The sequence below is a fragment of the Monodelphis domestica genome, chromosome 1, assembly GCF_027887165.1.
Source record: "Monodelphis domestica isolate mMonDom1 chromosome 1, mMonDom1.pri, whole genome shotgun sequence".
NCBI classification, from domain to species: Eukaryota; Metazoa; Chordata; class Mammalia; order Didelphimorphia; family Didelphidae; genus Monodelphis; species Monodelphis domestica.
The window spans coordinates 288,647,411-288,908,447 of NC_077227.1; the positions used below are offsets into that span (position 1 = coordinate 288,647,411).

Consider the following 261,037-nt stretch of genomic DNA (forward strand, 5'->3'; position numbering starts at 1 on the left):
AACCCCTCTTTGGTAGACTTCTAAGAGTCCAGAATCTAGTTTAATTATAAGAGAAGCACCCTGTGGTGGAGCACCAGCCAACCTTGAAAGAGAGGCATGTGATACTGAATTATTGTGCATAAACTCTCAAGGTGCCTAGCATTTAGAGCTTGAAGCACAGTGTATTAGAGGAGGTAGTACAATCAACTGAAAAATACAATAGTTCTAGAATTAGAGAACCTTTATTTAAATCTTATAGCTTGGGCAAATCACTTAAACTCCCTGGCCCTCAGTTTCTCTCACTAGTAAAATGAAGGGATTTGATTATAAGAGGTCATGGAATCCTATGATCCTGCTATTACAGGGAATAGGTAATACTTCTGTGTAAATACTGAGGCCTATGAAAACGAAAAATATTATAGCAATGCAATGTGCTATAATCAAAGGGTACCAATTAAGAATAATCTTTTCTTATAAGAGAAGGGGGTAAACAGGAAGGAGGAAGTCCTTGAAATCTTTATTACAGAACAGTTTTACACATAGGAATCAATACCTGTTTGAAATAACATGAAAAAGGAATCAACTGGCTTCAAATAACACACATTTTAAAGTGTAGTGTCTAAAAGATTTTTTAAAAGAATATCCTTAAAGGTTTTGTCTTCTTAAAATAGCACAGTATTGTTCTTATACCCTCAATGAAAAGGAATTGGTTTGTATATGCCTGAAAATAAAATTATAACTATACTTCCAAACAAACCAACAACAATAACAAAAAAATCAACAAAGCCCATTTAGATCTGTGATTTTGATGAACCAAATTTTCCTTACCTGTTACACTTTCAAGTTTTTGTTAATAAATATGCCTGAGGAAGCTCCAGAAGCAGAGAATGGGATTCTTTGATAAAGATAATGCTAGGAAAAGAAATTCTGTGTTCATAAGGTTGGGATAGAACCTGGAAATAGCCTGTCATAACCCTTCATATTCTTAGATATAGCCATTTAATAACAGGATTTTATTTTACTTTGGCTAATTATTTGTTCATTTGCATTTCATAAATTGTTGACCAGAAAGTTTATTTAATCAGCTTCAGAAGTAAGGAAAATTCCCTTCCCCTCACACCCTTCCTCCACCCCACCCCACATCACTTCAAGGCTCCTACTTTAGTTAAATCTGTGCAACAATTTTTGCAATTCTTTTGCTTGTTGCATTTCTTCTGATCCTGGACTGACTATACCCGGCTACCTGGTGATTTAGTTCCAGTTTGTCCTGAAGCATAACTCCAGTGAAGTGGCCCTTTGCTGTAGTCACCCCTTCTAAGGTGGATAAAGCAAAGGTCTAGACCACAAGGGACCATTAAAAGTCCCCTGACACCTTTTTGGAGAACTAGAGTTGTTGTGTCTAATGTTCTGGCAAATTGACAACTGGGGTTCTGCCTACATAAATTCCTCTAGCAGCTTTTATTGGCTATGGAACTTATATTCAATTCCTGTCCCAAACAATTATGTTCTGCTGCAATGCCCTGTCTGCTACACGGTTCAGTCCTCCAGGAGAAACTACCTTTCAGTGGCAAGAGAAATAATTACCCTATTTAAATGTAAAAACCTACAATAATGCCACTTTAAGGCTAAAAATTTCAACCCTGGAAACTCAGGAAATGGCAGCATTAGACTTTTTCACATCTTTGCTGCTATTGCATAGTATATAGTACACTTACAAGCCTAACCTATACTCCAAAATTCAATATACGTTCACTGTCATTATGTTTTATGTTAGAAAACTATGGTATTGTTTGACTGCCCAAAATTTTTTATTTCTAATCTTAATGCTTTTATTTCTCTTGACTTTGGAGCTTAATTATTTGTAGTACAGGTAAGCAATGTAGGAACGATTAAAGTTACTGGAAAACTAATTGGTTTAAAGATAAGAAAAAATGTAAAATCTCCTAAATCTGAGAACAATGAATGGCCACACAAAGTCTTATAACTTCCATATAGAATTATGCTCACTCTCAATCTTACATCATTCAAAACCAACTAGACATTTCTTATATTCTTATATGGAGCACTTTGAAAAGACTTAATCTAACTTAATTCAAATTTGTTTCTCAGACTTTTAAAAAAAGTTAGAACTAAGCAAACATTTTTCACCCATGGGTGGGGGAGTCAGACTCTAGAGACTGGAAACATTTAAACTTAAACATTTGGAGTTTATCTATAAGCCAACATAATCAAGGAATGCCCCCCCCCCCCAATATCCTGCTTTTATTGAATTTTAAAATAGAATTTGCATGTTCTAATAAATTACTTTTTGCTATCTTTGGTGAAAAGATTTTAACTTCCAAACAGATATTTCCACTTATACTTCATTTTTTCTCAAGGGCTTACTTGTTTCAGAAGAAATAAGGAAAGCAAATAAAAATATAGAGGGTTAAATGAGCATAGGTGGAAACTCAATCATATACATAGACTTTAAATTTGCATATACAACTGCTAAAGCATTTGAAAAATTTTCAGGATAAAAGGATTCATTTAGGGTATTGTTATTACTAGAGAAAAATTGGTCTCATTGGGGAACACCCTTGGAGTAAAATATATATTTAAATTTTTGAGAAGGAATGCTTAAGGTATAATTGAATGGTGCTGATTTATACTGCAATTTTTTTTCCTTCAGGATTTCTTGTGTCAATAGAAATGATGAAGGCAGAACTTTGTTGTCTGTACATGCCACTAGAACTCCAAGGTGAAGGTCTTGATTTCACAATCTTACCACCCAATTGTACACAGAAAGCTTCAAATACAATTAAGTTGAAGATACATTGGAATCATCCCAGAAAGCAAATATGTATATAATTTGAACAAACAATCCTTACTCACGAACAAAGAAGAATATAAAAAGAGAAGAAAAAGAAGAAGATCAGTATGATTTATCACCTAAAAATCAGAATTACTTTTGGATAGTTATTAAACTTGCACAAAGATGGGATGCATGGCCACAACAGTTACATAAGGTGACTCTAATGCATTTGGAATCACTATTCTAATTCTCTTCTGACTTGTTATCATTCTCAATAACCAGGTAAAGATGGTGTTTAATAGCAGTGAATGTAGGTCAGCAGTATTTGTGATATATGAAATTGGAACAGAACAGAATGATATCAATAAAGTTCAAGTTTTTGTTTTCTAACAATTGATTACGTTGAAAATGAAACCTTAAATTAAAAGACTAATCTCAATAGAGTATCATTCATGTGCCTATAATCGTCTTCAGAGAAACTCTAATCAGACTATGGCATGTGTGTTTGTGGGGGGTGCTTTTACTCTAATGCTTAGGAATCCTTCTCTTTTTTCTTCCCTTCTTGGAATACCTTGGATGGGAACTACCACCTTAGAAGAATACAATTATATGCAAAATGCAATCCTATTTTGCTACAACAAATACCCAGTATAATATTAGAAAAAAACTTGAGCACTGAGGAGAATTTGATTCCTTAATAATATAACAATGTAGATCTTTCCTTCCCTTTCTCTATTTCCACAGGATTAAATATTTATTTCTTTAAAGAGCAAAAATTTTATATGCATTTTGATAAAACTTTCTTGTTAAAATCTCATGTCATCCTTTGATTTTAAAGGATAACTGGACACTAGATTAATAAGAGTTTGAACAAGTTCATAAATCAATTAAACTTCATTTTAGATAACTAAGACACATATATACTGATTTCTCTTGAAGTTTACAATTTCTTATTTCTACAAATACTTATATATGTTTATCTGTTTTAAATCTTAAGAGCTTATCCAGAGTTTCATGTGCATTGGAGAGATCAATAAGAAGGGTCATCGTATGATGTTTCTTAATGGTAGATTGATTTAAATTCATAATTCTAGGTATTTGCTAACTATAGCCAATTAATATGGAGCCTGGAGCTGAAGAGTTACTCAAAAATGAATTAGGGGGGTAAGGGTGGTGGCAATCAGGTAGCTCAGTAGAGTGTCATACCTGTAGTTGGGAGGACCTGGGTTCAAATTTAACTTCAAACCCTTCCTAGTTATGTGACTCCAGGCAAAGCACTTAACTCTAGTCACCTAGCCTATTCCACTCTTCTGTTTTAGAACTGATATTAAGACAAAAGGTAAAATTCTTTTTTAAAAAGTGACTTATTTCTGTTGTATATTCCCTACCCAAGCACATATAGAAATTAATACTCTCATACATAGAAGATGATTTAAAAAAACCACAGCCTCTAGACATTTGTTGGAAATCAAGTTAAATATAGTTACTTTCTGGGGGCAGCTGGGTAGCTCAGTGAATTGAGAGCTAGCCCTAGAGACGGGAGGTCCTAGGTTCAAATCTGGCCTCAGACACTTCCCAGCTGTGTGACCCTGGGCAAGTCACTTGACCCCCATTGCCTACCCTTACCACTCTTCTGCCTTGGAGCCAATACACAGTATTGACTCCAAGACGGAAGGTAAGGGTTTAAAAAAAAAATATATATAGTTACTTTCTGCAATATCACTGATAGCAAAGTGACATTGGTTTTAGTATTTTACAAGTTATGAATTATTTCCTAGGAATTGTGTATTGATTTAATGTTATTCCTTAGCTTTCCCTGAAATGAAATCTACTTACAGATTGAAATTACTCAAAATAATAGGTCATTTATTTGAAATAATTCAATTTTCAAGTCACATAATATACGATTATGGATAACTAGTTCCATTTTATGAACAGTTCTGCTTAAAGTAAGAAATATGTCACTATTTCCAAATAAAAACATGCCTAAAGGCAGAAGAGGGTTCTTCCAAAAAGATACTGGAACTTTCTTTTCCTATGAAAAGATGACTAGTTAAATTAACAACTAATTCCCATTTCTCATGTTCACCAAGCAAAGTATATGAGAACTTGTATGGATTATATTGTGGAAAGGGGAGAGTATGAAATTCCTTCCACAAAATGATTTGTCAACACTAAATATAAATAACTAGATGCAACTTCCATTGTTCCCGATACAAGGAATAAAAATAAATCCTAAAGCTCAATATTTCTTGTTTTCAGAAGTGTAGAACCTTTAATCCTTTTAATTTATTTCCTTCTTCACTTAAAGGTAAGAACAAAATACATTTGGAAGGAAATTTTTATATTGAGAAAAGGTCAGGTAAGCTAATGACTGCTTGGTATTTTATGACAAGTTTTATAACTTTGGAGTTGCTATAACTTCCAAACGATCATCAATAAAGTTTTATTGGGAAAGGAATGCCAAATGTCTGAATGCTTTTGCACACAGTAAAATCTTGCTACCCCTTAACCTAACTCTCTCCTTTTAACCTCAGTCATAAAGCCTTCTTCTTTTCATTGAAGGCTGAAAAAAATCTTGGCTCTATTTTTCATTAGATTGTATACAGAAGGATCTTACTAGGAAAAAAATTACAAAATAATTTTGGTAAAATTAAATTTTAATTTTGCTTCTTTAAAATAATGTAAAAACTAGTTCAGTTTATTAAAACAAAATTTCAAAGTATTGCTTGAATTTGAGAACTACTAGCTTACTCTTAGAATCTCCTTGCATCAGAACACCTTCTTATATATTCCAGAAGGATGTCATCAAATAATTGAGTGCTGAAGAATAAGTAATGATCTCCCCAAAACAGCAATAAACTGTTAACATTTCCCAAAGTACAAAAGATGATTTGGGGGACTCAATTTAATTATTTAGAAGGAGTCCGAGTACATTACATCCTACTCCTATATTTTACTTGTTGGGGAAGTTGGCAGAGAGGAGTGTCAGAATTAGGCAGGGATGGAAGGAAAGGGAGAAGAAGGGAAGACAGGTCTCTTCTCCTCTCCTACCCCTCAACTGAAGTACATATCTAATGCTCAGAAAGCATCAATATTCAGTGTGTCTGGTCAGCTTTCTTCAGGGTCTGGTCAAAGGGTCAGTCCAATAGAAAGTTTCCCAGGGATCCCTCCAAACCTCTTCCAAGAAATACTCCCCAAGGTAGAATCCTAACAAGACCCAGATTTCCTGGGTTGAATCTTATATTGAGTAAAATCAATATTTGCTTTCTCAGGGAAAAATGAATAGTGTTCATTGACACAGTTAAATAAAGGTTGAACATAAAGAAGAACTCCTTATTAATGAGGATATAAAATGGATATATGAGGAATGTTGGAAGACAAAGAAAAAAAAGCCATTGTCCCATGATCAATTCTGGTAAATGCTTAATTTCCATCTGAGTGTCACCTCTTTCACTTAATTTCCCTCTCTCATGAGGAGAAAGGTATGGTGTGTGTGTGTGTGTGTATGTGTGTGTGTGTGTGTGTGTGTGTGTGTGAGAGAGAGAGAGAGAGAGAGAGAGAGAGAGAGAGAGAGAGAGAGAGAAAGAGAGAGAAAAAGGTTTCTTTTTTCAGAACATAAGACTAAAGGAAGAGCAAGGCATGTTGTAATAGATAATATCAAGGGTGTATATTTGATGGATAGATGATAACTAATAAATCAGATAGTTATCTTCTTTTGCCTACTGTACTCCCTCTATACCTCCCTTTCTCCCTCTTCCTTCCTCTTCTTCACCTTCTTCACCCTCCTTCTAAGTCACTCAGGGTGAGCTATGACGTTTCAGAGGAAATACTTGTTTCTCTACTTTATCTCAAGTAAGGGTTTATTTGGGGAAGACAGAAAAGGATAGAGAATGGAGGTAAGAGGATTGGAGGTTTCCCTATTATCTACAGTGAGTCTTAGGTTGGACGATATTGAGAGAAATGGCAATTCAGTCACTACCATGAAACAAAGCAAGTCAGAGAGAAATATATGGGCTATTGTCCTTCTGCCTTCAAATCAGCCAGGCCACCTCCAACTTGATTATCCCAAGTCCCAGAGATAAACACAGCTTCTTCCTTCAAAGTCACCACCATCAGCCAAGAAGCCCAGAAATCAGTCAGCAGTTGGCTCTTGCCTTCAACTGTTTCCTGGTAACATTCCAAATGGAATCTTCCTTTAATTGACAGATGATCAACCTCCAGCTTCTGTCTTATTGCATGCTTTCCCTCTGGTTTTTGCTTACTTTCCCAATTCCTCTTTCAAAATGTATTATAAGGGGAAGGAAAACTCTTTGATACTCTTCCTCAAATCCAACTGGATAGAATATAAGGTTTTTGAAAATCAAATCATTGGATAGGGAGACTTGTTGCTTCCTTGATAACTCTAAGAAAAGCCAGAGCACTTGTGGAAGGATTGAGTCAAATAGCTCTCTTCCAATTGATGACCCAACTGCGAAGTTTCAGTCTCTTTGTACTCATAGCATATTGGTAAGGATTTCTCTGTCCCTGTTCCTTTCCCCACTCACCTCCCAACTCATCTTCTCCCAACAATTGGAAAAATGTTCTAAGAAAAATTTCCTAATTTCAAAAGGCTTTTTACATTTGGTTTTTCTCAGACTGCAACACCCCACATAAATGCATGCTTTGTCAATGCAGAAGGATTTTCTCCAATGAAGAAGCCTGACTTCTGGCCTTGACTCAAACCTTTTTGGGCAAACCTTTTGATAGGAAGGAGGCAGTTACTATGCCAGAATGGTGTTGCCCAAGGACCAAGTTGACTAGAGAAGAGATGTTTAACCTCTTGGTCCTCCACTAGTTGGGAAGTAGATAAAATCACTTTCTATTCACTGAGGATATGTGAGCCTCATTTTAGCATGGGCACCTGTCAGGATTTCACCTAAGGAAAAATAGAGGCTGTCATCACTTATTTGGACAAAGGCACAGAAGCTCTGGTTTGAGTTTGAAGGGATTTGGAAACTATAATATTAGGTAATTCCTTAAAAAGTAGGGGATATTCAAAGAGATAATAGAAAGGGGAAGGGACCAACTTGTGCAAAAAAATATTTATAATAGCTTTTATGTAGTGGCAAAGAATTGGAAATTGAGGGGATAGCCATCAATGGGGAATGAATGAATAAATTTTAGTACATGTTGGTGATGAAATATGACTTCAGAAAAAGGTAAAAATAGCTGCAGAAATGGATTCAGAGAAAAATATAAGCAGATGTGGGAGAACATATTTCAAAGTAACAATAATATTTTACCATGATTATCTGTGAAAACTTGACTATACCCATCAATGCAATAATCTGGGACAATCCTGAAAGACTGATCATGGGAAATGCTATCCACCTCCAGAGAAAGAACTGTTGGTGTCATCTTTCACATCAATGAATTTATGATTTTATTGTGGGGATTTGGTTGCATATGAGTGTGCTCTTACAACATTGACTAATATGGAAGTGTGTTGTGCATGACAATAAAAATAAAATAAAATAAAATAAAGACTGCAGAAAAAAGTAGGGAATATGTATTAACCTAGAACTTCAGACTCAGAAGAGATTATGATGTCCTTTGAATGGGGAGAGAGACTGGTGATAGTTAGGGTGGGAGAAAATTGCCTTCAGTTGCTGGAGAGTGATGGAGAGTTTGGATTAAATGAGACAAATCTGAGTTTTTCCTCCATCTTTCTATTCCATGAGGCACTAAATACTAGTAGATAGAGAACATTGGTCCTAGAATCAGGAAGACCAGTTTAAATCCAGCCTCTAACTCTTACTAATTGTGTGATCTAGGCAAGGCACATAACCTCTTTCTGCTTTAATGTCCTCAATTATAAAATGGATATAATAATAATATCAATAACAACCCTCCCAGGAATGTTGTGAGGATCAAATGAGTGTGAATATAATTTTATCTCTGGACCCCACCTCATCAGTAAAAAGAGGGAGTTGTATAACATTTTTCTCTGATTTCTCACACTTAATTGGCTCTGATCTATTAGTACTTGAACTATACCAACTATTTCCAACAAAACAATCACTGAACACTTAGAGTGGAAAATTATTTCCTCCTAATAGTAATTACTTGACAGGCAGAAAAATCTAAAGGATAGTTTGTAGTTGTCTGAGTCCTTCCTTGCCTCAATTTATACAGGCAAAATAAAGGCTTCTTCAGGTGATCTTGTGGCTCACATTGAGAGTTAGTATTACAGTTCAAATGATTCCTGGCCTTTAATATTTACCATGATTTGGTGGATAAAGCAGTTCCAATTCTTGCAGTAGGATACCAGAACCTTTAGAACCACAAGGAGCAATGCATCTCTATTGTGTCTAGGTTATTACAGGCAAATATTTCAACTATAATAAGTCTAGTTCCAGGATAGTTTATTGATGAGTTTCCCAGGGTATTTAAAAAATCTGAATGAGGATTTGTTATCTCCAAACAGTGAAAGATAAAGAACTTCTAATACATAATCTAAATACCAGGTCTTGATAGGCATTATATTCTGTAGGTGCTAAATATTAATATCCTGCAGCAATATGTAGCATAGTTTTTATTTTCTTTGTAACACATATTGGGGTATATGGGGTGTTCAGGGAAGGGTAGTATCTCTGGTATGGAGGGCTTGTCGTGCCCTTCTAGGGCAGCTCTCCAACCTCTGACCCCCACCTGACACCCAGCTCTCACTTGTGGCTCCTAGTAGCTGCTAGCATGCGGCAGTGGCCACACCCTGGGCAATGGCTTAGACAGGCCGGCTAAACCTTGTGAGAGTAGCCATCGGGTCATAGACCCCTGGTGAACCAGGGCTTTGCTCACCCAGCATGTGAAGACTGCTTTGGCTGAACAGACGGAAGAAACCAATAAGAAGGTTTAATGGCTGAGAGGGCTACATAGCAAAGCACTGTGGAGTGCTTAGGGCATGTTGGAGCACAAAAGACAACAGGGCTATCCAATGCAGCTGAGGAAGTCTCCAGGTGTAACGACTTTTCATGCCACTGGACTTAGGCTTCCAACGCCGAGAGAGTGGGACTGTCTCTGTGCATCACCTTTTCCACTTAAATCTCCTTCACACACAAATATCTTTGTGCACACTCATCTACATCACAGATGAAAACGCACAAAGACAATCATCATCCTCGGTTACTGAGAGACTACTACTATAACACATATGTTGGAGACTAATCAGCTCACAATGTGTCTTTCCATTGTCCTCTGTGTGATATTCATCTTTAGCTTATTCATTAGCTATACTGGTCATTGCCATAAAACACTACCAGTAAAATGTTTGTATTAGAAATATGGGGTTTAGTTTTTATGGGAAACTTGGGGTCAGCTAACATATTTTCAACTTCCTGAAATTTTTTTTCCAATCCTATATTATTCCTGATTCCCTCTGGACTTTAATACCTCATTGCTGGCTCATCCTAAAACTTATCTCAAAGCCTAGGGCGTCTCTCTTGGGAAAACTTTCTGCCTCCATGGTCCAGTCCATCAGGCCTTCCCTTCTACTCTTCCTGGAGCCTCCATTTTGTGGAGGGACAAAGACCTACCTGTCTTCATTCCTTTCCTGACCCTACTCCTAACATTCTGGTCTTTAAAACCATGCCCTTATATACCCTACCTCAATTTTCTGTAGTGCTTACTTCAGATCTTTGTATGTGTCAGACTCCTTTCCTTTCCTTTCCTTTCCTTTCCTTTCCTTTCCTTTCCTTTCCTTTCCTTTCCTTTCCTTTCCTTTCCTTTCCTTTCCTTTCCTTTCCTTTCCTTTCCTTTCCTTTCCTTTCCTTTCCTTTCCTTTCCTTTCCTTTCCTTTCCTTTCCTTTCCTTTCCTTTCCTTTCCTTTCCTTTCCTTTCCTTTCCTTTCCTTTCCTTTTTCTCTTTTTTCTTTTTCTTGTATTTGTCTCTTTTCTTTTCTTCTCCTTTCTTTCCTTTTCATTTCTTTTCTTTGTATTTGTATTCCTAGTACTTAACACAGTCCCTGACATACTGTAAGCATTTAATTAATGCTTTTTCCCTTCTTTCCTGTTTCCTGAAAGCAACTAGCCCACTCCCTTCTGCTTTTTAAAAAAAAAACTCTAATGGACAGGTCATACACTTCTGGATAACTACAGTTGTTTTCCACAAAACTCTATAATATCATGGTACTTCATTAGAGAAAAATTGGAGCCAGCTCAAACTTGCTCATACTAGAGACAGTTGTTAAATTTTCACTTTGAAAATGTATGCTGCATAAAACAGCAAAAGTTACAAATTAGGTTTTGATTTATTGTTTTGTTAGACTTAAGACAAGGAAAATGTTAATACAAATTAATCCTAAAAATATGTTTTACATATATCTTTTTCTCACCTGAAAAACTGGTTATTAAATGTTTACCAGCACAACCCTTGACTTAATATAAACATCACAATGTCATTTGTAAAGTGGAGCACCTGAAGGACTGCATTATTCATAGGGATTTTTTTTTCAATCAGTACTCTATGCTTTATCTCCTCAGTTACAGTGGTACATGCTCTTATAATGCCTGCTCTGGACTCATTCTCCAAACTCACATTTGTCAAGAAGAATGGGTTTCCAGGGAGCAACTGACTACTCCTTTCCTCTGAGGTAAACACGAGATAGGAATAATTTTGGGGTATTTTCTAATATTCACAAACTTTCATCTTGTTGAAACATCAGTAGCAAATAACATGTTGCCATCAATTAGTTTTTATAAAAGAATCTCAGCTGAGGAGGTTAAGGACAGATTCCCCCAAACGAGGGGTGCATATTCACCTTGATACACACTGACTCTGAGGAATTGGCTCAAGTTTAAAGAACCAAGACAGTCAGACACATATATGAATAGGGCATGTGACTGTGGGGCACCTGGTAATGTTTGACCCTTTTTGACATTCTTGAGACCCCTGCCAGGTTCACTTCTGGAGTAGGCATCACAAAAGTCAAGCTAGCTCCTTACAGAGCACAATTATCTCAATGGCAAAATCTATTAATAGAAATATGGGGCTGGTTTTTCACTGGAATCAGTTCTATTGCTACCAGCTCCTGGTGGTCTCTACTATTGACTGCAATTGCTGAGTAAATTTTATTTGGCTCTTACCTTTAATAACTCAAGTTACTTATATCTCTAGATACTTATTCATTCATGAGCTGGAAAGAATAAATGAAGACAAAAGAAACAGAGGTCCTATGGACTCGATGACACTTTTATGGGAGATAGAGCTGACAACCCTTCCCCACTCAGCAACATATAATGAATAATCCTTCTTACTGGAAAGCCTCTAAAGAAGAAAAAGAGGGACAATTTGATGAAACCCTCTGTACTAACTCTTAGTTCCAAGTCTTCATATAAATAGAAGATTCTCTGTCACCAGAGTACCAATCCCTTAGTCACTTTTGTATTTATAATTGGAAACAGATTAAAGAATTCTGTGTTGGATAGATACCAAGTAGGTAGTGTATAAATCTTCAATGCTATTGATAAAAGCAAAACTTCACATGCTTTAAAGACTAGGCATTCAGTATTCAGTCCCCAGAAACATTTTTATAGAGCATATATCTCCTTGTTTTATATGCTGCTCTTTGTTATCAGATGGTCATTGAACAAAGTTATTATTTCTGGTGTTGTATTTTCCAAAGTATCCTGAATAATTGTAATGTACTAGGAGAAAATTTCTTGTAAAAGAGTCTGTATTGCTACATTTTTGGCATTTCATGCTGCTGATTTGAATGTTTTTTTTTCATAATCATTAAACAGTGTTGTTGTTCATCCTTCCTTTTTGAAGACCAATGATATTACAGAGTGATGTCTTGATTTGTGAGTAAATTGGATTTAAGTGAGGCAGAAGTGCACAAAATCATTAGCTTCACTCTTTTCTAGAATCATAAAAATACAGTGGCCAGACAAAATTCAGTATGACTGGTGATGACCTGGAATGCAGTGGATAACCTTGGGGTCTTTGATAGTCAATCAAGCTCTATGAACTTTACTCTAAGCCTCCTTCAGACACTTTCAAGACCATTGGAACAAACTGTTCTCATCACTTGCTTGGAGTAGACATCCTCCTAACTTATCAATGGGTTTGAGACCTGTCAATTACCCTCAACCTGGTTTAGCTCATCTTCCAAGACAGTTTTACTGGGGTCTGGTGAATGCACATACTACAACTTCTTGGAAGCACAGGTGAGAACTAAGTAAAAGGTGCACATCACAGGTAGACAAGCAACACTGAGAAAGGTTCAGCAAGCCCTCACACTTGAGGTGTTAGCCTTCCCTGAACACTCTATACATCCCATCAATAAATAATAGATAACAGGATCATATATCTCCATCTCTACATTTCAGTCATTTAACATGGTAATGACATAATCCATTACTGAATATAATTTATAAAAGCCTGATATCACATCAAGGATAGCCTCAATTAATGTATTTATTACCATCATAAAGATTTTACATAGATGGGAAAGAAACTATATAGGTCAGTAAATAATGATGTTTTCTTAATGGCCTTTTGGGAGCATTGATGAGGTTAGATGTCTTTCTGTCCTTGTACATTTATCCTTCAATACTCTCCCAATTGGTATGGCTTCCAACATGAATCTCTTCAAATTTATTATATCCATAAATTGCTTTTCTACCTTCTTTATAAAAGCACTGTAGCAGCAGTCCTGATAGCAACAGTTGTCTTTTTATGCTCTACAATGTTAGTGTCCAAATGTGGTGGTTCCATTATTCTTGAGGGGAAAATAGTTTGTTGAATTTTTTTTTGTATTTTCCATTTTCCTTTCATTTATAGTCCTCATTCAATTTTTAGCTTTTAATACCCTTTGCATGATTTTAGTTACTTGGCTATGGTGCCAAGCTTTCCCTAAAATAATTTTATTTTCTATTGTCTCTCTGTTTTATAAAATTATATTGTTCATGATTGTCCATCTTTTATAATATTTTATAGATGAGTTTATCTTCTAAAAATGGCCTTTGTCAGTCATTTCTCCAATTGACTCGTCAAATATTTGCTAAGGTGTTTTTTTATTGTAGCAATTACCTTACATTTATTTAACTGCTATTTGGAATTGTTATAATTGGTGTCAATGTTATTTCTGTACTCCGTTACCCGATTTTTATTTTCAACAGTTTATTAAAATAGTACAGAATCAAATCAATCACACTCCAAGTCATATTCTCATTACTAGTTTTTTATTTTGTTTAGGATAAATTCTAATAATATCTCTGATGAGTCTACAGGTACAGAGATAGCTGACTTAGGGATTACTTCCAAGTTCACAATAATTCTTTTCTTCTCTTAAATGTTTTGGATTCATTCTTTATGATATTATTTGGGGCTTGTCAAGTACAGGGTGTACCATTTAAAAAAATAAAGTGTTCATGAGTATCACTAAATAGAAGAGTAAGGAAATTCCAGGTAAGCATGACTCCAGTCTAGATACGGGATGCTTCCTCTCCCCAGCACCCACTGAAATAGACTACCTCAAAAGACCATAAAAACATTTTCAGAAGAACAGAGGAACTCTACAGTAGGATGCAGCATTGAAGGTACATGGGGTTTGGGCATTTCCACACAATAAGAGGGTGAAAAAGCTCCCACCCAAATGTGAGCCAATATACCCTCCCCCACTCCACCTACAGAGCCAGAGTCAGAGACATCCAGAATAAGTGAGTGAGCAAGGGGCACCTCTAGAGTGAGCAAGGGGCACCTCTGGGTCCTTGGGAGCTGACTAGGACTTCTGGGGCCTACCCCTGAGAGCAGCTACACCAGAAACCTCAGTGTGCTAGGGAGCTCAGACTGTAGGCACTTTCACAAACAACGGAGGCTGTGGAGATTCGAGAGCTTGTCTCAGGCAAAAACCTTGCTCCTTAATACCATACACAGATAACCAGCCCAGCTCACTCAGATTTCTGACTAAAAAGGGAAGGAAAAACCACTATAGGGGTGGCTAATTCTGCCCAGGACCAACAAACACCATCCAAGAAAAACAGGAAGAAGGTATTCACCCTGGGAAATTTTTATGGAGGGAAAACACAGGCTACAGAGGAAATAGGGGAAGAAATTCAAACAAAATCAAAACTTTCAAAAAAATGGAAATTGTCTACAAGCTCTGGAAGAATTAAAATTGGAGCTTATCAAAAAGATGTAAGCCTTCTGGCAAGAAAAGTGGGAAATAATTCTAAGAGAAAATAACAGTCTAAAGGACAAGAACACCCAATTGGAGAAACAGTTGGAATCCACAAAAAGCAGTATAGACCAAACTGAAAGATGAAACCAGTCTTTAAAGACCATAATTAGGCAACTGGAAGACAATGATCTTGCAAAACAGCAAGAATTAATAAATCAAAGTCAAAAGAATGACAAAATAGAAGAAAACATAAAGTATCTCACTGACAAGGTGACAGATCAGGAAAACAGAGGGAGGAGAGACAATTTGAGAATTATTGGTCTACCTGAAAACCCAGAAATGAACAGAAATCTTAACATCATAATACAAGAAATCATCCAATAAAACTGCCCTGATGTTTTTGAACAAGGGGGCAAAAATAGACATTGAAAGAGTTCATAGAACATCCTCTACACTAAATCCCCAAAAGAAAACTACCAGGGATGTAATTGACAAATTCCAGAACTATCAAACTAAGTAGAAAATTCTACAAGAAGCCAAAAAGAGACAATTCAGATGCCAAGGAGCACCAATAAGGATCACACAAGACCTGGCAGTTTCCACACTAAAGGACCACAACACCTGGACCATGATATTCAGAAAGGCAAGAAAATTGAGTATTCAACCAACAATCACCTATCCATCAAAACTGACTATATACTTCTAGGGGAAAGTATTGCCATTCCACAAAATAGAAGATTTCCAAGTATTTGTAAAGAAAAGACCAGAACTAAGTGGAAAGTTTGATATCCAAACACAAAGATCAAGAGAAACATGAAGAGGAAATAAGAAAAAGAGGAAAAAGGGGAAAAATGTTTTTTTTTTAATTCAAACTCTCTTCAATAAGGGCTACAATTAGATCAAATTATATATATATTAATATAAGGGGAAATGTCATTTGTAACACTCAAAAATTATATTTACTATTATAGTAATTAGAAGAATCATTCACAGGAAGAGATTGTGGTAATAAGTGCAATAAGATGATATGCAAAAAAAAAAAGAAAGGAAAAGGGTGTGGGGAATCAAAGATGGCACCAAGAGATACTTGAAAAAATAAAATAAATAGGATAATTTTTATCACACAAAGATACACATGGGAAGGGGATAGGAAGAATACTCTTATAAGAAGGAGAGGAAGAGAGTGCTAATAGGTAATATGTAAACCTTACTCTCAGTGAAATCAACTCTGCGAGGGAAGAGCATCTAGATCCATTGGGATCTTGCATTCTATCTTATCCTACAGGGTAAGGGAGAAGGGGAAATTAAGGGGACAAAGGGTGAGGGAATACAAAAAGGAAGGGAAGTAGAGGGGGGGGAGGGAACTTAACAGACCCTAAAAAAACAAGAAGGGAACAAAAAGGGAGAGACCAGAAAGGGAAGCATATCAAGGGAGGGAAGTATATGGATTGATTAAAAGTAAATGACTGGTTTAAACGGATATAGCAAAAGAAGAAAGGACAGAACTAGGAGAGGATATCAAAATGCTACGGAATACACAAGTGACAATTATAACTTTGGACATGAATGGGATGAACTCACCCATAAAATGTAAACGAATAGAAGAGTGGATTAGAATCCAAAACCTTACCATATGTTTTCTACAAGAAACAAACCTGAGGTGAGTAGATACTCAAAAGGTTAGAATTAAAGGTTGGAGCAAAATCTACTGGGACTCAACTGATAGAAAGAAGGCAGGAGTTGCAATTATGACATCTGACAAAGCCAAAGTAAAAATAGATCTGATCAAAAGGGATAGGGAAGTAAATACATCCTGATAAAAGGGAGTATAGACAATGAGGAAATATCAGTAATCAACATGTATGCACCAAATGGTATAGCATCCACATTTCTAAAGGAGAAACTAGTGGAATTGAAGGAGGAAATAGATAGTAAAACTATACTAGTGGGAACCTACCACTAACAAATTTAGATGAATCAAATTAAAAAATAAATAATAAAGAGGTAAAAGATGTGAATAAAATCTTTAAAAAATTATAGTTAATAGATATATGGAGAAATAATAAATAGGGATAAAAAAGGAATCCATCTTCTTTTCAGCAGCACATGCTACATTCACAAAGATTGACCATGTACTAGGTCATAAAAAAACATGGCAAACAAATACAGAAAAGCAAAAATAATAAGTGCAAACTTTTCAGATCATAACACAATAAAAATAATGATCAGTAAGTGTACATGGATAGCCAAATCAAAAATTCATTGGAAATTAAGTAATATGATTCTCCAAAATCAGTAACTTAATGAACAAATCATAGAAACAATTAATAATTTCATTGAAGAAAATGACAATGATGAGACATCTTTTCAAACTTCATGGGATGCAGCCAAAGCCATACTCAGGGGAAATTTTATATCTCTGAGTTAATATATTAACCAATTAGGGAGGGCAGAATTCAATGAATTGGACATGCAAATCACAAAACGTGAAAGCAAACAAATTAAAAACCCCCAGAAGAAAACCAAATTAGAGATCCTAATAATTAATGGAGAAATTAATAAAATTGAAAGTGATAGAACTATTGAACTAATAAATAAGACCAGGAGCCGGTATTTTGAAAAAAAAAAAACAAACAAATAGACAAAGTACTGCTCAATCTAATAAAAAAAGGAAAGAAGAAAACCAAATGAACAGTATCATAGATGAAAAGGTAGAACTCACCTCCAATGAAGATGAAAATAAGGCAATCATATTAAAAACTATTTTGCCCAAATATATGTCAATAAACAGGCCAATCTAGGTGATATGGATGAATATTTACAAAAATATAAATTGCCTAGATTAACAGAAGAAGAAATAGAAATCTTAAATAATCCCATATCAGAAAAATAAATTGAACAGGCCATCAAAGAACTCCGTAAGAAAAAAATGCCCAGGGACTGTTGGATTCACACGTGAATTCTATCAAGCATTCAAAGAACAGCTAATCCCAGTACTATACAAATTATTTGAAAAAATAAGCAAAGAAGGAGTTCTATCAAATTCCTTTTATGACACAAATGTGGTACTGATTCCAAAGCCAGACAGAAAACAGAGAAAGAAAACTACAGACCAATCTTCTTAATGAACATAGATGCAAAAATATTAAATAGAATACCAACAAAAAGACTCCAGAAAGTGATCAGGATGGTTATTCACTATGATTAAGTAGGATTTATATCAGGAATGGAAGGATCAATATCAGGAAAGCCATCCACACAATTGACAACAAGCAAACCAACAAAAATCACATGATTATCTCAATAGACCCAGAAAAAGCCTTTGATAAAATACAACACTCATTCCTATTGAACACACTAGAAAGTATAGAAATAGAAGGGTCTTTCCTAAAAATAATAAACAGTATCTAGCTAAAACCATCAATCAAAATAATCTGCAATGGAGATGAACTAGATGCATTCCCAATAAGATCAGAAGTGAAACAAGGATGCCCATTATCACCTCTATTATTTAACAGTGTACTTGAAAAACTATCAGTAGCAATTACAGAAGAAAAAGAAATTGAGGGTATTAAACTTGGCAAAGAAGAGACCAAGCTATCACTCTTTGTAGATGATATGATGATCTACTTAACGAATCCTAGAGAATCAACTAAAAAGCTGGTTGAAATAACTTTAGCAAAGTTGCAGGATACATACAAAATAAACCCCCATAACTCATCAGCATTTCTATATATTTCCAACACATCTCAGCATCAGGAATTAGTAAGAGAAATTCCATTCAAAATCACCTTAGACAATATAAAATACTTAGGAATATATCTGCTGAGACAAACACAGGAACTATATGAACACAACTACAAAACACTTTCTACACAACTAAAACTGGATCTGAGCAATTGGAAAAAACATTAACTGCTCATGGGTAGGATGAGCTAACATAATAAAAATGACCATCCTACCCAAACTTGTCTATTTATTTAGTGCCATACCAATCAAACTTCCAAAAAACTTTTTTACTGAATTAAAAAAAAAACATAACAAAGTTCATTTGGAAGATCTAAAGATCAAAGATATCCATGGGAAATAATGAAAAAAAAATATAAAGGAACGTGGCCTTACAGTACCAAATCTCAAACTATATTATAAAGACTGCTTTATTATCATCAAATCATCAAAAAAATCATCAAAACAATTTGGTACTGGCTAAGAGACAGAATGGAGGATCAGTGGAATAGACTGAGGGTAAGTGACCTTAGCAAGACAGTCTATGACAAGCCAAATATCCCACCTTTGGGATCAGAACCCACTATTTGATAAAAAAAAAACTGCTGGGAAAATTGGAAGACAGCATTGAAGAGATTAGGCTTGGATCAACACCTCACACCTTACACCAAGATAAACTCAGAATGGGTGAGTGACTTGAACATAAAGAAGGAAACTATAAGTAAATTAGGTGGACACAGAATAGAACACATGTCAGATCTTTGGGAAGGGAAAATTTTTAAAACCAAGCAAGACTTAGAAAGAGTCACAAAATATAAAATAAATAATTTTGATTACTTCAAATTAACAAGTATTTGTACAAACAAAACCAATGTAACCAAAATCAGAAGGGAAATAACAACTGGGAAACAATCTTCATAACAAAAACCTCTGACAAAGGTTTAATTACTCAAATTTACAAAGAGCTAAATCAATTGTACAAAAAATCAAACCATTCTCCAATTGATAAATGAGCAAGGGACATGTATAGGCCATTTTCAGTTAAAGAAATCAAAACTACTAATAAGCACATAAAAAGTGTTCTAAATCTCTTATAATCAGAGAGATGCAAATCAAAACTCTGAGGTATCACCTCATACCTAGCAGATTGGCTCACATGACAGCTATGGAAATTAATGAATGCTGGAGGGGATCTGGCAAATTTGGGACATTAATTCATTGCTGGTGGAGTTGTGAATTGACCCAGCCACTCTGGAGGGCAATCTGGAAGTATGCTCAAAGGGCACTAAAAGACTGTCTGCCCTTTCATCCAGCCATAGCACTGCTGGGTTTGTACCCCAAAGAGATAATAAGGAAAAAGACATATACAAGAATATTCATAGAAACCCTTCCTTACTGATCACAAATTGAATGCTCCTAGGGGATTGAAATTCAAACTTAACAACAGGACAGAGGCAGGGAACCCTGCTTCTACCACAAAAGCTGGAATCCAAGAACACTAGGGTCTAAGGGGAAGGCAGAGGGAAGGTCCCAAGACCCATCTTCCCCAACCCAGAGGGCTGAGACCCCAGCCGCAGAGGGAACCTCTGGGCAGGCAAAGGTGCTTGTTTGGAGGGTCTACCTTGTGAGCAGCAGGGTGCCAGGCTCGGAGCATCCAGTGTGGACAGCAGGGAGGAAGCCAGGGAGAGACCGGGGCCTGTGGCTGGGTCCTTCCATCTGTCTCCAGTCTCACCAGGAGGTTTTTCCCTTGGGGCACATCCAGACAAATCCAGTTGAACATAATCCTATCAGGACTCCTCAGAGCTCAGGGAGGCCAGGACCCCTCCCCCCATAGAGTGCAGGACCTCCAGCAAGGACAGGAACCTCAGGGTGGGCAAAGGCACTGGGGAATATTGAGGACAGAGGAGAAGTAGCTGGAGAGAACTGGAGAGAGTCTGGGTGGCCCAGCCTTTCAGGAGTCTTTGGTCTCAGAGCACATACAGCCCAACCCAGTTGAACTTAATCCAATCAAAAGCCTCCAGAGGAGAGAGAAGCTAACATTCCTCCCCTAAAGACTGTACCAAGAGATCTGAGAAAGCTCCAAGAAGGGAGACTGACAGCCCCAAAACCAAAAAAAAAAGAGAGAGAGGAGTAAGAGCACAGACAAATAGGGGGAGCAAAGAAGGGGTAAACTTGAACAAACAACAGAAAAAGAAGAAAGAAATTACAATAGACAGCTTCTGCGCAGGTAATGAGCAAAGAACAAACTAAAAAGAGGGGGAGGGATCAGCAAAGGAAAAATCAGAAATCACAGGGAATTGGACATAGGCTTTGGAAGAATTCAAAATGCAATTCAAAACACAATTAAGAGAGGCTGAAGACAATTGGGAAAAGAACTTAAAAACTAAGATAAGTCATCTGGAAACAGAGGCACTTGAACTAAAACAAGAAAATAGTGTCTTGAAAGCCAAAATCAACCAGCTGGAAAATGAGGCAAAGGAGATGAAAGATGAGGCCAAGCAGAGGAAAGATGAGGTTAAGAAGATGAAAGATGAGAAAAAGGAGATGAAAGATGAGGTATAGAGGATGAAAGATGACCTCCAAAGAAAATCAGACCAAAAGGAAAAGGACGACCAAAAAGCCAAGGATGAAATCCAATCTTTAAGAATCAGAATACAACAACTAGAATCAAGTGACCTCACAAGGCAGCAGGACACTATAAAATTAAACCAAAAGAATGAAAAAAATGAGGAAAATATGAAGCATCTCATTCACAAAACAGAGGATTTAGAAAATCGTTCAAGGAGAGACAATTTAAGAATCATTGGCCTATCAGAAGACCATGACAAAAGAAAAAGCCTGGACATTATATATATATTTTTAAACCCTTACCTTCCATCTTGGAGTCAATACTGTGTATTGGCTCCAAGGCAGAAGAGTGGTAAGGGCTAGGAAATGGGGGCCAAGTGACTTTCTTAGGGTCACACAGCTGGTGAGTGTCTGAGGCCAGATTTGAACCAAGGACCTCCCATCTCTAGGCCTGGCTCTCAATCCACTGAGCCACCCAGCTGCCCTCTGCCTGGACATTATCTTACAGAAAATTATTAAAGAAAACTGCCCCAATATCCTAGAACAAGAGGGAAAAGTGGATATTGAAAGAATCCACAGATCACCTCCTGTACTTAATCCCCAACTGACAACACCCAGGAATGTTATATCCAAATTCAAGAACTATCAGACCAAAGAAAAGATATTACAAGCTGCCAAGAAGAAGTCATTCAGATACCAAGGAACCACAGTGAGGATAATGCAGGTTCTGGCTGCATCCACACTTAAAAAAAGAAAGGCATAGAATATGATATTCCGGAAAGCAAGAGAACTAGGTCTACAACCAAGAATCAACTACCAAGCAAAACTGACTCTATTCTTACAGGGGAAAGTATGGTCAATAAAATAGAAGAATTTCAAGGATTCGTAAAGAAAAGATCAGACCTGAACAGAAAATTTGATGTCCAAGCACAGAACTCAAGAGAATCATCAAAAGGTAATTAAAAAAAGGGAAAAAAGAAAAACAAAACAAAACAAAAACATTTTTAAGAGACTCAATAAGTTAAAATGATATTTATGCCTATAAGAAAAGAGGTAACTCTTAAAAACTGTTGTTATTACCTAGGGAGCAAAAAGAAGTACACTTAGAGGGAACAGTGACAAACTGTATAGGATGAAAAGACAAGACATAAATAGGTATATAGATATATGCATGCATAAATACATACACATGAGTATGCATATATATACATATATATATAACTAGAGCTTAAAAATAGGTTAATATTAAAAGAAATGGAAAAAGAAAAAAAGGGGGTAAAAGTATATGTCACAAACAAGTTCATGGTGGGAGGGGGGAGAAAATCAAAACACTGCAAGGGTAAAGAGGTCGGAGAGAGGAAATACTCAACTTTACATGCTTTGAAATTGACTCAAAGAGGGAAAAACAATCCAATCCATTGGGGGCAGAGAATAGATTTGTGCCCTATAGGGGAGTAGAAGGGTAACAAACAGTCTGGTGGGGAGGGAAGCAGTACAAGGGAGGGAGAGGGCAAGGGGTTAATTTTAGAAAGACTACAGGGAAAATAAGGGGGGGAAGAAGAGAGGGGAGTAGAAAGGGAAGTAAAATAAGAGTGGGAACAAGGGGAACTGTTTAAAAGCAAACATTGGTATAGAAGGAAATAGTGAAAGAAGAAAAGGCAGGAACAGGAACAGAAAACAAAATGCTGGGAAATACACAGCTAGTAATCATAACTCTGAATGTGAATGGAATGAACTCACCCATAAAAAGCAAGAGAATAGCACAGTGGAATAGAATCCCAAACCCTACCATATGCTGTCTACAAGAAACACACATGAGGAAGGTAGATATCCATAGGGTGAAAGTAAGAGGGTGAAGCCAAATCTATTGGCCATCAAATGACAAAAAGAAGGCAGGAGTTGTAATCATGATATCCGACAAAGCCAAAGTAAAAATAAATCTAGTTAAAAGAGATAGGGAAGGTAATTACATCCTGATAAAAGGCAGTATAGACAGTGAGGAAATATCTGTACTCAACAGGTATGCACCAAATGGCATAGTGTCCAAATTTCTAAAGGAGAAACTAGAAGAGCTCTAGGACGATCTAGATAGAAAAACTATACTAGTGAGAGAGCTGAACCTTCCTCTATCCAACTAGATAAATCAAATAAAAAAAATAAATAAGAAAGTGGTAAGAGAAGTGAATGAAATCTTAGTTAAATTAGAGTTAGTAGACATGTGGAGAAAAATAAATAGGGACGAAAAGGAATATACCTTCTTTTCTGCAGCACATGGTACATTCACAAAAATTGACCATGCACTAAGGCATAAAAACATTGCAAACAAGTTGAAAAGAGCAGAAATAATAAATGCATCTTTCTCAGATCACAATGCAATGAAAATAATAATTAGTAAGGGAACATGGAGAGGTAAATTGAAAATTAATTGGAAATTAAACAATACGATTCTCCAAAACCAGTAGGTTAAAGAACAAATCATAGAAAAAATTAATTACTTCATTGAATAAAATGACAATGATGAGATATCCTTTCAAAACCTATGGGATGCAGCCAAAGCAGTACTCAGGGGGAAAATTTATATCCTTGAGTTCATATATCAACAAATTACAAAGGGCAGAGGTCAACAAATTGGGCATGCAAATTAAAAAATTAGAAAGTGAAAAAATTAAAAATCCTCAGATGAAGACTAAATTAGAGATCCTAAAACTCAAAGGAGAAATTAATAAAATTGAAAGTCAAAGAACTATTGATTTAATAAATAAGACTAGAAGCTGGTACTTTGAAAAAAAACAAATAAAATAGACGAAGTATTTGTCAGTCTAATTAAAATAAGGAAAGAAAAAAACCAAATTGACAGTATCCAAGATGAAAAAGGAGACCTCACCTCTAATGAAGTGGAAATTAAGGCAACTACTATGCCCAATTATATGGCAACAAATATAGCGATCTTGTTGATATGGTTGAATACTTACAAAAATATAAATTGCCTAGACTAAAAGAGGAAGAAATAAATTACCTAAACATCCCCATATCAGAAAAAGAAATTGAACAAGCCATCAAAAAACTCCCTAAGAAAAAATCCCCTGGTCCAGATGGATTCACAAATAAATTCTATCAAACAGTCAAAGAACAACTAATCCCAATATTAAACAAACTATTTGATTGCATAAGCCAAGAAAGAGTTCTACCAAATTCATTTTATGACACAAACATGGTACTGATCCCAAAGCTAGGCAGGTCAAAAACAGAGAAAGAAAACTATAGACCAATCTCCCTAATGAATATAGATGCAAAAATCTTAAATAGGATACCAGCAAAAAGACTCTAGCAAGTCATCACAAGGGTTATTCACTATGACCACTATTCATAGAAGGAATGCAAGGATGGTTCAATTTTAGGAAAACCATCCACATAATTGACCATATTAACAAGCAAACTGACAAAAATCACATGATTGTCTCAATAGATGCAGAAAAAGCCTTTGATAAAATACAACACCCATTCCTATTGAACACACTAGGAAGTATAGGAATAGAAGGGCCTTTTCTAAAAATAATAAAGAGAATATATCTAAAACCATCTGCCAACATCATCTGCAATGGGAATAAACTAGAAGCCTTCCCAATAGGATCAGGAGTGAAACAAGGATGCCCATTATCACCTCTATTATTTAACATTGTACTAGAAACACTAGCAGTAGCAATTAGAGAAGAAAAAGAAATTGAAGGTATTAAAATTGGCAATGAGGAGACCAAGCTATCACTCTTTGCAGATGATATGATGGTTTGCTTAAGGAATCCTAAAGAATCAACCAAAAAGTTACTCAAAATCATCAACAACTTTAGCAAAGTTGCAGGATACGAAATAAACCTACATATGTCATCAGCATTTCTATATATCTCTAACCCATTTCAGCAGCAAGAATTAGAAAGAGAAATACCATTTAAAATCACCCTAGACAATATAAAATACTTAGGAATCTGTCTGCAGAGATAAACACAGGAACTATATGAACACATCTACAAAACACTTTCCACACAGTTAAAACTAGATCTAAACAATTGGAAAAACATTAATTGCTCATGGGTGGGATGAGCTAACATAATAAAAATGACCATCCTACCCAAATTAATTTATTTATATAGTGCCATACCTATTGAACTACCAAAAAACTTCTTTACTGAATTATAAAAAAAACATAACTAAGTTCTTTTGGAAGAACAAAAGATCAAGGATATCCAGAGAAATCATGAAAAAAAAATTCAAAGGAAGGAGGACTTGCAGTACCAGATCTCAAACTATACTATAAAGCAGTGGTTATCTAAACAATTTTGTACTGGCTAAGAGACAGAATGGAGGATCAGTGGAATAGACTTGGCGTAAATGATCTCAGCAAGACAGTTTATGACAAACACAAAGACCCCAGCTTTTGGGACAAAAATCCATTATTTGATAAAAACTGCTGGGAAAACTGGAAGACAGTTTGGGAGGTTTGGATCAACAGCTCACACCCTACACCAAGATAAATTTTGAATGAGTGAATGATTTGAACATAAAGAAGGAAACTATAAGTAAATTAGGTGAGCACAGAATAGTATACATGTCAGACCTCTGGGAAGGGAAAGATTTTAAAACCAAGCAAGACTTAGAAAGAGTCACAAAATGTAAAATAAATAATTTTGACTACATCAAATTAAAAAGTTTTTGTACAAACAAAACCAATGTAACCAAAATCAGAAGGGAAGCAACAAATTGGGAAACAATCTTCATAAAAACCTCTGACAAAGGTTTAATTACTCAAATTTACAAAGAGCTAAATCAATTGTACAAAAAATCAAGCCATTCTCCAATTGATAAATGGGCAAGGGACATGAACAGCAGTTTTCAGCCAAAGAAATCAAAACTATTAATAACATGAAAAAGTGTTCTTTATCTTTTATAATCAGAGACATGCAAATCAAAACAACTCTGAGGCATCACCTCACACCTAGCATATTGGCTAACATGACAGCAAAGGAAATTAATGAATGCTGGAGGAGATGTGGCAAATTTGGGACATTAATGCATTGCTGGTGGAGTTGTGAATTGATCCAGCCACTCTGGAGGGCAATTTGGAACTATGCCCAAAGGGCGATAAAAGACTCTCTGCCCTTTGATCCAACCATAGCATTGCTGGGTTTATACTCCAAAGAGATAATAAGGAAAAATACTTGTACAACAATATTCATAGCTGCGCTCTTTGTGGTGGCCAAAAATTCGAAAATGAGGGGATGCCCTTCAATTGGGGAATGGCTGAACAAATTGTGGTATATGTTGGTGATGGAATACTATTGTGTTAAAATTAATAATAAAGTGGAGGAATTCCATGGGAACTGGAACAACTTCCAAGAAGTTGTGCAGAGAGAAAGGAGCTGAACCAGGAAAACATTGTACACAGAGACTCTTACACTATGGTACAACCAAATATAATGGACTTCTCCATTAGTAGCATTGCATTGATCCTGAACAACCTGGAGGGTTATAGGAGAAAAAACATTATCCACATTCAGAGGAAAAACTGTGGGAGTAAAAACACCAAAGAAAAACAACTGTTTAATGATATGGGCCGAAGGGGGTATGATTGGGGATGTAGACTCTAAATGAACCTCCTAGTGCAAATACCAACACCATGGAAATGGGTTCTGACCAAGGACACTTGCAATATCCAGTGGAATTATGCATCAGCTATGGGAAGGGTGGGAGGAGGGGAGGGAGGAATAGAAAATTATTTTTGTAACCAAGGAATAGTGTTTGAAATTGTTCAAATAAAAAAAAATAATGAAAAAATAGAGAAGAGTAAGCTTTCTATATAATCTAGAAACAGTATAAATGTCATCATAATTTAGGGCAACTTATTCAATGATTGGCTAACTAATAATAATATGATGTTTATACCCCTACAACTTTTACCAACTCTTTTTGATACTTGAGTAATATGTTATTTTCTTCCTAGTGTTTTAATTTATTTTTAAAAGATACAAAATGTGAATTTTTTTTAAAATACTTAACACATAATTGACACACCTGGAGGGATTATCACTGCTCTCATCATTTGGGTAATGGAAATGTGATGCCTTCTGTTAAGAAAGGTAGGATTTGGCTTCTGTCTGTGAGGATGTTGATAAAACGCTTTGATAGTGTAAGTTACTGCCCATTTAAGGAATTGTCATTTTTGCTGGAGCAATTTGGTTCTGAGTTAAGTCTGCCTGGAATTCCATAAAAAAACCAATTACTAAAATAGTTACTCTGAATCTGGGATCTGAGATAAGAAATTGTTCATTTAAAATGTGAGAAATTGCAGTATGCATTCAGGAGCAATATACAATGGAACCATTCTATGGGATAAATGTGATTTAACTGATTATGGAGAAAATATGAAAATATTGAAATATGAAAATATTACTAAAATAATATACAATGGGGGTAATTTACAAAGAATCCAGAAAGATTGCTAGATAGAGACAGACAGATAAATGTAGACACAGAGGAATAAAAAAGCAGACGGAAATCAGAGACTGAGAGAAAGATGAGAGAGAAACAGACAGAAACTGAAAGGTAGAGAGAATTAGTGTTCAAAGCACAAATTTCACAACTTTATTTGCTAAGGTTATGATGAATAGTATAGTAGCTGTTGAGGAATAAGTTCGTATGAACCAAGAAACAATTTAGAAGCAGAGAAGTCTTCCAGCATATTTGTCTGAGATGTCATGCCTAGGGAGATACTGGTTAAGCCCAGCATGGATCAACTCAGCTTAGTAATAGAAGCATCTGTTCAACTCAAAAGCTATGAAGAGTAATCCAGCATGGTGCCTGGCACATTTGAACTGAATTTTTGATAGCTTGGATTCCTTCCTATGAAAACTGTTTTCATATCTTGACCATTTCTGTGTTTGTTGCCTTTTAATTGGGCAATATGATATTCAGGGGGTGTTTGGGGTGCTCAGGGAGGGGTAGCATCTCTGGTATGGAGGGCTTGTCATGCCCTCCTAGGGCAGCTCTCCAACCTCTGACCCCCACCTGACACCCAGCTCTCACTTGTGGCTCCTAGTAGCTGCTAGCATGCGGCAGTGGCCACACCCTGGGCAATGGCTTAGACAGGCCGGCTAAACCTTGTGAGAGTAGCCATCGGGTCATAGACCCCTGGTGAACCAGGGCTTTGCTCACCCAGCATGTGAAGACTGCTTTGGCTGAACAGACGGAAGAAACCAATAAGGAGGTTCAATGGCTGAGAGGGCTACAGAGCAAAGCACTGTGGAGTGCTTAGGGCATGTTGGAGCACAAAAGACAACAGGGCCATCCAATGCAGCTGAGGAAGTCTCCAGGTGTAACAACTTTTCATGCCACTGGACTTAGGCTTCCAACGCCGAGAGAGTGGGACTGTCTCTGTGCATCGCCTTTTCCACTTAAATCCCCTTCATGCATAAGTGTCTTTGTGCACACTCATCTAGCATAGATGAAAACGCACAAAGACAATCGTCATCCTCGGTTACCGAGAGACTACCACTATACACTATGATATTCAGGTTCTCTCTTGTTTTCTACTAGCTATTTGCATAATTTTCAGTGTCCTTCAGATCTTTTGTTTTCTCTTTTATTATTACTATTATTATTATGAAAGCTATCTCATTTTTTCATACTTTTAATTAATGAAAATAGAAATGATCCAATAAAATGTACAATTCTGTTGCAATAGCATTGCACTTCATGGAGTTGGCATAGCTCCTGCCAGCTCCTGACCAACCATGCACACTGATTCTTTACTAAAGGACGTAATTGTTTTGAGATAGCCCCAAAGTAAAGTAAAGGTAAGTACCTTAACCTTGTGGAAGCTAAGGGTGAGGGAATTGTATCAGTTAAAAAAAAAGAGAGATAGTTTTTACATCACCCATTTTTGTTTCTGTCTCTATGTGTGGCATTTCTCACACCCTGGGTTTTTTTTTTTTTATTAGGGTGGAGGAGCAATTTGTAGCTCCCCTCCACCACCACTCCATCAAAAATGTGTGAACTGCAAGTCACACCCAAATTTATTTTCCTTAGATGGAAGAACAGGGCTACTATAATTAATTTGTCAATCCAAAGAAGGCCAAGAACCGCATGGGATAATCTACCTTGATCCAAAAAAAAAGGGGCAGATGCCCTGATTAGCATGATGTACATTTTTTGAGCTGTATTTTCCTTTGTTAAGGGGATCATATTGTACTTTGTGCAGTACAAAATAATTGATGTTAGATACAATTCTTAAAATATGTAATTCTCATGAGAACATTTACCTAATTATTCAGTTTAACAGAAACCATATAATGACTATGATGAATGTAGACATTCCTTACCAAAAAAAAAAAAAGGCTTCTATAGGAAGCATTGATAAAATTTTAACATTGACCCTGATTCAAAAATGGAGAGCCTGGATTTTGACATAGGAATAGAGTATAAAAAGGGTTGAAGTGTGTAAGTCTTCGGAGAATATTGAATAGTTTGTTGAAGGACATGGGTTGATTTTGAACAATTCATGGAGACCCACTTCACCTGAAAGGACATACTTGTTTTGCTTTCCTTTCCTGTGTGGCCCCAGAGTCTGGGCAGGAGGAGGAAGTTTAGATGAGTTAGATCAATCCCACCTCTGTCAAAGGTTAATGCCCACATATATTCATTGATCCATCTGACTTTGCAAAATCAAATCCTCTCCTAGCCAATTGTGTTCTATAACTGACAAAAACTCCAAATTGTCTTATTAGACTACACACCCTCATTTACCAGTTTCGGTGATTTATTCTCTTATTTAAAAATTGAGGCAACAGTCCAAGTTTCTTAAAAGCTAGTGCACTTCCTGATGCCCTTAATAAATGAAATCATTCCCTGGGAATAGTATTCTAACTAGTAGTTGGAAGTTAGTTTGACTCACTATTATCCCCTCCCTTTTAATCACTCCCTTCCTATTTCTACTTATTTCCTTGTTCATTTTGATGCATTGCTATACTAATTCATTTATGCATGCATATGTTCAATCCTCTCTTGCTTAGTTTGAACACAGATGAGGTTTATATGATACTTGTTCTCCAATCCTTTCCTTCGTTTTGTATTCTCTTCTCACAAATTCCACTTATGAGACATAGCTACCCCTTTTCCTTCTTTCTACCCTACTTTATTCCTTTTAATTTCCCTTCTTTTTCCTTTCTTCAAACCTTCAGAACAGAACCAATCCACTCTCAGACCTCTTATTTAATGCCCTCAATATTCTTTGAAGACATGAAGGTTCTGAAGGGGGCACTTCTACTTCTTTGTCTTTGAAAATGTTAGTTTTACATCATCAAACAACCCCTTCTAATTGCTCAAAGAAAAACTTTCTATGTTTCTTTTGAATATAATATACATTTCAGAGATCCTTCTTGTTTTTTCTTCCCCATCAGAGGTGATAGAAATTATTCAATAAAGATTCATTTTCATCCTGTGGTATTATACTGAGCTTTGCAGAGTAAGTTATTTTTTGTTTTTCTGTATTTTGTAATATTGCATTCCAAGATTTCCTTTGAGCTATAGTAATATGTTTTATATTTTGTGTGATACTAACTGTAGTCTCTACATGCTTAAGCAGTTTCTTTTTAGGATACTTGTAGTGTTTTTTTTTCCTCCCATGGAAACTCTGACAATCCCAGTATCTTTAATTTTTGGAGTTCTTTCAGGAAATGATTGGTATATCTTTCTATTTTCACTTTATCTTCTAATTGTAATTAAGAGCAATGTTCATTTATGATTTTTTAAACCCTTACCTTCCTTCTTGGAGTCACTACTGTATATTGGCTCCAAGGCAGAAGAACAGTAAGGGCTAGGCAATGGGGGTTAAGTACTTGCCCAGGGTCACACAGCTGGGAAGGGTCTGAGGCCAGATTTGAACCAAGGACCCCCCTGTCTCTAGGCCTGACTCGCAATCAACTGAGCCACCAAGCTTCCCCCTATAATTTCTTGAAATAGTGTCCAGGCTTGTTTTTTTTTATCTTGGCTTTCAAGGGATTTCAATGATTCTTGAATTATTTCTCCTTGACTTGACTTGCCATTTGTTTTTAACATCAGATCTTAAATTTTCTCAATTGTTTTCAAACTTTTGATTTTATTCTTTTTTTGCTATCTCTTAGAATCATTGATTTGTTTGATCTCTTTTAGTTTTCACTATATCTTCTTTGGTTGAGATTTGCCACTTTTGCTTCTAAGTTTTAAAATTCTTCTTTGAATTTTTTCCTCCAAATGTCATTTAATGTTTAGCTCTTACTTTATTCTAAACATTATGGAAGCACATTAAAAACTCTTTACTAAAAGCATTAAGAGAGACTTCTGGATAAGCATGGCTGCAGTCTAGAGGTGGTATGCCTCCTCTCCTCCACACACAATGATGTAGACTACCTCAAAAGACCAAAAAACCCAAATTCATAAGAACGAAGGGACTCTACAGTAGGGTGCAGAATTGAAGGTACATGGGATTTGGGCATTTACACAGTATAAGGGGGTGAAAAAGTTCCCACCAAAACATGAGCTGATCCACCCTCCCCCACCCCACCTATGGAGCCAGAGTCAGAGCCAGCCCCCTCCAGAATGAGCGAGTGAGTGATGGGCACCTCTAGGTCCTTGGAAGCTGACTAAGACCACAAAAGACCTACCCCCAAGAGCAGCTACACCTGAAACCCTGGCCAGCTGGGGAGTGCAGACTGTGGGCTCTCTCAAAAAGGTAGCATAGAGAAAGGTAGCAAACAGTGGAGGCTCTGGAGATGTGAGAGATTGCCTCACTTAACTCCATACCTAGAAAGCCTACCCATCTCACTCAGATTTCTGACTAAAAAGGGAAGGAAAATCCTCCACAGTGATGGCAAATTGTGCATAGTAACAACAAATACCCTCCAAGAAAAACAAACAAACAAAAAAAAGGCATTGACCCTGGGAAAATGTTTATGGAGGAAAAACCTAGGCTACAGAAGAAATAGAGGAGGAAATTCAAACAAAACCAAAACCTTCCAAAAAAAGTGGAAATTGTCCACAAGCTCTTAAAGAATTTAAATTGGAGCTCATCAAAAAGATGGAAGTCTTCAAGAAAGAAAAGGTGGAAATAATTCAAAGAGAAAATAAAAATTATAGAAAAAATAAAAAAAATTAAAGCAGAAATCCAGGCCTTAAGGACCAGAATTGGGCAAATGGAAGCCAATGATCTTGCAAAACAGCAAGAATTAATAAAGCAAAGTCAAAAGACCGACAAATAGAAGAAAACATAAAATAACTCTCTGACAAGATGACAGATCAGGAAAAAAGAGGCAGGAGAGATAATTTGAGAATCACTGGTCTACCTGAAAATCCAGAAATAAACAGAAATCTTAACATCATACTAAAAGAAATCATCCAAGAAAACTGCCCTGATGTTCTTGAACAAGGGGGCAAAATAGACATTAAAAGAGTTCATAGAACACCCTCTACACTAAATCCTCAAAAAACAACTCCCAGGGATGCAATTGCCAAATTCCAGAGCTTTCAAGCTAAAGAGAAAATTCTACAAGAAACCAAAATGAGACAATTCAGATACCAAGGAGCACCAATCAGAATCACACAAGACCTGGCAGCTTCCACACTAAAGGACTGCAAGGTCTGGAACATGATATTAAGAAAGGCAAGAGAACTGGGTCTTCAACAAAGAATCACCTATCCATCAAAACTTCCAGGGGAAAGTATTGCCATTCCACAAAATAGAAGATTTCCAAGTATTTGTAAAGAAAAGACCAGAACTAAGTGGAAAGTTTGATATCCAAACACAAAGATCAAGAGAAACATGAAAAGGTAAATAGGAAAGAGAGGGAAAAGGGGAACAATGCTTTTTTATTCAAACTCTCTTCTTTAAGGGCTACAATTAGATCAAATTATATATATATTAATATATGGGGAAAATGTTATTTGTAACTCTCAAAAATTGTATTCATTGTTATAGTAATTAGAAGAATCACTCACAGGAAGAGATTGGGGCATTAAGGACTATAATATGATGTGCAAAAAAAAGAAAAAGGGTGGGGGGAATCAAAGATGGCACCAAGAAATACTTGAAGAAATAAAATAAATAGGATAATCTTTATCACACAAAGATACACATGGGAAGGGGATAGGAAGAATACTCTTATAAGAAGGAGAGGAAGAGAGTGCTAATAGGAAATACTTAAACTTTACTCTCAGTGAAATCAACTCTGAGAGGGAAGAGCATCTAGATCCATTGGGGTCTTGAATTCTATCTTATCTTACAGGGTAAGTGAGAAGGGAAAACTAAGGGGACTAGAAGGTAGGGAGTTCAGAAAGGAGGGAAAGAGAGGGAGGAGGGAACTTAACAGACCCTAAAAAAACAAGAAGGGGACAAAAATGGAGGAAACAGAAAGGGAAGAATATTAAAGGAGGGGATTAGGGGGATTGAGTAAAAGTAAACCACTGGTTTAAAAGGACAAAAGAAGAAAGGACAGAACTAGGAGAGGATATCAAAATGCTAGGGAATACACAAGTGACAATTATAACTTTGGACGTGAATGGGATGAACTCACCTATAAAATGTAAATGAATAGGAGAGTGGATTAGAATCCAAAATTCTACCATATGTTTTCTACAAGAAACAAACCTGAGGTGAGTAGATACTCAAAAGGTTAGAATTAAAGGTTGGAGCAAAATCTACTGGGACTCAACTGATAGAAAGAAGCCAGGAGTTGCAATTATGATATCTGACAAAGGCAAAGTAAAAATAGATCTGATCAAAAGGGATAGGGAAGTAAATACATCCTGATAAAAGGGAGTATAGACAATGAGGAAATATCAGTAATCAACATGTATGTACCAAATGGCATAGCATCCACATTTTTAAAGGAGAAACTAGTGGAATTGAAGGAGGAAATAGATAGTAAAACTATACTAGTTGGAGACCTGAACCTACCACTACCAAATTTAGATAAATCAAATAAAATATAAATAAGAAAGAGGTAAAAGATTTGAATGAATTCTTAGAAAAATTAGATTTAATAGATATATGGAGAAAAATAAATAGGGACAAAGAAGGAATCCATCTTCTTTTCAGGAGCACATGGTACATTCACAAAGATTGACCATGTACTAGGTCATAAAACATGGCAAACAAATGCATAAAAGCAGAAATAATAAATGCAAACTTTTCAGATCATAACACAATAAAAATAATGATCAGTAAGGGCACATGGAGAGCCAAATCAAAAATTCATTGGAAATTAAATAATATGATTCTCCAAAATCAGTAACTTAGAGAACAAATCATAGAAACAATTAATAATTTCATTGAAGAAAATGACAATGATGAGACATCCTTTCAAACTTCATGAAATGCAGCCAAAGCAGTACTCAGAGGAAAATTTATATCCTTGAGTTCATATATTAAGAAATTAGGGAGGGCAGAATTCAATGAATTGGACATGCAAATCAAAAAACTTGAAAGCATTCAAATTAAAAATCCCCAGAAGAAAAATAAATCAGAGATCCTAAAAATTAAGGGAGAAATCAAATGTGAAATAACTATTGAACTAATAAATGAGACTAGAAGCTGTTATTTTGAAAAACAAACAAACAAAATAGAGAAAGTACTGGTCAATCTAATAAAAAAAGGAAAGTAGAAAACCAAATGAACAGTATCATAGATGAAAAGGGAGAGCTCACCTCCAATGAAGAGGAAATTAAGGCAATCATTAAAAGCTATTTTGTCCAATTATATGTCAATAAATATGCCAATCTAGGTGATATGGATGAATATTTACAAAAATATAAATTGCCTAGACTAACAGAAGAAGAAATAGAATTCTTAAATAATCCCATATCAGAAAAAGAAATTGAACAGGCCATCAAAGAACTCCATAAGAAAAAATCCCCAGGGCCTGATGGATTCACAAGTGAATTCTATCAAAGATTCAAAGAACAGCTATTCCCAATACTATACAAACTATTTGACATAAAAGCATTGCATTAAGAAATATATTTCTCTGGTCTAAAAATCTCTTCTATCATTTTCCTTGTTCAAAATGCAAAAAGGTAAGGAACAAAAGCAAATATTACAGAAAATAGATTGAGGTTAGAAACTAAATTTAATCTTTGTCCACATTAGATGGTTGGCTTCTAAGCCTACTTAAGTGATTGGCACCTAAAGGCATTCTTCTCTTTCTGCATATTGATGCAAGGAAGGAAACCTTTTAAATCTTTGAGTTGATTGGCCAAGGAATATACAACAGCCTGAATAATTTTAGTATTAAGGTTAAATTGTTATTATTATTATGGACTATTAGTCCCAAATTGAATTTAAGAATATTATGATTCCTCCTTATTGAAGATTCCTATAAATATTATCTCAAATTATGTTGGGAAAGAGAGATTTCTGAGTACCTGGATGGGCCACACTAATTTGGATGTTTCTCTCAAATCTAAAACTAGTTTGGATTTAGGTTAATATTCAATTAAGTTGATTCTAAGAGGCTTGTTTTTAAAGTGGAAAGCACAATGTGTATGTATGCATATACACACATTTTTTTCTTTAACAATTAATTTGGACTTGCATTGCAATGCTTCATAGAAGCTTGCATGGGCCAAATACCACTTCTTTCTGAAAGACTTGGGAACTTGTGTTAACAAAAAAAGATGAGGGACCTTTTAAATTATTTTTAGGATTTTTTTCAGGAGCAGAGCTGTCCATTTTTGATAGATTCCTGATTAAGCTCAAAAAAAATCTTAGTATTTAAAAGAAAGGCCTAGTTTTTAAAAAAAGTACATATTTAAAATGTTCATAACAAATTTCCACATGCATTTTCCAGAGTCATAGGATCCATATTGTCTCCATCCCTTCTCTCTCCCTTCCTGTAGCTGAAAAACAATTCAATCTAGGTTATACATGCATTATCACACAAAACATATTTCCATTTTATTCATTTCTGTAAGATAATAATCATATAAAACCAAGACCCCAAAACATACACCCAAATAAATGAGTGATACATCATATATTTTAATCTTCAATTCTTTTTTTTTATTTTAAACTTTATTTTGTCAATTTAGAACATTATTCCTTGGCTACAAGAATCATATTCTATCCCTCCCCTACCCACACCCTATCCGTAACCCACACACAGTTCCAATGGGTATTAAATTTAAATTCTTCAAGAGCTTGTGGACAATTTCCATTTTTTGGGAAGGTTTTGGTTTTATTTGAATTTTCTTCTGTATTTCCTCTGTATCATGGGGTTTTCTTCCATAAAAATTTTTCCAGGGTCAATGCCTTTTTTTTTTTGGTGGCATGAGCTTGAAGATCCTGGGCACAATTTGCCATCACTGTGGACTTTTTTCCTTCCCTTTTTAGTCAGAAATCTGAGTGAGATTGTCAGGCTCTCTGTGTATGAAGTTAAGGAGCAAGGATTTTGCCTGAGGCAAGCTCTCAAATCTCCACAACTTCAGCTGTTCCCTGCTCTTCTCTGCGTTACCTTCCCAGGAGCACCCACAGTCTGCTTTCCCTAGACCGCCGGGGTTTCAGGTGTAGCTTCTCTTAGGGGTAGGTCTTTGGTGGTCTTAGTCAACTCCCAGGAACTTAGTGGTGCCCCTTTCTCACTCTAGTGGTGCCCCTTGCTCACTCCCAGATTTCGACTTGGCTGGCTCTGACTCTGGTTAGGTTGGTGGGTTGGGGGAGGGTAGATCAGCTCACGTTTGGATGGGAGCTTTTGCACCCGCTTATAATGTGGAAATGCCCCCATGTACCTTCAATCTTGTGCCCTACTGTAGAGTTTGTTCGTTCTTATGAATTTGGTTTTTTCGGTCTTTTAAGGTAGTCTATATCATTGGGTGTTGAGGAGAGGAACCATTCCTCATCTAGACTGCCACCATGCTTACCCAGAAGACATTAATCTGCATTTTTATTTTAATTTTTCTGGAGATGGATAGCATTCTTTTTTCATAAGTCCTCATAATTGTCCAGGATCATTGTATTGCTGTTAGTAACAAAGTCTATCACATTTGATCATTCCACAATATGGCAGTTACTGTGTATAATGGAGAAAGGCGCAATTTGTCATACATATAGGAAAAGACATTTTTCCAGTTACTGTGTATAATGGAGAAAGTCCCAATTTTTCAGACATATAGAAAAAGACATTTTTCCATATTTCTGTTGATATCTGTTTGTAGCTTCCTTACATATGGTAAGTCTTAAACCATGTGAATGTAAAGCCTTCCTTTAACAGCTATAAATCTATAAGTTAGAGAGTGAGCCAACTTCATCAGCACCAGACCACCTGTGACTCCTTGACAGGGACTCTCTCCTACATTCTTATCATTGGACAACAAATCACCTACCAAAGTGGCACCATGTATAATGAGGTCCTTAATTGCTACCAGCTGCTCTGGGAATATCACAGCCATGTGGATTTCTGTTTCATCTCTGCATCCAGATTGGGACAAAGCATATAGAAATGTCTCTACCCCAGAAAAAAGTTTGAATTTGTATGTCTTTCAATAATGAAATCAGATTAATGATATTTCAGTGATAATGCTCATTGCATTGCTGAAATGAAAAGTGTGCTTTGAACAACATATGTGTTGTATGATATATATTTCATTGTTCAATGTACTACTGCCATTGTGTTATGCTTCATTAAAATATATATCATTTATACATACAATACATATATGACATTATTTAAGCTAGTAAACAATGAATTTTTGTATGAATTGCTTTAATAACTAATATGTTATTTTATATTCCTTTTAAAAAATTAGATAATATTTACTATTTACATACTTTTCTAAAAACCTTTGACACTCCCCAACTAGATAAGGCAGAAACTATTTAATAAACAGAAATAGTTCATATTGAAAATAACTAGTGCTTCCTCAGCTTCTTCCTCTTGTGACCCAGGGTGGGCTCGGCTCCCACTCAGCAGTCGTGGCCATGGCTGCCTCATGTCATATCGCTACACACCATTCCGGGCTCGATGGCGACTTTCCGCCGGATCCTGGCCAACTTCCCCTATGGCTCCTCAGTATACCACCAGTCGGGGACCAACAGCAGCCGCAAGAATATTATTCTGGACCTTGTGTTTTCAGTAGATGACCCTGTAACATGGCATTCAAAGAACTTGCAAAAAAACCGCAACCACTACTCTTGCTTAAGACTTTTTGGACCCAACGTTATTGCTAAAGTACAGAATAACTTTGGAGCAGGAATCTACTATAATGCCATGATAAAATGTGATGGTAAGCTTATCAAGTATTGAGTTATTAGCACTGATACTCTAATTAAGGATCTACTTACTTGGGATACCTTATATGTTGCTGGATGCCTACAAAAGCCAGTGAGATTTGTGTCCTTCAGTAAGAACAATTTACTCCAGGCTGCACTCGATCGGAACCTGAAAAGTGCTGTCACTGCAGCTTTTCTCATGCTCCCAGAAAGCTGCTCAGAAGAAGACCTTTTTGTGCAGATCGCTGAACTCTCCTATTCTTGTGACTTTCAGATGCTGATGGGAGAGGAGAAAAAAAAGGTGGTAAACATTGTGAAACCCAACATACCTCACTTTCGTGAACTATATTGTTCCATACTATGTAAAGACCCCCAAGTAGTGTACAAAGGAATTCAAGGCCGACTTGAGATAGATAAAAGCCCAGAAGGTCAATTCACTTAGCTAATGACTTTGCCAAAAACCCTACAGCAAGAAATAAGTTATCTTATGGGCACTCCAGGGAAAAACAGAGAAGTAGAAGAAACTTTAATACAAGTGGCTCATGATCCTGATTGTGGGAATGTGGTACGGCAAGGACTTTCAGGCATTGTGAGACCTTCTAGCATAATGCAGAGCACCAAAGGGCTCCTAACAGCTGGTTTGAGAAAATCAGTGATTTACAGTTCAATGAAACTGCAAAAAAAAATGTACACTGGATGGTCAAAGCAGAAATCCTAATGTTGTTTGCTTTTGTACATGCTGTGTGTAGATGAATAAAGTATCTGATCTCCTTTAAAAAAAAAGAAAATAACTAGTAATTCTTAATAGATGCAAACAGTAAGAAATATGTAGTTTAAACATTCAGAATTATGAGTGTCTTTAACATACTCCCAATTTATCTGATATAGCAGAGAAGTTTTAGGAAATGATTAGAATACAGAGAATTTGAATGATTTATGTAAGTTCAAATAAGTTTTAAGCATCCAACGTGGCATTTGAATCTAGATCTTTCAAACTGGTACTCTATCCACTATACCCCCTGCTTCAAAAAATAATTCAAATAAAAAAATACAAAATCAAAGAGAATAAAAAATTCTTACCAAATAACTAATATCTAATATCTAATAATAAATAACTAATATTTAATTGTCATTTTTCTTGGGGAAAAACACAATTTTAAACAAATTTCAGAAGTCATGTAAGAACATTCTTAACAGTTTCAAGATATATGGTTCCACTTTTTGTACATCATGTTTAGAGAACATAAGTTAACACTATGATTTGAATTGACTGCCTGAACAATGAACAATGGACATGGCTTATTTCTCTTTTTCAGCTTTTTAGCATGTGTGAAACCTTAAGATATCCTGTCCTTCCATGGACAATGCAATCATTTTTAGGTCACCTCTGGCAGATGACACAGGGCTCTCCAATGCTCGGGGGTATAGATTCTATATTTGTTTCTTTGTCTTGTGCTTCTTTTCTCTCAAATTCTTTACCATGTTCCTAATTACTACAGATACTTTTAGATATTGATGGCTAGAAATAATCCTTACTTTCCTGGGATTCTGATATCTGTAGTATTTTTTTTTCATCAATTTCCTCAATACATGAATCTTGAGTCATTCATCTTATTTTTCTTACAATCTGGACCGACAAAGACCTCTTCCTTCCCCTGTGTTGAGTTTGCTAGCTTGCCTTGATTGGACATTAATTTTCTCCTCAGGAAGCCAATTCTCTAGCAAAGCCCAGCATATGTGGCAATGTGGTGGAATTGAAGGGTTCATTTTATCACAAGAAGTATACTTCCAATATTTAGCTAAGGACATTTTAGGGTCTTCACCAACTGAATCAGTGTCACTCTCCTCTAATTGATAGAGTAACCTGATATATTTCATTATCTTCATCTGTGAGTTCTTGTCCTTCGTCATTGTGACTATAATCTTCTGGATCAATGGACTCAACTTCAAACTCAACACTCAATGAATCTGAAACTAAATCAACTGAATTTTCACTTAATACATCAGTATTAAAATCCTTTGTCAGCACATCTTACTTATGACACATAGGACACAGCTTTTATCAAATGGAAGGGAAATACTCTCTGACTTTCACTGTTTTCTTTCTCTCTGCATGTGTGTGTGTATATGTGTGTGTAAGTGTGTGTATGTGTGTGTTTCCCACTAGGCAACTCATCCGAATTTTCTTCTGTTTCAGTATTCTAGATGAAGTAGTTGATCTAGAATTCAAATTTGGTAATGGTTTCTCTTTCTGTGATTCTTGTACTGATTCCTTTTTTAAGTTATTTTTTTTTTAATTTGGTCAATTTCAAACATTATTCCTTGGTTACAAAAAAAAATGTTCTTGTAGACAGCAAATGGTAGGGTTTTGTTTTCTAATCCACTCTGCTATTCACTTGCATTTTATGGGTGAGTTCATTCCATTCACATTCAGAGTTATGATTACCAGCTGTGTATTTCCCAGCATTTTGATTTCCACTCCTAGTCCTGCCTTTTATTCTTTCACTATTTCCTTCTACATCAATGTTTTGTTTTTAATCAGTCCCCCTAATTCCCACCCTTATTTTATTTCCCTTTCTACGCCCCTCCTTTATTATTCACATCATATTTTCTTTACAGTCTTTTTGTATTACCCCCACCCTATCCCTCCCTTGTACTGTTTCCCTCCCCATCAATCTTTTAGTATTAACCTCTTTTTTTAGCTCTAGTTGTATATATATATATATATATATATATATATATATATATATATATACATATGTATGTATTTATGCATACATATATCTATTTATATACTTATATCTTGGCATTTCATCCTATACAGTTTGTCACTGTTCCCTCTCAGGTGATAATAATATTTTTAAGGGTTACCGATGACCTCTTTTCCTATAGGATACCTATCATTTTAACTTATTGGGTATTTTAAAAAAAGATGCAGTTTTTTAATGGTTTTATTTTTCTTTTCCCCTCTTTCTTAATTAACTTTTGATGACTATCTTGACTTCTGTGCTTGGGCATCAAATGTTCTCTCCAGGTCTGGTCTTTTCTTTACAAATGCTTGGAATTCTTCTATTTTGTTAAATGTCCATATGTTTCCCTGTAAGAATAAGGTCAGTTTTGATGGTTAATTGATTCTTGGTTGTAGACCTAGTTCCCTTGCTTTCCAGAATATCATATTCCATGCCTTTCAGTCCTTCAGTGTAGATGCACCCAGATCCTGTGTTATGCTCACTGTGGTTCCATGGTATCTGAATGATTCCTTAGCAATTTGTAATATTTTTTCCTTGGTCTGATAGTTCTTGAATTTGGCTATAAAATTCCTGGGTGTTGTTAGTTGGGGATTAAGTACTGGAGGTGATTTGTGGATTCCTTCAATCTCTACTTTTCCCTCTTGTTCTAGAATATTGGGGCAGTTTTCTTGAATAATTTCCTGTAGTATGGTGTCCAGGATTTTTCTTTTGTTATGGTCTTCTGGTAGACCAATGATTCTTAAGTTGTTTCTCCTGGAACAATTTTCTAAATCTTCTCTTTTGTGAATGAGGTGCTTCATATTTTCCTCAATTTTTTCATTCTTTTGGTTTTGTTTTAAAGTGTCCTGTTTCCTTGTGAAGTTGCTTGCTTCTAGTTGTTGTATTCCAGATATTAAAGACTGGATTTCTTCCCTGGCTTCATGGTCATCCTCTTTCTGGTCTGATTTTCTTTGGAGGTCATCTTTCATATTATCTGCATCATCTTTAATTTTCTTTGCCTCATCTTTCATCTTCTTTGCCTCATCTTTCATCTTCTTTGCCTCATCTTTCATCTCCTTTGCCTTATTTTCAAGCTGATTAATTTTGGCTTTCAAGACACTGTTTTCTGTTACAAGATGAGTTATCTTACTTTTTAAGTTATTTTCCCAGTTGTCCTCAGCCTCTCTTAATTATGTTTTGAATTGTATTTTGAGTTCTTCCAAAGCCTGTATCCAATTTGCTAGAGTTTCTGTGTTTTCGCTTGGTGTTCCTTCATCCTTTTCGGTTGCATTTTCTCTTTGTTTATTGCCTGTATAGAAGCTGTCATTTGTAATTTCTTTGTTTTTTCCTATTGTTTGCTCATATTTAACCATTCTTTACTCATTGAATTTGCCTGCACTTTTGTTCCTCTCATTTTTTTTGTGGGTTTGGGATTTTTTGTCAGCCTTCACCTTTGGAGTTCTGTCAGCAAACCTCTCAGTGCAGTCTCTGGGGAAGGGACATTAGAGCTTGAGCTTCCCTGTGCTCTGGAAGTTTTGACAGAATTAAGTGTAGCAGTCTGTGGGGTGAGGGGTGTTGGAGCTTGAGCTTCCCTGCCCATTGAAAGCTTCGATGAGTTTAAGTCCAGTATAGTTGCAAAGCTGGATGTGCCCTGAGGCCAAAACTTTGGGATGGTGGGAAATATAGAGTGTTTCCACTGCTGCAAGTAGGCTGCCTGCTCTGCACTCTGGGCTTCTTCTCTAACTGCCTTCCCACCATCTGTTTGACTCTCTGAGACTGGCACCACTTTGCCTGAAGGTACTCCCTCCAAACCAGTGCCTTTGCCTGCCTAGAGGTTCCAGCTACCACTGGAGGCTTAGCACTTTAGGTGGGGGAGGGGTCCTGGGGCCTGTAATGATTAAAATTTAGGGGAGATGGGGAGACTGAGGCAGGTAGAAATTAGTTTCTCTCTGCAAGGAGTATTATATTTTTTAGAGGTTTATTAAAGGCTAAAGATTAAGGAACATACAAGTAAGAAACATGTGCCTAGGCCAGAGGCCTAGACAAAATAACCTCACATCACGCAAGAGACGAGCCTGCTCCAAACGGAAGTCCAAAAAAAACCAAGAGCCGACCTCTCAAAAGCCTTTGAATCAACTTAAATACCTTCTCGATCTCGGCCCAGGTGAGATTACAAGGCATTCTGGGGAAGTGGAGCAAAGGCTCATGGGGATTGTAGTCCTGTATTCGAGTCTATTTTTTACATTCCCCCCTTTGATCGTTTGCAAAAAATTAATTTTTTCCAAAGGATCATGAAAACATAATCAATTTAAAGATTACAATAATTGAGGATAAGAGAAAGAAAAGAATAAAACCAATAATTACTGGACGCATTGACAGAAAGCCAGTTAGGGGGCAGTCCCCTTTGGCATGAAAGTATGCATGCAAATAAATGTTCATTAACCACACCCAAAGTTCATTTTGTGCATTTCGTGGTCTGGAGGCTTCTTCATGATGGCTTCTCCAACAGTTCAGTTTCTGAATTCAGGGAAGTAGCATCTTCTTTACCTAAAATTCTTCTCAAAAGGAATTTAAACTTAGCAATTTAAATAATGATAAATTTTTACATTCCCCCCGTTAAGAGGGTGATATATAAAAAAAAAAAAGGGATCACTTAGTGATGCATGGCTGAGGTATGAGGTATATGAATCAATTGGCAAGAGATATTAAAAAGACATCAGAAAATACAAGGCTTTCTCACAAAAAATGAGATCCATTTCCTCTTTGTATCTGGCCATGATCACTGTGAGTAGAAGGCAAATGAATTGAACAAGGTTAACAATTTTTCATTTTTAAAAATACAGTAGTACAAATATGTAGATATCAAAATCCCCAAAATTCTCAATAGCCCAATTAATTACAATAGCAAACAAATACACTTTCATATTTCACATAAGTTGCTGTATGACATTTTTAAAACCTATGAATTGATGGACATTTGTCACAATTTTTACAAACATAGCAATCCTTCAACCTTGGTATTTAAACATATTTTTTAAAACAAGGTAAAACTCATCTTGGGTTTAGAACATAATCAAGAAATCTATATATCATTCTGGTAGAAGTAAAATAGTGAGCTGAAGAGCATAAATAAATGGGTGCTCCTTTTTCTTGGAGGCTTATAGGGATACAAATGCCCTGAGATTAACTGCCCAACTTCCATTCACATGTGGGAAGGTTGGAGGTTATAAAATACATTTCACTTCAGCTACTGTAATGGGCCTTACCTCGTGGTAGGGGCAGGCAAAAATAACCAGATTGTTTAAAAAAAATTCCAAAAATAATATTTAAAAAACCCTTAAAATCAAATCATTTGAGGTATTTAGCACATTAAATTTCCAAAGGTTGTTAATACAATTATAACCAGTTCTGAAGTCCATCTATCCTCAGCAAAATTAAAAAAAGCTGTTTTTTCACATATGGGCTTATTCACAACACTATTTGTTCAACACAGTTATAGGGGGAAAACAACAGAATTTCAAAACTCAGTACATTCAAAATAAATTCAATCAACCTTCAGTTCACAGAATAGTATTCAATCCAGTAATATATGAACTTAAAATCACAAAGTTATATCTTAAACAAAACAATGCAATAGAATACAGAGATTTTTTTATAAACTATTGGAGTTTGAAATGCCTTAGAATATAGCCTTTAGTCTCTTCAAAGTTCCTTGGGGGTTTTTTTTGTTTGTTTGTTTTTAATTATCCATTTAAATGTCTATTGTCCAAAGGTAGAGTAGTAAAGGCTAGGCTATGGGGTTCAAGGGATCCGTCCAGGGCCCCATAGCTGGGAAGCATCGGAGGCCAGACTTTAACTAGAGACCTCCCGTCTCTGGGCCTGGCTTCCAGTTCGCTGGGCCACCCATTTTCCTCCCCAAAGTTAAAGTTGAATCTTTGGGCTGAGTCTGCTCCCAGACAGGCAGGCAAAATCAATGAAATTGCCAGAAGAGACAAAAATCCTTTTAAACAGCCCATTGCTATTAAGTTTCTGTTTGAAAAGATCTGTTTCTTCTCTCTAGTCTTTTCTCTCTTTCCCCTCTCTGATAGTCCTGCGGCCAATACCCCCAGCCACGTGGAGGCTTAGCCTAAGGGAAAATTGCCTGTTCTCCTTTCCCTCTGGTCTCTCCCCTCCGCCCAGGTGGCCAATACTGTTACCAGCTGGTCGCAATGAGTCCTGAGCAATCTGCTCCAAGGATCTGGGTGATGAGCCGGCTGGGGTCACGCTCATGGGTCTGGGGCCCAGAAATAGGCAGGCAGCGGGCCGGTGAGAGGCCAGGAGCTGGAGCGGCTGCGGGGGTGGGCAAGTCTGGGACCAGGTACCAGGTGAGGACGATCAGGGCTGTAGGCTGAGGCAGGAAGCGGCAGGACGGAGCCAGGTGGGGTGGGCAGCAGGTCCGGAGCCTGTAGCAGCTTTGCGAGGGTAGAAAACCTTGGCCAGAGAGATATGGCTCAAAAAAAAATTTCTAGGTACTAGCTATTAAAACTGAATTTAAGATCAGAAAAGAAATCAGAAGATTGAGTTTTTTTTTCCCATTAGGTCGCCATCTGTAAAGATTAAAATTTAGGGGAGATGGGGAGACTGAGGCATCTGAGGCAGGTAGAAATTAGTTTCTCTCTGCAAGGAGTATTATATTTTTAGAGGTTTATTAAAGTTAAGGATTAAAAGAAAATACAGGATAAGAAAAAACACGTGTCTAGGCCAGAGGCCTAGACCTCACCTACATTATGGAAAGAGCTGTGTCTGCTCCAAAACGGAAGTCCAAAAAGAGCCAAGCCCTTCAAAAGCCTTTGAATCTGCTTAAATACCTTCTCGATCTCGGCCCAGGTGAGATTACAAGGCATTCTGGGGAAGTGGAGCAAAGGCTCATGGGGATTGTAGTCCTGTATTCGAGTCTATTTTTTACAGGCTTAGCACTTTAGGTGGGGGAGGGGTCCTGGGGCCTCGCTTCTTCCTTTCTCTTAGACCTGAGTGTTGTCAAATCCAGGCTTTTTGGGGCATACGTTTTAAAGTTGAGTCTAGCAAGAGGGTTCCTTGGCTTTTTCTTGTTCTTAGGCTTGATTTTCAGTCCCCTAGAAGCATTTAGTTTATAATTGGTAAGATAAGGTTTTCAGAGGTCTGAACTTTCACTGCCTCTATGTCACCATCTTGAATCTGCCTCCCCTATGGATATTTTAAATGTTTTTTTTTTCATTTTTTCTGTTAATATGATTATGACTCTTACATATTTGGATTCATTTAATGCATAGTAATTTTTCAGATGCTAATTTTTATTATATTTATGTATTTGTAAAAAATATTTTGCATATATTAACAAATTAGAAAGGGCAGAGGTCAATGGATTGGGCATGCAAATTAAAAAATCTAGAAAGTGAATAAATTAAAAATCCTCAGATGAAGACTAAATTAGAGATCCTCAAAATCAAAGGAGAAAGTAATAGAATTGAAAGTCAACAAACTATAGATTTAATAAATAAGACTAGAAGCTGGTACTTTGGGAAAAAAATAAAATAGACAAAGTACTGGTCAATCTAATTAAAAAAAGGAAAGAAGAAAACCAAATTGACAGTATCCACAATGAAAATGAAAAGGCAGACCTCACCTCTAATGAAGAGGAAATTAAGGCAATCATTAAAAACTATTATGCCCAATTATATGGCAACAAATATGGCAATGTAAGTGATATGGATGAATATTTACAAATATATAAATTGCCTAGACTAACAGAGGAAGAAATAGACTACCTAAACAACCTCATATCAAAAAAAGAAATTAAACAAGCCATCTTAACCCTAAGGAAATTCCCTAGGTCCAGATGGATTCACAAATGAATTCTATCAAATATTCAAAGAACAACTAATCCCAATACTATACAAACTATTTGTCAGAATAAGCAAAGAAGAAGTTCTACCAAATTCCTTTTATGATACAAATATGGTAGTGATTCCAAAGCCAGGCAGGGCAAAAACAGAGAAAGAAAACTATAGACCAATCTCCCTAATGAATATAGGGGCAAAAATCTTAAATAGGATACTAGCAAAAAGACTCCAGCAAGTCATCACAAGCGTTATTCACTATGACCAGGTAGGATTCATACTAGGAATGCAGGGATGGTTCAATATTAGGAAAACCATTCATATAATTGACCATATAAACAAGCAAACCAACAAAAATCACGATTATCTTAATAGATGCAGAAAATGCCTTTAACAAAATACAACACTCATTCCTATTGAAAACACTAGAAAGTATAGGAATAGATGGGCCTTTCCTAAAAATAATAAACAGTATATATCTAAAACCACCAGCCAACATCATCAGCAATGGGGATAAACTCAAAGCCTTCCCAATAAGATCAGGAGTGAAACAAAGATGCCCATTATCACCTCAGCAATTAGAGAAGAAAAAGAAATTGAAGGTATTAAAATTGGCAATGAGGAGACCAAGCTATCAGTCTTTTCAGATGATATGATGGTTTACTTAAAGAGTCCTAGAGAATCAACCAAAAAGCTAGTTGAAATATTTAACAACTTTAGCAAAGTTGCAGGATTCAAAATAAATCCACATAAGTCATCAGCATTTCTATATATCTCCAACACATCTTAGCAGCAAGAATTAGAAAGAGAAATTTCATTTAAAATCACCCTAGACAATATAAAATACTTTGGAATGTATTTGCCGAGACAAACACAGGAACTATATGAACACAACTACAAAACACTCTCCACACAATTAAAACTAGATCTAAACAATTGGAAAAACATCATCTGCTCATGGGTGGGACGAGCTAACATAATAAAAATGACCATTTTACCCAAGTTAATTTGCATATTTAATGCCATAGCCATTGAAGTACCAAAAAACTTTTTTACTGAATTAGAAAAAAACATAACAATGTTCATTTAGAAGATCAAAAGATCAAGTATATAAAAATTCAGAATTATAAACAAAAGACAGACATAAATAGGCACCTAACAATAAAATTCTAATTGTCAGCCAAAATCATTGAAAGAAAAATTATATTAATTTTTTAAATTTTATCTTTATTTTATGCCAATAACACACTTACAAATAAGTTTCCCAGAGTTATATGATTTATGTTTTCTCTCTCCCCTCCTGGAGTTGACAAGCAATTTTACTGTATTATCACTCAAAACATATTTCCATATTATTCATTTTTGTAAGATAGTGATCTTATAGAAAAATCTCAAAGCACATATACCAAAATAAATAGTTGATAAATCTTTTGCATTTCTACTCCAACAATCCTTTCTCTAGAGGTGGATAGCATTCTTTTTCATTGATCCCTCAGAATTGTCCTGGATCATTGTATTGCTATCAGTAGCAAAGTCTACATATTTGACCTTTCCACAACATTTCAGTTAGTGTGCATAATGTTCTCCTGGTTCTTCTTATTTCACTCTGCATTGGTTCACATAGTTCTTTATGGAAATATATTATAGTGATGAAACAACATAAAAATTTCCATTAGAAAAATAGAATATTACTGAACTGAATATGCACTTTTAAAACTTAGGGAGCCAACAAAGAAATGAACCTTATATAAGCTAAAAATAAACTATTAATCAATAAGCTATAGAAATGATAGATTTAACTAAAATTATTATTTGAAAAGAATTATAAAAATAATCAGTCTTTACCAATGCCATTGAAAAGGGAAAAGAAAATTATATCAAAGAAGAGTAAATATAAAGCTGTAATTATAAAACCAGAAGAAATGAAAAGAATTATTTGTACCTTGAATGGAGCTTTTAATAATCTAATCTCAAAACAAAAAATAAAACTAGTTGTAAATTGAATATTCCGGCAGGGGTCAGGGATGGTCATAATAGTTTTGTGAAAGAAAATCCTATGAAATATCAAAAGAAAAATTACTACTAAATTAAATTACCAAAAAAAATTTTTGAGCTAGAAAAAATAATTTAAAATTTTCAAATATCAATAGTATTAAAAGAATTAATTTAAAAAATGTAAAGGAAGTAGGTCTAGCAGTACCAGATTTTAAATTTTATTTTTTTATGAATTACATGTAATAACAAATTTCCACATAAGTTTTTTTCCAATTATATGTTCCAAAATGTCTCCCTCCCTCTTCTTCCTTCTCAGAGCTGGCAAGCAATTTAATCTGGGCTATTAACATATTATGTAATTCATATTTCCATATTGTTCATTTTTGTAAGTGAATAACCTTATAAAACCCAAATCCCAAACCATATACCCAAATAAACAAATCATGTGCTTTCATCTGCTCTACTCATCTACTCTAACAGTTTTTTTTTTCTTTTTTCTGGAGGTGGATAGTGTTCTTTGTAATAAGTTCCTTAGAATTGTCCTGGATCTTTGTATGCTAAATCTATCATATTTGATCATTAAATTGTATTCTAAAGCAGTACTTATCAAAACTATCTGGTGCTAGTTAAGAAATAGAAAGGTAGATTAGTGGAACAGGACCTTGTATTTGACAAAAGCAGAGATTCAGGTTTTGAGGATGAGAAATCACTATTTGGTAAAAATTGTTGTAACAACAGGAAAGTAGTTTGTCAGAAATGAAGTACAGAAAAATATCTTACACCATTTACTAAGATCAAAATGGCTACATGATTTGGGCACAAAAAGAGATATCATAAGTAAATTCTAACAGAGAACATATTACCTATCAGATTTATGCTTGGGAGAAGAATTTATAAGTCAAAAAGAGACGGAGAGCATTGTGACATGTAAAATGGATGATTTTTAATATATTAAATTTAGAAGTTTTTGTACAAATGACAAATATGTTGGCGAGACTAGAAAGAAAGCAGAGAATTGGGGGAGTAGAAACAGTCTCTTAGGTAGAGATCTCATAATTAAATACATAGAAAACTTTGTCAAACTTATAAGAATAAGGGCCATCCCCCAATTGAGAAATGGGCAAAAGATATAAACAGACAAATTTTGGATGAAGAAATCAAATTCATATGTAAGTATATGAAAAAATGTTGTAAATCACTATTGATTAGCAAAATGCAAACCAAAACAATCCTGAGATATCATTTCATAATCACTAGATTGGCTAAAATGACAAAAAGGGCAAAGTGACAAATGTTGGAGGGATTGTGGAAAAATGAGGACCCTAATACACTTTTGGTAGAGCTGTTAACTGATTCAATCATTTTGGAGAACAATGTGGAATTACATGCAGAGGGTATATATAAACTATGTATGTAAAATATGTAAACTAAATAGACCCAGAAATACAGCAATATCTTTGAAATACCATTGCTAAATCTGGGAGATCATGGAAGAAGGAAAAGAATCTATATGTTCCAAAATATTTATAGCAGCTCTCTTTAAGGCAAAGAATTGGAAATTGAGGAGATGCCTATCAATTGGACATAAATAAATTGTGATTTATGATTGTGGTGGAATACTACTGTTCCATAAAAAATTATGAGTAGGTTAACTTAAAAAAAACTTGGAAAGAAGTACACATGATAATGAATATCATACATAACTACAGAACTTATACTGTAAGAATGAATTATGAATGTTATCTCCAAAGAGTGAACTGAAATGTTGAAGCACAAAAGACTCAATTTGTATGAACATGTCTGCTTCTGGATGATGCCATTTGTGATGTGGGGAGGGGAGGGAAGAGTTGGGACACCTGTATAAATTTAAAACAATAAAATAAAAGGAATATAAAAAAGAAAAAAAATACACACACTATTCTAAAAAATATTGAGTGAAAACACTTCCAGAAACTTTTTATGATACAGTCCTAATCCCTAAATCAGAGAAGGATAAAGCATGAGAGAAGGATAGCTAATTAATATTAATGAATTTTGATGAAAAAATTTTAAATAAAATTCCATCAAACAGAATATAGCAAGCTATCTAAGAAAAAATTTATTATATCCATGTTTAATTTATACTAGTAATACAAGGCTTATTCAGTACCAGTAAATCACTCTATATAATCATATGAAAAACAAAAATATCTAAAACAATGTGATTATCTCAATAGATGAAGAAAGTCTTTGACAGAGTATAACATTCATTCATGCTAAAAATCCTACTAAATATACCTATAGAGATGCTGGCGGCCATGAAGGCAGATGAGGAGCAGGAAGATCAAGTGGAGGATCCTTCATTACTGTCCATTTACTCCTCCCTCCTTTATGCAAAGGAAAATTCTTAGGAGGAGGGGTTGTCGATGGCTGCCTCACCCAAATGGAACAGCCCCAATAGGGATTGTTATAAGATTTAAATCAAAGCCAATTTTTTCTCCTACCATCCCTTCATCAGAGAACCATGGACTACAGATCTGAATAAGATCCAAAAACTTAGCTAGCTGTGGCTTGCTTACTTTTACTCCCCTTTTTTTGAAGAGTGTGCTTAATTATTCCAGAAAATAGTTTTCTTTCTTTTGATTCACTATGCCCCATAATCCTTTTTTTAACTGAAAAGTTTTGATTTACCAGCCTATCCAAACATGTGGTTCCTCACAGCACCCTGGGCTGGGATCCTAAAGCCGTCTGAGTTTGGAGAAAGCCTTTCTATTCCGGGGGGCTTTTCGGCATCTGGGTGGGGGGGCTTACCTAGCCAAGAGTTCCTCCTCTAGGCTCCAGGATTTCCCAGGCTGACCAGCAGAATGCGAAGCCAAGGGTTGCTTCTGAGTAGGTGTGGAGACTTAAGGCGAAATGATGAGTTGGAGACAGCTTGAATATTTCAGTCCTGTTGCCCAGATGTGGCAAGAACCTGCTCCGCAAGTCATAGGGTTTGTGTTTATTATATAGCTCAGTGGTTACATTCTTTTCTGGCACACAGTCTCATTTTTCAACATGCATGCTCTTTTACAGATAATTGGATATGTCACACATTAACTTTTAACAAATTGTTTAATTAACATTCTGTGATCACCTTGCATACCAGGTTGCTTCAACATAACAAAGCTTGCTAGAGATAAATGACACAGACAGGGTAACCAGGGGGTCAGTTCCCACTGACCTGTGGGATGACCAGCTATGAGAATCATTGTTGCTTTCAATCAGCTTTCATAATCAATCAAAATTACTTAGGAGATGGGGGCAGCTGGGTAACTAACTTAGTGGATTGAGAATCAGGCCTAGAGGTGGGAGGTCCTAGGTTTAAATCTGTCCTTAGACACTTCTCAGTTGTGTAACCCTGGGCAAGTCACTTGACCCCCATTGCCTAGCCCTTACCACTCTTCTGCCTTGGAACCAATATACAGTATTTATTCCAAGATGGAAGGTAAGGATTTATTTTATTTAAAGAATTACTTAGGAGATAAGTAACAAAAACACTTACTGCTAGATGCAGGGTTAAAGGACAATTTTAATACAACCCAGATTCTGCAGTGGAGGGATTGATTGAATGATATTAATGAGAAAGGGAATAGAATCCCACCAGTTAAGGGCCAGGGATATGAGGAGTAGATGTTAATTGCCCAGGAGGTAAAGGAGGGGTAGATGGGTTTGTTCCCTCCTTCAGTCCTCTTCAGAAATGTCTCCTCACTAATCCTGCCCTTTACCTTTCTTCTAATAACTGTAATCTGAAATATTTTTCTTCCCTAGTGGAAGAGAAAGAAATCAGTTTCTCTCCCCTCAACTGAGCTAGTGTTCTTCACTCACACTGGAGTCTGGATGGTAGACAACAATCTTTATTCTAATAATTGAGTCAGGGTTAAACAAGAAAAATGGCTACAGGGTTTCAGGGTCTAGAGGAAATAGGTGAAGGAAGGTCCCTGCCTAACTAATTTTCCTTTCCCTTCCTCCAAGTTAAGAGACTCAGACTTCATAGCCTGGCCTCCCAGTGGTTCAGGTTGAGTAAACCCTGGTCTTATCACAGCTGAGCAATGTCCAGACCCAGCATGTCACAGGGGTGTGATAGATCTTGAAAACTGCTTCTTGCTTCTTTCAGGTTCCTGCAACCTCTCTTTGGGAATCTTTGAGTGGATGATGGTTGGGTTCAAATAGGGATCAAGTTCAGTGCTCAGGAGCTGGTCTCCAACCAGACCTTCTCCTTTGCCTTCTCAAGACCCAGAGAGCCAACTGTTTTCCTCTTAGAATCTCTTTTTCAGGATTCCAAACCCTTTTCCCCATTCCCTGCTGTGGATGGAAACCTTCGCAATTCTTCCAGTCTCTGTTAAATCAAGTCTCTGGATCCTTTCTCTACTATAATTCAGGTATTTTTCTAATTTCCAATTTTCATTTTTCTGTGTTATTTAGAAATGTTGCTGGGCTTCAGTAAACAAAACAAGTCAGTGGAGTGTGACGTGCCAGGCTATACCTAAGGGTTGACTGATAGGCCTGTGGTCTGGTTTGTAATGGGGGTGGTGAACCTGGATATGATTCTGCTTGAGGCTTAAGTCTAAGTCTAAGAGAGAGAGAGAGAGAGAAAGGAGGGGGGATAAGTGTGTACATAAAATTAGGTTTTAATTCTGTGAATAAGATTTTTGGAGTGGATCTTTAGGGTGGTGTTATGGGGAGATTAAGCATGGGATATGTGTGTTAATCCCATGATTATTTTGCTCTTATATTATTTTTCCTGAAGCTAGGGAGAGAACAATAATCATAGCAATTTTATTAGCAAGGGAAGTTAGTGGGAGAAGTCACATAGAGAGGGGAAGAGTGGATGTCGACATCTTTCCAGGAGGTCACTTTGCAACTCTGGTTTCCATGTGTGACCATGTCAGATAGCATGGGTTTGATGGCTCTCAGCATAGAGAGACCTTGCTATCATAAAAAGCACCCCAAACCAAAACTAATCATCATTTACAATAGGAATATACTAGAACTGTGTCCAGTAAATACTTGAATAAAGCAAGGTTAAAAAGGGATAAAAAGGAAACTACATTGTTAAAAGGAACTATCAGAAATAAAAACCAATATCAATATTAAACATATATATTTCAAATGCCTAAATCCATAGAGGAAAAATAATAGAAATACAAGACATAAACAGTAATGCAATAGTGGCAATATTGCCATTCTTCCTACTATTATTTGACATCATTTTACAAATACTAGCAATAGGAAAAAGACAAGAGAACAAAATTAATCTCATAAAGATAGGTAAAGAAAAAATAAAACTATTCCTCTTTGCTGGTGATAGGATGTTTTACTTAAAAATTCCTAAGGGATAAGTAAAGTTAATAATCATGATAGTAAACAGAAAAAATTACAGGTTATAAAATAAATCCTCAAAATTAAGATTCATTTCTACACAAAAATAAGAAAATCCAAGAGACAATAATGGAAAGGGAAATCCCATTCCAAATACTTACAAAAAGCACAAATATATGAGGATCAATCTACCAAAGCACACGAAAGAAATAGATTTAATTACAAAGTCCTTTTCCCCTAGTTTTGAATTGTTTTTTATTCTCTAGGACAAGAATTATATTTCTATTTGTTTATAGTACTAATAATGTGTAATGTTGTTCACTTCTCCCTCCACACATTCAAGTATTCAGAATGTCCAGATTTACACAGTAGCTTAAATATTGTTTTTCAATTGCTTCTGCTTTCTTTAGCTACAAATGTAAGTCCTTCAATTTTTGGAAAACTGTGTAGAATGCTCATTCTTTTCTGGTTTGTTTAGTCAACCTCCTCAATGGTAGGTCCAAATGGAGCTGCTCCACTCTCTGAGAACCTATCAGAGATGCCTCCTGGCATGGCCTCTGCACTCTGGTACAGCTTAGTGAAGATTGTGGTGCAGACCTCAAGTTCTTTATACTAATATTCAAATTCTTCTCAGCAGTCTAGTTTGTTTTCAGACAGTTGATTATTTAATTCCATTTTGTCATGGATCTTTCTGTTTGTCTTCATTATTAATTTTGCCTTACAGTTAGTCATCCTTTTGCTTTTCCTCTTTGGCCTTGTATTTCTCAGCCTCCTGGATCATACACTCAATGTCTTCTTTGTTCAGATGACTTTCATCACTGGTGATGATGCTATTCTCTTTGTATATGCTCTTATCCACAGCAGAAACATTAAGGATGTCATTTGTATCCATGTCAAATATAAATTCAGTCCGAGGAACACCCCTGAGGCAAGGGGGATTCCTGTAAACTCAAACTTTCCAAGCAGATTGTTATATGAGACCAGATTAGATTTAGGAAGTCTTTTTGACTTTAGGCCTGATACATCACAGAATGGATAAACTGTGCCACCTAGCTGCCCAGTATAAGCCACTGAGGCTTATACTATATTCCACAATGCATGTGTGACTTAAATATTAAATTTCATAGTATTAAAAAATTAGAAGAGAAGTCTATTTACCTTTTAGGGTCTTAGGTAGGAGATGTATTCTTAATGAAAAAAGTAGATTAAAACAGATACCTGATTAGATGAGGCAGAAAAGCTTCATAGACAAAATTAATAAGTGATACAAAAAGGAAGTGGCTAAATGAGGAAAAATTTTGTGTCAAATATCTTCAAGGAGGGTATGTTGTCTAAGATATATGAATAATTTATAACATGTATGCTCATACACATATATGCAAGAATGTTCTAAATAACTAAGAGAAATACAGATCAAAACAACTTTTAAGGTTTTATCTCATCCTTTGAAAATTAACAAAGATATCAAAAGTTGGGAAAACTAATGTTTAAAGGACTGTGGAAAAATAAGCACACTAGTGCATCATGCAAATAAAATTTTAAAAATATCTATTCTCTTTGATCTCATTATTATTCTTTTACTCTGAAGGGGCCATTGATAAGAAAGTCATATTATAAAAGAAAACATGTCTAGCAGCACTTTTTGTAATAGTAAAGAATTGGAACAAGGTAGATACCATCAATTGGGGAATGGTTAAACAAAATGTGGTACCTAAATGCAATGGGATATTATTGTGATATAAGAAATGATGAATGTGATGGAGAAATATCAGATCTATATGAACTGATGCAGTGCTAAAAAAAAACTATCTGTACAATGATTATAATATAAATGAAATGACAACTACACTTATAACAATCAAAATTGAATGGCATGAAATTATAAAGAATGAGTTTGACTAAAAGAAATGAGAATATTATTAATAACTAACAACTATCTGTGCACAATCATTGCAAATGACAAATATTTTTAGATTTTTCCAGTGTATTGTTCAGTTATGCTAATTTATCTCCTTTGTTTTTAAAAAAAATAGGATTTATTACATGGGATGGTTCTTTGGGAGGTGGAGGGAGAAAGATCTTGGGTGAAACTATGGTGATGTGAAAACTAGCCCAAAATATCAACAAAACCTTATTTAAAAAAGAAATGTTATCACAAAATCAAAAGATTAGGTGGGAAAAGAGCCAATGTAAAGTATTTGACAAAAAAAAAAATAATTGGCTTAGAAAACACATAAAAGAAAACTTAAAATTCATTTATCTGGCTGAAAGCAAAGATTAAACAAAATGAAAACATAGGTCTCATACTTAGAGCAATTATAGATGAAAATCATCCATAAATATTAGAATAAGAAGACAAAAGAAAATGGAAAGAATATAACAATCTCTTAAATGACACCCCCCAAAAGAAAAGTCCCCAGAATATTCTAGACAAATCCCAGAGTTTCTGAGAGGAAAGAAAAGAAACATACCAGTTCAAGGACCATGGGACCACACAGCTAGAGTCATGCAAAACCAGGCATTTCTTTTTTTCTTTAATTTTATAGTATTTTATTTGATCATTTCCATGCATTATTCATTAAAGACAAAAATCATTTTCTTTTCCTCCCTCCCACCCCCCGTAGCCGACGCGTGATTCCACTGGGTATCACATGTGTTCTTGATTCGAACCCATTGCCATGTTGTTAGTATTTGCATTAGAGTGTTCGTTTAGAGTCTCTCCTCTGTCATGTGCCCTCAGCCATTGTAGTCAGGTAGTTGCTTTTCCTCGGTGTTTCTACTCCCTCAGTTTGTCCTCTGCTTATGGATAGTGTTTTTTCTCCTAGATCCCTGCAGATTGTTCAGGGACATTACACTGCCACTAATGGAGAAGTCCATTACGTTCGATTATACCACAGTGTATTAGTCTCTGTGTACAATGTTCTCTTGGTTCTGCTCCTCTCGCTCTGCATCACTTCCTGGAGGTTGTTCCAATCTCCATGGAATTCCTCCACTTTATTATTCCTTTTTGCACAATAATATTCCATCACCAACATATACCACAATTTGTTCAGCCATTCCCCAATTGATGGGCATCCCCTCATTTTCCAATTTTTGGCCACCACAAAGAACGCAGCTATGAATATTTTTGTACAAGTCTTTTTGGGGTACAGACCCAGCAGTGCTATGGCTGGATCAAAGGGTAGGCATTCTTTTATCGCCCTTTGTGCGTAGTTCCAAATTGCCCTCCAGAATGGCTGGATCAGTTCACAACTCCACCAGCAATGAATTAATGTCCCCACTTTGCCACATCCCCTCCAGCATTTATTACTTTCCATAACTGTCATGTTAGCCAATCTGCTAGGTGTGAAAAACCAGGCATTTCTACATGGATGAAAGGAAAAGAAATCAATGAAATACAACCAAGAAAATCTTACCTGTAAAAATGAACAAGAAAAGGAAAGACAGTAAGCATATATTGTCTACTACATTTTAGGCACAGTGCTAAATGCTTTACAAATAATTGATACTCATTTGATACTCAAATAACTCTGTGAAGAAGATACTATTCTCATCCTCATTTTATAGCTGAGGAAACTGAGGCAAATAGAAGTTAAGTGACATGTCCAGAGTCACATAACTAGTAAGTGCCTGAGGCTGTACAACTCAGATCTTCGTGAGTTCAGGTCCAGCACTCTATCCACTGTGCCACCTTTAGTGGACCTTTAATAGAAGAGAAGACATTCCAGTATCTCTGGAAAAAAAAAGAGCAAAACTGAGGATGACATTTAAAATGTAAATACAAGTGTATGGAGAATTTTTTGTAAATTTATTTGAAGAATTGCCTGGGGATTATGATAATATTGTTTTAACATTCTAGAGGGGGAAGAATTAAATGTACTTTAAAAGCTTAATATCTTTGAAGGATTTTAAGGGAACTAAATATGAAAAAGAGAAGGTCTAGTGGTGCATTGATTTTGTTCCAAGGTTTGAATAGGGAAAAGAAAAGGGAAGTTTGGGCAAATACACAAGTATAGGAAGGAAGATGAAGGGTATGAGGTAGAATTTTCTATTTCTCATAACTGGAGTTTATGAGAAGAATATAAAAACTTGGAGGAAATAGGGAGAAAAGCATCAAATTAACCTTACAAATGAATTATAAATTATACATTTATATGGAATTATAAATTAGAATTATATAAATACATTATAAATGAAACTTATAAGAATGAGTTCTTATTTGACCTAGAAAAGGAGTTGAACAGTGCCCCTTCCCCAAATTGTTTGGTTTAAAAATACATCAAATTAATCAAGGAAACAAGCAGGCATGGGAAAGGTAAGAGGATGTGGATAATGGAAAGAAAAATTCAATTTTTATCCCAAAGAGGGAATTCAAAGGGGAAAAAAGAGAAGAGCTAGAATTTAAAGAGAGTACCCATCACTGACAATGTACACCATACTGATAATGGTTTTATTATTGTATATGGTATATGAATGTGATGGAATACTGTTGTACTATAAGAGATAAAAGCATATCAGAGAATCCTAAATAGTATGAATTGAAACAGAATGAAGTGAACACAACCAGATGAACAATTGATCTAAGAATGAATGATAGCGATTTTCAAATCTTTAAGAATTCTGACCAATAACATGTGGATCTGTGATAAAGTAATCTTCCAGCCTCCTGGAATAGACATGGATATGAGGGTAGAAATATATATATATATATATATATATATATTTCATTTATATATATATCCAAATATATATACATATACATATATATATATATATATATATATATATATATTTCAGCCAGGCAGGAGAAATTCTATACCCTTTCCCTCTCTCTTCTCCTTAATTCCCTCCCTCTATATTAATTAAACCACCATAAATTTCCAAACTGATTGGGTATTTTATTTGGGATATTCCCTGGCAAACAATCAAATTTAGATTAAATCAACCCTAAAATTTCCCCTTACATGCCTCCACCTCTTTTTTTGTCTTGTCTTTTCCCCAATGGTATTTAAGTCCAGAATTAAATAAAAAATGTGGGTTAAAGAAATAAGTAGAACAGCATATTTGTAATTAAAAAGAGGTAGAAACAACCTAAATTTCTTACATTTGGTGAATTACTTTATACACCATGGTACACAAAAGTTGTAGAATGCAATAATTGCATTAAAATGAGAAATATATATATGAAAAATAGAAAGAAATTTGTTATATGGTGTAATGAAAGTGAAGTAGAAATAGAAAAATAATAATGTCATAATGAAAACTATTTAAAGGAAGAATTGCATACACTAATGCAGAGACAAATGAACAAACAGAAATGGATGAAGAAGTGCTAACTAATAAGATATTATTCATATATTAAGCATAATATAAATTAATTTTAAATATAGTTATAATTTGCTTAGTTTTATTTTTTAAAGTTTAGAAATTTAAAAAAAATCCAATTTTATTAAAGGATTGAAAGAAAAAATAAAAACAAATATGATTTTTAAAAAAGAAAATATATTCTAGCTTTAGGTCATCCTGGATCTTGAAAGCACTTTTCCTTAGTCCTTTACCCTCTGATCATTTACTTCCTCCCAAACAGCTAAGGCAATCAAACTTCTGGTATAGCTATGTAATGATTTGCTTATACTCTCAATCCTCTGTCAACTTAGACCAAAGCTTTTAGAGTCAGTTTTTGGAAATTAAGCTGTTAAAGAATAAAAGGGTTGAATTAGAAGAAGAGGAAGTGAAAAGAGACAAAAGAAGAAAAGAATATGGAAGAGAAAAAAGGGAGATAGAGTCAAGAAAGAAGTACATTAAAGTATTTTAAAACAAAATCACTAATTCTCTGACTCATGGAGGATGTTATCTAGAAAGAATCGTAGCTAAAGGTTTTTCACTTGAAGCATGAATGAGAGAATAGAAAAGACTATTATTAGAGGAAAAAGAAAAGTTTCCAGCTAGTGAATTGTACTGAATAATTTAATAATTGACATGATTAGTGTAGCTATTTAAACATTTAGGTGCTATGGAACTGGAGAAACCTCCTCAGGAAGTAATTAAATGTTTAATGTATTTTATTTATAACAGTATTTAAAAATTCCTTCTAAACATTAAATTGCTTAAACAATCTTTAGGACAAAAACTTGAAGTTCCAGCAGGTGGTGATATTAGCACACAAAAGAAAACTCCTTGGTGAGTAAGATGAAACAAACCACTCCCCTCTTCAGAGCAGGAAGTTAGTTTTGTTTTGTTTTTCTCACTGGAAAAGTGAAGGAAAAGTTAAACAGAGATTTAACTCTATTAAGTTAATAATCTATTGAATACTTGGGCTAGAACACAAGGCTGTTGAAACTTGGCAGAGTTTCATCCTCAAAACATAAGATCATAATCTATCAGCTAAGTTTTTTTAAAAAAATAGGAAGAGGGATCATAGTAGCCTTTTGAAATGGAGACTTATGGAAACTTCTTAGAGTTTTACTTGGGTGTTTGTCTTGGCAGAAGGAAAAAAAAATAACCGTTTAAAATGTTAGGTCCTTGACAATATGGATTATCTCATCCTTTGTATTTGTATTCCCAGTGCTAAGTGTATCTAGGGAAACATAGACACTTGATAAATGCCTGTCAATCGATTGATAACATTAATGTGAACATAATATGATCATTTGCATCAGTGAGTAGGTATAGAACAAATATTCTAAAACTTGAGCCTTCTTAATCCTGGCTTTGTCAATAATGTTGGACAGATCACCACCTCATAACATATGAGTTTGTCATCTGTGAATTTTTTTCTGATTTACTTTTTCTAAGGTCCCTCCTATTTTTAACATTGTATGGCCCTATAAAACAGAGAGAGGAAGTTTGTATTCAGACATTTAGTTTCAAGACAACTGTGAAGTCCCCAGAGAAAACTGTTTTTGATCAAGAATCATTAACAGTGGGGGCAGCTAGGTAGCTGAATGATTAGCGTGCCAGGACTAGAATTAGGAGGACAGGAGTTTGGAGATTTCCTAGCTATATGACTCTGGGTCAGTCACTTAACCCCATTTGCCTAGCCCTTGCCCTTCTTTCTTTTCTTTTTAAATTTTATTTGGTCAATTTCAAACATTATTCCTTGGTTACAAGAATGACATTCTTTCCATCCCTCCCGTCCCCAAACCCCTCCCAGAGCCGACACACAATTCCACTGGGTATTACATGTGTCCTTGATCAGAACCCATTTCCATGTTGTTGGTGTTTGCATTAGGATGTTCATTTAGGGTCTACATCCCCAGCCATATCCCCTCGACCCATGTAATTAAGTAGTTGTTTTTCTTCTGTGTTTCTATATCCACAGTTTTCCTCTCAATGTGGATAGTGTTCTTTCTCATAGATCCCTCCAGAATATTCAGGAACACTGCATTGCCACTAATGGAGAAGTCCATTACATTTGATTGTACCACAGTGTATCAGTCTCTGTGTAAAATGTTCTCATGGTTCTGCTCCTTTTGCTCTGCATCACTTCCTGGAGGTTGTTCCAGTTCCCATGGAATTCCTCCACTTTATTATTCCTTTTAGCACAATAGTATTCCATCACCCAGAGATACCACAATTTGTTCAGCTATTCCCCAATTGAAGGGCATCCCCTCATTTTCCAATTTTTTTTGCCACCACAAAGAGCGCAGCTATGAATATTCTTGTACATGTATTTTTTCTTATTATCTCTTTGGGGTACAAACCCAGCAGTGCAATGGCTGGATCAAAGAGCAGGCAATCTTATAGTGCCCTTTGGGCACATAGTTCCAAGTTGCCCTCAAGAATGGTTGGAACAATTCACAACTCCACCAGCAATGAATTAATGTCCCGACTTTGCCACATCCCCTCCAGCATTCATTACTTTCCTTTGCTGTCATGTTGGCCAATCTGCTAGGTATGAGGTGATACCTCAGAGTTGTTTTGATTTGCATCTCTCTGATTATAAGAGATTTAGAGCACTTTTTCATGTGCTTATTAATAGTTTTTATTTCTTTGGCTGAAAACTGCCTGTTCATGTCCCTTGCCCATTTATCAATTGGAGAATGACTTGATTTTTTGTACAATTGATTTAGCTCTTTGTAAATTTGACATCAGAACAATCCAAATTAAAAAAAATAGTTTCTGGATGAAAATGTAGACTATCAAAGTCTTATGTGTAAAAATTCTAAGTAAAGGAAAAATAAATTTATAACAGGTCCTTGAATCAGGGCCCAATTAAAATAGTATAAGCAAGTAAGTATTTACCAAGACAGTAGCCAGGACTACAGAAAGTTGTCACACTAGAAAGACAGAAAAGGAACTAGATTATAGGTGCCAGGCAGGAGCCAAATTTGAGATACTCATCTGTAAGTATTTTCAAGAAGAGTGTGGATACAAGAAAGGCCTATGTCTTAACATATGTTAAGCATCGAAACCTTGAGTTTTCACACTAGGTTCAAGTCTTTTGTACTGGCTTAGAAGTGCATCAATCCTGCCTAGATTGTTTTTTTTTTTTACCTGTGTGTTCTTTTGGCACAATTCAGGTTTAGCATTGTGCTTCTTTGGCCCTGTGCAATGGCTCTTTTGTTTATCTTGTCCTGGAACCAGACAATCATTAAGCAAATTCCCATAATTTTTTTAAAGAATTAATGGCATCATTTTTATAGTCTCAAGCTTTGGGGGCATGCATTGACATTATAGCAAATGTATTTTAAACTTATATTACTGCTAAATCAAAAAAGTTAAAGAAAATCTTAATACTGGTGACATGTACTTCAAATATAATAATGGAGAGAAAAAATAAAAGACTAAAATAGTATATATTGCAATGCAAGAAAAATATAATAATAAAAGAGTTTTTAAATTCAAAAAATAAAGCTTATAATCATTGACACACTGTCAGATAAGAAAATATAGAATATAAGGCTTTCTCACCAAAAAATGATATCCATTTCCTCTTCATATCTGACCATGATTCACTGTGAGTACAAGCAAATGAATTTTACAAGGTACCAGTTTTTTAAATAAAGAACAGTAGTACAAATATGTAGGTATCAATATTCCCAAAATTCTCAATAGCCCAATTAATTACAATAGCAAAAAACCACACTATCATTTTTACATGAGTCTACTGTATGACATTTAAAGAAAATGGATACTTGTCACAAGTTTTTACAGACATAGCAAATCTTTCAACCTTGATAAATATTTTTAAAGAAAGTAAAACTTATTTTGGGTCTAGAATATCATCAGGAAATCTGGATATCATTACAAAAACGTGGCAGAGAACTCTAGGAAAAATTCAAACCACTATACTGTTGATGTTGGGTAAAGTGAGCTGAAGAGTTATAAATGAGAGATGCTCCTCTTTTGGGAGTGCTCCAGGGGGTACAATATGCCCTGGGTTTAACTTCCCAGCTCCTTGGTATGAGACTGACTGTGATGTACCATCTGTTCACATTTTTATAAATGTGGGAGGAAGGGATTAAATTTGTATTTCACTTCAGCTACTAAAATGGACCATACCTCCTGTTAGGGGCGGCAAAATGATCAGAGATTCTTGGGGAAAAAAATTCTAAAAATCATGTCTAAAGACCCCTTAAAATCAATTTGAGATATTTAACTCATTAAATTTTCCAAAGGTTTTTATACAATTGTAGCAATGTTCTGATGGAGCCCATCTATCCTCTATGTGACAATTTACAAAGTCAAAACAGAAAAATTGTTTTTATATGGGCTTATTCAATAATGTTTGTTCAGTGTAATTATAGGGGGAAAGCAACAGAATTTAACAGTAGTTAAAACCCAGTACATTAAAATGATTCAGTGTAACAGAACAATATTGAATGCATTAATATATGAACTTAAAACCAACAAAATTAAATCTTAAACAAAACAATCATCAAAATGCAATAGAATACAGAGATTAAAAAAAAAAACAAAACATTGGAGTCTGAAATGCCTTAAAAATATAACCTCCAGTCTCTTTAAAGTTCCTTTTTTAAAAAAAATTATCCATTTAGATGTCTATTGTCCGAAGGCAGAAGATTGGTAAGGGATAGGTCATGAGGTTCAAGTGACCTGCCCAGGGTCACATAGGCAGGAAGTGTCTGAGGCCAGATCTCAACCCAGGACCTCCCATCTCTAGTCCTGGCTCTCAATCCACTGAGTCACTGAGATGCCTTCCCATAGTGAGGGTGGGTTTTTGGAATCTCAAATTGGACCAAAGAATTGCAGGGAGTTGAATTTTCCCCCTGAATCTCAGGTGATGCAAATAAAAGGATCAATACACTCAAAAGATATCCTTTTAAAGCAGCCATGCTTGTAACTTCCTGTTTGGAAACGTCTCTTCCTTTTCCTCTTTCTCCCCCTCTGTGATGCCCTGTCCCCTGCCCCCTGCCATGTGGAGACTAAGGAAAGAACACCCCCATTTTTACCAACTGGTTTTTGATCCTGAAGAAATTGGGTCTGCTATCAGCAGCCTGGGGCAATCTGAGATCTGGCTCACAGGCCAGAGTTGCTGGTCCCGGGAGGTTTGGGACCAGGAGAGCAGATCAGGGTCAAACAGGTCTGAATTGCAGGACAGCAGAAGCAGGCAGTAGCTGAGCCGGGTGGGCCGAGCTGGGACCAGGTGAGTGATCTGAATCAAGAAAGTTCAAAGCGGATGGCTGCAGGCAGGAGCACAGGCAAGCAGGCAAGCAGGTTTGAGTGAGCTGATCAAGACGCTTTTCTGAAAAGCCTTGGAGAAATGTGGCTTAAAAGAAATTTTTATCTAGGCTATCTTTTTTTTTTTTTTAACTTGAGAAGTTCTCATCCCTTCATGGTTGTCATTAACTGTAATCGTTAAATTAGTTTCTCTACTAAAAGTATTGTCTTTTTATGAGGCTTATTAAAGATTATTAGAAATCAAGGATACAAAATAATAAACCACATGTCATGGCTGATTTAGCCAAATTCAGACACCCCTTCCCCCCCACCTCTTAGTTTACTCACTATATCATTGCAATCTCTGAGTAGAGGGAGAGCTCTTGGGAGGCAGAGAGCCCATTAAATAGTCTTTGTGTTCTCGCCCAGGTGGAGGCCCAGGTGACATTATAGGGAATTCTGGGAAGTACCAAGGACTTCTAGGGATTGAAGTCTGAGGTTCAAATCTCCATTTTTCCACTTCCTCTCTTTCTTATAAGAGTATTCTTCCTCTCCCCTTCCCATGTGTATCTTTGTGTGATAAAGATTATCCTATTTATTTTATTTATTCAAGTATCTCTTAGTGCCATCTTTGATTCCTCCCTTTTCCTTTTTTTTGCATATAATCTTATAGCCCTTAATGCCCCAATCTTTTCCTGTGAATGCTTCTTCTAATTACTCTAATGATTAATACAATTTTTGAGAGTTACAAATAACATTTCCCCATATATTAATATATATATATATATATAATTTGATCTAATTGGAGCCCTTAAAGAAGAGAGTTTGAGTTAAAAAAAAAACATTTCCCCCCTTTCCCTCTCTTTCTTATTTACCTTTTCATGTTTCTCTTCATGTTTGTATTTGGACAGCAAACTTTCCACATAGTTTTGGTCTTTTCTTTACAAATACTTGGAAATCTTCTATTTTGTGGAATGTTCATACTTTCCCCTGGGAGTATATAGTCAGTTTTGATGGATAGGTGATCCTTGGTTGAAGACCCAATTTGCTTGCCTTTCTGAATATCATGTTCCAGGCCTTGTGGTCCTTTAGTGTGGAAGCTGCCAGGTCTTGTATGATCCTGATTGATGCTCCTTGGTATCTGAATTGTCTCTTTTTAGCTTCTTGTAGAATTTCTTCCTTAGCTTGAAAGCTCTGGAATTTGGCAATTACATTACTTTTGGGGATTTAGTGTAGAGGGTGTTCTGTGAGCTCTTTCAATGTCTATTTTGCCCCCTTGTTCAAGAACATCAGGGCAGTTTTCTTGGATGATTTCTTGTATTATGATGTTAAGATTTCTGTTCATTTCTGGCTTTTCAGGTAGACCAATGATTCTCAAATTGTCTTGTCATGATCTGTTTTCTTGATCTGTCATTTTGTCAGTGAGATATTTTATGCTTTCTTGTATCTTGTCAGTCTTTTGACTTTGCTTCATTAATTCTTGCTGTTTTGCAAGATCATTGGTTTCCAGTTGCCCAAACCTTGTCCTTAGGGCTTGGTTTTCTTTTTTTTCTTTTCTTTTTTTGGCTCTCCTTTTTTTTTTTAAATATATTTTATTTGATCATTTCCAAGCATTATTCGTTAAAGACATAGATCATTTTCTTTTCCTCCCCCCCACCCCCCATAGCCGACGCGTAAGTCCACTGGGCATTAGATGTTTTCTTGATTTGAACCCATTGCTTTGTTGATAGTATTTGCATTAGAGTGTTCATTTAGAGTCTATCCTCTGTCATGTCCCCTCAACCTCTGTATTCGGGCAGTTGCTTTTTCTCGGTGTTTCCACTCCCATAGTTTATCCTTTGCTTATGAATGGTGTTTTTTTCTCCTGGATCCCTGCAAGTTGTTCAGGGACATTACACCGCCACTAATGGAGAAGTCTATTACGTTCGATTATACCACAGTGTATTAGTCTCTGTGTACAATGTTCTCCTGGTTCTGCTCCTCTTGCTCTGCATCACTTCCTGGAGGTTGTTCCAGTCTCCATGGAACTTCTCCACTTTATTATTCCTTTTAGCACAATAGTATTCCATCACCAACATATACCACAGTTTGTTCAGCCATTCCCCAATTGATGGGCATCCCCTCGTTTTCCAGTTTTGGGCCACCACAAAGAGCGCAGCTATGAATATTTTTGTACAAGTCTTTGTGTCCATTATCTCTTTGGGGTATGGACCCAGCAGTGCTATGGCTGGGTCAAAGGGTAGATATTCTTTTGTCGCCCTTTGGGCATAGTTCCAAATTGCCCTCCAAGGGCTTGGTTTTCTATTGTAACTTTTTGGTTTTTGGCTGTAATCTTTGGTTTTCTGTTATAATCTTTTGAATTTCTTTTTTGGTTTGCTCTATCCTGCTTTTCATGGAGTCCATCTATTTCTTCAATTGGGAGTTTTTTCTTTTTGAACTATTTCCCACTTTTCTTGCCAGAAGGCTTCCATCTTTTTGATAAGCTCCAATTTAAATTCTTCAAGAGCTTGTGGATAATTTCCATTTTTTTAAAAATATATTTTATTTGATCATTTCCAAGCATTATTCGTTAAAGACATAGATCATTTTCTTTTCCTCTCCCCCACCCCCCATAGCTGACGCGTAAGTCCACTGGGCATTAGATGTTTTCTTGATTTGAACCCATTGCTTTGTTGATAGTATTTGCATTAGAGTGTTCATTTAGATCCTATCCTCTGTCATGTATCCTCAACCTCTGTATTCAGGCAGTTGCTTTTTCTCGGTGTTTCCACTCCCATAGTTTATCCTTTGCTTATGAATGGTGTTTTTTTCTCCTGGATTCCTGCAAGTTGTTCAGGGACATTACACCGCCACTAATGGAGAAGTCCATTACATTCGATTATACCACAGTGTATTAGTCTCTGTGTACAATGTTCTCCTGGTTCTGCTCCTCTCGCTCTGCATCACTTCCTGGAGGTTGTTCCAGTTCCCATGGAACTCCTCCACTTTATTATTCCTTTTAGCACAATAGTATTCCATCACCAACATATACCACAGTTTGTTCAGCTATTCCCCAATTGATGGGCATCCCCTCGTTTTCCAGTTTTGGGCCACCACAAAGAACACAGCTATGAATATTTTTGTACAAGTCTTTGTGTCCATTATCTCTTTGGGGTACAGACCCAGCAGTGCTATGGCTGGATCAAAGGGTAGATATTCTTTTGTCGCCCTTTGGGCATAGTTCCAGATTACCCTCCAGAATGGTTGGATCAGTTCACAGCTCCACCAGCAATGAATTAATGTCCCTACTTTGCCACATCCCCTCCAGCATTCATTACTTTCCTTAGCTGTTATGTTAGCCAATCTGCTAGGTGTGAGGTGATACCTCAGAGTTATTTTGATTTGCATCTCTCTGATTATAAGAGATTTAGAACACTTCTTCATGTGCTTGTTAATAGTTTTGATTTCTTTATCTGAGAACTGCCTATCCATTTCCCTTGCCCATTTATCAATTGGAGAATGGCTTGATTTTTTGTACAATTGATTTAGCTCATTATAAATATGAGTAATTAAATCTTTGTCAGAGGTTTCTATGAAGATTTTTTCCCAATTTGTTGTTTCCCTTCTGATTTTAGTTATATTGGTTTTGTTTGTACAAAAGCTTTTTAGTTTGATGTAGTCAAAATTATTTATTTTACATTTTGTGATTCTTTCTATATCTTGCTTGGTTTTAAAACCTTTCCCCTCCCAAAGGTCTGACATGTATACTATTCTGTGTTTACCCAATTTACTTATGGTTTCCTTCTTTATGTTTAAGTCACTCACCCATTTTGAATTTATCTTGGTGTAGGGTGTGAGGTGTTGATCTATTCCTAGTCTCTCCCACATTGTCTTCCAATTTTCCCAACAGTTTTTATCGAATACTGGATTTTTGTCCCAAAGGCTGGGATCTTTGGGTTTATCGTATACTGCCTTGCTGAGGTCGCTTTCCCCAGTCTATTCCACTGATCTTCCTTTCTGTTTCTTAGCCAGTACCAAATTGTTTTGATGACTGCTGCTTTGTAATATAGTTTAAGGTCAGGGACTGCAAGGCCCCCATCATATGTGTTTTTTTTCATTATTTCCCTGGATATCCTTGATCTTTTGTTGTTCCAAATGAATTTTGTTATGGTTTTTTCTAAATCAGTGAAGAAGTATTTTGGTAGTTCAATGTGTATGGCACTAAATAGATAAATAAGTTTGGGTAGGATGGTCATTTTTATTATATTGGCTCGTCCTATCCATGAGCAGTTAATGTTTTTCCATTTGTTCAAGTCGGGTTTTAGTTGTGTGGCAAGTGTTTTGTAGTTGTGTTCATATAGTTCCTGTGTTTGTCTTGGGAGGTAGATTCCTAGGTATTTTATTTTGTCTAAGGTGATTTTGAATGGGATTTCTCTTTCTAGTTCTTGCTGCTGAGCTGGGTTGGAGATATATAGAAAAGTTGATGATTTATGTGGGTTTATTTTGTATCCTGCAACTTTGCTAACGTTGTTGATTATTTCAATTAGCTTTTTGGTTGAATCTCTAGGATTCTTTAAGTAGACCATCATGTCATCCACAAAGAGTGATAACTTGGTCTCCTCCTTGCCTATTTTGATGCCTTCAATTCCTTTATCTTCTCTAATTGCTACTGCTAGTGATTCTAGTACAATGTCAAATAGTAGAGGTGATAATGGGCATCCTTGTTTCACTCCTGATCTTATTGGGAATGCATCTAGTTTATCCCCATTGCAGATGATATTAGCTGTTGGTTTTAGATATATACTGTTTATTATTTTTAGGAATGACCCTTCTATTCCTATGCTTTCTAGTGTTTTTAATAGGAATGGGTGTTGTATTTTATCAAAGGCTTTTTCTGCATCTATTGAGATAATCATGTGGTTCTTGCTAGTTTGCTTGTTGATGTGGTCAATTATGTGGATGGTTTTCCTAATGTTGAACCAGCCCTGCATCCCTGGTATGAATCCTACTTGATCATGGTGAATGATCCTTCTGATCACTTGCTGGAGTCCTTTTGCTAGTATCCTATTTAAGATTTTTGCATCTATATTCATTAGGGAGATTGGCCTATAGTTTTCTTTCTCTGTTTTTGTCCTGCCTGGTTTTGGAATCAGTACCATGCTTGTGTCGTAAAAGGAGTTTGGTAGAACTCCCTCTTTGCTTATTATGTCAATAGTTTGTATAGTATTGGGATTAACTGTTCTCTGAATGTTTGATAAAATTCACTGGTGAATCCATCAAGCCCTGGGGATTTTTTCTTAGGAAGTTCTTTGATGGCTTGTTGGATTTCAATTTCTGATATGGGATTATTTAAGAATTCTATTTCCTCTTCTGTTAGTCTAGGCATTGTATATTTGTATATATTCATCCATTTCTCCTAAATTGGTTTATTTATTGCCATATAATTGGGCAAAGTAATTTCTAATGATTGCCTTAATTTCATCTTCATCGGAGGTGCTGTGCCCCTTTTCATCTTTAATGCTGTGAATTTTCTTTTCTTCCTTCCTTTTTTTAATTAGATTGACCAGTACTTTGTCTATTTTGTTTGTTTTTTCAAAGTACCAGCTTCTTGTCTTATTTATTAAATCAATAGTTCTATCACTTTCGATTTTATTAATTTCTCCCTTAATTTTTAGGATTTCTAATTTGGTTTTCTGCTGGGGGGTTTTAATTTGATCACTTTTGAGTTTTTTCATTTGCATTTCCAATTGATTGATCTCTGCTCTCCCTTGTTTGTTAATATAAGCATTCAGGGATATGAATTTACCTCTGATTACCGCTTTGGCTGCATCCCAAAAGGTTTGAAAGGATGTTTCGCCATTGTCATTTTCCTCGATGAAATTATTAATTGTTTCTATGATTTCTTCTTTAACTAAACGGTTTTGGAGTATCATATTGTTTGCTTTCCAATTGGTTTTAGATTTGGTTTTCCATGTACCATTACTAATCATTATTTTTATTGCCTTGTGATCTGAGAAGGCTGTATTCATTATTTCTGCTTTTTTGCATTTGTGTGCTATGTTTCTGTGACCTAATGTATGGTCAATTTTTGTGAATATGCCATGTGGTGCTGAGAAGAAGGTGTATTCCTTTTTATCCCTATTTATTTTTCTCCATATGTCTATTAATTCTAATTTTTCTAAGATTTCATTCACTTCTTTTACCTCTTTCTTATTTATTTTTTGATTTGATTTATCTAAATTTGATAGTGGTTGGTTTAAGTCTCCCACTAGTATGGTTTTATTGTCTATTTCTTCCTTCAATTCTCCTAGTTTCTCCATTAGAAATTTGGGTGCTATATTATTTGGTGCATACATGTTGATTAAGGATATTTCCTCATTGTCTACAGTCCCTTTTAACAAAATATAATTACCCCCCCATACCTTTTGATCAGGTCTATTTTTGCATTGGCTTTATCGGATATCATGATTACCACTCCTGCCTTCTTTCTATCAGTTGAGGCCCAGAAGGTCTTACTCCATCCTTTAATTCTGACCTTGTGGGTGTCAACCCGCCTCATGTGTGTTTCTTGAAGACAACATATGGTAGGGTTTTGGATTCTAATCCATTCTGCTATTCGTCTACATTTTATGGGTGAGTTCATCCCATTCACATTCAAAGTTATGATTGTCATTTGTGGACTCCCTGGCATTTTGATAGCCTTCCCTAATTTTAACCTATTCTTCTTTGGCTCTACCTTTTAGTCCAGTGATTTACTTTTAATCAGTCCCCCTTGTCCCCTCCCTTGATGTTTCCCTTTTTAGTCCCTCCCTTTTTGTTCCCTCCCCCTCCCCCTCTCTTTCCCTCCCTTTTTGTTCTCCCTCTCCCCCTCCCCCCCTTGGTTTTCCCTTCTCCCTACCCTTGTTGGGTAAGATAGAATTCAAGATCCCAATGGATCTGGATGTTTTTCCCTCTCAGAGTTGATTTCCCTGAGATTGAGGTTTAAGTAAACCCCCCCCCCTTCCTCTCCTTCTTATAGGAGTTTTCTTCCCCTCCCCTTCCCATGTGAATCTTTGTGTGAGAATGATTATTCTATTTGGTCTTTCTTTACCCCCTATTTATACATTACATTTTCCCCACATATTAGTATACATAGATTGATATAAATGTAGTCCTTATAGAAGAGAGTTTGAGTAAAAGAAGAAGATAACATTTTTCCCCTTTCCTTAATATTTACCTTTTCAGGTATTCCTTGCTCTTTGATTTTCGGTATCAAACTTTCCACAGAGCTCTGGTCTTTTCTTTGCAAAAAGTTGGAAGTCTTCTATTTTGTTGAATGCCCATACTTTCCCTTGGAAGTATATAGTCAGTTTTGCTGGGTAGCTGATTCTTGGTTGGAGACCCAGCTCTCTTGCCTTTCTGAAGATCATGTTCCATGCCTTACGATCATTCAGAGTAGAACTTGCAAGGTCTTGTATGACCCTGATTGGCATTCCTTTATATCTAAATTGTCTTTTTCTGGCTTTTCCTGTAGGATTTTTTCTTTTGTTTGAGAGCTTTCGAATTTGGCAATTACATTCCTGGGAGTTGTCTTTTGGGGGTTTAGTGTAGAAGGTGTTCTGTGAGCTCTGTCAGTGGCTGTATTGACCCCTTGTTCTAGAATCTCTGGGCAATTTTCTTTGATTATATATTGTGTCACCATATCGAGTTTGGTGTTTATTTCTGGCTTTTCTGGGAGTCCAATTATTCTTAAATTATCTCTTCTCCCTCTATTTTCCAGATCTATCACCTTGTCAGTGAGATATTTTATGTTCTCTTCTAATTTCTTCGTGTTTTGGCTTTGCTTTATTAGTTCTTGCTTTAAAGCCTGGTTTTCTTTTACAGTTTGGTCAAACTGGTTTTGTAGATGCGTGAATTTCTTTTGCATTATTTCCCACTTTTCCTCCCAGAAGGCTTCCATCTTTTTGGTCATTTCTGATTCAAATTCTTCATGGGTTTGTGGAGAGTTTCCATTTCCTTTGGAAGATTTTGGAGCATTTTCTTGTATATCTTCTTCTATCTGCTCTGTATTTTGTATTTTGGCTCCATAGAATGTGTCCAAAGTCACCCCTTTCTTCTTATTTTTCTTGGTATTTTGGGGCTTCTGTGCTTCTGTGGAGTTTGCCATCTCTGAATGTGGAGGATTAGCTTTTCTTATCTCTGTCTGGTGTTCAGAGGCTTTAGTCCTGTACAGATTGTCGGTTCTATGAGCTTTCCCTGGGTTAAACTGAACACGCCTCACTGGAACAGGAATGGAAGGGTCGGACCACGAGGCCACACTCTCCCCCCGGCTCTCTGGGTCGGGTTGCTTTCCAGAAGTTGCTTTCAGAATAGCTGGCCGTGAGGCTGTTTTGTCGGCCTGCGGGGGGATGGGTTGCAGCTTCCCCAAGCTCCGAGGGCAGGGACTTTCACTGAGACTTGGATAGCAGGATCCAGCTCGTGAGGCTGTCTTGCCCGCCCTGAGGGTTGCTGTTGTTTTGACCCTGCTCTCTGCCGGGGGAGCTCCGAGGGCAGTGACTTTCACTGGGACTCAGATAGAAGGCCCTGAGGGTTGTTGTTCCGAGGACCCTGCTCTCTGAGCCGGGCCGGGCTGCGGCTTCCCGGAGCCTTGGACTCTGCGCTCCTACCCCTTAGGTCCGAGTGATCTCGGGTTCTGGCTTTTGAGTGGGGCTGTACCTTTTGATCCAGGTCCAGGTCCAGGAGGAGGGTTCCCAGGGTCTGTGCTGTTGATCGTTTTGAATTTCGGCGCCTTAGGAGCTTATAGTTTGAGATCGGTCGGGAAGGGTTTTCCAGAGATCTGAACTTTAGCTTTCTCTAAGCCGCCATCTTAACCGGAAGTCCTCCATTTTTTTAAGGTATTGGCTTTGTTTGAATTTCCTCCTCTATTTTCTCTGTACTCTAAACTTTAAATTATTCTATCCTACTTAGACCATACTTTAGGGGAAGATAAATTTGTAATCTCCTGATTGAACAATGAAGGTACTTAGTTCTCACCTTATAGTGAAGCTGGAACTTTAAGCTAAGCCTATTTTTAGATTTAAAACAAAAAGGTGTTAAGTAATTATAAAGGTTAAAATAATCACAAAAAGGTCGAGTAACTCAGAAAAGGTGAACTTAAAGAAGTGTTAAGTAACTCTAAAGGTATAATCAAATCAAAGAAGGTGAGAACTAAAAGTATGGGCTGTCCTGGAGAAGAAGCCATTAATGTGATTGGTGGATGTGAAAATTTAGAGGAAGAGACACAAGGATGAAAGGTCTATATATTTGAGATTTTTTTGTCCCTCAAGAACTCTAACTCTCTCTCTCTCTCTCCCTCTCTCTCTCTCTCTCTCTCTCTCTCTCTCTCTCTCTCTCTCTCTCTCTCTCTCTCTTCCCTTCCCCCCCCCCCCCCCCGATTTGCAGTGGAGAGTTAGCTGAGAGCTGCGTGCTGAGCCTTTTGGCTACAAGCTATTGTCTGGTTCAATGGTGACTTCCTGGCTGAATTTTCCTCCTTTACATTCCAACTTTTTCCTCTCTGAAGCCTCTAATCTTCTTCAGAGACCTAGAGGTGGGGAGTTTAAAACTCCCCCTGGCATAGGCCAGGTAGGAGAAATCCTATATCCTCTTTCCTCCTCCTTAAATTCCTTCCCTCTATATTAATTAAATTACCATAAATTTCCAGATTGACTTGGGAATTTTATTTGGTGACCATTTAAATCTAGATTTAAAGTCACAAACCTAAAATTATCTGACAATACCCTGGGTTTTTCCTCGGTAACAATTTGCAAGGGTCAATGCCTTTTTTTTTTTTGGTGGTAGAGGGAGGTTGGGGCTACTGGGCATAATTTTCCCTCACTGTGGAGTTTTTTCCTTCCCTTTTAAGTCAGAAATCTGAGTGAGATGGTCAGGCTCTCTGTGTATGGAGTCAAGGAGCAAGGATTTTTGCCTGAGGTAAGCTCTCGAATCTCTGCAGCTTCAGCCATTGACTGTCCTTCTCTGTGCCTCCTTCCTGAGAGCACCCATGGTCTGTACTCCCCAGCCCATTGGGGTTTCAGGTGTAGCTGCTCTCAGGGGTAAGTCCTTGGTGGTCTTAGTCAGCTCCCAAGAACCTAGAGGTGCCTGTTGCTCACTCCAAAGGTGCCCCTCACTCACTCGCTGATTCTGGGGCATGTTGGCTTTGACTCTGGCTGTGTAGGTGGGGTGGGGGAGGGTAGATCAGTTCACATTTGGGTGGGAGCTTTTTCACCCCCTTATAGTATGGAAATGCCCAAATCCCATGCACCTTCAATGCTGCACCCTACTGTAGAGTCCCTTCACTCTTATGAATTTGGGTTTTTTTGGTCTTTTGAGGTAGTCTATATATTGGTGGGTTTTGAGGAGAGGAAGAATCCCACGTCTAGACTGCCACCATGCTTACCTAATTTGCTTGTAGTTTCCTGCTTTATGTTCAAGTTATTCACCTATTCTGAGTTTATCTTGGTGTAGGGTGTGAGGTGTTGATCCAGACCTAGTCTCTGTCATACACTGTCTTCCAGTTTTCAGAGCAGATTTTGTCATATACTGAATTTTTGTCCCCAAAACTGGGATCATTGGGTTTGTCATAGTCTGTCTTGCTGAGGACATTTACCCCAACTCTATTCCACTGATCCTCCTTTCTGTCTCTTAGGCAGTACCAAATTGTTTTGATGACTGCTGCTTTATAGTATAGTTTGAGAACTGGGACTGCAAGTCCTCCTTCCTTTCCATTTTTTTTTCATGATTTCCCTGGATATCCAGGATCTTTTGTTCTTCCAAATGAACTTTGTTATGTTTTTTTTTTCTAAGTCAGTAAAAAAAATTGGAAGTCCAATGGGTATGGAACTAAATTAGTCTTTGTAGGATGTTCATTTTTATTATATTGGCTCATCCTACCCATGAGTAGTTAATGTTTTTCCAATTGCTCAAGCCTAATTTTACTTGTGTGGAGAGTGTTTTGTAGTCATGTTCTTATAGTTCCTGTGTTTGTCTCGGGATATAGATTCCTAAGTATTTTATTTTGTCTAAGGTGATTTTGAATGGGATTTCTCTTTCTAATTATTGCTGCTGAGATATGTTGGAAATGTATAGGAATGCTGATGACAGTGCTTAGTCAGCACTGTCCACAAGGTACCCCTGTGCCTTTGCCCATCCTGAGGTTCCTGTTCTTTCGGGAGGTCCTGCACTCTAGTGGGGGAGGGGTCCTGGCCTTCTTGAGCTCTGAGGACTCCTGATAGGGTTATGTTCAACTGGGATGATCTGGATGTGGTAAAAACCTCCAGTGAGACTCCGATGGTAGGACCTAGCTACGGGGCTGCAGGCTCCCCCCGTCTCTCTCCGGCTGCTTCCCTGCCTTCTGTGTTGGATGCCCTGAGCCTGGCCCAGGTTGCTTTTAAGGTGCACCCTTTAGAACAGCACCTTTGCTGGCCCTGAGGTTTCCGCTGCTGCTTGGGGCTCAGCAGTCTGTGTTGGGGGGAGGGGTCCTGGGATCTTCCTTCTGCCTTCCCCTTAGACCTGAGTGTTCTGGGATTCTGGCTTTTGGGGGACATCCCTTTTGATTTGTGTCCAGAAGGAGGGTTCCCCGCCTCTGTCCTGTTGTTAAGTTTGAATTTCAGTCTCCTAGGAGCATTCAGTTTGTGATCGGTAAGGAAGGGTTTTCAGAGGTCTGAACTTTTGCTGCTTCTAAGCCACCATCTTGACCGGAACTCGTGTTGAGTTTTCTAAGAACCATTCCCTTCAACCATTTCTCATTTTGTTTTTCTCCATATACAACTCTCATTGGATCAAACCTATACCCACTTGGTCTCCTACTATTTAAAAAATGTTATGTTGAATATTCCTGATTTTGTAAATACTTAGGGGTCATATTTTGATTTGGGGTGCTCATAAGAGCTCATATTTGCATTATCTGAAGGGATTATTATTAAATTATTTTATTTAGCATTATTTTCTGCAATATGACATCTTTTTATAGGTAGCATGGAGCAGAGGATGGAACTCTGGCCTCAGGCCTCACTCTGAGATGCTGTGTAGGTCACTTTTAGTACTGAGTAAATTCTATAAGACTTAATTACAAGGAAATTCCCAATCCATTCTAGTAGAGGGAATTCTTCAGTGGGAATATCTTCTACTAATGAAAACAGGTATAAACTCCACTACCCCCTGTAGGAATTTTGACAAAATAAGAAAGCAGCTTTTCATAAGTTAAGTTTTAGTGAGAATATAGGAGAGTTGTAAATTAATATTATCCTTTTAAGTCAGAGAAAAGAAAACTCCAACCAGCTTTTAATAATTAGCAATTTAGTTTAATTAAAATAGAGATAGTAAAGGAGGAAAATATAGGAAATAGGTAAAGAAAATTTTCTAATGCCTATACTAGTTATCCCATAACTATCCATAATAACTACTTAAAACTGCCTATATCTACCTATAACTGCTTATAACTACTGCTAATAACAACCACCCCACAAAGTTCCAAACCCAATTCAGCCCAATCACAACCAACCCAATCAGTGTTTAATCCAACCCCAATTAGGTCTGTTAAAAACCAATCACCTTCCAAAACGTTCAAAAGGCCCAAAAGCCCTTCTATAGGCTAAAGACAAAAATCCCTCACAGTAAGCTCAGGCTTGCCTTTATATTCCAGCAACTAAATGCCAATTGCCAACCTAATACACTCCCAGCAGCCAACTTCCCTGCAACTGCCAGCCCTAACTGTCAGCAACTGATTTCCTAAGTGGCAGCAACTGACAGCCCCACCAACTCATGCTGGCATCCTTTTATCACCTTTTTCTACCTCAATTCCTGTCTCTATGGTTTCTATTTCCTTTCTCTATGGTTTCTACTTCTTACCTCTATGGTTTCTATTTCCTGTCACTGTGGGCTGGTTAATCGCTACACATCTCTATGGTAAGAAGACCTCCAGGTCCCCCATTAAATTAAAAAAAAGGAATAAAGAATTTCTTTTTACACTCCTAAAAAAGAAAGAGTCTTCAGGCTTCAATCAATTATCAGTCAAAGTAAATCAATCACAGGTGTTAAAAGGTAATTGGACTTTGATGCTCATGGCAGTGGTCAAGAATATTTTTGGTGGTACATCCTAATTAGAAAACATAGTTTTGTTAGTATACATTCCAAATATATATCTAAAATAAAGGTATTCTGTTAGAATACCCAGAGACTGAAGACTTGAACTACTTCTTATTCTATATCCAGCCACTGTTGTTTGTATCAGATTCATTCCTGGGAAAGCTTGACTGCAAATTAGGAAGAATAGGCTCCATTTTCTCAGACTCAGAGAATTATTTTAGAAAACACCCGGGGACAATACTAATTTTAGCAAAATGTATGGGTCATGTTTAGTTATCCCCAAAGGGGAAGGGAAATGCAAAAACATGTGACAAGTAATTTATTTTACACTGAACTGCTAAACATCAAGATAGCATAGTAGTCAGGGTGTCAGGCTTAAAGTCAGTCAAATATGATAACTTCTCAGCCAACAGATGTTAAGGGCTTTAAAAAATGCTAAATATGGGGAGAATCATAGAAACTCATTAACATAAGAACAGATTCAACATTATAAAATATTGCAGGAAATCTGATGGCTAAACCTCACAAATATTTAACATGTTTTGAAAGGCTATTAACTATTCCATATCTCATTTGACCTTGCTATTGTCAGATTAACTCTCAATGCAAGGTAAAATGGCTAGCCTTTTTTCAGGGGGTTTCTTTCTCTAATGAATATATTTACTTTCATTGCCTTCATTCCATTTCTGCTATATTCATATCAACAGCCAGTCACTTTAGTGGACACTGTGGCTGTCATACTCTCAGACCTCCCAGAATCTTTTGACTTCAGAATTCGGAAAGCCTTTCTTAGGTCTGAGCACGTCCACAGTAACATACTCATTTGCCAATGAAAAGGAAAAATAAATCAAATATTATACAAAAGAGGCAGCCATAGCAATGAACTTCAGGACATATGGTAGAAGACAGGAAAATGAGTTTTTACCTGTAGCAGTCCTCTTGTTTCACAGATACAAGAGGAAATCAAAGAGTACAGTAGCTTGCTTTGTATCCCCTCTAAATCATCATTTTTTTTCTAACTCAGCAGTCTATTAGTGAACTCTTCATCTTTATATATTGCAAAGCTCTGAAATTGAAAACTGTATCATTCTTGGAAACTTTGTGCCTCAGTTTTTCTTTATTGCAGATTCTTATTGTAACAAACCAATAATCATCAGTAATCAAGGACTTGCATCAGCTTTCATAGAGCTGATGATTCATGAAACAATTAAAACACATACTATCTTTACCCCCCCCAATGATCTGAGGTCTAGAAAGAGCAGATTTCCCCTCTTTTAGGGTTCTTTGAAACCTTGAAAGGGACTTGAGGTGCCTAAGATCTCTGAAAATGACTCCGAACTCCACCAGTGGTACTCCCCAAGTGTAGGGGATGATCCTCTATGTAGTCAGTAGGTATCACATTTACTTTTCCAAAAGAATATTTACTTCAAAATGTATAATTACAGACCCACAAACTTACTCCCAACATGTGACAGGTATAATCTGCTTCCTCTTTTCTGTATAGCACAGACCCAGTTACAAGTTCAAAACTTGCTCTGGGAATTGACTTCCAGAGACTCTGGTTTCTCAGGGTTTCCATGCCAACTTGGCTAACTGTATTATCCCAATTTGTAATCCTGGCTCCAGGGTCATCATGGTCAAACTATTATGTCCAGTGAGGATCAGCTCAAGCATTTGAAACTGAAGAGGACAAACAACACAAAACAGAAATAAGAATTCCTAGATCCCTTCATTAGAGTCAGAGGAAAGTAGAGAAAGCAGGGGAAGGAAGTTCTCTCACTAATTTAGTTCATGGAACCATTGTTTTGTTAAAGAAAAATAAGTAAAATTTGAGTTTGACAACATTCAAGTGCTATATTAGGAGTTAGCTAGTGAACCTCTCTAAAAAGAAAGTGTTGGGTGTTTTAGGGGATTATTTTGGTATATTTTATTTTTGCCAAATTGTCAAAAAATATTTCACAGTGAAGTATTTACATTTTTTCAATATTTTAGTCTAGAATTTTACAAATGTTTCTGTACTGTATTATAAGGTTATATTCATACCTTTCCCCCAAAATACATATCTTATTTTTCCTCTGGCTTGTTTTGTGAATTTATGAATTCATGTAAGTTGATTAATTTTGAACCCAAGTAGGTATATCTCTCAAATATATAAATCAATGTTTGATCTAATTGATTAGAAGTTCCATCTTAATGATCAATCAATTAAAAACACTTGTGATATGCCCACTATGTTTCTGGCATTATGCTAGGAGCTGGAGATATGAAGGCAAAACCAAAATGGCCCTCAACTTTAGAGAGCTTATATTTTGTCAGAGAAAACAATATTTAAAATATAAGTAAAACAAATAAAAAGTAATTTTGGGAGATACCAGAAGTATATGGATGGGGAGTCGAATTAGGAAGTGCTTCATGGAAAAAGGTGATATTGAGCAGATACTTAAAGTGAAACATGAATTCCAGGAGGAAGAAGAAGAGAGGGAGAAAGATCCAAGCATGAAATGGTAGGGATCTGATATATAGAATTTTTTTTGTGAGGGAAAAAAGGACACTTTGGAGGGAATATAGAGTATGTGTAATAAGGTTTGACTGGTAAGTTGGAGCCAGAATATGGAATGTTTTAAATACCAAACAAAGGAGTATGTATAGAGCCAATAGAGTTTATTGAGTAAAGGAATTAACATCATCTGATATGAGCTAATTGAATTGAGTTCCTTAATGTTAAAAAAAAAAGGCTCTTTGGCAGCAATATGGAAGATGTCTTGGAGAAAACACATTCCTGAAGTGAGGAAACCAATTAGGAAGCTATTTAAATACCTCAGAGAAGAATTACTGAGGGCCTGAATCAGGGTTTTGGTAGAGTGACCAGGGAGGAGACAACTGCCATAGGTGTAGAAGTAGAAACAGTATTTTTCAAACTATTAGATATAAATATTGCCTGAGAGTGAATACTCAAGGATGATTCCAAGGTTGTGAACTTGGTTGTTTAGAAGGATAGTGATGCTTTTGACATAAATAGGGGGATATGGAAGAGATGTGAGATTTTAGGGAAAGGTAAGGAAAACTGTGATGCAAATTCTAATACATCCTTGACTATTCCTCTTATAAAACTGATTCTTTCTTACAGAAAGTGAAAAAAGTAAAGGAGTAAAGGCATAGGGAGCTCTTACTTTACCCTGGAGCTCATATATAATGAAAAACTATTCTTTCCAGAAGGTAATCTTGTGGACAGAGTAAAGGTATTCTAGAAGAGGAAGATTTCCCCAATATAATTTGTGTAACAGGTAGCTTAAGTTGTGGTTAATTTAATCAGTCTTCTGAAGCTCTGATGTCTGAAGAAGAGAAATTGGGAGCTTACATAGTTACAGAAGAGGGCATAGTGAAAGATGAGAATAGAGGATTATCAGTGATAATTGGTGAAGAAATTAAGGACTTGGAGATTTGATGAAGATCTAGAAACAATGACTGTAAATTCTTGCATTAAGCCATTTAACTGGTTTTGTAATACTCCAAGGTTGCTTCTGTCCCCAAACTACAAACCATTTAGTTGGACATAGGATTACTACATCAAAACAAATCACATATTTATTGACCAAATACTGTATGCAGTACAAAGAACTTCATTCCGAGATTGCAGTCTAGGGTAGACTCAAGTTGCTGAGTGTTAAGGGAGACTTACTCTAGATCAAGCCATTTAGTGATGTCCCACTCTTACCTATCCTAAAGGGTTCCTAGGAGATTGGAAAAGTCTGGGTTTCCTTCCAGGTGTTCTAATCTTCTTGGCTATAAATGCTGTATTACTCATAAATAGGATTCCAAAGGGGCCCTTGGCAGAAAAATGTGGGAACTACTATAGTAGATCAACTATAATGAAGAGTTCATTTATAGGTTCAGGCTTCAGAAGAAGAAATGCAAGATGAAACTAAAATTGCTTTAAAGAAATGTAATAAATATAGTATTACCTAAAAACTTCTAAAACTATAGCAAGTAATGACAATAATAAGTCACATACCTTTTCCATGTGCACAAAGCTAGCTTAAGAACTTCAAAGAGAACTTTCTAAGACATACAGTACTGGTTAGGAGATATTTATGGGGGGGACTTCCGGTTAAGATGGCGGCTTAGAGAAAGCTCAAGTTCAGATCTCCGGAAAAACCTTCCCGACCGATCTCAAACTATAAGCTCCTAAGGCGCCGAAATTCAAAACGATCAACAGCACAGACCCTGGGAACCCTCCTCCTGGACCTGGACCCGGTTCAAAAGGTACGGCTCCCCTCAAAAGCCAGAACCCGAGATCCCTCGGACCTCAGGGGTAGGAGCGCAGAGTCCAAGGCTCCCGGAAGCCGCAGCCCTGCCGGCTGGGCTCAGAGAGCAGAACCCTCAGGGCCTTCTACAGTCCCGGTGAAAGTTACTGCCTGGGGCTTCCGCTGCAGAGAGCTGGTCGAAACAACAGCAACCCTCAGGGCGGGCAAGACAGCCTCACGGGCTGGATCCTGCTATCCAAGTCTCAGTGAAAGTCCTTGCTCTCGGAGCTTGGGTTAGCTGCAGCCCATCCCCCCGCAGGCCGACGAAACAGCCTCACGGCCAGCAATTCTGAAGGCAACTTCCTGAAAGCAACGTGGTCCGACCCTTCCATTCCAGTTCCAGTGAGGCATATTCAGTTTAACCCAGGGAAAGTCATAGAACCATCTGCCCAGGACTAAAGCCTCTGAACACCAGACAGAGACAAGAAAAACCAATCCTCCACATTCAGAGATGGAAAACTCCACAGAAGCACAGAAGCCCCAAAATACCAAGAAAAATAAGAAGAAAGGGGCGACTTTGGACACATTTTATGGAGCCAAAATACAAAATACAGAGCAGACAGAAGATAATATAAAAGAAAATGCTCCAAAACCTTCCAAAGGAAATGGAAACTCTCCACAAACCTATGAAGAATTTGAATCAGAAATGACCAAAAAGATGGAAGCCTTCTGGGAGGAAAAGTTGGAAATAATGCAAAAGAAATTCACGCATCTACAAAACCAGTTTGACCAAACTGTAAAAGAAAACCAGGCTTTAAAGGCCAGAATCAGGCAGCTGGAAGACAACGATCGTGTAAAAGAGCAAGAATCAATAAAGCAAAGCCAAAACACCAAGAAATTAGAAGAGAACATAAAATATCTCACCGACAAGGTGATAGATCTGGAAAATAGGGGGAGAAGGGATAATTTAAGAATAATTGGACTCCCAGAAAAGCCAGAAATAAACACCAAACTGGACATGGTGATACAAGATATAATCAAAGAAAATTGCCCAGAGATTCTAGAACAAGGGGGCAATACAGCCACTGACAGAGCTCACAGAACACCTTCTACACTAAACCCCCAAAAGACAACTCCCAGGAATGTAATTGCCAAATTCCAAAGCTATCAAACAAAAGAAAAAATCCTACAGGAAGCCAGAAAAAGACAATTTAGATATAAAGGAATGCCAATCAGGGTCACACAAGACCTTGCAAGTTCTACTCTGAATGATCGTAAGGCATGGAATATGATCTTCAGAAAGGCAAGAGAGCTGGGTCTCCAACCAAGAATCAGCTACCCAGCAAAACTGACTATATACTTCCAAGGGAAAGTATGGGCATTCAACAAAATAGAAGACTTCCAACTTTTTGCAAAGAAAAGACCAGAGCTCTGTGGAAAGTTTGATACCAAAAATCAAAGAGCAAGGAATACCTGAAAAGGTAAATATTAAGGAAAGGGGAAAATGTTATCTTCTTCTTTTACTCAAACTCTCTTCTATAAGGACTACATTTATATCAACCTATGTATACTAATATGTGGGGAAAATGTAATGTATAAATAGGGGGTAAAAGAAAGACCAAATAGAATAATCATTCTCACACAAAGATTCATATGGGAAGGGGAGGGGAAGAAAACTCCTATAAGAAGGAGAGGAAGAGGGGGGGGGGATTTACTTAAACCTCAATCTCAGGGAAATCAACTCTGAGAGGGAAAAACATCCAGATCCATTGGGATCTTGAATTCTATCTTACCCAACAAGGGTAAGGAGAAGGGAAAACCAAGGGGGGGAGGGGGAGAGGGAGAACAAAAAGGGAGGGAAAGAGAGGGGGGAAGGGGAGGGAACAAAAAGGGAGGGACTAAAAAGGGAAACATCAAGGGAGGGGACAAGGGGGACTGTTTCAAAGTAAATCACTGGACTAAAAGGTAGAGCCGAAGAAGAATAGGTTAGAATTAGGGAAGGCAATCAAAATGCCAGGGAGTCCACAAATGACAATCATAACTTTGAACGTGAATGGGATGAACTCACCCATAAAACGTAGACGAATAGCAGAATGGATTAGAATCCAAAACCCTACCATATGTTGTCTTCAAGAAACACACATGAGGCGGGTTGACACCCACAAGGTCAGAATTAAAGGATGGAGTAAGACCTTCTGGGCTTCAACTGATAGAAAGAAGGCAGGAGTGGTAATCATGATATCCGATAAAGCCAATGCAAAAATAGACCTGATCAAAAGGGATAGGGAAGGTAATTATATTTTGTTAAAAGGGACTATAGACAATGAGGAAATATCATTAATCAATATGTATGCACCAAATAATATAGCACCCAAATTTCTAATGGAGAAACTAGGAGAATTGAAGGAAGAAATAGACAATAAAACCATACTAGTGGGAGACTTAAACCAACCATTATCAAATTTAGATAAATCAAATCAAAAAATAAATAAGAAAGAGGTAAAAGAAGTGAATGAAATCTTAGAAAAATTAGAATTAATAGACATATGGAGAAAAATAAATAGGGATAAAGAGGAATACACCTTCTTCTCAGCACCACATGGCACATTCACAAAAATTGACCATACATTAGGTCACAGAAACATAGCACACAAATGCAGAAAAGCAGAAATAATGAATGCAGCCTTCTCAGATCACAAGGCAATAAAAATAATGATTAGTAATGGTACATGGAAAACCAAATATAAAACCAATTGGAAATTAAACAATATGATACTCCAAAACCGTTTAGTTAAAGAAGAAATCATAGAAACAATTAATAATTTCATCGAGGAAAATGACAATGGCGAAACATCCTTTCAAACCTTTTGGGATGCAGCCAAAGCAGTAATCAGAGGTAAATTCATATCCCTGAATGCTTATATTAACAAACAAGGGAGAGCAGAGATCAATCAATTGGAAATGCAAATGAAAAAACTGGAAAGCGATCAAATTAAAAACCCCCAGCAGAAAACCAAATTAGAAATCCTAAAAATTAAGGGAGAAATTAATAAAATCGAAAGTGATAGAACTATTGATTTAATAAATTAGACAAGAAGCTGGTACTTTGAAAAAACAAACAAAATAGACAAGGTACTGGTCAATCTAATTAAAAAAAGGAAGGAAGAAAAGCAAATTCACAGCATTAAAGATGAAAAGGGGGACAGCACCTCTGATGAAGAGGAAATTAAGGCAATCATTAGAAATTACTATGCCCAATTATATGGCAATAAATACACCAATTTAGGAGAAATGGATGAATATATACAAAAATACAAACTGCCTAGACTAACAGAAGAGGAAATAGAATTCCTAAATAATCCCATATCAGAAATTGAAATCCAACAAGCCATCAAAGAACTTCCTAAGAAAAAATCCCCAGGGCTTGATGGATTCACCTGTGAATTCTATCAAACATTCAGAGAACAGTTAATCCCAATACTATACAAACTATTTGACATAATAAGCAAAGAGGGAGTTCTACCGAACTCCTTTTACGACACAAACATGGTACTGATTCCAAAACCAGGCAGGTCAAAAACAGAGAAAGAAAACTATAGGCCAATCTCCCTAATGAATATAGATGCAAAAATCTTAAATAGGATACTAGCAAAAAGACTCCAGCAAGTGATCAGAAGGATCATTCACCATGATCAAGTAGGATTCATACCAGGGATGCAGGGCTGGTTCAACATTAGGAAAACCATCCACATAATTGACCACATCAACAAGCAAACTAGCAAGAACCACATGATTATCTCAATAGATGCAGAAAAAGCCTTTGATAAAATACAACACCCATTCCTATTAAAAACACTAGAAAGCATAGGAATAGAAGGGTCATTCCTAAAAATAATAAACAGTATATATCTAAAACCAACAGCTAATATCATCTGCAATGGGGATAAACTAGATGCATTCCCAATAAGATCAGGAGTGAAACAAGGATGCCCATTATCACCTCTACTATTTGACATTGTACTAGAAACACTAGCAGTAGCAATTAGAGAAGATAAAGGAATTGAAGGCATCAAAATAGGCAAGGAGGAGACCAAGTTATCACTCTTTGCGGATGACATGATGGTCTACTTAAAGAATCCTAGAGATTCAACCAAAAAGCTAATTGAAATAATCAACAACTTTAGCAAAGTTGCAGGATACAAAATAAACCCACATAAATCATCAGCTTTTCTATATATTTCCAACACAGCTCAGCAGCAAGAACTAGAAAGAGAAATCCCATTCAAAATCACCTTAGACAAAATAAAATACCTAGGAATCTATCTCCCAAGACAAACACAGGAACTATATGAACACAACTACAAAACACTCGCCACACAACTAAAACTAGACTTGAACAAATGGAAAAACATTAACTGCTCATGGATAGGACGAGCCAATATAATAAAAATGACCATCCTACCCAAACTTATTTATCTATTTAGTGCCATACCCATTGAACTACCAAAATACTTCTTCACTGATTTAGAAAAAACTATAACAAAGTTCATTTGGAAGAATAAAAGATCAAGGATATCCAGGGAAATAATGAAAAGAAACACACATGATGGGGGCCTTGCAGTCCCTGACCTAAAACTATATTACAAAGCAGCAGTCATCAAAACAATTTGGTACTGGCTAAGAAACAGAAAGGAAGATCAGTGGAATAGACTGGGGGAAAGCGACCTCAGCAAGACAGTATACGATAAACCCAAAGATCCCAGCTTTTGGGACAAAAATCCACTATTCGATAAAAACTGCTGGGAAAATTGGAAGACAGTGTGGGAGAGACTACGAATAGATCAACACCTCACACCCTACACCAAGATAAATTCAAAATGGGTGAGTGACTTAAACATAAAGAAGGAAACCATAAGTAAATTGGGTAAACATAGAATAGTATACATGTCAGACCTTTGGGAGGGGAAAGGCTTTAAAACCAAGCAAGATATAGAAAGAATCACAAAATGTAAAATAAATAATTTTGACTACATCAAACTAAAAAGCTTTTGTACAAACAAAACCAATATAACTAAAATCAGAAGGGAAACAACAAATTGGGAAAAAATCTTCATAGAAACCTCTGACAAAGGTTTAATTACTCATATTTATAATGAGCTAAATCAATTGTACAAAAAATCAAGCCATTCTCCAATTGATAAATGGGCAAGGGAAATGGATAGGCAGTTCTCAGATAAAGAAATCAAAACTATTAACAAGCACATGAAGAAGTGTTCTACATCTCTTATAATCAGAGAGATGCAAATCAAAACAACTCTGAGGTATCACCTCACACCTAGCAGATTGGCTAACATAACAGCAAAGGAAAGTAATGAATGCTGGAGGGGATGTGGCAAAATAGGGACATTAATTCATTGCTGGTGGAGCTGTGAAATGATCCAACCATTCTGGAGGGCAATTTGGAACTATGCCCAAAGAGCGACAAAAGAATATCTACCCTTTGACCCAGCCATAGCACTGCTGGGTCTGTACCCCAAAGAGATAATGGACACAAAGACTTGTACAAAAATATTCATAGCTGCGCTCTTTGTGGTGGCCCAAAACTGGAAAACGAAGGGATGCCCATCAATTGGGGAATGGCTGAACAAACTGTGGTATATGTTGGTGATGGAATACTATTGTGCTAAAAGGAATAATAAAGTGGAGAAGTTCCATGGAGACTGGAACAACCTCCAGGAAGTGATGCAGAGCGAGAGGAGCAGAACCAGGAGAACATTGTACACAGAGACTAATACACTGTGGTATAATCGAACGTAATGGACTTCTCCATTAGTGGCGGTGTAATGTCCCTGAACAACTTGCAGGGATCCAGGAGAAGAAAACACCATTCATAAGGAAAGGATAAACTATGGGAGTGGAAACGCCGAGAAAAAGCAACTGCCTGAATACAGAGGTTGAGGGGACATGACAGAGGATGGACTCTAAATGAACACTCTAATGCAAATACTATCAACAAAGCAATGGGTTCAAATCAAGAAAACATCTAATGCCCAGTGGACTTACGCGTTGGCTATGGGGGGTGGGGGGGGAAGGAAAAGAAAATTATCTATGTCTTTAACGAATAATGCTTGGAAATGATCAAATAAAATATATTTAAAAAAAAAAAAAGAAAAAAAAGAGATATTTATGGGGCTATCATGGTGCCATGGATGTTACTGTTAAACAGTTAAAACTCAAATCTCCAGATGTCCAGAACCACAGGATAACAGAGTTCAAATAATTTTACATGAGATTTTGCCTTTTGCTACTACACCAAATGAACAGACCAAAATAATTTTATTCAGTCTTGAAGCTTAACCATTAATTCCCAGTTGGGAAATAATCCTCCTATTTTAATACTATTAAAAAATACTTTTAGGCAAGTGCTGGGCTGGCAATAATTTATTTTTAATGAACATTGAAACTAATAAGACTGTAGAATTAGAAAAATTATAACAAAGTTAATCTGGAAGAACAAGAAGAGCTCAAGAATATCAAGGGAAATAATGAAAGAAAGTGAAGGATGAGGGCCTAGCAATACCAGATCTTAAATGGTACTATAAAGCATTGGTCATCAAAACAATATGGTTCTGGCTAAGAGAAAGAAGGGTAGATAAATGGAATAGACTAGAGCTAAATGACCTTAGCAAGCTTGTGTTAAATTAACCCAAAGATGCCAGCTTTTGGAACAATAACTCACTACTTGACAAAAACTGCTGGGAAAATTGGAAAACAGTATGAGAAAATTAGGTTTAGATCAACATCTTACACCCTATACCAAGATGAAGCCAAAATGGGTATGTGACTTAAATATAAAGATTGAAATCATAAATAAATTAGGTGACCATAGAATAGTATAACTGTCAGATCAGTGGGAAACAAAGGAATTTAAGACCAAGCAAGACAGAGAACATTATAAAATATAAAATGAATGACTTTGATTATATCAAATTAAAAAGGTTTTGTACAGACAAAATCAATGCAACCAAAATTAGAAGGAAAGCAACAAACTAGGAGAACATTTTTATAACAAAACTCTCTGACAAAGGTTTAATTTCCCAAATATATAAGGAACTAAGGCAAATTTACAAAAAAATCAAGCCATTCCCCAATTGGCAAATGTCAAGGGACATGAATAGGCAGTTAAAATGGTTGGATGTCATAAACTGTGGCATTTAAAAGAGTGGGAGTCATAAACTGTAAGAGTTAAAATGGTTGAAGGCTATAAACAGTAGTGAGTAAAAATAGTTGAAGACTTAAATTGTAGTAGATATAAGAGTGGGTGAGTAAATGGTGACCGCGGAAAATATGTTTTCACTACAGTGTCTTGTTTTAAATAAAATATAAGGTGGTCACCAGGGAAATATTCCCAATTATGAATATAACCAAGTCAACTGGGTTTTATAGAGATTTAATTAATAATACAATAAGGAATCAAAGAAAGAGAGAGAGAGAGTAAGAAAGGAATAAGTATGAAGGGCCTTAAGCCAACATGGCCTAGACCTGAGTCTTAAGAGAGAGATCAGTCAGTCTTTAATCACTCACCACAAGATATTCAAAGCAAGGATTCTAGTGACACCAGGCCAGCATCATCTCAGCTGTTTCCACCAGCTCAATCCTCAATCTGAATGTTTCAGACTGTGTCTGAGAGAGTCTTGAGAGAGACCCTTCAAGGCAGCCTTTCCCAGCTGACTGTTTTTTTTTTTTAACTCAGATTTCTCATCTCCTTATATAGGGAATTTTCTCCTTTGTCACCTCCCCTAAATTCTTAAATCCACCAATAACAGTAGATGTTTTTCAAAGGACAGACCATTCTGAATTCACATTTTGTTATCACCTTCTTAATTCACTTCTTGCTCTCACCTTTTCTGGGTAGACTAAAACTTCTGAGTAATTCACATCAGGAAAGCTCTGAGTAAGTTTTCACCTCTTTGCTCCTTGTAAGTTCACAAGTTGCCTGACCTTTATAGGTACTTAGCACCCCTTTCTAAAAATAGGCATGGCTTAAAGAACTTTTTGCCTCATTATAAGTATGGGTTTAAGTACTTTCATTGTTTAGCAAGGAGTTTTCTCCCATAAAGCAGTCTTAAGTACGGGTGGAGTAGAGGTCTTCCCATTTTTGATCTAAGTAGAGTTCTCACTGTCCAAATGGGGAATGTTCCCATTAGGGAATTGTTCCAATGGAGAATTCCCCAATGGGGAAATTTTTAACATTCACAAGTCTGAGAAATTTCAAGATTCACAAAGGGAAGGAAAAACATCCACAGTGATGGCAAATTGTGCCCAGGATCTTCAACCTCCCTCCACCAAAAACAAAACAAAACAAACAAACAAGAAAAAAAAAAACAAGAAAAAGGCATTGACCTTGGAAAATTTTTATGGCAGAAAAACTCAGAGGAAATACAGAAGGAAATTCAAATAAAACCAAAACCTTCCAAAAAATGGAAATTGTCCACAAGCTCTTAAAAAATTTAAATTGGAGCTTATCAAAAAGATGGAAGCCTTCTGGCAAGAAAAGTGGGAAATAATTCAAAGAGAAAAATAACAGTTTAAAGGACAAGAACTCCAAATTGGAAAAACACCTGAAAGCCACAAAAAGCAGGATAGACCAAATCAAAAAGGAAATTCAATAGATTATAGCAGAAAATCAGTCCATAAATACTAGAATTAGGCAACTGTAAGACAATGATCTTTCAAAACAGCAAGAATAAATAAAGCAAAGTCAAAAGACTGACAAAAGAGAAGAAAACAAAATACCTCACTGACAAGATGACAGATCAGGAAAGCAGACCACAACAAAACAATTTGAGAATCATTGGTCTACCTTAAAAACCAGAAATGAAAAGAAATCTTGACATCATACTACAGAAATCATCCAACAAAACTGCCCTGATGTTCTTGAATAAGGGGGCAAGATAGACATTGAAAGAGTTCATAGAACACTCTCTACACTAAATATTCAAAAGACAACACCCAGGAATGTAATTTCAAAATTCCAGGGCTTTCAAGCTAAGGAGAAAATTCTACAAGAAGCCAAAAAGAGACAATTCAGATACCAAGGAGCATCAATCAGGATCACACAAGACCTGGAAGCTTCCACACTAAAGGACTGCAAGTGTTGGAACATGATATTCAGAAGGGCAAGTGAATTGGGTCTTCAACCAAGGATCACCTATCCATCAAAACTGACTCTATACTTCTAGGGGAAAGTATGGGCATTCAACAAAATAGAAATTTCCAAGTATTTGTAATGAAAAGGCCAAAACTAAGTGGAAAGTTTTCTATCCAAACACAAAGATCAAGAGAAACATGAAAAGGTATATAAGAAAGAGAGGGAAAAGGGGAAAAATGATTTTTTTTTACTCAAACTCTCTTCTTTAAGGGCTCCAATTAGATCAAATTATATATATATATATATATATATATATATATATATATATATATATTAATATAAGGTGAAATGTTATTTGTAACACTCAAAAATTATATTTACTATTATAGTAATTAGAAGAATCATTCACAGGAAGAGATTGTGGTAATAAGTGCTATAAGATGAAATACAAAAAAAAGAAAAAGGGAAGGAGGAATCAAAGATGGCACTAAGAGATACTTGAATGAATAAAATAAATAGGATAATCTTTATCACACAAAGATACACATGGGAAGGGGAGGGGAAGAATACTCTTATAAGAAGGAGAGGAAAAGAGTGCTAATAGGAAATACTTAAACCTTACTCTCAATGAAATCAACTCTGAGAGGGAAGAGCATCTAGATCCATTGGGGTCTTGAATTCTATCTTATCCTACAGTGAAAGTGAGGAGGAAAAACTAAGGGAGAAGGGGGAGGGAGTACAAAAAGGAAGGGAAAGAGAGGGGGGGAGGGAACTTAACAGACTCTAAGAAAACAGAAAGTGAATAAAAAGGGAGTGGCCATAAAGGGAAACTTATCAAGGGAAGGGAATAGGGGGATTGATTAGATGTAAACAAGTGATTTAAAAGGATATAGCAAAAGAAGAAAGGTCAGAACTAGGAGTGGATATCAAAATGCTGGCAAATACACAAGTGACAATCATAATTTTAAATGTGAATGGGATGAACTCACCCATAAAATGAAAACATCCCTGTAAATAGGAGGTGCCTTTTCTGAATTTTTCCAAATGGTAAAGCTTCGTCATTGTAATACAGGATTAAGTTTTGTCTTTTCTTTCTCTACATTTATTTTACTGTGGCCATTTTGTAATTGTTTTCAGAGAATTAGGAGGTCTTATGATATGGAGCTAATTATTTCATCACTTTAATTTCTTCTTATGGCACCTTAATATTCTTTATATTCCACTACATTCATAGTCTGCCATTTGTTTAACCATTCCCCAGCTGATGGCCCTCTTTTATTTCCAGTTCATTACCTCTACATAGGTGCTTTTATGAATGTTTTATATATATATATAGGATCTTTTGTTCTATCTTTAATCTTCTTAAGGTACATATACAGTGGGATCTCTGGATGAAAGATAACTAAGTGGTATACAGTAAAAAGAGTGGTGGACTTGGAGTCAGGAAGATCTGAGTTCTAATCTGCCTCAGACATTTACTGATTTTGTGACCCAGAGTAAGTCATTTAGCCTCTGTCTGCTTCACTTTCCTCACCTGTAAATAAGGATAATTATAACACCTAATTGAGAGGTCCCTTGTGAAATTCAAAGGAGATAATAGTTGTAAAGCACTTTGCAAATCTTAAAAGGCACAAAATAAATGTTAGCTATAATTAGTACAGTCAAAGGTTATGCACATTTTAGTCACTGTCAGCATAAATCCAAATTGATTTCCAGAAGTCACTTCAATTCATCAACTCCCTATCAATATACCAGTATACTCACCTACCTTTCCTTTTTTGTTTTTTTCCCTCCTTCATTCTTGCTTTCAATTTTCAAGATTTCCTTTGGGATTCTAGCCATTTTGTTCTTCCAAAAGAATTTTTTTCCTAGTCTTATCTTCTTGGTCATTTGACTGGTATTGCACCAAATCTTTAAACTGAATCTATAAACAAATAATGAAATAATTAAAGGTTATATTTCAGTCTCAAGTCTTGCTTAATATGCTCATTAAATGGAAAACATCAAATGAAAAATTTGCCCATATGTTTTTGGCTTTAAATTATCCAAATAATACTTCCCTCAATTCTTCTTGTCATTTTTGCCTATGTAGATAGTAATTAGATCCAATATAATAATCCTTTCTTCAAATACTGAACATCATTTATAAAAACTCTATAATGTCAACTTCAGTATTTTCTCTTTTAAGAACTAAATATATACCTTTAAGAAGTGCTCTATGGCTTTAGTATGTGCCAAGATCACTTAAGATAGGGGCACTCACATGGGAGATACCAAAGATTTACTTCTGAGAGAAGACAAGAATCTCAAAAAGGCAGTTTAATTGGTATTCCATGAATGTTTGGTGAAGAGACACTTTTCCTAACCTGGTTCTTGAGAGACTGAGAGGATTTCTTCCTTGAGAGAACTATTAAGAGAATTCTTGAGAAGATATTTTAATCCTTCCTCTAAATCCTAGCAGTATATGGCCTTGATTAAATCACCTAATCTCTCTTCCCCTTAGTTTCCATATCTATAAAGTGTGGATAATGAAATCTTTACAACTTACTTCACAGAATTATTGTGAAATTTAAGTGATTTAATGAATACATAAAGTGGATTGTAAATGGGATAGCATTATGGAAATGTCAGTTATTATTTTTCCAAGTGCTTTTACATGAATTGTTTCATTTGACTATCATAAGAACACTCTGGGGAAGATGGGCAGGCATTATTATCTCCATTTTAATGAGGACACAGAGATGCTTAAGGGCATAGACTTGACATAAATATGACTTGAGCTATTGATTTCATAACTAGTGCTGCAGTTATTGATTTCATAATCCTGACTGCATCAGTTGCCTCACTTACTATGTTTCACACACATACTACAAATATAAAAAATTAATTTAATTGAACAAAATTTATTAAGGGCATTGCTATATACAAGTCCTTTTTAGGCCTTTCGAGGAAGTACAAAATTTTGACATTGTTGACCTTGCTTTCCTTGAGCTCAGAATGTACTGAGGATAAGGTGGAGATGTGTAACATATACACAGAAACCATAGGAGTTTCATGCTCAAAGATAAGATGGTAGAATAAAGGATTATCCACTCCAGTCAATATTACACAACACATATACACACACAGACACAGACACAGACACAGACACAGACACAGACACAGACACAGACACAGACACAGACACAGAGGAAAATAAATCATCTTAATACAAAACCAGGAGGAACAGGTCTCACTGGGATAAGAGAATATGTAAAATCAGGTAAATCAGCATCTGTGAGAACTGGCAGAATTCAGACCAGCCCAACATGCTGCTACTCAGTCAGAGACAATGAAGCTTCATAACAGGAACAAACCCAGTTCAAACAACTCAGTACCAGTATAGAAGGTATGGAGGGAAGGATGAGGGAATAGCTTAACCTGAGTCAGTTGGCATGGGTAGCAAAGGCAGAGAGTACAGAAAACTAATATACTCTTATGTGATAGCAGAGAACCTGAAGCTTAAGTGTAGCAGAATACGGGGCTGATCCAACCCAAGTCACTTGGCACTGGTAGTGAAGGCAGAGAAGGCAGGAGTCTACACACATAGCAGCAGAGCACCTGTGAAAGAAAAGCAGCAGAGCAGGACAATGGTTCAGACTAAGCCATTCTACAAAGGCAGAATAGACCAATGCACTTCCATGGGGCCTGAGGAAATGAATCAGCAGAATACCCGAGGCATCAGAGCTTAGAGCAGAGGGCCTGCCCAGACCAAACCACTCAGCAGGGGCAGGAAAGCTCCAGAGCAGGGACCTTCCCAGCAGGGCCACCCCTTTTTGAAAAACATGCCATGGGAAACAAAGGCAGCCTGGCTGTACCTAATTACCAGAGAAGAATACTCTGCTAGCGGAGGAGCAGTGCTTACTCTATACCACTAGCAGAGAACCTCAATAGATAGATAAAGTGTTAGGAAAAAATAACTAGAAAAATTACAAAAGGCAAAGAGAAAACCTGACCTTAGAAAGTTACTTTAGTGACAGGGAAGATCAAGATGGCCAAAAAGGAAATATGTGAAGCCACAAAGGAAATTGTGAAAGGATGCCAGGCCCTAAACAATCCTCTGGAAGAACTTGAAAAGAAGTTAAAAAATCAAATAAGAAAATTGATAGAAAAACTCAATTGCTATAGGAAAATTCATTGAAGAAATCAAATCCCTAAAAATTAGAAGAGTCCCAAAGGAAATATAAGCATAAAATATACTAAAGAAAATGATTCCCTAAGGAATAGAATGGACCATATGAGAATGGCGACCAAAAAACCCACTGAAGAAAACAATGCTTTAAAGAGAAGGATGAGCTAAATGGAAAAGGAAATACAAAAACTCAAGGAAATTGGGCAAATAGAACTAATGGATCCATAAGACATCCATCAAGAAACACTAAGACAAAATCAAAGGAAAGAAAAAGAAGAAAATTTAAACTATCTCACTGTAAACCAACTGACCTGGAAAATAGATCCAGAAGAGATAATCTAAGCATCATTGTAATACCTGAAAGCTATGATCAAAAGAAGAGACTACATACAATATAACAAGAAGTCCTAAGGGAAAATTTCCCTGATGTCCTTAAACAAGAGGGAAAAATAGAAATTGAGAGAGTCCACTGATTACAAGCATTACAAGTATTACAAGCATCCAGAAGGAAACAATGTAAATATTTTGGAGCCACAGTCTGGATTACACAGAACCTAGTAGCTTCTACAATAAAGGACTGGAAGTCATTGACAATGATATTCTAAAAAAAAAAAAAAGATCTAATACTACCACCAAGAATTTCATACCCTATATAAAAGTGGATAAACTATCTCTCATGATGAAACACATAAGATGTTAATGTATGAGTTGATTTTTCTAAACTAAAACCTCACTATTGAGGTTAAATTTCTGTATTAGCACTTAGCAATAAATAAGTGGGCTCTGGGTTGCAGTTTGAGCACTTGATCTCCAAAAGGTTCACCTTGACAGGTCTAGACACCATAAAATACCTAGAGTATATCTACCAAAAAAAAAACAAAACAGCAACTAGTTAAACTCAATTACAAAACACTCTTTACACAAATCAAGTCAGACCCAAACAATTGGGAAAACATTAATTACTCATGGATAGGATGGACCAATATAATAAAAATGGCAAGACAATCTAAATTAATTTACTTATTCAGAGCCATACAAATCAAACTACCCCAAAATTATTTCATAGAGCTAGAAAAAAAATTATAACAAAATTCATTTGGAGCCAAGAATATCAATATCAATGAAAAAAGGATATGAAGGAAGTAATTTTATCCCTACTAGATATCAAATTATACTGTAAAGTAGTAATCATCAAAACAATCTGGTTCTAGCTAATAAATAGGTTGTGCTGCTTGTCAGTTAGTAATAGTTAGAAGGGTGTGGCTGAGGAGAGTTAGTCACTTGCAAAGAGTTGCAAAGGGCTTTTTGTCTCTGGGTCTCCTGGGGAGAGAGGTTGTGCTGCAAGCACTCTCTGGTTGGAGACAGAAAATGGAATTAAGGACTTACTTGTGTTGATAAGGTAGATAAATAGTGGTTATATGATTAAATAGTGAAAGTAGGCAGAAGATACTGCCCTCTGAGGCATATATATATTTAGGGTTTTTTAGAGAAATTTAGTTAGGATTCGGTTCTGGGGTATAGTTACAAGCTATTGTAACATTACCTTCTATTTTCTCCTTCCTATTTCCTATCAATATTTTTTAATAATGAACTAAGTGTTTTGTGTTTAATAAACTGTGCACTGGCTTTTGTTCAAACTCCTGCCCCCCAAATTTAAGCCCTCATAGTTTGGTTATTGATATGATTAATTATGTACATGGTTTTCCTAATGTTAAACCAGTCTTGCATTTCCAGTAAAAATCCCAGCTGGTCATACAGAATAACCCTTGTGATAACTTGCTGTAGTCTTTTTGATAGTATTTTATTTAAGATTTTTGCATCTATGTTCATTAAGGAGGTTGGTCTATAGTTTTCTTTCTCTATTTTTGATCTTTCTGGCTTTGGAATCAGTACCATATTTGTGTCATCAGTGGTAAGACTCCTTCTTTGCCTATTTTGTCAAATAGTTTGGATAGAATTACGATTAGTTGTTCTTGAAATGTTTGATAGACTTCTCTTGTGAATCCATCAGGTGCTGGGGATTCTTTCTGATGGCTTATTCAATTTATTTTTCTGATATGTGATTATTTAAGTATTCTATTTCCTCTTTTGTTAATATAGGCAATTGACAGTTTTGTAAATATTCATTCTTTTCACCTAGATTGTTACAATTATTGCCATATAATTGCACAAAATATCTCTTAATTGCCTTAATTTCCTCTTCTTTGCAGGTGAGACCTCTCTTTTCATTTTTGATACTGTTAATTTGATTTTCTTCTTTTTAAATTAAATGTGCCAGTAGTTTATCTATTTTATTTGTTTTTTTAAGTAAAAGCTCCCAGTCTTATTTACTAGTTTAATAGTTCTTTTACTTTCAATTTTATTCATTTCTTCTTATATTTTTAGGATTTCCAATTTAGTTTTTATCTGGGCATTTTTAATTTATTATTTTTCTAATTTCTTAAGTTGCAAGCCATTGATCTCCTCCCTCTCTATTTTGTTGATGTAGGCACTCAAGGCTATAAAGTTTCCCCAGAGTACTGCTTTGGCTGTATTCCAAAGATTTTGATATGTTGTCTTTTCATTGTCATTCTCTTCAATGAAATCAGTAATTGTTTCTATGATTAGTTTTTTGACCCAACAGTTTTGAAGAATTAGATTGCTTAGTTTCCAATTAATTTTAAATTTGCTTTTCCATAAACCCTCATTAATTATAAATTTTAACACATTATGATCTGAAAAAGTTGTATATATTATTTCTACTTTTCTGCCTTTGTTTGCAATATTTTCTTGCCCTACTATATGATTGATATTTGTATGCATACCATGTGCTGCTAAAAGGATGGTATATTCCATTTTATCCCTATTTACTTTATTCCAGATATCTATTGACTCTAATTTTTCTTACATTTCAATTACTTTCTTCACTTCTTTCTCATTTTTTTTTGGTTTGATTTATCTAGTTCTGATAGGGGACAGTTGAGTCCCCACTAGTTTGGTTTTACTGTCTATTTCCTTCTTAAGTTCCTTAGATTCTCCTTTAAAAATCTCAATGCTCTACCATTTGGTGCATAAATGTTTAGTATCAATATCATTTCATTGTTTATGGTACCTTTTAGGAAGATAAAATTTCTTTCCTTAATCTCTTTAATCAAATCAATTTTTACTTTAGTTTTGTTTGATATCATGATTACTACTACTATTTTTTTTACTTTATTCATAATGAATTCTGCTCCAGCCTTTTACCTTGAATCTGTGTCACCCTGAATCAATTGTATTTCTTGTAAACAATATATAGTAGGATTCTGATTTTTTAATCCACTTCGCTATCCACTTCATTTTTATGAGTGAGTTCATTTCATTTATATTCAGAGTTGATTACTCAGTCTGTTTTTCCCTTCATCTTATTTTCTCCTTTTGATCCTGTTCTACTCCCTTTCACTTTGTTCCTTCTCACCAGTGTTTTGCTTTTTATCACCACCTTCAGTTCCCATTCCCTCCAGTTACCTCCCTCTTCCCTTGTCTTATCACCTACTACTTCTCTGTAGGGTAAGATAGAATTCTATACCCTAATAAATATATTTGTTTTCCCCTCTCTGAGCCAGTTACAATGAGAATAATTTTAAGTATTGCCTGTCACCACCTTTATCCTCCCCTCCCCATAATGATTTTAATGCCTCTTTATATTGTATAATTTACTCCATTCTGTCACTTCCTTCCATTTTCCCTCAGATCAATCCTTTTTTCACCCCTTGATTTTTTTTAATATATCATATCATCATAAACAAGTTACTTCCCCACCCTCTTTCTTAGTATATTCCTTCCATCTGCTCTAGTACTGAGTAATTTTTGAGAATTATAGATATCCTCATTCCATCTAGAAATACAAACATTTTGATCTTAATGAATCCCTTAAATTACTTCTGCCTTATTTGGCTTCTTGGGCTTCTCTTGGGTCTCATGTTTGGAGTCAAATTTTTTGTTTAGGTCTGGCTTATTCCTTAGGAATGCTTGGAAATATTTTATCTTATTGAATTTCCATCTTCCCCCTAAAAAAAAAAAAACAACTCAGTTGTGCTGGGTAGGTGACTCTGGCTTGTAAAACCTAGATCTTTGGCCTTCCTGAATATCATATTCCATGCCTTCTTATCCTTTAGTGTAGATACTGCTAGGTCCTATGTGGTCCTGATTGTACTTCTATGGTATTTGAACTGTTTCTTTCTGGCTGTTTGTGGTATTGTCTCCTTGGCTTGGAAGCTATTAAATTTAGCCATCATATTCCTAGAAGTTTTCTTTTGAGAATGCTTTCTGGAGATGATCTGTGGATTCTTTTAAGTTGTTTTTAAATTTTTCTTCTTCAAGAATATCTAGGCAGTTTTCTTTGATAATTTTTTATATTATGATGAACAAGCTTCTTTTTTTATCATGGCTTTCAGTTAGACCAATAATTCTTAAGTTGTCACTTCTGAATTTATTTTCTAGGTCAGTTGTTTTTTTTTTTCAATGAGATACTTCATGGTTTCTTCAGTTTTTTTTCTTTCTTTTGATTTCGTTTTATTGTTTCTTGATGTTTCATAAAATCATTAGTTTCTAGTTGCTTAATTATGATTTCAAGGCCTGATTGTCCTCTGTCAGCTTTTGGGTCTTATTTTTCATTAGGCCCATTTCTTCTTGCATTGCTTTCACTTTTCTTCCCCACTTTTCTTCTGCCTCTCTTAATTGGTGTTTGAAGTCATTTTTGAGATCTTCCAGAATCTGCATCAAATCTATATTTTTTCTTTTGTACTTTTCATTGTGTTTGCCTTGCTTTCCCTGCCCCTTTCTGTGTCTGTACCTTGCTCTTCATCTCCATAAAAATTCTTTAGTTAGGTGCTTTTTCTGTTGTTTGCTCATTTTTCCTACCTTTGTATAGAGAGACTCTGTATTCTGGGAGGTTAGGGTACCCTCTTGAACTTCAGTCCTTCCTTGATGCTACCCTTAGCTTTATTTTTTGGTTTATTCCATTTTCAGTACTTCCAAGATGGTAAGATGGCTTAAGGTCTGGGAGCTCTGAGGGCCATCTCCCACTGCTGATTCAAATAACCCTTGAGATGCTGATAGCTTAGAGTCTTGCCTCAAGCTTGTGTATGAAATCTTATACTGAAATAATAGTTTGTTTTAAGATAAGGGAAGGAAGTGGGATGATCTAAAAGTTCCAGTTCCTAAAGTAACCACACTTCTCTAACCCAAATCCCCTCCTTGGATGGTGATGGAAGTAATTGGGTAGGAAGGTAAGCAGGGTCAGGGCTCAAAGGGATAGTATCACTGACAGATGGTTTTTTGGTGTCTTCAGTAGCTCTGTAGAAATATCCCTCAGCATCAAAAGGATCCACATGAACAGGCAGGTGGTAGATGGATCACAAGGAAGCCACAGGGGAGAGAATATCTACTTCACTAGGTCCACCCTACAAGACTACAAAACTCAACTTCCTCCTTCCCTGACTGTTAGAAGAAGCAATAGCCCTGTCCCTTCTCCAGAATTCTGGAAAATTCTTATTTCTGCCTTATTTCTGCCTGCTCCTGCTCATTTCCCTGTAATGGGTGTAAGCTTTTGGTCTCACTCTATGCTTGATCAGGTCAGGAACTGTTCAAATTATAGCCTCAGGCTAAGGTGTAAATTTTTGGTTTCACCATGCACTTGATCTTATCAACCACATAGTTGATTGCCCTATCCTGGGGCAAAACCCTGAGCTTTTGGCAAAACAATCAGGACCCCTTTTGAGTCTGCCAAATACCCTAAACTGAGATCTATGTCCTCCCCACAGGTCCAGACTGGGACTCATGGTTTTTCTCTGGGCCCATGCAGGTCAGCCCACTTCAGCACAGACTGCCCTGGACTGGAATTCCTGACTTCACCACAAGTTTGAATTTCAAGGGTTTGGGTTTGTTGGACCTCTATTTGAACAAGTAGGATCTCTGGATCTGGATGTTGGCTTGGACTTAGTTTTTGAACCTGGAATAGCAGATGTGAGGTGGGAGTATATAATTATTTATTTAATGATAAAGAATTAAGGCTTGACCCAAAGATTGAAGCACAAACCTTATTATTTTAGGCACTATAGAGACTCTCTTCTCTGGACCAAGACTTGAGATCTAGATTGTGTTTAGCCCTGGAATGCCTAGCTTCTATGGGAAGTTTGTTAGACTCCTTTTCCTTATATTTTTAAGACTTGTTAGACCTCTGCCTTCTCACACTAGGGACAAATTATTTAAAGCTTAGGTTCTAACTTATGTTGAATGCCTCCTTATTAGCTGATTGTTTAATTTTTAATATAGCTCCAAATTAATGATCCTTGTTGGCCAATAAAACATTGAGAGAACCATCAATTCCTTTTTTAAAAAATGCTTACCTTTTTCTTAGAATCTATACTATGTATTGATTAATGGGGATTAAGTGACTTGCCCAAGGTCATACATCTAGGAAGTGTCTTAGGCCAGATTTGAACCCAGGAGTTACTCTATCTAGGCCTGGCTCTCAATCCATTTAGTACCTAGATGCCACAATTTCAATACCTTTTAAAGAAAAACTAGCCTAATTTACATGACAGAAGTGATAAGGATCCACTCATTGATGTTAAGGTCTTTGAGGCCTTCCAGAAGACTTTCTACCACTTGTAATGGTTAGAATGGGTGGTTGTCAAAATTGTAATTAACCCTTAAGTCATAAAACTGTTAATAGCTAGATTTATTAATAAGAAAAAAGAAAATAAGAGAGAAATATAGAAGGAAGATGAAGAATTTCCTAGTCTAATAATTCAGTGCCTAACAACTCAGTGTCTGTCTCTGATTCTCAGCATCAGAAAATAATCTATCCCCAGCTTCCAGCTAGGTCTCATCTTATAAATTCTTACTATACCCACTAGCTCTCTTACATCACTCACCAGGAACCAATCATAATTCCTCAACTAGCCTGGTTTCTGATTGACCCAAATTTTAACAAATGGAAGGAAAATCTAAATCTCTTATTGATCAAATTAAAATACAATTTCCCTTCTCACAATCCCCCCTATGATTCTATTGGGAGACACCTAGTCTCCCCAATGAATCATTTCAAATAACCAACATAAAATTCTACGGATTCTCCTATTAAAGGTGTATATGTAATTTCTCCTTTCTAAGAGGAAATTACAGCAACCTGGGAACAAGAGAGAAATAAAACAGGAAGAAAACAAAAACAATAATTGGTAGATGCATTGACAAAAAACCAATTGGGGAAATGCCCTTTGGCATAAGAATTTACATTCAGAATAAATGTGTTCAACCCTCTTCAGTTCAGTTCATTCTGAATCTCTTGATACAGCATCTGGTTTCTGCAGGCATTTCCATGGCATCCTCTTCAAAAAAATTCACCTTCCCAATTTGAGGTGCTGGCAAGTCCCTTCTCCTAAAATTCCTCCAAAAGAATTTCAAACTCTGAATTTTAGGACAATGATACAATTATAACCATACAATCCTCCTTCATGAGGGTGCCAATTAACACCAGGATCTCCCCATAATAATAATTATAAAGTTACAAGCAAAAATAAAAAGAATAAACAAACTTACAATAAGTCCTTGGATCATTAACAAGATCCAATTAAAATGATTTATGCCCTACAAACCTACAGGACAAACATAGCAACACTACATTGACCAAACAACAGCCAAGAATACAGAAAATTGCCATATTATAAAGAGAAAAAGGGAGTAAAAGAGTAAAAGAGAAATATGATTCCATGGTCTGATTTTACCTTCAGTCTTAGGGATAATGGAGACAAGATGAGAGCCAAAATAAGGTACTTGTTGGAATGTGACATGGGGGAGTCTAGCATCCAATGTTGTCAAAAAACCACTTTCTCGAACACCAAACAAACCCTCTGTCTTGGTGCAGATTCTGATAAATACCACAGGGATTGGTGGGTTTCTTGATCTTGTGCTTCTTGGAACTGTACAGTGGCTCCCTTGTAATTCCTTCTTTTGAAATCAGACACAATTTTAATAAAAGTCCCTTAACATTTATAATAAATGGCAGGTTTCTTTAGTCTAGTGCTTTTGGGTATGCATTGATATTAAGGCTAAAGGATATTTTAAACTTATTCATCAATATAAAACAATGAATACTGATTACATGTACTTCAAGAATTAAAAAAAATAAGATGCAGACAGAAACTAGAGGTCTAGTACTGGGCTCATCTCTGTCAGTGCATATGCTTAAGCTTCCATCAGCAACCCTCCTCAATCCTGCAATGGAAGTATCAAGAGAAAAATAAAATTCTAAATCACACTCTCCTAAATAAGACAGAAGCTGTTTCTCCTTTTAGTCTGATGCAGCAAATCCATGCCTTCCATTGCCAGTTGCTGTCTTAGATGTGAGGGAGTCAAAGGACTATCCAGTATTTGCTACATCATCTCCAAACACCAGGTCCTTCAGCATCATCTCCCGAAATGTGGTGCACTGGAAGTGGCCACAAATTCTGGGATGGGGTAGGGGTTACTTCCCTCCCTTAAATATTTACTGCCTTTAACAAACCAACTAGGATGCATTTAGCATATTTTCAAATATCCTCAATTCTGAAAAAGCTATCTGGGTTCTTTGAGAACCTTAAGCATTATTGTTTTAAATGTTTCCTCCAGTGCTTTATACTAAATAGTCTCAATAAAGTATAATTGTTTGAGAACTCTGTTCCTTGAATAAATTAACTTTCAAAGATAGTTTCATTGTTTTTAGGGAGTAAAACATATCTTCAATTTCATGGAATAAATGCTACTTTGGGTATCTAAGTGCCACAGTGGATAAAGTGTGACGTGTAGTCTGAACACTCATCTTCTCATCTTCTTGAGTTTAAATTGGGCCTCAGGCATTTACTAGTTGTGTGACTGGGCAAGTTACATAACCTTGTTTGCCTCACTTTGCCCTTCTATAAAATGAGCTGGAGAAGGAAATGAAAAAACAAACCACTCTAGTATCTTTGCCAATAAAAACCCAAATGGGGTCATGAAGTGCCAGACACAACTGAAAATGACTGAACAACAACAGTAAATGTTGCTTCTACCAAAAAACTTAAAATTGAAATAGATTTCTTAGTTTTTGTGTCATACAATTGACTTTGAGCTTACAATCCATTAAGAACTCCAGTTATTTTTCAAGTGAACTGCTGTCTAGCTACATCTCTCCCACCTTGTACATGGTGAAATAGAATTTTTGAATGCAAGGATAATGAATTCATTATAATAAATAAATAATAAATAGAGTGGAATGCATGTTACATTTTTTGCCTATTCAACTTATATAGTGCTTAGCATAGTGCCCGGCATATGGTGATATATATATAAATGCTAGTTTTTATTATTTTATTATTGTTATTGTTCCAGTTGTTGTTTTTCAGTCCAATGTTTAGAGGAGCCATGACCTTTCCTTATTCTGTCATTACACATAATGTTAACTCTGTCTCATATGCAAACTCTTATTATTCCATCTATTCCTGGATTCAAGTTGTTGGTAAAATATTAAATAGCACACAGCAAAGAACAGATGTACTCCTTTGGATATCTCCTTCTAAGATGATATCTAAACCATCTTTGGGTCAGAAAAGTTATACAAGTCTGAAACCACCTACCTGTACCATGATGTATATCACATATCTTCATCTTGTTCCAATGAATAACTTGACTTTATTTAATGCCCTGTTAAGATGTGTGGAAACAATACCTGCAGAATTTCTCCAATTTAACTCTATTACCTCTTCAAAAAAGGGTAAGGCAAAGGGAAATAAGGTTAATCTAATGATTTCTTCTTGAAATTTCTTCTCTCTCTGTGATTCCTATTTTGTTTTCCAGTTGATCTTTATTTCATTAATACTAATGTAACATTGACTATCCTCACTCCATTCCCTGATGGAAAATGTAATAAACATTTATATAACATCTATTATGTCCCCACATTTTGCTAAGAATTTTGTCAATATTATCTCATTTGATCTTCACAACAACCACTGGAAGAAAGTGCTGCTTTTATCCCCATTTTACAGTTAAGGAAACCAAGTCAAGCAGAGGTTTAGTGACTTGCTCAGGGTCACATATTAAGAATCTGAAGTGACATTTGAATTTAGGTCTTTTTGACTTTGACATGAAGGTAAAGTGTGATATATTTTACACCTCTCCCAGAGCCAGAGCTCATATTGAATGCCTTTCCACATTGATTACATTCATAAGGTTCTCATCAGAGTGGAATTTTTGATGTTTAAGAAGATTGTTAGGAGTCAAGATGGCAGCATAGAGGCAGCAAAAGTTCAGACCTCTGAAAACCCTTCCTTACCAATTATTAACTAAATGCTCCCAGGGGACTGAAAATCAAACCTAACAACAAGACAGAGCCAAGGAAGCCTCCTGCTGGACTCAACTTTAAAATGTATGCCCCCAAAAGCTTGGATTTGAGAACACTCAGGTCTAAAGTAAAGAAAAAAGGAAGGTCCTGGGAACTCACCCCCACCTAGAGTGCTAATCCTCCAGTGGCAGCTGGAACCTATGGGCAATCAAAGGCGCTGGTCTGGAGGGAGTACCTTGTGGGAAAAGCTGTGCCAGGCTGAGAGCATCAAATAGGCAGTGGGAAAACAGTTAGAGAAGAAGTGCAGAGCGCAGGGTGGGCAGCCTAGTAGCAGCAGTGGAGACACTCCATACTGCCTCCCTCTCCTGAAGTTTTGGCTTCAGGACACATTCAGCTCTGCAACTCCACAGGGCTTAATCTCATCAAAGCTTTCAGAGGGCAGGGCAGCCCGAACTCCAACACTCCTTCCCCATAGACTGCACCGAGAGATTTGCTGACAAAACTCCAAGGGTGAAGGCTGAGAGAAAAACCCAAAACCACACAAAAAAATGATAGAAGCAAAAGCATAGGTAACTGCAGAGAGTAAATAAGGGGTAAATATGAGCAAACAATAGAAAAAGAAAAAAAAATTACAATCAAGAGCTTCTACACAGGCAATGAACAAAGAGCAAACAAAACAGAGAAGGATGAAAGAACACCAAGCTAAAACACAGAAACTCCAGTGAACTAGATATAGGCTTTAGAAGAACTCAAAAAACAAATCAAAACACAATTAAGAGAGTATGAAGACAACTGGGAAAAGAACTTAAAAAGTAAGATAATTCATCTGGAAACAGAAAACAGTGTTTTGAAAGCCAAAATTAATCAGCTTGAAAATGAGGCAACGGAGATGAAAGATGAGGCAAAGAAGATGAAAGACGATGCAAAGAAAATGAAAGATGAGGCCGAGAAGATGAAAGATGCCCTCCAAAGAAAATCAGACCAGAAGGAAAAGGATGACCAAAAAGCCAGGGATGAAATCCAGTCTTTAATATCTGGAATACAACAACTAGAAGCAAGCAACTTCACAAGGAAGCAAGACATTTTAAAACAAAAGCAAAAGAATGAAAAAATTGAGGAAAATATGATGCACCTCATTCACAAAACAGAAAATTTAGAAAATCGTTCCTGGAGAGACAACTTAAGAATCATTGGTCTACCAGAAGACCATGACAAAAGAAAAAGCCTGGACATCATACTATGGGAAAGTATCCAAGAAGACTGCCCCGATATTCTAGAACAAGAGGGAAAAGTGGAAATTAAAAGAAGCCACAGATCACCTCCTGTACTTAATCACCAACTGACAACACCCAGGAATGGCATAGCCAAATTTAAGAACTACCAGACAAAGGAAAAAATATCACAAGTGGCTAATAAGAAGTCATTCAGATACCATAGAAACACAGTATGGATAACATAGGATCTGGCTGCATCTACATTGAAGAATAGAAAGGCATGGAATATGATATTCTATAAATCAAGGGAGATAGGGCTACAACCAAGAATCAATTACCCAGTAAAACTGACCATACTCTTACGGGCAAAACTATGGATATTTAACAAAATAGAAGAATTCCAAGCATTTGTAAAGAAAAGACCAGATCTGAACAGAGAATTTGATGTCCAAGCAGAGAACTCAAGAGAATCATGAAAAGGTAATTTAGAAAGAGGGAAAAAAGAAAACCAACACCCCCAAAAAAACTTTTTTATGAGACCCAATAACTTAAAATGATATGTATCCCTATAAGAAAAGAGGTCACTGGTAATGCTTTAAAAATGTTATTATCACTTGGCCAGCTAGAAGAATTACACTTAGAGGGAACAGTGACAAGTAGTATAGGATGAAATGTCAATACATAAATATGTATATAAATATACAACTGGAGATAAAAAAAGAGGTTAATACTAAAAGAAATGGGAAAACAAACCAAAGGGGTAAATTTATATGTAACAAAGAAGCTCATGGTGAGAGAGGGGAGAACATCAATACACTGGAGGAGTAAAGAGGTTGATGATAGGAAACACTCAACCCTTACGTGCATTGAAATTAACTCAAAGAGGAAACAACAATTCGATCCTTTGGGGCAGAGAATTGATTTTCTCCCTATAGGGAATTTGAAGATTACCAAACAGATTGGTGGGGAGGGAATCAGTAAAAGGGAGGGAGAAGTTCTGGGGTAGTTTAAAAAGACTGTAAGGAAAATAAGGGGGGAATAAGAAGGGATGGGGGAGAAAGGGAAGTAAAATAAGGGTGGGAATTAGGGGGACTGATGAAAAAACATTGGTGTAGAAGGAAATAGTGAAAGAAGAAGAGGCAGGAGTAGGATCAGAAATCAAAATTCTGAGAAATACACAGCTGGTAATCATAATTCTGAAAGTGAATGTAATGAATTCACCCATAAAATGCAAGCAAGTAGCAGAGTGGATTAGAATGCAAAACCATACCATATGCTGTCTACAAGAAACACACATGAGGAAGAAAGATACACATAGGGTAAAAATAAGAGGATGGCGCCAAATGTATTGGGCATCAACTGATAAAAAGAAGGCAGGAGTTGCAATCATGATATCTGACAAAGCCAAAGTAAAAATAGATCTTGTCAAAAGGGATAGGGAAGGTAATTATATCCTGATAAAAGGTGGTATAGACAATGTGGAAATATCAGTACTCAGCATGTCTGCACCAAATGGCACAGCATCCAAATTTCTAAAGGAGAAACTAGTGGAGCTCAAGGATAAAATAGATAGAAAAACTACACTAGTAGGAGACCTGAAACTTTCTCTATCAGACCTAGATAAATAAAACCAAAAAATAAATTAGAATGAGGTAAGAGAAATGAATGAAATATTAGAAAAATTAGTTAGTAGATATATGGAGAAAAATAAATCCGGACACAAAGGAATACACCTTCTTTTCAGCAGCACATGGTACATTCACAAAAATTGACCATGTATTGGGGTATAAAAACATTGCAAACAAGTGCAAAAGAGCAGAAATAATAAATGCAAACTTCTCAGATCACAATGCAATGAAAATAATTAGTAGGAATACATGGAGAGGCAAATAAAATTAATTGGAAAATAAACACTACAATTCTAAATAATTGTTTAGTTAAAGAACAAATCATAGAAAAAATAACTTCATTGAAGAAAATGACAATGATGAGACATCCTTTCAAAATCTATGGGATGCAGCCAAAGCAGTACTCAGGGGGAAATTTATATCCTTGAGTTCATATATTAACAAACTAGAGAGGGAAGAGGTCAATGAATTGGGCATGCGAATTAAAAAACTGAAAAGTGAACAAATTAAAAATCCTCAGATGAAGACTAAATAAGAGATCCCAAAAAATCAAAGCAGAAATTAATAAAATTGAAAGTCAAAGAACTATAGATTTAATAAATAAGACTAGAAGCTGGTACTTTGGAAAAACAAATAAAATAGACAAAGTACTGGTCAATCTAATTAAAAAAAGGAAAGAAGAAAACCAAATTGATAGTATCCAAGATGAAAAGGGAAACCTCACCTCTAATGAAGAGGAAATTAAGGCAATCCTTAAAAATTATTTTGCCCAATTATATGGCAATACATATGACAATCTAGGTGATATGGATGAATATTTATAAAAATATAAATTGCCTAGACTAACAGAGGAAGAAATAGAATACCTAAACAACCCCATATAAGAAAAAGAAATTGAACAAGCCATCAAAGAACTCCCTAAGAAAAATCTCCAGGTCCAGAAGGATTCACAAATTAATTCTATCAAAAATTCAAAGAACAATTAATCCCTATACTACGCAAAGTATTTGATGGACTAAGCAAGGAAGCAGTTCTACCAAATTCCTTTTACAACACCAATATGGTACTGATTTCAAATCCAGGCAGGTCAAAAACAGAGAAAGAAAATATAGACCAATCTCCTTAATGAACATAGATGTAAAAATCTTAAATTGTGTTGTGAAACTAAATTGTGTTAGAAACTAAAATTTTAGTTTCTAGTAATAAAAGTATTATGTTTTTAGAGGTTTATTAAAGATTAAGAAATAAAGAAAAATACAAGATAAGAAAGCACATGCCTAGGAGGGACAAAAGGCCCATTCAATTTCACTTACACTACATCTTGAGAGAAGTGAGTGTTGGAAGTGCAAGCAGGAAGTAGGCTTTACAGCCAGTTTAAATAAAAAATTTTTATCTTGCCCAGGTTGAGATCTCAGTGAGATTAGAGGGCATCTTGGGAACTAGAGAAAGGACTTCTGGGGATTGAATCCAGGTTTGCAAATTTCCATTTTTACATATGTCATTTGATCTTTTGGGAAAAAGATTTTCCCCAAAGGATCATGAAAACCTTATCAACTTAAGGATCACAATAATTTGAGGATAAGAGGAAGAAAGAACAAAATCAATAATTGCTAGATGCATTGACAAAAAGCCAGTTAGGGGGCAGTCCCCTTTGGCATGAAAGTATAGATACAAATAAATGTTCAATCAACCACACCTGAAGTTCATTCTTGATCTTCTTGTGCAGCTTGTGGTCTGGAGGCATCTTGGTTGTGTCTTCTCCAAACAGTTCAGTTTCTGGATTTGGAGAGATATCATCTTTCTTAACCTAAAATTCTTCTTAGAAGGAATTTAAACTTTTCAATGTAAAGTAATATTATTTTTTACATTTTCCCAAAAAGAGGGTGATTGAAAAACACAGGATCACTTAGGGATGCATGGCTAAGTTATGAGGTATATGAATCAATTGGTAAGAATAATTAAAAAGACATCAGAAAAATCCAAATAAAAATTGTTTCTGAATGAAAATATAGACTATCAAAGTCTCATGTGTAAAAATTCCAAGTAAAGGAAAAGTAAATCTATAACAGATCCTTGAATCAGGGCCCAATTAAAATGATCTATGCAATGATGCATTTACCCAGCCAGTATCCAGGAATACAGAAAGTTTGCCACACTATGAAAGACAGAAAAGGGACCAGATTATATTAGCCAAATAGAAGCCAAGTTTGGGGATACTCATCTGTAAGTATTTTCAGAGTGAGTGTGGACACAAGGAAGGCCTATGTCTTAAAATATGTTAAACATCGCAACCTTGAGTCTTCACACTAGGTTCAAGACCTTTGTATTGACTAGAAGTGCTTCAATCTGTCCTGGATTGGTTTATCTTTGGCCCTATGCAATGACTCTTTTGTGTATATCTTGACCTGGAATCAGACAGAATCATTATGCAGAGTCCCATAATTATGTTTAAACAATTAGTGCCATCATTTTTATAGTCTCAAGCTTTTGGGGCATGCATTGACATTATAGCAAATGTATTTTAAACTTATATTACTGCAAAATCAAAAAGTTAAAGAAAATCTTAATACTGGTGACATGAGCTTCAAATTTAAAAAAGGAGAGAAAAAATAAAAAAACTTAAATAGTATATTGCACATGCAAGAAAAATATAATAAAAGTTTTCTTTAATTCAAAAATGTAGCTTATAATTATTAACACACTGTGTCATCTAAGAAAATATAGAATACAAGGCTTTCTCAGCAAAAATGAGATCCATTTCCTCTTCATATCTGGCCATGATCCACTGTGAATTTCACAAGGTAACAGTTTTTTTTTTTGAAATAAAGAACAGTAGTATAAATATGTAAATATCAGTATCCCCAAAATTCTCAATAGCCCAATTAATTACAATAGCAAACAAACACACTATCATATTTCATATGAGTTGCTATATGGCATTTTTAAAAGCCTATGAATTGATGGATATTTGTCACAATTTTTACAACCGTAGCAAATCTTTCAACCTTGGTAAACATATTTTTAAGAAAAGTAAAACTTATTTTGGGTTTAGAACATCATCAAGAAATCTAGATATCATTCTGGTGGAAGTAAAATGATGAGCTGAAGAGTATAAATGAGAGATGCTCCCTTTTTTTTCCTTTGGGAGTCTTCTAGAGGTACAATCCCTGTGATTAACTGCCCAGCTTTCATTCACATTTTATAAATGTGGGAGGCTGGAAGTTTTAATTGTATTTCACTTCAGTTACTAAAATGGGCCTTACCTCGTGTAAGGGGCAGGCAAAAATGACCAGAGATTGTTAAGAAAAATTTCTACAAATCATGTCTAAAGAACCCTTAAAATTACAATTAAATTCTTGGCTTATTAAAGTTGTATATAACTTTTGATGAAGTCCATCCATCATCATCTATGTGACAATTTACAAAGTCAAAAATAGAAAAACTGTTTTATATGGGCTTACTCAATAATGTTTGTTCAGTATGGTTATAGGGGAAAAGCAACAGAATATAATAGTGGTTAAAACCCAGTACATTAAACTGATTCAGTGTAACAGAATAGTATTGAATGCAGTGATATATGAACTTAAAATCACAAAGTTAAACCTTAGACAACACAATCAGCAAAATTCAATAAAATACAGAGATTTTTATAAACCATGGAGTCTGAAATGCCTTGAAAATATAACATCCAGTCTCTTTAAAGTTCTTTGGGTTTTTTAATTATCCATTTAGATGCCTATTGTCAGAAGGCAGATTGGTAAGTGATAGGCAATGGGGGTTAAGGGACCTGTCCAGCACCATATTGCCAGGATGTGTCTGAGGCCAGATTTCAACTAAGGACCTCCCATCTCTAGGCCTGGCTCTCAATCTACTAAGTCACCCAGTTGCCCCCCAAAGTCGGCTAAAGAGTTGCAGGGAGCTGAATTTTTCCCCTGAAGTAACAAAATCAATGCACTCAAAAGATATCCTCTTAAAGTAGCAATGCTTTTAAGTTCCTGTTTGGAAAAGCTTCTACCTTCTTTTCTTTCTTTCTCCCTCCCTGTGATCCCCTGCCCCCAGTTCACATGGAGGCTAATTGTAGCCTAAGGGAAAATTACCCCCATTTTTTTACTAGCCGGTGGAAGTGAGTCCTGGGTCTGGGGCAGTGAGCCAGAATTGGTAGACTGGGCAGTTCATCTGGGTCCAGATTGCAGGCAGCAGGCGGGCGGGCCAGGGCTGGGAGTCGGGAGCCAGGATATTGCTGGGACACAGAAGCAGGTAGGCAGCTGAGTGGGTGGGTGGGCGGGAGAGTGGGCACCAGGTGAGAATGGAGCGCAGAAACAGGCAGGCAGCAGGTGGGCCAGGCCGGGCCCAGGTGAGCTATTTAATGGCTGGAATGAGCTGTATCAGCAATAGCTTTGCGAAGGTAAAAAACATTTGTCAGAGAAATGTGGCTCAAAAATTAATATCTATGCTAAAAAATTTGAGAAGGTCTCATCAAATCTAGTGGTCGCCAACTGTTATGATTAAACTTTTAGTTTCTAGTAATAAAAGTACTATGTTTTTAGAGGTTTATTAAAGATTAAGAAATAAAGAAAAATACAAGATAAGAAAGCATGTGCCTAGGAGGGCCAAAAGGCCCGTTCAATTTCACTTACACTACATCTTGAGAGAAGTGAGTGTTGGAAGCGCAAGCAGGAAGAGAGAGCTCAGTAGGCTTTACAGCCAGTTTAAATAGAAATTTTTATCTCTCCCAAGAGAGGATCTCAGTGACAGATTACAGGGCATCTTGGGAACTGGAGCAATAACTTCTGGGGATTGAAGTTTAGGGTTCAAATCTCCATTTCTACAATAGGATACTAGCAAAAAGACTCCAGAAAGTGATCACCAGGGTTATTCACTATGAATTCACCAAGTAGCATTCATACCAGGAATGCAAGGATGGTTCAATATTAGGAAAAACATCCACATAATTGACCATATTAACAAGCAAACTGACAAAAATCACACGATTATATCAATAGATGTAGAAAAAACCTTTGACAAAATACCACACTCATTCCTATTGAAAACACTAGAAAGTATAGGAATAGAAGGGCCTTTCTTAAAAATAATAAACAGTATATATCTAAAACCATCAGCAAACATCATCTGCAATGGGGACAAATAGAAGCCTTCCTAATAAGATCAGGAGTGAAACACGGATTCCCAATATCACTTCTATTATTTAACATTGTACTAGAAACACTAGCTGTAGCAATTAGAGAAGAAAAAGAAATTGAAGGTATTAAAATTGGCAATGAGAAGGTCTAGCTATCACTCTTTGCAGATGATATGATGGTCTATTTAAAGAATCACAGAGAATCAATCAAAAAGCTAGTTGAAATATTCAACAACTTTAGAAAAGTTGCAGGATACAAAAGAAACCCGCATAAGTCATCAGCGTTTCTATATATCTCCAACATATCTCAGCAGCAAGAATTAGAAAGAAATTTGATTTAAAATCACCCTTGACAATATAAAATTCTTAGGAATCTATCTGCCAAAGCAAACACAGGAACTATAGGAACACAACTACAAAACACTGTCCACAGAAGTAAAATTAGATCTAAACAATTGGAAAAACATCCATTGCTCATTGTTAGGATGAGGTAACATAATAAAAATGACCATCCTACCCAAATTAATTTAATTATTTAGTGCCATCCCCATTGAACTACCAAAAAAAACAGTTTTACTGAATTAGTAAAAACCATAACGAAGTTCATTTGGAAGAACAAAGATCAATGATATCCAGGGAAATCATGAAAAAAATGTGAAGGAAGGAGGCCTTGCAGGGACATATCTCAAACTATACTATAAAGCAGTGGTCATCAAAACAGTTTGGTACTAACTGAGAAACAGAAAGGAGAATCAGTGGAACTGACTTGGGGTAAATTATCTCAGCAAGACAGTGTACAACAAGCCCAAATTTCCTAGATTTTCGGATCAAAACCCACTATTTGATAAAAACCTGCTTGGAAAATTGTAAGACAGTATGGGAGAGATTAGGTTTGGATCAACATCTCACACCCTACACAAAGATAAACTCAGAATGGGTGAATGACTTGAATATAAAGAAGGAAATTATAAGCAAATTAGGTGAATGCAGAATAGTATACATGACACATCTTTGGGAAAGGAAAGATTTTAAAACCAAGCAAGAGCTAGAAAAAAATCACAAAATGTAAAACCAATAATTTTGATTATATCAAATTAAAAAATTTTGTACAAAGAAAACTAATGCTTCCAAAATTTGATGGGAAGCAACAAATTGGGAAACAATCTTCATAACAAAAGCCTCTGACAAAGGTCTAATTAATCAGATTTTTAAAGAACTAAACCAATTGTACAAAAAAATCAAGCCACTCTCCAATTGATAAGTGGTCAAGGGACATGAATAGGCAATTTTCCATTAAAGAAATCAAAACTATTAATAAGCACATTAGAAAATATTCTAAATATCTTATAATCAGAGAAATGCAAATCAAAACAACTCTGAGTTATCACCACACACCTAGCAGGTTGGCTAGTAGCAATGTAAAGTAATGAATGCTGGAGGGGATGTGGCAAAGTTGGGACATGAATGCATTACTGATAGAGTTGTGAATTGATCCAACCATTCTGGAGGGAAATTTGGAGGTATACTCAATGGGAGCTAAAAGACTATCTGCCCTTTGATCCAGCCATACCTCTGCAGGGTTTGTACCCGAAAGAGATAATAGGGAAAAACACATGTACAAATATATTCATAGCTGCGCTCTTTGTGGTGGCAAGCAACTGGAAAATGAGGGGATACTCTTCAATTGGGGAATGGCTGAACAAATTGTGGTATATGTTGGTGATGGAATACTTCACCATTAGTAGTAATGCAGTGATCCTGAACAACTTGGAGGTATCTATGAGAAAAAGTATTGTCCACATTCAGAGGAAAAATGTGGGAGTAGGAACACAGAAGAAAAACAGCTGCTTGAATACAAGGGTTGAGGGGATATGGCTGGGGCTGTATACCCTAAATGAACATCCTAATGCAAACACCAACAACATGGAAATGGGTTCTGATCAAGTCAGATCAAGTATACACATGTAATACCCAATGAAATTGCGCATTGGGAGGGAGGAAAATAATGTGATTCATGTAACCAAGGAGTAATGTTCTAAATTGACTAAATTAATTAATTAAAAACAAAGATATGAAAATCCAAGATTGTTTACAGTTAATTTCTTGCCACATGGTTTGTGTTCATAAGGTTTCCCCCACATGTGGATTCTATGATATAGAATAATATTGGAGGTCTTTAAGGGGAAGATGGGTGTCTAAACTGTATAAACGGAGATTTTGAACTCTACACTTCAATCTTCAGAAGTCCTTTGTATTTCCCACAATTCCCTATAATCGCACCTGTGTCTCCGCCTGGGTGAGATCACAATTAGTATTTAACTGGCACTCTCTCTGCCATTGCAATGATATAGGAATTTAGTGGTAAGCTAAGTGCAGGGGTTCTGAATTAGCTAATCAGCCATGGGCATGTGGTTTTTATTTAATAAACCTCATAAAATATAATATTGTATTATTAGATATAAATTCATTTTACAGTTTGTGGAAATTATGGTGATTTTAATTAATATAAAGAGAAGGAATTAAGAAGAAGAGAGAGAGAAAGAGTTCATTTAAACTTCTCCAGCTCAGGCTGAGCCAGGCAGAAGTTAAAGGCTTTGGCCAAGGGAGCCTCCCCTGAGTCCAAGGGAAAAGGGAGTCAGTATTATCACTCATTATGAGAGCATCTCAAGGAAGCTGTCTGAGGGAGCTCCTCCAGACTGGAGTTCCATGATTGAACTGGTGCCCAGGATTGCTCACAGGAAGTCACAAGCCAGAGCCACCTCTCCGAAGAAAGAGACCAAAGAGAGGAAGTGACACGCCCTATATAGACAGTTTTACATCATTTTCCTGAGCCTTATCTGTACCAATGGTAGCTTAGCTTGACTTAGGACAGCCCTGGGGGCTGTCACCTATTTCTGCACATGTATATCAAAGGCCATCCTCTAAATACTTAATCCTTAAGTATGGGTGCAGACATTCCTGACCTTATTAGACTCAGTAGGGTTGATCAATGTAGAGTTCATAAGATATTCCTGATTCTGTTAGACCAAGTATCTCCATTGTTACAATCAGAAGACTACAAATTTATCTTTCCCTAAAGTATGGTCTGAATAGGGTGGAGTAGTTTTAAAGTTCACAATCCACCCTGATGATCATTGGGAGACTTATTTCCCCATTATTCATTTAACATAATCATCTGGTAATCCTAAAGCACTTCTAACTACAGATGTATACAATATTCAGTTTCTTTTTTTTAAACATTATTTTATTTGGTGGTTTCCATACATTATTCACTGGAAACAAAGATCATTTTCTTTTCCTCCCTTCCCACCCCCACCTTTCCCTCTCCCATAGCCGACGCACGATTCCACTGGTTATCACATGTGTTCATGACTCGAACCCATTTCCCTGTTGTTGGAATTTGCATTATAGTGTTCATTTAGAGTTTCTCCTCAGTCTTATCCCCTCCAACCCTGTAGTCAAGCAGTTGCTTTTCATCGGTGTTTTTACTCCAACAGTTTATCCTCTGCTTGTGGGTAGTATTTTTTTAGATCCCTGCAGATTGTTCAGGGACATTGCATTGATACTAATGGAGAAGTCCATCACCTTTGATTGTACCACAATGTATCAGTCTCTGTGTACAATGTTTTTTTGGTTCTGCTCCTTTCGCTCTGCATCACTTCCTGGAGGTTGTTCCAGTCTCCATGGAATTCCTCCACTTTATTATTCCTTTTAGCACAATAGTATTCCATCACCAACATATACCACAATTTGTTCAGCCATTCCCCAATTGATGGGCATCCCCTAGTTTTCCAATTTTTGTCCACCACAAAGAGTGCAGCTACGAATATTCTTGTACAAGTCTTTTCCCTTATTATCTCTTTGGGGTACAAACCAAGCAGTGCTATAGCTGGATCAAAGGGCAGACAGTCTTTTATCGCCCTTTGGGCATAGATCCAAATTGCCCTCCAGAATGGTAGGATCAATTCACAACTCCACCAGCAATGAATTATTTTCCCTACTTTGCCACATCCCCTCCAGCATTCATTACTTTCCTTTGCTGTCATGTTAGCCAATCTGCTAGGTGTGAGGTGATACCTCAGAGTTGTTTTGATTTGCATCTCTCTGATTATAAGAGATGCAGAGCACTTTTTCATGTGCTCATTAATAGTTTTGATTTCTTTGGCGGTGAACTGCCTGTTCATGTTCCTTGCCCATTTGTCAATTGAAGAATGGCTTGATTTTTTGTACAATTGATTTAGTTCTTTATAAATTTGAGTAATTAAACCTTTGTCAGAGGTTTTTATGAAGATTGTTTCCCAATTTGTTGCTACCCTTCTGATTTTGGTTACATTGGTTTTGTTTGTACAAAAACTTTTTAATTTGATGTATTCCAGATTATTTATTTTGCATTTTGTAACTCTTTCTAATTCTTGCTTGGTTTTGAAGTCTTTCCCTTCCCAAAGGTCTGACATGTATACTATTCTGTATTCTCCTAATTTTCTTATAGATTCCTTCTTTATGTTCAAGTCATTCACCCATTTTGAATTTATCTTGGTGTAGGGTGTGATGTGTTGATCTAAACCTTATCTTTCCCAAACTGTCCTCCAATTTTCCCAGCAGTTTTTATGAAAGAGTGGATTTTTTTGTCCCCAAAGCTGGGATCTTTGGGTTTTTCATATACTATTTTGCTGAGGTTGCTTGCCCCCAGTCTATTCCACTGATCCTCCTTTCTGTCTCTTAGCCAGTACCAAGTTGTTTTGATGACCGCTGCTTTATAATATAGTCTGAGATCTGGGACTGCAAGACCCCCTTCCTTTGGATTTTTTTTCATTATTTCCCTGGATATCCTTGATCTTTTGTTCTTCCAAATGAACTTTGTTATGGTTTTTTCTAAATCAGTAAAAAAAAATTTTGGAAGTTCCATGGGTATGGTACTAAATAGATAGACGAGTTTGGGTAGGATGGTCATTTTTATTATATTGGCTCGTCCTACCCATGAGCAGTTAATGTTCTTCCAATTGTTCAAGTCTAGTTTTAGTTGTGTGGAAAGTGTTTTGTAGTTGTATTCGTATAGATCCTGTGTTTTTCTCGGGAGATAGATTCCTAAGTATTTTATTTTGTCTAAGATAATTCTGAGTGGGATTTCTCTTTCTAGTTCTTGCTGCTGAGCTGTGTTGGAATTATATAGCAATGCTGATGACTTATGTGGGTTTATTTTGTATCCTGCAACATTGCTAAAGTTGTTGATTATTTCGATTAGCTTTTTGGTTGAATCTCTAGGATTCTTTAAGTAGACCATTATGTCATCTGCAAAGAGCGATAATTTGGTCTCCTCCTTGCCTATTTTAATGCCTTCAATTTCTTTTTCTTCTCTAATTGCTACAGCTAGTGTTTCTAATACAATGTCAAATAATAGAGGTGATAATGGGCATCCTTGTTTCACTCCTGATCTTAATGGGAATGGATTTAGTTTATCCCCATTGCAGATTATATTAGTTGATGGTTTTAGATATATACTGTTTATTATTTTTAGGAATGACCCTTCTATTCCTATGCTTTCTAGTGTTTTTAGTAGGAATGGGTGTTGTATTTTATCAAAGGCTTTTTCTGCATCTATTGAGATAATCATGTGGTTCTTGTTGGTTTGCTTGTTGATGTGGTCAGTTATGTGGATAGTTTTCCTAAGGTTGAACCAGCCCTACATCCCTGGTATAAATCCTACTTGATCATGGTGAATGACCCTTCTGATCACTTGCTGGAGTCTTTTTGCTACTATCCTATTTATGATTTTTGCATCTATATTCATTAGGGAGATTGGTCTATAACCTTCTTTCTCTGTTTTTGGCCTGCCTGGTTTTGGAATTAGTACCATGTTTGTGTCATAAAAGGAGTTTGGTAGAACTCCCTCTTTGCTTATTATGTCAAATAGTTTGTATAGTATTGGGATTACCTGTTCTCTGAATGTTTAATAGAATTCACTGGTGAATAAGTCAGGCCCTGGGGATATTTTCTTAGGAAGTTCTTTGTTGGCTTGTTGGCTTTCTTTTTCTGATATGGGATTATTTAAGAAAACTATTTCTTCTTCTGTTAGTCTAGGCAATTTATATTTTTGTAAATATTCATCCATATCACCTAGGTTGGTATATTTATTGCCATATAGTTGGGCAAAGTAGTTTTTAATGATTGCCTTAATTTCCTCTTCATTGGAGGTGAGTTCCCCCTTTTCATCCTTGATGCTGTCAATTTGCCTTTCTTCTTTCCTTTTTTTAATTAGATTAACCAGTACTTTGTCTATTTTGTCTGTTTTTTCAAAGTACCAGCTTCTAGTCTTGCTTATTATCTCAATAGTTCTGTCACTTTTGATTTTATTAATTTCTCCCTTAATTTTTAGGATCTCTAGTATGGTTTTCTTCTGGGGGTTTTTAATTTGTTCGTTCTCAAGTTTTTTGATTTGCATTTCCAATCCCTTGATCTCTGTCCTCCCTAATTTGTTAATATATGTCCTCATGGATATGAATTTTCCTCTAAGTACTGCCTTGGCTGCATGCCATAAGGTCTGAAAGGATGTTTCGACGTTGTCATTTTCTTCAACGAAATTATTAATTGTTTCTATGATTTCTTCTCTAACTATCCGATTTGGGAGTATCATGCTATTTAATTTCTAATTAATTTTTGATTTGGCTCCCCATGTACCCTTTCGGATCAATATTTCTATTGCCTTGTGATCTGAAAAGGCTGCAGTTATTATTTCTGCTTTTCTGCATTTGAGTGCCATGTTTCTATGACCTAGTGTATGATCTATTTTTGTGAATGTGCCATGTGGTGCTGAAAAGAAAGTGTATTCTTTTTTGTCCCTATTTATTTTTCTCCATATGTCTATTAACTCTAATTTTTCTAAGATTTCATTCACCTCTTTTACCTCTTTCTTGTTTATTTTTTGGTTTGATTTATCTAAATTTGATAGTGGTTGGTTCAAGTCTCCCACTAATATGGTTTTACTGTCTATTTCCTCCTTCAATTCTCCTAGTTTCTCTCTTAAAATATTGTCTTGAAAGCCAAAATCAATCAGCTTTAAAATGAAGCAAAGGAAATAAAAGATGAGATAAAGGAGACAAAACAAGGGGCTAAGGAGATGAAAGATGAGGTAAAGAAAATGAAAGATGACCTCCAAAGAAAATCAGACCAGAAGGAGAAGGATGACCAAAAAACCAGGGATGAAATCTACTCTTTAAGAAAGAGAATACAACAACTTGAATTAAGTGACCTCATAAGGCAGCAGGACACTATAAAACAGAACCAAAAGATTGAAAAAAAATTGAGGAAAATACGAAGCACCTCATACACAAAATGGAAGACTTAGAAAATTGTTCCAGGAGAGACAACTTAAGAATCATTGGTATACCAGAAGACCATGACAAAAGAAAAAGCCTGGACATGATACTACAGGAAATTATCCAAGAAGACTGCACTGATATTCTAGAATGACAGGGAAAAGTGGAGATTGAAAGAATCTACAGATCACATCCTATACTTAATCCCCAATAGACAACACTCAGGAATATTATAGCCAAATTTAAAAACTATCAGACCAAGGAAAAAATATTACAAGCTGCCAAGAAGAAGTCACTCAGATACCATGGAACCACAGTGAGGATAACACAGGATTTGGCTTCATCTACACTGAAGGACTAAAAGACATGGAATATGATATTCCAGAAAGCAAGGGAACTAGGTCTACAACCAAAAATCAACTACGCAGAAAAACTGACTATATTCTTTTTTTATAACATTATTTTATTTGGTCATTTCCAAGCATTATTCGTTGAAGACAAAGATCATTTACTCCCCCCCTTTCCAACCTATCCCATAGCCGACACACAGTTCCATTGGATATCACATGTGTCCTTGATTCTAACCCATTTCCATGTTGTTGGTATTTGCATTAGGGTGTTCATTTAGAGTCTCTCCTCAATCATATTCCCTCAAACCCTGTAGTCAAGCAGTTTCTTTTCCATGGTGTTTTTACTCCCACAGTTTGTCCTCCACTTGTGGATAGTGTTTTTTTCTTCTAGATCCTAGCAGATTGTTCAGGGACATTGCACTGACACTAATGGAGAAGTCCATTATGTTAGATTGTACCACAGTGTGTCAGTCTCTGTGTATAATGTTTTCCTGGTTCTACTCCTTTCGCTCTGCATCACTTCCTGGAGGTTGTTCCAGTCTCCATGGAATTCCTCCACTTTATTATTCCTTTTAGCACAATACTATTCCATCAACAACATATACCACAATTTGTTCAGCCATTCCCCAATTGAAGGGCATCCCCTCATTTTCCAATTTTTGGCCACGACAAAGAGCACAGCAGTGAATATTCTGGTACAAGTCTTTTTCCTTATTGTCTCCTTGTGGTACAAACCCAGCAGTGATATGGCAGACAGTCTTTTATTGCCCTTTGAACATAGTTCCAAATTGCCCTCCAGAATGGTTGGATCAGTTCACAACCCCACCAGCAGTGGATTAGTGTCCTTACTTTGCCATATCCACTCCAGCATTCATTACTTTCCATAGCTGTCATGTTAGCCAATCTGCTAGGTGTGAGGTGATACCTCAGAGTCGTTTTAATTTGCATCTCTCTGATTATAAGAGATTGTGAACACTTTCTCATGTGCCTATTAATAGTTTTGATTTCTTTATCTGAAAACGACTTATTCATGCTCCTACCCCATTTATCAATTGGTGAATGGTTTGATTTTTTGTACAATTGATTTAGCTCATTGTAAATTTGAGTAATTAAACCTTTGTCAAAGGTTTTTATGAGGATTATTTCCCAATTTGTTGCTTTCCTTCTGATTTAAGTTACATTGGTTTTGTTTGTACAAAAAACTTTAATTTAATGTAGTCCAAATTATTTATTTTGCATTTTGTGACTCTTTCTACGTCTTGCTTGGTTTTAAAATCTTTCCCTTCCCAAAGATCTATGTATACTATTCTGTGTTCGCCTAATTTTCTTATAGTTTCCATCTTCATGTTCAAGTCATTCACCCATTCTGAGTTTATCTTGATGTAGGGGTGAGGTGTTGATCTAAACCTAATCTATCCCACACTGTCTTTCAATTTTCCCAGCAGTTTTTATGAAATAGTGGATTTTTGTCCCAAAAGCTGGGATCTTTGGGTTTGTCATATACTGTCTTGATGAGGTCACTTACTCCGAGTCTATTCCACTAATCCTCCTTTCTGTCTCTTAGCCAGTACCAAATTGTTTTGATGACCACTGCTTTATAATATATTCTGAGATTTGGGACTGCACGGCTCCCTTCCTTTGTATTTTTTTTTCATTATTTCCCGGAATATCCTTAATCCTTTGTTCTTCCAAATTAACTTTGTTATGGTTTTTTCTAAAGCAGTAAAAAAATTTTTTTGGAAGTTCAATGGGTATGGCACTAAATATATAAATAAGTATGGGTAGGATGATCATTTTTATTATATTGGCTCATCCTACCCATGAGCCGTTAGTGTTTTTCCAATTGCTCAAGTCTAGTTTTAGTTGTGTGGAGCGTGTTTTATAGTTGTGTTCATATAGTTCCTGTGTTTGTCTCGGAAGATAGATTCCTAAGTATTTTATTTTGTCTAAGATAATTTTGAATGGGATTTCTCTTTCTAGTTCTTGCTGCTGAGCTGTGTTAGAAATATATAGAAATGCTGATGACTTATGCAGGTTTATTTTGTATCCTGCAACTTTGCTAAAGTTGTTGATTATTTCGATTAGTTTTTTGGTTGAATCTCTAGGATTCTTTAAGTAGACCATTATGTCATCCGCAAAGAGTGATAATTTGGTCTCCTCCTTGCCTGTTTTAATGCCTTCAATTTCTTTTTCTTCTCTAATTGCTACTGCTAGTGTTTCTAGTATAATGTCAAATAATAGAGGTGATAATGGGCATCCTTGTTTCACTCCTGATCTTATTGGGAATGCATCTAGTTTATCCACATTGCAGATGATATTAGTTGATGGTTTTAGATATGTACTATTTATTATTTTTAAGAACGACCCCTCTATTCCTATGTTTTCTAGTGTTTTTAATAGGAATGGGTGTTGTATTTTATCAAAGGCTTTTTCTGCATCTATTGAAATAATCATTTGATTTTTGTTGGTTTGCTTGTTGATATGGTCAATTATGTGGATGGTTTTCGTAATATTGAACCAGCCCTGCATCCCTGGTATAAATCCTACTTGATCATGGTGATTGACCCTTCTGATCACTTGCTGGAGTCTTTTTGTTAGTATCCTATTTAAGATTTTTGCATCTATATTCATTAGGGAGATTGGTCTATAGTTTTCTTTCTCTGTTTTTGGCCTGCCTGGCTTTGGAATCAGTACCATGTTTGTGCCCTGAAATGAATTTGGTAGAACACCCTTTTTGCTTATTATGTCAAATAGTTTGTATAGTACTGGGATTAGCTGTTCTTTGAATGTTTGATCAAATTAACTTCTGTATCCATCAGGTCCTGGGAATTTTTTCTTAGGAAGTTCTATGTTGGTCTGTTGGATTTCTTTTTCTGATATGGGATTATTTAAGAAATCTATTTCTTCTACTGTTAGTCTAGGCAATTTGTATTTTTGTAAATATTCATCCAAATCCCCTAGGTTGATATATTTATTGCCATATAGTTGGGCAAAGTAGTTTTTAATGATTGCCTTAATTTCCTCTTCATTGGAGGTGAGTTCCCCCTTTTCATCTTTGATGCTGTTAATTTGCCTTTCTTCTTTCCTCTTTTTAATTAGATTGATCAGTACTTTGTCTATTTTGTCTGTTTTTTCAAAGTACCAGCTTCTAGTCATATTTATTAGTTCAATAGTTCTATCATTTTGGTTGTTATTAATTTCTCCCTTAATTTTTAGGATCTCTAGTTTGGTTTTCTTCTGGGTGTTTTTAATTTGTTCGATTTCAAGTTTTTTTATTTGCATTTCCAATTCATTGGTCTCTACCCTCCCTAATTTGTTAATATATGCTCTCAGGGATATGAATTTTCCTCTGAGTAAAGTTTGGCTGCATCCCATAAGGTTTGAAAGGATGTCTCACTATTGTCATTTTCTTCAATTAAATTATTAATTGTTTCTATGATTTCTTCTCTAACTAACCGATTTTGTAGTATCATATTATTTAATTTCCAATTAATTTTTGATTTGCCTCTCCATGTAACCTTACTGATCAATATTTTTATTGCCTTATGATCTGAAAAGGCTGCACTTATTATTTCTTCTTTTCTGCATTTGAATGCCATGTTTCTGTGACCTATTGTATGATCTATTTTTGTGAATGTGCCATGTGGTGCTGAGGAAAAGGTGTATTCCTTTTTGTCCCTATATATTTTTCTCCATATGTCTATTAACTCTAATTTTTCTAAGATTTCATTCACTTGTTTTACCTTTTTCTTATTTATTTTTTGGTTTGATTTATCTAAATTTGATAGTGGTTGGTTCAAATCTTCCACTAATATGGTTTTAATATCTATTTCCTCCTTCAATTCTCCATTAGAAATTTGGATGCTATACTATTTGTTGCATACATGTTGATTAGTGATAATTCCTCATTGTCTGTATTCCCTTTTAACAGAATATATTTACCTTCCCAATTCCTTTTGATCAGGTCTATTTTTGCTTTGGCTTTGTCAGATATCATGATTGCAACTCCTACCTTCTTTCTATCAGTTGAGGTCCAAAAGATCTTTCTCCATCCTTTAATTCTAACCTTGTGATTATCAACCCACCTCATATGTGTTTCTTGAAGACAACATATGGTAGGGTTTGGGGCTCTAGTCCAATATCGTATTTGTCTGTTTTATGGGTGAGTTCATCCCTTTCACGTTCAAAGTTATGATTGTCACTTGTGGATTTTCTGGCATTTTGATATCTTCCCCTAATTCTGACCTTTCTTATTTAGCTATAACCTTTTGAACCAGTGATTTACTTCAGGTCAGTCCCCCTAGTCCCTTCCCTTGATATGCTTCCCTTTCTGGCCCCTCCCTTTTTATGTTCTCTTTCCCTCCCCCCTTTCTTTCTCTCCCTCTTTATACTGCCTGTCTCCTCCCCCTCCTTAATTTTCCTTTCTCTTTGACCCTGTTGGATAAGGTAGAATTCAGGATCCCAATGGATCTAGATGTTCTTCCCTTTCAGAGTTGATTTCACTGAGAGTAAGGTTTAAGTAATACCACTTTGCACTCTCTTCCTCTCCTTCTCATATGATAGTTCTTCCCCTCCCCTTCCCATGTGTATTTTTGTGTGGGAAAGATTATTCTATTTAGTTCCCCCCCCCTATTTCTTGAAGTAAATCTTAGTATCATTAATGATTCCCCCCTCCGTTTTACTTTCTTTGCCCCCCTTTCAGCAAATCTTCTTGATGCCCCAATCTTTCCCTATGCATGATTCTTCTAACTACTCTTATGATGCATACCATTTTTGAGAGCTACACAATACATTTTCCCCACATACTAATATATATATAATTTGATATAAATATAATCCTTATAGAAGAGAGTTTGACTTAAAGAAAAAGATAAGATTTTTCTCTTTTTACTTTTATTTCATATTTACCTTTTCATGTTTCTCTTGCTTTCTGTGACTGTATATCAAAATTTCCACTAAGTTCTGGTCTTTTCTTAGCAAATACTTGGAAATCTCCTATTTTGTTGAATTCCCATACTTTACCCTGGAAGTACATAGTCAGATTTGATGTGTTTCTTGGATGGAGACCCAGCTCTCTTGCTCTTCTAAATATCATGTTCCTTGCTTTGCAGTCTCTTAGTGTGTTCGCTGCTAAGTCATTTGTGATCCTTATGGGGGTCCCTCTATAGCTAAGGCTTCTCTTCTTGGCTTCTTGTAGGATTTTCTCCTTAGCTTGGAAGCTCTTGAATTTGGCGATTACATTTCTGGGGGTTTTTCTTTGGGGGATTTAGTATGGAGGGTATTCTATGAACCCTTTCTATTTCTATTTTGCCCCTTTTCTCCAGAACATGTGGGCAATTTTCTTCTATAATCTCCTGTAGTATAGCATCGAGGTTTTTATTTATCTCTCGTTTTTTTGGGCAGACCAATGATTCTCAGGTTGTCTCTCTTTCCTATGTTTTCCTGGTCTGTCACCTTGTCAGTGAGATATTTTATGTTTTCTTCTAATTCATTAATTTTTTGGCTTTGCTTTATTAATTCTTGCTGTTTTGCAAGCTCACTGTCTTCCAGTTGCTTGTTTCTGGTCTTTAGGGACTGGATTTGTTTTTCAGCTTGTTCTACCCTTTTATTAGAGACTTCCAGCTCTTCCTCCAATTGTGATGTCTTGTCTATCAGACTACTGACCTCTTTCTGTTTTTTTTTTCCCCATTTTTCTTTCCAGAGGGTTTCCATCTTTTGGATAAGCTCCAGTTTGAGTTCTTCCAGAGCTTGTGGATAATTTCCATTTTGCGGAGCATGTTTTGATTTTGTTTGGATTTCATCCTCTTTCTCTTCTTTTCCTTGGGTACTCCCACCATAAAAGTTTTCAATAGTCACTTTTTTCCCTTTCTTCTTGGAGGCTTGATTTTGGGCCATGTGAGCAATCCCTTTGGTGGTTATTTTCTCCTTTCCTTTTTCGTCCAAGGTCTGGGTGACATTGGTGGGTTTTCTGTGGATTTAGGTTACCTCAGATTAGTTCTTCCCACCCTCCACAGTTTGTTCGTGTGTCCACCCCCATGCACGGCGTGCCCCCATGCTCTGTGATCTCTTGTCACTGGTGCGCAGGAATCTCCTGTAAAACCGCTCCGTTGGGTAAATCGCTGGTATTTCCTGTCAGTTTTCAGGGAGCCTGGCTTGACCCCCCTCACTACAGTGAGGGGCAATGCTTTGGACTTAGGCAGTTTTTACAGACTCTCGAGACTCCTCACTCTTCACAGTTTGCAGGGGCCCCGCCATCTGCAAATTCTGCTGTGAGCAGGGTTCTCCTGTGAAACCATCCTGAGAGGTCATTTCCTAGCAGTCTTTAGATCCCAAGGACCCTGGTGTGCCCCCCCCCCCAGACAGAGACATTCCTCACTCACTTGCTGTCCTGGTTAGTGCTCTGATCCCCTACTCTGGTTCAGTGGGGAAGGTGGGGGGGAGGGTGGCTCAGTTCATGTTTTTGTGCAAGCTTTTCCTCCTTCTTATAGTGTGGCAATGTTCCAACCCCATGTACCTTCATTTCTGTGGGGTACTGGAGATTCCCTCCATTCTTCCAAAGATGATTTTTATGCCTTTTTGAGGTAGTCTATTTCGTTTGGTGCCAGGGAGAGGAGGCTTTTCGCATCTAGATTGCAGACATGTTTATCCGGAAGTGACTCTGACTATATTCTTAAAGGGGAAAATAAGTTCATTTTTACAAAATAGAAGAATTTCAAGCATTTGTAAAGAAAAGACCAGATCTGAACAGAAAATTTGATGCCCAAGCACAGAACTCAAGAGAATCATAAAGAGATAATTTAAAAAGAGGTGAAAAAGGAAAAATTAAAAAAGCAAACAAAAAAACATTTTTAAGAGACCAAATAAGTTAAAATGATATGTATCCCTATAAGAAAAGACATCATCGGTAGCTCTTTTTTTCCATTTGAATAAGTTTATTTAGTCAATTTAAAACATTATTCCTTGGTTACAATAATCACATTATTTCCCTCCTTCCCCTTCACCCACTCTTCCCTCAGCCAACATGCAATTTCATTGGGTATTACATGTGTCCTTGATCAGAAGCCATTTCCATGTTATTCTTTACACTAGGATGTTAATTTAGAGTCTACATCCCCAACAATATGCCTTCAACCCATATATTCAAGCAGTTGTTTTTCTTTGGTGTTTTTACTCCCATAGTGTTTCCTCTGGATGTGGATAGTGGTTTTTATCATAGTTTTCTACGAGTTGTTCAGGGTTATTGCATTGCCACAAATGGAGAAGTCCATTACATTCGATTGTACCACAGTGTATCAGTTTCTGTGTACAATGTTTTCCTGGTTCTGCTCCACTCACTCTACATCAATTCCTGGAGGTTGTTCCAATTCGCATGGAATTCCTCCTTTATATTATTCCTTTGAGCACAATAGTATTCCATAACCAACATATATCACAATTTCTTCAGCCATTCCCCAATTGAAGGGATTCCCCTCATTTTCCAATTTTTGCCACCACAAAGAGTATAGCTATGAATATTTTTGTATATGTTTTTTTCGTTATTATCTCTTTGGGGTACAAACCCAGTACAGCTATGGATGGATCAATGGGTAGACAGTCTTTTATTGCCTTTTGGGCATAGATCCAAATTGCCCTCTAGAATGGTTGGATCAATTCACAACAACACCAGCAATGCATTAATGTCCCAACTTTGCCACCTCCCCTCCTACATTCATTACTTTCCTTTGCTGTCATGTTAGCCAATCTGCTAAGAGTGAGGTGATACCTCAGAGTTGTTTTGATTTCCATTTCTCTGATTAGAAGAGATTTAGAACACTTTTTCCTGTGCCCAAAAATAGTTTTGGTTTCTTTAACTGAAAACTGTTTATTCATGTCCCTTGCCCATTTTTCAATTGGTGAATGACTTGATTTTTTGTACAATTGGCTTAGCTCTTTATAAATTTGAGTAATTAAACCTTTGTCAGACAATTTTGTAATGAAGATTGTTTCCCAATTTGTTGCTTCCCTTCTCATTTGGATGAATTAGTTTTGTTTGTACAAAACATTTTTAATTTGATGTAATCAAAATTGTTGATTTCTAATTTTTTTATTTTTTTTCTAGCTATTGCTTGGTTTTAAAGTCTTTCCCTTCCCACAGGTCTGACAGGTATACAATTCTGTGTTCATCTGAATTACTTATAGTTTCCTTCCTTATGTTCAAGTATTTCACCCATTTTGAATTTATCTTGGTGTAAGGTGTGAGATGTTGATCCAAACCTAATCTGTCCCATAATATCTTCCAATTTTCCCAGCAGTTTTTATCAAATAATGGATTTTTGTCCCAAAACCTGGGATCTTTGGATTTATCATAGACCGTCCAGCTGAAGTCATTTACCCCAAGTCTATTCCACCGATCCTCTTTTCTGTCTCTAAGTTGGTACCAAAGTGTTTTAATATCCACTGCTTTATAGTATAGTTTGAGATCTGGGACTTCAAGTCCTTCTTCATTTGCATTTTTTTCATTATTTCCCTGGATATCCTTGATCTTTTCTTCTTTCAAATGAACGTTGTTATTTTTTTTTCTAATTCTATAAAGGAGTTTTTTTGGGAGTTCAATGGGTAAATTAATTTGGGTAGGATTGTCATTTTTATTATGTTAGCTTGTCCCATCCATGATCAATCAATGTTTTTCCAATTGTTTAGATCTAGTTTTAACTGTGTGGAGAGTGTTTTGTAGTTGTGTTCATATAGTTCCTATGTTTGTCTTGGCAGATAGATTCCTAAGTATTTTATATTGTCTAGGGTGATTTTGAATGGTATTTCACTTTCTAATTCTTGCTGCTGAAATGGGTTAGAGATATATAGAAATGCTGATGACTTATGCGGGTATATTTTCTATCCTGCAACTTTGCTAAAGTTGTTGATTATTTCGAGTAACTTTTTGGTTGATTCTCTAGGATTCCTTAAGCAAACCATCATATCATCTGCAAAGAGTTATAGCTTGGTCTCCTCATTGCCAATTTTAATACCTTCAATTTCTTTTCCTTCTCTCATTTTGCTACTGCTAATGCTTCCAGTACAATGTTAAATGATAGGGGTGATAATGGGCATCCTTGTTTCACTTCTGATCTTGTTGGGAATACATCCAGTTTATCCCCATTGCAGATGATGTTTGCTGATGATTTTAGATATATACTGTTTATTATTTTTAGCAACGACCCTTCTATTCCTATACTTTCCAGGGTATTCAATGGAAATGGGTGTTGTATTTTATCAAAGGCTTTTTCTTCATCTATTGAGATAATCATGTGATTTTTGTCAGTTTGCTTGTTAATATGGTCAATTATGAGGATAGTTTTCCTAATGTTGAGCCATCCTTGCATTCCTGGTATGAATCCTGCCTGGTCATAGTGGATAACCCTTGTGATGACTTGCTGGAGTCTTTTTGCTAGAATTCTATTTAAGAATTTTGCATCTATATTCATTAGGGAGATTGGGCTATAGTTTTACTTCTATGTTTTTGACCTGCCTGGCTTTGGGATCAGTACCATGTTTCTGTCTTAAAAGGAATTAGGTAGAACTCCTTCTGGGCTTATTCTGTCAAATAATGTGTGTGATATTGGGATTAGTTGTTCTTTGAATGTTTGATAAAATTCATTTGTGAATCCATCTGGACCTGGGGATTTTTTCTTGAGGAGTTATTTGATTGCTTGTTCAATTTCTTTTTCTGAAATGGGTTTGTTTAGGTAATTTATTTCTTCCTGTTTTAGTCTCGGCAATTTATATTTTTGTAAGTATTCATCCATTTCAGTTAGATTGCCAAATTTGTTGCCATATAATTGGGCATAGTAGTTTTTAATGATTGCCTTAATTTCCTCTTCATTAGAGGTGAGGTCTCCCTTTTCATCTTTGATACTGTCAATTTGTTTTTTTTCTTTCCTTTTTTAAATTAGACTGACTAGTACTTTGTCTATTTTATTTGTTTTTTTCAAAGTACCAGCTTCTAGTCTTATTTATTAAATCAATAGTTCTTTGACTTTCATTTTATTTATTTCTCCTTTGAGTTTTAGGATCCCTAATTTAGTCTTCATCTAATTTTAAATTTGTTCACTTTCTATTTTTTTTAATTTGCATGCCCAATTTATTGACCTCTGCCCTTCTTAATTTGTTAATATATGAACTCAAGGATATAAATTTCCCCCTGATTACTACTGCTTTTGCTGCATCCCATAGATTTTGAAAGGATGTCTCATCATTATCATTTTCTTCAATGAAGTTATCAATTATTTCTATGATTTGCTCTTCAACTAACCAGTTTTGGAGAATCGTATTGTTTAATTTTCAATTAATTTTGGAGTTACCTCTCCATGTACCCTTATTAGTTATTATTTTCATTGCATTGTGATCTGAGAAGTTTGCATTTATTATTTCTGCCCTTTTGCACTTGTTCGCAATGTTTTTATGCCCAACTACATGGTCAATTTTTGTGAATGTACCATGTGCTGCTGGAAAGAAGGTATATTCCTTTTTGTCCCTATTTATTTTCCTCCACCTGTCTACTAACTAACTTTCTAAGCTTTAATTCACTTCTCTTACATCTTTCTGATTTATTTTTTGGTTTGATTTATCTAGTTCGGATAGAGGAAGGTTCAGGTCTTCCACTAGTATAGTTATTCTATCTATTTCATCCTTGAGCTCCTCTAGTTTCTCCTTTAGAAATTTGGATGCTGTGGCATTTGGTGCATACATGTTGAGTACAATTATTTCCTTATTGTCTATACTGCCATTTATCAGGATGTAATTACCATCCCTATCTGTTTTAAATAGATTTACCTTTATTTTGTGTTTTTCAGATATCATGATTGCAACTCCTGCCTTCTTTTTATCAGTTGATGCCCAATACATTTGGTTCCATCCTCTTACCTTCATCCCATGTGTATCTCTCTTCCTCATGTGTATTTCTTGTAAACACCATATGATAGTGTTTTAGATTCTAATCCACTCTCCTACTTGCTTACCTTTTATGGGTGTGTTCATTCCATTCACATTCAGAGTTATGATCACCAGCTGTTTATTCCCCAGCATTTTAATTTCCACTCCTAGTCCTGCCTTTTCTTCTTTCACTATTTCCTTCTAAGGCAATGTTTGTTTTTAATCAGTCCCCCTAGTTCCCACCCTTATTTTACATCCCTTTCTACTCCCCCTCACTTCTTATCCCCCCCTTATTTTTCATTTAGCCTTTTTAAAATTGCCCCCACCCTCTCCCTTGCTTGTACTGCTTCCCTCCCCACCAGTCTGTTTTTTTACCCTTCTACTCCGGTATTGGCTGCAAATCTATTCTCTGCCCCAATAGATTGGATTCTTCTTCCCTTTTTGGGTCAGTTTCAATGCACATAAGAGTTGAATATTTCCTATCTCCAACCTCTTTACCCTTCCAGTGGATTGAGGTTATCAACCCTCCTGCCATGAGATTCTTTGTGACATATAAATTTACTCTCCTTTCTTTCTTTTCCCATATATTTTTTTTCATTTTTTCATTTTTTTTAAAATTTTATTTGGTCATTTCCAAACATTATTAATTGGAAACAAAGATCATTTTCTTCCTTCCCTTCCCCCCCCCCACATCTCCCATAGCCCACGCGCAATTCCACTGGGTATCACATGTGTTCTTGATTCAAACCCATTTCCATGTTGTTGGTATTTGCACTAGAGTGTTCATTTAGAGTCTCTCCTCAGTCATATCCCCTCCACCCCTATAGTCAAGCAGTTGCTTTTCATCAGTGTTTTTACTCCCACAGTTTATCTTCTGCTTGTGGATAGTATTTTTTAGATCCCTGCAGAATGTTCAGGGACATTGCATTGCCACTAAAGGAGAAGTCCATCACCTTCGATTGTACCACAATATATCAGTCTCTGTGTACAATGTTTTCCTGGTTCTGCACCTTTCACTCTGCATCACTTCCTGGAGGATGTTCCAGACTCCATGGAATTCCTCCACTTTATTATTCCTTTTAGCACAATAGTATTCCATCACCAACATATACCACAATTTGTTCAGCCATTCCCCAATTGATGGGCATCCCCTCATTTTCCAATTTTTGGCCACCACAAAGAGTGCAGCTATGAATATTCTTGTACAACTCTTTTTCCTTATATTCTCTTTGGGGTACAGACCCAGCAATGCTATGGTTGGATCAAAGGGCAGACAGTCTTTTATCGCCCTTTGGGCATAGTTCCAAATTGCCCTCCAGAATGGTTGGATCAATTCACAACTCCACCAGCAATGAATTAGTGTACCTACTTTGCCACATCCCCTCCAGCATTCATTACTTTCCTTTGCTGTCATGTTAGCCAATCTGCTAGTTGTGAGGTGATACCTCAGAGTTGTTTTGATTTGCATCTCTCTGATTATAAGAGATGTAGAACACTTTTTCATGTGCTTATTAATAGGTTTGATTTCTTTGGCTGAGAACTGTCTGTTCATGTCCTTTGCCCATTTATCAATTGGAGAATGGCTTGATTTTTTGTACAATTGATTTAGCTCTTTGTAAATTTGAGAAATTAAACCTTTGTCAGAGGTTTTTATGAAGATTGTTTCCCAATTTGTTGCTACCCTTCTGATTTTAGTTACATTGGTTTTGTTTGTACAAAAAGTTTTTAATTTGATGTAGTCAGAATTATTTATTTTACATTTTGTGACTCTTTCTAAGTCTTGCTTGGTTTTAAAATCTTTCCCTTCTCAAAGGTCTGACATGTATATTATTCTGTGTTCACCTAATTTACTTATAGTTTCCTTCTTTATGTTCAAGTCATTCACCCATTCTGAATTTATCTTGGTGTAGGGTGTGAGGTGTTAATCCAAACCTAATCTCTCCCACACTGTCTTCCAATTTTCCCAGCAGTTTTTATCAAATAATGGATTTTTGTCCCAAAAGCTGGGGTCTTTGTGTTTGTCATAAACTATCTTACTGACATCATTTATGCCAAGTCTCTTCCACTGATCATTCTTTCTGTCTCTTAGCAAGTACCAAATTGTTTTGATGACTATTGCTTTATAGTATAGTTTGAGATCTGGGACTGCAAGGCCTCCTTCCTTTGAAATTTATTTCATGATTTCCCTGGATATCCTTGATCTTTTGTTCTTCCAAATGAATTTTCTTATGTTTTGTTCTAATTCAATAAAAAGTTTTGGTATGTCACTAAATAAGTAAATTAATTTGGGTAGGATTGTCATTTTTATTATGTTAGCTCATCCCACCCATGAGCAATCAATGTTTTTCCAATTGTTTAGATCTAGTTTTAGCTATGTGGAAAGTGTTTTGTAGTTGAGTTCATATAGTTCCTATGTTTGTCTTGGCAGATAGATTCCTAAGTATTTTATACTGTCTAGGGTGATTTTGAATGGTATTTCTCTTTCTAATTCTTGCTGCTGAAATGGGTTAGAGATATATAGAAATGCTGATGACTTATGCGGGTATATTTTCTATCCTGCAACTTTGCTAAAGTTGTTGATTATTTCGAGTAACTTTTTGGTTGATTCTCTAGGATTCCTTAAGCAAACCATCATATCATCTGCAAAGAGTTATAGCTTGGTCTCTTCATTGCCAATTTTAATACCTTCAATTTCTTTTTCTTCTCTAATCGCTACTGCTAGTGGTTCTAGTACAATGTTAAATAATAGAGGTGAGATAATGGGCATCCTTGTTTTACTCCTGATCTTATTGGGAATGCATCTAGTTTATCACCATTGCAGATGATGTTTGCTGATTGTTTTAGATATATACTGTTTATTATTTTTAGGAAAGGCCCTTCTATTCCTATACTTTATAGTGTTTTTAAAAAGAATGGGTGTTGTATTTTCTCAAAGGCTTTTTCTGCATCTATTGAGATAATCATGTGATTTTTGTCAGTTTGCTTGTTAATATGGTCAATTATGAGGATAGTTTTCCTAATGTTGAGCCATCCTTGCATTCCTGGTGTGAATCCTGCCTGGTCATAGTGGATGACCCTTGTGATGACTTGCTGGAGTCTTTTTCCGAGTATCCTATTTAAGATTTTTGTGTATATATTCATTAGGTAGATTGGTCTATAGTTTTCTTTCTCTGTTTTTGACCTGCCTGGCTTTGCAATCAGTACCATATTTGTGTCGTAGAATGAGTTTTGTAGAACTCCTTCTTGGCCTATTCTGTCAAATAGTTTGTTTAATATTGTAATTAGTTGTTCTTTGAATGTTTGATAGAATTTATTTGTGAATCCATCTGGACCTGGGGATTTTTTCTTAGAGTGTTCTTTCATGGCTTGTTCAATTTCTTTTTCTGAAATGGGGTTGTTAAGGTAATTTATTTCTTCCTCTTTTAATCTAGGCAATTTATATTTTTGTAGGTATTCATCCATATCACCTAGATTGCCATATTTTTGCCATATAATTGGGCATAGTAGTTTTTAATGATTGCCTTGATTTCCTCTTCATTAGAGGTGAGGTCTCCTTTTTCATCTTGGATACTGTCAATTTGATTTATTTCTTTCCTTTTTTAATTAGACTGACTAGTACTTTGTCTATTTTATTTGTTTTTTCAAAGTACCAGCTTCTAGACTTGTTTATTAAATCAATAGTTCTTTGACTTTAAATTTTATTAATTTCTCCTTTGAACTTTAGGATCTCTAATTTAGTCTTCATCTGAGGATTTTTAATTTTTTCACTTTCTAATTTTTTAATTTGCATGCCCAATTTATTGACCTCTGCCCTTCTTAATTTGTTAATATATGAACTCAAGGATATAAATTTCCCCCGAGTACTGCTTTGGATGCATTCCATAGGGTTTGAAAGGATGTCTCATTATTGTCATTTTCTTCAATGAAGTTATTAATTGTTTCTATGATTTGTTCTTTAACTAACTGGTTTTGGAGAATCGTATTGTTTAATTTCCAATTAATTTTTGATTTACTTCTCCATGTTCCCTTACTAATTATTATTTTCATTGCATTGTGATCTGAGAAAGTTGAATTTATTATTTCTGCTCTTTTGCACTCGTTTGCAATGTTTTTATGCCCTAATACATGGTCAATTTTTGTGAATGTACCATGTGTTGCAGAAAAGAAGGTATATTCCTTTTTGTCCCTATTTATTTTTCTCCACATGTCTACTAACTCTAATTTAACTAAGATTTCATTCACTTCTCTTACATCTTTCTTATTTATTTTTTGGTTTGATTTATCTAGTTCGGATAGAGGAAGGTTCAGGTCTCCCACTAGTATAGATTTTCTATCTATTTCATCCTTGAGTTCCTCTAGTTTCTCCTTTAGAAATTTGGATGCTATGCCTTTTGGTGCATACATGTTGAGTACAGATATTTCCTCACTGTCTGTACTGCCTTTTATCAGGATGCAATTACCTTCCCTTTCTCTTTTAACTAGATTTATTTTTACTTTGGCTTTGTCGGATATCATGATTGCGACTCCTGCCTTCTTTTTGTCAGTTGATGCCCAATAGATTTGGCTCCACCCTCTTACTTTCACCCTATGTGTATCTACCTTTCTCATATGTGTTTCTTGTAGACAGCATATAGAAGGGTTTTGGACTCTAATCCACTCTGCTGTTCGGTTGCATTTTATGCATGAGTTCATTCCATTCACATTCAGAGTTATGACTACTAGCTGTTTATTTCCCAGCATTTTGATTTTTGTTCCTTTACCTGCCTTTTCTTCTTTCACTATTTCCTTCTACACCAATGTTTGCTTTTGAACAGTCCCCCTTGTTCCCACCCTTATTTTACTTCCCTTTCTACCCCCTCCCATTTATTCCCCCCTTATTTTCCCTGTAGTCTTTCTAAAGTTAACCCTCCCACTCCCTCCCTCTCTTATACTGCTTCCCTCCCCACCAGACCGTTTGTTACCCTTCTACTCCCCTATTGGGTGTAAATGTATTCTCTGCCCCCAATGGATTGGATTGTTTTTCCCTCTGAGTCACTTTCAAATGATGTAAAAGTTGAGTATTTCCTGTCTCTGACCTCTTTACCCTTCCAGTGTATTGATGTTCTCCCCCTTCCCACCATGTGCTTCTTTATGACATATAAATTTACCCCCATTTGTTTCTTTTCCCATTTCTTTTAATATTAACCTATTTTAAGCTCTAGTTATACATATATATATGCATACTCTTGTGTATGTATTTTTGCATGCATATATCTGTATACCTATTTATGTCTTGTCCTTTCATCCTATACAGTTTGTTTCTGTTCCCTCTAAGTATACTCCTTTTTGCTGCCCAGCGAATAACAACAGTTTTTAAGAGTTACCAATGACCTCTTTTCTTATAGGGATATATATCATTTTAACTTATTGAGTCTCTTAAAAATTTGTTTTGGTTTTGTTTTTCTTTTTTCTCCTCTTTTTAAATTACCTTTTGAGGATTCTCTTGAGTTCTCTGCTTGGACATCAAATTTTCTCTTCAGGTCTGGTCTTTTCTTTACGAATTCTTGAAATTCTTCTATTTTGTTAAATGGCCATATTTTCCCCTGTAAGAATATAGTCAGTTTTGCTGGGTAGTTGATTCTTGCTTGTAGACCTAGTTCCCTTGCTTTCTGAAATATCGTATTCCATGCCTTTCTTTTTTTCAGTGTGGATGCAGCCAGATCCTGAGTTATCCTCACTGTGGTTCCTTGGTATCTGAATGACTTCTTCTTGGCAGCTTGTAATATCTTTTCTTTGGTCTGATAGTTCTTGAATTTGGCTATAACAATCCTGGGTGTTGTCAGTTGGGGATTAAGTACGGGAGGTGATCTGTGGATTCTATCAATCTCTACTCTTCCCTCTTGTTTAAGGATTTCAGGGCAGTTTTCTTTAATAATTTCCTGTAATATAATGTCCAGGCTTTTTTCTTTTGTCATGGTCTTCTGGTAGGCCAATAATGCCTAAATTGTCTCTCCTTGAACTATTTTCTAAATCCTCTGTTTTGTGAATGAGATGCTTCATATTTTCCTCAATTTTTTCATTCTTTTAGTTTTGTTTTATAGTGTCCTGTTGCCTTGTGAGGTCACTCGATTCTAGTTGTGCATTCTGGTTCTTAAAGACTGGATGACATCCTTAGTTTTTTGGTCATCCTTTTCCTTTTGGTCTGATTTTCTTTGAGGTCATCTTTCATCTTCTTCACCTCATCTTTCATCTGCTTTGCCTCATTTCCCAGCTGATTGATTTTGGCTTTCAAGACATTATTTTCTGTTTCCAGATGACTTATATTAGTTTTTAAGTTCTTTTCCCAATTGTCTTCAGCCTCTCTTAATTGTGTTTTGAGTTGCATTTTGAGTTCTTCCAAAGCCTGTATCAAATTAGCTGGGATTTCTGATTTTTCCTTTGCTGGGTCCTCCCCCTCTGTTTCATTCGCTCTTTGCTCATTACCTGTGCAGAAGCTGTCTATTGTAATTTCTTTGTTCTTTTTCTGTTGTTTGCTCGAGTTTACCCCTTCTTTGCTCCTCGTATTTGGCTGTGCTCTTGCTCCTCTCATTTTGTTTTGGTTTTGGGGCTGTCAGTCTCCCCTCTTGGAGCTTTGTCAGATCTCTTGGTACCTTCTCTAGGGGAGGAATGTTAGCTTCCCTGTCCTCTGGAGGGCTTTGATTAGATTGAGTTCAACTGGGCTGGGTTGTATGTGGTATGAAGCTCTGAGGCTCTGAAGACTCCTGGAAGCCTGGGCTTCCTAGGCTCTCTCCAGTTTTCTCCAGCTGCTTCTCCGCTGTCCACAAGTGCCTTTGTCCGCCTCCCTAAACTCTGAGGAGTTCTAATGGGATTAGATTTAACTGGATTGGTCTGGATGTGCCCCGAGGCAATGTTGAGACTGGAGCCTGATGGAGGGACCCAGCCACGGCCCATTTCTCCCTGGTTTCCTCCCTGCTGTCCAATCTGGATGCTCCAAGCTCGGCGCCCCTCTGCTCACAAGGTAGACCCTTCAAACCAGCACCTTTGCCCTCTCAGAGGTTCCTGCTGCTGATGGGGGCTCAGCCCTCTGAGTTGTGGGGGAGGGGTCCTGGGACCTACACTCTGCCTTCCCCTTAGCCCTGAGTATTCTCGGATTCTGGCTTTTGGGGGGCTTACCTGTTGATTTGAGTCCAGAAGGAGGGTTACTTACTTCTGTCCTATTGTTCAGATTGAATTTCGGTGCCCTAGGAGCATTCAGTCTGTATCGGTTAAGGAAGGGTCTTCCACGAGGTCTGAATTTTTGCTGCTTGCTAAGCTGCCATCTTGACTCCACCTCTCCCATTTATTTTAGTATTAACCTCTTTTTTAAGCTTAAATTGTATAAATATATACATATATACACACATGTATATGTATTTATGAATGCATATATCTATATACCTATTTTCATTTCATCTTATACAGTTTATCACTGTTCCCTCTAAGTGTAATTCTTCTAGATGCCCTGGTGATAGCAACAGTTTTTAAGAGTTACCAATGACCTCTTTTCATATAAGGATACATATCATTTTAACTTATTGAGTTTGTTAGATTTTTTTTGTTGTTTTGTTTTGTTTTTCCTTTTCCCCTCTTTTTTAATTATCTTTTGATGATTCTCTTGAGTTCTATGCTTGAAGATCAAATTTTCTGTTCAAGTCTGGTCTTTCCTTTACAAATGCTTGGAATTCTTCTATTGTGTTGAATGACCATACTTTCCCCTGTAAGAATATAGTCAGTTTTGCTGGGTTGTTGATTATTGGTTGTAGATATAGTTCCCTTGCTTTCTGGAATCTCATATTCCATGCCTTTCAGTCCTTTAGTGTGGATACAGCTAGATCCTGTGTTATCCTCACTGTGGTTCCATGGTATCTGAATAGCTTCTTCTTGGCAGCTTGTAATATCTTTTCTTTGGTCTGATAGTTCTTGAATTTGGCTATAACATTCCTGGGTTTTGTCAGTTGGGAATTAAATACAGGAAGTGATCTGTGGATTCTTTCAATCTCCACTTTTCCCTCTCATTCTAGGATATCGGGGCAGTTTTCCTGAATGATTTCCTGTAGTATTATGTCCAGGATTTTTCTTTTGTCATACTCTTCTGGTAGACCAATGATTTTTAAATTGTCTCTTCTTGAATGATTTTCTAAATCATCTGCTTTGTGAATGAGATGCTTCACATTTTCCTCAATTTTTTCATTCTTTTTATTTTGTTTTATAGTCTCCTGCTGCCCTGTGAGGTCACTTAATTCCAGTTGTTGTATTCTGTTCTTAAAGACTGGATTTCATCCCTGGCTTTTTGGCCATCCTTTTCCTTCTGGCCTGATTTTTTTGGAGGTCATCTTTCATCCTCTTTACCTCGTCTTTCATCTCCTTTATCTCATTTTTCATCTCCTTTGCCTCATTTTGCAGCTTGTTGATTTTGGCTTTCAAGATGCTATTTTCTCGTTTTAGTTTAAGTGTCTCTGTTTCCAGATGACTTATCTTCATTTTCAAGTTCTTTTCCCAATTGTCTTCAGCCTCTCTTAATTGTGTTTTGAATTGCATTTTGAGTTCTTCCACAGCCTGTATCCACTTCGCTGATATTTCTGATTTATTGTTTGCTGATCTCTCCCACTCTGTTCCATTGGCTGAATAGAAGCTGTCTATTGTAGTTTCTTTCTTCTTTTTCTGTTGTTTGCTCATATTGACCCATTCTTTACTCCATATTTGTCTGTGTTCTTGCTCCTCTCATTTTTTTTGGTTTTGGGGGCTTCTGTCTGTCTCCCCTCTTGGAGCTTTAACTGAAGGTCTCTCGGTATAATCTCTGGGGGAGCGTTTTTAGGGGGTTTGAGCTTCACTATCTTCTGGAGGCTTTTGATTAGATTAAAGTCCAGCAGTCAATGAGGATGGGTGTGGAGCCTGGGCTTCCCTGAGTTCTGGAGACTTTTTATGGGATTAAATTCAGCTTAGTTGGACTGGGTGTGCTCTGAGTCCAAAACCTCCTGGAAGGCTGGAGCAAATATGGAGGATCTCCACAACTCTGGCCAGGCTGCCAGGTCTATGCTTCCTCTCTAGTCCTTTCCCTGCCATCTGTGTTCAATGCTCTGAAGTTGGCACAGCCCTGCCCACAAGGTACACCCTCCAGACCAGCACCTTTGCCCACCTGGAAGTTCCCGCTGTCACTGGAGTCTCAGAACCCTATTTGGGATGGGGGATGTGTCCTGGGACCTTCTTTCTGCCTTCCCCTTAAACCCAAGTGTCCTCAGATTGTGGCTTTTGGGGGGTACCTTTTGAATTGAGTCCAGCAGGTGGGTTCCTTGGCTCTGTCTTGTTGTTAAGTTTTATTATCAGTCCCCTAGGAGCATTCAGTTTGTGATCGGTAAGGAAGGGTATTCAGAGGTCTGAACTTCTGCTCCATCCAGGCCACCATCTTGACTCTGCCTCCTCTTTGGTAATTCTTAAAAAAATTGTTATTACCACCCATTCAGGTAGAAGAAGTAAACTTAGAGAGAACAGTGACGAACTTTATAGGATGAAATGATAAGACATAAATATGTATATAGATACATGTATGCATAAATACATATATACAACTAGAGCTAAAAAAAGACGTTAATACTAAAAGAAATGGGAAAAATTAAGAGGATAAGTTTATATATCACAAAGAAGCTCATAGCTGGAGGGGGAAAAACATAAAAAAACTGGAAGGGTAAAGAGGTTGGAGATGGGAAATATTCAACTCTTACATGCATTGAAATTTACTAAAAGAGGGAAGAACTATCAAATACATTGGGGCAGAGAAGAGATTTGTGCCCTTTGGGAAGCAGAAGGGTAACAAATGGACTGGTAGGGAGGGAAGCAGTAGAAGGGAGAGAGAGTGTGTGGTGTTAGTATTAAAAAGACTGCAAAGAAAATAAGGTGGGGAATAAGAAGGGAGGGGTTAGAAAGGGAAGTAAAATTAAGGGTGGGAACTAGGAGGACTGATTAAGAAAACATTGGTGTAGAAGGAAATAGTGCAAGAGGAAAAGGCAGGACTAGGATTAGAAATCAAAATGCTGGAAAATAAACAGCTGATCATCATAACTCTGAATGTGAATGGAATAAACTCACCCATAAAACGAAAGCAAATAACTGAGTAGATTAGAAATCAAAATCATATCATATGCTGTCTACAAGAAACACACATGAGGAAGGTAGATACCCATAGGGTGAAAGTAAGAGGATAGAGCCAAATCTACTGGGCATCAACTGATAAAAAGGAGGCAGGAGTCACAATCATGATATCTTACAAAGTCAGAGTAAAAATAAATCTAGTTAAAAGAGATAGGGAAGGTAATTACATCCTGATAAAAGGCAGTATAGACAAAGAGGAAATACCAGCACTCAACATGTCTGCATCAAATGGCATATCATCCAAATTTCTAAAGGAGAAACTAGTAAAGCTCAAGGATGAAATAGATAGAAAAACAATACTAATGGGAATCCTGAACCTTCCTCTAACAGAACTAGATAAATAAAACAAAAAAAATAAGAAAGAGGTAAGAGAAGTGAATGAAATCTTGTAAAAATTAGAGTTAGTAGATATGTGGGAAAAAATAAATAGGGACAAAAAGGAATATACCTTCTTTCCAGCAGCACATGGTACATTCAAAAAAATTGACCATGTATTAGGGCATAAAAACATTGCAAACAAGTGCAAAAGAGCAGAAATAATAAATTCAACTTTCTCAGATCACAATAAAATGAAAATAATAATTAACAAGGGTACATAGAGAGGTAAATAAAAAATTAATTGGAAATTAAACAATATGATTCTCCAAATCCAGTTAAAGAGCAAATCATAGAAATAATTAATAATTTCATTGAAGAAAATGACAATGATGAGACATCCTTTCAAAACCTATGGGATGCAGTGAAAGCAGTATTGAGGGTGAAATTTATATCCTTGAGTTCATATATTAACAAACTAGAGAGGGCAGAGTTCAATGAATTGGGCATGCAAATTAAAAAACTGGGAAGTAAACAAATTAAAAATCCTCAGATGAAGACTAAATTAGAAATCCTAAAAAATCAAAGGAGAAATTAATAAAATTGAAAATCAAAGAACTATAGATTTAATAAATGAGACAGAAGCTGGTACTTCGAAATAAAAACAAATGAAATAGATAAAGTACTGGTCAATGTAATTAAAAAAATGAAAGAAGAAAACCAAATTGACAGTATCCAAGATGAAAAGGGAGACCTTACCTCTAATGAAGAAAAATTAAGACAATCATTAAAAACTATTATGCCCAATTATATGGCAACAAATATGGGAATCTTGGTGATATGGATGGATACTTTCAAAAATAGAAATTGCCTAGATTAACAGAGGAAGAAGTATATTACCTAAACAATCCCATATCAGAAAAAGAAATTGAAGAAGCCATCATAGAACTCCATAAAAAAAATCCCCAGGTCCAAACTGATTCACAAGTGAATTCTATCAAACAGTCAAAGAACAACTAATCCAAATATTATACAAACCATTTGACAGAATAAGCAAAGAAGTTCTCCCAAATTCATTTTATGACACAAATATGGTATTGTTTCCAAAGCCAGGCAGGTCAAAAACACAGAAAGAAAACTATAGACAAATCTTGTTAATGAATATAAATGCAAAAAATCTTAAATACTAGCAAAAAGACTCCAGCAAGTCATCACAAGGTTTATTCATTATGATCAGGTAGGGTTCATACCAGGAATGCAAGGATGGTTCAATATTAGGAAAACCATCCACATAGTTGACCATATTAACAAGCAAACCTACAAAAATCACATCATTATCTCACTAGATGCAGAAAGGGCCTTTGACAAAATACAACACCATTCTTATTGAAAACACTAGAAAGTATAGGAATAAAAGGATCTTTCCTAAAAAAATAAATAGTATATATCTAAAACCATCAGAAAACATCATCTGCAATGGGGATAAACTAGAAGCCTTCCCAATAAGATCAGGAGTGAAACAAGGATGTCCATTATCACCTCTATTATTTAACATTGTATTAGAAACACTAGCTATAGCAATCGGGTAAGATAAAGAAATTGAAGGTACTAAAATTCGCAATGAGGAGACCAAGTTATCTCTCTTTGCAGATGATATGATGGTATGCTTAAAGAATCCTAGATAATCAACCAAAAAGCTAATCAAAAATATCAACAAACTTTAACAAAATTACAGGATACAAAATGAACCCACATAAGTCATCAGCATGTCTATATATCTCCAACATATCTCAGCAGCAAGAATTAGAAATAGAAATTTCATTTAAAATCACCCCAGACAATATAAAACATTTAGGAATCTATCTGCCATGATGAACACAGGAACTATATGAGCACAACTAGGAAACACTCTCCACAGAAATAAAACTAGATCTAAACAATTGGAAAAACATTGATTGCTCATGGGTGGGATGAGCTAACATAATAAAAATGACAATCCTACCCAAATTAATTTACTTATTTAGTGACATACCAAAACTTTTTACTGAATTAGAACAAAACATAAGAAAATTCATTTGGAAGAACAAAAGATCAAGGATATCCAAGGAAATCATGAAATAAATTTCAAAGGAAGGAGGACTTGCAGTCCCAGATCTCAAACTATACTATAAAGCAATAGTCATCAAAACAATTTGGTACTGGCTAAGAGACAGGAGGATCAATGGAATAGAGTTGGGGTAAGTGACCTCAGCAAAATAGTGTGCTCTTTTTGTTGGCAAAAAAATGGGAAATGAGGGAATGCCCTTCGATTGGGGAATGGCTGAAGAAATTGTGGTATATGTTGGTTATGGAATACTATTATGCTCAAAGGAATAATATAAAGGAGGAATTCCATGGGAATTGGAACAACCTCCAGGAATTGATGCAGAGTGAGAGTAGCAGAACCAAGAGAACATTGTGCACAGAGATTGATACACTGTAGTACAATCCAATGTAATGGATTTCTTCATTAGTGGCAATGCAGTGATTCTGAACAACTTGGAGGGATCTATGAGAAAAACCACTATCCACATTCAGAGGAAAAATGGTGGGAGTAGAAACACAGAAGAAGTAAAACAACTGCTTAAATACATGGGTCGAGGGGATATGGTTTGGGATGTAGACTCTAAACGAACATCCTAATGCAAACACCAACAACATGGAAATAGGTTCTGATCAAGGACCAAGTAATACCCAATGAAATTGTGTTTCAGCTGTGGGAAAGGTGGGTGGAAGGGAGGGAAAGAAATAATGTGATTATTGTAACTAAGGAATAATGTTCTAAATTGATTAAATAAATAAATTAAAAAACACAAATATGTGTGTGTGTGTGTGTGTGTATATATATATATATATATATATATAGAGAGAGAGAGAGAGAGAGAGAGAGAGGTACCCCTTTCCCCATGCAGGTGTTAGGATCATGGCCCCCTTGTAATCTGGAAAAACCAAAGAAAAAATTTTGGCCCTCCCTTTGTCTGATTTTTCCCCTTTTTCTTTAGTGATGTATTTATAATTCTTGGTTATAAGTCTAGAATCTCTACCTTCTTAAAGATGATATTCCAAACTTTCTACTTCTTTATATTATTGGCTTGTAAATTTTGCATTATACAGATTTTAGCTCCCCTACTTCACACATTTCTCACTTTATGTCAATTTGCATTATACAAATTAGACTTTAAATAAAGAATTCTGAAAAAAATCTACATACCCAAAAATAATTATTTCTGACTCCAACTCCACCAAAACAGTACCTAAAAACTAAAAAAAAAAATAAGTTTCTCCAAGTGAAAAAAGAGTAGATACACAAAGGGACCACCACCCTACCACTGAATTGTGAATTTGCTTTGAGATCTCCAGCCCAAAAAAAGGAGATCTTGCCCTACTCAACCACCCAGGCATTCATTAACCCCCATATCTACCTGCCCCTCTTCCTGTCACCAGTCTTTTATTGTCTGTGTCCACATCATTCCTCCCTTCCTTGCAAACCAGTTTGCATTACCAAAACACTTTATGTAGAGGTCTACAAAAGTGTTCACTTACCTAACTGTACTTGAATTCTTTTTTTTTAGGCTATTTTTAATATTTTTTTCATTGAACTGAGAGTTCTGGATTTTGATTATAATATTTCCAAGAAATTTCATTTTGGATTCTTTTCACCCAAGATGTGGCTGGTGAATTATTTTTCTTTCTACCTGGACCTAGAATTTTAAAGAACTTTTGACATAAATAACACATTAGAGCTAGAAGTTAATTTAGAAATGATAAAATTCAACCTCTTCTTTTTAACATAAAAGAACTGAGGTTCAGATAGGACAAGTAACATTCCCAGTCAAATGCCTTAACCATGTATGTTCTCCAAGTGTGTGGCCTCACAGCGAATGTACACAGTGGACATACAATGGACACACAATGGACACACAAATCAGTGTCCATTTGTCCCACTGATACATTTTTGAAAAAGGTAATTCTGTGTATAAAGGAAGGAATATATGTGTGTATACATACAAATGTATACATATGTATACATAAAAATATATATATATATACATATACATATATATATATATATATATATATATATACACATGTATATATACAGGTATCCCTTTCCCAATGTGGGGATTAGGAGCATGTCGACCCTGTGATCTAGAAAAATCTGCAGAAAAATTTTTGGCCCTCCCTGGGTACCAGAGAAGAGGTCTGAATTTTTTTCTTTTTCTTTTATGTGGTATTTACAGTACTTTGTTATAAAATTTAGGTTAAGTATTTGGTCATAGATTGAATACTATCTAAATATTTTCTGTGTCATCTGTGGCTTCTACAAAACTCTCCCCAAATTCCCATTTAATTTCTTATTCCAACCTATGATATATCAAAATTGTGATAGGGGAAAGTCACAATATGGAGATGATACTTTTATGTACATATACAAATGGATATACATACTTACATATATAATTATTTGTATATGTATGTATATACCTCAATATTGTCTCATAACAGAAAGTAAACTTCTCAAGAGTTGGTATTCTTTGCCTTTTTGTATGTGTGTTTGTATCACCCAAGCCTAACAGAGGACCTGGAACATAACAGGCACTTAATAAATGTTGTTTGATTAACTTAAAAGTGGAACTAAACAAGTAATCTTCTATTTTAAAAAACATTAAGCCTAAAGCTTGGGGTCTTTGAAAGTTGTAATTAAACTCAGTTTAAAGATACTCCTTATTCACGGAGCTCAACACTTCAAGGCTTTGGCCTCTAGATGGAGATATATAACCTTTATTTAGGTTTTGGTGAGTTGTAATCTAGCAAGATTATTGATCATAATAAGCAAACATCCAAGGGAAAATGTTCTCAATTCTTCTTAACACCAGCTACTCTAATGATATTGTCTCAGTTAAATTGTACTTTGAGACAGACAAGTTCATATCCCCCTTGCTAGAGGTTAAGAACTATTTGACAGTAAGAGTTGTCTAATATAAATTACTATACCTTTGGGAAGTAATGGCTAAACATTTTTAAAAATAATTTACTAGATTTCCTGCTATTTCCTATACCTTCTTCCAAGATAATTTCAGAGAAGTCTCATTTAAAGATCCCCCAAATCTCTTCCTTAAGAGTAAACTCTTAAGGTAGGTAATGTAATGTAGGTAAAATTAGTCTAAAATTATCATGAAAGACAGCTTTAGAATGGAAAACTAGTCATCAAAGATCAATCTACATCCTGAAGGGCATATGAGGAAAGTTGGATAATAGGGGTATTTGCTTTGTTATTTTGAGGATTTTAATTTCTTTTGTAATTCAATGTATTTTGTTTTATGTATTTAAAAACATTATTTTGAGAAAGGATCCATAGATTTCACCTGATTGCCAAGGGGATCCATGACCCCAAAAGTGTTAAGATAGAAAGACAAGTCTAAGAGATGAATGAAAAGAGTTCAATGAAGTTTGGCAGTGACACTGCCTATCCATAGGGATAGCTAGTTACAGTATCATCAGATACAGAAGTGGCTACTTGTGGTAGAGGCAAAGAATGAAGTTCAGAGAAAGTTCAGGTTTGGAGTGGAAAGATAATGCAGAGATGGAGTGAAATGTAAACAATCTAATTAGCAGTCTTGAAAAGTACTTTATAAATTATTGAGTTTTAATATGAGCCTCTCAACAGATCATACCAGTTATATTAAGCTAAATGAATGAATCCCATATTATACTTCTGAATTGTTTATTGTAGACTTCTTTGAATCAAAGGAGATAAATTACTGCCCTGTATCCAATTCATATTATACATGGAGTATTTTTATTCTTTCTCTCTTTCAAGAACCTCTAGATTTGTGAGCTATAATCCTATTTATTAAAATGAAAATTATCCTGGGGAAGTTGGGGTAGGGGACGTAATGAGCCAATGAATGTGAAAAAATACATGGTCTAATAGAAATAAAGTAAAGAAAAATAAACTCAAAAGAAGAAATTATTATCAAAAAAGGTACTCTGTACTTTATATTCTGTGGCATTCACTCAGGAGTATATATAATATACTAGTGATGGCAAACCTATGGCATGGGTGCCAAAGATTGCACATAGAATGATCTCTGTGGGCATGTGGGCTACCCTCAACCCCCTTCATTACTAGAAAGGCAGGGGGATTTACTCCCTTTCCCATCTCCACTGTACCTGACTACATTTTTTCACATCATCAGCCCCTCTGCCCAGCAACCCAATGGGAGTGCATAGAGGCAGAAGAGTTAGAGGGGAGGGGAGTGTTTGGGCCACTCTCCTCTCCCTCTCCACACATGCCTCTCATCACCTGCCCCTCTGCCCAGCAGCCCAATGGGAGTGCTTCCTCCCTCCCCTGTCTGGGATAAGGAGAGAGGGGAGGTGGGGCACAGCATGGCACTTGTTCTAGGGGTGGGGTTGGGGTAGAGCCTGGCATCCCCTCTCTAAAAAGTTCACCATCACTGCAATATACTATGAAAACAATCTACATCATTGGGTGGGAAATGAAGGGATGGCTAGCCTGGAGTCCTCTTCAAATGGAGTCTTTGGGAAGAGCTCTTGACTCTGTGACAGATAAACTAATTTCAATTTAATTGATTTTTTTTTTCCCTGGGAGAGGGTAGTTTTCTCAAGTGACCCAAAATTACCATCAATTTTCATAACAATTAAGCCTTTCCTTTTCCCTTGACTACTTTATTTTCATTCAGTGAAAAACTTTGTCATGAACAAATTACATATCTTCCATTTATTGTTTGTATGATCTAACAGTATGAACCATTGTTAGGCTTTGTAGAGGTTGGGGTATTGTACTGTTAATAAGACAAGTTATTATTATTATTATTATTAACAAGCATTATTAAATATGTGCCAGTTACTATGCTGTGTTCTGGGGATATAAAGAAAGGAAAAACAAAACACAACCCAAACAAAAATTTTGTCTTGATCTTAAGGAGGTCACAGCTTTATGGGGGAAGCAAACTACACATAACTATGTAAAAACAAGATATTAGAAGGATAAATTGAAGATAACCATTAGAAGGAAGACATTAGCTTCTTGTAGAAGTTTGGATTTTAGGTGGGACATGAAAGAAGACAGGGAATTCAGATCCAAATGAGGCTAGAGAATGTCACTCCTTTCTCTCCCTCATCTGCTATGGACCTGGGCATGTGTCTTGGATTGGGTTCAGTATGGGGACCTAATGGATTAGTTCTATTTTAGACTCATTAAACTCACACCCTGAAACTGGGGCAAATTTTATTTATAGCTTAGATTATGGCTCATGTGTAGAGTTCCCCTATAAAGGAAGAATAGAAATGTGCTCAATTTACAATATAAATTAAGGATGAAACAGGTACTCATTTCCTTTAAGCAAAAGAAATAGTAAATTAAAAATACTCTCACAAGGGCATAAATTATAAAACTTAAATTGGACAAAAGGCAATGCTAACTATTATAACAGGTGAAGAAGTTGATACTTAAAATGTAAAAATAAAGCAGTTTATACAATTAGACATTTTATATTTTACCTTTTACATTGCACTTTCCTCACAACTCCTGATATATATCTTCTGGTAAAACAGGTCAGGTTTGGACCAATCCTATTCTTGCTGGTGGTCTTTTCATATGAAGAAACTCCCCTTGATTTATTTCATTCTAGAAACCTCTTCCACTCATAAGGCTTAGTTCTTTCCTGGTAATATCTTATTTAAGGTTAATATTTGGTTACATATTCAAGAAAAAGAAACATAAAGTGAAAATGGCAGTCATGCACTGAAATTAAAACTCTCATAGTTGATTCTATTCTCCACATTAGGAGGGTGGGGGAAAAGAACACAGCTCATTCCTGAATCTCACTTCACCAGGACTCTAGAGACAATATACTACTTGCCACTCAGGAGAGTTGAAACAGAGTAAAAGAGGGAAGTGATATTTATTTTTAACCAATGCAGTATTCAGTTCCCTTGCTGCTGTCACAGGATGGGGAAGAACCAAAAGACCACTCAAGATTTTCCCCATCACATTAAAAAAACTAAATATTTTCAGCATAGTATTACCACATAGCTAGATACAAATCCTCAAGTTCCAACATTGTCAATAAAAACCATGAAGGAAAACCATGTATACCATCCATGGGATTGCCCTTATTACAGTAGCATTGACAAAGCCAATTCCTTCCTCAAGGTTTCATTTTAGTCATTTACAAAATGTACAAGTTGAACTAGATAAGTTCTAATTTCCTTCTAACTCTAGATTCTTTGATCTGAAACCAGGAATTTAGCCTCTGGAAAGTTAATTACTTGCTTAAGGTCACAGATAGGACTCATAGCTGACATTAGAGATTTAAATTCTCACCTCAGCCAGAGATTTCTCTATTTATGAGAACTGAAGTGTATTGAATTACAACAATCTTGAGTTTCTGTTGAAACTTCACTGTGCTTGGCTAAGGTATACTAACAGGCAAAATGAGAGAGCCTTTTCAGAAGTATTTACTTTTAATAGGTGAATGTTTTCACAATGAGAAGGAAGTTTGCAATCAGTTTCTTTAACTAAAAAGGCACTCTTCCAGAATTAATCCATGCAGGTTTCAGAGGAAGTGTGGATCTTGGAAACTGATTGGATTAAAAGTGACTTCTTAAAATCAGAAATACTTGTGCACTTATCATCTCTGCTCAGTGATTGACAGAGGTATTTGCACCATCAACTTTCATAGAAGATACTTGGCAAAGAAAATTTGAAGAGTTCAGAGGATCCTGAATTGGGACCAATTAAATCCATAAATAGCAATCAGCTGATATTATTATACTTAAAATGACAACTGGATGCCTTCACCTGACATTCTTGTGTGACGTGCTGTGGTTATAAATGCTCCTGCTATTGCAATAAGGACTATTGAAGAACTAATATAAACAAATAGGAAGGTGAATGATATGGCTTATGTTCCAATCTATATTTTGTAGCAAAAGACAAAATAAAACAAAACAAAAACAAAATAACTGGTCCTTTGTTGAGGAGAGGTAAAAAAAAAATCTCATACTGTATTTGGATAAAATTAAAGGTACTATGTGAGAATGTCTTACTTGTGAAGAAGGGGAAGCTAGGTTGAACAGTGGATAAAGTGCTGAACCTGGAGTCAAGTAGATTCATTCTCCTGAACTCAAATCTGGCTTCAGTCCCTTAATAGATGTTTGACCCTAGGCAAATCACCTAATCCTGTTTGGTTGAGTTTTCTCATCTGTAAAAATGAGTTGGAGATTGAAATTGTAAGCCACTCACATATCTTTGCCAAGAAAATCCCAGAGGGTGTCATGAAGAGTCCAACATAACTGAAAGCAACTGTATAACAACACTATGTAGAAATACAATAATGAAAAGAATGATATTGTGTTAGGAAAAAAATAATGTTAAATAGAACCATGTATGTATAACTTCTTGGTGGGGCATTTTGGTGGCTCAGTAGATAGAAAGTCAGAATTTGATATGGGAGGTGTTAGGATCAAATTTGACCTCAGACACTTCCAGCTGTGTGACCTTGGGAAAGTCCCTTATTCTTCCTTAGAACTGATATCAATTCTAAGACAAAAGGTAAGGGTTTTTTTTAAGTAATTCAAGAGGGCAGAACCAAAATGGGGGCACAGTAGCAGGAAAATCCTGAAGTTGCTCTCAGTATCCTTCCAAACCAATCTTTAAAAAGTGTTTCAAAAGGACAGAAGTTAAAGCAGAATAAGCAAAATGGCTCTCCCACTAAATACAACATAAAAGGTAGGCAGAGAAAGAGGATTTCCAGGTTATAATGGGTCAAAACTGCATAAGGAAATGTGCAGACTTCTACCTGCACACATACATACACCAAAATACCAAATGCAAAGCTAGTACCTGGGCAACCTCAGAATTCTAAGAGGTGGGCTACACTTAAAAAAAAGGCACCACAGACCTATCACTGGAGGCAGATTTGAAGCTCAAAAGCACTTGATTCCCTCAGCTGTAGCAGTGGAAGCAGTAGTGGCAGCAGCAACAGCATCAGGAGCAACAGCAGCAGTGAAGATAGCCACAGGGCAAAACACTATAAAGCATTCTGCACCAAAAAAAAAGAAAAAAGAAAAAGAAAAACAGCTGACCTAACCCTGGAAATACCAGGCACTGGAGGTGAGGTTCAGAGCACCATAGCACTGGGTGTGGACCTCTGACAGAGCAGTGAAGATAGCCCGAAGGAAAAGCCCTGTGAGCCAGAAGTTAAGATAGAAATGATCAGCAATATGCAGTACACCTAATAATTGAATGGTAAAATGAGTAAACAGCAGCAAAGAAAGCTCTTTATTCTGAAAAATTTCTATGGAGAAAAAGAGTGAAAAAAAAGAAGCAATGGGAGAGGGTGAAAAACAAATAAACACATACATACTTGAAAAAAGAAGGAAATTGATTGCAAGCTCTGGAGGAACTCAAAAAAGAGTTCAAGAACCAAATATATGAGATAGAAGAAAAATGGGGGAAAGAAATGAAAGTAATGCAAAAAGAAAATAACAGCTTAAAAGGCAAAATTGGCCAAATGGAAAGAGAGACATATAAATAAAATGAAGTAATAAGCATATTAAAAACCAGAATTGACCTGCTGGAAGAATGGGCAAAGAAGTCCAGTGGTGAAAAGAGTACCATGAAAAGTAGAATAGACCAAGTAAAAAAGAAGAATCAAAAGATCATGGATGAAAATCAGTATTTAAATACTAGAATTGGGCAATTAGAAACTAATAATTTCATGAGACAACAAGAAATAATAAAATTAAAATTAAAAAAATAGAAGAAAACATGAAAAATTCTCATTGAAAACAATAACAACAACTGACCTGTAAAATAGATCTAGGAGAGATAATTTGAGAATTACTGAACTACCTCATATTTATGACCAAAAAAAAAAAAGCCTAGAAATCATAGTATAAGAAATTACCCAATAAAACTGCTCTGATATTCTTGAACAAGAGGGCAAAATAGAAATTGAAAGAATCCACAGATCACACCCTGCATTAAATCCCCAAATGACAACTCCCAAGAGCATTATAGCCAAGTTCAAGAGTTACCAGGCTATAAAGAAACAATTCAGATATCATGGAGCCCTAGTCAGGATTACACAGGGTCTTGCAGCTTCCACACTGAAGAACATCAAGGCTTGGAATATGGTATTTTGGAAGGCAAGAGAACTAGGGCTACAAACAAGAATCATCTATCCATCAAAACTGACTATATAATTATGGGGAAAGTATGGGAATTTAATAAAAAAGGTTTCCTGAAGAAAAGACTAGAACTGAACAGAACATTTGTGTTCAAATACAAAATTCAAGGGAACCATAAAAAAGATAAATAAGAAAGAGAAAAATTTAAGGGCTTCAATAAGGTCAAATTTATTACATTTCTATATGGAAAAATAATATCTGTAATTTAAAAATTGCTTTCATTATCAGAGTAGATAGAAGAATTATATGTAGACAGAGGATATATTATTAAACTATTTAGAATGATATGTAAAAAAATTAAGGGAAAAAAAGAGGATTGAACTAACAACTACAAAGGAAGAAGTAAAATTGGGTAAATCATACCATTCAAAGAGGCACATGGAGGGAGGAGAATACTATTACAAGAAGGGGAGGATGAGGATGGTTATAGGCAATACGTAAACCTTACTATAGAGAAGTAGAAAAGGAATAAAGAAGGGAAGTGCGGGGAACCCTATAGAGAAGTAGAAGGGGAATAAGAAGGAGGTAGTGGGAAGAGGAGGAAAATAAGAGAGGGAGGAAAGGGGACTGATTAAAAGCAAAAACACTGTTGTGGAGGGAAAGAGTGAAAGGAGAAAGGTCAGTATTAAAAGAGGTAATCTAAATGATGGGGAATACACAGATGGTAATCATAGATATGAATGTGAATGGGATGAACTCACCCATAAAATGGAAACAGATAGAGCAGAGTGGATTAAAAACCAAAAGCCCACCATATTTTATTTACAGGAAATATACATGAGGCATGTAGACCCACACAAAGTAAAGGTAAGAGTCTGGAGCAGAATTTATTGGGCATCAACTGAGAAAAATAACACAGGAGTAGCAATCATGATCTCTGACAAAGAACAAAAATAGATCTAATTAAAAGAGATGAGGAGATTGCATCCTGATAAAAGTCAGTATAGACAATAAGAAATATCAGTACTCAACATATGTGCATAATGATATAGCATCCAGATTTTTAAAGGAGAAACTATTGGAGATTAAAGAATAAATAGATAGTAAAACTATGCTAGTGGGAGACCTCAGTCTTCCTCTATCTGATCTAGACAAATTGAACTAAAAAAAAGAAGAAGAAAGAAGTTAGGGAAGTGAATGAAATTTTATAAAAATTAGAGTTAATAGATATCTGGAGAAATGTAAATAGGGATATAAAGGAATATTCCTTCTTTTCAGCAACACTTGGCACATATAGAAAGACTTACCATGTACTAGAGCACAAAAACATCACAAACACATGCAGAAAACCAGACATAGTAAATACAACTTTTTCAGAACATAAAGCAATAAAAATTATAATTAGTAAGGGCTCATGAAAAGGCAAATTAAAATTAATTGGAAAATAATTTAATTCTCTAAAAATTGTGGGTTAAAGAACAAATCATAGAAACAATTACTGATTTCATTGAAGAGAATGACAGTGAGGAAGCAACATATCAAAATTTATGGATACAGCCAAAACAGTACTCAGGAGAAAACATATCTCTGAGTGCTTATATCAACAAAATAATACTAATATCATCTTGGAGAAAACTGTGATATTATCCAACCATATTAGATAGCAATTGGGAATTATGATCAAGACTATGTTCTAGACTATTTATGGCAGATCTCTTTTTGGTGACAAAGAATTGGAAATTGAAGGATACCCATCAATTAAGGGAATGGCTTAAGGAGGAACCAAAATCAGAGAAAGTACACAGACTCACCTGATCTCTATCAAATTACCCACAAAAAGCTATGATATAACATCTCAAAGTGCTTTTGGGGCAACATAACTCACAAAAAATGAGAGGGAAAATAATGTTTTTGTCCAAAACAACTTCAAAGTCTCACACAGAATTTTTAGTGAAAGTGGAGTGCAAAGGAGCATAGTAAGGCAGGCCTCACTACAGCAACATGCCTTGGAGGCAGCTGAATAAGCAGAAAAGGCTTCCAGAGGTCTTGGTAACAGATTTTAAAGGAAGCCAGACAACTATCAGAAGGAAACTACAGGGGTCTCATTGCTGGCTCTGGATTCAAGATTTTTATTGTTTTGTCCATATGCAGACTGAGATTGCTCCCCTCTCATAGTGAATAGGAACACTGTCACACATTGACACTTGCAGCCACATAGGAACACAGGTCCCTGGTCACAGTTCTAAGTAGGAAAAGAGTGCTTGTGGTTTCCTACAGGGCAGAATATAGGCAACTGGAAAAGGATGAAACAGGCCTCTCCTTACTTCATACAACCTCGGAAGAACTGAAAGCAGAAAGGTCCTCAGAGCTAGCTCTGAAAGCAGCTGCACCAAAAACTTGAAACTTAGAATAATGCTCCCTTCATCACACTTTCAGAGTCCAACTTTAATTCCAAATTCATCTGGAAGAAAAAAGATCAAGAATATAATGGGAATGAATGAAAAAAAATTGAAGGATGGTAGCCTAGCAGTACCAGATGTTAAACTGCACTACAAAGCAGAAATCACCAAAACAATCTGATATATTTGTCTATGTATATGACTAAGAAATAGAATGGTGGATCAGTGGAAATGTTTAGGGGTAAAAGATCTTACTAATGGAGTGTTTGATAAACCCAAAGACCCCAGCTTTTGGATTAAGAAATCACTATTTAACTAGAAAACAGTATGTCAGAAACTAGGTATACACCAATATACCCCCCAAACCAGAGAAGGTCAAAATGGGCATATGATTTAGACAAAAAGGATGATACGGAGGGCAGAGTCAAGATGGCGGTGTAGAGGCAGTGAAAGTTCAGACCTCTGAAAACCCTTCCTTACCGATTACAAACTATATGCTCCTAGAGGACTGAAAATCAAGCATAACAACAGGACAGAGCCAAGGAACCCTCCTGTTGGAATCAACTTAAAAGGTACACACCCAAAAGCCTGAATTCAAGAACACTTGGGTTTAAGGGGAAGGAAGAGGGAAGATACCAGGCCCCTCCACCACCCAGAACTCTAAGCCTACAGTGGAAGCTGGAATCCTCTGGGCGAGCAAGGGTGATGGTCCAGAGGTAGTACCTTGCAGGCAAAGCTGTTCCAGGCTCAGAGTGTCAAACACAGGATGTGGGAAAGCAGTTGGAGAAGAAGCAAAGAGCACAGAGCACAGAGTAGGCAGCCTAGTTGCAGGAGAGGAGAAACTCCATATTACCCCACCCCTTCCTGAGGTTTTGGCCACAGGACACATCCATCTCAACTCTGCTGGATTAATCCAATCAAAGCCTTCAGAGGGCAGGGAAGCTCAAGCTACAATACCCATCATCACCCAAAAAGCTGAAAGATTTGCTGACTAAGCTCCAAGGGTGAAGGCTGACAGAAAAGACCCAAACCACAAATGCAACAAAAAATGAGAGGCAACTGAAGGGAGTAAAGAAGGGGTAAATATGAGCAAGCAACAGAAAAAGAAAAAATACAATCAAAAGCTTCTACAAAAGCAATTAACAAAGAGCAAATGGAATAGAGAAGGAAGAGGGAACGCCAAGGTAAAAAGCAGAAACACCAGCGAATTGGATTCAGGCTTTGGAAGAACTCAAAATACAATTCAAAACACAATTAAGAGAGGCTGAAGACTCCTGTGGAGAGAACTTAAAAAGCAAGATAAGTCACCTGGAAACAGAAAACAGTGTCTTGAAAGCCAAAATTAATCAGCTTGAAAATGAGGCAAAGGAGATGAAAGATGACCTCCAAAGAAAATCAGACCAGAAGGAAAAGGATGACCAAAAAGCCATGGATGAAATCCAGTCTTTAAGAACCAGAATACAACAATTAGAAGCAAGTGACTTCACAAGGCTGATGGGAGTAGAAACATAGAAGTAAAACAACTGCATGAATACGTGAGTCGATGGGATATGGCTGGAGATGTAGACTCTAAATGGACAACCTAATGCAAACACCAAGAACATGGAACTAAGTTCTGAACAAGGACACATGTAATAACCAATGAAATTGGATGTCAACAAAAAGAAGGGTGGGGTAAGGGGAGGGAGGGAAATAATGTGGTTCTTGTATCCAAGGAATAATGTTTTTTTAAGCATTATTTTATTTGGTCATTTCCAAACATTATTCATTGGAAACAAAGATCATTTTCTTTTCCTCCCCCCCCCCACCTCTTCCATAGCTGATGCATTATTCCACTGGGTATAACATGTGTTCTTGATGCGAATCCATTTCCGTGTTGTTGGTATTTGCATTAGAGTGTTCTTTTAGAGTCTCTCCTCAATCATAACCCCTTCAGCCCAGTAGTCAAGCAGTTGCTTTTCCTTGGTGTTTTTACTCCCACAGTTTGTCCTCTGCTTGTGGATAGTGTTTTTTCTCCTAGATCCCTGCAGATTGTTCAGGGACACTGCATTGACACTAATGGAGGAGTCCATTACATTCGATTCTACCACAGTGTATCAGTTTCTGTGTACAATGTTCTCCTGGTTCTTCTTCTCTCACTCTGCATCACCTCATGGAGGTTGTTCTAGCCCCCATGGAATTTCTTCACTTTATTATTCCTTTGAGCACAATAGTATTCCATCACCAACATATACCACAATTTATTCAGGCATTCCCCAATTGAAGGGCATCCCCTAATTTTCCAATTTTTGGCCACCACAAAGAGCGCAGCTCTGAATATTCTTCTACAAGCCTTTTTCCTTATTTTCTCCTTGAGGTACAAACCTAGCAGTGCTATGGCTGGATCAAAGGGCAGACAGTTTTTTGGCTCCCTTTGGGCATACATCCAAATTGTCCTCCACAGTGGTTTGATCAATTCACAACTCCACCAGCAATGAATTAGTGTACCTACTTTGCCACATCCCCTCCAGCATTCATTACTTTCCAGAGCTGTCATGTTAGCCAATATGCTAGGTGTGAGGTGATACCTCAAAATTGTTTTGATTTGCATCTCTCTGATTATAAGAGATGTAGAGCACTTTTTCATGTGCTTATTAATAATTTTGATTTCTTTGGCTGAGAACTGTCTGTTCATGTCCCTTGCCCATTTATCAATTAGAGAATGGTTTGATTTTTTGTATAATTGATTTAGCTCTTTGTAAATTTGAGTAATTAAACCTTTGTCAGAGGTTTTTATGAAGATTGCTTCCCAATTTGTTGCTTACCTTCTGATTTTAGTTACATTGGTTTTGTTTGTACAAAAACTTTTTAATTTCATGTATTCCAAATTATTTATTTTGCATTTTGTGATTCTTTCTAAGTCTTTCTTGGTTTTAAAATCTTTCCCTTCCCAAAGGTCTGACATGTATACTATTCTGTGTGCACCTAATTATCTTATAGTTTCCTCCTTTATGTTCAAGTCATTCACCCATTTTGAATTTATCTTGGTGTAGGGTGTGAGGTATTGATCTAAACCTTATCTTTCCCAAACTGTCCTCCAATTTTCAAAGCAGTTTTTATGAAATAGTGGATTTTTGTACCAAAAGTTGGGGTCTCTGGGTTTGTCGCATACTGTCACTTACCCCAAGTCTATTCCACTGATCCTCCTTTCTGTCTCTTAGCCAGTACCAAATTGTTTTGATGACCACTGCTGTATAATATAGTCTGAGATCTGGGACTTCAAGGCCCCCTTCCTTTGTACTTTTTTTTTCATTATTTCCCTGGATATCCTTGATCCTTTGTTCTTCCAAATGAACTTTGTTATGTTTTTTTCTAAATCAGTAAAAAAATTTTTTGGAAGTTCAATGGGTATGGCATTAAATAGATAAATGAGTTTGGGTAGGATGGTCATTTTTATTATATTGGCTCGTCCTATCCATGAGCAGTTAATGTTTTTCCAATTCTTCAGGTCTAGTTATAGTTGGGTAGAGAGTGTTTTGTAGTTATGTTCATATATTTCCTGTGTTTGTCTCAGCAGATAGAATCCTAAGTATTTTATTTTGTGTAAGGAGATTTTGAATGGGATTTCTCTTTCTAATTCTTGCTGCTGAGATATGCTGGAAATATTTAGGATGATGACTTACGTGGGTTTATTTTGTATCCTGCAACTTTGCTAAAGTTGTTGATTATTTCAATTAGCTTTTTTTTTATTCTCTAGGATTCTTTAATTAGACCATCATGTCATCCGCAAAGAGTGATAACTTGGTCTCCTCCTTGCCTATTTTAATGCCTTCAATTTCTTTTTCTTCTCTAATTGCTACTGCTAGTGTTTCTAGTACAATGTCAAATAATAGAGGTGATAATGGGCATCCTTGTTTCACTCCTGATCTTACTGGGAGTTCATCTAGTTTATCCACATTGCAGATGATATTAGTTGATGATTTTAGATATATACTGTTTATTAATTTTAGGAACGCCCCTTTTATTCCTATGCTTTCTAGTGTTTTCAATAGGAATGGGTGATGTATTTTATTGAAGGCTTTTTCTGAGTCTATTGAAATAATCATGTGATTTTTATTGGTTTGCTTGTTGATGTGGTCAATTATGTGGATGGTTTTCGTAATATTGAGCCAGCCCAGCTTCTCTGGTATAAATCCTACTTGATCATGGTGAATGACCCTTCTGATCACTTGCTGGAGTCTTTTTGCTCATATCCTGTTTAAGATTTTTGCATCTATATTCATTAGGGAGATTGGTCTATAAATTTCTTTCTCTGTTTTTGGCCTGCCTGTCTTTGGAATCAGTACCATGTTTGTGTCGTAAAAGGAGTTTGGTAGAACTACCTCTTTGCTTATTATGTCAAATAGTTTGTATACTATTGGGGCTAGCTGTTCTTTGAATGTTTGATAGAATTCACTGGTGAATCTGTCAGGCCCTGGGGATTTTTCATTTGGAAGTTCTTTGATTGCCTGTTGGATTTCTTTTTCTGATATGGGATTATTTAAGAAATCTATTTCTTCTTCTGTTAGTCTAGGAAATTTATATTTTTGTGAATATTCATCCATATCACCTAGGTTGGTATATTTATTGCCATATAGTTGGGCAAAGTAGTTTTTAATGATTGCCTTAATTTCCTCTTCATTGGAGGTGAATTCCCCCTTTTCATCCTTGATGCTGTTAATTTGCCTTTCTTCTTTGCTTTTTTTAATAAGATTGACCAGTACTTTGTCTATTTTGTCTGTTTTATCAAAGTACCAGCTTCTAGTCTTGTTTATTAGTTCAATAGTTCTATCACTTTCAACTTTATTAATTTCTCCCTTAATTTTTAGGATCTATAGTTTGGTTTTCTTCTGGGTGTTTTTAATTTGTTCACTCTCAAGTTTTTTGATTAGAATTTCCAATTCCTTGATCTCTGCCTTCCCTAATTTGTTAATATATGTCCTCATGGATATGAATTTTCTTCTAAGTACTGCTTTGACTGCATCCCATAAGGTTTGAAAGGATGTCTCACCATTGCCATTTTCCTCAATGAAATTATTAATTGTTTCTATGATATCTTCTCTAACTAACCAATTTTGGAGTATCATATTATTTAATTTCCAATTAATTTTTCATTTGGCTCTCCATGTACCCTTTCGGATCAATATTTCTATTGCCTTGTGATCTGAAAAGGCTTCAGTTATTATTTCTGCTTTTCTGCATTTGAGTGCCATGTTTCTGTGACCTAGTGTATGATCTATTTTTGTGAATGTGCCATGTGGTGCTGAAAAGAAGGTGTATTCCTTTTTGTCCCTATTTATTTTTCTCCATATGTCTATTAACTCTATTTTTTCTAAGATTTCATTCACCTCTTTCTTATTTATTTTTGTTTTGATTCATCTAAATTTGATAGTGGTTGGTTCAAGTCTCCCACTAAAATGGTTTTACTGTCTATTTCCTCTTTCAATTCTCCTAGGATCTCCATTAGATATTTGGATGCTTTACCATTGGTGCATACATGTTGATGAGTGATAGTTCTTCATTGTCTATACACCCTTTTTACAGAATATATTTACCTTCCCAATTCCTTTTGATCAGGTCTATTTTTGCTTTGGCTTTGTCAGATATCATGGTTGCAACTCCTGCCTTCTTTCTATCAGTTGAGGCCCAAAAGGTCTTACTCCATCCTTTAATTCTAACCTTATGAGTATCAACCCACCTCATATGTGTTTCTTGAAGACAACATATGGTAGGGTTTTGGGTTCTAATCCAATCTGATATTTGTCTATGTTGTATGGGTGAGTTCATCCCATTCACGTTCAAAGTTATGATTGTCACTTGTGGATTCTCAGGCATTTTGATATCTTCCCCTTGTTCTGACCTTTCTTCTTTAGCTATATCCTTTTGAACTAGTGATTTACTTTAGGTCAGGCCCCCTAGTCCCTTCCCTTGATATGCTTCCCTTTATAGCCCCTCCCTTTTTATGCTCCTTTCCCCTCCTCTCCTTCCCTCCATTTTTATACTCCTTTCCCCCTCCCCCTCCTTAATTTTCCTTTCTTTCTTACCCTGTTGGATAAGATAGAATTCAGGATCCCACTGGATCTAGATGTTCTTCCCTTTCAGATTTGATTTCACTGAGAGTAAGGTTTAAGTAATACCACTTCACGCTCTCTTCCTCTCCTTCTCATATGAGAGTTCTTCCCCTCCCCTTCCCATGTGTATCTTTGTATGGGAAAGATTATTCTATTTAGTCCCCCCCCCATTTTGTGAAGTAAATCTTAGTATCATAAATGATTCCTTCCCTCCATTTATCTTACTTTGCCCCCCCTTTCACCAAATCTTCTTAATGCCTCAATCTTTCCCTATGCATGATTCTTCTAACTACTCTTATGATGCATACAATTTTTGAGAGTTACACAATACATTTTCCCCATCTATTAATACATACACTTTGATGTAAATGTAAGCCTTATAGAAGAGAGTTTGACTTCAATAAACATATAAGATTTATCTCCTTTTCCCTTTCTTTCAGATTTACTTTTTCATATTTCTCTTGTTTTCTGTGATTGGATATCAAATTTTCTACTCAATTCTGGTCTTTTTTTAGCAAATGCTTAGAAATATTCTATTTTGTTGAATGCCCATACTTTCCCCTGGAATTATAGTCAGTTTTGCTAGGTAGTTGATTCTTGGTTGGAGACCCAGCTCTCTTACCTTTCTAAATATCGTGTTCCATGCTTTGCGGTCTCTTAGTGTGTTAGCCTCTATGTCGTGTGTGATCCGTATACAAGCCCCCCTATATCTGAAACTCCTCTTCTTGTAGGTTTTTCTCCTTTTCTTGGAAGCTCTTGAATTTGGCAATTACATTCCTGGGGATAGTGTTTTGGAGATTTAGTATAGAGGATGTTCTATGAAACCTTTCTATTTCTATTTTGCTCCCTTGCTCCAGAACATGTGGGCAATTTTCTTCTATAATATCCTGTAGTATAGCATTGTGGTTTTGTTTATCTCTGGTTTTTCGGGCAGACCAATAATTCTCAATTTGTCTCTGCTTCCTCTGTTTTCCTGGTCTGTGACCTTCTCAGTGAGATATTTTATGTTATCTTCTAATTCATTAATTTTTTTGGCTTTGCTTCATTAATTCTTGCTGTTTTGCAGGCTCACTGTCTTCGAGTTGCTTAATTCTGGTTGTTAGGGACTGGTTTTGCTTTTCACCTTTGTCTGCCCTTCTGTTAGATGCTTCCAGCTCTTTCTCCAATTGTGAAGTCTTGTATATCAGACTGCTGATCTATTTCTCCCATTTTTCTTTCCAGAAGGTTTCCATGTTTTGGATAAGCTCCAATTTGAGTTCTTGCAGAGCTTGTGGATAGTTTCCATTTTGGGAGGCATGATTTGATTTTGTTTGGATTTCATCCTCTTTCTCTGCTTTTCTTTGGGTACTCCCACCATAAAAGTTTTCAAAAGTCACCTTTCCCCCTTTCTTCTTGGAGGCTTGATTTTGGGCCATGTGAGCCATTCCTTTGGTGATTTTATTCCCCTTTTCTTTTTGGTCTGGGGTCTGGGTGATATGGGTGGGTTTTCTGTGAATTTAGGTTGCCTCAGACTAGTTCTCCCAGCCTCTGAGGTTTCTTAGAGTGCAGGCTCCTGTGCTCAGTGCAAGCTCCCCTGTGTTCAGTGTGGCCACCCCTGTGCTCAGCGTGGCCACCCCCGTGTTCAGAGTGGCCTTCCCTGTGCTCTGTGCAGGATTGTCCCAAGAAACTGCCCTGAGAGTTTGTTTCCTTGCAGTCTTTAGATCCCAAGGACCCTGGTGTTACCCCCAGACAGAGATGGTCCTCACTCACTCTCTGTCCCAGTGAGCCCTCTGATACCTTACTCTGGTTTGTTGGGGGAGGAGTGTGTGTGGGGGAAGGTGGCTCAGTTCATGTTTTTGTGCAAGCTTTTCCTCCTTCTTATAGTGTGGAAATGTTCAAACCCCACATACCTTTGTTTCTGTGGGGTACTAGAGAGTCCCTCTCTTCCCGTTCTTCCAAAGGTGATTTTTACGCTCTTTTGAGGTAGTCTATTTAGTTTGTTTCTGGGGAGAGGAAGTGATTGGCCTCTAGATTACAGCCATGTTTACCCGGAAGTTGGAATAATGTTCTAAATTGGCTAAATAAATTAGTTCAAAAAGAAGAAAAACTATTCTAGTGGAAGACCTGAACCTTCCTCTATCAGAACTAGATCCATCAAGCCAAAAAATAATTAAGAAAGCAGTAAGAGAAGTGAATCAAATCTTAGAAAAATGAGAGTTAGCAGATAGGTGGAGAAAAAATAAATAGGGACAAAAAGGTATTCACCTTCTTTTCAGCTGCACATGGCACATTCACAAAGATTGACCATGTACTAGGGCATAAAAACATTGCAAACAAATGCAAAAGAACAGAAATATTAAATGCAAACTTCTCAGGTCATAATGCAATGAAAATAATAATTTTAAGGGTACATGTAGAGGCAAGTCAAAAAGTACTTGGAAACTAAACAATATAATTCTCCAAAATTGGTCAGTTAAAGAAGAAATCATAGAAACAATTAATAATTTCTTTGAAGAAAATGACAATGATGAGACAGCCTTTCAAAATCTTTGGGATACAGTCAAAGCAGTACTCAGAGGGAAATTTATATCCTTGAGTTAATATATTAACAAACTAGAGAGGGCAGAGTTCAATGAGTTGGGCATACAAATTAAAAAACCAAGAAAGTGAACAAATCAAAATCCTCAGATGAAGACTAAATTAGAGATCATAAAAATCAAAGGAGAAATTAATAAAATTGAAAGTCAAAGAACTATTGAAGGTATTAAAATAAACAATGAGGAGACCAAGCTATCACTCTTTGCAGATAATATGATGGTCTACTTATAGAATCCTAGAGAATCAACCAAAAAGCTAGTCAAAATAATCAACAACTTTAGCAAAGTTGCAGGATACAAAATAAATCCACATAAGTCATCAGCATTTCTATATATCTCCAACATATCTCAGCAGCAAGAATTATAAAGAGAAATTCCATTTCAAACCACCCTAGACAGTATAAAATACTTAGGAATATTTCTGCTGAGACTAACACAGAAACTATAGGAACACAACTACAAAACACTCTCCACACAATTAAAACTAGCTCTAAACAATTGGAAAAACATCAACTGCTCATGGGTAGGATGAGCTAACATAATAAAAATGACCACCCTACCCAAATTAATTCACCATACCCATTGAACTACCAAAAAACTGTTATACTGAATTAGTAAAAACCATAACAAAGTTCATTTGGAAGAACAAAAGATCAAGGATATCCAGGGAAATTATGAAAAAAAAATGGGAAGGAAAGAGGCCTTCCAGTCACGTATCTCAAACTATACTATAAAGCAGTGGTCATCAAAACAATTTGGTACTGACTATGAGACAGAAAGAAGGATCAGTGGAATAGACTTGGCGTACGTGACCTCAGCAAGACAGTCTATGACAAGTTGAAAGTTCTCAGCTTTTGGAACAAAAATCCACTATTTGATTAAAAACTGTTGGGAAAACTGGAAGACAGCATGGGAGAGATTAGGTTTGGATCAACATCTCACAGCCTACACGAAGATAAACTCAGAATGAGTGAATGACTTGAATATAAAGAAGGAAACTACAAGGAAATTAAGTGAACATAGAATAATATACATGTCATATCTTTGGGAAAGGAAAGATTTTAAAACCAAGCAAGAGCTAGAAAAAAAATCATGAAGTGTAAAATCAATAATTTTGATTACATCAACTTAAAAAGTTTTTGTATAAACAAAACAAATGTAACCAAAATTAGAAGGGAAGCAACAAATTAGGAAACAATCTTCATTACAAAAACCTCTGAGAAAGGTCTAATTACCAAAATTTATAAAGAGCTAAATCAATTGTAGAAAAAAATTAAGCCATTCTCCAATTGGTAAATGGGCAAGGGACAATAATAGGCAATATTCTGATAAAGAAATCAAAGTTATTATTAAGCACATGAAAAAGTATTCTAAATTTCTTATAATCAGAGAAATGCAAGTCAAAACAACTCTGAAGTATCACCTCACACCTAGCAGATTGGATAACATGACAGTAATGGAAAGTAATGAATGTTGGAGGTGATGTGGCAAAGTTGGGACAGTAATGCATTGCTGGTGGAGTTGTGAATTGACCCAATCATTGTGCAGGGAAATTTGGAAGTATGCCCAAAGGGCACTAAAAGACTGTCTGACCTTTGATCCAGCCATAGCACTGCTAGGTTTGTACACCAAAGAGATAATAAGGAAAAAGACTTGTATAAGAATATTCATAGCTGTGCTCTTTGTGGTGGCAAAAAAATTGGAAAATGAGGGGATGTCCTTCAATTGGGGAATGGCTAAACAAATTGTGGTGTATGTTGGTGATGGAATACTATTGCACTCAAAGAAATAATAGAGTGGAGGAATTCCATGGGGACTGGAACAACCTCCAAGAGGTGATGCAGAGTGAGAGAAGCAGTACCAGGAGAACATTGTACACAGAGACTGATACACTGTGGTATAAGAAAATGTAATGGACTTCCCTATTAGTGGCAATGCAGTGATCCTGAACAACTTGGAGGAACCTATAAGAAAAAACATTATCCACATTCAGAGGAAAAACTGTGGGAGTAGAAACAGAAGAAAAACAACTGCTTGATTACATGGGTCGAGGGGATATTTATTGTTGGGGATGTAGACTCTAAATGAACATCCTAATGAACATGGGAATAGGTTTTGATCAAGGACACATGTAATACCCAATGCATGTCAGCTACAGGAAGAGTGGTGGGAGGGGAGGGAGGGAAATAATATGATTCTTGTATCCAAGGAATAATGTTCTCAATTGACTAAATAATTTTTAAAAAAAGATAAAGACAATTACAATTAAAATTAAGCTTCTTGAGACCAGGAACTGTTTCATTGTAGTTTATATTACTAACAGTTAGCATTGTGCTTACTAAATGCTGATAATATAGTTTACTCGATAAATGTTTATTTAATTGAATTGATAAACCTTATGATAATATAAGAGATTTAGGAGAGTATAGAGTAATTTACTCATCAAATCTATGGAGAAGGGAAGAATTTACGACAAAATAAGAGATAGAGAACATTACAAGATGTAAAATGCATAATTTTGACTATGTTAAATTTAAAGTTTTGTACAAATAAAACCAATGTAACCAAGGTTAAGAGGGAATTAACAAACTGGGGGAATTTTTCATAATAGTAAAATAACATGATAAAGGTTATATAGAAAACTAAGTAAAAATCATAAGAATATAACCCATTTCTCAAATGACATATGGTCAAAGAATATGAATAGTTTTCAGATGAAGAAATCAAAGATATCAATATTATGAATTAATGTTCTAAATTGCTCTTGATTAGATAAATTAAAGTAACTCTGTGATACTACCTCACACTTACCATATTAGCTAACATGACAGGATAGGTGTGTGTGTGTGTGTGTGTGTGTGTGTGTGTGTGTGTGAGTGTGTGTATATATTTTTGCTCTTTGCTCATTTCCCAGCTTTTGTTTTGGACTTTGACTTTTATCTTAAAGGTGGACTCTATTCTCAGGATAGATTGCACTCTTTTAAACTTCAGTTTTTGCTTGCTGCTACCCTTAGCTCTAGTTCTGGTTTTCTGCATGAAACATTCTTCCAAGGTGATATAATGACCTGTGGCTAGGAGTTCCAGAAGCTATCTCCTGCTGCTGATTCAATATCTTCTGAGGACTACTGATGGCTTTCAGGGCACACAGCAATGTGAGCTCTCTTGCCCTGGGGCTTGGCACCTAGGTAGGGCTCTGGAACTTCCCTTAAGTTAGCGCCAACTGGGCAGTGAGTTGGCTTGCATTGGGGTTGACCTGGAGTTTGGATCTTCACTGCTGGCTTGGTGAGAATCTCTGAGCCTCATGGTGGGCTTTCACCAACCTTGGACATTATGGATTTTCCTGTGATAGAGCTTGGGGCCACCCTGCAAGCTGGAAAGGGCTATGCACCATGGACTTGAGTCCTCATCGCAGTTTTCTGCCAGAATTTGGAACTTCAAGGGTACACTGGTGTTGGTTTAGGCAGGGCCCCGGGGTCTCAACATTGGCTTATGCTCAGTTTTGGCATCTAGAGCAGTAGATGAGTGGTGGGTGGCTTGCACTCCTCCACGCTCAGATTTACTTCCAGCTTTCCTATGACCCTAGTGAAATAGATTCTCTCTGCATACTTTATTAGTTGTTTTCTTCAAGAAAGTTACTTCATTCTGTCCCCTTATCAGTTCTCTGACTACAGTATTCATTTTGAGATGCTATTTTAAAGTTGGTTTGAGAGAATTCTCAGAGCAGTTCTAACTTTCCATGCTGTTACTCCACCATCTTCCATTTTATTTTTCAATTTTTTTCAAAACAATATTTACTGAATCTCTATTTAAATTTCTACTGAAAATGGCATGACAATATGCTTCCAAGTGTTTACATTCACAATTCCTGTGACTGCCCAGAATTAAACAAAGCTCTCTCATAAATTTCATATTTCCCTTACAGAATGTGGCTTCCTTAAGGATTTGTAGTGTCTTGATTTTGAATTTACACCCCCATCATAGACAGAAACTAGAATAGTAGGTTCTTAATTTTTTTTTGATTGATTGGATGTGTATCATGCACATCCATATATATCTAATTTCTTCAGCTAGACTGGAAATTCCTTTATGATTCTGATTTGCTGCTCATTTGGGAATCTCCAAGGAGTCAAATATAAGACTAGATATAGGCAAGGACACTTTGTTAATTGATCTTTTCTTTTCTTTTTTTAAATTATTTTTTTATTTTTAATATATAATTATTGCTAATTATATATAATTTTAAAATTATTTTTATTTATGCATTAAATTAAATATTTATGTATTATGTATGTATTTATTTAGAATATTTTCCCATGGTTACATGATTCAGAACCTCCCCCGCCCCCTTCCCTGGCTCTCTCTTCCTCCTTCCCAAAGCTGACAAGCAGTTCCACTTGGTTATACATATATCATTGTTCAAAACCTATTTCCATGTTATTAATATTTGCAATAGAGTGATGCTTTAACATCAAAACCTTAATCACATAGATTACGCACTACATGATCGCTCATATATTTTTCTAATGCATTTCTGGTTCTACAGCTCTTTCTCTGGATATGGATAGTGTTGTTAAAATGTTTTTTTTAATTAATTTCTACTGTTTATATTTAAGAGGAAAAGAAGTAATAAGTTGTTTTTGTTTTTGTTTTTGTTTTTTCAGTAGGAGTCCCCTTGCTGGGCAAGTTGACAGTTAAGATCTCTTCTGTGCTGCTTGGCAGTTAATGACAGTTAGAAGTGTGTGGCCTGCTGTGGTTTGTAAGTTGCAGACCATTGGAAAAAGATTTTTGTCTTTGGGTTCCCTGAAGAAAGGAGTGTGTGCGATTTGCTCTCTCTGGGACTGTGAGGAGTCAGAGAAACTGAATTTAGGCCTTTATAGCTTTATTGATTATTGATTTACTTGGGTAGTTAAGGTAGATAGTGGTTATATTATCAGATAGAAAGAGTAGTGAAGGCAGGTGAGGGCTTCTGCCTAGCAGAAGATACTGCCCTCTGAGGCAGATAGATGTACAGCTTTTTTAGAAAATTTATTTAGGATTGGGATCTTGGGTATAGTTATAATTTATTATAAGATTACTTTCACTTTCCTCCTTATTTTCCTATCCATATTTCCTAATAATAAACTGAGTGTTTTGCATTTAATAAATTGCACACTGCCTTTTGATCAAACTCCTGCTCCCCCCCCCCCAATTTAACCCTTTATAGTGTTTTTTCTCTTGAGTTACTCTGGATTGTCCTGGGTCACTGCATTGCTGTTAGTAGAATACTCTATTACATTGGATTGTGCCATAATGCATCAGTCTCTGGAAACATTGTTCTCCTGGTTCTGTTCCTTTTATTCTGCATCAAATCCTGGAGGCCATCTGGAGGCCATTCCAGTTCACATGGAATTCCTCCATTTCTTTATTCTTTTCAGCACAATAATATTCTATCACCAATAGATACCACAATTTATTTAGCCATTTCCCAATTGATGAACACCCCCTCATTTTCCAATTTTTTGCCACCACAAAGAGCATGGCTATAAACATTTTTGTACAAATCCTTCTCCTTATTATCTCTTTGGGGTACAAACCCAGCAATGGTGTGACTGGGTCAAAGGGTATGCATTCATTTAAAGCCCTTTGAACATAGTTGCAAATTGCGCTCCCGAATGGTTGGACCAACTCACAGCTCCACCAGCAGTGTCTTAGTGTCCCAATTTTGCCAGATCCTCTCCAACATTTATCATTTTCCTTTGCTGTCATATTGGCCAATCTGCTAGCTGTGCAGTGGTACCTCAGAGTTGTTTTAATTTATGCTTCTCTAATTAGGAGGGATTTAGAACACATTTTCATATGCTTATTGATAGTTTTGATTTCATCCTGTGAAAATTGCCTATTCATGTCCTATGACCATTTGTTGATTGGTTTGATTTTTTTTTTGTAGATTTGACTTAGTTTCTTATATATTTGTGAAATTAAACCTTTTTTAGAGAGTTTTGTTATAAAAATGTTCTCCCAGTTTGTTACTTTCCTTCTAATTTTGGTTGCATTGATTTTGTTTATCCAAAAAATATTTTAATTTTATGTGGTCAAAGTCATTCATTTAACATTTTGTAATGTTCTCTATCTCTTGCTTGGTCTTAAATTCCTTCCTTTCTCACAGATTTGACTGGCATACTAATCTATGTTGAACTAATTTATTTATGATTTCACTCTTCATATTTGAGTCATTTACCCATTTTGAATATATTTTGGTATAGGGTGTAAGATGTTGATCTAACCAATGATGGCGAACTTATGACATGCGTATCAGCACTGACATGCATAGCCATTTTTGATGATACACAGCTGCATGGGGCTGCATACAGACAACTATGGTGTCACATGCCAAGAAGGACATTTTTTTTTCTCAAAGTGACACACCACACAGTTTTTGGTTTGTTTTTTTTTTTCATTTCCAATATCTCAAGGTCCTTTCCATTAAAGTATCTCCTTTTGGAGGTAGTTTGCTCCTTTTAGTACATGGTTTTTCTTTGCATATGTATCATGTACTGCTAAGAAGAAGGTACATTTCTTTTTATCCCTGTTCAGTTTTTTCTAGATATCTATTAACTCTAATTTTTCTAGCATTTCATTTAATTCCCTTATTTCTTTCTTATTTATTTTTTGGCTCAATCTATCTAGTTCTGAAAGAGGAAGTTTAAGATCCTCCTCTAGTATAGTCTTACAATCTATTTCCTCCTTGAGCACCTTCAATTGGAATCTAGATGCTATGCCATTTGATGCATAAATGTTTAGTAATGATATTACATCATTGTTTATAGTACCTTTTAGCAAAATGTAATTTCCTTCCTCATCTCTTTTAATCAGATCAATTTCTACTTTGGCTTTGTCTGGTTTCATGATTGCTACTCCTGCTTTTTTTTTTTCATTTTACTTTATTCATAATACGTTTTGCTCCAGCCTTTAACTTGAATCTGTATGTGTCACCCTGCCTCAAATGTGTTTGTTGTGAACAATATATAGTAAGATACTGTTTTTTAATCTACTTTGCTATCCACTTCCATTTATTGAGTGGGTTCATCCCATTCACATTAACCATTATGATTATTAACTGTCTATTCCCTTTCACTCTATTCCTCCTCCCCAGTATTTTGCCTTTTGCCACCCCCACAGTTCTTCCTCTTTTCAATTACCCCATTTCCCTTGTCTTATTTATCTTCTACTTCTCTGTACAGTGAGATAGAATTCTATGCCCCACAGAATATACTCATTTTTTCCTCTCTGAGCCAGTTACAAAGAGAGTACAGTTTAAGCATTGCCTGTCACCACTCTAATTCTCCCCTCTCTATATTTATTTTTCTTGCCTCTTTATGTTATATAATTTACTCCATTATTTCTCTCCCCTTTTCTTTCAGTGTAATCCTTCTTTCAGCCCTTGATTGATTTTTGCATGTCATTCATATGCATACACATTATATCATACATACATATTGTTCCATGTCATCACATCTATATACATCATATCATCATATACATCATATTATCATAATCAGCTTACTTTTCCACCCCATTCTGAGTAAATTCCTTCACCTTTCTTTACTACTGAGAGTAATTTTTGAGAATTAGAGAAATTCTCTTTCCATGTAGACATATAAACATTTTTACCTTAATGAGTCCCTTAAAATTCCTCTTTCTTATTTACCTTTCTGGGCTTCTCTTTTGTCTCATATTTGGACTCCAATTTTTTTTGTTTATGTCTGGCTTATTCCTTAGGAATGCTTGGAAATCTTCTATCTTAAAGAATGACCATGTTTCCCCTGAAAGAGAATACTCAGTATTGCTGGATAGGTGACTCTGGTTTGTGAACTCAAATCGTTCACCATTATGAGTCATTTAATGTAGACTCTGCTAGGTCCTGAATGTTTCTGATTATAGTTCCATGGTATTTGAATAGTTTCTTTCTAGCTGCTTGAAGTATTTTTTCCTTTACTTGGTGGCTCTTGAATTTGGCTATGACATTCCTGGAAGCTGTCAGTTGAGAATTTCATTCTGGAAATGATCTGTGAATTCTTTCAATATCAATTTTATTTTCTTGTTCAAGGATCTCTGGGCAGTTATCTTTGAGAATTCTTGTAATATGATATCTAAGGTTTTTTTTTTCTTTCATCATGGCTTTCAGATAATCCAATAATTCTCAGAGTGTCTCTCCTAGATCTGTTTTCTATAGCAGTTGTTTTTATTTCAATGATATTTTATGTTTTCCTCTGTTTTTTCATTCCAACTTATGCTGACCCTCTTTTATCCCCCCTTTCTACCTCACTTCCTGCCTCTGTGGTTTCTACTTCCTGTCACTTTGGGCTGGTTAATCCCTACACATCTCTATGGTAAGAGGACATCCAGGTCCCCCATTAAATTAAAAAAAAAAAGAATAACAAATTCCTTTTTACACATGACATATGAAATTCAGTTTTCAGGGCTCTTCATTTTGTAGGTATAGAAACATGGTACCAGGGAAATTAAATAACTTTTGTGTGTTACACAATAAATTAATGTTAAATCAAGGAACCAATATTACTAGATGTAAAGTAAATTGAATTTTACAGCAAAACTGTCATTTCAAACAGAAATTTTGTTTTTATGATTCCCTATGATGTGCTAAGCAGTTCCCTCATATGCCCCAGTTTGACTGAAAGGGCACTTCATGCAGTGTTGCCACAGACCTTCATTATCACTGTCTTCTTCCAACTGCTATCCCAGATGGGAACTGCTACTGTTGGGACATAACTGGTCCCCTAGATGAAATGAAGCATATATCTAACTGCTCCATTCCTACCATGGTTGGGTAATGTATAATTGGGTCCTTTAAAGTGGGGCAAGCATTGCCCATCCTTTGTTGAAATCTAACTTTGCCCCCTTGATGCTGGGGTGGAGAACTGTCAAGGACAGTCTTAAGAATGGAACCTACATCCTAACAATGGGACCTGCCCCTACTTGGGTAATCTGGGTGCTCAAGGTCAGATAAGTACAACTCCTGGCTGGTCCACCATAGTTGATGAGGTCAAAAGCTGCATTGTGGGGCAGAACAGACTTATACAAGTCATTCTGGCCAATCATGCTCCAGGGCTTGGGTTCTTTTTTCTGTAACTTAACATCCTTTATAAAGAAAGAAGTTTCTCTTCCTGACAACTAACATTTACTGAGGGACCCAGAATTTCTTGATACCTCAAATTTTTAAGGCCACCACCAACACTAGAAATGAATTCATCACCATCCATTTCTACTAGAATGGGATAAGGTGTCTGATCTACCGGTGTGGGGGGTGGGGAGGAGAAAGGGAAAAAAATGACAGAGAAGAAAAGCAGGGAAGAGAGATCATTATAATTACTGTTCAGTTTTCATGAGTGAAATTGGAGCTATCTCTCTTTTTAAATTGATGAAATACTCCCTTCAGCCAATCAACTGAGGTGCAATTGGCACATGTCCTTTTCTCCAAGTTCAAAAAAGTTTCTGGGATCCTGGGGAGAATCAAGCAATTTACTTTCAAGTGCCTCTCAGGAAAGTCCACACAGAATAGCTCCCAATGGCCCTTCAAATGGCACATAAAAATGCCCAAGCAGTTCCTTCAACAGTTTTATATATTATCCCAAAATTACAGTCTTAAAGATAGAGTAGGCATAAGGCTTTCAGTTCCTGGATCTAGAGAATATTATCACCCCCAACAGAAATTATATAAATTCAGATTCTAAAAGATTGTTGTAGTTTTCTTCAGGGTACAGTTCTTAATGACACAAAGCATATTCACATCATTCTCTCCTTTCTTGATGATCACAAGACAATTTACTCTCTAATCTACTTGGAATAAGTGGTATTACACAGCAAGCAGTCCCTGGCTCTAGAGACATCACTAGAAGTACTACTAGAAGTATAGAAGCCAGTAAAGCTCATCTGCCTTAGCACTACTCATCCCCTAACTTTGGTGAGATCATTCTATTCCAATCCTGCCAAATGAAACTACAGTTCTTGGCTGGGTACCACTCAGGCCAATACCCAGTTAGTTTAAGTCTGATGAACAAAGTAAGACATCCACAGGTTATTAATCAGTTAACAAAAAGAGCTTTACTTTTGTATATTTGGAAATTTACCTTTGGAGTTTCACTTAAAAGTTGTGATGCAAAGAGTAGGTTTTGTAAGGGAAGGCAGAGAGAAAGGAGAAAAGTCAGTAGATTATGTTCAGGTGGAGAATTTTGGAATTTTTAACAGGGAAGTGGTACTTTGATGAGTGATAGCAGAAGTGATAGCACAGGAAGGATTTTTGACAAAGTGAAGCATCAAAGACACAATTCAGGTGAAAGAAAGCTTGTCACTGAGTTGCCCATGATAGTCTACAATCAAGCTACAAGTCAATTCTCTCCATGTCATCTCCCCTGTACAAGTAGCTTTTTCCTCTTTTCCCCATCTTGATACCTTGGTGAGCCAATTCTATTCTATTTTCTCCTCCTTTATTTAGTCCCTATATCCCTTATATATCAAACAATTGTACCTGGCAAGTCTCTGCTTTGGATCACTCCCAGAATCCACTGTCTTCCCTCCTACGTATCTACTGCCAAAAGTTAGGGGAAAATGGATGGAAAAAAGTGGAAAAAATTAGAACTATTTTGTTTGACTCTACTATAAATTTATATTTAAACAACGTTATCTGGGTCCTCAATGCTGCTAGGTAATCCTACTATACCTTCTTTATCAACTCATTATCCCTAATCAAATCCACAGAGCAGCTCTTCCAAAACTTATCATACCTACCCTAACTGCCCATGGCTACTCTCTCTTCTTCCATTCAGCTGAGACTCTTGTCTTATATTTTGCATTAAAAAATACTTTCAGCATGAGCTTCATTTATATCCCCCACTTCATCATCTCTTATCACTCAGATGCTTTCTGTTACTATCTCCTCCTTTACTTCTGCTTTATATAAAAGTCTTAATCCTTCTATTTTTTCAAGTGATCCCATTTCATTCCATTTCCTCCATTAAATTGCCTCCTCTATCATCCCCTCTTTAGCACCTATTTTTTATATTTCCTTGTCTATTGACTCATTCCCTCCTATGTATAAATGTCTATGTCTCACCATCCTAAAAAAAAAAAAAACTACTTGTTCCTTTCATCCCTGCTGGCATTCTACTTCATCTGCCTTTCCTAGCTAAATTCCTTGGAAAAGTTATCTACAATAGGGAACTTCACTTTCTCTCCTCTGTCTCTTCATTTACAATATAACTTCCTATCTTATTCAACTGAAACTGTTCTCTCCACAGTTCCAAAAATTTCTTAGTTGCCAAATCTAGTTGCCTTTTCTCAATCCTTCTCTTTACCTCTCTTCAGTTTTAGACATTGTTGATCATTCTCTCCTACTGTATACTTCCCTCTAAGTTTTATGGATACCATCCTTTCCTGGTCCTCCTTCTATATGACCACTTCTTTTCTGTCTCCTTTCCTGGATAGACATCCAGATCATACCTTTTAATTATAGGAACTTATAATTAATTTATTTTTATAATAATAATAAAATTTTAAATTTTTTATTTTTATTAATTTATTATTTTTCAATTAATAAATTTATTGATTTATTAAATTATTTAAAAATAAAAATAAAATAATAAAATTAATTTAATTTATCATCTCTATACTATTCTCAGACCTCTCTGTCTTGTCCTAACCTTTCTGCTGACTCAAACATTTTGAACTAAATTCCATTTAAACATTTCAAATGCATTATGACTAAAACCAAATTTACTATCTTTCCTCCTAATCTGCACCCCCCCATCCCCACCCTGGCACCACCTTCCTTTTTGCTGTGGAGCAGTTGTGGTGAACCTTTTAGAGGAGTGCCAGGCTCTGCTCCCATCTCAGCTCACCCCACAGAATGAATGCCATGCTGATCCCCTCCAGAGATGGCATGCCCTGCCCATCCTCCATATAGAGTTTGGGGTACACCATGCCCCCATCCTTACCCCACACAGGGAAGAGAGGAAGTACTTCCATTGGGCTGTTAGATAGAGGGGTGGGTGAAGTGAGGAATGTCCTCAGTGAGTGTAGAGAGGGGCAGGGGAGTGGCCTTAACTCTCTGCTCCCCTCCAGTTCTGCTGCCTGTAAGCCACCCCCTTTGAGCTTCTGGGCACAGAGGTGGGGGATATGAAAAAATGCAGTCAGGTGCAGTGGAGATGGGGAAGGGAACAGTTACACCCGAGTCCCTCTGCCTTTCTAGTAATGAACTTGGGGAGGTTGTGGGGAGAGCAGTTGAGTGCCCACAGAGCACCCATGCCATAGATTTGCCATCAATGCTGTAGAGGATAATATCATCCTCATGGTCCCTCAGGCTCACAACCTGGAAGTTATCTTCAACTATTAACTATCTCTTACCCTCCTCCCCTATATCTAATCTGCTACCAAGACCTTTCTATTTCAGCTGTGCAACATCTCTCTTCTAATACTACTACTACCAGTCTAGTGCAAGCCCTCATCATTTCATGCCTGCCTCAAGTCTCCCTAGTCCAATCCATCCTCCATATATATCCAAAGTGATTTTCCCAAACTGCAAAAAAAATATTCTGACCTCCTATTCAATTAACACCAATGCTCCTATTACCTAAAAGAGTAAATATAAAATCTGCTATTTGTCATTCAAAGCCCTTCATAGTCTAGCTCTTTCCAACCTTTCCAGTTTTCTTATACTTTATTCCTTAGCATGTGCTCTTTGATCCTATTGGAATGTTCCACATGAGATGATACAATAGATATATGATTCAGGAGAGTTACAGTTTAATTCAGTGTATAAATATATAAACAAGTATTTAGACAATTTAAAATTGTGCCTCATTTGCCCAATTATAAACAGCTGAGAGCAATTACAATTTATCATCTAAATGCTTATTTGCATAATTCAAAATATGAATATTATGTACTTGGTAAAGATTGTAAATAAAAGGGAAACTAAACTTTCATATTATTTAAGATACATAGGAGCATACAAAACTTAGAGAAAACTGAACTTTTTATTGAAAATGCTCTAGTTACCTTTAATGATTCAGTTAATTTTATGTTAAAAAGAGAAAGTATAGAAAAGAAAAATAAATGGGTAAAAGCAAGTGATGACTCTTAATTAACTTAAAAATAGAGAAAATTTTAAACATAAAATAAATGCATTGGGGCTGGGCTTCAGAGGGCTTCTGATTTTGTGTTGTTTTGATTTGGGGTTTATCTGCTTTAAAATGATTTATAGCATGAATAGGAACTGGGCCTATATTTTCAATTTTTTCCCCACTTCTAGGAGACCTATTTAATTTTTATATAGTAACTAATTAGTCAATTTAAAACATTATTCCTTGGTAACAAGAATCACATTATTTCCCTCCCTTACTTCCCCAAACCCTTCCATAGCTGATTTGCAATTCCACTGTATCTTTGATCAAAACCTATTTCCATGTTGTAGATGTTTGCACTAGGATGTTCATTTAGAGTCTATAACCTCAATAATATCCTCATTGACCTATGTAATCAAGCAGTTGTTCTTCTTTAGTGTATCTACACCCACAGTTTTTCCTCTGAATGTGGATAGTGCTCTTTCTTATAGATCCTTCCAAATTGTTCAGAATCACTGCATTGCCACTAATGGAGAAGTCCATCACATTTGATTGTACCACAGTGTATCAGTCTCTGTGTACAATGTTTTCCTGCTACTGCTCCCCTCACTCTGCATCAATTCCTGAAGGTTGTTCCAGTCCACATGGAATTCGTCCACTTTATTATTCCTTTGAGCACAATAGTATTCCATCACCAATATATACCACAAAGTGTTCAGACATTCCCCAATTGAAGGGCATCCCTTCATTTTCCAAATTTTTGCCACCACAAAGAACGCAGCTATGAATATTCCTGTACAAGTCTTTTTCCTTATTATCTCTTTGGGGTACAAACCCAGCAGTGATATGGCTGGATCAACGGGCAGACAGTCTTTTAGTGTCCTTTGGGAATAGTTCCAAATTGCCCTCCAGAATGGTTGGATTAATTCACAATTCCATCAGTAATGCATTACTGTTCCGACTTTGCCACATCCCCTCCAGCATTCATTACTTTCCTTTGCTGTCATGTTAGCCAATCTGCTAAGTGTGATGTGATACCTCAGAGTTGTTTTGATTTGCCTTTATCTGATTATAAGGGATTTAGAACACTTTTTCATGTTCTTATTTAGTACTTTTGATTTCTTTAACTGAAAATTGCCTATTCATGTCCCTATCCAATTTATCAATTGGAGAATGGCTTGATTTTTTTTTTATATAATTGGTTTAGCTCTTGATAAATTGCTTTAGCTGCATCCCATAAGGTTTGAAAGGATGTCTCACCATTGTCATTTCCTTCAATGAAATTATTGTTTCTATGATTTGTTCTCTCACTAACTGATTTTGGAGTATCATATTATTTAATTTCTAATTGAATTTTTATTTTGCTCTCCACGTACCCTTACTGATCATTATTTTTATTGTCTTATAATCTGAAAATGTTGCATTATTTATTTCTGCTTTTCTACATTTGTATGCTATGTTTTTATGACCTAGTGTATGGTCAATCTTTGTGAATGTGCCATGTGCTGCTGAAAAGAAGATGTATTCCTTTTTATTTATATTTATTTTTCTCCCTATATTTATCAACTCTAATTTTTCTAAGATTTCATTCACCTCTTTTACCTCTTTTTAATTTATTTTTTGATTTGATTTATCTAAATTTGATAGTGGTTGGTTCAGATCTCCCACTAGTATAGTTTTATTATCTATTTCCTCCTTCAGTTCTTCTAGTTTCTCCATTAGAAATTTGGGTGTTATTTCATTTGTTGCATACATGTTGATTAGTGATATTTCCTTGTTGTCTAAAATCCCTTTTATCATGATGTATTTACCTTCCCTATACCTTTTTATCAGGTCTATTTTTGCTTTGCCTTTGTCAGATATCATGATTGCTATTCCTGCCTTTTTTCTGTCAGTTGAGGCCCAATAAGTCTTACTCCAACCTTTAATTCTGACTTTGTGGGTTTCTACCCTCCTCGTGTGTGTTTCCTGAAGACAACATATGGTAGGGTTTTGGATTCTAATCCACTCTGCTATTCATCTACATTTTATGGGTGAGTTCATTCCATTCATGTTCAAAGTTATGATTGTCACTTGTATATTTCCTAGCATTTTTATATTCTCTCCTAGTTCTGTCCTTTCTTCTTTGGTATTACCTTTTAAACCTGTAGTTTATTTTAAAGCAGTCCCCCTATTCCCCTCCTTTGTTATGCTTCCCTTTCTAGCCCCTCCCTTTTTGTTCCCTTCCCATACCCCCTCTCCTTCCCTCCCTTTTTGTGTTCCCTCCCCCCTTACCACCCTTGGTTTTCCCTTTTCCCTTTCCCTGTTGGATAAGATAGAATTCAAGATCTCAATTGATCTAGATGCTCTTCCCTCTCAGAGTTGGTTTCACTGAGAGTAAGGTTTTGGTATTACCAGTTAGCACTCTTTTCCTCTCCTTCTTATAAGAGAATTCTTCCCCTCCCCTTCCCGTGTATATCTTTGTGTGACAAAGATTGCTCTATTTATTTCTATTTCTTCAAGTATATCTTAATACCTTCATTGACTCCCCCTTTCCTTTTTCTTTCTTTTCATTTCTTCCCTCCCCTACAAATCATGTTAATGCCCCAATCTTTCCCTATGAGTGATTCTTCTGATTACTCTATTAATGCATACAGTTTTTGAAATTTGCACATAACATTTCCCCCACATGTTAGTATATATAATTTGATCTAATTGTGAACCTTATAGAAGAGGTTTTGAATAAAAGAAAAATTAAAGCACTTTTCTCCTTTTCCCTTTCTTTCATATTTACCTTTTCATGTTTCTCTTGCTCTTTATGTTTGGATGTCAAACTTTCCACTGAGTTCTGGTCTTTTCTTTAGGAATATTTGAAATCTTCTAATTTATTGAATGCCTATAATTTCCCCTGGGAGTATATAGTCAGTTTTGATGGGTGGCTGATTCTTGGTTGAAGACCCAGTTCTCTTTATTTTCTGTATATCATGTTCCAGGCTTTATGGTCCCTTAGCGGGTTCACTGCTAGGTCATGTGTGATCCTTATTTACGAGCCTCTGTATCTGAAGTTTCTCTTCCTAGCTTCTTGTAATATTTTCTCCTTAGTTTGGAATCTCTTGAATTTGGCAATTACATTCCTGGGGATTGTCTTTTGCGGATTTTGTATAGAGGGTGTTCTATGAACTCTTTTCAATTTCTATTTTGCCCTCTTGTTTAAGAACATCTGGGCAATTTTCTTCGATGATTTCTTGTAGTATGGCATCGAGGTTTTTGTTTATCTCTGGTTTTTCAGGTAGACCAATGATCCTCAAGTTGTCTCTTCTTCCTCAGTTTTCCTGGTCTGTCACCTTGTCAGTGAGATATTTTATGTTTTCTTCTATTTCATTAATTTTTGACTTTGCTTTATTAATTCTTACTGTTTTGAAAGATCACTGTCTTAAGGCCTGGGTTTGCTTTCAAATTGATCTGCCCTTCTGTTAGAGACTTCCAGCTCTTTCTCCAATTGTGAGATTTTGTCTGTCAGTCTGTAGACCTCTTTTTGAATTTGTTCCCATTTTTCTAGCCAAAAGGTTTCCATCTTTTGGATAAGCTCCATTTTGAGCTCTTCCAGAGCTTGTGGATATTTTCCATTTGGGGGGGGGGCGTGTTTTGATTTTGTTTGCATTTCATCTGAAGCTGTGTTTAACCTCCATAAAAGTTTTCAATAGTCACTTTTTCCCCTTTCTTCTTGGAGGGTTGATCTTGGGCACTCTGAGCCATCTCTTTGGTGGTTTTTCCTTTCCTTTTCATTCAGAAATCTGAGTGAAATGGGCAGATTTTGATGTTTTTGCCTCAGGCTGATTCTTCCCAGCCTCTGAAGTTTGTTAGCCTGACCACCCACACAGTCTGTCTCTTCTCTCTGGTGCATGCAGCCTTCCCCTGTAAAACCACTCTGTGTAGTTCCCTGGTAGTCCTTGTAAGTTCCCAGGGACCCTGGCATTCCCCCCCCCATTACAGTGAGGAGTGGAGGAGATTTTGCCTCAGGCCATTTCTAGAGCCTCCACAGTGATCACAGTTTGCAGGAACCCCCACGGTCTGCCCGCTTTCCAGTGAAACCACTCTGAGGAGGGATAGTTCTCTGGGAGTCCTCTTTAGATCCCAAGGACCATGGAGTGCTCCCCATTCACTGTAGAAATGTTCCTCACTCACTTGCTATCTCCAGTGAGTGTGCTGGTCCCTACTCCGGGGTGGGGGAGGGCAACTCAGCTCAGCTCACACTTGGCAGCGAGCTTTCTCTCCCTCTTATGGTGTGGAAGTGTTCAAACCCCACGTACCTTCATTGCTGTGGGCTGCTCGAGAGTCCCTCTGATCTTCTAAAGATGATTTTTGTGCTCTTTTGAGGTAGTCTATTTCCTTCGTTTCGGGGGAGAGGAAGCAATTCGCGGCAAGATTGCCGCCATGTTTACCCTGAAGTTCGCTAGTGAAATTTTTAATAGAGAAGTGGCATGCTACCTAAATTAATTTATAATTTATACATTATATATATTTATAAATTTTAATAAATTTATATAATTTTAAAATACAATGTCATATGTATCAAAAGATATTGAAGAGTTTTCCTATAGAGAAATCTAGACCAAATTTTAGCAAAATTCATTTGGGGCAACAGAAGTTCAAGAATATTTAGGGAAATACTGAAAAAAAAAAGGAAAGAAAAGTCTGTACCAGATCTCAAACTAAACTTCAAATCATTAATCATTAAAATTATTTGGTAATGGTTAAAAAAATAGAAAAATGGGTCATTGGAAGAGATTGCATTCACAGGGTTAAGAAGCAATTGTACATGATGTTTTAGTGTTTAACAGACCCCAAGTATTGCAAGTACATACTAGTATAAAGATTCACTATCTGATAAAAACTAATGGAAAAGTTGGAATGAGGATTGGCAGAAAGTTGGTTATGTCATATAGCATAACTTAATGAAAATCATAATAAATCATTGTAATAATATGTTATATGACACATATGAGATAATATATATTATATATCATTTGGCTTATATCATATGACATATATCATAAAAAATTCCAAAGAGAGATGAAACTTAGATGTCATAAATGTCATAAAAAATAGAAGAGCAAGAGGGATATGCTTTTCCCTGTGGAGAAGTAAAGCATTCTTAGCCAGATAGGTAACAGAAGATAAAATGGATAAATCTGATCATATAAAATTGAAAGAGTTTTGCCAGTTAGTTGTGAAATAATCTCTACAGCTTATTTCTTTTATAAGGATATGATATCCAAGATGAATATGTATATTATATTATGTTATATTTAATATATTATTATATTGAACAAATTGATGTATATATATACAAAATGAGTCACTACCCCAGTGTTCAAAGAATAGGAACAGTTAATTCTCAAAGATGATATCAAGCTATGAACAACCACATGAAAAAAATGCTCCAAATCTCCAATAACAAGACAGACTAGAGACAAGAAGAAATTAGGAGACTATGAAAAGTATCATGACTCACATTTTTCAGATTGGAGGAAATAATTAATAAAGGAAAAAGGCAATTGTTGAAGGGCTTACAGAAAGACAAGAACAATAATGTACTTTTGGAAGAGTTTTGAATTAGTTCATAAATTTTGCAAAGTAACTTGTAAGTATAAAAACTCCAAAGTCATTAACAACTGCATACCCTTTATCCTAGGAAAAAAACATTTCTGAGCTAATATTTCAAAGAGATAAAAGAAAATCAATATGTAGAAAATTATTTATAGCAATATTCCTGTTTGTTATTATGGTAAAGGACTAGAAACAAAATGGGTGCCCACCAAATAGATAATGACTGAACAAAATATGATATGTAAGCAAAACAGATTTGTATTGTATCCTAAGAAATTGATTCAGTGGATGACTTCACTGGGAGGGACTTTTGTTAACTTATAATTGTAGAAGAAAATGATGTCAAAAGATTTAAGAACTTTGTACAGTGTGACAAATTAGAATTCTAGAGGACTAATGATGAATCATTTCTCTCATTTCTCTGCAGAAAGATGAAGGACTAGGAATTCAGGTTAGAAATACATTTTCAGATACAGCCAAAGTATAGTTTTTGTGTGTTTGATGTGTTACTATGCTCATTTGTTATAAGGGAGAACTTTTTTTGGAGTTGGGAGGAGGCTAAATGACGCTAAAAATGAAGCAAAGAAAGAAAAGAACTTCAATAAATCATCAAACAATAACCAGAAGCATTCAGAAAGAAATAAAACAAACAATAATGATGTGGTTGTAACAACCATGCTAAATTTAAAATACATGCATAAACACATACAAGTGCAAAAACAAATCTCCAAGCTATATGTAATAATGCTACATGTGCAGAGTGGCTCTAATAGAGCATTCCCCTGTGTTGATACTGTGGAGTCTGTGACCAGAAGAATCATGATTACTACACATAGAAGTGACTTATTGTCAGGTTTTGAGAATTCTGAAATGGTTTTTGTTCAAGTAACCACATTTCAAAGAGGAAGCTCTTTGACTGACTTGTAGAGGCATAAAAAAAGGCCTATAAAATTTTCTGCTCCATTTTCAATTTACCTCAGTGCTCTTGAGGAAAAAACAGTGACTTCTCCACTCACGGTAACCAGTGAAGAGAGGAGAGACTATGATGATAAATTTGAAAGGATTGGGGGTCATCTTGGGATCCCATGATTCCAGATTTATGGTTTGATGTTAATGTAGCATCAGTGCCTTGAATTATGAAGCCTGTATTGACATCCTATATTCCAGACTCAAGGTCTACAGTCATTGCTGTATTAGTATCTCAAGGATTAAGATGTGTCCTTTTAGAGCTTTGGCTCTCCAATCTAGCATAATCTAGCTAAGTCAAAAGCTCACTGTGCACCACACCATCTTTGGACATAAACTTTTGTGAAAAGAAAAGAGCTTCTTAAGTCTGGGTACCCTTAAGAACAACTCTTAACAGATAATTTTCACTTACAAAAGTTACATTTGCTGAAGTTGTGATTCCATATGTAATTTCATGTGTGGGAACTGAGTTAAATTGAGCTTACTCTCCCCATGGACTAAAGAGGTATAAGAGAGTGCATACAATAGTATTAGGGAAAGTATTCATACTTTGTTCTTGATATATCTTCAAAGTATATATCTTTTTATAACAATTAACTGATGTTAAGTGGTTAAATTAAACTGAGGTACTAGTCACTGACCCCTAACAATGGGAAGAGATAGCTGCTTTGAGTTTGAGACAACAGCTTTGGGGAGGAGAATCTCCTTGATCCCCCAGGGTACCCTAGAACTTTAAGGGGGCAAATGTCACTTCCCTGGCCCTGAGAAAGAGAGCCATAGTAAACATGCCACATATACATAGTGAATATTTCCTGCTTCATATGGAGTTCTAGTTCCTTTATGCTTTGTGTACGTAACTGTTTGTGTTTTTTGATGTTTGCCAAATTCATAGAAAAAAAAAGAATTGAAAAAAAAAGAAAAGTAAAAACATCTATTGTGATCTCCCTGACTTTCTGGGAGAAAAATTCTTTAGAAAATATCACACATGTGGATTATATATTTGGTTCAGTGTTCATCCTAGTGCTTTAGATCCTATTACTTTTAGAAGGCTTTTATCTGAGGTACCAATCTTTCTTGTTCCAGATGTGTAAGTCTCCACAATTGACTGATAGAAGTCTATAACTGTAATGTTTCATACTCTAATGCTTCCAAACTAATTCAACAAAATGTCAGATGGAAAGAAAAGGGCCTCTGAAGTCTGACTACTCTTCAGAACAACTCCCTGAAATAGTTTTAATTATTGAAGGAAACAGGAACAATTGCTGAAGTTGTAGTTCTAGTTATAAATTTAAAGAACTTCATATGGAAAACTGAATTGAAACCAAGTGGAAAAATGAAGGAACTGTTATTTTATCTAATTTCACTCAGCTGTAAGCTGATTCTTTTATTTGTCCTTTATTCCATTTCTATTCCTCCTCATGCAGAAGCTATTTCAAACCTTTCATTCTCTCTCATGTCCTCAATAGACACACTATGAGGACAAGAAGAAAATCAATATATAAAGTACTTGGAAAACAGCCAGTAAAATAGAATTTGTTATGATGATGATGATGATGATGATGATGATGATGATGATGATGATGATGATGATGATGATAATGACAACTTAGTGAGCTCTTTATTAAGTCAATCCACTTAGAAGAACTAGGAATAAAAGGTTTGACTAGAAGGTAATAGAAATTAGATTTTTTTTTCTAAACCAGAATCAGCATTCAATTCTATCCTTTCTACCTAATCCAATAAAGGTCATGATCTTTGGTAATCACTGAACCAGGTTGGCATTTTGAGTCATGGTTCTGGGATACAGGACATATAGGAAGTTCACTGTTTATTCCCCTGCAGAATTTCCTCACCAGGGTGCTCTTTTATTACTTGACTAGGCCCACACTAGCAGACACCATAAAATGCTAATGTTGATCCTTTCTGATTGAAATAGAAAGTATAATTAGGAAAACAAGAGGCACAAAATTTGTTTTCTGCCTATATTTATAGCAGGTACACTTTCAGAATCCCCCAAACCTACCCCTCCATATTTGATTCACAACAACTAGGATGAAATACAGAGGAAGAAGTTCAACTTTTCAGGAATCCAATTAATCAAGAATGCACACCAAAAAAAAATGACTCACAATGTAATTGAACCTGAACCATTTATGTAAAATTTAATGAACTTAGTATTCTTAAAAGATTAAAAAATAAAAAGATTTTGGAAATGTTTGAAGTTATAGAGATGTAAAAGGGAAAAAATCCTGGAGACAAATTAGATGTTTATTATTTAGAGAACTGATAAAGAATGATTGGAAAATTGTGGTATATTAATTGAATTATTATAGAGAAATGAAAAAAGTGGAAATATATAAAGTGAGTAGCAGATAGAGAAGAAAAGAGAAACAAATAATATATAATTTAAAAATTATCAAATTAGTAAAGATGTCAATGATAGCCAGAAATTCATGTTGTTATAGAAATGAAAGGTGTTTTTTTTAATATAAGCCTTACTTGTGGAGGGTTTCTTTTATTCCTCTCTATGCTATTTCTGTGCTAACTTTCTTTTTTTTATTTGGATTAGTTTATGTAGTTAATTTAGAACATTATTCCTTGGTTACAATAATCATATTGTTTCCCTCCCTCCCATTCACCCACCCTTCCCACAGTCCACTTGCAATTTCATTAGGTATTACTTGTGTCCTTGATCAGAACCTATTTCCATGTTGTTGTTTATACTAGGATGTGCATTTTGAGTCTACATCCTCAACCATAACCCTTCGACCCATGTATTCAAGCAGTTGCTTTTCTTTGGTGTTTTTACTCCCACAGTGTTTCCTCTGGATGTGGATAGTAGTTTTTCTCCTAGATTCCTCCAGGTTGTTCAGGGTCATTGAATTGCCACAAATGGAGAAGTCCATTACATTCAATTCTACCACAGTGTATCAGTTTCTGTGTACAATGTTCTCCTGGTTCTTCTTCTCTCACTCTGCATCACCTCATGGAGGTTGTTCCAGCCCCCATGGAATTCCTCTCCTTTATTATTCCTTTGAGTGTAATAGTATTTTATCACCAACATATACCACAATTTCTTCAGCCTTTCCCCAATTGAAGGGCATCCCCTCATTTTCCAATTTTTGGCCACCACAAAGAGCATAGCTATGAATATTTTTGTACATGTCTTTTTCCTTATTATCTCTTTGGGGTACAAACCCAGCAGTGCTATGGCTGGATCAAAGGGCAGACGGTCTTTTATCTCCCTGAGGGTATAGTTCCAAATTGCCCTCCAGAATGGTTGGATTAATTCACAACTTCACCAGCAATGCATTAATGTCCCAACTTTGCCATATCCCCTCCACCATTCATTAATTTCCTTTACAGTCAAATTAGTCAATCTGCTAGGTGTGAGGTAATACCTCAGAGTTGTTTTGATTTGCATTTCTCTGATTATAAGAGATTTAGAACACTTTTTGATGTGCTTATTAAAAGTTTTGATTTCTTTGACAGAAAATTGCCTATTCATGTCCCTTGTTCATTTATCAATTGGAGAATGGCTTGATTTTTTGTACAACTGGTTTAGCTCTTTATGAACTTCAGTAATTAGACCTTTCTCAGAGGTTTTGTAATGAAGACTGTTTCCCAATTTGTTGCTTCCCTTCTAATTTTAGATGCCTTAGTTTTGTATGTACAAAAACTTTTTAATTTGATGTAATAAAATTATTGATTTTACATTTTGTGATTTTTTTTCTAGTTCTTGTTGGTTTTAAAGTCTTTCCTTTCCCAAAGATCTGACAAGTATACTATTCTGTGTTCACCTAATTTGCTTATAGTTTCCTTCTTTATATTCAGGTCATTCACCCATTCTGAGTTTATCTTGGTGTAGTGTGTGAGATGTTGATTCAAATCTAATCTCTCCCATACTGTCTTCCAATTTCCCCAGCAGTTTTTTATCAAATAGTGGGTTTTGGTCCCCAAAATTGGGATCTTTGGGTTTATCATAGACTATGTTGCTGAGGTCATTTACTCCAAGTCTGTTACACTGATCCTTATTTCTGTCTCTTAACCAATACCAAATTGGTACTCTGGTCATTAAAAAAAAGTGGTCATCAAAACATGACCACTGCTTTATATTATACTTTGATATCTGGTACTGCAAGGTCCCCTTCCTTTGCATTTTTTTCATGATTTCCCTGGATATCCTTGATCCTTTATTCTTCCAAATGAACTTTGTTATGTTTTGTTCTAATTCAGTTAAAAAGTTTTTTGGTAGTTCAATGGGTATGGCACTAAATAAATAAATTAATTTGGGGAGGATTATCATTTGTGTTATGTTAGCTCATCCCACCCATGAGCAATCAATGTTTTTCCAATTGTTTAGATCTAGTTTTAATTGTGTGGAGAGTGTTTTGTAGTTGTGTTCATATAGTTCCCATGTCTGTCTCAGCACATAGATTCCTAAGAATTTCATATTGTCTAGGGTGATTTTAAATGGAACTTCTCTTTCTAATTCTGGCTACTGAAGTGGGTTGGAGATATGTAAAAATGCTGATGACTTATGCGGGTTTATTTTGTATCCTACAACTTTGCTAAAGTTGTTGATTATTTCAACTAGCTTTTAGGTTGATTCTCTAGGATTCATTTGTAAACCATCATATCATCCAGCTTCTAGTCTCATTTATTAAATCAAGAGTTCTTTGACTTTCAATTTTATTAGTTTCTCCTTTGATTTTTAGGATCTCTAATTTAGTCTTCATCTGAGGATTTTTAATTTGTTAGCTTTCTAATTTTTTTTAATTTGCATGCCCAATTCATTGACCTCTGCCCTTCTTAATTTGTTAATATATGAACTCAAGGATATAAATTTCCCCCTGAGTACTGCTTTGGATGCATCCCAAAGGTTTTGAAAGCATGTCTCATCATTGTCATTTTCTTCAATGAAATTATTAATTGGTTCTTCAATTTGTTCTTTAATTAACCGGTTTTGAAGAATTGTATTGCTTAATTTCCAATTAATTTTTGATTTACCTCTCCATGTACGCTTACTAATTATCATTTTTATTGCTTTGTGATCTGAGAAGGTTGCATTTATTATTTCTGCCATTTTGCACTCATTTGCAGTGTTTTTATGCCCTAATACATGGTCAATTTTTGTGAATGTACCATGTGCTGCTGGAAAGAAGGTATATTACTTTTTGTCCCTATTTATTTTTCTCTACATGTCTACTAACTAATTTTTCTAAGATTTCATTCACTTATCTTAGCTCTTTCTTATATATTTTTTTGTTTGATTTATCTAGTTTGGATAGAGGAAGGTTCAGGTCTCCCACTAGTAAAGTTTTTCTATTTATTTCATCCCTGAGCTCCACTAGTTTCTCCTTCAGAAATTTGGATGCTATGCCATTTGGTGCATACATGTTGAGTACAGATATTTCCTCATTTTCTATACTGCCTTTTATTAGGATGTAATTACCTTCCCTATCTCTTTTAACTAGATTTATTTTTACTTTGGCTTTGTCTGATATCATGATTGCAACTCCTGCCTTCATTTTATCATTTGATGCCCAATACATTTGGCTCCATCCTCTTACTTTCATCCCATGTGTATCTATCTCTCTTCCTCATGTGTGTTTCTTGTAAACAGAATATGGTAGGGTTTTGGATTCTAATCCACTCTGCTATTCGCTTGCATTTTATGGTGAGTTCATTCCATTCATATTCAGAGTTATGATTACTAGCTGTGTATTTCCCAGCATTTTGATTTCTGCTCCTAGTCCTGCCTTTTCTTCTTTCACTATTTCCTTCTACACCAATGTTTGTTTAAAATCAATCCCCCTAGTTCCCACCCTTATTTTACTTCCCTTTCTACCCCCGCCCTTATTATTCCCCACCTTATTTTCTCTGTAGCCTTTCTAAAATTACCCCCCACACTCTCTCCCTCCCTTGTACTGCTTCCCTCCCCACTAATCCGTTTGTTACCTTTCTACTCCCCTATAAGGCACAAATCTATTCTTTGTCCCAATGGATTGGATTGTTCTTCCCTCTTTGGGTCAATTTCAAAGCACATAAGAATTGAGTATTTCCTATCTCCAACCTCTTTACCCTTCCAGGGTAATGATGTTCTTCCCCCTCCCACCATGAGCTTCTTTGTGACATATAAATTTACCCCTATTTGTTTCTTTTCTCATTTCTTTTAGTATTAACCTCTTTTTTTAGCTCAAGTTATATATATGTATATATATACATACATACATATTTACATGTATATGTATTTATGCATGAATATATCTATATACCCAATTATGTCTTGTCCTTTCATCTTATAAAGTTTGTCACTGTTCAGTCTAAGTGGAATTCTTCTAGCTGCCCAGGTGATAACAAGAGTTTTTAAGAGTTACCAATGACCTCTTTTCTTATAGGGATACATAACATTTTAACTTTTTGAGTCTTTTTTTAAAAAGTGGTGTTTTTTGTTTGTTTGTTTTGTTTTGTTTTCCTTTTTTCCCCTTTTTTAAATTACCTTTTGATGATTCTCTTGAGTTTTGTGCTTGGGCATCGAATTTTCTCTTCAGGTCTGGTCTTTTCTTTACATATTCTTGGAATTCTTCTATTTTGTTGAATGACCATACTTTCCCCTGTAAGAATATAGTCCGTTTTGCTTGGTAGTTGATTCTTGGTTGTAGACCTGGTTCCCTTGATTTCTGGAATATCATATTCCATTCCTATTGGTCCTTCAGTGTGGATGCAGCCAGATCCTGAGTTATCCTCACTGTGGTTCCATGGTATCTTGACTTCTTGGCAGCTTGTAATATCTTTTCTTTGGTCTGATAGTTCTTGAATTTGGCTAGAACATTCCTGGGTTTTGTCAGTTGGGGATTAAATACAGGAGGTGATCTGTGGATTCTTTCAATCTCCACTTTTCCCTCTTGTTCTAGAATATTGGGGCAGTTTTCTTGAATAATTTCCTGCAGTACTGTATCCAGGCTTTTTTCTTTTGTCATGGTCTTCTGGTAGACCAATGATTCTTAAATTGTCTCTCCTCGAAAGATTTTCTAAATCTTCTGTTTTGTGAATGAGATGCTTCATATTTTCCTCAATTTTTTCATTCTTTTTATTTTGTTTTATAGTGTCCTGCTGCCTTGTGAGGTCACTTAATTATAGTTATTGTATTCTGGATCTTAAAACTGGATTACATCCCTGATTTTTTGGTCATCATTCTCTTTTGGTCAGATTTTCTATGGAGGTCATCTTTCATCCTTTTTACCTCATCTTTAATCTCCTTTGCCTCATCTTTCTTCTTTTATGCCTCATCTTTCATCTCCTTTTCCTCATTTTCCAGCTGGTTGATTTTGACTTTCCCGACACTATTTTCTCCTTTTAGTTCAAGTGCCTCTCTTTCCAGATGATTTATCTTAGTTTTTAAATTCTTTTCCTAATTGTCTTCAGCCTCTCTTAATTGTGTTATGAATTGCATTTTGAGTTCTTCCAAAGCTGGTATCTAATTCACTGGGATTTCTGATTCATCAGATCCCCCACCTCTGTTCATTTGCTGTATAGAAGCTGTCTATTGCAATTTCTTTCTTCTTTTTCTATTGTTTGCTCATATTTACCCCTTCTTTAATCCCCGTATTTGTCTGTGCCCTTGCTCCTCTCATTTTTTTTTTTTTGGTTTTGGGGGCTTTTGTCAGTCTCCCCTCTTGGAGCTTTGACAGAAGATCTCTTGGTGCAGTCTGTGGGGGAGGATTGTTGGGGTTTGAGCTTCCCTGTCCTCTGGAGGCTTTTGATTGGATTAAAGTTCAGCAGTCAATGAGGGAGGGAAATGCAGCCTGGCCTTCCCTGAGTTCTGAAGACTTTTGATGGGATTAAGTTCAGCTGTGTTGGGCTGGATGTGCTCTGAGTCCAAAACCTCCTGGAAGGCTGGAGCAAATATGGAGGATCTCCACAGCTCTAGCCAGGTTTCCAGGTCTATGCTCCCTCTCGAGCTCCTTCCCCACCATCTGTGTTCGACTCTCTGAGCTTGGCACAGCCCTCCAGCACCTTTGCCCGCCCAGAGTTTCCCACTGCTGCTGGAGTCTCAGCGCTCTCGGTGGGTGGGGGTAGGGGTCCTGGGACCTTCCTTCTGCCTTCCCCTTAAATCCAAGTGTTCTTGGATTCAGGTTTTTTGGGGGTTGTACCTTTTGAATTGAGTCCAGCAGGAGGGTTCCTTGGCTCTGTCTTGTTGTTAGATTTGATTTTCAGTCCCCTAGGAGAATTCAGTTTTTGATTGGTAAGGAAGGGTATTCAGAGGTCTGAACTCCTGTTCCTTCTAGACCACCATCTTGACTTGGCCTCCTACTCTGGGGTATCATTAAATGATTCAGAGTGAAGAGAGCAGTAAATGAGAATTTACACAAGGAGAACAATAACTATGAGGAAAAATAATTGTGAAATTATTTGAAATTATGTGAAATTATTGTGAAAGCTATGAACTATCAATGAACAATTATGTCACCAGAGGACCTTTGAGGAAGGGAGAGATGGCATCAGGCATTTATGAAGCAATTTGCTAGGTACTGTGCTAACTTTGTATGTCACAGATACCTTATTTGATTGTCACAACCCTGAGAGATAGATGTTATTATGATACCCATTTTACAGTTAAGAAACTGAAGTAGACAAAAGTTAAGTGACTTGCCAGGGTCCCAAAGCTGATAAGTATCTGAGGCTAAATTTGAATTCAAACTTTCCTGAATTCAGGTTCTGTTTTCTATTGTTACCATGTTACCCACCTTCTGACAGAGAAAGATGGTTTCAATGTTATAGAAAGACACATTTTTAGACATGGAAATGGTTGGTTAATTTTTGCCCAACTATGCATATTTGATACAATTTTTTGATTTCTTCATTTCAATTTTTAAAAGAGAATGTGAGAAAAATTGTTAAATGTAGTGATGCAAAAAGGAGGGCTATTGAGTTTTTTAAGCACAGAATGGAAATTCACAAGGAAGCACAGGCAAGAAGGACAGTTTTGAAAGTAACATGCAGAGTTTATTGTATGCTTTTTTAAAAAGCAAGAAGTATAAAATCATGATCCATAGTTTCATAGAGAATGTTCTTTTTTATATTCAGGAAAAATATAATCAAGTTTTCTATCTATAAGAAAAAAGGTTACTTTTTAAAATAATTCTACAGCACATGCAAATTTTCCAACCTAGATTAAGGATCTGAAGTTGAGTGGAAGTCATTGTGATCTCCATTCTTTCTAGTCCTCAGTTCTTTCCTAGGCCACTATCCCTGGACCCTCTAAACTCTCTAATCTTCTTTGTCTTAACACTATGGTGAATCAGATCACCTTTTCACTACTTTATACTCTTGAATTCTTTGTGCTCTTTTCCTATAGTCACCAAAACTCCACCATAGATGATTCTGTCTCCTTAATTGCTGTTTAATGTACTGCTGAAGAGAGCTGGAAGAAATTACAAAACCATGATGATTGAGTCCAATACAAATGCATATAGCTTACCTCACCTGCCCCAAGGTAATCATTCTACATCTCCCTAATTGATTCATGATCATTTTCTCTACTGTAACATTTCTAAACCTTCTATGATACACTCTTTATGCCCTTAAATGAAGCCTTTTCCTCACAATTTACTAAAAAATAATTTGAGGCTATCAGTCAGGAAATCTCCCTCCTTTCCTCTAGTCTCTTTTGAATAGTGGCTGTTCTATTTTCCAGCTCCTCTACGTATACCCTTGATCTAATTCTCTCCCATCTTTTCCATCAAATTCTCTGTTATCCCAATTATTTCTTTTCTTCATGATAGCAATATCTAACTAGATAATATATCTATTATATACATTACATAATATATATAAGATGATATATCTAATAAGATACCAAACTAGATAATATCTTATCTCAAATGAACCATCATGGCAGCAACTGACACAACAACTGTTTCAAATCTTCTTACCTCTCCTATAATCTCCCACTGCACTCCATCCTTACACTCAAACTTTATTAAAAATAAAGACCATTAATGAGGAGCTCCCTCCCTTCTCCTTCTGTTCTCCCATTCCTTTGATATCTTCCCCTACTATTTCTTCCTACTCTCCACTGTCTAATTAAGAGTTAGTCCTTCTTTTTGCCAAGGATAATCCCTCTACATATGTCATTGATCTCATCCCCTAGAATCCCTCTATCAGATTGTTTACACTATCATCTCTACTTATTCTATCTTCTGGCTTCTTCCTTGATACCTACAACATCATTTTTATCTCTTTATTCATTAAAAATTTTTCTTGATATCAACATTTCCAATATCTTGTCACTGTATATCATCCCCTCATCTCTTCATCCAAACTCCATAAAAAAGTCATTTAGAAGCTTCTCCTTTTTGTAAACCTGCTACAAACTGCCTTCTGGACTCATCATCTAAATGAAATGGACGTCTCCAGATTTACCAATTATCCTTTAATTGCAAAAGCTAATAGCCTTATCTCAAATTTCTTCTTGGCTTTTCAGCACTTCATGGACTTAATTATTATAAATGTGAAGGTGAGTTCCAGTGCTAGATACCAATAAAACATTTTATAATAGAATATATCTAAAGTCATTATTCTGTGCTTTCTACATCTTGCTTGGTTTTAAAATCTTTCCCTTCCCAAAGGTCTGACATGTATACTATTCTGTGTTTGCCTAATTTTCTTATAGTTCCCTTCTTTATGTTCAAGTCATTCACCCATTTTGAATTTATCTTGGTGTAGGGTGTGAGGTGTTGATCTAAACATAATCTTTCTCACACTGTCCTCCAATTTTCCCAGCAGCTTTTATGAAATAATGTATTTTTATCCCAAAAGCAGGGTTCTCTGGGTTTGCAGTATACTGTCCTGCTGAGGTCACTTACCCCGAGTCTATTCCACTGATCTGTCTCTTAGCCAGTACCAAATTGTATTGATGACTGCTGCTTTATAATATAGTCTGAGATCTGGGACTGCAAGGCCCCCTTCCTTTGTATTTTTTTCATTGTTTCCCTGGATATCATTGATCATTGATATCAAATGAACATTGTTATGGTTTTTACTAAATCAGTAAAAAAAAGTTTTTGAAAGTACAATAGGTATGGTACTAAACAGATAAATGAGTTTGGGTAGGATGATCATTTTTATTATATTGGCTCGTCCTACCCATTAGCAGTTAATGTTCTTCCAATTGTTCAAGTCTAGTTTTAGTTGTGTGGAGAGTGTTTTGTAGTTGTGTTCATAGAGTTCCTGTCTTTGATTGGGGAGATAGATTCCTAAGTATTTTATTTTGTCTAAGGTGATTTTGAATGGGATTTCTCTTTCTAGTTTTTGCTGCTGAGCTGTGTTGGAAATATATAGAAATGCTGATGACATATGTGGGTTTATTTCATATCCTGCAACTTTGCTAAAGTTGTTGATTATTTCGATTAGCTTTTTGGTTGAATCTCTAGGATTCTTTAAGTAGACCATCATGTCATCCACAAAGAGTGATAACTTGGTCTCCTCCTTGCCTATTTTAATGCCTTCAATTTCTTTTTCTTCTCTAATTGCTACTGCTAGTGTTTCTAATACAATGTCAAATAATAGAGGTGATAATAGGCATCCTTGTTTCACTCCTGATCTTATTGGCAATGCATCTAGTTTACCCCCATTGCAGATGATATTAGTTAATGGTTTTAGATATATACTGTTTATTATTTTTTTTTAAATATATTTTATTTGATCATTTCCAAGCATTATTCGTTAAAGACATAGATCATTTTCTTTTCCTCCCCCCCACCCCCCATAGCCGACGCTATGTAATATTTTTGTACAAGTCTTTTTGTCCATTATCTCTTTGGGGTACAGACCCAGCAGTGCTATGGCTGGGTCAAAGGGTAGATATTCTTTTGTCGCCCTTTGGGCATAGTTCCAAATTGCCCTCCAGAATGGTTGGATCAGTTCACAACTCCAGCAGCAATGAATTAATGTCCCTACTTTGCCACATCCCCTCCAGCATTCATTACTTTCCTTTGCTGTTATGTTAGCCAATCTGCTAGGTGTGAGGTGATACCTCAGAGTTGTTTTGATTTGCATCTCTCTGATTATAAGAGATGTAGAACACTTCTTCATGTGCTTGTTAATAGTTTTGATTTCTTTATCTGAGAACTGCCTATCCATTTCCCTTGCCCATTTATCAATTGGAGAATGGCTTGATTTTTTGTACAATTGATTTAGCTCATTATAAATATGAGTAATTAAACCTTTGTCAGAGGTTTCTATGAAGATTTTTTCCCAATTTGTTGTTTCCCTTCTGATTTTAGTTATATTGGTTTTGTTTGTACAAAAGCTTTTTAGTTTGATGTAGTCAAAATTATTTATTTTACATTTTGTGATTCTTTCTATATCTTGCTTGGTTTTAAAGCCTTTCCCCTCCCAAAGGTCTGACATGTATACTATTCTGTGTTTACCCAATTTACTTATGGTTTCCTTCTTTATGTTTAAGTCACTCACCCATTTTGAATTTATCTTGGTGTAGGGTGTGAGGTGTTGATCTATTCCTAGTCTCTCCCACACTGTCTTCCAATTTTCCCAGCAGTTTTTATCGAATAGTGGATTTTTGTCCCAAAAGCTGGGATCTTTGGGTTTATCGTATACTGTCTGGCTGAGGTCGTTTTCCCCCAGTCTATTCCACTGATCTTCCTTTCTGTTTCTTAGCCAGTACCAAATTGTTTTGATGACTGCTGCTTTGTAATATAGTTTGAGGTCTGGGACTGCAAGGCCCCCATCATATGTGTTTTTTTTCATTATTTCCCTGGATATCCTTGATCTTTTGTTCTTCCAAATGAACTTTGTTATGGTTTTTTCTAAATCAGTGAAGAAGTATTTTGGTAGTTCAATGGGTATGGCACTAAATAGATAAATAAGTTTGGGTAGGATGGTCATTTTTATTATATTGGCTCGTCCTATCCATGAGCAGTTAATATTTTTCCAATTGTTCAAGTCTAGTTTTAGTTGTGTGGCGAGTGTTTTGTAGTTGTGTTCATATAGTTCCTGTGTTTGTCTTGGGAGATAGATTCCTAGGTATTTTATTTTGTCTAAGGTGATTTTGAATGGGATTTCTCTTTCTAGTTCTTGCTGCTGAGCTGTGTTGGAGATATATAGAAAAGCTGATGATTTATGTGGGTTTATTTTGTATCCTGCAACTTTGCTAAAGTTGTTGATTATTTCAATTAGCTTTTTGGTTGAATCTCTAGGATTCTTTAAGTAGACCATCATGTCATCCGCAAAGAGTGATAACTTGGTCTCCTCCTTGCCTATTCTGATACCTTCAATTTCTTTATCTTCTCTAATTGCTACTGCTAGTGTTTCTAGTACAATGTCAAATAGTAGAGGTGATAATGGGCATCCTTGTTTCACTCCTGATCTTATTGGGAATGCATCTAGTTTATCCCCATTGCAGATGATATTAGCTGTTGGTTTTAGATATATACTGTTTATTATTTTTAGGAATGACCCTTCTATTCCTATGCTTTCTAGTGTTTTTAATAGGAATGGGTGTTGTATTTTATCAAAGGCTTTTTCTGCATCTATTGAGATAATCATGTGGTTCTTGCTAGTTTGCTTGTTGATGTGGTCAATTATGTGGATGGTTTTCCTAATGTTGAACCAGCCCTGCATCCCTGGTATGAATCCTACTTGATCATGGTGAATGATCCTTCTGATCACTTGCTGGAGTCTTTTTGCTAGTATCCTATTTAAAATTTTTGCATCTATATTCATTAGGGAGATTGGTCTATAGTTTTCTTTCTCTGTTTTTGACCTGCCTGGTTTTGGAATCAGTACCATGTTTGTGTCGTAAAAGGAGTTTGGTAGAACTCCCTCTTTGCTTATTATGTCAAATAGTTTGTATAGTATTGGGGTTAACTGTTCTCTGAATGTTTGATAGAATTCACAGGTGAATCCATCAGGCCCTGGGGATTTTTTCTTAGGAAGTTCTTTGATGGCTTGATGAATTTCAATTTCTGATATGGGATTATTTAAGAATTCTATTTCCTCTTCTGTTAGTCTAGGCAGTTTGTATTTTTGTATATATTCATCCATTTCTCCTAAATTGGTGTATTTATTGCCATATAATTGGGCAAAGTAATTTCTAATGATTGCCTTAATTTCCTCCTCATTGGAGGTGCTGTCCCCCTTTTCATCTTTAATGCTGTGAATTTGCTTTTCTTCCTTCCTTTTTTTAATTAGATTGACCAGTACTTTGTCTATTTTGTTTGTTTTTTCAAAGTACCAGCTTCTTGTCTTATTTATTAAATCAATAGTTCTATCACTTTCGATTTTATTAATTTCTCCCTTAATTTTTAGGATTTCTAATTTGGTTTTCTGCTGGGGGTTTTTAATTTGATCGCTTTCCAGTTTTTTCATTTGCATTTCCAATTGATTGATCTCTGCTCTCCCTTGTTTGTTAATATGAGCTTTCAGGGATATGAATTTGCCTCTGATTACCGCTTTGGCTGCATCCCAAAAGGTTTGAAAGGATGTTTCGCCATTGTCATTTTCCTTGATGAAATTATTAATTGTTTCTATGATTTCTTCTTTAGCTAAACGGTTTTGGAGTATCATATTGTTTAATTTCCAATTGGTTTTAGATTTGGTTTTCCATGTACCATTACTAATCATTATTTTTATTGCCTTGTGATCTGAGAAGGCTGCATTCATTATTTCTGCTTTTTTGCATTTGTGTGCTATGTTTCTGTGACCTAATGTATGGTCAATTTTTGTGAATGTGCCATGTGGTGCTGAGAAGAAGGTGTATTCCTTTTTATCCCTATTTATTTTTCTCCATATGTCTATTAATTCTAATTTTTCTAAGATTTCATTCACTTCTTTTACCTCTTTCTTATTTATTTTTTGATTTGATTTATCTAAATTTGATAATGGTTGGTTTAAGTCTCCCACTAGTATGGTTTTATTGTCTATTTCTTCCTTCAATTCTCCTAGTTTCTCCATTAGAAATTTGGGTGCTATATTATTTGGTGCATACATGTTGATTAATGATATTTCCTCATTGTCTAGAGTCCCTTTTAACAAAATATAATTACCTTCCCTATCCCTTTTGATCAGGTCTATTTTTGCATTGGCTTTATCAGATATCATGATTACCACTCCTGCCTTCTTTCTATCAGTTGAGGCCCAGAAGGTCTTACTCCATCCTTTAATTCTGACCTTGTGGGTGTCAACCCGCCTCATGTGTGTTTCTTGAAGACAACATATGGTAGGGTTTTGGATTCTAATCCATTCTGCTATTCGTCTACGTTTTATGGGTGAGTTCATCCCATTCACGTTCAAAGTTATGATTGTCATTTGTGGACTCCCTGGCATTTTGATTGCCTTCCCTAATTCTAACCTTTTCTTCTTCGGCTCTACCTTTTAGTCCAGTGATTTACTTTGAATCAGTCCCCCTTGTCCCCTCCCTTGATGTTTCCCTTTTTAGTCCCTCCCTTTTTGATCCCTCCCCCTCCCCCCTCTCTTTCCCTCCCTTTTTGTTCTCCCTCTCCCCCTCCCCCCCTTGGTTTTCCCTTCTCCTTACCCTTGTTGGGTAAGATAGAATTCAAGATCCCAATGGATCTGGATGTTTTTCCCTCTCAGAGTTGATTTCCCTGAGATTGAGGTTTAAGTAACCCCCCCCCCTCTCTTCCTCTCCTTCTTATAGGAGTTTTCTTCCCCTCCCCTTCCCCTGTGAATCTTTGTGTGAGAACCATTATTCTATTTGGTCTTTCTTTACCCCCTATTTATACATTACATTTTCCCCACATATTAGTATACATAGGTTGATATAAATGTAGTCCTTATAGAAGAGAGTTTGAGTAAAAGAAGAAGATAACATTTTTCCCCTTTCCTTAATATTTACCTTTTCAGGTATTCCTTGCTCTTTGATTTTCGGTATCAAACTTTCCACAGAGCTCTGGTCTTTTCTTTGCAAAAAGTTGGAAGTCTTCTATTTTGTTGAATGCCCATACTTTCCCTTGGAAGTATATAGTCAGTTTTGCTGGGTAGCTGATTCTTGGTTGGAGACCCAGCTCTCTTGCCTTTCTGAAGATCATGTTCCATGCCTTACGATCATTCAGCGTAGAACTTGCAAGGTCTTGTGTGACCCTGATTGGCATTCCTTTATATCTAAATTGTCTTTTTCTGGCTTCCTGTAGGATTTTTTCTTTTGTTTGATAGCTTTGGAATTTGGCAATTACATTCCTGGGAGTTGTCTTTTGGGGGTTTAGTGTAGAAGGTGTTCTGTGAGCTCTGTCAGTGGCTGTATTGCCCCCTTGTTCTAGAATCTCTGGGCAATTTTCTTTGATTATATCTTGTATCACCATGTCCAGTTTGGTGTTTATTTCTGGCTTTTCTGGGAGTCCAATTATTCTTAAATTTTCTCTTCTCCCCCTGTTTTCCAGATCTATCACCTTGTCGGTGAGATATTTTATGTTCTCTTCTAATTTCTTGGTGTTTTGGCTTTGCTTTATTAGTTCTTGCTTTAAAGCCTGGTTTTCTTTTACAGTTTGGTCAAACTGGTTTTGTAGATGCGTGAATTTCTTTTGCATCATTTCCCACTTTTCCTCCCAGAGGGCTTCCATCTTTTTGGTCCTTTCTGATTCAAATTCTTCATGGGTTTGTGGAGAGTTTCTATTTCCTTTGGAAGATTTTGGAGAATTTTCTTGTATATCTTCTTCTATCTGCTCTGTATTTTGTATTTTGGCTCCATAGAATGTGTCCAGAGTCGCCCCTTTCTTCTTATTTTTCTTGGTATTTTGGGGCTTCTGTGTTTCTGTGGAGTTTGTCATCTCTGAACGTGGAGGATTGGCTTTTCTTGTCTTTGTCTGGTGATCAGTGGCTTTAGTCCTGGGCAGATGGTTCTATGAGCGTTCCCTGGGTTAAACTGAATATGCCTCACTGGAACTGGAATGGAAGGGTCGGACCACGAGGCCACACTCTCCCCCTGGCTCGATTTCCGGAAGTTGCCTTCAGAATCCCTGGCCGTGAGGCTGTTTCGTCGGCCTGCGGGGGGATGGGCTGCCGCTTCCCCAAGCTCCGAGAGCACAGACTTTCACTGAGACTTGGATAGCAGGATCCAGCCCGTGAGGCTGTCTTGCCCGCCCTGAGGGTTGCTGTTGTTTTGACCAGCTCTCTGCAGTGGAGGCCCCAGGCAGTAACTTTCACCCGGACCGACCAGCTCTTTGCAGTGGAGGCCCCAGGCAGTAACTTTCACCCGGACCGACTGGCTCTCTGCAGCGGAAGCCCCAGGCAGTAACTTTCACCCGGACTGGGACTTGGGTAGAAGACCCTGAGGGTTGTTGTTCCTCAGACCCTGCTCTCTGAGCCCGGCGCGGCTGCCGCTTCCGGGAGCCTTGGACTCTGCGCTCCTACCCCTGAGGTCCGAGGGATCTCGGGTTCTGGCTTTTAAGGGGAGCCGTACCTTTTGAACCGGGTCCAGGTCCAGGAGGAGGGTTCCCAGGGTCTGTGCTGTTGATCGTTTTGAATTTCGGCGCCTTAGGAGCTTCTAGTTTGAGATCGGTCGGGAAGGGTTTTCCGGAGATCTGAACTTCAGCTTTCTCTAAGCCGCCATCTTAACCGGAAGTTCTATACTGTTTATTATTTTTAGGAACAACCCTTCTATCCCTATGCTTTCCAGTGTTTTTAATAGGAATGGGTGTTGTATTTTATCAAAGGCTTTTTCTGCATCTATTGAAATAATCATGTGATTTTTGTTTTGCTTGTTGATATGGTCAATTATGTGGATGGTTTTCCTAATATTGAACCAGCCCTGCATCCCTGGTATAAATCCTACTTGATCATGGTGGATGACTCTTCTGATCACTTGCTGGAGTCTTTTTGCTAGTATCCTATTTAATATTTTTGCACCTATATTGTGGGTCCTGGGACCTTCCTTCTGCCTAACCCTTAGATCCAAGTGATCTGGGTTCTGGCTTTTGGGGGGCTGTACCTTTTGATCCAGGTCCAGGAGGAGGGTTCCCAGGGTCTATCCTGTTGTTCAGTTTGAATTTCAGTGTCCTGGAAGCATTCAGTTTGTGATTGGTAAGGAAGGGGATTCGGAGGTCTGAACTTTCGCAGCCTCTAAGCCACCATCTTGACCGGAAGTATCATCTCTCTCTTTTCATTTTGGATTGTCTTCTTCCTCTAAATCCTAATTTGTTTGGACTGAAGTAATTGTAAATAGATATATATGTAAATTTATTTATATATTTATATTATATATATATTTTATATATATATATATATTTATATTATATATATATATATATTTATATATATAATATATATATATATATATATTATATATATAAATATATAAAAGCATCAAGAAACGGAAATGTGGAGTTCTGGTAAAGATGGCGGCTTAGAGAGAGCTAAAGTTCAGATCTCCGGAAACCCCTTCCTTACCGATTTCAAACTGTATACTCCTAGGACACTGAAATTCAAAACAAACAACAGGATAGATCCAGGGAACCCTCCTCCTGGACCTGGATCAAAAGGTATGGCCCCCCAAAAACTAGAACCCGAGATCACTCGGATCTAAGGGATAGGCAGAAGGAAGGGGAAGGTCCCAGGACCCATCCCCCCCAACCCAGAGCTCTGAGTCTGAGGCACCAGCTGAAACCTAAGAGCCAGCAAAAGGACCCCAGGGCCGGGTATTCTGAAGGCTACACCCTGAAAACAAACTGAGCCAGTCGTGGGGGCACCCAGACAGCAGGGAAACAGAGAGAGAGACAGGGGGGAGCCTGTAGCCCCCTTGCTGGGTCCTTCCTTCCGAGTCTTAGGAAAGGTCCCTGCTTTAAGACACACTCAATCCAACCCAGGGGAAGTTAATCCTATCAGGAGCCCTCGGAGCTCTGGGAAGCCATGGCCCCTCCCTCCTCAGAGTGCAGGCTCTTCTAAAACAACAGTAACCCTCAGGGCTGGCTATTCAGAAGGCCACATCCTGAAAACAACCTGAGCCAGTCACGGGGGAACCCAACATAGACAGTCGGGAAACAGAGAGAGACAGAGGGGAGTCTGTAGCCCTGTGGCTGGATCCTTCCCTCTGATTTTCAGGGAAGGTCACTGCTTTAAGACACACTCAATCCAACCCAGGGGAAGTTAATCCTATCAGGAGCCCTCGGAGCTCCGAGAAGCCTCGGCCCCTCCCCCCTCAGAATGCAGGCCTCTCTGGCCCACAAAGACTCTGAGATACCTCGGGGACAGTGCAAAGCCAGGCTCAGAGCATGGGAGTCAGGTAACAAAGAAGCATCAGGAGGGAACTGAGAGCAGTAACACCCACGAACGGACAATTTGCCTGGGGCTAAAGCCTCTGAACACCAGACAGAGATAAGAAAAGCTAGACCTCCTCACTCAGATAGAGATGGAAAATAGCACAATGAAGCCTCAACACTCCAAGAAAAACAAGAAGAAGGGGATGACTTTGGACACATTTTATGGAGCAAAAATACAAAATGCAGAAGAGATAGAAGAGGAAACACAAGCAAATGCTCTGAAACCTTCCAAAGGAAATGGAAACTCTCCACAAACCCATGAAGAATTTGAATCGGAAATGATCAAAAAGATGGAAGCCTTCTGGGAGGAAAAGTGGGAAATAATGCAAAAGAAATTCACGCATCTACAAAACCAGTTTGACCAAACTGAAAAGGAAAACCAGGCATTAAAAGTGAGAATCAGCCAACTGGAAGAAAACAAGCAAGAATTAATAAAGCAAAGCCAAAAGACCAAGAAATTAGAAGAGAACATAAAATATCTCATCGACAAGGTGATAGACTTGGAAAATAGAGGGAGAAGAGACAATTTAAGAATAATTGGACTACCAGAAAAGCCAGAAATAAACAGCAAACTTGCCATCTTAATACAAGAGATAATCAAAGAAAATTGCCCAGAGATTCTAGAACAATACAGGCATTGAAAGAGCTCACAGAATATCCTCTACACTAAATCCCCAAAAGACAACTCCCAGGAATGTAATTGCCAAATTCCAAAGCTTTCAATCAAAAGAAAAAATCTTACAAGAAGTCAGAAAAAGACAATTTAGATATAAAGGAATGCCAATCAGGGTCACACAAGACCTTGCAAGTTCAACTCTGAATGACCGTAAGGAATGGAACATGATTTTCAGAAAGGCAAGAGACCTGGGCCTTCAAGCAAGAATCAGCTACCCATCAAAACTGACTATATACTTCCAAGGGAAAGTATGGGCATTCAACAAAATAGAAGATTTCCAAGTTTTTGCAAAGAAAAGACCAGAGCTCTGTGGAAATTTCGATATCGAAAAACAAAGAGCATGGAATACCTGAAAAGGTAAATATGAAGGAAAGGGAAAAGGAGAAAAATGTTATCTTCTTCTTTTATTCAAACTCTCTTCTATAAGGACTATATTTATATCAATCGATGTATATTAATATGTGGGGAAAATGTAACGTGTAAATAGGGGGAAAAGAAAGACCAAATAGAATAATCTTTCTCACACAAAGAATCACACGGGAAGGGGAGGGGAAGAAAACTCCTATAAGAAGGAGAGGAAGAGAGTTTTTTTTTTAATATATTTTATTTGATCATTTCCAAGCATTATTCATTAAAGACATAGATCATTTTCTTTTCCTCTCCCCCACCCCCCATAGCCGACGCGTAAGTCCACTGGGCATTAGATGTTTTCTTGATTTGAACCCATTGCTTTGTTGATAGTATTTGCATTTAGAGTTCATTTAGAGTCTATCCTCTGTCATGTCCCCTCAACCTCTGTATTCAGGCAGTTGCTTTTTCTCGGTGTTTCCACTCCCATAGTTTATCCTTTGCTTATGAATGGTGTTTTTTTCTCCTGGATCCCTGCAAGTTGTTCAGGGACATTACACCGCCACTAATGGAGAAGTCTATTACGTTCGATTATACCACAGTGTATTAGTCTCTGTGTACAATGTTCTCCTGGTTCTGCTCCTCTCGCTCTGCATCACTTCCTGGAGGTTGTTCCAGTCTCCATGGAACTTCTCCACTTTATTATTCCTTTTAGCACAATAGTACTCCATCACCAACATATACCACAGTTTGTTCAGCCATTCCCCAATTGATGGGCATCCCCTCGTTTTCCAGTTTTGGGCCACCACAAAGAGCGCAACTATGAATATTTTTGTACAAGTCTTTTTGTCCATTATCTCTTTGGGGTACAGACCCAGCAGTGCTATGGCTGGGTCAAAGGGTAGATATTCTTTTGTCGCCCTTTGGGCATAGTTCCAAATTGCCCTCCAGAATGGTTGGATCAATTCACAACTCCACCAGCAATGAATTAATGTCCCTACTTTGCCACATCCCCTCCAGCATTCATTACTTTCCTTTGCTGTAATGTTAGCCAATCTGCTAGGTGTGAGGTGATACCTCAGAGTTGTTTTGATTTGCATCTCTCTGATTATAAGAGATGTAGAGCACTTCTTCATGTGCTTGTTAATAGTTTTGATTTCTTTATCTGAGAACTGCCTATCCATTTCCCTTGCCCATTTATCAATTGGAGAATGGCTTGATTTTTTGTACAATTGATTTAGCTCATTATAAATATGAGTAATTAAACCTTTGTCAGAGGTTTCTGTGAAGATTTTTTCCCAATTTGTTGTTTCCCTTCTGATTTCGGTTATATTGGTTTTGTTTGTACAAAAGCTTTTTAGTTTGATGTAGTCAAAATTATTTATTTTACATTTTGTGATTCTTTCTATATCTTGCTTGGTTTTAAAGCCTTTCCCCTCCCAGGAAGAGAGTTTTTACTTAAACCTTACTCTCAGAGAAATCAACTCTGAGACGGAAGAACATCCAGATCCATTGGGATCTTGAATTCTATCTTACACAACAAGGGTAGGGAGAAGGGAAAACAAAGAGGGGGGGGATATAAAAAAAGGAGGGAAGAAGAGGGGTGGGGGAGGGAAAAAAAGGAGGGGATAGAAAGGGAAATATATCAAGGGAGGGGACAAGGGGAACTGATTTAAAATAAATCACTGAATTAAAAAGTTAGAGCTGAAGAAGAAAGGTTAGAATTAGGGAAGGATATCAAAATCCCAGGGAGTCCACAAGTGACAATCATAACTTTGAACATGAATGGGATGAACTCACCCATAAAACGTAGACGAATAGCAGAATGGATTAGAATCCAAAACCCTACCATATGTTGTCTTCAAGAAACACACATGAGGCTGGTAGACACCCAAAAGGTCAGAATTAAAGGATGGAGTAAGACCTTCTGGGCCTCAACTGACATAAAGAAGGGAGGAGTTGCAATCATGATATCTGATAAAGCCACAGCAAAAATAGACCTGATTAAAAGGGATAGGGAAGGTAATTACATTCTGTTAAAAGGGACTTTAGATAATGAGGAAATATCACTAATCAACATATATGCACCAAATAATATAGCACCCAAATTTCTAATGGAGAAACTAGGAGAATTGAAGGAAGAAATAGACAGTAAAACCATATTAGTGGGAGACTTGAACCAACCATTATCAAATTTAGATAAATCAAATCAAAAAATAAATAAGAAAGAGGTAAAAGAAGTGAATGAAATCTTAGAAAAATTAGAATTAATAGACATATGGAGAAAAATAAATAGGGATAAAAAGGAATACACCTTTTTCTCAGCACCACATGGCACATTCACAAAGATTGTCCATACACTAGGTCACAGAAACATGGCATACAAATGCAGAAAATCAGAAATAATAAATGCAACCTTTTCAGATCACAAGGCAATAAAAATAACAATCAGTAATGGTACATGGAAAACCAAATCAAAAACTAAGTGAAAATTAAACAATATGATACTCCAAAATCGTTTATTTAGAGATGAAATTATAGAAACAATTAAGAATTTTATCTAGGAAACTGACAATGGTGAGACAACCTTTCAAACCTTTTGGGATGCAGCCAAAGCAGTAATCAGAGCTAAATTCATATCCCTGTGTGCATATATTAACAAACTAGGGAGAGCAGAGATCAATCAATTGGAAATGCAAATGAAAAAACTCAAAAGTGATCAAATTAAAACCCCTCAGCGGAAAACCAAACTAGAAATCCTAAAAATTAAGGGAGAAATTAATAAAATTGAAAGTGATAGAACTATTGATTTAATAAATAAGACAAGAAGCTGGTACTTTGAAAAAACAAACAAAATAGACAAAGTACTGGTCAATCTAATTTAAAAAAGGAAAGAAGAAATGCAAATTAATAGCATCAAAGTTAAAAAGGGGGAACTCACCTCCAATGAAGAGGAAATTAAGGCAATCATTAAAAATTACTTTGCCCAATTATATGGCAATAAATACACCAATTTAGGTGATATGGATGAATATATACAAAAATATAAACTGCCTAGACTAACAGAAGAGGAAATAGAATTCCTAAATAATCCCATATCAGAAATTGAAATCCAACAGGCCATCAACGAACTCCCTAAAACAAAATCCCCAGGGCCCAGCGGATTCACAAGTAAATTCTATCAAACATTCAGAGAACAGTTAATCCCAATACTATACAAACTATTTGACATAATAAGCAAAGACGGAGTTCTACCAAACTCCTTTTATGACACAAACATGGTACTGATTCCAAAACCAGGCAGGTCAAAAACAGAGAAAGAAAATTATAGACCAATCTCCCTAATGAATATAGATGCAAAAATCTTAAATAAGATATGAGCAAAAAGACTCCAGCAAGTGATCAGAAAGGTCATCCACCATGATCAAGTAGGATTTATACCAGGGATGCAGGGCTGGTTCAATATTAGGAAAACTATCCACATAATTGACCACATCAACAAGCAAACCAACAAGAACCACATGATTATCTCAATAGACGCAGAAAAAGCCTTTGATAAAATACAGCATCCATTCCTATTAAAAACACTAGAAAGCATAGGAATAGATGGATTGTTCCTAAAAATAATAAACAGGATATATCTAAATCCATCAGCTAATATCATCTGCAACGGGGATAAACTAGATGCATTCCCAATAAGATTAGGAGTGAAACAAGGATGCCTATTATCACCTCTACTATTTGACATTGTACTAGAAACACTAGAAATAGCAATTAGAGAAGAAAAGAAATTGAAGGCATCAAAATAGTCAAGGAGGAGACCAAGTTATCACTCTTTGCAGATGACATGATGGTCTACTTAAGGAATCCTAGAGATTCAACCAAAAAGCTAATTGAAATAATCAACAACTTCAGCAAAGTTGCAGGATACAAAATAAACCCCCATAAGTCATCAGCATTTCTATATATCTCCAAAACAGCTCAGCAGCAAAAACTAGAAAAAGAAATCCCATTCAAAATCACCTTTGACAAAATAAAATACTTCGGAATCTATCTGCCGAGACAAACACAGGAACTCTATGAACACAACTACAAAACACTCTCCACACAACTAAAACTAGACTTGAGCAATTGGAAAAACATTAACTGCTCATGGATAGGATGAGCCAATATAATAAAAATGAACATCCTACCCAAACTCATTTATCTATTTAGTGCCATACCCATTGAACTCCCAAAATATTTCTTTACTTATTTAGAAAAAACCATAACAAAGTTCATTTGGAATAACAAAGGATCAAGGATATCCAGGGAAATAATGGAAAAAAAATACAAAGGAAGGGTGCCTTGCAATCCCAGACCTCAAACTATATTACAAAGCAGCAGTCATCAAAACAATTTGGTACTGGCTAAGAGACAGAAAGGAGGATCAGTGGAATAGACTGGGGGCAAGAGACCTTAGAAAGATAGTATACGATAAACCCAAAGATCCCTGCTTTTGGGACAAAAATCCACTATTCGATAAAAACTGCTGGGAAAATTGGAAGACAGTGTGGGAGAGTTTAGGAATTGATCAACACCTCACATCCTACACCAAAATAAATTCAAATTGGGTGAATGACTTAAACATAAAGAAGGAAACCATAAGTAAATTGGGTAAACAACGAATAGTATACATGTCAGACCTTTGGGAGGGGAAAGACTTTAAAACCAAGCAAGACATAGAAAGAACCACAAAATGTAAAATAAATAATTTCGACTACATCAAATTAAAAAGCTTTTGTACAAACAAAACCAATGTAACTAAAATCAGAAGGGAAACAAGAAATTGGGAAAGCTTCATAGAAACCTCTGAGAAAGGTTTAATTACTCAAATTTATAAAGAACTAAATCAATTGTACAAAAAATCAAGCCATTCTCCAATTGATAAATGGGCAAGGGACATGGATAGGCAGTTTTCAGATAAAGAAATCAAAACTATTAATAAGAACATGTAGAAGTGTTCTAAATCTCTTATAATCAGAGAGATGCAAATCAAAACAACTCTGAGGTATTACCTCACACCTAGCAGATTGGCTAACATGAACGCAGAGGAAAGCAGTGAATGCTGGATGGGATGTGGCAAAGTAGGGACATTAATTCATTGCTGGTGGAGTTGTAAACTGATCCAACCATTCTGGAGGGTAATTTGGAACTATGCCCAAAGGGCGATAAAAGAAAGGCCACCCTTTGATCCAGCCATAGCACTGCTGGGTTTGTACCCCCAAAGAGATAATAAGGAAAAAGACTTGTACAGGAATATTCATAGCTGCGCTCTTTGTGGTGACCAAAAATTGGAAAATGAGGGGATGCCCTTCAATTGGGGAATGCTTGAACAAATTGTGGTATATGTTGGTGATGGAATACTATTGTGCTAAAAGGAATAATAAAATGGAGGAATTCCAAGGAGACTGGAACGACCTCCAGGAAGTGATGCAGAGCGAAAGGAGCAGAACCAGGAGAACATTGTACACTGTGGTATAATCGAACGTAATGGACTTTTCCATTAGTGGCGGTGTATTGTCCCTGAACAATCTGCGGGATCTAGGAGAAAAACACTGTCCATAAGCAGATAACAAACTGTGGGAGTAGAAACACCAAGGAAAAGCAACTGCCTGAATACAGCAGTTGAGGGGACATGACAGAGGAGAGACTCTAAATGCAAATACTAACAACATGGCAATGGGTTCGAATCAAGAACACATGTGATACCCTGTGGAATCACACGTCGGCTATGAGGGGGTGAGGGGGAGGAAAAGAAAATGATCTTTGTCTTTAATGAATAATGCTTGGAAATGATCAAATAAAATATTATTTTAAAAAAAGAAACAGAAATGTGAATATATATTTAAAAGAATTGACTTCCATTTGCAAGTCATAATGGCTATACCTGTAGGGGAAGGAATGTGGGAAAATCTTTCTTTCTTTTTTTTTCTGCCATCGATAAAAAAGCGAATAGGAAATTAAATGGCCAGAGTGGCAAAGTGGCTATTTTTCCAGGACATATTTCGCATAAATAGGAATAAATAAAGTGTTGTGAATTGGAATTCAAAGTCATTCCATCTCTTGCTATTGCTGATTCCCAATTAGCCCTGCACTCCAGTTTTCTTTCATTGATCACATCTCTCCATTACCTTTATGCACATTCTGCCATGCCATAAGGTCAACCTCTGCTTGCTTTCTCTACTTTGTGATGTAGTAAATCTTTAATTTCCAGAGAAGCATGGACATCTAGCAAGGTTTGAGGACTTCTTTCAGGTGTGTAATTAGAATATGCTCCTCAGGGCTCTAAATCCCAGAATCTCACTTTTGTTCTCATGTTATATCCTTATATTTTGGAGATAAAGTTTGTGCATGAACCCACCCCTCTCTTTTCCCCTGAACACAATTTGTGGAGGTGGGATGATGTGAGAGGCAGGAGAGTTTTGCTTACATTTTACTCCTATTTCTCTTTTTGTTCTACTTCAAGTGATTATTAATAAACTTTATAAAATATGATACTTGGAGTTATTGGGTATTAATTTAAATCTTACATTGTGGTGACCAAAAGTCTGGAGTTTAGAATCTTATATCTGCTCTAAGCTGTAGAGCAGTTTTTAAAGGCAGATTAGTTTTAAAAGCCTCTGCCGCCCTTGCTGATCCTCCTCTTTGCTGCTGCTGCCTCTTATGTTTTGACCAGACACTGGTTGGGGGTCCTTGCAAGCTGCTTTCTGTGTGAATGGTAAAAAAACAATCCCTTCCCTCCTCCCCCCACCCCATGGGTCTCAAACCTGCACTAGCCACTTTTCAGCAGGGTGGATAAATTTATACCATTAAATTAAGAGTTTTGCATAAACAAAACAATGCTGCCGACATTAGAAGGAACATAAGACACTGAGAGGAAGGGCAATTCATAGAAACTTTCTCTGTTAAAGGTCTTCTTTCTCAACTGGGAACTGAGCCAAAGTTATAAAAATAAGTGCCATTCACTAATTGATAAAGAGCCAAAAGATATGAACAGGAAGTTTTCAGAAGATGAAATTAAAGCTATCAATAATCACGAAGAAATTCTCTAAAACAGGAAATTTTGGAAATGCAATTTAAAACAACTCTAAGATACCACCTCCCACATAGCAGATTGGCTAACACAACAGAAAAGGAAAATAACAAATGCTAAAAGGAGGGTGAGGAAATAAGCACACTAATGAACTATTGGTAGAACTGTGAATTAGTTCAACCATTTGGACAATTTAGAACTTGTCCAAGAGCTTATAAAACTGTGCATACCCTTTGATCCAGCAATAACACCCCTAGGCCTATATCCCAAGTAGATAAAGGAACAGCATAGTTCTTTTTTTGTGGCAAGGGATTGTAAACTAAGGATACAGCTATCAATTGGGGGAATTAACAAACAAGATATGGTATACGAAAGTGATGAAATTGCTGTTATTTTCAAAAAGAGCCAATGATATTATGAGGCTATGTCTTGCCTTGTGCATGGATTGGATTTAAGTGAGTCAGAGTTACATAAAGTTATCAGTCCAGTGGGAAGACAAAAGCCAGGAAAATTCACAATAGTTTGGGATGCATTGGATAGATTTGGTATCTTCAATATCTAACCAAGCTTTAGACAATTATACAAGGTTTAGTTACCTTTATGGCAATTGAAATAAATTGCTCTGATGTACCTATTCTATCAGGGGATGTCTTCACATGCTTGGGAGAGATATTCTCCTAATTCACTCACAAGTTTCAGGCCTATAGGTTACTCTCTACCTGGTTTAGCCCATCTACCTAGATGGTTTTACTGGGGTGTGGCCACTGCATATGTTATCACTTCTTGGAACTACAGGTGAAAGTTGGGAAAAGGTGAAGAAGCCCTGAAATAAGCTTGGCAAAGCCCTAACACCAGAGGTGTTAGCCCTCCCTAAACACCTCATATACCTCAAAACATTATTGTCTTATAAGAAATGATAAAAGGGATGGTTTCAGAAACTTGAGAAGACTTATATAAACTAATTAAAAGTGAAGTTAACAGACCCAGAATAATCTACAAAATCACCATTTTTTTCCTTCTCAAGAATGAGGATGGAGGGAAAGAGAGAATTTTAAACTGAAAATAAAAATTACTTGGATTCTGTGCATACCTTTTGATCCAGTAATACCATTACGGGTCTATATCCCAAAGAGATAACAAAAAATGGGAAAGGACCTGCTTGTACAAAAATATTTAAAGCTGCTCTTTTTCTGGAAGCAAAGAATTGGAAACTAAAGGAATGTCCCTCAATTGGGGAATGATTAAACAAATATGTGATGGTGATAGAATACTGTGCTATGAGGAATGATGAACAGGATGATTTCAGAAAGAGCTGAGAAGACCTACTTGAACTGATGTAGAGTGAAATAAGCAGAACCAGGAGATCATTATACACAGTAACTGCAATATTGTGAAACGATCTAATATTTGACTTTGCTTCTAACAGCAATACAATGCTCCGGGACAGTTCTAGGGACTTATGAAAAAGAATGCTATCCCTCTCCAGAGAAAGAACTGTTGGAGTAGAAATACAGATGAAGACATGATTTATCACTTGTTTATTTGGGTATATGTTTTGGGGTTTTGATTGTATAAGATTATTTGCTTGCAAAAATGAATAATATAGAAATGTTTTACACGATATAACATATAATCCAGATTGAATTGCTTATCAGCTCTGGAAGTGGGGAGGGAAAAAGAGAGGGAGACAATATAAATGATGTAACTTTGAAATGCTTATGTGGAAATTTGTTATTAAAATTTATTAAATTTTAAAAAATAAATAAATAAAAATAAATAAATGAATGAAAATTATTTAGATTCTAAACTGGTCTTCTATTTTATATATAAGGAAACTATGTTTCCTTATTCAACTTGAACACTTCTTGTCATGCCACTCCAGTTAATAAAATGATATTTCTTACCTAAACTATAGTGTGCCTTATCTCAATTGCAAATTTGGACCTCTGATTTTAAGTTGAACAATATGGCTTGATTGATTTGCTCAATTAAGTATACTCATAAATTTCTATCTCTGTTTCAGTTTAAGTTACAAAGATTATTCATCTTGAATAAAGTTTTGCACTAAACTGTTCATTCACATTCAGATTCTTTCCTCTGGTACTCTTAATTTTCTCTTTCTTTTTTTCCTTTTGGTCTCTCATTTCATTTTTGTGATCATTATCATACTCTTATTTAATTTTTTTCCAAGAATTTCAATTGGTGCCTTTAGAAAAATGCATTTATTCTTTTTGAGGTTTTGACTGTAGCTTATATGGAGTTATTCTATTTTTCTGGTTTTATATCTTTTTATATCTTATATCTGGTTTTTATATCTTCAAATATCCCTAAATCCATTTCATTTTTGTCATCACTTTTTTCTTGTTTTCACATTTTCCCAGACTTATTTCCTGAATTTGGAGTTTGTGTCAGAACTAGGCTATGTGAACTTCTAAAAGAAATAGAAAAACCTTCCTTGTTATATCCTGTCTTCAAAGACCTCAAGGAGTGGCATTAGTCAGAACATGGAACAGTCTGCACAAGAGCTTTTACTCTTTTGAGAGATAGTTGTGGAGAAGAGAGGTCATAAGAGAATTTACAAGGCATGCAACAAGACAAGAAGCTGTCAGTCAAAAGAAAGAATCCTTTTGGAATGTTACTGGGAAAAACAGTTGAAGCTAAGTCAACAGCTGGACTGGGCTGAAAGGAGGCTTTTGGCTTTTGGCTGCTAGCTGATGGTGGTGACTGAACCTGAAGGGGCTTTTGGCTTTTGCTGGCTGGCTGATTTGAAGGAGGAAGAAGAAGAAAGACAGTTGTCTTCATATCTCTCTATTTCACAATTGTGACTGATTGCCATTTCCCTCAATATCCTCCAAACCTACATTCTCTATAGAGAACAGGGAAATCCTACCCCTCTTACCTTATTCTCTACCCTTGCCCTGTCTTCCCCAAATAAATCCTTACTTGAGAAAAGAAGAGAAAAGAGTATTTCCTCTGAAGTCTCATAGCTCACAGAAGAAAGAGGAGAGGGGAAGCTGAAAGGCTTCTGAAGACAGGAGGAAAGAGGGAGGAATAGGGAGGAGGGTAGGCAAACTTTGATCCATTAGTTATCTAGTATCAATCAAATATACAGCCCCAAAGTATCCATCTATTACATAGTATACATTGGGACTCCCTGATTCAAAACAAGCTTAATTGTTTCCCTCTGAAATCTAGCCCAACAAGTTTCTGATGACACTTCTGGATCAAAGTAACATAGCTGAAAACTCCAGATATCTTTGGTTAGATCTTATTCTAGACTCCCATCTCCTTTCTCTTGACATCCAGCTCCAGGCAGGATATTTCCTTGACTCAACCTTGGTCCATATGCAGAAAGGCTTCAATGTACAGGACTCCTGAACTAGGCTTTCCTTAGTAACTGGAGGCTTCTGTCTCTTGATCTTTGTTGACCTGGACTGCAAAACTATCAAATACACTTATTGTAATTCCTTCTTGAATTGTTTTTCATCATTTATCATTCTCAAGTCTCTTTCTTTCTGTCTATCCCTGATGGTCTCTCTGTCTCACTTGTCCAGGCTCTCTGTGTCTCTCTTTCTCCCCCTCCTCCCTCCCTCTCTACCTCTGTACCTATCTCCTCTGCCTCCTTTTAAAATCTTTATTAGAATATTTATGATAGCCCTGGGATGTTCTGATTCCCTACTCTCACTCCACCATTTTCAGGACGCCCTTCCACACTGTTTCACAATGCAATACAACACCTGCCACCATAGTTAAATAATTAAATCTCCAGATCTACATTCATAGAGCATGTCAATATAGGTAATATTGTTCATAAAATGAATATACACCCACAATGACAGAAATCTATTTGACCTCCCTTTTCCAAATATGTATTTACTGTTTTCACTTAGAATAGTCCATTTTTTAAAGAAGCCATTTAAAAGTAATAGAAAAAAATAAGCAGATAAAACTTCTCATGGAACTTATATTCCCACTTTTTCTATCCCTCCTTCCCCTGAGGCAGACTGCAACCAGTTTGTAATTTGTCATCTAAAGAGTTGCTCAAGGTTCAGAGATGTCCCATAGTCATATAATTATTGTGTGATTATAGGTAAGAGGTAGCTCTTCGACTTGAGATTTCCTAACTAAGCCCATCTACCCACTACACAGCTACTTCTCATTACTTAGCTTAAAAGTCTTGCTTATTTAAATTTCTGTTCTAGAAACAACAAAAAAGTTGCCATTTGAAAGTAAAACTAGGCAAAAATTTTAAATGAGTGACTGAGATACTGAGCTAGAGGACACTTTATAAAAATTCTTATAGGTTACCTTCTAGTACTCTGAAGAGATAGGAAAATCTGAGTGATTTAAATGAGGACTTGGCAAGGAGGTGGGATATGAAAACTATAATATATCTTTAAAAATGTTTGTCTAAATCCTCTTGAACTGATTTTGGGAGGCAAAATTTTAAATTTTGTAGAGAAGGCCATAAATAACTCATGATGGGGATATCTGAAAAGAAAGTAAAAAAACATTTCTCGGAGGAGAATTTTATTTTCATCCTTTAAAAAATTATTCTCTAATTATTCATATACTCATGTATTCAAGTTAAAATTTCTTAGAATCTTGCTTCTGTAGGATATTATTTTTGTGTATGAAATATATATTTGGAAACCTAAAAAAACTTTGTGTGATAATTTTTTAGTTTTTTCCCCTTTATTTGCATCAGCCCGATTTATTTCCTCTTAGATTATAAGACAAATATAAAAATAAATTGCTTTAGAAATTCTTAGTATCTTCACCACCCCCATCTTTTAGAAAAAGCTAAAACCTTTGAGAGAAAAAATAAACTACCTAATACTCAGCTTTTTCATTTATAGATTTATCTGATGGTTCTGATGTCAGTTTCCATGGTAAGCTCTAGACACACAAGAAACAGGGTGAGGAGAATGTCTATGACCAGAGCACAACTGTTCACTGTGACAACTTTAAAAGCCGAGAACCTCCTATTGAACAAAGATAAAAAAAAATACAACAACAACAACAGAAAAGTAGGGCTTTTTAATATACTTTTTACGTGTTATCTGGTGGGGGGATGGAGAAGAGGGGGTTGTCTTCATCTCTAATGTCCATTTAATCAATAATATAAAGACAACTGCCTTTGCTGTATTAGTTCTTGCTGGTTGGACTCTAATAACAAGAATAGGAAGAAGTTAAAGGTTTTTTCTTCATATATGTTCTGCAAATGTCCTCTTTTGCTTAAAAGTGGGGAAAGGGATATTCTTCAGTGGAAAGTATGGGAAAAGATAAATTCCATAGAGTGGAAAGACTTGAAGAGGTTATATCTAAGTATGACACTGTATATGCTTTTAAAATATAAGAAAATTTAATTCTATCTATTGTAAATTTTATTTTAAAAGCAAGTAGTATTATAATAAATGATCATAAAATTTGTTATTTTGTATGTGAACACGTGAACAAATGTATAATGTAATTAATGATTGTGGATTTAGATATTCACTAGAGAATAACTAGAATTTTCTTTTTTACTTCTTTTACTCCCAAGAATTTGAGATTTTAATAAATTTTGATGCCCCTACTATACTGTCTACTTTCAAAATCTCTTTCTTCTCCTTCCCTCTCATCTCCTTTCTTTCTCTCTTCTCTCCTGTCCATCTACTTCTTGACTCAGCCATTTTAATTCCACATTCCTTTGCCTTCTTCTATCCCTATACATACTTCTACTTATGCTCCCACTGGGTTCTTTTATCTAAATGAACCAGAAATTTAGTAAAGCTACTGTCTGCCTTCTGGAAAAGCCTGACCTAAACTACCCTACTCCTGGAAAGTTGCTATTAAAACAGAAAATGATTTTTTTAATGAGATTCCTCTTAACCAGTTCTTCTTTCCACATTTGGAGCCATAATTTCCTCCAATAGCTATTTACTATATCTGACTTAGAAGTTTCAATTAGATGGAACATGCAATGCTCATATCTGAATTTTCAATTTTATATATGTAAAATATAAAAAGTGACTATTGGAACCTATGGAACTAGGGAGAATTGCTGGGCTTTTCTCACACAAAATAAATTTTAAAACTTAAACATATTAAAGGTATTGTCCAGATAAGGAGAAAAAAAGTTATTTGGACTGAATAAGTTATTTTAACATATATTTGCTTTAATATATTGCCATTTCTACACAGGTATAGGTGTTTTGGACAGTAGAATTTAAAATGTTTGGCTGCAGTCCTACTAACTGGCAGTTTTCTCTATCTGAGATTTCATGAGGTTTTGGGTTTTTTTGTTTTTTTTTAACCTGGACATTCTTTGAAAAGGAATGAATAGTAAAAATAACCAAGAAATTCTAGTCTTATGCATACTTATGCATACTACATGCATACTTAACAATAAAATAGCTACAGGGTTTACTAAATCATTGACTAAAGAAAGTATAGGTTTGGAAAAAAGCAAAGGAAGGAATGAACAAAAGAAGGAAGGAAGGACAGGAAAAAATTAGGCTGGGCAAGTTGTATGCAGTATAAGAAGTATGCACTCCTTTGTGTGTATGTGTCCCAAAAATCTTAGTGCAATTTTAAGTTTTAATAGCTTAAAGCTGCACTAAAAATTTTAAATCTTCCTGTGTAGACAGTGGTGTTCTTTGTCAAAACTGTTAATTGAACATAGAAGGTATCTAATTAAACACATGTTGGATTTTATTGTACTGAATTCTTTGTCGGAGGCTTATTCTTAGATTAAGAGATAGACATCAGAGGAAAGATGGGGAAAGTTTTAGTGAACTAATCAGAGAGAAATTTTTTTTCTTTTTTGAAAACAGAAATTTCTCTTGTATTTGATGTGGGGAAGCATAGCAGATAAAAACAATACTGGGCACAAGCAATAATTATGATATAGCTTCTTTTTGTGATATCCACAGTATATACTTCTATTGATAGATAGAGGATTGAGAAGTCTGATCCAGGATAGATAAAAACAGATTTAACTGGCTTCCCCATAAAAAACAAACAGACAGATAAGAATACATCATCGTTCAGATAGGTACTAGATTTCAAGCTATATTCACATATTTTATTGTGTTTTCTGTTATATTTTAACTGTTTTTACAATAATATTATTCTAAGAAAATATACACAATATTGGCTATTGCTATGGGAAGTCAAGTGTTTCTAGGATCATTCAAGTTCCTCAGTGAAAGTGGATCAGTCATATAAAAAGTGAGTTGTAAATTTAAAAAATATATTATTGCTGCCTAATTAATCCTTAAAAAATAAGCAAAGATCTTTAGAGGAACTTTTGGCTGCTAGCAGGTTTGTTGTTATTTTCTCTACAGTTTAGTGTTGATTTCTTGAAGCTGGAGGATAAGAAAGAAGAATAATTAAAAATAAAGTGCTACAAAAAATTGGAAAATAACGGAGTGCCCATTGATTGGGAAATGGTTGAACAAATTGTGGTATCTGGTGGTGATGGAATGTTATTCTGCTAAAAGGAATAAAAAACTGAAGGAATTCTATATGAACTGGGAAAACCTCTAGAAACTGATCCAGTGGAAAAGGAGCAGAACCAGGAGAACATTGTACACAGAGACTGATACATTATGGCACAATCAAATGTAATAGACTTTTCTACTAGTAGACCCAGGACAATCCAGAGGAATTTATGAGAAAGAACACTATCCACATTCAGAGAAAGAACTATGGAAACAGAAATCAGAAGAAAAAGATATGATTGATCATGCAGTTTGATAGGGATACTATTAGGGTTTTGATGTTAAAGGATCGCTCTACTGCATTTATGAAAAACATGGAAATAGGTTTTGAATAATGATACATGTATAACCCAGTAGAATTGCTTGTCAGCTCTGGGAAAGGGGTGAGAAGAGGAAGGAATCATGAATCATATAAACATGGGAAAATATTCTGAATTAAAACAAAGTCCTACAAACTAGTGCTGAGAAGAAAGGAGGATGGTGGTGGAACTTCTTATGCTTAAGATAATACATGGATTGGAAAACTGAAGATTGCAAAAAAAGTAAATTTTGCCACTTTTTCATTAAAAAGGGCTGTTATCAGAAATCCAGGTGAGCCTATATGATTACATCTACCACAAAAAGAAGTTTGAGACAATTTTTATTTCAGTACACCTGGAAACCTTATTTCTACTGAAGGAATTATGAATTCTGATAAATAATGTATTTATCATATCATACATACCAGCACATGTGAATATATATGCAAAGCATTTTAAAAATTATGACTATATTATATACACATGAATAAATACAAATACATAGACACCCATCCACAGTAGAATCAACTTTTTTTGTTCTCATAGATCAAGTACTGAGAATATTATATGTAAAGAAAATAGTTTTAAGGACTTAAATAAAACCTTTAGGATTTTATTCTATTGCATAAAATTTTAAAAAAACCAATAACATTTATAGACAGACTGAGGCAAAGAGAGACAAAGATAGAGGGAAGTAGAAAGAAAGAGAAAGAAACAATGAAACAAAGAAAGAGAAAGGAAGAAGGAAGGAAGGAAGGAAGGAAGGAAGGAAGGAAGGAAGGAAGGAAGGAAGGAAGCAAGGAAGCAAGGAAGCAAGGAAGCAAGGAAGCAAGGAAGCAAGGAAGCAAGGAAGCAAGGAAGCAAGGAAGTAAGGAAGGGAAAAAGTATTCCAGATTTATAGATATACCAAAATGGAGATAGAATTTTCTAACACAACCTTATGCCATGCAACACATCAAAAATATTAAGAAATATATAAAACAGATGGAAATAAATATGCTTACATGGCTTGGGAACTCAATGTGAATAAAATACTATTGAAAAATTATTACACAGCAGTAATCCCTATCTTCTAGAGAGGCTTATGCTGGTGGTTCATTTGAACTCTGGAGGTCTGAGTTGTAAGTAGGCTTAAAGCTAATTGAGTGTCATCTACCTGTTAATATAGTGAATGGGACCACTAAGCTAATGAAGGAGAAATGAACAGGACCAGGTTGAAAAAAAATAGATCAGTGTTGAGAATTGGGTATGCTGTGCTTCTAGCATGAGTAAGATAGAGACCCAGAATAAAAAAAAAAGAAAAAAAGATGTTTTTAAAGGAAAATGGAAGGGAAGAGAAAGGAAATGGGAAATGGAAGAGAAAGAAAATTATGAACAATAATCAAGACTGTAACTGTAGGAAAAATGAATTATTCTAATGTGATAAAGGTATGACTTCATGATGAATTAAAGAATATGTATAAAAGTCTTATGAATCCAATGCCAAGCCATGTCAAACAAATGATTGCAACAAAGGACTTATGTATCTCATATTAAAAATCTATTTTTGAACACTGGGCCTGGACCCTAGAGGACCTGGGTTCAAATGTGACCTCATATTCCTAAGTGTGTGACCCTGGGCAAGTCACTTAATCCCATTTGCCTAGCTCTTGCCCTTCTGATTTATAGTTGGTATTAAGACAGAAAGCAAGAGTTTAAAACTAAATTAATTTTAATATGTAAAATGTTGTAAGGTTGGTTGTATGCCAATAAATGTAATTATTTTACTTTGTCCAGTTATTTTTCACTCCATGGTATGAAATGAAATTATTTATAGACCTAATTGTCTTCAGTTCATACCAGTTTTGTAATATGTTTCAAATACATGCATATAGAGGCATGAAAAACTCATTGTTTCCCCATTGATCAAATAATGAGAATGTTATATGTATGTAAAGAAAGTGTTTTTAAAAGCCTTCAATGAAACCTTTGCAATTTTACACTTTTGCATAGAAACACAATAAAACTCAATTCCTTGAATAAATATACTACATTTTAAAGTCTTGGCTTGATTTATATAACTTTTACTGTTTGTACCAGTATAACCATAAGTGATATCAATCTTGCTTGAACCATGATCAAGCAATTGATTATGCCATTTACTTATTCATGGCACCAGTTTTCAAGAGGTAAGGTAAAGGGACTTGATTTTAAATGCTGCTTTTTTCTTCACATCCTAAGGCTAATCAAAATCATCTACTCCTAAGAATCTGTCAAAAAGCCCATTTTTATTTTCCTTTCACCATTTTAACTAGAACACTGATAGGGTGGGGGGAGCAGTTGCTATGAGCCACAGAAAAATTTCCTGGCAGTTGAGAGCCCTCCATCTATCATGAGGATTTGAAATGCTACTTCTTTTCAATACTGTATAGATTCTGCGAATTCTGTGAAACTCTCATCTAAAATTGAGAGATTTTTAAAGGGTATTCAAGTAGTGATGCATATTGCAATCATTTAAAAAATCATGGAACAACCATTTGATTTCAGATTTTTCTGCCTCAATTTTAGACTGAATGTAATGGTAATAATCCAAAGATAATGTTTTGAAACTGATTAAAGTGGTATATTTTCACAAGTTTAGTGTCCTTATGATGTCTGAGAGAACTAAAATAATACCATTTCAATAGCAAAAATATTATTGTGATAATAACTAATACACATAGGGATGTTTGTAAAACACTTTACATGGATTATTAAAATGGAGTTTTACATGAACCATGTTAGCATCATTATAGGTAATGTCTTCTCCATTTTACAGATGAGAAAAAATGAAGTTTCAAGAGATTCAGAGATTTGACCATGGTCAGACAGCTAATCAGCATGAGAGGGAGATTTGAAAAGCCCTGGGTTTAAGTATCACTCTGCTTCATTTTAATGTATTGTTGTTGTTGTTTTAAACTCTTAGCTTCAATACTATGTATTGATACTAAAGTAGAAGAATGATAAGGGTTAGGAAATAGGGGTTAAGTGACTTGTCCACATAGCTAGGAAGTGTTTGAGGATATATTTGAAACTGGGACCTCCTGTCTGCAGGACTCCTCTCTATCCACTAAATCACCTTGCTGCTCCCCTCTCATTGCAATGTAACTAATTCCCAAGGATTTTCAATCACTGAAGCTTGAAAATATTTTCCAATTGAATTTCTTTCCATTTCTGGATAAGAGAAAAAATCAGCCAAGTTATCCAATGGCTACAAATAAATGGATTAAAAAGCATTTATTGATCACTTATTATGTGCAAAGCATTGTATTAAACATTGGATATAAATACAAAATATCTTTCCCTCAAGGAGCTTACATTCAAATATGAATAGAAAACGAATCCAATGGAATGGTAGCCTGGGAAGAGTGTCCTAATCAGGGAAATCAGACATGATGAGTGGAACAAAAGGAAAATTGAGAATTATGCTCTTTCCAGAAGCAATGGTAATACTATTTTGAGTACAGTTCCCAGAATAAAAAGGTGGAAAGAATAGAGTGAGGGAATTAGGTTTAGGGTTAAATTTATTAGGGTAAGAGTTCAAAACTGAGTGGCTTAGCTCCTTCAAGGATAGAAATGGCCTCTGAAGATTCAGTCTGGGATGTGGAGCACCAACAGCAGGACAAAATTATATTATGTGAATTTGAAAAACAATAGTTTGAGGTTGAGTGAATATAAAGAAAACTGATCAACTCTAGAAAGAAACATCATACAAATTAATGCATACTGATGTGCAATTATGTTGTATAATGTAATTTTTGAAGTAATTGAAATAATTATTTATGTGCATTTATATTTATATAATCTGCATCTATCTCTCATTGATAGCCACTGCACATATATGTACATATCTATGTAAAAATTTCAGACACAAAGTAAGCACACAAAAGACTATTGATTATATTCTTTGTAATATATGTGTATATAACATATTTGTGTATATAAATATATTTCATATGTACATGGAGTATATAATTTGCTAAATTCACTATTATGTAATACTGATGTTATTTGGCATCCTTGGACAACATATGAGAAGAACATAAACCAAAGAAAGGATTTTTCTTAAATATGTCCAACTCCCCAGCATTTTATTCTGTTTTTATAGAAATCTAGAAGCAGAATTATCTCTAGGGTTCTCAGATGTGTATTAGAGTGGAGAAGGAGGAGACCAGAAATAAAAGAAGAAAAAGATATAGAGATAATCTGCCTAACAAGGCAGGCTCCAGACTATGTTCTTAGTTCCCAAATTAATAATCAAAGCATTCCAAAGGAAGTATGGGAATGGATTAAATTTATTAATAAAAATTTCAAAAAATCAGAAATTATTCCCCAAGGAGGTCCATTCTATAAGCAGAATTTCTGTGGTTATCAAATTTCTCTTTAAAAACATATTCTGAATTTACCCTAACACTAAGTATAATTTTGGAATATAATTACTAGATAGACAATATTTCCACTGATTTAGGAGCCAAATTCTAAGAGTAAGAACAAATATTTGATGCTGAAGGGCTCTTAAGAGATAAAGAGTGCCATTTACTTATTTCTGCTTCTCACTGTGGGCTTAGGATGTTAAATAGATTAAAAGGCTAAGAGAGGTCAGTCACTCAAGGGAAGACTGTTTTCTCTTCTTCAGATTTGTTTCTCTTCAAAAGTTCCCCCCCCCCCCCCCGGGAGGATGCTGCTAAAACTTAAGATGAAAAACCTCTTCTTCATTAAGAGCTTACACTTTCAAGCATAGATGGTATACAATTTCAGGTGATGGAAGTGAAGAACAAGGAGGCAAAGAGACTCAAATTTACTAGGAAAGAGTTGTGTGATCCAGATCATTACAGTTCTAAATAATTCCAACTTGAGTTTAAAAAAAAATAAAAACTGAAAGTTGATGTCATGTAATTCATCTCATCACTTCAAAATGAGGAAATTGTGATTACTACAAGCTAAGCATTTTGTCCTAGGTCACACAGTTATCTACCTACTAGAACTTGTCTCCCAGGCCAGCTAAATTCCAGTTGCCTATTTTAACAATATTGTCTTAAAATGTCTCTTAGGTATCTACTTAAACATTAGATTTATTTTTCACATATTCCCTACAGATATCTCAGTGAGACATGGAAAGAAAAAAGAAAAATGGCATGTTCCTTATACCACAGTGTGGAGGGGTTGTTGATGTGGCCCTAAGGGATATTTGTATCCACCCATCACAGAATAACAGAAACCAGATCTGGGAGGGAGAAAAGAGATCAGATTGTGGGGTTAACTTGGACTCTAATTCTCCTTCATGTTCCACACTTGCCAACTTTTTCTCCAACCTGGGCTTAGAGAGGATAGCCTAGTAATTTCCATTTAACCTCATTTAAAAAGGCATAACTAATAAATCTGTATGGCCAGGGCCTTCGGGGAGATGGCCAGCAGAGTCGATCTTGGTACTAATCCTATTGAACTCTATTCAAAACCATGACAACACAGGACAAGCTCAGATTTATCCCAGTGAGTTAAAGAGCATTGTGAAGAGGTGTCAATCATGCATTATTCCCCATCTGAACAAATGCAAAATCCTAACTGGAACAAATGCTTCCAACAGGTCCAGGGAGTCGAGCTCCATTTCCCCTTTGTCTGAGACCTAGCAGTTGGCCTGTACTGATTTTCCCCTTTGCCCGACCACCCAGCATGCAAGTATCAGAGAACTCTTGTCACCAGGCACACTTGCAAGTAGGGGCTGGGTGGGGAGGATGGGAAGATTGGTAAAGAGGTGAGGGGGAAGGGAAGAAGGAGGGAAATACAAAAGAGAGAGAGAAAGAGAGAAAGAGAGAGAGAGAGAGAGAGAGAGAGAGAGAGAGAGAGAGAGAGAGAGAGAGAGAGAGAGAGAGAGAGAGAGAAATCAAGATTACTGTAATTGCTTCTTGGGAATTGAAGGGCCTGATTTGGAGTTTCACCCAGAGTCAGAGGCAGCCCTTAGGTGGGTTCAGTTATTGCTCTGCTTCAATTATCTGTCAAGCTTGGGGAGTATCATTCTAATTGTTGTTTATTTCCACCACCTTGCCTTGACAGGACTACTCTTCAGTTCCTCCTTTTCTTCCATAAATCAATAGACTCAAACAATTTGGATAGAGAAGTACTTTAATAATAGTAATTCTGTATACACAACATGAAGAAGTGTCGTTTGACTACTGCTTGGCACATATTTGCATAAAGACAGCATCAATTTGATGGATGGAAATTTAAATGTAAAAATAATTACTTGCTGCTGCAGCTAAAGGGGCTAGGAAACCAAGCCCTCTTCCCTTCCACTAAAGGAGCCATCTTCTTCCACTCAGATGGATGGACAGACTAGGGTCAAACTGTAAGAGAGGAATCAAATCCTTCCATTTCCCCCGTGTATGTATTCCCTTTCTGTCCATACATTACAAAACTAGGGAAGTTTGATTTCCAATGTAGTTTAGGACTTTCTTTCCTTCCTTCAGTTTCCTTCCTTCCTTCCTTCCTTCCTTCCTTCCTTCCTTCCTTCAGCTTCCTTTCTTCCTTCTTTCCTTTCATTCTTCCTTCCTTCCTTTCATCCTTCCTTCCTTCCTTCATTCCTTCCTTCCTTCCTTCCTTCCTTCCTTCCTTCCTTCCTTTATTCCTCTCTTACCTTTTGTCTTAGAAATAATACTATGTATTGGTTTTACAACCATATGACTGAGAGGTAGAAAGGGGTAGGCAATGGGGTTTAAGTGACTTGCCCAGTGTCATATGACTAGGAAGTATATGAGGACAGATTTGAACCCAGGACCTCTTGGTTCTCTCTCTCTACTGAGCTACTAAATGCCCTGGAGATTAAGACTTTTCTCAGAGGTACGTATTTCCTCTCAACAAAAGAGATGCTTAATATACATATGACCTACAAGTATTCATAGACAGAAAAACTTGAGCAACAAGAGTACTTCTATATTCTCCTAATAGATATTTAAAACATCAAATTATCATAAAATTTGCAGGACTGTTAAATAAAATATTTTACTTGTTACCTCAGCTCTGTAATCAAGTCTTTCCTGGTCCCTGTTTTATGGAAAACCTAGACAGAATTTGAACTCCTCTCCATGTCTTGGAAATGGGACAGGAAATTAGTATTTATTATGCACCTACCAGGTGCCAGGTACTGTGCTAAGTATTTTACAAACACCTCATTTGGTCCTTACAACAATGCTGTGAAGTAGTTGCTATTACTTCTATTTTACAACCAAAGAAACTGAGGCAGTCAGAGAATAAATGACTTGCCCAGGATCACAAAGCTAGTGTCATACCCTCTCCCTTGACAGCAGGGTTCTCATATGAAGAGCCTGGGGACTTGATCTCTCCAACTTAACCAGCTTGCTCCAAGCTAGATATATGTCCCTATTCAGTTACCAGGGCTCAGGGAAGGAACCATAAAGCAGAAGAGACTTGAGAACCAAGGTCTTCAAGATCCAGACTTAAATGGCCTATCCCAAAGTCTTCTCTAGCTGCCATGTGGTAAAGAGCATTCCCTATATTCCAAAGGTGGATTGTCTAACCCTACCTCTTAAAGGAAGTTCCAGAGTTATAAAATGCAACCTAGAGTGCCCAAGAAAGAACCAGTCACTGCTTTTAGTCAGGATTACTGAGATCACTCTTCTTGGTTTATAGGGCAATCCTAGCTGCTTCAACTTTGAGGCAGCTTTCTTACCTTCTTGTTCCTCCTCACTAAAGATTTCAAGGAATAAGACCATAGGGATCCTAGTTTACTGTACCATTTCAAAGCAACAAGTCTTTGAGAAGTTAGCACTTGTTTTCCTGAATTGCCCAATGAGAATAACTCATTGCAAGCATGATGGGTTGACTCCAAATAAACAAACATCCACTACTCAAATAACATTCAGCAGAGGTGTCAAAATGTTAGCTGTTGGCAGCATGAGGACCATAACACTCCCAAGTGTAGATAGAATCAGATTAAAATGTAATCGGGAGATATTTAAGAAAATAAACACAAATACAATAAAATATAATTATTACATTTTAAAATGGAAACAACCTGTGGTATTCAGGGATCCTTAAATATGAATTCATATATTCCCTCTCTCTTTTCTATTTGAGTTTAACATCAGTGGCCTATAAGATTTTTCACCACTCACTTTCCTTTCTCTAATAGGAAGCCACAGAGATAAGAATTCCAAGATAGTGGATTTGCTGAATCCCTAGGGGTAGGGGACTTTTTTTTGTGGCCCTGATGCTTCTGCAGAGGGTGGTAAAAACCACCTTTCCAGAAGTCAGGCTGGCCTCTTCCCACCTCTTTCACCACAACTTTGGCTGGTACTGCCAAGCAAATCAAAGAACCCCCCAGAGATGGAAGGAAGCTAAAATGTGAAGCAGTTATATTGGATTCAAAGCAATGACACCATATTCCAGAGTGATTCAGTTTAGAGTAATCCTCAAACCTCCCTGACCCTGAAAACCCTGAGGCCAGGCAATCCTAAACCCCAGGACCTGTGAACCTGATGACATTCACTCTGAAAGGCCAGAAATTGAGACCATTTCAACTAAATTAGGGATGAATGTGCATCCAGTGTGGACAGCATGGGCAGAAACAGAAATGCCAACGTTCTGTGAATATACAACTACATAGATGAATGGCAGAGTGTTTCCTTAGGGGTGAAGTAGAGGGGGGGAGGGGAGAGAAGCTGGAGGAGGGCCTTTTAACTCCACCCTTGTAAATCACTCCCCAGATAATTGCGAGGAAACTAACAAACCAGCAAACAACCTCAATGAATAAAGCAAACAGGGCATAAATTCCTGGATCCTCGTAAAAACACACCCATCCTACCCTCATATCCACCCCCACTCTCCTCCAGACTTCTAGGACTGATGAGGACCAGTCTGAGTCAGAGGAGAAGGAAGCGGGTGTTAGTGGAGGCTGGGGGGATGGGGAATAGAAGAGGTGGGCGGGTGGTGGACCATCGCTTGCCACCCAAGATGTTATTCACTGGTAAGAATCCCTATTATCTATCCCCACTTTAGCCTAATCAGACAGAATCTCTAAAGCTAAAGTCTGTTTCCTGCTGTCTCTGGGAGGTAACGGGGAGGGGAGGGGCTGAGAAGAAGACTGAGGTGGCACCTTACTGCCTCCTTTTAGGGTTAAAACCCCCAATCTAATTCAGGTACTTAATATAGACAGAGAAGGTTTTCAAAGCAGCCACGGTTGGGAGCGCTATTTATATAAATAGGGATCCTCCTGTAAACGACACTAATATTCCTTGCTCACGCACCCCCCGGGAGCCTCCGGGTCTCCAGCTGCCCCACAGCTCCCATTTGCTCACCCCTTGCAGACTAGTGCTGCCATGGGCACATCTGGACGTATTAACTTCACTGTGCGCAGTCTCCTGGATTTACCCGAACAAGATGCACAGCACCTGCGGAAGGGGGACTCGGAACCGCCAACCCTTTGCTGCCCCGGCCCTTACTGCGAATGGATGGAGAATGACCGAAGTCACTACCCCTGTGAGTGAGTGGAGGTTTCGACTTGCTCCTTAGGGGATGTGGGGATGGTAACCTGGGCAGGGGTTGTGTATTCTAGTCTGGATATTGACTAGGTTCTGTAGAGCCCTGGAAGAATCCAAGTCTCTAATCCTGAAAGGCATGGAGGGCACCCCTTTGCTAGGTAGCCAGAAATCAAATGGTTTCACTGAACATCTCCATAAGGAGCCTTCCATAACCACTGTTCCCAGCACTGGATTCCAATTTAAGTTCAAACTTCGAAACCAAGTACTCTGTCCGCTAAAAACTAAACACCAAGCCAGTCAGGGAGAGGAGTTATAAAGTTGTCACCCTACTCAAATTTCCCGATTATTAGAATTTCGTTTCCTATTTATGAAAAATTTCCAATTTTTAAAAGGACGATTCCTTTTACCCATTCTTTAAAAATTTCTTTTTCTCTTCACACCCCCCTGGTTTTAATGGCTATTTTAAACTCTGGGGAAAGCAGCTTGTTTCTCTCCAGAACAGATCTGGGAAATATTGATCAGTAGGATTTATGGATTTATTCTTCCTCCCTTGCCAACTAGCCTGGGGGAGGAATGGGGAAGAGGTGACGTTAAGGCAAGTTTATCTACCAAAGGATACCCGGAGGCACACAATCAAAATTTGTTTCAATACCAGTGTAGGTTATTATCGACTCAGATTTATTTATTATTTTAATAAATCATTGTCGACATATTTATTTAGGTAAAAAAAAAAAAGATCGCTGTTCTGTATAGTCATTTATGGGTTCTCAGAAAAGTTCTGGTGCCAGCACAGAGAAACAAATTTGTTGAGCAGGCTCTCTGAAGAGCGGGGAGGGATGTACTGGGGGAGGAGGGGGATGGCAGTATCTAATTCAAAGATCTTTAGATATCTTTCTAGACCAATGTGGGTAGAGTAGACTGGCAGTACTCTGTGCCGCGCCCTCAACGTGTTGCATTTACTTTACTGTTCTCTCAGCTTCAGACGAGAGTAGCACAGAGACCAATCTGTCAGACTCCACACCGCGGCTTCGGCCTCTGACTCCTGCAGAGCTACCTGGTTCGGACTTGGAGAAGAGGAAGAAGCGACGGGTGCTATTCTCCAAGGCTCAGACTCTGGAACTGGAGCGGCGCTTCCGGCAGCAGCGCTACCTTTCCGCTCCAGAGAGGGAACAGCTGGCTAGACTCTTGAGCCTGACGCCTACTCAGGTCAAAATCTGGTTCCAGAACCACCGCTACAAGATGAAGCGTGCCGGGAGTCATGGGCCTCTGGGTCCTGCCTGTGTCGCGGACCTGCGCCCAACTCCTGGGTTGCTACGGCGGGTGGTAGTCCCGATACTGGTCTGTGACCGAAAGGCTTGCCAAGGTTGTGAACCTAATCTGGCAGCAGCTCTGGACAAGCCGAATTTGGCTCAAGCTACCACTGCCTCGGCTTGCGTCCTTCCAGGCTATGCTTCTTTCCCCGCCAGTTCCACTGCGGTGTTTAGCCTCTTCCAGGCTAATCAGCATTTAGGACACCCGACACTAGTCTATGGAACTGGTGAGATCCGACAGCGCAGAGGGGAAGGGGATATCTTGGGTCTCTCTCCCTACTTATTCCCACTTTTCAAATGAACTTAGAAATTCGCCCGAGTACCCAGAACCTGCCCTATAGTCCCGAAACTATGTTTAAATTCTAGGGACATTGGATGACTGTGGCAGTTCTCTGCCCTCCTAGCACCTGCCCTTTCTGGGACTCCTAAACCCAAGTCTTGGAGAAGGCAAAGAATAGATTGTATCAATATTTACCTCTTTTCATCTCTCTAACTCAGTTAAACGAATTGTTCAAACCGCATTGTATATTTTTTTAAAGTAGTGATTTGTATGGAAAACAACCTATTTTTTTTTTTAAAGAAATAGGATATTTTTGTAGTAGTACTAATACAAATAAAGTATTTGGATTCCTTCCCTTCCTGTTTCTGCAGCAGAGCATCATAAGGAGGCAATGCTCCTTCTTGAAGAGCATACTCTGTTTTTTGTTTTTTTCTTGGTCTTTAAAGACTTGCTCTTTCCCTCCTGTCACTATTCCAAAATGAGTGCAATTGAAATTCACATTTAACATTAAGAAGATGGTAGTGGGGATATGGAGAACAATGTTTCTAGAAAAGACCTGGATGTACAAGTTTGTGAGGTTTTGTTCTCCCTAGTTTTGGGAAGCTGTGGTTTTCTAATATCACATTCTGCATCACAATCTTGGGCAGTCATAGTTCTTTGTGATCAACTAAATTGATATTTTTTATCAAAATATTTCTTTGTCCTAAGTAGTTCCTAAAGATCATGTATTTGAAAATGAAAGGAATGTTAGAGGTTGTGTAACCTAATCACTTTATTTTACAAAAGAGGAAAAGTTATCAAAGATGGGAAGTAATTTGTTTCTTCACTACTACATCTGCTTAACAGATTTATTTGGAAAGATTTAAGCTCTATAACTGGAGTCAGCAAGAAAAATTAAAACCTGATTTCTAACTAGCAGTGTGACCCTAAGCAAGTCATTTAACAGTCTGTTTACCTGAGTTTCCTCATCTATAAAAAGGTAATAATAATAGCCATTATCTCCCAAAGTTATTGCAAATTCAAAACCTTATGCCTAACTGCATAAATACTGAATGACAACGGTAATAATTGGGAATGGATGTCTTCTTGTTCATAAAGACAGTTGACTATTTCATAAAAACTGCTTATGCAACTTGCTTACAGTCCCATTTTAAAAGGCATTTTTTTTCCATTCTGATATTTAAATTGATTTATGACCAAGAAAAGTTTTGGAGAAAAGGCCAAATCCTAGAGAAATGCCTGGGAGCAAGGGGGTAAAATATAAAGGAGAGAGGAGGTTTGTGAAGAAGAGTTTTAGAGAAGGAATAGCTAAGCAGAGAGTAAGAATTAGCTCTTGATTAAAAGAAACACAGTTTACATTTAGGTGACTAAGAAGATCTTCTGATTCCCACCTCTCACAAGAATGGCCTAGACTTGAGAGCAGAATTCAATTTCTGACCAGCCCACTAGATTGAAAAAAAAAAAAGTTCTTTTCACCATCTCTGCCAGTCCACTTGTCAAAAGTGGATCATAATAGGATCATAGTATTACATATTTGGAGTTGGAAAGGACCTTCCTTATAAATAAATAAATGAGGAAAACTGAGGCACAGAGTGATGAAGTAACTTTCTCTTCCTAATTCCAAGTCCAGCTATTTATTACTCTACCTTGATATCTCACCAGATTTGAAATCCTGGCTCTTGCCAATTCCATAAAGAGTAGGAAGCTTGAGCTTTGATACCCTGAGTGGGGAGAATAACTATATACATTTCAAGGTTTTGACTTGGGAGCCCCAAGAGGACAGTCCAAGATGTGAAACTGGGATGCAAGATTAGTCTTAACAAATTCAAGGAGAAAATAGATTATAAGAGTAGTCATTAGCTTAAATAAAATGTAGGGTGGAAACTAGGAAACTTTGGTCCCTATTCTGAGGAGAAATCCCCAGGATTTATCACCTGGGATGGGGGTGGCATGGCTAAAGAAGGGAAGGAAAGTGAGGGAGATGAGGAGGTGGGAAGATATTAGAATATTTGGGTCTCAGCTGCTGGCCACCTTGTCTTCCATATGGATAGGGTAATCTTGGAAGAATCTAGATCCTTAAACCTCTTTTTGTCTTGGGAGCTGAAAAGTGTATTGTTAAGCCTGAAAAGGATCTGGACAAAATCAGAACTGTTTCAATTCAGGACTGTTTAATCAGTCTGTGGTGACAAAGTAATGGGTGTTAAGCCAGACAATGGTATCTTTTAAAACCTTGTGGCCTTCAGGAAGACAAAGGACTTGAATTTTATGGATTTACAACTTCAATTAGAATACTGCCATTGTGAACTGAAGATTATCAAATCAGTATCATAAAAACCTTTCCCAATAAATGATTTCTGGGGAAGTAGCCCTGACCTTGTAAGACGTGCATTAGAACCTGACTGATTGATTAAAATATGTAAGCTGGGGGAGGGGAGGAAACATTTCCTGAAAAAAATAGTTACCCAAGTGATCTTGTCCTTCCTTCATACTTTTCATCTTCCAGAAATAGGTTATTTTCTCCTTTCATAGGTACAAAAGTTTGCAGTTTTTTTCTGCTATTATAAATATGTTCCATCATTTTCCCTGGAAGGTCACTAGAATAATTAGTCACCCCCCCTCCCCAGCTCTTCTTGATCCCTTTATTCTATGAAAATCATCCATCCTTTCTCCTATCTTTTCTTTTCCTTGAATTCCTGGGAAATTTGGACTTAAGGACAGTTTAATGTATGTTTATTAAAAACATGAACAAGATGGCTGAAGGATTCAGAGAACAGAGGAAAGTACCTCTTCCCACAAAGAGGGCTTACTGATGAAATAGTTATTCATTTAATAAACATTTATTAACCACTATTATGTGTCAGACACTGTGCTTAGCCCTGGAAATACAATAAAAAGGTAAAAACAGGTCTTGACAAGCTCACAATCTATTTGGGGAAGAAAACAGGTAAATAATGCACAAACTGTATGCAGGATAAATTGTAAATCATCAAAAAAGAGAAAGCACTAGAAGTAAGAGGGAAAAGAAAAGGCTTCCTTTAGAAGGAGGAACTTTATTTGGGACTTGAGGGAAGCCAGAAAAGCCAAACATTGTCAAGGAAATAAATTCTTGCCCAATCTTATTCTATCCCTAATGGAAACTTAGGAATTAATAAATCAGTACTGGATTTAAAGTTGGTTGACATGGCTTTGAATTATCTGCCACTTATTACCTCTATGACCTTGGAAAATTGTTTTCTTCTCTGAGCTTGTTTGCTCAGATCTAAAATGTGGATATTGGACTTAGATAATCTTTAATATCTCTTCAGTTCCAAATATATTTTTCTGTGAGCCTTTGAAAGGAGGGAGTGCTTACTATGTGCCAGGTAAGTACTGGATATGTAACCAAATGCAAAAACAGTCCCAACCTGAGAGAAGTATGGATTGGATGGGAGAGAGTCTTCAGGTAGAGAGACTAACTAAAAGGCTAGACCAGAGGTGAAAGAGACCTAAATTATGGTAGTGGCTATGTGAGTGGAAAGAAAGCTTACAGAGAAAGATTATGAATTTTGAAGTTATGAGAGAATATTAGATTGGATATGTGATGTGAGTGAAGGTGAGGAATTCAGGATGATACTAACATTTTGAGCCTAAATGTCTAAAAGGATAGTGATATTCTCAACAGTGACAGGGAAGTTGAGAAAAGGGGAGGATTTGAGAGTGAAAAAAAATGAATTCATTTTTGGACACATTGAGTTTGAGGTACCTTAATAATATTAAGTTAACACTCAAAAGGCAATTGGTAATGAAGATCTGCAGCTCAAGAGAGAGGTGATGACTGGATACACAGATTCAGGAATGGTGTGCATATATATAGTGATAATAACTGAATTCATCAGGAAGAGATCATATCTCCAAATGAGATAATATGAAGATTTTTTAATCTATTGTCTATGAACTTGCTTTATATTTTGACAAGTGTATTTAAATATAATTGAATTTCTTTGCAATGCTATATATTTTATGCATTTCAAAATATTCTAAGGGGACCACAGACTTCATTAAACTACCAAAGGAGGGGGCAGCTGGATGGCTCATTACCTAGCTGTGTGACCCTGGACAAGTCACTTGACCCCCATTGCCTAGCCCTTACTACTCTTCTGCCTTGGAACCAATTCATAGTTATTGATTCCAAGATGGAAGGTAAGGATTGAAAAAAAAAAACCTACCAAAAGAGTCCATAATACAAAAAAAAAAAGAAAAAAGAAAAAAGATTTAAGAACCTTTGGTATAGAAAAACAAGAGAAAAAAGCCCCCAGGTAGAATTTTGGGAAACATCCATTGTTGGTGGGTGTAAAATAGATAAAGAACCAGCAATAGAGGCTGAGAAGTGATCAGCTAGATAGGAAGACAACAAGAGAGAAGAACAGTGTCACAAAAATCCAGGGACAAAATATCCAGAAGACAAAGATGATTATCAGTGGTAAGTACTGCAAAGAAGTCAGGAAGGATAAAGACTGAAAAAAGACCCTTAGATTTGGCAATTAAGAGATCATTGATAACTTTGATGTGAGCCATAGAATGATGAAGTTGGAAGTCAGATGCATTGTATATAGGAGAGAGAGAGAAGACAGGAAATAGAGGCATTGAGTTTAGATGACTTTCTGAAGCATTCTGGCCAGGAAGGAATAGAAATATAGGATAACAGATGATGAGGGTGATAACAGCTAACGAAGATTTTAAAGGCTGAGGGATACTTGGGTATATTTATAGGTAGCCTTTCAATATATGTAGATTGAAGAGAAGAGACAGTGAAAATGCTAGTGCAGAAAACTTGTGACAGAAGATAAGGGATGATGGGATCAAGGGGACATATATAGAGGGGTTAGTCTTGCAAAGAAGGACCATTTTTTTTCAGTAGAGACTGGACCAAAAAAAAGTAGATAAAGGGAGAAGATTCTAAATGAGTGAGATGAGCAGAAAAGAGGAAATTTATGACAAATAGTGTCATTTTTTTAGTGAAACAAGGCAAAGTTTTCAGCATAGAGAATGGGGATAGGAGCACTATGGACAGTTAAAAATAGAGAAGACAAGGTTTGAAACTGTTACTGTGATGAATGAATCAATTAGAAAGTAGAATGATTGCCTTGCTACAATGAGGGTCCAATAGAGATTGGAAAATATAAATTTGTCAGCATGGTTCTATTATTTCCTCTAACTGATCAGCATCCCATTAAAGTGATGAGTGGTAGGAGGTGAAAGAGGTGAATGGTAAAAGTAATCTAGTATTAGAGTTGGCAAGGCATGATGGTGGTAGGACAAGGTGGAAAACATTTTAGAGTAGATGATAGTATAGAGTTAGCTGGTTTATCATGTAATCAACATAGGGAAATGTATCCAATACAGAGACAATGACCTGGAAAAGTAACAAAGAATGGAAAGGATGGAGGTGAACTGAGGATGAAGATAGACTTAAAGGTCATAAGCAAATGAAAAGATGGAATGATAAAAGATAAAAATCAGATAAAATAATTCCAGAGTTCAGGAACATGGAAGTGTAATATTTGTGAATGATGGCAATATCAATATATAGAGTTGAAGAGTGGGGGATATCAGAATTGAGTAGACTAAGGAAGTGAGAAGTTCAGGTATTTGGGAGCGTCAATATATGTGTCAATATATGTGTTGAAGTAATTTAATATAAGGGCAAAAGTGGAAAGTGGAGAGAAAGACTAAGAACATCACTGGAATCACTGAGGAAAAGAGAACATACTGGGAGGTAAAATATAATGGCTATACAAATCTGAATTAAGTCACAAATTTAGATAATTTGGACTACAAAAGAGGAAATGCTATTGGAATATGGTGTGGCATTGGAGAACAAGGAGCATCCTGAGTTTTCTATCATAGCCAGTGGAGATATGAAGAGGAGGTGATGGTGACAGAAAATATAGCCAGTACTGGAAAATATGATGAGAAGCAATGTCATTAGGATAAAACCTATTCTCAGTGAATGTTAGAAGATGGAGGAAGTGAAAAAGGACAGGTTGAAGATTAAAAAAAATTATGGAGTAGACATTCCAAAGGATATAGTAGAAGGGACAGTGGGAAATTTTAAGGAGTATGATTGAGGTGGATGGCTGGAAATAAGGAATACGATTGGTACATCAGTAGCTGAGAACTCAGAATCTCAAGGTTGAAGAAAGTGGGAGCTTGATAACCAATGAGAAATAAGTTTAGGAAAAGTGATTGGAAAGAATTCTATTTTGAGAAACATGATTAGAATGTTTACGGGTGAGGGTGGTGATGGTGATGTCTCTTGTGAGACCTTAGGAATCCTGTCTCAACACAGAAAGAATTAGGGGAAGATAAGGGAGTTCAGACAGAAGGTGGTAATGAATTTGACCAGAAAAAGTCCTAAGGAGTAGGAAGTAGATCTAGTCTGTTTTTCCCAAGCCTACCTTATTAACATGGCCCTAGAGCAGAGCCTCAAATCTAGAAATTAAAGTAGGAATGGGGGAATTTAACTATTGCACCAACCAATAAAGATTTATTGAGTTCCTGTCATGTGCCAGGCACTGTGTTAAGTGCTAGTTGCTTTTGTTTTTCACCAGAAGAGGTGAAAGAAAGTTTCAAGGAATTTAAAATCTAATGAGGGAAACATTAAAAAATGAATGCAGAAGACTTCCAGTCAAGATGGCGGCTTAGAGAAAGCAAAAGTTCAGATCTCCGGAAACCCTTCCCTACCGATCTCAAACTATATGCTCCTAGGGCGCCAAAATTCAAAACGATCAACAGCATAGACCCTGGAAATCCTCCTCCTGGACCTGGACCTGGATCAAAAGGTAAGGCCCCCCTCAAAAGCCAGAACGCGAGATCACTTGGACCTAAGAGTAGGAGCCCAGAGTCCAAGGCTCTGGGAAGCTGCGGCCCCTCCCCCCTCAGAGAGCAGGGTCATCTGAAACAACAGTAACCCTCAGGGCCTTCTATCCGAGTCTCAGTGAAAGTCACTGCCCTCGGAGCTCCGGGAAGCCGCGGCCCCTCGCCCCTCAGAGAGCAGGGTCCTCTGAAACAACATTAACCCTCAGGCCTGACAAGACAGCCTCACAGCCAGCTATTCTGAAGGGAACTTCCAGAAAGCAACCCGACCCAGTCAATGGGGAACCCAAACAGCAGAGAAACAGAGAGAGCCGGGGGTGAGTGCAACCCCCTAGCCGGATCCTTCCATTCCAGTTCCAGTGAAAGTCATAGCCTTAAGGCATACTCAGTTCAACTCAGGGAAAGCTCATAGAACCGACAATCTGCCCAGGACTAAAACCTCTGAACACCAGACAGAGATAAGAAAAGTTAATCCTCCACATTCAGAGATGGCAAACTCCACAGAAGCACAGAAGCCCCCAAATCCCAAGAAAAATAAGAAGAAAGGGGCAAAGTCTTCCGGTCAAGATGGCGGCTTAGAGAGAGCTAAAGTTCAGATCTCTGGAAAACCCTTCCCAACCTATCTCAAACTATAAGCCCCTAAGGCGCCGAAATTCAAAACAATCAACAGCATAGACCCTGGGAATCCTCCTCCTGGACCTGGACCTGGAACAAAAGGTACGGACCCCCTAAAAAGTCAGAACCCGAGATCACTTGGACCTAAGGGGTAGGAGCGCAGAGTCCAAGGCTCCGGGAAGCCGCAGCCCCGCCCCGCTCAGAGAGCAGGGTCGTCCAAAACAACAGCAACCCTCAGGGCCTTCTATCCAAGTCCCAGTGAAAGTCACTGCCCTCGGAGCTCCGGGAAACCGCGGCCCATCCCCCCACAGAGAGTAGGGTCATCTGAAACAACAGCAACCCTCAGGGCGGGCAAGACAGCCTCACCAGCTGGATCCTCAGAGAGCAGGGTCCTCTGAAACAACAGCAACCCTCAGGGCCACCAAAACAGCCTCACTGCCAGCTATTCTGAAGGCAACTTCCGGAAAGCAACCCGACCCAGTCGAGGGAGCTACTTAGCAGCAGGGAAACAGAGAGAACAGGGGAGAGTGTGGCTCCCTGGTCCGACACTTCCATTCCAGTTACAGTGAAAGTCATTGCCTGAAGGCATACTAAATTTAACCCAGGGAAAGCTCATAGAACGGACAATCTGCCCAGGACTAAAGCCTCTGAACACCAGACAGAGATAAGAAAAGTTAATCCTCCACATTCAGAGATGGCAAACTCCACAGAAGCACAGAAGCCCCAAAATCCCAAGAAAAATAAGAAGAAAGGGGCAACTTTGGACACATTCTATGGAGCCAAAATACAAAATACAGAGGAGATAGAAGAGGATGCACAAGAAAATGCTCCGAAACCTTCCAAAGGAAATGGAAACTCTCCACAAACCCATGAAGAATTTGAATCAGAAATGACCAAAAAGATGGAAGCCTTCTGGGAGGAAAAGTGGGAAATAATGCAAAAGAAATTCACGCATCTACAAAACCAGTTTGACCAAACTGAAAAGGAAAACCAGGCTTTAAAGGCCAGAATCAGGCAGCTGGAAGACAACGATCGTGTAAAAGAGCAAGAATTAATAAAGCAAAGCCAAAATACCAAGAAATTAGAAGAGAACATAAAATATCTCATCGACAAGGTGACAGATCTGGAAAATAGAGGGAGAAGAGATAATTTAAGAATAATTGGACTTCCAGAAAAGCCAGAAATAAACACCAAACTCAACATCGTGATACAAGATATAATCAAAGAAAATTGCCCAGAGATTCTAGAACAGGGGGGCAATACAGCAACTGACAGAGCTCACAGAACACCTTCTACACTAAACCCCCAAAAGACAACTCCCAGGAATATAATTGCCAAATTCCAAAGCTATCAAACAAAAGAAAAAACCCTACAGGAAGCCAGAAAAAGACAATTTATATACAAAGGAATGCCAATCAGGGTCACACAAGACCTTGCAAGTTCTACTCTGAATGATCGTAAGGCATGGAACATGATCTTCAGAAAGGCAAGAGAGCTGGGTCTTCAACCAAAAATCAGCTACCCAACAAAACTGACTTTATACTTCCAAGGGAATGTATGGGCATTCAACAAAATAGAAGACTTCCAACTTTTTGCAAAGAAAAGACCAGAGCCCTGTGGAAAGTTTGATACCAAAAAACAAAGAGCAAGGAATACCTGAAAAGGTAAATATTAAGGAAAGGGGGAAAAATGTGATCTTCTTCTTTTACTCAAACTCTCTTCTATAAGGACTACATTTATATCAATCTACGTATACTAACATATGGGGAAAACGTAATGTATAAATAGGGAGTAAAGAAAGACCAAATAGAATAATCTTTCTCACACAAAGAGTAACATGGGAAGGGGAGGGGAAGAAAACCCCTATAAGAAGGAGAGGAAGAGAGGGTTTTTTACTTAAACCTTAATCTCAGGGAAATCAACTCTGAGAGGTAAAAACATCCAGATCCATTGGGATCTTGAATTCTATCTTACCCAACAAGGGTAGGGAGAAGGGAAAACCAAGGGGGGGGAGGGGGAGAGGGAAAACAAAAAGGAAAGGAAAGAGAGGGGGGATGGGGAGGGAACAAAAAGGGAGGGACTAAAAAGGGAAACATCAAGGGAGGGGACAAGGGGGACTGATTCAAAGTAAATCACTGGACTAAAAGGTAGAGCCGAAGAAGAAAAGGTTAGAATTAGGGAAGGATATCAAAATTTCAGGGAGTCCACAAATGACAATCATAACTTTGAACGTGAATGGGATGAACTCACCCATAAAACGTAGACGAATAGCAGAATGGATTAGAATACAAAACCCTACCATATGTTGTCTTCAAGAAACACACATGAGGTGGGTTGACACCCACAAGCTCAGAATTAAAGGATGGAGTAAGACCTTCTGGGCCTCAACTGACAGAAAGAAGGCAGGAATGGTAATCATGATATCTGATAAAGCCAAACCAAAAATAGACCTGATCAAAAGGGATAGGGAAGGTAATTATATTTTGTTAAAAGGGACTTTAGACAATGAGGAAATATCATTAATCAACATGTATGCACCAAATAATATAGCACCCAAATTTCTAATGGAGAAACTAGGAGAATTGAAGGAAGAAATAGACAGTAAAACCATATTAGTGGGAGACTTAAACCAACCATTATCAAATTTAGATAAATCAAATCAAAAAATGAATAAGAAAGATGTAAAAGAAGTGAATGAAATCTTAGAAAAATTAGAATTAGTAGACATATGGAGAAAAATAAATAGGAATTAAAAGGAATACACCTTCTTCTCAGCACCACATAGCACATTCACAAAAATTGACCATACATTAGGTCACAGAAACATAGCACACAAATGCAGAAAAGCAGAAATAATGAATGCAGCCTTCTCAGATCACAAGGCAATAAAAATAATGATTAGTAATGGTACATGGAAAATCAAATCAAAAACTAATTGGAAATTAAACAATATGATACTCCAAAATCGTTTAGTTAAAGAAGAAATCATAGAAACCATTAATAATTTCATCGAGGAAAATGACAATGGCGAGACATCCTTTCAAACCTTTTGGGATTCAGCCAAAGCAGTATTCTTAGGAAAATTCATATCCCTGAATGCTTATATTAACAAACTAGGGAGAGCAGAGATCAATTAATTGGAAATGCAAATGAAAAAACTCGAAAGCGATCAAATTAAAACCCCCCAGCAGAAAACCAAACTAGAAATCCTAAAAATTAAGGGAGAAATTAATAAAATCGAAAGTGATAGAACTATTGATTTAATAAATAAGACAAGAAGCTGGTACTTTGAAAAAACAAACAAAATAGACAAAGTACTGGTCAATCTAATTTAAAAAAGGAAGGAAAAAAAGCAAATTCACAGCATCAAAGATGAAAAGGGGGACAGCACCTCCGATGAAGAGGAAATTAAGGCAATCATTAGAAATTACTTTGCCCAATTATATGGCAATAAATACACCAATTTAGGAGAAATGGATGAATATATACAAAAATACAAACTGCGTAGACTAACAGAAGAGGAAATAGAATTCTTAAATAATCCCATATCAGAAAATGAAATCCAACAAGCCATCAAAGAACTTCCTAAGAAAAACTCCCCAGGGCCTGATGGATTCACCAATGAATTCTATCAAACATTCAGAGAACAGTTAATCCCAATACTATGCAAACTATTTGACATAATAAGCAAAGAGGGAGTTCTACCAAACTCCTTTTATGACACAAACATGGTACTGATTCCAAAACCAGGCAGGTCAAAAACAGAGAAAGAAAACTATAGACCAATCTCCCTAATGAATATAGATGCAAAAATCTTAAATAGGATACTAGCAAAAAGACTCCAGCAAGTGATCAGAAGGGTCATCCACCATGATCAAGTAGGATTTATACCAGGGATGCAGGGCTGGTTCAACATTAAGAAAACTATCCACATAACTGACCACATCAACAAGCAAACCAACAAGAACCACATGATTATCTCAATGGACGCAGAAAAAGCATTTGATAAAATACAACACCCATTCCTATTAAAAACACTGGAAAGCATAGGAATAGAAGGGTCATTCCTAAAAATAATAAACAGTATATATCTAAAACCATCAGCTAATATCATCTGCAATGGGGATGAACTAGACGCATTCCCAATAAGATTAGGAGTGAAACAAGGATGCCCATTATCACCTCTACTATTTGACATTGTACTAGAAACACTAGCAGTAGCAATTAGAGAAGAAAAAGAAATTGAAGGCATTAAAATAGGCAAGGAGGAGACCAAGTTATCACTCTTTGCAGATGATATGATGGTCTACTTAAAGAATCCTAGAGATTCAACCAAAAAGCTAATTGAAATAATCAACAACTTTAGCAAAGTTGCAGGATACAAAATAAACCCACATAAATCATCAGCTTTTCTATACATCTCCAACACAGCTCAGCAGCAAAAACTAGAAAGAGAAATCCCATTCAAAATCACCTTAGACAAAATAAAATACCTAGGAATCTACTTCCCGAGACAAACACATGAACTATATGAACACAACTACAAAACACTCTCCACACAATTAAAACTAGATTTGAGCAATTGGAAAAACATTAACTGCTCATGGATAGGACGAGCCAATATAATAAAAATGAACATCCTACCCAAACTTATTTATCTATTTAGTGCCATACCCATTGAACTACCAAAATACTTCTTCACTGATTTAGAAAAAACCATAACAAAATTCATTTGGAACAACAAAATATCAAGGATATCCAGGGAAATAATGAAAAAAAACACATATGATGGGGGCCTTGCAGTCCCAGACCTCAAACTATATTACAAAGCAGCAGTCATCAAAACAATTTGGTACTGGCTAAGAAACAGAAAGGAAGATCAGTGGAATAGACTGGGGGAAAACGACCTCAGCAAGACAGTATACGATAAACCCAAAGATCCCAGCTTTTGGGACAAAAATCCACTATTCGATAAAAACTGCTGGGAAAATTGGAAGACAGCGTGGGAGAGACTAGGAATAGATCAACACCTCACACCCTACACCAAGATAAATTCAAAATGGGTGAGTGACTTAAATATAAAGAAGGAAACCATAAGTAAATTGGGAAAACACAGAATAGTATACATGTCAGACCTTTGGGAGGGGAAAGGCTTTAAAACCAAGCAAGCTATAGAAAAAATCACAAAATGTAAAATAAATAATTTTGACTACATCAAACTAAAAAGCTTTTGTACAAACAAAACCAATATAACTAAAATCAGAAGGGAAACAACAAATTGGGAAAAAATCTTCATAGAAACCTCTGACAAAGGTTTAATTACTCATATTTATAATGAGCTAAATCAATTGTACAAAAAATCAAGCCATTCTCCAATTGATAAATGGGCAAGGGAAATGGATAGGCAGTTCTCAGATAAAGAAATCAAAACTATTAACAAGCACATGAAGAAGTGTTCTACATCTCTTATAATCAGAGAGATGCAAATCAAAACAACTCTGAGGTATCACCTCACACCTAGCAGATTGGCTAACATAACAGCAAAGGAAAGTAATGAATGCTGGAGGGGATGTGGCAAAGTAGGGACATTAATTCATTGCTGGTGGAGTTGTGAACTGATCCAACCATTCTGGAGGGCAATTTGGAACTATGCCCAAAGGGCGACAAAAGAATATCTACCCTTTGACCCAGCCATAGCACTGCTGGGTCTGTACCCCAAAGAGATAATGGACACAAAGACTTGTACAAAAATATTCATAGCTGCGCTCTTTGTGGTGGCCCAAAACTGGAAAACGAGGGGATGCCCATCAATTGGGGAATGGCTGAACAAACTGTGGTATATGTTGGTGATGGAATACTATTGTGCTCAAAGGAATAATAAAGTGGAGAAGTTCCATGGAGACTGGAACAACCTCCAGGAAGTGATGCAGAGCGAGAGGAGCAGAACCAGGAGAACATTGTACACAGAGACTAATACACTGTGGTATAATCGAACGTAATGGACTTCTCCATTAGGGGCGGTGTAATGTCCCTGAACAACTTTCAGGGATCCAGGAGAAAAAAAACACCATTCATAAGCAAAGGATAAACTATGGGAGTGGAAACACCGAGAAAAAGCAACTGCCTGAATACAGAGGTTGAGGGGACATGACAGAGGATAGACTTTAAATGAACACTCTAATGCAAATACTATCAACAAAGCAATGGGTTCAAATCAAGAAAACATCTAATGCCCAGTGGACTTACGCGTCGGCTATGGGGGGTGGGGGGGAGGAAAAGAAAATGATCTATGTCTTTAACGAATAATGCTTGGAAATGATCAAATAAAATATATTATAAAAAAAAAAACTGCTGGGAAAATTGGAAGACAATGTGGGAGAGACTAGGAATAGATCAACACCTCAAACCCTACACCAAGATAAATTCAAAATGGGTGAGTGACTTAAACATAAAGAAGGAAACCATAAGTAAATTGGGTAAACACAGAATAGTATACATGTCAGACCTTTGGGAGGGGAAAGACTTCAAAACCAAGCAAGAATTAGAAAGAGTTACAAAATGCAAAATAAATAATCTGGAATACATCAAATTAAAAATTTTTGTACAAACCAAACCAATGTAACCAAAATCAGAAGGGTAGCAACAAATTGGGAAAAAATCTTCATAGAAACCTCTGAGAAAGGTTTAATTACTCAAATTTATAAAGAGCTAAATCAACTGTACAAAAAAGCAAGCCATTCTCCAATTGATAAATGGGCAAGGGACATGGATAGGCAGTTCTCAGATAAAGAAGTCAAAACTATTAATAAGCACATGAAGAAGTGTTCTAAATCTCTTATAATCAGAGAGATGCAAATCAAAACAACTCTGAGGTATCACCTCACACCTAGCAGATTGGCTAACATAACAGCAAAGGAAAGTAATGAATGCTGGAGGGGATGTGACAAAGTAGGGACTTTAATTCATTGCTGGTGGAGTTGTGAATTGATCCAACCATTCTGGAGGGCAATTTGGAACTATGCCCAAAGGCTGACAAAAGAATATCTACCCTTTGATCCAGCCATAGCACTGCTGGGTCTGTACCCCAAAGAGATAATGGACAAAAAGACTTGTACAAAAATATTCGTAGCTGCGCTCTTTGTGGTGGCCCAAAACTGGAAAACAAGGGGATGCCCATCAATTGGGGAATGGCTGAACAAATTGTGGTATATGTTGGTGATGGAATACTATTGTGCTAAAAGGAATAATAAAGTGGAGGAGTTCCATGGAGACTGGAACAACCTCCAGGAAGTGATGCAGAGCGAGAGGAGCAGAACCAGGAGAACATTGTACACAGAGACTAATACACTGTGGTATAATCGAACATAATGGACTTCTCCATTAGTGGCGGTGTAATGTCCCTGAACAATTTGCAGGGATCTAGGAGAAAAAAACACCATTCATAAGCAGAGAATAAACTGTGGGAGTAGAAACACGGAGGAAAAGCAACTGCCTGAATACAGTGGTTGAGGGGACATGACAGAGGAGAGACTCTAAATGAACACTCTAATGCAAATATTATCAACATAGCAATGGGTTCAAATCAAGAAAACATGTAATGCCCAGTGGATTTATGCGTTGGCTATGGGGGCTGGGGGGGAGGAAAAGAAAATGATCTATGTCTTTAATGAATAATGCTTGGAAATGATCAAATAAAATAATAAAAATAAATAATAAAAATAAATGCAAAGCTATATACAAGAAAAATGGAAAATTATTAGCAGAGGGAAGGCACTGGAATTAAGAGGGGAAGTTTTCCTGTAGAAATGAGATTTTTAGTTGTGACTTAACCAAGGAGGTTAGAAAGTATTCCTAGCCAAGAGGACAGCCAAGAGAGAGAATGCTTGGAGCCAAGTTCATGGAACAATGGGAATGTCATTGGATCAAAAAGTATATATTGGAAATGAGGTGTAAGAATTTTTAGCAAAAACCTGTTACTCTTGGAGACCTCTGTTATTACTTGGACTTCAAAACACCCCTTTTTGCCAGAGGTAAACTAGGACTAGCAGCTGGCTCCAAAAATAACTTAAGCAATTCTTTTACTACTAATTAATTTGGAGACTCAAAACCCTTTTCTTCCTACTGCTACTACTGATAAGGCTGAGAAGAAACATATTCATGTCCTTTGAAATGCTAAGGGATAGTTATTGAGATGCCAATAATAGCAAAAGAAAAAAAGAAAGGATCATATACGATTTAAAGCTGGAAGGTACTTAATAATATATCTAGTCCAATACCCTCATTTTACAGGTGTGGACAGTAAGGCTCAGAGAGGTTAATAGAAAACTATTAAGTGCCTGAGGGAGTATTCTGACCCAGGTCTTAATGCTTTTAAATCTAATGTCCCATTCAGGACTGCTTGAAAAATTCACTTCCTTTCATTCAGTGAAATGTGAGCATTGTACATGTAGTGTGCCTTATACAGGATACTTGAGAAGACTTGTTAAAATGCAGATGATAATCTAGACTTCAATCTACAAATCTGTTAAATACCTATTAAAATAGTTTTGTGGAAATGTAAATTTAAAAAATAGTGGACTCTGATATCTTAGTAGCTAGGTAGATCAGTAGATAGAGTGCCAGACCTGGAATCAGGAAAATTCCTTTTCCTGAGTTCAAAGCTGGCCTGGGATAGTAGCTGTGTGACCTTGGGCAAGTCACTTGACTTGTCTGCCTCAATTTCCTCATCTATAAAATGATCTGGAGAAGGAAATATCAAATCACTACAGAAACATACACACACACACACACCCAAAGGAGTCATGGGGGGTCAGTCACATCTGAAAATGGGAGAATACAGAATGACATCAAGGACTATCTGATTTGGAAGACAAAAGCTATAGCAATGAAATTATTATAAACTCCCCTGATTCCTAATTAAGCAGTGAATTAGGTACAGTCAACTATTATAGAAATATAGAGAAAGGAAAGAAATTGTGAGTGTTTTAGGTCCACCAAGGAACAATAATTATGTATCATTTCATTTCACAGAATAAGTTTTAGTTCTTGTGCATCTTTGTTGTATCAGTTACCTGCCCAATTCCACATACTGGTAGGAGTGTGATAGTAAATATTTATCACTGAAAACAAAACAAAACAAAAATGTATTGACTTTTAAGTTTAATTTTCATTATATTAGCATTTCTCCATCACTTTCTGAAGCACAGAAATCAATAAAACAATCTCTGCTTATTCATTAATCAATATTGCTGATTGCAAATGTTCACACTGAAAATCTAACTGGTTCTTTGCACTAGTCACTAAGGGAAATGTTCACCAACTTGATCTTTCCTCTCTTTCTTCCCCTCCCCAAATGCTCTGCTGGAGGACACAAACCCTGTGTTTCCTCTGTGTTTGTTTATATACATTCTTGCCAATGAAAAACTACTGTTGTCTACAGGTCAAAATATTCTTCTCTGATAATCATTCTACCATTATTCTTTCTTCCAGAAAAACATCTGCTGTTGCCTTGACACCAATTATCAACTTTGGTTTTCTCGCTTAGGGCCTCATAGATCATGTTGCTGTTGTATTTTGGAGGTTCATTCAAGCTTTTCTCTTCTCTTTTCTCCACCTCCCCTGGACCCCAAGTCCTCTCACATTCCTGGCCTTTATCTCTTTCATGCCCTTTATCCCTCTCTATTTTACTCTTCACTTTTATGTTAAATATTTTTTTCTTTATATTTTCTCTTTCTTTCTACCATTGTAAATATTTTCACTTCAGTTCTTTTATGTCTCTTGCTATTGAATATAGCAATTTTCAAGTTTCTTTCACTGTGATTCAGACGATCTTATACTTCTTTAGCCTACTGATTATGTGACCATAGCAACTTAATGTTTTGGTAACTGATGGCAGAAATTATTCAGTCAATATAACTTTAAGTCATGCTCATGAATCTTAGTATTTTCTTGACACAATTTGGCTCCTAAATCAAAAGTTTAAATTTTGTATATTTCATTAAATATGAGTACGTAGTCTCATAACATATTTACATATAGGTATGTGTGAATTTAATATTTGGGGGACCTCCAACCCAATCCAATCCCAGAAGACTCACCACAGTGGGTAGACATAGAAGTCACTTGTCTAGGTCTGCCAGTGTGGCAGCATGAGAAGTCACGGAGGCCAGAGGCCAGAAGATATAACATATGGGGATTGAGACCATGGGCCAGTTAAAGGATCTGGAAGGATTTGGGGGAGGGGCTTAAAGGGAGATTGAAAAGCCAGCATAGGCTGAAAACCTTATTTTCTCTCTTTCTTTCTCTTTACTAATAAACAATTATAAATTTAGTATAAAGTATCCAAGACAGATTTTATTCATAACTATATATGAATTTAATATGTATATATAACTGCAGATAAATGTATATTGTATGTGAGCACCTTGAAAGTAGGGATTATATTGCTTTTCTATTTGTTTCTCATTGCTTAATACAGTGCCTGCCACATAGTACTTAATAAATGTCATTCATTCATTCGTTCAGGTAGATATAGATATAAATCCTAGGACACAAAGAAATAGAGATGTAATGTAAAGAAAAACTAGCCTTAGAATCAAGACAGCCTGAGATCAATTTCTACTTTTGATATACTGGTTACACACACATACACACACACTCAAACAGATTTAGAGATAGACACCAATATCTATATCTATCTATCTATCTATCTATCTATCTATCTATCTATCTATCTATCTATCTATCTATCTGTCTGTCTGTCTGTCTGTCTGTCTGTCTGTCTATCTCTATCTCAGTGTTCTAGGAAACACTCTGCATTGGTAGAGGCAGTTTCCTCTTAGAGAATTGTCTGTGCTCTGGTCCACTCCCTAAAGCCATAAAATGCACAAAAATAATAACTTGTACTGGTAGAGGCAGTTTCTTCTCTTGGAAGTTCCTTTTACCAATTAAACAATAGGTCCTGTTTTTATCCAAAATAAATATGGAAAAATGGTTGTTTTTTTGGGGAATTCTTGAAGAGAAACTTCCTATACAAGTGCAGGTTAACACCTTCTTAGATCTTTAAGAATTAAGAGTGAAGCACAGAGAGATTTAATGACTGCCCAGGTGCTTTCTTTTTCCTCCAACTTTGGCTTATTTCCCATGCCTTTTGATATTTTGTTTTCTGTGGGCTAAATTTGTTTTGTCCATAAAGGTAATGTTTTTTAGAAGAAATGCAAAACTATTGTTCTCTCTTAGACTATCTTTAAGTCTGAAAGAAACAACACTGGCCATTATCAAAATTATTTAACTTTGCAAACTTTACATAGTTTAACTATATCCCAGGTGAATAAAATGTTGAAAGAATAGAAAGAAGACAGGTCAAATTTTATTTTCTTCCTTGTTTTCTATTTCATCATCAAGATACTTTGAAGAAGGTGGGTCCTTTTGAATAGATAGATTTCAAAGGAAGAAATTCAAGTTATCAATAGGCATATTTAAAAAAATCCAAATTTTGAATAATTAGGAAGTGAAAGTTAAAGCAGTTCCTAGGTTCTACTTCATATATATTAGACTGGAAAAAGTTGATAAAAATGGAAAATGATAAATATTGAAGGGACAAGACAATAGGAACCCTCTTAATGAAATGTTGGCAAGATCAGTCTATTTTGGAAAACACCTCCGAACTAAGCTTTGTTATCAACTGAGGAATAGCAGAACAAATTAAGGCTTATGAATGTAATAGAATGCAATTTTGCCATAAATTATAAAAGGGATGGTTCTGAGAACCCTGAGATGTGCATGAAATGATACAGAGTGAAGTGAGAAGAGCCAGGAGAAGAACAATTTCTGTAATAACAAAAATTATTTAAAAAATCATTAAGTGACATGAAATCTGATTAATGAAATTATCAACTGTGTAATGGTTTGCAGGGTCTGACTTCAGACCCACATACAATTTGAGAAGGTAAAACTGAAATTTTTTATTACATAAATTGAAAAAATTAGATAAAAAAATAAATTTATCTAGGATAAGAAAGAAATGAATTTCAAAATACTGATAACCATTCGTAATATTGTAAGGGATTTTACCAGGAGCAGGAAATCCTGCAAACCAGGAAGTCATACAAGAAAAAACAGAAAGTCCTGGAGAGCAAGAGGGATTCCAGAATTTGGGGGAAGAGAGATTATTGCTTTTCCCTAACAGTCAGGAGAGAGCCCAGAGGGTTTTCAGTCTGGTTATTCTGGGGTGGTCCCAGAGAGCCGGTGATTCCCTCTCCTGTGGGCCTTACTTGAGATTCTGCCTATCGCTGCTGCTGCTGAGGAGTGGATGTTCAATAGAGCTTCTGGTGACTTCCTACTGAGACTTCTGCTTGACTCAAAGAAGAACTCAAGTTGTATAAGATCTACTTTGGCCTTGTTCTTGTTCCTACCAAACCCGCCCTAAGCTTAATAAATTAAGGAGTTAGTTTAGAACTAGTTATAGGAAATTATAAGGATTTTAATCTCTGTTTTGGGGTAAAAGTTAGTTACTCTCTGATTCCCTTTCCCTTCTCCCTTATATTTAATAAACCTGCTATTTTGTTATCTATTTATAGTTTTGAGCCCTTATTTAACTCATCTATTACACAAAGAATATACCAAATCACTAATAATAAGAAAAATGCCAATCAAAACAATTGGAGGATTCCACTTCAAACTGGGCAAATAAGTATAGATAATTAAACATTAGAAATAATCACTATAGGTAGGACTGGAAAAAAGGTCATTGTTGATGAAGTTTTCCATTAAAACAAACATTCTAGAAAGGAATATGAAGTCATGAAAATGAATTAGTCAAAATGTCTATATCTTTTGATCCAGAAATTTCTTTGTTGGAAATATACACCAAGGAAGTCATTAATAATAAAAAGACCATATATGGTAAAATGTTTCAGCACTGTTTATTGTGGTAATCAAAAACTACAAAGTGAAGAATGGCTAAACAAATCTTCCATAAGAAATCATGAAAATATACAAAGAAATATGGAAAGACTTAAATAATCTGATGTAAAGTGAAGTGAGCAGAGTAAGATAGTAATGTAGAGAATTTCAAATTTGAACAACCATCACAAAGCAATTAATTAATGTCATTTTTTCTTTGCAGAGGTGTTGACTCCATGAATTTGGAATATTGCATATATTATCAAATCTTTTCGATGTGTTAATACATTTTGCTGGGTTGTTTTTTACTCCATATCCCTCTTAAAAAAATAAAAAAATAATTCCTTGCTTTATGGAGTGTCTCTCTAGGAGAAGGATGGGAGAGAGATTCAGAGTGAAATTTACATAATGCAAAATCAATATAAACATATATAATATTTTTTAAAAGTCCATTGGTAATTCAGTGAATCATGTGAGAGGCCAAATTGCAGAGAATTTAGAAGTGAAGAAGAAGTGAAGAGAAAAGAACTAAAGGTCTAATATCTAGACACCTTTTGCAAACAATTCAACTGAGAAGGAAAAAAATTTAAGATGATAGTTGGCAGGAATTTTAGGATATAATGGTTTTTAAAGAAGGGAGAAACTTGAACTTTTGGGAATATATGAGGGACTTGGAAGGTTAGAGAGTAGGAATTATAAGGGGGAAATTTTTGAGAGTTGGCCTCAAAGCTGAGGATTGCTTCTGGTTAGGTGTGGCAACTCAGGCAAAATGATGAATGGGACACAGTTTTCATATTCAATCCACTACACAAGTTTGCCTTGGCTGAGGCTTGACTTTATTTTATACCCTCATGGTCACATATCTTCTTGGCACAGAGTTTCATTTTCAACATACATGTTTCCATAGATCCTAACAACAGATGTGAAGCCTAAGGAGATAGTCAACAAAACATTGTTGCTAAGTGCAGGGTCAGATGGTAGAATCAACATGACCCAGATTTAGGTTGGGGAATTCTGAGCACAGATTTCACAGAATTTTTATGCCTAGAAAAGAGTATTCTATCTAAGTGGGTACATAAGAATCCTTAGGTTTAATTTTGTGAGTAAAATCTCTTGGTGATATTCTGGGGGTTGGGGTGTAAGAGTGGGACATCTGTATTAACCCCGCAAGCATGTTACTCTCATCTATTTTTCCTGGCAAATAATCATAGCAATTCCAATAATAAGGGGATGTTAATATGGAAAGTCACTCAGGGGGGTTTCAGTGGGTGTTTCCAACCTTCCTAGGAGCCACTTTGTGACCTTCTGGTTTCCACGAGTGACCATGTCAAAACATTGTGGCTTGATGGTGCCCTGGCAGGAAATTTTGTAGGAAAAGATAAGAAAGGGGAAAAGCAGATAGAAGAGAACAATATCAGAAGGATATTACATGAGAAGAGGAGAGAAGGGAACTATAAAGGGAATACATTCTATTATTTTTAAAGTATTAAAGGATATCTTCAATTAAGAGTAGAAGGAAAAGATACTTTAGGAGGTATGAGAATAGAGAAACATTACTTGCTATATTTAGGACCTAATGAAGAGTAGTTAATATAAAATGTAGTAGATCCAGTCATCATGGCTTTATGATTTATTTTAGCTCCATTCAGCAGTATACAAAAAGTGGGAGTAGATGATAGGAAGAATTCAAGAGTTGGGATTTAGCAAGGTATGATCAATACTATATCAATAGGATTAAGAAATTAGAAGACATTTGAATAGATTGAAGAACTGTCATGAATTAGACTGTAAAGGGAAACTGTGATTCAGATACTAAACTATATAAGAAAGAAAGAGAATGTCCTGGGGGGGGGGGGAATCAGTGGAAAATAATGATATTGATTGGATGACAAATTTGAATAGAATGACCCTCAAATTAGAAAGATTACTAAGTGGTGGAAGTAGATAGAGAGTCTGAAAGTGTCAGTGAATTATTCCAAATCTCTCACTGGGACAAGCATTAGGAGGTAGTATAAAGGAAGTGCAAACAGTATTGGAAAGTGTGGTCAGTGATTCAGTATCATCTAGAGAGAGCCAAGTTTCAGTGGATATCGGAAAATTGAATGAGTAAGAGAGGAAAATGTTTAAAACAAAAGGAAGATTATTAATTATAAAGCAGAAGTTTGTAGAGGGCACAGTAGAATATGCAGATCTGGAGTAGGACATAGCGGGAAGGGTTAACATAGAAGATGAAAAATCAAACCACAGGACTTAAGGAGGGAAGGTTATTCTTTAGAAGTCAGGGTTCTATATCACTGACAGGAGAGAAATAACAAGGAATAAGAGTATGGTAAAGATCAGGGAATCAGTCTAAGTTTTGTATCAGTGAATTAGGGGAGGTTCAATGATGGAGGAAAATCATTTAAAAATTCGAGGTTGGCCATCAAGGCCTGGGCACAGCTCTTAGCTTCCTGGCCTTATGGCAAACACTGTTGCTCTGACCTGGGGAGTATCTGAAAGCTTGCCTTCCTCCAAGCAAAAGTAAGAAATGGTGTGCTCTCAGGTTTTATGGAGCTTAATCAGGATTTAGATGGGGTTGGCATATCCCAAGTTTCTTGCATTATAGAGTTGTGCCGGGAGCCATCAAAGACCACGTTATTTGTCATGGTCCACGTGGAAACTGGGGACTGCAAAGCAGACCCCAGGAAGGATGGAAACATCCAATGTACCCCCCAAGTGACTTTCCTTATTAACATTCCCTTATTTTTTTTTTGAGACTTAAAGCGTTTATTTTATTTGGTCATTTTTCGACATTATTCATTAGAAACAAAGATCACCTTTTTTTTTCCTCCCCCCTCCCCTAATCCCTCTCATTGGTGATGCACAATTCCTCTGGGTATCACATGCTTCCTCAACTCGAGTCCATTTCCATGCTATTGGTTTCCATAGTAGGGTGTTCATTCAGAGTCCCTCCTCCTTCATATCGCCTCCACCCCTGTAGTCAAGCTGTTGTCCTTCCTCTGTGTTTTTACTCCCATCATTTGTCCTCTGCTTGTGGGTAGGGTTTGAAGACTATTGGATAAGTCCATTACATTCGATTGTACCACAGTGTATCAGTCTATGTGTACAATATTTTCCTGGCTCTGTTCCTTTCATTCTGCATCACTTCCTGGAGGTCATTCCAGCCTCCATGGAATTCCCCCACTTTATTGTTCCTTTTAGTACAATAGTATTCCATCACCAACATATACCATAGTTTGTTCAGCCATTCCCCAATTGAAGGGCATCCCCTCATTTTCCAATTTTTGGCCACCACAAAGAGCGCAGCTATGAATATTCTTGTTCAAGTCTTTTTACTTATTGTCTCTTTGGGGTACAAAACCAGCAATGCTATGGCTGGATCAAAGGGCAGACACTCTTTTATCGCCCTTTGGGCATAGTTCCAAATTGCCCTCCAGAATGGTTAGATAATTTCACAACTCCACCAGCAATGAATTAATGTCCCAACTTTGCCACATCCCCTCCAGCATTCATTACTTTCCTTCACTGTCATGTTAGCCAGTCTGCTGGGTGTGAGGTGAAATCTCAGAGTTGTTTTGATTTGCATCTCTGATTATAAGAGATTTTGAACACTTTTTCTTGTGCATATTAATGGTATTGATTTCTTTGGTTGAAAACTGCCTATTCATGCCCCTTGACCATTTATCAATTGGAGAATGGCTTGATTTTTTGTACAATTGCTTTAGCTCTTTATAAATTTGAGTTATTACACCTTTGTCAGAGGTTTTTGATATGAAGATTGTTTCCCAATTTGTTGTTTCCCTTCTCATTTTGGTAATATTGATTTTGTTTGTACAAAAACCTTTTAATTTGAATTGATCAAAATTATTTATTTTACATTTTGTGACTCTTTCTATGTCTTGCTTGGTTTTAAAGTTTTTCCCTTCACTAAGGTCTGACATGTATACTATTCTGTGTTCACCTAATTTACTTATATTTCCTTCTTTATGTTCAGGTCATTCACCCATTCCAAGTTTATCTTGATGTAGGGTGTGAGGTATTGATCCAAACCTAGTCTCTCCCACACTGTCTTCCAGTTTTCCCAGCAGTTTTTGTCAAATAGTGGATTTTTGTTCCAAAAGCTGGGGCCTTTGGGTTTGTCATACACTGTCTTGCTGTGGTCACTTACCCCAAGTCTATTCCACTGATCCTCCTTTCTGTCTCTTAGCCAGTACCAAATTGTTTTGATGACCACTGCTTTATAGTATAGTTTGAGATCTGGGACTGCAAGGCCCCCTTCCTTTGTAATTTTTTTCCCTTATTTCCCTGGATATCCTTGATCCTTTGTCCTTCCAAATGAATTTTGGTATGTTTTTTTCTAATTCAGTAAAAAAAATTTTGGAAGTTCAATGGGTATGGCACTAAATAGATAGATCAGTTTGGGTAGGACATTCATTTTTATTATATTGGCTCATCCTACCCATGAGCAGTTAATGTTTTTCCAATTGCTCAAGTCTAGTTTTAATTGTGTGGAGAGTGTTTTGTAGTTGTGTTCATATAGTTCCTGTGTTTGTCTCGGCAGATAGATTCCTAAGTATTTTATTTTGTCTAAGGTGATTTTGAATGGTATTTCTCTTTCTAATTCTTGCTGCTGAGATGTGCTGGAAATATTTAGGAATGCTGATGACTTATGCGGGTTTATTTTGTATCCTGCAACTTTGCTAAAGTTGTTGATTATTTCGATTAGCTTTTTGGTTGAATCTCTAGGATTCTTTAAGTAGACCATCATGTCATCTGCAAAGAGCGATAACTTGGTCTCCTCCTTGCCTATTTTGATGTCTTCAATTTCTTTTTCTTCTCTAATTGCCACTGCTAGTGTTTCTAGTACAATGTCAAATAGCAGAGGTGATAATGGGCATTCTTGTTTCACTCCTGATCTTATTGGGAATGTGTCTAGTTTATCCCCATTGCAGATGATGTTAGCTGATGGTTTTAGCTATATACTGTTTATTTTTTTTTTTAGGAAAGACCCTCCTATTCCTATACTTTCTAGTATTTTTAATAGGAACGGGTATTGTATTTTATCAAAAGCTTTTTCTGCATCTATTGAAATAATCATGTGATTTTTGTTGGTTTGCTTATTGATATAGTCAGTTATGTGGATGGTTTTCCTAATATTGAACCAGCCCTGTATTCCTGGTATGAATCCTACTTGATCATGGTGAATGACCCTTCTGATCACTTGCTGTAGTCTTTCTGCTAGTATCCTATTTAGGATTTTTGCATCTATATTCATTAAGGAGATTGGTCTGTAGTTTTCTTTCTCTGTTTCTGACCTGCCTGGCTTTGGAATCAGTACCTTGTTTGTGTCATAAAAGGAATTTAGTAGAACTCCCTCTTTACTTATTATGTCGAATAGTTTGTATAGTATTGGAATTAGCTGTTCTTTGAATGTTTGATAATTCACTTGTGAATCCATCTGGCCCTGGTGATTTTTTCTTAGGGAGTTCATTGACGACCTGTTGGATTTCTTTTTCTCATATGGGATTATTTAAGAATTCTATTTCTTCTTCTGTTAGCCTAGGCAATTTATATTTTTGTAAATATTCATCCATATCACCTAGGTTGGTATATTTATTGCCGTATAATTGGGCAAAGTAGTTTTTAATGATTGCCTTAATCTCCTCTTCATTGGAGGTGAGTTCCCCCTTTTCATCTTTGATGCTGTTAATTTGCTTTTCTTCTTTCCTTTTTCTAATTAGATTGACCAGTACTTTGCCTATTTTGTTTGTTTTCTCAAAGTACCAGCTTCTAGTCTTATTTATTAGTTCAATAGTTCTATCACTTTCGATTTTATTAATTTCTCCCTTAGTTTTTAGGATCTCTAGTTTGGCTTTCTTCTGGGAGGTTTTAATTTGTTCCCTTTCAAGTTTTTTTTTTATTTGCATTTCCAATTCCTTGATCTCTGTCCTCCCTAATTTGCTAATATATGCACTCAGGGATATGAATTTTCCTCTAAGTACTGCCTTGGCTGCATCCCATAAGGTTTGAAAGGATGTCTCACCATTGTCATTTTCCTCAATGAAATTATTAATTGTTTCTATGATTTGTTCTCTAACTAACCAATTTTGGAGTATCATATTATTTAATTTCCAATTAATTTTTTATTTGGTTCTCCATGTAACCTTACTGATCATTATTTTTATTGCCTTATTATCTGAAAAGGCTACATTTATTATTTCTGCTTTTCTGCATTTGTATGCCATGTTTCTGTGACCTAGTGTATGGTCAATCTTTGTGAATGTGCCATGTGGTGCTGAGAAGAAGGTGTATCCTTTTTTCTCTGTTTATTTATCTCAATATGTCTATTAATTCTATTTTTTTCTGAGATTTCATTCACTTCTTTTACCTCTTTCTTATTTATTTTTTGACTTGATTTATCTAAATTTGATAGAGGTTGGTTCAGATCTCCCACTAATATGGTTTTACTGTCTATTTCCTCCTTCAATTCTCCTAGTTTCTCCATTAGAAATTTGGGTACTATACTATTTGGTTTATACATTTTGATTAGTGATATTTCCTCATTGTCTATACTCCCTTTTAACAGAATATATTTACCTTCCCTATCCCTTTTAATCAGGTCTATTTTTGCTTTGGCTTTGTCAGATATCATGATTGCAACTCCTGCCTTCTTTCTGTCAGTTGAGGTCCAAAAGGTCTTACTCCATCCTTTAATTCTAACCTTGTGAGTGTCAACCCACCTCATATGTGTTTCTTGAAGACAACAAATGGTAGGGTTTGGGGTTCTAATCCAATATGCTATTTGTCTATGTTTTATCGGTGAGTTCATCCCATTCATGTTCAAAGTTATGATTGTCACTTGTGGATTCCCTGGCATTTTGATATCCTTCCCTAATTCTGATCTTTCTTCTTTAACTATAACCTTTTAAGCCAGTGATTTACTTTAAATCAGTCCCTCTATTCCCCTCCCTTGATATGTTTCCCTTTCTAGCACCTCAATTGAGGCTTTAATTCCAGGCAAATTGTCCATTCTCCGCAGCTGACCTGTCTTCCTGGGGAAGCCCAGGGTCTGTCCTCCCCTGTCTGCCAGCATTTCGGGTGTTACTGCTCTCAGTTCTCTCCAGCAGCTACTCCACTGCCTTACTTCTATGCTCTGAGCCTGGGTCGGCACTATCTGCAAGGTACCCCTGTGCCTTTGTCCACCCCAAGGTTCCTGTTCTTTTGGGAGGCCCTGCACTCTGGGGGGGGGGGGAGGATTCCTGGCCTCCTTGAGCTCTAAGGACTCCTTATGGGATTATGTTCAACTGGGTTGGTCTGGATGTGTCCCAAGGCAAAAATCTCCTGTGAGACTCCGATGGAAGGACCCAGCCATGGGGCTGCAGGCTACCCCTGTCTCTCTTCGGATGCTTCCCTGCCCTCTATGTTGGATGCCCCAAACCTGCCCCAGGTTGCTTTCAAAGTGCACCCTTCAGAATAGTACCTTTACGGGCCCTGAGGTTCTCACTGCTGCTGGGTGCTCAGAGCTCTGGGTTGGGGGGGAGGGGTCCTGGGACCTTCCTTCTGCCTTCCCCTTAGACCCGAGTGTTCTAGGATTCCAGCTTTTTGGTGGGGGGGCATACCTTTTGATTTGAGTCCAGAAGGAGGGTTCCCCACCTCTGTCCTGTTGTTAAGTTTGAAGTTCAGTCCCCTAGGAGCATTCAGTTTGTGATCGGTAAGGAAGTGTTCTCAGAGGTCTGAACTTTTGCTGCTTCTAAGCTGCCATCTTGACTCTGCCTCTTTTTATTGGAATTGCTATGAGTATTATTCTTACTTAGTCCCAGGAAAGAATAAATGAGAACAACATGCTTGCTGGGTTAATATAGATGTCCCACTTTGTCCCCAAAAAATATTACCAGGAGATCCAACTTACAAAATTAAACCTAAGGATTCTTATATACCACTTAGATAGGACCCTCTCATCTAGGCATAAAAACTGCTGGCAAATCTGTGTTCTGAATTCCCTAACCTATAGCTGGGTCATGTTGATTCTACCCACTGATCATGCCCTTAGCAACAATGTTTCATGGACTATCTCCCTAGGCTTCCTGTCTGTTGTTAGGTTCCATGGAAACATATATGATGTGTGATCATGAGGGTATAAAATAAAGCCAGGCCTCAGCCAAGGCAGAGCAGTTTATCCTGTGAAACCTGTGCTGCGAATTGAATGCAAAAGCTGTGTCCCATCCATCATTTAGCCAACAGCATCCCACCTCCAAGAACCCATCCCCTGTAGGCTGCCCCACCCTACAACAGAGTTGAAGTAGGTTTTTCTTTCTTTTCTTTTTAAACTATGCATTCTGTCTTCTAAATCAAAGTATTTGGCTTGTGTAGAAATCATATATTCTTTTAACATTATTCATTTTTACTTCTTTACTCCCATACTATAGATCACGGTATTTATTTTTTTCATTCTGTTGTTCTCTATTTTATTATTTTGTAGTGACATACAATGAATTCAAGTTTTTTATTATGCTAATTTTTATGCTGTGCAAGCCATATATTCTGCAATTTTCTCTCTTCTAACATTCTCAAGATTCTGATTTCTTTTTGAACCATACTAGAATATACTGCTATGGTTTCACACTCTTGGGAATCCACAGAGTTATTAATTATCTTGCAATATTTATTTAGAGACATATGTAACCTTTTAGATATCTTAGTGTTCACATTCCTTCCTTATTTTACTATCTTACTTGTTATTTTATCTATTTTTGCTCTAGTTTAAAATTTGAATTTTGTTCCTCTTGAGATCATTAGGAGGTTTAGTTATTTCCCTCCTATTACATTACCTTGTCATTCCCCTCTAATGTTGCATTCAACTCTAAGGATGATCCCCAAAGCAATACTACCAAATTAGTAAGTTTACTTTTTACCAACCTTGGGCCCTAATAGTTTCTAGGGGATCAGAACTGATCACAGTTTATTTCTAGTTCCCTTTTCTTCTGGCTTAGTGCATATCTATCATTATTGTCATTATTATTATTATTATTATTCCTCAGCCCCAATTATCTCCTTCCTCTTCTTCTAACTGGACAGTGTCAACCATATAGACAGAATGGGTGTTCTAGGCATAGTTCCTGCCCCTTTAGGGTTTCCTAATGTATTTTCCATTTCAAACAGAAGGGAAATACAATCTCCATCTCCTTTTCCTCTCCATTCTCCATATTTGTCCCAGCAGTCCTGTCCACTGTTAATAATAACAAGGCACAGAAATAAGGATAGGAAGGGTAAGTGATATACTCAGAAGCATATAACTAGTAAGTAACTGAGGTAAACTTAGAACTCAGCTGTTAGTGACTCCAAGTTCTCTGCTTTATCCACTGTGATAGCATCAAATATGACCTTGCTTCATCTCTGTCTT

At 36.5% G+C, this 261,037-nt stretch overlaps 1 protein-coding gene and 2 pseudogenes across 2 annotated transcripts; 2 read left to right on the forward strand and 1 right to left on the reverse strand.

Annotated features, from left to right (window-relative positions):
- The first annotated feature begins 38,328 nt into the window (after nt 1-38,328).
- On the forward strand, nt 38,329-39,275 carry LOC100012501 (phosphatidate cytidylyltransferase, mitochondrial-like; annotated as a pseudogene).
- A 467-nt stretch (nt 39,276-39,742) lies between these two features.
- On the reverse strand, nt 39,743-185,090 carry LOC103101155 (E3 ubiquitin-protein ligase Mdm2-like; annotated as a pseudogene).
- Nucleotides 185,091-229,023: 43,933 nt separating this feature from the next.
- NKX2-8 (NK2 homeobox 8) lies at nt 229,024-234,114 on the forward strand. Of its 2 annotated transcripts, none has more exons than XM_056811009.1 (3): nt 229,024-229,160; nt 229,501-229,676; nt 230,651-234,114. In XM_056811009.1, exons 2-3 carry the CDS (start codon nt 229,574-229,576, stop codon nt 231,283-231,285), a joined length of 738 nt encoding a protein of 245 aa, XP_056666987.1. In that variant the 5' UTR covers nt 229,024-229,160; nt 229,501-229,573; the 3' UTR covers nt 231,286-234,114. The 2 variants fall into 2 exon arrangements, with proteins under 2 accessions (XP_056666987.1, XP_056666985.1); XM_056811007.1 differs by having other exon boundaries at nt 229,501-229,672.
- Nucleotides 234,115-261,037: the final 26,923 nt, after the last annotated feature.

What these genes read in the sequence shown, in the direction of transcription:
- NKX2-8 (XM_056811007.1), top strand. Translation starts at nt 229,513, where the DNA reads ATGGGCACATCTGGACGTATTAACTTCACTGTGCGCAGTCTCCTGGAT. An exon ending in TGACCGAAGTCACTACCCCT is followed by an intron (nt 229,673 to 230,650) that starts GTGAGTGAGTGG and finishes CTGTTCTCTCAG; the next exon opens with CTTCAGACGAGAGTAGCACA.